General features: G+C 54.1%; 4 protein-coding genes and 1 pseudogene across 8 annotated transcripts; 3 read left to right on the forward strand and 2 right to left on the reverse strand.

The window, feature by feature from the left end:
* Positions 1-24,828: 24,828 nt before the first annotated feature.
* CARMIL1 (capping protein regulator and myosin 1 linker 1) lies at positions 24,829-232,097 on the forward strand. Of its 4 annotated transcripts, none has more exons than XM_066246343.1 (38): positions 24,829-25,652; positions 29,008-29,105; positions 93,747-93,797; positions 95,383-95,442; positions 104,737-104,858; positions 108,435-108,532; positions 108,844-108,914; positions 109,565-109,638; positions 117,498-117,573; positions 119,312-119,400; positions 120,474-120,568; positions 124,640-124,726; positions 134,354-134,457; positions 136,979-137,056; positions 137,197-137,273; positions 140,282-140,386; positions 144,256-144,325; positions 148,273-148,354; positions 149,658-149,757; positions 149,867-149,921; positions 155,472-155,644; positions 167,200-167,268; positions 170,197-170,290; positions 174,021-174,119; positions 178,603-178,731; positions 179,364-179,495; positions 186,111-186,286; positions 189,801-189,888; positions 192,471-192,620; positions 204,595-204,661; positions 204,861-205,057; positions 210,733-210,836; positions 213,809-214,238; positions 216,756-216,834; positions 217,909-218,109; positions 220,307-220,447; positions 222,829-222,978; positions 230,912-232,097. In XM_066246343.1, exons 1-38 carry the CDS (start codon positions 25,613-25,615, stop codon positions 231,046-231,048), a joined length of 4,248 nt encoding a protein of 1,415 aa, XP_066102440.1. In that variant the 5' UTR covers positions 24,829-25,612; the 3' UTR covers positions 231,049-232,097. The 4 variants fall into 4 exon arrangements, with proteins under 4 accessions (XP_066102440.1, XP_066102441.1, XP_066102444.1 ...); XM_066246344.1 differs by having other exon boundaries at positions 216,759-216,834; XM_066246347.1 differs by lacking the exon at positions 222,829-222,978.
* A 6,068-nt stretch (positions 232,098-238,165) lies between these two features.
* Positions 238,166-256,796, forward strand: SCGN (secretagogin, EF-hand calcium binding protein). 2 transcript variants are annotated; one of them, XM_066246652.1, is made up of 11 exons: positions 238,166-238,356; positions 239,258-239,328; positions 241,705-241,797; positions 243,396-243,485; positions 244,432-244,488; positions 244,913-244,990; positions 246,801-246,856; positions 250,200-250,245; positions 250,478-250,537; positions 252,243-252,311; positions 256,246-256,796. In XM_066246652.1, the coding sequence occupies exons 1-11, from the start codon at positions 238,275-238,277 to the stop codon at positions 256,372-256,374; spliced, it is 831 nt and encodes a 276-aa protein (XP_066102749.1). In that variant the 5' UTR covers positions 238,166-238,274; the 3' UTR covers positions 256,375-256,796. The 2 variants fall into 2 exon arrangements, with proteins under 2 accessions (XP_066102749.1, XP_066102750.1); XM_066246653.1 differs by lacking the exons at positions 244,432-244,488; positions 244,913-244,990.
* A 7,201-nt stretch (positions 256,797-263,997) lies between these two features.
* Positions 263,998-264,369, reverse strand: H2AC1 (H2A clustered histone 1). Its single transcript, XM_066246517.1, has one exon. It carries the CDS (start codon positions 264,367-264,369, stop codon positions 263,998-264,000), a length of 372 nt encoding a protein of 123 aa, XP_066102614.1.
* Positions 264,370-264,668: 299 nt separating this feature from the next.
* Positions 264,669-265,051, forward strand: LOC136315282 (histone H2B type 1-A-like; annotated as a pseudogene).
* A 2,375-nt stretch (positions 265,052-267,426) lies between these two features.
* Positions 267,427-267,810, reverse strand: LOC136315283 (histone H2B type 1-A). Its single transcript, XM_066246759.1, has one exon. The coding sequence runs from the start codon at positions 267,808-267,810 to the stop codon at positions 267,427-267,429; it is 384 nt and encodes a 127-aa protein (XP_066102856.1).
* Positions 267,811-275,673: the final 7,863 nt, after the last annotated feature.

Raw genomic sequence — 275,673 nt, forward strand, 5'->3', positions numbered from 1 at the left:
CTCATATGTGCCTTGACCAGAGGGCTACAGCAGACCGAGTGACCCCTTGCTTGAGCCAGTGACCATGGGCTCAAGCTGGTGAGCCTTGCTCAAACCAGATGAGCCCACGCTCCAGCCAGTGACCTCAAGGTCTCAAACCTGGGTCCTCTGCATTCCAGTCCAATGCTCTATCCACTGCACCACCGCCTGGTCAGGCTATTATTTTTTTTCTAAAGGAATGGAGAAAGCCACCGTTTTCTAGAATGTAGTTTATGTATGGTGGTAATGTGGTGCATGATAACTTCAGTTTGCAGCCAACCCACACGGCCATCAGAAGGTGTTAGGCTGCACTGTGGCACCATGGCTACACCCAAACACGGTGTAGCCGTGTTTTAAAAATAATAAAACCAGCCACATTTTAAAAATAATGAAGTCGAGCCTGACCAGGTGGTGGCGCTGTGGATAGAATGTTGGCCTGGTACACAGAGGACCCAGGTTTGAAGCCCCGAGGTCACTACCTTGAGTGCGGGGTTGCTGGCTTGAGCATGGGATCATAGACATGACCCCCTGGTCACTAGCTTAAGTCCAAGGTCGCTGGCTTGAGCAAGGGGTCACTTGCTCGGCTGTAGTCACCCTGGTCAAGGCAGATATGAGGAAGAAATCAGTGAACAACTAAGGTGCCTTAACAAAGAACTGATTCTTCTCATCTCTCTCCTTGCCTATCTCTCGGTTTCTCTGTCCCTTTCTCTGTCTCTCTTGCTAAAATAATAATAATAATAATAATAATAATAATAATGAGGTTGTTCTCAACACAACAATGTGGAAATGCCATGTACCAAGGGGTGTTGGTAAAGGAGCCTGAAATAACACTGAGAGGGAACAGGGACCGTGGAGTCCGTGTTGACCACCAGTCAGCCAGGACAGAGCCTTGTTCTGATGGAAGGACACCGGTGATTAATCACCTATTCACTGACTAATAAGTAATGACCTATTCACAGAACCCAGGGCCATGGGGAAAGGCTGTTAGAAGAATATCTCCTCTAAGTCACACCCACAGAACCGGTGCCAAGGCAGGGGGAGGGATGTGACCGCAAGCATCCTGATCCTGTTCCGTGAGGAGAGAAAACGGACCTGGACTCCTGCTGAGCAGAGAAGTCACTGAGAGCAAGTTGCCACGGATCACCAGGTGTCAACCAAGGAAAGAAGAAAAGGAAAAAAAAAAAAAGGTTTTGTTCTTTAGAAACTCACACCTTAGCACAGTGGTCCCCAACCTTTTTTGGGCCACGGACCGGTTTAACGTCAGAAAATATTTTCACGGACCAGCCTTTAAGGTGGGACGGATAAATGTATCACGTGACCGAGACAAGCGTCAAGAGTGAGTCTTAGACGGATGTCACAGAAAGAATCTGTTCATTTTTAAAAAATAAAACATTGTTCTGACTTAAATATAAATAAAACGGAAATAATGTAAGTTATTTATTCTTTCTCTGCGGACCGGTACCAAATGGCCCACGGACTGGTACCAGTCCGCAGCCGGGGGGGTTGGGGACCACTGCCTTAGCAGAACTTCAACAGCCCTACAAGGCCCCCTCCCCTTAGCAGCCTCTGCAGGACGCTCTGGTTCCGACACCCTGCGTTTACGCCCTCTGCCGGGCTAAAGTAAATCTGAGTTTCTTTTTTTTTTTTTTTTTTTTTTAATCTGAGTTTCTTTAGTGGCGTCCCTGAACTAAATTCTTCTACTTCAGGAGACGAGAACCCAAACGTGGTATCAATATTTTTTTACCTAAAAGATATGTGTTTCTATTTAAACATAAAGAAATCGGAAAGGATAAGCCCCAAATCTTGGAGAAATTGTTCTAGAGGAGTCTCACTTTCTACTTTTTCACAGTGGTGTATCATTTACACGACTTTGACGGTAAATATGCACGAGCTTTGTAGTGTGAGAGGCTGGATACTGTGGGGCTGCAATATCATGGCTATATGATGTGCATATGTTGTGAATTTTTTATAGTGTATGCAATAATTTGAAAGAATATAAATACGATGAGAAAGATGAAACGCAGCGCATGTGAGATTGTGTATAATACCCCCCCCTTCTCCCTGCAATTGTCCTTCAGGGTCAGAAAGGATTGGGAGAGGTGACTCCGCACGGACACACTGTCTTCTTCATCTGGAAGAGTGTTTGAGGACACGACTCCGTATAGCCTTTCTCCAGTCTCGACAATTCGGATCGAGGACGTGCCAGGCGCGGAGCTACACTGCAGACACGTATCCTGTTTAATCCCCAGAAGAACCGGCGTCAGCCTCATTCTCTGCAGTTTACCTGCCGGGAGACGGAAGCTTAGAGTGGCAAAGCCATTGCTCGGGTCACAGGTGGGACCCAGCTCCCAGTCCCTTGCATGCCGAGGTCCAGAAATGTCCAAGCAGCGGCAAGTTTCCAAAGGTCAAGACTCGAATCCTCTCCTGCTTCTTTTAAACAAGCTCAGTGGAGCCCCCATGTGGAAAGCCCCAGGACCACTCAGGACCACGGTCCGTTAGGAGAATGCACAGACTCAGTATATATTTGAGCTCCTGGCCACAATGTATTCTTTTTATTTATTTATTTATTTATTTATTTATTTATTTATTTATTTATTTATTTGAAATGAGAAGCGGGGAGGCAGAGAAACAGATTCCCACATGTGCCCGACGGGGATCCACCCAGCATGCCCACCAGGGGGCGATGCTCTGCCCATCTGGGGCGCTGCCCCGTTGCAGCCAGAGCCATTCTAGTGCCTGAGGCAGAGGCCATGGAGCCACCTTCAGTGCCTGGGGCCAACTTGCTTGAATCAATCGAGCCATGGCTTCAGGAGAGAAAGAAAGAGAGAGAAAGAAAAGAGGGAGAGGGAGGGGTGGAGAAGCAGATGGGCGCTTCTCCTGTGTGCTCTGGCCGGGAATCAAACCCGGGACCTCCACATGCTGGGCCAATGGTCCACGGCTGAGCCAACCGGCCAGGGTGCTGACCATGATGTATTATTACCATGAAAGGAGGCAAAGCAAAATCAGTGATGGAGAAAGGCACATGGGACATTGTCTGGGGACATAGGGCACAAGCTTCCAGAGTTCTGTCTCAACAGAGTCCGTAGAGGCACTGAATTCTCTCCGCACAAGCTGAGACAACACGAGGGACGTGTTACCACCTGGGAAAGCTTACCAGAGACTCAGCAGCCAGGCCGTTCATTCAGGGGCCTAGCACGTGGGCCCCCTGTGCTTGGCACATGCCCTGAATTCCAGACTCCCAGAAGAAAATCAGGCACGCAGCACAACCACACTGTTTGTACAGATAGTTTAGGCACAGTGAGCCCCTCTGATCTGGTCATCGTGGGGACCCTCCCAAAATCTGAGTTTCCCAATTGCTAGCCGAGGGCCACCCTCATAAGCAGACCTGTTGAAAGCCGGCCAAGCCTACTCTTTCCTGATCCGTCATCAGACAGTGAGGAGCCAACTGCACAGTAAAAATAAAACGATGTCTGCAATCTCCTGCCAGCCAGTTTTCATGAGGAGAATAGTGAAACCAATCAAATCCTCCCCTTTTCAGGAAAGCGCACTTCCCTTCTGAGACGGCGGGCCAAGGTGCAGAACCCCAGGGTCCCAGGACCGGCCAGAGGGCATTCAAGTTCTGCCCCTTTCTCCGTTTTGACAGAGACATCCAAGGAAGTTGAAGACCGTCACAAAACCATCCAATAGAAACAGTTTTCCCTGCGACCCCTTCCCACTCAACTGCCCCATGTAAGCAGGTCCTACTGGTGGAAGGTCTTTCAGAGAGACGTTTGGTTTTGAGCTTCTTTGTCACTCTTCCAATCTTCTCTCTCTCTCTCTCTCTTTTTTTACAGGGACAGAGAGAGAGAGAGAAGATTGGAAGAGTGACGAAGAAGCTCAAAACCAAACGTCTCTCTCTCTCTCTCTCTCTTTTTTTACAAGGACAGAGAGAGAGAGAGAGAGAGAGATAGACAGGGACAGACAGATAGGAACGGAGAGAGATGAGAAGCATCAATCATCAGTTTTTCATTGTAGTACTTTAGTTGTTCATTGATTGCTTTCTCATATGTGCCTTGACCACAGGCCTTCAGCAGACCGAGTAACCCCTTGCTCGAGCCAGCGACCTTGGGTCCAAACTGTGAGCTTTTTGCTCAAGCCAGATGAGCCTGCACTCAATCTGGCGACTTCAGGGTCTCGAACCTGGGTCCTCCGCATCCCAGTCCGACGCTCTATCCACTGCGCCACTGCCTGGTCAGGCCTGACCTTCTCTTTGACAGTCGTTTTCAAATGACCGTACAGAGAATGCCAGGTTGAAGCAAAACCCGGCCAAATACGAGGTCCCTTGGAGGGCTCTGCCCACCCCAGCTCAGTTTCCTTGGAAACCCCAACCTGATGTTTGGGGGTGATACCTTTTGCCCTATTCTCTGTCCGTGAAGTGTCACACTTCACACCCCCAGGCACCCTCGCTCCCAAGATTTCCTGGACGGTGTCGCCTTAGGATGTGCCGTCTGACGTGGGTCACACCAGGTTCCAAGTCACGGCCCAACAGTGTGCCAACTGTCCAAAGCCCTAGACCAACTTGCCTGGTCCACGTGGACCTCTCTCCTTCTTTGCAACTGTTACTGAGCGCAGGGGACGTTCAAAGGGAGGCTTGACGGTGGTGCAGCGATGGAAGACAGAAGGAGATTCTAGCAGTCTGCCCGGTTCCGGTACGATGCCGTGTGCTCTCGGTATACGCAGAACGCTTGTACCTCTTCCCATGCCCGCATGGGTTTTCAGATCCCCTGTGAGTCACGGGTCGGACTCTGGGCTTGGACGTGGGGGGGGGGGGGCGCACATCTGTGAACACTTTTCTGGAGAGTGGTAACTCTGGGCAACACGTAATATTTGCATAAAAATAAATGCTTCACTTGGGGGCTTTCTTATCCTCTTGTGGATAGGAAACGTTCACAAATATGTTTTTTCCTCTGTTTTAAATTTCTGTGCTTGGATGGAATAATCCACCGTCAAAAACATTCAGTTACCTTACACAGGGATGTGATTTCCAGCTATGAGTAATTATGAATTGGGATTTCGGTGTCTCCCATAAAAACTGAGAGGATTTTTGTCTTGCTCCATTTTTTTTTTTTTTTTTGATCAGTCGCCTACTGCCTGGTAATATCTCTTTATTGTTAATTGGCCATTAGTTTCTCTCTCACTTTGTTATTTAACGCACTTCAGGTCTCTGCTGGGGACAATATCCAGCGTGGAAATAAAACAAATGAACCCTGGAAGAATTATGAGAGGAAAGTTCCAGTCTGTGAAATGTTTGGATATTGAAAAAGTGTGATTGACAGCTGATTCCCATGTCCTTAAAAGCTTAATGATAGAGCCACTGCAGGTCAAGGGTCTAGTCACCAACACGAAACCCGGTTAAGGAAGGAGCCAGCCCGCATGGGCGCTCGACGGGCTGTGGGATCGTGGACTGTCGGCCACCGTGAGGCGCTGTCTCCACTGCCACCTGCTGGGCTTCCTCAGTGTTGTTCAGACTAACGAGGTGGTTAATGTCTGTGCTGTCCAGTAAGTTATTTCTTAACTGCTATTGCTGGCTTGTGGCTAAACCAGCTGTGTGTGGGGGGGGGGGCGGGGACCACAGATGTTCTGTTATCTGGAGACCATCCAGGGAACATCATCATCACCTCTGGTACAACACATTCATTAAGTATTACCCGGGAGGCGTGGAGGGTGCTGGTTAAGAGCACAGCCTCCAGGTTCAGAGAGACTTGAATTCCGCCTCTGGGTGCCGTTAGGTGAACAACTTCACCTCCTCATCTGTGATATGTGAATAATGGGTAAGAATTAAAAGGAGAGAATGTCAATAAAGCACTTGGCACAAAGGCCGAGCAGACACTTTAAAGCCTCTTCCGGAACGGAGGCGTTCAGAGCGAAAACCGAAAACCAGCCCCACTGAATTAGATGACACTCAGGCCAGCACGGAGAATGTGGGGACGTCACACCTCTTCCACCTCTTCCGGCCTCTTTGTTATCCATCAGAAACCAGACCTTCCCCAGGATGACCTCCAGGGAGCGCCTCTCTCTCCAAACCCAATTTTCACCGTGGTCCCGGGATGCCGCGTTAAGGTAAACGGTTGCAGAGCGGTTAACAACCGAGGCTCTGTGCCAGCAAGTTCCAGTGGGTGCGACGTTCCAAACCAAACTGTAGTTTTTGGTCACAGAAAACAAGGGAATCTTACCCTTTGTGGCAGCAGGGATGGGCCCGCAGAGCACTGTGCTAAGTGAAACAAGCCAGTCAGAGAAAGACAAGGCCATTCGATTCCACTCGTATGTGAGATCGAATGAATAACACACGCTAACAACAAAGTAGAAACAGACTCACAGACACAGAGAACAGGTCGACAGCTGTCGGAGGCGACGGGGGCTGGGGGCTGGGTGCAAAAGGTGAAGGGGTTAAACAAAGAAAATAAAATGTACAGACACAGGCAACAGTGGAGATTGCAGGAGGAAAAGGGGGTTGAGGGGAGGTGGAGGGGGACAGATGGTGATGGAGGGAGACTGGACTTGGGGTGGTGGACACACAACACAATATACAGATAATATATTGTAGAACCGTGCGCCTGAAACCTGTATCATTTTATGAATCAATGTCACCCCAATAGATTCAGTGAAAATTAAAAATTGCCTGACCAAGCGGTGGTGCAGTGGACAGAGCGTCGGACTGGGACATGGAGGACCCAGGTTCGAAACCCCGAGGTCACTGGCTTGAGCGCGGGCTCATCTGGTTTGAGCAAGGCTCACCAGCTTGAGCCCAAGGTCTCTGGCTCAAGCAAGGAATCACTCACTTTGCTGTAGCCCTCCGGTCAAGGCACATATGAGAAAGCAATCAATGAACAACTAAGGTGTCACAACAAAGAATTGATGCTTCTCATCTCTCTCCCTTCCTGTCTGTCTGTCCCTATCTGTCCCTCTCTCTGTCTCTGTCACCAATATATATATATATTAAAAATTAAACATATACGTCAGCATTAAAATAGAAACTGAGCTGCTACAGACACTAATATACTGTATTTCCCCTCGTTCTGAACACCGCGTTGCGTGAAACAGTTATTGGAGAGGAAAAAATGAGCATTCCGGATGCTTTTGAAGAAGACAAAATTTTTTTCTATTTAAATTTGGTGTGTCATTATAAATATGAAACCCATATTTGGGTTTGAGCTTCTGGATTGTTATTAGTAAATCAAACACAAAGTTAAAAGACTAAAATTATTGATTGCTCTATATTGTTAGCTTATGGTTTTTTCCTCAGATGTTAAAATAAATATAGTGTGATATTTACATCCAATTCTTTTCTCCTTCTCTGTTAATCTGAGTCCCTCACAATTCTTTTTCACATGTAAGAGAATAGGATTTATAGTTTATATAAAATATGCTGTTTTTTAGTTATTAATAATATTTTTTCTGTAAACAGATATATTTTTTTTTCTTAAGCCCAATAGTTTTGATCAATCCTGGGCATGTTATAATGACACTGCTCACCTGTTTGTTCAGATAACACAGGGTGAAAGGCAGTAATATATGAAAAGTATTACACAATCTAATGGCTTCTAGATGTTAATATTACGTGCCTTACAGTGAAAAACTTTTGAAAGGAAAAGAGATGTTCCCTAATTATTTCTTTTATTTTTAATATTTATTTTATGGATTTATTTTAAGAAGAGGAAGGAAGAGAGAGAGAGACAGGTACATCAATCTGTTCCTATATGGGCCCCGATGAGGGATCAAGCCCACAACCTCTGACCTTCAGGACAATGCTCTAACCAACCAAGCTATTCGGCCAGGGCTCCTAATTATTTCTTAATAGTTACAGAAGAATTTCAGAGGGTAGCACTTTTATACCTCATCAGCGTTTTTACAAAAATTTTCACCTTTATTGAAATCTCCATAGTGATACTTGAGTGATAAGTGGATAACTGAGTGGATATACTCAAAAGTTTTGCAACATGGGAAGAATTCTTCAGTGCAATGCCACCACGATCGGATTGCAATCCAGAGGGGGCAATACATGGTGACTAGAAACATTACCTCTGACAAGAAAAGGCAAAACGGCTGAGGAGTCAACCCCTTAGGAGTGAAGGTCTGGGCTGTCCAGACCTCGGGCCAGCTGAGGTTACGGCTGAGGCTAAACCAACCAACCAACAGAAAAAGAAACCTGGTCATGCGCAGAAGAAGGAAGTTGCAAACACCAGTGCTAATTCCCTTCAGGGTCTCTAATTCTTCTCCAATTAGTTTTTGATTCTTTCTATTTTCGCAGAAGATACTGCGCTCTGTTCAAGTTTTCAAACGTATTGACCTCAAGTCGCCTCTGCTTGTGGCAGGGATCTCTGTTATACGGTGCTTGTTATCTGCTGTTCACTTTCAGTAACGTTTTTGCGTGCCTTCTGTCTCCTAGTCACCTCATTAGAAGGTGGCTTATTATTTTATTTTTGTGAAGATGCTTAAAAACATTTTTTTAAATCCTCGTTATTTTGTTTTTCCGATTCTTTCTTTTCTGCTGGCTCAGTCCCTCCTTCCACTTTCTCTGCGTCCACCTATCACTCTTTCCATCGCTTAACCAGTAAAAGGCTCACTTCACTTATTTTCAGATTTTGCTGTTTTTCAAATGAACGCGCCTAAGGTCAGACATTATTCCTTTAACTTAAGGTCACCAGTTCACAGGCGTCTGCCACACCTTCCAGTTCTTTGGGGGCAGGGACTCTCATTTCTCCTGCTGTTTCTCTGCCAGGCGTGGGTGTTTGGGGTTTCCTTTTTAAGTTTCTAAACGTTTAGATGGTTCTAAGTCTTCTTTTATTGCTTGTGATTATACAACACAGTCAGATAACATGGTTTATATGACTTCAGATTCTTAAAGGCTATGACTTCTTGGTTGTAAGATAAATGAGTCCTGCGGTGTCACGTTCATTGTGGTGACAACAGTGAGCGACACTGTATGGTGTATTTGAAAAATTTTGAGAGAAAATTGTTAAGAGCCTTAGAAGTTCTCATCCCAAGGAAAAAAAACAATTGTGACTATGTGTGGTGATGGATGTTAACTAAATGTATGGTGGTAATTATTTCACAATATATACATATACCAAGTCACTGTTCTATACCTAAAACTAAAAACAATGTTATTTGCCCGTTACATACCAACTTTTTAAAAATACGACGTCTTTGAAGTTAAGATTTTCTTTGTGGCCTAGTGCCTGGAGTGGGACAGGGAATAATGTGGCCTTATAGCCCAAATCTCTTTTGCCTACTTGTCCCTAATCTGAGAGGCCTTTTTTTCTTGTTTTATTTTATTATTTTATTTTTCCAAAACCTGACTGCTCTCATCCTAGGTTAGTATAATTCCTGGCTTAATTCGCTGCGTCCTCCCAGAATCATGTGTACTTCTGAGGGCACCACGTTCTCGCTTTCTGAGGGTCCTCTGAGACTCGGGGGGGGGGGGGGGACAGGGGGCTCCTTCCTCGGAGACTGAAAGGGCGTAGGGCTTCCCGACCTCACCGGGGAAGCTCGAGCTCTGAGGACGTCCAGGGAGGAGCCAGGAAATCTAGCCCAGCTGCTGCGCTGCAGGAACTGACCACTGGGTGTCAATCTTGAGCTGCTTTGTGAGGAAAAAGCCAAGAGGCCCTCGCAAACCTGAGAGTGTGTTTCAGGTAAGAGTCATCAAGGATCAACCCTGATTTTAGAGAGAGGAGAGAGAGAGAGAGAAAGGTGGAGACTGGGGAGGAAGGAGCAGGAAGCATCAACTCATAGCTGCTTCTTGTATGCGCCTTGACGCGGCAAGCCCTGGGTTTCGAACCCAGGACTTCAGCATGCCGGGTCAACCCTTTATCCACTGCGCCCCCGCAGGTCAGATGAAGAACAACCATTTTCAACCAGAGCAGGTGAAAGAAACCATAGCAAGAGTCAGAGGAAGACGGAGGTTTCATCGCAAGTCTGAACCAAAATTGCCCGAGGTGCAGAGAGTGGTAAAAAAAAAAAAAGCATCTCGCCCCTTCCCTTGTCACCGGGGTAACAGGGTCCCAGGGAGCTGAGTGTCCACGAAGGCTCTTCCCTCGTGGCCAGGACTTCAGATAAAGGCAGGGTTCTGTCTCTGTCTGCAACCCTCCACTGGGGTCCACCCTGCACCCCCTTCTCTGCTCCTATAGCCGAGGGACTTTAGCACCTGCTGGAGGAAAGGACTTGGTGGAGGGGAGGGCGTCTGTTGAGTGCGACCACAACCGAGTCATCCAGTGGACCAGTCATTCCAACGCCATGAAAGGAAAAGAGCGAGGAGCTGAGTCGGAGTTAAAAAGGAAGGGCGGTAACTTTCTTGGCAATATCGCGGGGGAATTTCACCCTGAGAAGGAAAGGAACCAGGAAGTCACGGGCAGTGGTGGCGTTCAGCCGGTTCCCACCCGTGTGGCAAAACCGCGATACCTAACTTTTGGTTGAGTTGGGCGAACCGGTTGTTAAAATGACACTTGTCGTCAGGGTTCTCTCTAAGGTGGGCACCTGAGCAGCCGCCCAGTGTGGAAATCACAGATTGACATTTCTTATTCTTTTTTTAACATTCAGCTCCACAACAGCATATTCTAAGCGCCCGTAGGAATGTTCATTTTGTCCATAGGTGAAAAAAAAAATGCAAGTGAGGTCACCAATCAAGAAGCAATATGGAAATCTCTTAAAGGATAGTTTTACTGGTTCTTTTTTGGTCAGGTATTCTTGAATATTTTTTCATTAATATTTTAAAACTCTTTCTTACAATCTAGTTTTGTGTACCTCTTTTTTTGTTTTTATTTAAGTATTAAGTGCATGAAATAATAAACTACCTTTCGGTATTTCATTTGTATTTTATACTTAACACGGTCATAAGGGCAGAGAACCGGCTATTAAATTATTTGAATCCTACCACGTGTGATGGGAACACGTGGTCATGTGAAGAGGGGCAGTGACCACGTAGGAGGGAAGACGCAGACGTTCGGAAAGACAGATCGTTATAGATACAATGAAACTGCCTCCGCGTTGGGTAATAGAAGGTAGACTAGTTCCCTGACAGGGAATAATAACCGGACGCACGTGGCTCCGTGGACTCAGCCTGGAGAGGGCCACGTGGCAGCGGTCACTGTCCGCCCGAGTCAGTGCGTTGCTGGCTGCAGGGGCGTCAGTGGCCGGAGGCATTCTGACTATGTTTGCCGTTTGGTCCCGACAAGAACCCCAACCGGGTCACGGGAGGCGCATCGGCCGGAAGACCCAGTAGAGCTGTCCGAGGTACCGTTTCCCTGGCATGCCGGACCCGATTGTCCCCATCCGTAGACACCTGGCCCTTCCGTAGTTCATCCTTGTTAGCATGCATTCGTTCACGTGACTGACAGCCCCAGAGCTCTGTTGTTATCCCACCTATTCTAACTGAGAACTTGGGGTAAGAAAGATTGCATCCTGAAATCTGTACGAAAACTGAATCGGAGGAACGTCCGGAGGAACTGATCACCACGCCCTCGTCACACGTTGTTGTTCTGGAACCGTGCAGTCCAATGAGCAGCCGTTGCCACGTGTGGCTGCGTACACGTGGATGTTAATTTATTACAATTAAGATAAAATTAAAAGTGCAATGCCCCAGTGTCACGTGCGGGGCTTCGTGGGAGAGTGCGTTCCCGCGGTGCCCTCGGCAGACAGCAGCCCACGTTTGGGAACCTCCAATGGCAGTTGCCCAGGTCAGTGGGCTGACCTACTGGGTGCTTGAATCAGAACCATCTGGGAGCTTGGTAGACAGGCAGGTGCTCGAGACCCATCCAGGATCCACCGAATCTGGGGTTAAGGATCCACCTGTCAGCAGCTCCCTGGTTGGTGCTGAGACAAACAGCCATGGGCGGGGCTTGTATTCCATTCCGAGTAAAAGAGAACCATCCCAGTGGATAGAAATGATTGACATTTCTGAAGGGGTGAGATGGGAGACCCTCTTCCTGGGTCCTGCCCCCTACGGCTGGGAAGCCTCAGAGCTGGCCCACTCTTGACTTTCCCAAGCAGGTAGAAAAAAGGGGGTTCTACCAACGCCTCTGGGTAGACCAGATGGAAGCCCAAAAGCTCCACCCTCCAAATTTTAACCTCCCCCATCCCAAAAGGCAGGGCAGCTGCTGAGGACATTGCCCCACCCACCCGCCACCCAGCACCCAGCAGGTTTATAATTGAAAGTGGACAGAGGGACTGCTGAACGGGCTGGGGGCGAGCTGCTGTGGGTGGGGGCCCTGGGAGCCTCTGACCTGCCGTCCTCTCTGTGTCCCAGAGGGGCCCCCCGGCCTGCACCCCCTAGTACCTGGAGCCTCCCACAAAAGTGCATTGGATACTTAAAATAATAGTTAAACCTTTTAGTTAAAAACAAGTGAGTAACAATACATCGGATGTTGGGTTCTTAGTTTTGACAGTCGGTGGTGCTGTAAAGATGCTGACCACGAGGGGAGGTGGGTGAGGGGTGCGTGGGAACGCTCTTCCCTCTTGGCAAGTTTCAATCTGAAATTACTCTAAAAAAAAAAAAAGTGGCCTGGCCTGTGGTGGTGCAGTGGATAAACCTTCGGCCTGGGATGCCAAGGTCACCGGTTCGAAACCCTGGGCTGCCCTGGTCAAGGCACGTACAGCAAGCAAACCATGAACAACCAACATGAGCAACTATGGGTTGATACTTCCCATTCCATGCTCCCCTTTCTCTCCTGTCTCTGTAAAATCAATAAATAAAGTATTTTAAAGTTAAAAAAAAAGTGTGTTGAGCCTGACCTGTGGTGGCGCAGCGGAAAAGTGTGGACCTGGAAAGCTAAGGTTGCCGGTTCGAAACCCCGGGCTTGCCAGGTCAAGGCAACTACTGTGAGTTGATGGCTCCTGCTCTGCCCCCTTCTCTCTCTCTCTCTCTCCTCTCTCTAAAACTCATAAATAAAATCATTTTTTAATAAATGAATTGAAAGAAAATGAAGTGGGAACCACCCCCGGGAGGCTGCAGGGCCCCCGGGTGGGGGTGTCTCAGATGCGAGTCTTCTTCCAGCTCTGTCCTCCCCACCCCGACCCCCCCAGGGGGTCAGCATCACAACCTGAGGGTCCCACGTTCCACCCTGCTGGGAACCAGCTTCCTCTCCTGCTATGGTGGGGCTTCCACACTAGCCTCGGCACCAGCCCACTCAACCACATGAGGGGTGCCGCTCCGGCCCCCCATGCCCCCCAACATCCATCTCCTGAAGACGGTAAGACTGACGTGGTGAGGAATGAACCTGCCCACGTCTAAGATTGGACTTGAAGTGTAGTTCCTCTCTAAAATCTTTGCTTGTGGACCTATGATGGGTGGATGTGGAAAAGAAGGAAAAAATGGGAGAGGGGCGGCTAATCAGCTTCATTTGAAATACTTGATAAGCAGACAATTTCTTTATTATTATGGATGGATGGATTGGAGAGTGTGTTTTTAAATTGTGCTTTTGCATTGTTAGGTGGTAACCACTAAGAAGGACAGGGTTGCGGAGTGGATCCTGATTGCACGGGCTTGCCTTGGCTTTGTGGTAATAAAGAGTCGTTCCCTAGGCCCTGGGCAGTTGGCTCAGTGGTAGAGCGTCGGCTAGGCGTGCAGAAGTCCCGGGTTCGATTACCGGCCAGGGCACACAGGAGAAGCGCCCATCTGCTTCTCCACCCCTCCCCCTCTCCTTCCTCTCTGTCTCTCTCTTTCCCTCCCGCAGCCGAGGCTCCACTGGAGCAAAGATGGCCCGGGCGCTGGGGATGGCTCCTTGGCCTCTGCCCCAGGCTCTAGAGTGGCTCTAGTTGCAACAGAGCGACTCCCCGGAGGGGCAGAGCGTCGCCCCTGGTGGGCGTGCCGGATGGATCCCGGTCAGGCGCATGCAGGAGTCTGTCTGACTGTCTCTCCCCGTTTCCAGCTTCAGAAAAATACAAAAAAAAAAAAAAAAAAAAAAAAAAAAAAAGAAATCGTTGCCTCACATGACCGGCAGAGCAAGCAGTTAAGTATTTACGTTGGAATATCTGCTTCCTATCTGGCAGGGAGTTGAAATGTAAAAGTCTTCTAAAAAAATATTTTGGAACCACCAAGTACAATAAGGTTTGAATAAAAGAATTCATTGGGCTTTTCTTTTCTCTACTGTTGGATCAATTTTTTTTTTAAAGAGTGAATATTTAAAAAAAAAAAAAAATCACAAAAAACCCTGCTGCCCAGAAGATGAGGAGCTCTGAGTCTGAATGATTTTGCTGCGTGCCGTTGCCTGGAAGTCAGGGACTGGACCAGATGTCTTTCCTGCTCAGTCATTCCCACTCTGCATCCAGGGAGCTGTAACTCGGAGGGCTGACCACCCACGGCTCAGCCGAGCCCTTGCCCAGGGAAACACGGGTTCTCCTCATGCTTCTTTTTTTAGATCCTATTTATTCATTTTATTATTTATTTATTCATTTTAGAGAGAGAGAGAGACAGAGAGAGAAGGGAGAGAGGAGCAGAAAGCATCAACTCCCATACGTGCCTTGACTAGGGAAGCCCAGGGTTTTGAACCGGCGACCTCAGCATTCCAGGTTGACGCTTTTACCCACTGCACCACCGCAGGTCATGCTCTTCATGCTTTAAGTTCCCTTTTACACCCACAGAGGGTGTCTGCCAACCCCCGTTGCTGTCACTGTGGCACTTCCTTCCCAGGAACATCACTGGCACCACGACAGACTGAACAGCGGCAAGTATAAGCTTAGACCAGTGGTTCTCAAACTCTTTGAAGTTGAGGTGCCTTGAAAATCCTACAAATAATTGTAGGCGCACTCTATACAAATTTCTGAGAAATAGGTTATAATAATTAAGTCAAATATTAAAGAAAAACAAATATAGAAAGTCCAAGTGTGCTTTTATGGTAATTAAATGAAATCAATATGACAAAATTAAATTTATTCTGACTTTAAAAAACATTTTGATGTTATATTTTTTGAGTTATGCTTTTTAGAATTTATAAAAAAGAGGGGTTAAAAAACTAAAAAAAAACCCCAAAAGTTATCTTTTTATATGTATATAAATACAGTCTTAGTAAGATTTAGTAAATTCGGCAGGTCCCAGTGTGAATATGTTAAGTTTTTCATTCTTGTGTTTATGAGAAACATGAGCCTGATGTGTCCTAGCGATGTCTTCAATGTTTGGGCATATATTTGAAAGGCAAACTCTCATTTCCTGGTCAATACATAGAAGAATTCCTCTCTTTTTACTCTTAATTGCATTGAGTGCAGAAAACCCCCACCATACATATCATCTTAACTTTACACCAAACAAAAGATAGAAGAAATTTGCCTCCAGTCTTTCTGGGGAACATGGGGGGTAGTGTAAACAGTGCAGCACCACAGCTTAACAGCCTTTTGCAACCTAATCAGGCAAGTGAGGTGGGGGGTTGGGCAGACTGTCAGCTTATAGCCAATTCCCCACACCTCTGTCCCCCAAAAATCTAAACTCCAAAAACCCTGTTGGTTTCTTGGTCCCCAACAGGCACATATTTCTCTGGAATACCATAGGGCGCACCTGGAAACCTTCTAGGGCACACCAGTGTGCCCTGGCGCACACTCTGAGAACCACTGGCTTAGACAGTCATAAACATGGGATGACCTCAGAACATCAACAGCACTTTCAAAGCCTTGGCTTAAAAATCTGATGTGCGTTTGACCCTACTGGAGAGAACAGGAGAAATTCTCCAATGCTTCAGGTGGGAGAAAGGGCAATGCTATTTTTCTACCCAGAATCCTCTACAGAAGAAAATGAAGGAAAAAAACCATCACAGTGTTATTCACATGGTATTCGTCCTCTTTGTTCTAATAAACTGCCGTGTTGTCACTTAACAAAATTCCTGTCTTCTGTATGAATCTATTGCTCGAACATACTCTGTGAATGATTTATGTTCACTTGTTTGGCTAAGCTGCTATTGGTGTGTGTGCGTGTGTGTGTGTGTGTGTGTGTGTTGTGTACGGCATGGCCACTTGTTGGTTGACCCCCAAGTTCCCTTTAATCTTTTCCACTGGCCCCCATTTTACTTCCATTGGAGACCCATTGCTACCCTACCTACAACAATCCCCCTCCAGGGAAGGGAAAAAATGACATGGGTTGGGCCAAAGAGGACAATGCTGTCACAGTGGCTGTGGTGACTTGGTCAGAGACGGGCGGGATGTCTTAGCCAAACGTGACTCTCAGGACTTCTGCGGGCACTTCTGGAGCACGTGACTTCCCTCTGCAGGGTGTGGGCTGGAGAGAAAGACCTGTTCCTGCTGCTTTGCCGATAGACAGGACACTAGCCCTGAATGAATCCAACAGAGAATGAACAACTGAGAACACGTAAGAGAAATTTCACCTTGATCAAGCCATACCTGAAGGAGTAAGTCCCCATCTGCTGTGTAAGACACTTTGAACTAAGTTTTCTGTTGCTTGTGACTGCAAATATCCTGGCATACTTTCTTATCAGGGGTCGTACTTTCCTCAGGAACTGTGCCTTCTTAACTGTGGGTTAAGGAAGAGATTAGGGGAAAGTATGGAGAGAGGGGAAGTCAATCCCACTGTGATGGTTGATTTTATGTGACAGGGATGTCCAGTTAGTTGGCTGGTAAGTCACTATTCCAGATGGGTCTGTGAAGGTGTTTCCGGAAAAGGTTTGCATTTGAATTGGCAGATTGAGTGAAGAAGCTTGTCCTCACCAAAGCAGGCGGGCCTCATCCAACTTGTTGGAGGGCTGAATAGGACAAGAGTGGAGAAAGGGTGAATTTGCTCTGTTGAGCTGGGATGGGACATCCATCTTGTCTTGCTCTCAGACCTCAGCACTCCCGGTATGAGGTTTCTTAGACTCTGGCCGGGACTCACACCACTGACAAAGTCCCCAATCCTCTTTTCTTGGGCCTTTTGGACTCAGATGAGGCTTAGACCATTGTCCTCCTCTGGTTCCCAGACCTTTGGACTCAGACTAAATTACACCATCTTATGTATAGCAGACGCTGAATCTTCTTGGTGTCCATAATTGCACAAGCCAATTCCTTCAGTGAATCTCTATCTCTCTCTCTCTCTTTTTCTCTAGCTCACACATAAATGTAATATATAATATATACTATCTAATAGGATATTTAATATATAATAGGATATATATATGTATATATTGATATATACATATATAATAGTATATTTAATATATAATAGAATATGTAGACATATATAGGATATATACAATACATATATCTATATAATAGGATATTTAATATATTATAAGATATATAATATACATAATACACACACACATATTCTTGGTTCTGTTTTTCAAGAGACCCTGATCAATACACTGACACATTTTAGTTTCTTTCATTGTTCCTGCTGTTTCGCTTCGTTTTCCTGTTAATTATTGGAGAGCTGTGTCTGACCTTCAATGATAATCGTGGTTATGTCTATTTCTGCTCTCCATCTGTCAGACTGCTGTTTCCTGTGCTCTGTTATTAGGTGCATGTACGCGCATTGTTGCTATATTTCACTGCCGTGTCGCCTGTGTATTATTGTAAGGTCTCCCTCTCTGTCGCTCGTGACACCCCCTCGCGTGGCCCATTTCGTCTGAGGTTCAGAGAATCACTCCAGCTCCATCGCCAGGAAGTGGAGGCAACTGGACTCACCGCCCCGTTTCCGAAATGCAGTTGTCTGTGATATGGTTTCCTTCGCCATGTTTTGGGATGGGACTTGAAAAGCACCAGCCAGGATGTTTCAAAGTGCTTCCCACTCCTAAAACTTAGACCAGGGGTCCCCAAACTTTTTACACAGGGGGCCAGTTCACTGTTCCTCAGACCGTTGGAGGGCCGGACTATAAAAAAAAACTATGAACAAATTCCTATGCACACTGCACAGATCTTATTTTAAAGTAAAAAAAACAAAATGGGAACAAATACAATATTTAAAATAAAGAACAAGTAAATTTAAATCAACAAACTGATCAATATTTCAATGGGAACTATGCTCCTCTCACTGACCACCAATGAAAGAGGTGCCCCTTCCAGAAGTGCGGCGGGGGCCGGATAAATGGCCTAAGGGGGCCACATGTGGCCCGCGGGCCATAGTTTGGGGACCCCTGACTTAGACCCTGGCTCCCTCCCCCGTATTCTTTCTGGATCCGGTTATTTATGCAGTTCAAGAACACTTGGAGAAGTTTTACCAACACAACTGGTTTCCCGTTCGTCCATTTCACAGATTCTGAGTGCCTGCAAAGTGTCAGGCACTGTGGTGGACCCTCGCTTGACCGATGCCTCTGACACCTCTGAGAGTCACTCATGCCCACAGCGCAATGGGAGAGGGAGCCGGTCAACTCTGCCAGCCGCCAGCAGAGGGCAGGAGCGGTCATCTTTCAGGCAGCCTGTGGGGTTTGGGAATCAAACAGAAGTGCCAGGCGCCTGTGGAACCCAGGCTGTGACCAGGACTCCTCTGAGGTGCTGACCTGTGACCCTGGGGGCAAAGGTTCCCTATCGGAACAATGGAGATAACAAAAGCATCAACACTTTGTACATACAGTTGTCTTCGGAGTTCAACGAGAAAAGACATTTCAAGTGCTCACACCTGAAGGCTAGTGTTCAGCACAACTGACACCTGTTCTCATGCCTCTTGACAAAGTGCCCGTTTGCCAAGAGAGCAATTAAACCAGGTGGCTAAAGGTAGTATTTCTTGAGAGAGAGAGAGAGAGAGAGAGAGAGAGAGCAATCACAGTATTAGCAATCCAGCCAAAGATCGAAATCACTAAAACCGTAACAAAGGTTGCCAGGTGACCTAAAGCAGTGACTGGAAAGAAAGGGGGAGACTGGGAAGGTGTTACAGTTACGTTTCCCACAGGTCACTGTTGGAGAAACCTTGGCTGCCCGCCAATCACCCCTGGTTGCACTCGCCCAAAGTCAGGGTGAGTTATTTGTAGATTTCCGGTGCATCTGAGGGGCAGTTGGCTTGCTGAGGGGGTTCCTAGCTAGATGGTCCACAGGCTACCACGGAGCCAGTGCGAAGCGAACATTGTGACTTAAGCTTATTGTCTCCCAGACAAAGGAGACGATTGTTTCAAGACCTCTGGACCTCCGGAATGACTCAGCGAAAAAATGAGCCAGGACTGAGAAACGAAAGGGCCTCAGAGTGAGCTCACTTCACCTCTAGAAAACCCATTCCAGAGCCAAGCAGGGGGAATGGGGTTGGGGTTGAGGGGACAGTAGGAGGACTAGGATCCTTCCGCATGCTTCTGAGACATGCTTTCATAGCCAAGATTCTCCAGACCGGGACAACTATTTCTAGAGAGAGCCTAGGGATGCCAACATGGGGCGCAGTAAATGAATTCCTCCCTACGGGAATGACTAAGGTGCTCTGGGGCGCAGATGTATTTACTAGAACCTCAGGAGTTGAGTCAAAGAGGCGAACAACCCACAGCCTCAAACCTCCCAGCCTTTCCCTGTCTGACCCAGAGGGATGTTTCACCGAAAAGTGGCTTTCTGGGCCATCCCCACGGCCTGGCCAACCGAGGGAACCACGTTCCCATTTTCATGAACTTCCACGTGGTGCCGTTGAAGGCGGGAAAGACAGGATTGTGGAGATAAACAATGCTGATGAAATACGGCCAGGGGTTAAGCTTCATCAAACGGCCACTATGGCTCTTATGACTAGTACTTCTTGTCCGACTAGATTTTTAACAAGTTTCCTCTTGACCCCGTGCTCTTCTCTGTTCCTGGCTGAGGTTTGTTTGTCTGGGTCTCCGGCTTCGGAGCTGGAGGGTTTGCTCACGGATCAGTGTTCCCCGGGCGGGGCGTGCGTATTTCACAGGGAGGCATAACACAGCCGACCAATCAGTGGGACTCGATTTAGGGCAACCCGTGGGGACCCCACCTTCTCATTGGCAAATCCCCCTATCTCAGCAGGTCACGGGTTTTCTTTTAATGACCTGGGGAGGGATTCTCCATTTCGACGCCTGAAAATGATCATCGCAAACTTGCTGCTAGACCCTGGAGAGCCAAGCGGAGAAGGAAGTTGGGAGGCTTTCTGTGTAGGAGGTAGAGCTTCTCTACATCTCCCTCTTTTTAATGCGGTATGACCTTTCACGTCCACCCTCTGCCATCGAAGAGTAGGGTCCTTTTTTGTTTTGTTTTGTTTGATCTCCCCAAAGAGCAACCCCCTTCCCCCCCGGGAGTCTTAGCCAGCTGTCCTGGGGTAGGGAGATGACAGGCCATGTGACACAGAGGAGGAAGGATGAAGCCTGTGACATTCCTCTTAAGTCTCCCTCGACCTCCTGTTCTTTGTCCTTCTTGCTTTCTGTGCTTCTGCGTTCGGAGAGCATTCGCCTCTAGTTCCTGAGATTTTTTTCCGTGGGTTCTGCGATAGAAATTAGCTTGCTTTTACTCGCTCTGTCCCGTCTGGCTCAGAAGTTGTCTTTCTCTGGTTTGTTAAGTCAGTTATAGCTTTCCTCCCTTGGCTTTGCGGGATCTTCTCGTTCGCGACTGTCTTCCTATCTCCTTTGTCCTTGCGCAGGAACGCGCGTTTAGATGTCAAGTAAGAAGCGATTTTTGAGAGCCGTTCCGGATTTGCAGAAAAACTGAGCAGAAGGTACAGAGAATTTTTCTACACACAGCCGCGCACCCCTGAGCGATGGAAGTGCGTTCTGAGAAAATCTGTCACGAGGCGATTTCATCATCGCGCTGATGATATCACAAGCAAACTTACGCAAACCTAGCCGGTCTGGCCCTCGACACACCTAGGCCGTGGGGGGATGGCCTGGAGCTCCTGGGCTCCAAACCAGTACAGCGTGTTCCTGCACAAAACCACAGGCACGAGAGAAATGACGCAACTGGGAGATGCGGCAAACACAAGATGCGTGGGGCCGCTGCTGGTGTAACACAGCTGCTGTTTACAGCAAATCTTTTTTTTTATTTTTTTTTTATTCAGTGCGAGAGGAAGGGAGGCAGAGAGACAGACTCCCGCATGCGCCTGACTGAGATCCACCTGCCATGCCCACCAGGGGGCTATGGTCTGCCCATCTGGGGTGTTGCTCTGTTGCTCAGCACCTGGGGCCAACTCTCTCCAATCGAGCCATGGCTGTGGGAGGAGGAGGAGGAAGAGGAGGAGGAAGAGGAGGAAGAGAGGAGGAAGAAGAGGAGAGAGAGAGAGAAAGAAGGAAGAGAGGGAAGAGTAGAGAAGCAGATAGGTGCTTCTCCTGTGTGCCCTGACCAGGAATCAAACCTGGGACATCCACATGCCGGGCTGCCACTCTGCCACTGAGCAAATTGGCCGGGGCCAGCAAATCTTTTTTAATAAGTCAAAGAGTACACACTAATATAATGATAAAAGTATAGTATGGGGCCCTGGCCGGTTGGCTCAGCATTAGAGCGTCGGCCTGGCGTGCGGGGGACCTGGGTTCGATTCCCGGCCAGGGCACATAGGAGAAGCGCCCATTTGCTTCTCCACCCCCACCCCCTCCTTCCTCTCTGTCTCTCTCTTCCCCTCCCGCAGCCGAGGCTCCATTGGAGCAAAGATGGCCCGGGTGCTGGGGATGGCTCCTTGGCCTCTGCCCCAGGCACTGGAGTGGCTCTGGTCGCAACAGAGCAACGCCCCGGAGGGGCAGAGCGTCGCCCCTGGTGGGTGTGCCGGGTGGATCCCGGTCGGGCACATGCGGGAGTCTGTCTGACTGTCTCTCCCCGGTTCCAGCTTCAGAAAAAAAAAAAAAAAAAAGTACAAAAAAAAAAAAGTATAGTATGGTAAATACACCAACCAGTAACATAGTCATTTATTAGCAAGTATTGTGTACTGTGCACACTTGTATCTGTAGTACGACTGGCAGTGCAGTAGTTTTATTTATACCAGCATCGCCACAACCCTGTGAGTAATGCATTGTGCTACCCTGGGACCTCCACCATGTCACTAGGTGATGGGACGTTTTAGCTCCATTCTAATCTTATGGGACTGCTATCATACAGGCGATCTGCCATTGACCAAAAGGTTGTTATCCAGAGCGTGGTTGAATATAGATATGAACACATGCCCAGGAACTAAAATAAAAGTACATGGATAATTTTCCCAAATAACCTTTTTACTTAGTCTGTGTTACATTGATTGCCACTATGTTTAATATTTTATTTATTTATTTATTTATTTATATTTTTCTGAAGTGAGAAGCGGGGAGGCCGACAGACAAGACTCCCGCATGCGCCCAACCAGGATCCACCCGGCATGCCCACCAGGGGGCGATGCTCTGCCCATCTGGGGCATTGCTCTGTTGTGACTGGAGCCATTCTAGCACCTGAGGCAGAGGCCATGGAGCCATCCTCAGTGCCCGGGCCAACTCTGCTCCAATGGAGCCTTGATTGTGGGACGGGAAGAGAGAGATAAAGAGAAAGGAGAGGGGAAAGGGTGGAGAAGCAGATGGGCGCTTCTCCTGTGTGCCCTGACCAGGAATCGAACCCAGGACTTCCACACGCTGGGCTGATGCTCTACCGCTGAGCCAACCGGCCAGCGCCACCGTGTTTAACATTTTAAAAGCTCAGGTGTGGTAGGGCCTCTCTGAGAAGCCAGGTTTCTCTTCCTTTCCTCACAGGTCTCGGTTTCCCCGTGCCAGCTACAATGCGTAACCATGGCTGCGCATGCATAGTTATAGGATTGGTGATAGCTAGTCACAAGGACGGACGGTGGCAACCATTTTCACACAGTGGTTTGGCCACTCTCTTGATCGGGACTGTACAGGAGGGATGACCTCAAAGTATGGAGGTTGGAAGGCAGGGACGCTGAAGAAAGCGGCTTGGTGGGGGCGGCAGCGGGTGTGTGTGTGGGGGACTTCGGTCAACAGGAACGCATTCCAGATTTTGAAATGCAGGCACCACAGCTGTGCTGTGCAGGATGCTCCCCGATGGGTGTGTCCTACACCGTGACACAGAGGACTTCTTGGAACTCTCTGATTGCTCTTCTGAGACATCTGAATTTTGCACCCCAGGAGTCAATGACTCTGCTCTCCAGATCAGTCAGTCATTGGTGAGGGTGGAGACAGGAGACTTATTTGAACCCAACACCTTTGGAGGTGCAGGGGCAGTGAAAAAAAAAAAAACACACCCTTTTATTTACAGCCCAGCTTCCTTTAGAACAGGGTCAGGAAACTTTTTGGCTGAGAGAGCCATGAACGCCACATATTTTAAAATGTAATTCCGTGAGAGCCATACAATGACCCGTGTATGTTACGCATTATCCAATAAAAATGTGGTGTTGTCCCGGAGGACAGCTGTGATTGGCTCCAGCCACCCGCAACCATGAACGTGAGCGGTAGGAAATGGATTGTAATACATGAGAATGTTTTATATTTTTAACGTTATTATTATTTTTATTAAAGATTTGTCTGCGAGTCACATGCAGCCATCGAAAGAGCCACATCTGGCCCGGGAGCCATAGGTTCCCGACCCCTGATCTAGAAGATGCCAAGGAGCCCTGACTCACGGACTGAGGACTGTCACACAGCCCGGCCTTTCCTCTGTTCTCTTCACCGCCCGGGGCCCCGGGGTGTGGGGTGTTTGGTCTTCATTTTGAGAAGTTACCACAGGATTTAAAACCTTCAGGGCTACGTCTGAAACTTCATTAGGATGTGCCAGAAACCCCTCCAACCTCCTCCCCCCCCCCCACTTAACACACACAGTTGAATGGAAGATGTTGATTTTCATTTATTGCATTAAAAAGATATTTAAGGCATAAAGGAAGTGTCCACCTTCAAGAAATGGACAACTTTGGAGACAAGAGTAGGGAGCCTGAGGTCCAAAGTTCTAAAACCAACCAGTGACCAAGTGTTGATCCAACGCCTATTTCGCAGAAGTCAGTCAGGGAGGTTCAAAAGTTTGGGACGAAGTCCTGTGCTCAAAGCACCCACAGTCTCACCTGGCTGGCACACCTGAACTCGGCACACAGGGCAAGGAGTTATCTAGTGGAACCAGATGAACTCACAAGCACTGAGTGGAGGTTTGGGTTGGGCTTACAACAGGGTGGCCTGATAATGGAACAGAGGGACCACAGTGACCTGAAACACCCTGGGAAACCTTCACAAAGAAAGTACATGTTGGGCTGGGGTGTGAGATAACCTGAGCAAATAAATAGTCTCGGAAAGACTCTGCAGTAAAAGCGCATCTTGGGACAGGTGAGACGGGCGGGAAGGGGCATATTGGTAAATGTCCGGAGGGTAATGCCTGCAGAAGTGGCTGGCGATTATTTTTGGCATCCAAGGTCGACAGCAGTGTTTAAAACTAGACCACCCAGGCGGTGATTCCCTTTTCTTTCCTCCCTCTCCTTTTTGTCCTTTAAAAACACAACCTGAGGCGAAATCCTTGGCCGCCAAGAGATAAGGCAGCAACCAAGGCGCTCACAGGTGTTGCTTGACCCCGAAGTTATCTCTGGGGTGGAGCCCAGGGACATCGGAGGAAGGTGGCCAGGTGGCAGGACCAGGCTCATCCGCAGGCTGATTCCGGCTTGGGTGAATAATACTCACTGGCCGCACAGTCCTGGGGTTAACACAGGGCCCCCGAGTGACAGGGGGTATTCCTGGCGCTCTCCCGAGCCGAGCGTCTGCGATCGTACGCGGCAGATGCCACCACACGGTTGGTATTCACAGGTTTCGTCTCGTTCCTGCTCGCCAGACAGGGAAAATTAACAACACTAATGACACGGCACGGTGGCCCAGGGGGGGCTGAACCAGGAGAGTGTGCGCGAACGAGTCCCAGACAGACCTGGTGTCCGTGCGGACGCGTCTGCGGAACCTGCCGCCTCCCACCGCCTGGCGCTGCGCCCGCGGGCGCGGGGACGCGTCGGCACCCGGCACCCGGCAGTCCCCGCTCGCAGCCAGCAGAGGGCTCCTCGGCCCGCGCGCGCCTTCTCCCGACGCAAGGCTTCAGGGTTGGGGAGCAAGGCTGCGATCGGGGGCGGCGAGAGGGGGGCGACACGCCACCATCGAGGCCACGGCAGCGTCCCCCCACGGGTGCGCCCCGCACGGGAAACCAGCGCCCTGGCGCCGGGGCCGCGGGGACCGTGCGGGGCCGCTCTCGCGAGGCGGGGAGGAGACGCCGGGGGGAGGAAAGGAGAGGAGCGGGGGAGGAGGAGGAGGAGAGAAGGAGAGAAGGAGGAGGAGACGCCGGAGGAGGCGAGGGGGAGGAGGGCCGCGGCTGCCCCCGCCTAGCTGGAGCCGCCGGAGCGACGGGAACCCCAGCCCCCGCCGCGCACTCCCCGCCCTCCCACGCTTTCCGCCCGCACCTAGGGCCGTAGGTGCGCCGATCAGTCGGAGCAGCCGCGGGAACCGGGGCGCAGCCGGGCCAGACGCCGGGCCGAAGCGGGGTCCTGCGGACGCTGCGTCGGTCCGTCCATCCGTCGGCCGCGGGAGCTGCTAGGAGGCGTCATGTAGAGCCGCAGCCGCAAGCCCCGGGCGGAACGGCAACTATTTATTTATTTATTTGCTTGGAGGGGGGGCGCGGCCAAACTGTCTCTCCGGCCCGCCTTCTCGCCTCCGCCCCTTTGCTCGCCGCATCAGCCTCTCAAAACCAAGGGGTTCGGGGAGGGCGGGGCGGTGGATCGGAGTGGGACCTGCGGTCCCCGCGCGGAGGAGCCATGGCCGAAGAGAGCGCCGAGGTACCCCGCGAGCTGACAGGTAAGAGGGTTCCCACGCCTCTGCGCTCCTCCCCCCCCCCGCGCGCGCTGCGCACCCCGGCCGAGACCCGCGCCCCTGGTCGGAGTGCGGTCGGGTGGGGCCCCGGGGGCCCCGACCCGGGGCCCCGGGAAGTTGGCTCCGGTCTGACTGCCTGGAGAGCCAAGTCCGGAGAGGCCGGCGTGGGGCAGTCGAGCGCCCGGGCGCCACCTTCCGCCGTCACCAGGGGGTGGAGGTTGGCGGAGCGGCCTGCGTAGGTCTCGGGAGTTGTGGAGGCGAGGAGACCCCCGTGCAGCGCTCGGCCCGCGGCCCCCCACTCGGGAAGTCCGACGGAGCCCCGCGCTGGACGCAGGCGAGCGCGCAGGAGCTGGTCTCCGGCAGTGGACCGGAACCCCCCCTCCCTGCCCCCCCCGAAAATCCCAGACAGAGGTGCCCCGCCGACCCGCAGACTTGGGGTGGGGGCGCTGCTCTGGTGCACTGACTCCGTCTGGAAAGGCGTGGCTTCGGTTACCGAGCTGGGAGCGAAAGGGTTACCGGACTGACGCAAACTCGGGCCAGGAAATTGAGGGTTAATGACAAAAGCCTTATTTTAATAATAATTAACCTACCTGTTCTCCCCGCCCCCCGCACCTCTTAGGGAACCTGTGTGGGGTACCTTGTGCAAGGTGACCCATTGTCTGAATCCCTTGAGGTTAATTTTTGGATGGCGGTGGTGGTGGTAGTGGGGGTTGATTTCATGCCTTGGGGATTAACTTAAGTTCTGTGGAGTGTTGAGATGGCACAGCTCAAATGCGGTGGGGGACAGGTCTGAATCCGGCGGTGCAGCCTCCGTGTGTGTGTGTGTGTGTGTGTGTGTGTGTGTGTGTGTGAGAGAGAGAGAGAGAGAGAGAGAGAGAGAGAGAGAGTGTGATGCTTTGTAACCAGGTGTGCGCGCGCCTGCATTGAGCCCCGGTGACCCGAATCCCTCGCGGTCCGGTCCTTGGCGCCGGGAGCGGCCTGCAGCGGAGAGGGGGTGTGTCGTGGGGAACGGTGCCCACAGCAGGAGGAAGCTCTCCCCCTCCTGCATGTGAGGAATTTGCCCCGTCCCTCTTTGCAGGAGTTTGTGTGTGGACTCCCTCCATTAGGGACTGCTCACTCTGCAGGTGAGGCTTGACGGGAAGAGGCTGTTGTTAGGTAGGGGCGGGAGCTTCTGCTTTTGTTGAACGGAGAGGCAAACCCAGCGAGTCTTGTATCCGAATTTTTAGGGTGTGGGGTGGCTCGCTCCGCCGGCATCACGCCCCGCCCTCTCCCTCTCCCCAGCCCGGTGGCGGCGTCTGCTCCTCAGATAAGCATCAGCAGCTCTGCTGGATGGAATGAGTGGTCCATCCGGTTCTGGAGGCTGAGACCTTCCCAACGCCCTGCCTGGAAGAGGAAAAGTGCCCAGGGCCCCCGAGCTGCCCGAGGAGGTCCCGGAAAGACGAGCTTGGGGGAGGGACAAGGACATCTAAGGAGGGGGCAGATTTTTCAATCAGCTGCCTGGGCCTGGTAATGCAAGCATAGGTAATTTACTCAGACCCAAGACCCAGGGCGCTGAAGGGTGGGGTGGAGATAGGGCCCTCGATGGATGTTTCTCAAAAATAAATACTTTGCTATTATTATTTTAAAAGTTGAATTGAGCCCTTATCTAGAAATGGGCTTTCTGTGTTTATCCCCCCTTGCCTGCCTCACAGATCTCTCAACCAAGTGACCAAATACTTTGGGGGGGGGTGTGCCCAACATGGTTTCTCTGGGCCCTTCAATGGGCTAATTTGTCAGGGAAGTTCTTGTACTTGGTTTTCTCTCTAATTCCAAGTGCTCACAAGCGTTCCTGCCCGAGCAATTCAGAATGGTCAACATGTGAAAAATCTCAATATAGAGGTAATCTATCTTAGGGCCCTTAGGCCTTTAAAAATGTATTGTGTGTATCTTTCTGAGGATAACAAGTAAGATGAGCTGTTTACTTAAACATTTAAGTGCAGAGAAAGACTGAGAGGACTGTGTCCCCCCTTATTACCATTCAGGGGTAGCTTCTGGCCTGTCACTCACTGCTCAGTCTCTTTCCAGGGGTTTATATTCCTGAGCCGGGTGGAGGTGTCCCTGGGAGGCGAGTAGGGAAAGGGCCCATCCCGAACCGTAACCCTGTACACATCCCGGGGTGTGACGGCGAAGGCCATGACCGGCGAAGGCCATGACCGGTGTGTGCTGAGACACAAAGCTGCAGAAATGTGAGAGATGCTACGAGGGTTGGGTCCATCCCGGAAGGAGTGACTCGTAGACTGAGAGTGTCCTGGCCACACCTGTGGTCTGAAGGGTCACTTTGGTTAAGGAGGGGACGGAGGCTGGTGGGTCCGAGGTCAGGGATTGGGTCTTGGTGAGAGGTTCTGAGGCCTGGATGAGGGTCAAGGTCAGGGGTCGACAGAGCTGTTTAGAAGAGAGTTTTGGGAGAGGAGGTGACTGGCTCGCTATCTGAGAGGATGGAGTTAGAGACCGTGGCTGGAGGAGGAGGAGGAGGAGGAGAAGGAGGAGGAGGAGGAAGAAGAGGAGGAAGAAGAGGAAGAGGTGGAAGAGGAGGAGGAGAAGGAGGAGGAGGAGGAGAAGAAGGAGGAGGAGGAAGAGGAGGAAAAAGAAGAGGAGGAAGAAGAGGAGGAGGAGGAGGAGGAGGAGGAGGAGGAAGATGATGTTTGATTTGGGACCTGTCCAGTTTAGGGTACTCATGGGCGTCCCAGGAAGACCTTCCTGCCACTGTCCCTATTTTCGGGACTCCTTTTCTCTCTCCGTCCTCTTGAGGCCTGGTGACCGCTCTGGGGTGTTGTGCCATGGTGATTTTGGAAAGACAGATAGCCCTTCCTCAGCTACATTGCTTGGTTCAGTGCTGGTTCTTTGGCCCTGTTACCCCACCCTTTGGGTCCGGGCGCTCATGGAAAACGGCAGTGCTCACAGAGCCCCGTGATGAGCACAGAGGCTGCGGGGGCCGCCGGGGGCCTGCCAGGGGAGCCGTGGGTTCCTGTGGTGTGCACGGTCTGTCTGCGTGCAGCTCGGCGCCCGTGGTACTGCTGCCCGACAGGCCCCCTTCCTTTTCTCTTGTGCGTGCCCCCTGTGTGCCCAGCAAGATGGTCAGGCCTGAGCACACAGGACCAGGCACACAGTAGGTGTGCATGAAGTACTCGGTGCCTGATAACTTAACTGTCAGGCTTGTTATTAAAACAAGCAAGTCGCTTACCGGAGACAAAACAGCCCGACAGACAAGCTGAGACCCCTCTTTTAAATGCTCTCTCCGACCCCCGTGCTTTTTTTGTTCTTCTTCGCAAAAGATGATCCCGAAACCGTTTCCTTCTTTCAGAAAGCATCAAGGATGTGATTGGCAGAAAGATCAAAATTGCACTGAAGAAGAAAGTCAGGTTGGAAGTGAAGGGAGACAAACTTGAAAACAAAGTGCTGGTGAGTGTTCTTGTTCTTTTTTTTTTAAAAGAAAAAATATTTGGAAACGAAACTGTTTTTCCCCTCCCTCGTTCTGATTGCTTCACTTTCATGCGGCCCTGGTTTTCTGTGTCGTTCAGAAGTTCTGAGGCCCCTGGTGTCCTGGATTTGTTGGAGCGCTTGTCCACTGGAAGTTAAAAGTGGAATGACTTCAATGTTAGACTTTGAAGGCCTACAGCGAACCGTATTTCTTAAAGTGACGAGGGGCTGAATCTGGCCTCTCTGGGGGCCTGTCTTCGTGTTATTCCAAGTTGGATGTTACATGGACCTTATTTTTATCATCTTTGTTGTGGCTGTCCTATGATCTCATTTCTAAGGATTTAGGGAGAAGTTTTGTTTTGTTTTTTTTTTAAAAAAAGATCTCCGGTCAGCTTAATTATTTAATTAAATTTCCTCAAGTGTTCTGTCCCAGCCCGTCTCCCAGGTGACGAGCTGAGGATGTGAGGAGAACGTTTGTCCTTTTACGTTGCGTTTGGTGGTGGTGGTGGTGGTGGTGGTGGGGTGGGGGGGGGTGGCGGGAATGTCTGCTAGAGGCCGCATCTGCAGGTGCCGAGACTGAACTGGGGGTTCCTGCAGAGAGATGAAGAGGTTTGGACGGCGTTTCAGTGGCGGAGATGGTGGCAAACCTGAACTCCAGCTTCCGTGACTGTGTCCTGCTTATGTGTTCATTGGGGAGGATATTCTGTGCGTCGTTTTTTGTTGCTGGGGATTTCCAAACCCGTGTGAAAGTAGAGACAGCCTCCTGAGCCCTGTCGTGTCTTTTTCATGGGGGCTCAGCAATTTTTCAGGGTGCTGTTCCGCCAATGCCGTCATATCTCTTTCCCCAGAGGGTGGTCTCTCCTCTAGCACTCCCCCCCCCCCCCCCCGTCCGCCCTGGCGTTATTTGAAAATAAATTCCAAGCATATGTCATGCAAAGGGAATATTTGTAAAACTCAGTGGCTTCAGTTGAAGCAGCTACAGAATGTGAAGTGCCCTTCTGAGAACATCTGTCCTGAGAATCTTTAAAGGGACCCTCCGCGCGCCCCGTGGGGGTGAGGGTGTTGCGGTGATGGGTGGATGGATGGCCTCACCTCTCCCTGCTCTGTGCCTGCAAGTCAGGAGCGCGGAACAATTGCCGTGGGAAAGCTTGTGTGACTTTTGCAACAAAATGTGTTCACATCGACTGCTACCCTAAGGACATCCACAGCAGAAATGAATGGGGCTGTCATTCTGGGTTTTTGTTTTTTGGTTTTTTTTTTCTTTTTTTTGGCTTTCATAGTCGGGTTCCTTGAAGCGTGTTTTACTTAACGTTGTTTAGTCACAGGATTGTGGTGCTTTCTTTTAGAGGTGGTCGTGTAGAAGAGAAGAAGTTCTGTGTCTGCCATTTATTTATTTATTTATTTTTTCTTTTTTACTTTTTTTTTTTTTTTTCTGTGTGTATTTTTCTGAAGTTGGAAACGGGAAGGCAGTCAGACAGACTCCCACATGCGCCCGACCGGGATCCACCCGGCATGCCCACCAGGGGGCGATGCTCTGCCCATCTGGGGCGTCGCTCTGTTGCAACCAGAGCCATTCCAGCGCCTGAGGCAGAGGCCATGGAGCCATCCTCAGCGCCTGGGCCAACTCTGCTCTAATGGAGCCTTGGCTGAGGGAGCGGAAGAGAGAGACAGAGAGGAAGGAGAGAGGGAGGGGTGGAGAAGCAGATGGGCGCTTCTCCTGTGTGCCCTGGCTGGGAATTGAACCCGGGACTCCTGCACGCCAGGCCAATGCTCTACCACTGAGCCAACTGGCCAGGGCCTGTGTCTGCCATTTTTTTGTTTGACATGTTTAAAGTCCTTCTTCCCAAGATGGACCCACCTCTAGGCTACTTAAAGGCGAGGTCGCTCCTCCCCTGTGGTCTGACCGTCTGCCGTGGTGGGCGGTGCTGTTCTGCCTGGACGCTATTCACTGCCCCAAGACTAAGCCCACGTCACGTGTCTAATTTACAAAGTTAAAATTTCAAAGACCAAGTTAGCTGTCCAATAGAATGAAGTTAGCACCGTTTAAAAATAGTTATGGTGGTACTTAATGTCAGGATTATTTTGTATGTGTGTGTGTGTGTGGGGGGGGTGGCGGGCAGCTCATTTGAACATTCACTGGTTCCCATTAAGGTTGTAATACAATTACCAAAGTATTTGAATCTCAGTAATTATCTCCCCAAATCTGGAATCTGAGCGGTTTCTAGTATCTCAGCATGACCTTGCCTCGGCTGCTCCTTCCTGGCACAGGCAGGAATTATTAATAGAAATATTCACGGTCTGACAAGCTTCAGGTTTGAGCAGGACAGTTTGTGACTTTGTTGAGTTTGGCGTTTCTGTATCTGGAGAAACCCAGTCGCTTACATTGAAACATTAAGGGGGGGACCGCCTTATACTGAGCATTTCTGACTTGGTTTCTGGCTGTCCTCTAAAATAGGTTACAAATGAGTTGGCTCAACACTTTCAATATATCTTAAAAAAAAGTATTTTTATTTATTTATTAACTTTAGATGGGGGAAGGAGAGAGACGTCAATTTGTTGTTCCACTTATTGATGCATTCATTGGTTGATTCTTGTCTGTGCCCTGACTGGGGATCGAACCTGCAACCTTGGCATATTGAGCTGACACTCTAAACTACTGAGCTACCTGGCCAGGGTTAATGTATCTTTTTAATTTTTATTTTTATTTTGCATCCTTTTCCTGCAGTGTCCGTGCTCCGTGTCCGTCCTTGTGAAGCCAGAGGTGTGTTATGTGTTACTTGGTCCCCTGTTTTTTTACACTTTGAGATTTTATACGCTTTCTAGCTTATCTTTTGCGCGGGCTTTATCTTCACCTTCCTTCTTTTCATGGCCACCATCAAGCTAATGTTTATTGAACATTGACCCATTGCGAGGGCCGATCACTTAAATGACTCATTTCCTGGTTCGACCCACAGCCGCCCCGTGAGGTGGGCACTGTTCACAGCTCCGTTGGAGAAACCTGAGACCCGTGGAGCTAAGGGCACTTGCTGCAGGCCACCCTGCTAGGTTCAGTTCCTGAGCAGTTAACGGGGGAGTCGGGGTTTGAACCCGTGGCACCTCCCTCCGAGCCTGTCTGCTTCACTGTGGGCGCCAGGTACAAACGCAGCGCCCTTCGCCGGGGTGTTCTGCGCTTGCTGAGTGTCAGCCAGTGATCAGAGGCGTGGAGGTCGGAAGGTGTTCATTTCGTGCAATTTCTTTGGTTTATGTATTAATTGTTCCGTCCTCACCGACGCACCGACGTGTGGCAGACACGCGGTATGTACAAGGTGCACACAGGTTCTGTCTTCCTAGGACTCGTCATCCAGCAGGACTGTGACGTGTGACATCTGACTGCATATCCGAGGGGCCGTACGTCAGGCCTGAGGGAGGGTCAGGGACAGCGTCCCAGAGGAAGGGGGCTGTAAGCCCACACTGGACGATGAGTCAGTGGGCCCTGGGCCAAGCCATGTCCTGGAGAAAGGGAAGAAGGAGAACTTGCCCGGAAGCCAGGGGGGCCCATTTGTTTCCTGGCAGCGCCCCCCCCCCCCACAGGTGAAAGTCGGGACAGGTTAGACAGGTCTCTTCCTGCCACCTGTTCCCTAATGACATCCACGTGGACTTTACCCTCTCTTCTCCAGGGAGGAAGTGAGGCTCCCTGGTGGAGGCTCTGGAGCCATACCTGTTCCTACGGCAGCCCAGCCACTTGCAACAATGTTACTCTCCTCAGTTCCTTTCTCTAGTGACATAGTGTCCATTTGTAAATACTTGCTTTTGAAGGTGAGCTGGGATACATTTATTTTATTATTTAAAAAAATTTTTTTAATTCATTTCAGAGAGGAGAGAGAGAGAGTGAGAAGGGGGGAGGAGCAGGAAGCATCAACTCCCATATGTGCCTTGACCAGGGTTTTGAACCGGTGACCTCAGTGTTCCAGGTCCACGCTTTATCCACTGTGCCGCCACAGGTCAGGCTGCTGGGATACAGTTAAATGCTGCTGGGCATAGCGCCTTGCATATGACAGACACCCTACAGGGAAACCAAGGAGTCCTGTGTTGGGTTTTCTCAGTGCTGCTGCCCGAGGGGGCTGGAGCTCAGTTCTTAATGAGGCCAGGGGGCACTTAGTTGTAGCTTTGTGGTGCGGGTTTAGCACCTGACTCACCCAGAATTCCTAAGGTGTGCTTTGGCCCAAAGAAATCAGAAAAGCTCAGGTGCTCAGGGGTCAGATAGGTTTGTCCCTCAGGATGTTAAAAGATAAGCCAGTGTTTTTGCTGCATGGAGTTTCAGAGTCATTGTTCCACCCTGTGCCTTGTCGGTCGGTTTTTAAGAATGAGGCAAACGATGCTGTCCTTCTTAAACTTATGTGTCCAGAAACCCCAGTGACCACGGGTGGGGTGGCTGGCTCAGGCTGGCACGGGCCACCCAGTGTGAGGAATGCTGTCCCGGTCATGTCCCCTGAGCCCCGTTTCTGTGTTTTCTGAGACTCCTGTTCCATTCCCCCATCAGCTAATGATTGAATCTTCACCCATTTTCTTGTGGTACCCAGATGGACTTAAAAAAAAAAAAAAAAAAAAGAAGTATTTTAATTTATGTATTCTTTTAAAATCGAACTTCTTGTTCTTCTGTGATTGTAGCAGGTTCACTGCAGTTGTAAGAAATAATACAGAGGGGTCCTTTGTGCCCTTTGTCCAGGTTTTCCGTATCTTGCGGAGTTAATGATGCAACGTCATAACTGTCACAGTAGCGGGGTCCCCACGTCGGTCCTGTGAAACACCATGCAGTCCGTCACCACGGGGGGCCTTGTCTTTTCCCACAGCCACATGCCCACGCCCATCGTTTCTCTGACCCCCCCCCCCGGGCAGCAACTCACTTGTTCTCCATTTCTTATAATCTTGTTACTTCAAAATGTCCCATCCGTAAGTGTCATCACACAATAAACACCACATTCCACCGCCCACCCACTCACCCACAGTGGACTTGTGGGCTGTTTCCAGTTTGGGGCGATTAGGAATTAAACTTGATATAAACCATTCGGTTACAGACCTTTGTGTGAAAGTCAGTCAGCCTTCCTCTCTCCCTCGTCCACGCCGAGGGGCGCCGTCACAGGTGGCGCGATTGAAAACAGCCCGTTTGATTTCCTAAGACGCTGTCCTGGGCTCTTCCGGTGTGGCTGTGGGCTGTGCGCCGTCCTCACCAGCAAATACGTGAGGGATCCAGCCTTCGAGTCCTCAGCAGCGTTTGTTATTGCTCTGGTGTTTTCTTAAGGACTGAGTGGTTGACAGACAAGTATGTATCAGGAGGAGGCGAGGTCCCGGTGACCTCCTCCCCGAACCCACGCTTCGGCCGTTGCTTGTCCGGGAGTGAAGAGTGGGGGCCCTCTGTTCTTTCAGGATGGTGGCGCTGGAGGGCGTGGAAGGTGCCTTCTGGGTCTCAGCTTCGTCTGTCCCCTGTCATTTTGGAATTTGGGTTATATCACCTCTGCCAGCCCTGCGTCCTTCCACGCCCCTCCTGACATGGGCCGGAAGCTGGACTTCTTTTCTTGTTGGCACTGGGCAGGAGGGTCAAACCATTCACCATTGTTCATTCCTTTTCTTCTGAGAAGTTAACCTGCCAGCTCTTCAACATACCTTTCTTTCATCTGGCTGTTTGTTTATTAACTTTGGAGCGTCTTAGTGAGGCCGGAGGGAAGGAACTGTAAGTTCCTTCTCTTGACAGATGTTGGAAAGGGTCAGGCTGTGATTTGGGTACCTGTGCACCATTGAAATCTCACGGGGGGGGGGGGAGGGGCAGCGTGGTCTTTGATTCATGCCGCAGTATCAACTCCGCCGATCCTACCTTGTTTGCTTTAAAGACGCAGGAAAAAGGGACTCTTGCCTAGAAGTTTCGTCAGCGTCTGGCCCACTTACTGATGATCTACCGCAATCTCAGGTGTTCCCTGATAGGGGAAGTATTGTTCTGTTACGCGGGGCCCCCGTCACTCACATGGCCAGTCTTTGTTTCATCTTTTGCCAATTCCCGGTCTCTAGCGGCTAACTTGCCTCCGCAGCGTGACCTGTGGCATCGCCGCAGCTCACGGGTACCCAGTTGGGGGTCTGTTCTGCAGCTACTGACGTCAGCCTCTGCCAAGGGTTTCCAGACCTGACGTCAGCCTCTGCCAGGGGTTTCCGGACCTGACGTCAGCCTCTGCCGAGGGTTTCCGGACCTGACGTCAGCCTCTGCCAGGGGTTTCCGGACCTGACGTCGGCCTCTGCCAGGGGTTGTCGGCCTCCGCCGAGGGTTTCCGGACCTGACGTCGGCCTCCGCCGGGGGTTCCCGGACCTGACGTCGGCCTCCGCCGGGGGTTCCCGGACCTGACGTCGGCCTCCGCCGGGGGTTCCCGGACCTGACGTCGGCCTCCGCCGGGGGTTCCCGGACCTGACGTCGGCCTCTGCCAGGGGTTCCTGGACCTGACGTCAGGGGTTCCCGGGCCTGACGTCGGCCTCTGCCAGGGGTTTCCGGACCTGACGTCAGGGGTTTCCGGACCTGACGTCGGCCTCCGCCAGGGGTTCCCGGACCTGACGTCGGCCTCTGCCAGGGGTTTCCGGACCTGACGTCAGGGGTTTCTGGACCTGACGTCGGCCTCCGCCAGGGGTTCCTGGACCTGACGTCGGCCTCTGCCAGGGGTTTCCGGACCTGACGTCAGGGGTTTCCGGACCTGACGTCGGCCTCCGCCGGGGGTTCCCGGACCTTTTTTTTTTTTTTTTTTAAACCGATAGTACCCTTTAAGAACACCTACTCTTCCACGGAACTCACAAAGTGAGTGGTATTTGAAGCGTGCACGTGTACTTTTTACAACTTTATGGTTCAAGCCAAAGCAGGATCGACCCCAGCCAGTGGCGTCAGGGGCCGATCTGGTGAATGTTGAGTGAGGAAACGGCAGGGAGGTTGGATTGCGCTTGGGCTGCCCAGAGTTAGAGCCGCTCCCGTTGGCCGGTGAGGCGGCACAGACATCGCGGTTTTCAAAACAGCCAGGTTTCGCCATCTCAGGATGCTTTCCTCGGGAACGGAGATGGCAGAAGAGGTTTTCGCCTCTGTTCTGCGCAGAAGGGGGGTGGTTGGTGCTCTGGGCGCGGCTTCCCTGCGGACCCTCCAGCGCGTTAGACGTGGTACCACCCAGCCAGTCACGTGTCCGTGTTTATTCCAGTGGCTCCCGTCGACCCACAGATGAAACGCACGCCAGGTGTGTGTGTCCCCGCCGCGGCCCCTGAAGAACGCTGCTGAGGAATCGTGGCTGGGACCTCCGGCTGCCTCTCCCTGCGGGAGGCTCCGGCCCCAGTTGGGGCGAGGGGTGGGGGCGGGGAGTAATTTGAACAGTTCTGTTTGTGGTACCAACGCGGAGTCTCAGCTTTTAAGGATCACTTACAATTCAGTGCATAGGTAATTTTCAGAGCACCTGGGTGAGGTTACAGGGTTTCGAAAATCGAGCTTAGGAAACAGAACCACATTGAAACCGTCTTCGGGAGGTAGTATCGAAGAGTGCCCGGGGCTGCCAAGGGCCCTGGCGAAAGTCCCAGGGGATTCTGGGTAATTCCCTCTCCGCAGAGGGCCTCGGAATGGACCCCAACTCAACACTGGCCTCCGCTCCCACCGAGGAGGCTGGGCGGGGGTCCGGAGGTCTGGGCAGGGGGCCGAGGTCGGCTCCGGTCTGGGCACGTGTTTCCAGGAGGCGTTTCTGGCCACCGCGGGCTTGTCACCTGAGCTGCCTTTTTCGTTCTGCGCCCTCCCTCTTCTCCAGCTGCCCCAGTTTCTTCTCGTGGACGAAGAGTCAGATGACCTTGGGCAAGCAAGGAGCTGCTGAGCTAGACCAGCCCGGGTGTAACTTTTCATTGTTCTTGAAAAGATACTCTTTTCCAGTTTCTGGGATTATGTCCCCTTGGGACCCCCGGATTGAGAGGCACCCTGGGAAGGTGGGGGAGGTGGGGGGCATACTGGGAATGGGGCCTTGAGGACATTAAGGAGCCAGGATATCTAATCAAAATAATGGGACAAACAGGCAGAACACTTCTTTTCTTTTTTTCTTTTTTTTGTCGTTACAAAACAGTTACAGAGAAAACAAAGCAAAGACTTGAGTCCGAGGTTACTGTCGCGCCTTTCTGTTTCAATTCATTGGAAACACTGTTGTTAATAGTTATCGTGAAAGTAGATTGAAAATGGGGGGTGTTGTCTAAATTTTTTGTTAAGGTGTCCTATTTCTCTGGTCACTTTCTCCAATTCTTTGAGAAAAGGAGGGAAAAGAATGATGCTTGGGGCTGGGGTGTGAGTGTGTAAATAAAACTATTCACTTTTACCTCCTGGGTCTTTTTCCTTGTCTTTGTTTGGAGAAAGTTTTTCTTTCCCAAAGGGTTATCTCCTGATGACCCTTGGCCCTGGGGGTGGGGCGTGTCTTGGTCCCTCTGGATGTGGGTAGGCCCACAGGACATGGTCTCAGAGGTGGACACAGGAATGTGTGAATGCCCCGAGGAGCTGTACTTACACCATTTCCAGCCTGGGGCCAGGGCTGGAGAGACCACGGAGGTAAGGTGCCTAGTTCTGCTGACTCGGGGACCGTGATGGGCACTGGCTGGGACTGGTAGGCATGTCCTCCAGATGGGTCCTGACGTGGGCGGACTGACTTGGGGAGGCTGTGCAGCGCTGGCCCTCCTTGGTGGCCGCCCAGAGGCTCTTGGAGCCGGAGGACCCTTGGTGCAGCCTTGGCCACGAGAAGTATCTTCTGTTAAAGACCTGGTGGCTGGGTGTCCGCTTCTTGCCTCACTGTTTCCAGTGATGGAGAAGGCGCGTCTCAGAGAGCGCTCTCTTCGTTGGGGCTGGAGCCTGCTGCTTAGCCAGTCTCCAGAGTGGCGTCTGCTGGACGCCACAGGGCAGGCCCGGTCCCTCCGAGCCATGAGTGCAGTCCAGGCATGGGAAGCCCTTTATCATGGTTTCCCCTGGTCCTAGGGTGCTCACTTCCTGCCGTCTGGTTCCTAGGAGGCGGGGCTTCCAGATGGTCCCCTGTTCTGATTACTTTGGTGTGGAGTTCCTTCTATGTTGTCAGTGAGCCCTTTGAACTGCAGGTGTTTGGGTGGGTGGGGGTCAGAGGTGTCTGGGGGGGGGTCAGAGGTGTCTCGGGGGGTCAGAGGTGTCTGGGGGTTCAGAGGCCTTTGGGGGGGTCACAGGTGTCGGGGGGGTCACAGGTGTCGGGGGGGTCAGAAGTGTTTGGGGGGTCACAGGTGTCTGGGGGGGGTCAGAGGTGTCTGGGGGGGTCAGAGGTGTCTGGGGGGGTCACAGGTGTCTGGGGGTTCAGAGGCCTTTGGGGGGGTCACAGGTGTCGGGGGGGTCAGAAGTGTTTGGGGGGTCACAGGTGTCTGGGGGGTCAGAGGTGTTGGGGGGGGTCACAGGTGTTTGGCAAACCCTGTGAAACTGAATCGAGCAGGTTTTCATGGAGTCTTTTAGGAGCTCCTGGGGTTCGTGCCTTGTGAGGGGGGCTGTGGTACGTGGCGTTGCAGAACCCTTCCTGCAGACCAGTTAAAAAAGCCATGAGTGCCTCCCAGATTCGCATGTCATCTTGATGACTTCTCCTGGGCACTGTGTATGTGCTGGTGAGCTCTGAAAAAAAAAAAAGTTTCCTTCTTCTTGTTTTTAAAAAATTTTTTGGAAGTATCCATGCTTTCTGCATTCCTGAGAAATTATAAAACAGAGCCAAGCAAAACAGAAGTGTCACCTCGTCCTATCAAGTCAGGTGCATGTGGGGAAAAGATCAGCATGCGTTCCATATTTTTCTATGCTCACACACGTACAAGGGATATATTTTTAAAAATGGAACCATGAAGACTATCCTGTGGGTCTACTTTTCAGGTTTAATCTTTGAGGCCAGAGGTTTTTATGCCAGTGATATACACCTGGGGTCTGAGTTTCTGCACGGTTCTCCGTTAACCCGCCGTAGACTCCGATGCTGTGGTTTCTCGAACACCGTGACACCTTCAGGCTGCTCCCAAGCGTTGCCATGGAAACGGTCACATCCTCATTGGTTTCTCTTGGATAGGTTTCCGGAAGTAGGATTGCTGTCCATCAGGTGTTTTAAGGGATGCACTCTCACCTGGTTGTTATTCAGGAAGGCTGAAGGGACACTCGTTCCCCCACCTCCTCAGTTCTGGTGTCTCTTGAGGGTATCTGCTGGGCAGGATGACTTGTTCTCTTCGTTCACATCCTGGTCGTCTCAGGCCGGCGTGCTCCTTGGACCCTGGCTCCCAGGTAGACTTTTTTTTTCTTACCATTTAGGAGAGGCCCCGGGTAGGGCCGGTGGCTCTGCGTTCACCGGGTTCCAGAGTCAGAGCTCTGAACCGGGACCGTCTTGACTGCCGCTGGATCAGCCGCAGCCTTCGTTCTCCTTGGCTGTACCGTGCTGCGTGTGAGACCGGGTGAACCGATTTGGTCTTTGTCCTCGTCATGGGACTTCCTAACGTTGGGTCCTCCTTGGGCACACCACATGGTGCTCTGGTATAGTAGTGAAAGGGGACGCTCCCTTTCCTCCCAGACAGCTCTCCTGTGCAGCTGACACCGAATGTGCTCAGGGCCTGGTCCTTCCCGTTCCTGCCCCCCAGCCCTCCCTCCTCAGCCTTTCTCCCTGGGGGGCCGAGGGGGCCAGTCCAGGGGAAGGACTTGGGGCTGTTGTCCTGTGATGGAGTCCCCGGTCCTCTGGTCCTCGCTGAGTCGGAGCCTTGCTGCACCCTCTCCTTTCGCCCTGCCACGTGACCCTGGGCTCCAGGGGCCCTCCCTCCCAGGACGGGCCAGCAAGGGCAGGCTTCTCTAGGACCCCCCCCTTTGCTGCTTCAGAAAACCAGCACCCAAGACCTCCTTTTGTTTCCGGGACCCCTCAGGTTGCCCTTCGCTCTGTGGCGGAGACGAGGGAAACGGAGAAGCTGGTGCAGGCACGTTCCTGAGTCCCCTGAGCCTCACAGGGCTCCTCAGGGCCCAGGGTCCCCGCTCTTTAACTCCGCCCTCCCCCCCCCCCCCCCCCCGGCCCGGCGAAGCTCGTGTTGACTCTGACCTGAAGTCTGACAAGCAGAGGTCCAGGGTGCGGTGTCATCAGTGGGCATTTTCGGTTTCCTGAATCCGCCTAAATTGGTTGTTGCTCACAACCAGAGATGCCGTCCTCCCTCTGGGCCGTGAGGAAGGAGGCAGGGCCCGGAGAGACGGGTCCGTGTGTCAGTCCTGGGCAGGTCAGTCTGTCCCCGTGGTATCCGCAGCAGTCGCTGTGGCCGGTGTCTGTTCTGTCTGCCTCCTGGGGACAGCAGACACGTCACAGTTTGGAGACACGGCACAGTGTTGCTTGCCGAGTCCCAGGCAGTCCTTGCTGATGAAATCGAAGCCCACAGAAAGCCAGGCTCAGCCCAGCTCGTGGCGTGTCTGCGTGGGCACAGCCAGTGTGGTCTCGGGGCGCCCCGCTGTGGGTCACAACCTGTGTCCCTCAGGAGCCATCATCTGTGAAGCTCTGGGAGTTGTGTGCTTTTCAGCAGCTGGCCTCATGAGCAAAGCTCCTGGAGTTTTAAATCGCCTCTAGCCCTGTGCCCCTGGGTGGTCTCAGTGGGGGGCGCACTGGGTCGCCTCAGGTCAGTAGTTCCAGGTCTCTGTCCACAAGGGTGTGGGACATCCGTTCGTTCTTCTTGTCCAGGGTTGTTTGTTAGCACAGGAGAGGCCATTGGCCTTGTCTCATATGCGCGTTCTCGTGGTGGACAGTTAATGGACATGGCGCCTGTCGTTACATTGGACACACGGGCTGTCCTGCAGCGCTGGGTGCAGGGAACCTTCACGCCCGGCCACCGAGTTCTGGGGGTGCAGCCAGTCCTGCGTCCTGGGGGTGCAGCCAGTCCTGCGTCCCTCAGAGCGGAGCCCTCCGGTGTTGTAGTCGGGAGGGTGGGCGAGGCTCGGGTGCAGCCAGTCCTGCGTCCCTCAGAGCGGAGCCCTCCGGTGTTGTAGTCGGGAGGGCAAGCGAGGCTCGGGTGGAGCCAGTGTGGAGGTCAGGGGTGGCGGTGTTTCCTGAAGTCCTCACAGACTCGTGAGGCTTCCTACCACTCCGCCAGCGGCAGCCTCCTCCTCCGTGTTACTGGGTCCGGCCGGCGGGGGGGGGGGGGGGCTTGGATCCTGAAACTGCCGTTGGCGGCCCTCTCGCCTCGGGCCGGCAAGGGACTTGACCTCCCTGGGACTCACCTTCCTCGTCTGTCAAATGGGCCAAGTAACGGAACCTGCTTCACAGATGTGTTTGGGAAATCAAGTGCGCTCTTGATCGATACTTCAACGATTTTCAGTGGCGTCTGCGTCCGTCAGCCGGCAGCCCATCTCAGGGGTCGCCGCTGCTGAGTGGCAGGGGCCCCGATTGTTCGTGTGATAGAAGAATCTGAGTGGGGACCCCCGGTCGCAGGCTACTGGGGTCTTGGTCGCAGAAACACCCTAACACACGCGTGGACTGCGGGGACGGGCGTTTCAGCAGCTCCGGTCGCAAGCTGCCCGGCCGTTTCCGGAAAGGGGGTTTGGTGTTTTTGGCATTCTCCTGGTCGTGGTGAGGGAGAGTTGTTTTTGAAATCTCTTGCTTTAGGACAGTGGTTCTCAACCTTTCTAACGCCGTGACCCCACAGTACAGTTCCTCGTTGCGGTGACCCCAAGCCAAAAAATAATTTTGGTGGCTACTTCATAACTGTAACTTTGCTACAGTTATGATTCGGAATGTAAATACCTGATATGCATTATGTATTTTCCGATGGCTTTAGGCGACCCTGCCGGGGTCGCAACCCACAGGTTGAGAACCACTGCTTTAGGAGAATGTTTAACCCTTTGAATTGTGAGTTTTTTTCATGCTGGCTGACCCCCAGGAGTGAGTATTTTTTTTCAAAAAATGAAATGAGTTCCAGTTCCAGTTTTAATAACTTAAAATCATATTTGTTTGATAACCAGTTTATGGAAACAAGAAGAGCATACATTTGCCTTTATTTAATGTTGCCTTACACATTTTTAAAATAAACCAGTCGTACTCTGGATGGTCAAGAGCAGGGGTCCCCAAACATTTTACACAGGGGGCCAGTTCACTGTCCCCCAGACCGTTAGAGGGCCGCCACATACAGTGCTCCTCTCACTGACCACCAATGAAAGAGGTTCCCCTTCTGGAAGTGCAGTGGGGGCTGGATAAATGGCCTCAGGGGGCCGCATGTGGCCCGTGGGCCGTAGTTTGGGGACACCTGGTCAAGAGGCTCGAGGATGTACAGCAGTCAGTGGTGGTCAACCTGGTCCCTACCGCCCACTATTGGTCGTTCCAGCTTTCATGGTGGGCGGTAGCGGAGCAACCAAATAAATAAATAAAAAGATAGATTTAACTATAGTAAGTTGTTTTATAAAGATTTATTCTGCCAAACTTAACGAAAATCCAACAAAAGTACTTGGTAAGTAATTATTATTATATGCTTTAACTTGCTGTCACTCTGCTTTATAAATTTTATAAAGTTACTTCCCTACTTTATAAATCACCATGACTGTGGAACCGGTGGGCGGTTAGAAAATTTACTACTAACAGAGACACAGAAGTGGGCGGCAGGTATAAAAAGGTGGACTCCCCCTGAGGTACATGAGCAATTGTACTGCTCAGAGGGTTCAGGACGTTGTTGACACGGTGTCTCTGAGGACAGTCTTGCGTCCCCCCTTGGGGCACTGGACTCTGGTCTCAGCGCCCCCCCTTTCGGCTCTGCTGCTCTGGTGGTCAGTGGCTCCGGGGCTCATCCGCCCGGGGAGCTTTTCCGCACTTGGGGACCCCGGGCCAGCTGGACTCTTCCTCTCCAGGTGGGCTGGATTCTCACCTTCCTCACAACCTTCAGTGGGGTTTTAATCCTCAGTACAGCGGGGACTAAGTGTCCCTTTGTCATCGGGGTGCCTGTGCGTGCTGGGATGTGGGGTCACCCAGGCCGTCTCTGCCTGGTCCCCTCCTCCCGGTCATGGTGGTTGAAATGCCTCCAGACCTTGTCGGTTGCTCTCTGGGTGACGGACTTGCTCTTTCCCAGAGAACCACTGGATTAGGTCGGGGAGGGGGTCCCCCAAATGTCAAGGAGCAGCTGAGAGCTCATCACACTCAGCTTGTGGAATTCCAGCCAAGTCTGAACGCTTGCGGCTCTGCTGTAGGTAGGGCTCATCCACATGCACTTTATTTTTTACACGTTCATCTGCATTTCAAAGTCACTGTTTTGAAGTATTTAAATGTCTGTATCCAGCTCCATATACCAGACTGCACCAAAGACACGTGTCTTGTTTTAACACACCCCGTAGGGCCCCCGGGGTTCTCATTGGCTGGATTAGATTCTAGTGCCGATGAGACACCTGTCATCGTCTACTCGCCTACCTTGTACAGAACCTAGAAATCTGCTTAGGAGAATGGCTTTTACCGGGCAGGTCATGGTAGGTGTCCGCTGGTCACACTGTCCCCTCCAAGAACCTGCCTGTCCACAGCTCCCGTTGGAGGGGGGCCTTTCTTCGGCCTCCCATTACTTGGTCCTGGAAACCCTTGGACTCAGGGTGGTGGTTGTGGACCCCACATGGGTACCTGCAGGCCACCGTCACCTCTCCGCCCCACAGGGACAGAGGCTCTTCCCCGTGGGGGCTGGCTCCGAGGACGAGAAGAAGGCAGAGGCAGGAGCAAACCCTGGTGGCGGTGGCTGTGGAACATGGAGAGGCTGTTCCCGAGCCTGTCTTGCGGGGACGGTGGACTCTGGAACGGTGACAGAGGACTGGATCGTGAAGGAGACGCCCCAAGTCAAGCTGAGCGAGTCGAATGACCGAGCAGGCCCAGGGACAGCATGTCTCTGTTTCCCACAAGGCCCCCTGGGCGCCGCGCACACAGCGTCCCCTCTGGCGTGCCTTCTGCTCGCTTCTCCAGGTGTCCTCATTGGAGACCCTCGTGACCACAGGCTGTGGGCTCTTCCTTGTCACCAGGAGAGCCCAGCAGGTGCATCCTCCAGGAGGAGCCGGGCACTGCCTGCAGGCAGAGACACTTGTGCTCAGCACCACAGGGGGGTGTCGGCCTTGGTTTAAAAACTCTCTCCTGGCCCTGGCCAGTTGGCTCAGTGGTAGAGCATCGGTCTGGCGTGTGGAAGTCCCAGGTTCAATTCCCGGCCAGGGCACACAGGAGAAGCGCCCATCTGCTTCTCCACCCCTCCCCCTCTCCTTCCTCTCTGTCTCTCTCTTCCCCTCCCGCAGCCAAGGCTCCATTGGAGCAAAGATGGCCCGGGCGCTGAGGATGGCTCCATGGCCTCTGCCTCTGGCGCTAGAGTGGTTCCCATTGCAACGGTGCAACGCCCCAGATGGGCAGAACATCGCCCCCTGGTGGGCATGCCGGGTGGAGCCCGGTCGGGCGCATGCGGGACTCTGTCTCTCTGCCTCCCCGTTTCCAACTTCAGAAAAATATTAAGCCAAACAAACAAACAAACAAACAAACAAAAATCCTCTCTCCCTGGATCCTGACGTGCAGGGACGTCCATGTGACAGGACAGAGTGGGAAGTGGGGGTTGGTGTGGCCCTGCTTCCTGAAACCTCGGAGTGGACTGCCAGGCCAGCTCTCCCATCCACCCCAGGACCACGGCTCTGACCCCAGTCACGTTCTCTCGGACCATTGCCCGCGAAGGCCTGTCCGCACCTCTCTCTTGTGAGGGAGGCGGTCAGCGTCGGACTTTGCAAAAACACTGGGAAAGCAGAGAGCAGGCTGTTGAAATCACCTGTGACTCACTCTCTAAACATCCCGTGGGTCTAGAGACATTTTTTCCAGTTTGGATTATTTTCATTGACCGATTTGTGAACGCCTCCCTCATCCTTCGGGTCCGCGCCCCCCCCCACTTCCTCCTCCCCGTTCAAACCGGGGACAGAACACAAGGACCTTCATGTGGGAGGCCCGCTGGGGACCGTCCCCCCAGCCGCTCCGCCGGGCTGAGGGGACAGACGGGCCTGATGCTCCGATGGTGGCCGAGTCCCGTCAAGGGGACAGGTTCTGGGATGTGGGCCAGGGCCCGTTTTCAAAGCCAGTTTAAAAGACCTGGGGCCGACCAGGAGCATGACCGGGACGTTATTCTTCTCACGTCTTGAGGAGACTGTAAACTCTTTGGGAGCCCCGCACGCGTCCCCTGCTGTCCTTCTGTGTCAGGCACCCCCCCCCTCGGTCTAGTAGGGATCTCCCGCGGTGGATGCAGGGTAGCCCCGCACGCGTCCCCTGCTGTCCTCTGTGTCAGGCCCCCCCCCCAGTCTAATAGGGATCTCCCGCGGTGGATGCAGGGTAGCCCCGCACGCGTCCCCTGCTGTCCTTCTGTGTCAGGCACACCCCCCCCCCTCGGTCTAATAGGGATCTCCCGCAGTGGATGCAGGATATATCTGTCCAGTCAATGGCCAGAGAACCTCAGGCCCAGAGTGGGTTTCCTGGGGGGCCCTGCCTGACTAGCCCGTGTTTATGCTGCTTCATGTAGAACACTGGGGCTCTTGGAATTGGGGAGACCAAAGAAGGCACCAGCTGCCACCCCAGGATGGCTCCGCTGGGTCAGGAAAGCCACTGAGTGCCCCCTGGTGGTGCCTTTGGGCTTGGCTCCCCTCACGCCTGTTTCTCACCCCCGAGACGCTGTGGACTCCGTGGCCGCCATGGACGCTGCAGGAGGGTTGTCCCGGGTCCGCGCTGGGGGGCTTGCCGTGCACGTGGGGTTTGGGCCCCATCTCAGGACTGAGTTCTCGTGCACACGAGTCGCTTCTCCTGCTCCTCTCTGCACAGCTGCTCAGAGGGAGGCGCTGTCCCGGGTGCGAAGGCTCCTGTCCCCGCGTCCCTGGGAGGAAGCGGATGAACGGCACACGTCTGGCTGGTTGCTCTCTGCTCCTTTGCCAAAGGGGTCTCTGTCGGTGGTCAGCGTTGCTGGTGCTGAGTCTCAACGGGAACAGTTCTTTCCCTAGGTTTCCAGAGGTGACCTGCCGTTTCCTTTTCTGTGATTGGATTATAACGTGACTTTTTAAAGTCAAACTGTCACCTGAAGTTTCACCTGCGGTCTTTGGAAAACCCAAGCAGGCCCCCATTTCCTGTTGGTTCCACTAGAACCCACTCTGTGTGCGACAGCAGAGGAAGCCTCCTGTACCTCTGAGCCCACTTCCCGCATTGGGGGGCAGGCCCTGCCCCCCGATATGAACAGACGTGCTGCAGGTCGGCACCCAAGGCCCCGGGCTTTGACCTGCAGGTCCCAGACTCAGGCTTCTCCTCGGTGTCGCTCAGAACCATCCACATTCTTTTTTTTTGAGACAGAGTCAGAGAGAGGGATAGACAGGGACAGACAGACAGGAATGGAGAGAGATGAGAAGCATCAATCATTAGTTTTTCGTTGCAACACCTTAGTTGTTCATTGCTTGCTTTCTCATATGTGCCTTGACTGCGGGCCTTCAGCAGACCGAGTAAACCCTTGCTAGAGCCAGCGACCTTGGGTCCAAGCTGGTGAGCTTTTGCTCAAACCAGATGAGCCTGCACTCAAGCTGGTGACCTTGGGGTCGTGAGCCTGGGTCCTCCGCATCCCAGTCCGATGTTCTATCCACTGTGCCACCGCCTGGTCAGGCCCATCCACATTCTTACTTCACGGTGTCGTACATTTCACGGAACACCATTAGTGTCTCATTGGACACAAGGTTTATGCCAGTCTGTTCTCTCTTACACAAAGGAACTATTTTATTAGATTCTGCATAGCTCTTTGGACGGTTGTCATACCCGACCAGACTTCACTCATGAGCCAACTAGAAAAACCTGCGTCAGGAGGACACCTCTCTCGGTCCCCCTCTCAGGAAGGTTGTTGGAGCACTTTGTTCACCCGCTGATGATGGTGCATACCTGTGCATCTAAGAGCCGTGCTTTGAAGGAGGGTGGCAGTGACTTGGGAAATATTTGGGACAACGTGACAGCAGGCGCCCTCTTTCCAAGGGTCCCCTCCACCAGGTTGGTTTGAGATAAAGAACTTGGGTCAGGTATTCGTCTGCTTATTAAATGTGTGTAAGGTCGTTTCAGACCACTGTGCTTTCAACAGCTGTTGAGAAATGAGGGCCTGGAAGGGCCCCTTAAGTACACTAACCTCCGACTGACTGTGTGCAGCTTGGCCAGCAGTGGCCAGTAGCCCTCACCTGGGGGAGGGGCCTGAGTTTGTTGTCTGTGGTCCTGACCTGAGGCCATGGATGAAACCACCGGGGTCTGAAGACTGTCTGGACCTCAGAGGACTCTCCCAGCCATCAGAGCTGCCCAGTGATAGATGCACCGACTTGCTGACCGGGTAGGTCCTCGCAGCTGCACAGGTCAAGTATAGATGGCTTGACCTTTAACCGGTATGTCCTAGAGGATACTCAAGAAAGAGGCTGTCTTTGCTCTAAGATCCCAGCATTGGAGTGCGTATGCGTCGGAGGTCAGATCATTTATGTCAGCTGCGTGTTGAAGACCGCAGTTTTACCACAAAAAGTTAGAACTCGCGTTCGTGAGGCCAGGACAAAGCGTGGCTGAGAACTGCTGAGCCTCACGCGGCCTGTGTTTTAGGATCGAATGCACTGGATCACTGTTGAGGTTCAAAGCACGCTGGGGAGCCTGGCCCTTTGGTCCTGGGTGGCTTTTTTTTTTCTTTTTGTATTTTTCTGAAGTGAGAAGTGGGGAGGCAGACAGACAGACTCCCGCATGCACCCCACCGGGATCCACCCAGTGTGCCCACCAGAGGGCAATGCTCTGCCCATCTGGGGCATCGCTCTGTTGCAACCAGAGCCATTCTAGCACCTGAGACAGAGGCCATGGAGCCATCCTCAGAACCCAGGCCAACTTTGCTCCAATGGAGCCTTGGCTGTGGGAGGGGAAGAGAGAGACAGAGAGAAAGGAGAGGGGGAGGGGTAGAGAAGCAGATGGGTGCCTCTCGAACCCAGGACTTCCACATGCCAGGTTGATGTTCTACCACTGAGCCAACTGGCCAGGGCCTGGTTTTCAGCGTTCAGTTCTGGTTGAGATGCGAGGGTGTCGTGACGTGTTTAGCAGAGTTTGATTTTGCAGCTTCTTCATCTCACTCTGAGCAGAAGTCTCTGCTCGCCGTCCTGGTGGCAGAGAGCAGGGGGTGTCCTGTCTGTCTGGTTGGGGGGACTATGGGCCCATTAAGGATGATTCTTGTCGTGGGAACCTGGGACTTAGGACTCTGAGGACCCGTGCTGATGCAGCTGAGATGTCCCGAGGTCTGGGTTTAGTTACGAGTGTGGGTTCAAGAGCCTCCTGCAGGACCGCTGAGAGTCGGTGGGGGCAAAGGCTTTGAGTCGGTGGGGGCAGAGGCTGAGAGTCGGTGGGGGCAGAGGCTGAGAGTCGGTGGGGGCAAAGGCTTTGAGTCGGTGGGGGCAGAGGCTGAGAGTCGGTGGGGGCAGAGGCTGAGAGTCGGTGGGGGCAGAGGCTGAGAGTCGGTGGGGGCAAAGGCTTTGAGTCGGTGGGGGCAGAGGCTGAGAGTCGGTGGGGGCAGAGGCTGAGAGTCGGTGGGGGCAAAGGCTTTGAGTCGGTGGGGGCAGAGGCTGAGAGTCGGTGGGGGCAGAGGCTGAGAGTCGGTGGGGGCAGAGGCTGAGAGTCGGTGGGGGCAGAGGCTGAGAGTCGGTGGGGGCAGAGGCTCTGGTGTGTTTGGAGGGGAGAGAGAGTTAGAGGGATAGATAGGGACAGACAGGAGCAGAGAGAGATGAGAAGCATCAATCATCAGTTTTTCATTGTGACACCTTAGTGGTTCATTGATTGCTTTCTCATATGTGCCTTGACCCAGCGCTACAGCAGAGCGAGTAACCCCTTGCTTGAGCCAGCGACCTTGGGTCTCAAACCTGGGTCCTCTGCGTCCCAGTCTGACGCTCTATCCACTGCGCCACCGCCTGGTCAGGCGCCCTTGTTTCTTTATCATCTGTTGATGGACATGTGTTTGTTACCTCCTGTTGGCTGTGGCGAGTCAGGCCGCTATGAACAGGCGTGCACATGTTTTTTTTTGCACGGACGTCTGTGTTCGGTTCTCTTGGGTCTGAGATCTCCTGCTACCCACAGACCCAGCCCATCTGGTCAGAGATAACATACAGGGGTCAGACACTTCAGGCCCAGGAAGGACAGACATGGAGCCCCTGGTTCAGGGAGGCGGGGAAGGGTTTCCCCTGCGCCCACCAGGTCCCAGCTGGAATCGAAAGGACGAATGAAAAGCTTCCAAACGGTGGGTCCCGACCCTCTGGCAGGCTGTGCGACGTGAGCCAGTTTAGTGAATCAGGACCAGCTCTTTCAGTGAGATGGAGCTGTAGCTGCAGGCGGGCCCCCTGTGAGGGGTGACTTTCTCTCTGTTAGGATCCGGGAGCGTGTGGTGGAGAGTGAAGCGTGCTCTCTATTCTAGCTTGGAAAGCCACTGCTCCAGGGACGTTTTGGGAAGGGGTTAGGTTATGAGTGCAGAGGGTCAAGTCTGGCCCTAGGAGAGGGGGTGGAGAGATACCGCTGTGCCAGAAAGGGCGGTAACCCAGACGTCTGAGGGCGCTCGGCCATCTGCAAGTCCTGCGATCTTTTTTTTTTTTTTTTTTTTTTTTTTTTTGAAGCTGGAAACAGGGAGAGACAGTCAGACAGACTCCCGCATGCGCCCGACCGGGATCCACCCGGCACGCCCACCAGGGGCGACGCTCTGCCCACCAGGGGGCGATGCTCTGCCCATCCTGGGCGTCGCCATGTTGTGACCAGAGCCACTCTAGCGCCTGAGGCAGAGGCCACAGAGCCATCCCCAGCGCCCGGGCCATCTCTGCTCCAATGGAGCCTTGGCTGCAGGAGGGGAAGAGAGAGACAGAGAGGAAAGCGCGGCGGAGGGGTGGAGAAGCAAATGGGCGCTTCTCCTGTGTGCCCTGGCCGGGAATCGAACCCGAGTCCTCCGCACGCTAGGCCGACGCTCTACCGCTGAGCCAACCGGCCAGGGCCCTCCTGCGATCTTTTGACGCTTTTAAAAGGGTTCATGTCTTCAACAAATCTCGGAATATCTGCCATGGCCCTGGACTGCCCTGGGTCCCAGGGACAAGTCATAGTCCCATTTGTGTGGTCCCTGTGCCTTGGGATGTTGGCATCTGGCCGGGAAGGTTCATAAGGAGAGAAGAGGTGGCAGTGACTTCCAGTGATCCGTGGCAGATGGAGCACATGACTGTCTCTTGTCCTTCCAAAGCACCTCTGACGCGAGAAGGCAAAGGCGTGAAAAAGATGCACGCCCCACCAGACAGGCGGGGACCAGAGGGGCCAGAGGCTGAGAGCCGTGACCGGGTGGCTGGGGGCAGAGGCTGAGAGCCGTGACCGGGTGGCTGGAGGCAGAGGCTGAGAGCCGTGACCGGGTGGCTGGAGGCAGAGGCTGCTGGCCTCGGGACTCGCTGGGAGGCCGGTGAGGAGCAACCCCCATGGAAGGGCCCGGCTCCTGCGGCGGACAGGGAGGGCGTTGGAGGAAGGTCAGCAAGAGCTGCCAAGCCTCCGTCCCTCCCCCTCCCACCCCCCACCCCCATTAGATTCAGGCACCCGCCCCTCCTTATCCTGAGGAGATGCCGAGGTGGTCTGGGCAGCGATGCTGTGAACCATTGGCCACGCCCTCCGCACCCCCACGCTCCTCGGCGAGAAGACGCACAGCGTCAGACACCAGGGCACCCCTGAGTCCCGAATGCGGCCGGGGAGGAAGAGGAGGGAAGGAGACCACATCCCTGTTCTCCGTGGGTTTCGTCGTCATCCCAGAGACGGGGGCCGGGCACTCAGAAAATCGTCTCAAGGGGTCAGCAAACTCATTAGTCAACAGAGCCAAATATCAACAGTACAACGACTTAAACTTCTTTTGAGAGCCAGATTTTTTAAACTTAAACTGCATATGAGGCAGGTACATTCCTTATCGAGGCAGCACCTGCATGTGGTATTTTTGTGGAAGAGCCTCACTCAGGGGGCCGAAGAGCCGCCCGTGGCTTGCGGGCCACGGTTTGCCGATGGGGGGGGGGGTCTAGGGTGAAGGGTGAACCGTTTCCCTGTGACCCGTGCCCACTCCCCTCGCCCCTCCAGTGTGGGCCCCACGTGGGTGGTCGCCCCACGTGACCCCAGAGCACCGTCAGAGTTCTGTCTGACCGCTTCAGTGGAGAGTAGATATACCCTCCGCCACCCCCACCCCCAGAACGAGAGACCGGAGAGCTGGTTTCCAAATTGTAGGCGTCCTTTCTCTTATTCCACCCAAATTTTCCTTTTTCTCCTGGGAAAACAGCCAGCAGGATTGCAAAACCCCAGCTTTAAAAGAGACAGAGCTTCAGGAAGGCAAGAATGTAAAACCGAAGCCACACCCATCGTGAGTGAGTGACTTGTCATTCCTCACACATTTCCCCCCCCTCTTCCTGGCATGTGTGATACGTCTCTTTAAACTGGGGAGACTTGACTTGCTCGGGAAGTGAATATTCTCCTGTGGAAACTCTCTTTTGAGCGTGTCTGTCTTTTTTTTGAGGCGGGGCGGTGTGGTGGTTTCATTCGGTCTTATTACAGGGATCGCTTTTGGAATTCCCACCCCCCAACCCCCTTTTTGAGATCACGTTGGCTTTCAAGCCCCTGAGAAGTTTCTGAAGACGGTGTTGGGAGGTTCGCGTTATTTAAGGAAGCGGCTGGCTGGCTGGCAGAGCCCGGGCGGGCGGTGCCCCACCTCCGCCACTGCCTGCCCGGCCTGACCCTGGCCCTTCCTCCTCCTTGTGTGACTTCAGGACGAGCCCCCGGGGAGGATAGCAGTGGCCCGGAGAAGAAGAAACCTCTGTTTCCCTCTCTGAGCTGCGTGCGTGTGGAAGGGCTTTTCGGAGGGTTTTCCCTGGAACCCCCCTCGCCTCCATCGGTGACCGCCCCGCCTGATGGACTCCGGGCGCGCGGCGTCTTGGCGGGGACAGGACATCTCGGCCCGGGAGCCTGGCTGGCCTCCCACGTGTCAGTTTGCAAAGAATTTTCCTTTTCTGCTGAGGGAAGGCGGTCATCTTCCTGAGTGTGGGAATGATTAATTGGAGAGAAAACAAAGTGTACTTGAGATTTGCAAGATGAGTGACCTGGATGTTTGTGCAGAAGGAGGGAGGAGGGGAGGATGGGGGAGGGCGGGTCCCTTCCTCCCCCACCCTTCCTGCCCTCGCAGCCTGTCCCGGACGGCGCTGCCCACAGGCCTGGTCTCTGTGGAGTGGCTTGTTTCCCCCCCTCCCCGGGGGGGGGGCTTTTTTTTTCTCCCCCTGGCCAAGTTGCTTTCCTAATTGTTTTATATTTTTAGTGCCAGCCTGCCGTTGGGGTCAGTGAGACTGTGTGGGTCCAGTGGGCAGAAAATGCATCTGTCCTCAGACCCACCTGGGTGTGTGTGTGTGTGTGGGGGGGTAGTTCTGGTCAGGGAGGCTGTGGGGTGAGCGGAGGCTTGTGCCCGAGGGACCCCAACTCCGTATTTAGCCATCAGGCCAAGTGAGGACAAAGACGTCCCTGTGAGCTTTTCCCCAGGGCTGGGTTTCTGAAATCTTCAGAGCTCTGCCTGGGGAAAACAGTTTTTTTTTGTTGTTGGTTATTCAGTAGAAACCAGAAGTAGCATATTTAAGAAAAAAAAAAAACAGCTGCCTTGAACTTGCCAGGCAAAGCATCCAGGGCCCGCTCTCGGCCAGCCGGCAAGGGCTCCGGTCACTCCTCGGGACGGCACGGGGAGCGAAAGCGTGTGAAACACGGCAGGAATTCTGCTCGAGGAGCCGGAGGAAGCCGGGGGGGGGGGGGGGGGAGGCGAAGGAACAGGGGGGGGGGCCGTGAGGCTTTGCAGTCACCGTCCCTGACTCGGTCGTCTTTCCACTCGGCCTGGTTCTGGTTCCGGGGGTTCTGACATCTGACGGGAGGAAGAAGAGGAGGCCGGGTCCAAGGATGAGGAGGTTCCTACCGGGTCTGTCTGTCTGTCTGTCTGTCAGGGCTTTTCCCGCCTGGTTTTCAAAGGGCAGTTTCCCTTCCTGGGAACGTGTGTGCCGCAGGTGGGTCGTCCTGACGCCTGCTCTCCCTCCGCCGACGGGGGCCAGGGTGCGTCTGGGGGATTCCGGCTCGGACTCTGCTGTGTGCCCTGGGCTGTCGAGCGCGTGCTTGGCTTTTTACCGCAAGACCTGGCTGTGACACGGATGTACATCATACCCCCAAGTTACTCTTGTCTCATGAGGGTTACATTTCGTCTACATAGGTCAGGTTTGCTGTAAGAACTCTCTTGAGAGAGAGACAGAGAGGAAGGGAGAGAGGTGAGAAGCATCAACTCATCACTGTGTTACTTTAAAATTATTTTTATTTATTTATTCATTTTAGAAGAGAGGGAGAGAGAGAGAGAGAGATGGGGGGAGGAGCAGGAAGCATCAACTCCCACACGTGCCCTGACTGGGCAAGCCCAGGGTTTTGAAACGGCAACCTCAGTGTTCCAGGTTGACGCTTGATCTACTGAGCCACCACAGGTCAGACCACTGTGCCACTTTAGTTGTTCATTGATTGCTTCTCATACATGCCTTGAGGCAGGAGGCTGGGAGAGATTCCAGCTGAGCGAGTGACCCCTTGCTCAAGCCAGCGACCCTGGGCTTCAAGCCAGTGATCTTTGGGCTCAAGCCAGTGACTGTGGAATTATAGATATAGGCAGTGACCCTGTGCTAACGCTGGCGACCTCGGGGTTTCAAACCTGGATCCTCAGCGTCCCAGGTTGATGATCTGGTCCACTGTGCCACCACCAGGTCAGACGGATTGGCTGGTAGAGTTAGAAAAATAGCAACAAAATCTCAGAGGGGCCGAGAAGCCTCCCTGACTCACAAGACTACCGCAGAGAGCGAGCGTGCGCGGCTTTGCTGGTGGAGAAACGGGAAGTAGGAGGGGCCTCCGTTCGGGAAGGTGGCCACAGGCGGGGCCAGGTGCAGCGTGTATGCCCCGCCCCGCCCGCGTGGAGCTAGGCCCTGTGACGCCACGTCCATTCCGCAGGCACAGGGGCCGTAGGGGCTCCCCGGTTTGAAGGACGGAGCTCATTTCTGTGCTTCAGGGAGTGTTTCCCCGTCCACCTGCCTGGACCTGCCCTGGGGCGCGCTGAGCTTTTCTCTAGCCGGCCCTGCATCCTCAGCCTTCCTCCTTTGTTCCGGAAGGCTCCCTCCCGCCTCTTGTCGTTCCTCGCTCCCTGCTTGAGGGTGCAGCACTCCTCAGGCACAGACGTCCCCTGCAGACACTGCAGTGCACACCGCTGCCTGCTGCTCTGCCCCGCCCGCCCACGACCTCCCCCAAACCCACCTTCCCCATACTGTTTCCTCCCTAGCCTTTTTCTCCTCCCCAACGCCATTTCTCCGTGCTTCTCTGAAGGCAGACTAGGGAACTCCATCTCTTATTCTTCGACAAAATGCACACCTTCAGACACATGAAGGTGCCACACCTCCTCGGCTGGGGACGGCTGAGGGTCCCAGTCCTCCAGACGTGAGCTTAGTCTTTCTTACGCTGCGCGTGCTCGGGACTAGACGCAGCCAGAGGCGGATTTAACTGCGGGCTCCCTGGGCGCGTGCCCCCGGCCTGACTTCTAAAGTACCCCATAAAACCCCAGCCTGACACTTTTTTTCTAATGACAAGGGGCCCAGTATTTTCTTCTGCGCCCGGGGCTTCCACTGACCTTAATCCACGTCTGAACACAGCAGAATTAGAAGACGACGACACAGGTCCCGGGCAGCCCATTGCTGCTCAGAGCGTGGCCGGCGTCACCACGTGGCCGGGAGCTCGCTGGAAGGACCTGGGCAGCGCCTCCACGACCTGCCCGCCGAGTCGGGCTCCGGCGAGGTCACGGGCGCTGCACGCACGCACGCAGGCACGCACGCGGCTGTTAGAAAACGCTGGGCGTCGGCCCCACTGCACGCCTGCATTTCTCCCCCCTTTTTAAAGGAAGGCTGACAGTGCCAGGTCCTCAGAGCCATTTTTTAGGAGTGACGCTGGTGACGGGTGAGGCTTGTGGATGACATCACACTGAGACAGGTCTGACGTCACTGAGAACTTTAGCGGACGGTAGACGCCAGTGGATGACATCACACTGAGACAGGTCTGACGTCACTGAGGACTTTAGCGGACGGTAGACGCCAGTGCCGCTGTGACTAATGAGCGAGGTGCCGACTCTGACACAGGCTAGACTTTCGCGGGCGCACCTGCCGCTGGTCTGTGTCGAGTCGGGGAGGCCCCTCCCCCAGCCAAGGGTCTTGGCATTTGTCAAGAAGTGCCATCCTCGGCCATGTCTGACCTCCTCCGGCCAGTGGACGGCCGGTCCCCCAGAGATGGACAGAACCTCTGTTGTGAGCTGTTTCAATGATTCTGGATGAGATGGTTCCTATTCCAAAGGGCTGGTGATGAAATCTTCATGGTGGATCACGTTCGGGTGGCTGTACACCTGCAGGCAGGGTCCTTGGACCTGGAGTTTTTTGTTGTTTTCTTTTTTGCCCTAGAGGTGAGGTTTATCTGTAGCTGGAAGGGAAGGTGTGAGGACTGTTCCTACCGTTTAAAAAGTAGAAAGTGTGGCCCCCACTTCCTCTGCGGCAGGCGGCCCTGGGCAGGAGTGTGCCTCCAGCTGAAGGAGCTGTTTCCTTCTGTGTCCTCCCTGCTGTGCAGAGGGTCCCTGTACTCTGCACCTGCGTCCAGGGGCCCTTGTCCACCAGGAAGCCGCTGAGTGGTGTGTGCTCTGTCCTGGAGGTTTCCCCGCACTGAGGCCTCGAGTTTCCCTTCTCTGGCTGGCCCTAGGATTGATTCACCTGACTGGCTTCTTGTGTCCACTCCTGTGAATGTTTGCAAGTAACAAAGTAACGTTTATCATGCACGCTTTTAACATCCTGTAGCGGAACCGGGGAGGCCGGGCTTGGCTGTGTGCAGCGGGAGCTCGTGTGTCTCTGGTCTGTGTCCCTCAGGAATCTGGATGGTGGCAGATTTTCACAGCGACAGAAGCAGTTCCTGGTGGTTCTGTCTGGTGTCTGTGACTGCTTTATTTGTGGGGTGGCCCCCAGAGCAAACCTTTGGGGGGTCAGGAGAGGCATCTCACACCTCGTGCTGGGCAGAGCTCTGCTTCCCCCCCTCCCCCACGATACTTTTCACATACAAACAATTATGTTACAAGAGGTTAAAGATGGTTCAGGAATTAGGACCTTTAGGATCTCGAGCTCAGAACAGGAAGGTGGGCCATGACGGACCTCATAGACGGCAGAAGGGACAAAGGCAGAAAGGAAAGAGGAAGAAGACGTGGCCGCCCGGGAGTTCAGGTCGCCAAGGGGAGAGCCACGGCTCAGGTAAAGCTCCAGGTAATCACGACGCGTGGAAGCTCCCCCATTTAATGCCCGCAAGGGAGCACGCCTGTAAGGACGGCTTCCCCGTCTGCAGCTGCCACAGAGGGTGAGGAGAGACTCGGACCATCCCGGAGAATTGTCACTGGCAGAGCTGGGGTGACAAGCAAGGTGCTAATGATGGGGAGGAGTCTGAGACCTCAGCGGGTTTCTTTCTTTTGGCTCCAACATGTGTGCGTCTGCCGCCACAGGGACCGTGGGAGGGGTGAGGGAAACCCCGTCAGGGCGTAACCCCTGGGGGAAGGGAGACCCTGGGGAGGTTTCAGCCGGTGTTTGCAAACGAACTGCTCGGCACAGCCCCGCCCGTCCCAGAGGGTCACTCAGGGTCTCGGCGTCTCAAGCGATGCAGGCCTGACTGTTCTTTGTTGTCGCTTGTTTCATCACCACGCGAGTGCTGCTCGCCATGAGCCGGGCCCTTTCCGGGTGTGGGGAGCAGCGAGCAAGCACACGAGCCGCTGACCCCGCCATTCGGCAGGGAGACGGACGGACGGACAGACGGACGGTGTGCACTCAGATGAACAGATGCCCATGCACCTGGTGGTCCCAGAGCCGGGGGGGGTGGCGAGGTGCCGTGGTGGACGGGGTGGTCCAGGAGGTTCAGGACAGCGAGCGGAGACTCCCGAGGGAGGGGGGAGGTGTTCCAGGTGTGAGGACCCAGGTGAGGGCAGGTGCTGAGGTGGAGGTGTGTGTGGCTGGACCCAGAGACTCCCGAGGGAGGGGGGAGGTGTTCCAGGTGTGAGGACCCAGGTGAGGGCAGGTGCTGAGGTGGAGGTGTGTGTGGCTGGACCCAGAGACTCCCGAGGGAGGGGGGAGGTGTTCCAGGTGTGAGGACCCAGGTGAGGGCAGGTGCTGAGGTGGAGGTGTGTGTGGCCGGACCCAGAGACTCCCGAGGGAGGGGGGAGGTGTTCCAGGTGTGAGGACCCAGGTGAGGGCAGGTGCTGAGGTGGAGGTGTGTGTGGCTGGACCCAGAGACTCCCGAGGGAGGGGGGAGGTGTTCCAGGTGTGAGGACCCAGGTGAGGGCAGGTGCTGAGGTGGAGGTGTGTGTGGCCTGACCCAGAGACTCCCGAGGGAGGGGGGAGGTGTTCCAGGTGTGAGGACCCAGGTGAGGGCAGGTGCTGAGGTGGAGGTCTGTGATGCACGTGGGGGGGCCGTGTCCCTCGGGTCCAGGAAGAGCCGTGGGGCAGTGAGCCCAGGGCGTGGCCTGCGGCCCCCTTTGCGACGTCAGAGCCGGTTTTGAGGAAAGGCTAGAATTAGTCGGATTAGGGTGATGTCTGTGGAGGGCTGGCGAGGCCCGGAGCCCGAGCTGAGGGAAAACATGTTTGGTGACAGAATCAGAGGAGGGGAGAAGGTGGGGAGAGGGGAGACCCCGGCCGGGAAGACAGATTGGGGGGGGTCGGTCTCAGGTGCCCCGTCAGGAACCGGGCGACCGCGGGGAGCTGTCAGAGGACTGGACATGGTCAGGGTGACAGTAGGCTCTCCTCTAGGAGGAGAACGCCACGCAGTGTGGTTATACGACACACCCGATGTGTCTTACTTATTTCCCGGCTGGAGAAGTATCTGTGGAGTGAGGAAGGCCTGGAGTAGATCCTGTTATCAGACAGCCGGGCGCTGCTTTGGGGCTGGGTTTACAGGTTTCCACGGGCTCTGTGCTCATTTGCCCGGCTTGTTTGCTGCGTAACCCTGGAGACCACCTCCCTGAGCCGTGCTGTGAGGTGGGTTTCCATCCCTCCCCCCCCCCCCTGCTGGAAAAGTCGACACGTGAGCATTCGCCGTTACGTGAGGCAGGAACATACATCCCGGGAGAGCGTGCTGACACGTTGTCCTATAGCATGAGCCCTTTAACTGGGACGGGTTTGTAAAACTGTCATCTGGCGTGAAGGCTGATATTTAATGATCTTTTAAAGAAAAATAAAACACCAGAAGAAGCAGTTTGGTTCCAGATCCCAGGGCTCCTCCGGGGCCGGGGTTCGTGGTGAGGCTGTGCGTTCCGTGGCTTGCTCCCGTCCCCCAGCTTCGAGACGGCATTGCTTCAATTTGTTCCGGAGATGACATACTCCTCGCAGAGGCTGATTTCACCCATCTGGGAAGTGGGGTGGATTATCGTAGCGAGAAATCTGAAGTCACTGCCTTCTCTCTCTGGTGCCGGTTTCGTTCCTGACTCGAGTCTTCGATTGTCCACCTGTTTATACATGGGAACGGACCGACCCACGTACCAGGCCCTGAGCTCGGTGAACGGCGAACAAACACGGCAGGTTTGGCTCTTCCGGCCAGCCGGGCAGTGAGGGAGACAAACGCCCGTACGCACGGATCGGGGCAAAGCCGGAAACTATACCGAAAGGGGTCTGAAGACAGGGAATTGGGGGTGGGTTGGGGGCTCTGTAAGGTTGCGGAAGAGAGGCTTTTGACATTTAAAGTGAGGCCTGAAGGGGGAGAGAGAACAGTCAGGGGAAGAATGAGGGGAAGGGGCTTGTAGGCCGATCCAGCAGAATGTGCAAAGGCCCCGAGGCAGCTTGTGGTCCCAGGGGAACTGAAACGGGCGAGAGAGCCAGAGGATGACGGATTGGAGCAGCACGCTGGACCTCCACGCTGGGGGCGCGGATGGGTTTGGGTTTTATCTTGAAACAGGGAAACGGCATAATCAGACATGTGAAAAGTGGTCACGGAGCTTCTTAGGTTGAGGATAAACTGCGGGCAGGGAGGCCCGAGGGCCCCTGTGCGGTGGAGGAGGGAGGAGGTGGGCCCGGGGGCTGACTGACGTGGGGAGCTTAGTAACAATGCACGTGCGCGGGCGAACCGCGGACCCCCACGGCAGAGACCCCGGCTTCGGGCCCAGGGCGTGTGCTGAGCAAACCCTCCTGGTGCGTGGAGAAGGTCAGGGGCCTGTGACGGGGGGACGGCTGGAGGGAGGGTGGCAGGCGGTGGCCTCGGGACACCTGAGGAGTGAAGAAGTGGTTGGACTCCGTGGGGGAGTTGAGGGAAGAGGGTTCCGGGCCGAGTTGGGGAGAGGCGGGAGGGGCAGGACGTCGCCTTCGAAGGACCACGCCGCGTGGAGGTGTTGCGCTGCTGATGGGAAGCTGAGTGGTGGCCCCCGAGGACAGGGCTAGTTTCCAGAGAGACGTCTGGGTCTTGGCAGTGCCCAGGGAGGAGCCCAGTGATGCCACTGGACTCGTTGTGGCCTCGCTGGGGGAGGGGGCGGGGGAGAGGGGGAGAAAGTATCCAGGGGCGTTCCCGGGGAGCCTGGGCCAGCAGAGGGGCGGGAGGCCCAGCTCCTGGGGGCAGGTTTCAGGGAGGACCCTGTCCGCCCGCCGTCCCTCCGTCCCTCCGTCCCTCCGTCTGTGGTCAGCGGCACGAATGCTTGTGAGAGTTCCCTCCCAGGACGCCGCCGTCTGTCGCGTGGACGTCATTAGCTGCGTGCTCTCTTGGGCTCTTCTGTGAAATCAAAATGAAAATAAAAACGCAAGGACCGACCTGCCCTGCGTCGGGGACTCCGGACCAGGAGGAGCCGGGAGAGACGCCGCCGCCATGTTCTAGTTCCCGCGTTTGCCAGGTGGCGGGTTCTCATCCGTCCGTCTGGCTCCCCTGCGGCCCCTCGCCGGGCGCAAACCGTCCCCGAGTGAGCATTTGGTCGTCGTCCCGGAGGAGAGAGAGCACAGATGGGCCACTGTCGCCGGTCTGATTTTCTCTCTTCTTACTGTAAAACCACGTCCCAGATTAGGAAAAAAATAAATTCCTGGCAGCGAGCGTGAGGGCTGCAATAAACCCGATGGTTGACGGTGGGCACCTGGTACTTGTGCCGCCTCTGTGATTCGGAGTCCACATTCTTGGAAACCACAGACTTCTCATTCCTCTGCTCCTCAGCAAATTTTGTATCAATGAGTCAGAAGAAGAAAAAGATGTGTAGCTTCCCTATCTCTTCAAGCACCAGGTTGGGGATGTACGGTATGTTTCAGAATTTGCTACTTTTGTCGCTTGGGGTCGGAGACTGTGAAGGGTTGGGGATTGGGTGGGGTTGATGAGGGTTCGGGGAAGGGGACCCACCGGCTAAACGGCCCTTGGGTCTTGGGGGGGAGGGTCTTTAGATTTAGTATCTCATTGACTCCCCTCCAGGAGGTCATTGACACCCCGTTAGGCAGATGAGGAAGTGAGAGAGACTAAAGCTCTTATTTAAACCCACATCTGAAAGGAACGTTCCTTCTGTGTGGCCAGTGGGGAGGATTGTGTCTCGGGCGGGCGGAGGTACGGGGGCAGGGCCCACGGGTGGGCAGACAGGTCACAGAGGTCTCGGAAAGGGACCCGGCGCTGATGGGATGCTTTACAGAAGCCCGGACCGTGACGAGGCGCTTACATTTTACCTTCACTGACGAGACCACACGGAGCAAAGAGGACCCTCCGGCTGGCCTCTGGTCCTCAGGGGCGGACGTGGGCGTTTTCCAGCGAGTGCTGACTCTCACAGGGCCGGGCTGCGGGGCCGGGGGTCCTCTGGGCGTTTCATTAAAAGCTTTTCTCTTAGCCTGACCAGGCGGTGGCGCAGTGGATGGAGCGTCGGACTGGGATGCGGAGGACCCAGGTTCGAGACCCCCGAGGTCACTAGCTTGAGCGCGGGCTCATCTGGTTTGAGAAAAAAAAAAAAAAAAAAAAAAGCCAACCAGCTTGAACCCAAGGTCCCTGGCTCCAGCAGGGGGTTGCTTGGTCTGCTGAAGGCCCACGGTCAAGGCACATATGAGAAAGCAATGAACAACTAAGGTGTTGCAATGCGCAATGAAAAAAAAACCAAAAAACTAATGATTGATGCTTCTCATCTCTCTCTGTTCCTGTCTGTCTGTCCCTGTCTATCCCTATCTCTGACTCACTCTCTGTCTCTGTAAAAAATAAATAAATAAAAAAAATTAAAAAAAAAAAAAAGCTTTTCTCTTAGCCTGATGTCATTTCTCTTCCTCCTGCGCGCGCGTTTAATTTGTGTGCCTCTGCTGCCCCGAGAGCCTCCAGGCCCGGCTGCTGCTGTCTGCATCCCGTTCCCCCGAGTTCGGAGGTCACACCCTCCTCACTCATCCTCGGTTCCCCTGGGAACTTGGGACGGTTGTCGCTTTCTCTCCCAGCGCTGCCTTGGGACCCGTGCGGTTTTGGGGGCACGACTTCGGACCCTCTGCCTTCACCTGCCCCCTCCCCAGTTCCCTGTGGAAATGGTGGCAAGTTAGTTGAACTTGAGGCACGGGAGAAAACCCCGGGGGTGATGAGTCGGAGGCAGAACGGGTCAGCTAACAAGGGATGTTTCTCTCCAGCGGTTCTTGGCCCCGGGCGTCCCGTCTGGTCTTGGGTTCCACAGTTGGTGCCAGTCTCGGGGGAGGGGGGGTGTCATCTGTATTTCCAGTCACAAAAGGTCCTTCAGCCACCTCCGAGAAGGCAGCAGTTCAGAAGAGTCAGTGGGCCATTTAGAATGACAATGGCCACTCAGACCTCAAGCCGCTGTCCCCCGCCAGTGGCCTGCAGCCTGCTTACTGCCCTCTCAGTTCACGGTGTTGAAACAGAATGAAAATCGGTGCCCAGCGTTGACAGATCTTGAGATTAGGGTCCTCCCTCTCCATTCCAGCCAGTCTTGAAGAGAAGAGACCCCTGCAACCACGCACATGAGGCTGTGCCTATGCCCCATGGGGGACCCTGCCCCTTCAGCTGAGATGTGTTCTCAGGGCCCCGCAGTCCCCAGGGCATCCTGAAGCCAGGCGTGGCCGCCGGCAGTCACTGTCCCCAGGCTGCTGTTTTTCGTCCGGCCTGCGTCTCTGTTTCACAAGGCCACCCTGGCCCCTGGAGCTCCATTCACGTTCTCTGTCCCTCATTGCAGTGATCAGGACGGGACACATTTAGACGTCTGTGCTGTCCTTGCGAGCGAGAGCGGAGGACGAGTGAGGGGAGCCCTGTGTGCCGGGGAGCCGCGGCTGGCTGGGGTCCGGGTCGGGGGGGGGCGGGGACCCCCGTGGGGGAGTGGGGTACAGAGCTGTCTCTTCAGGTTGTACCTCCCTGCAGATGCCTCCTCGTTTCCTGTGAAAGTGTTAAAAAACACCGGCAGTATCACAGCTGTCGCAGTTGCTCGTGTGTTTCGAAGTCGGGTTGAGGGAAACAAGAAGAAGAAAAAGAGGGTTATCTTATTTATTTATTTATTTGTATTTTTCTGAAGTGATAAGCAGGGAGGCAGACAGACAGACTCCCGCATGCGCCCGACCAGGATCCACCTGGCATGCCCACTAGGGAGTGATGCTCTGCCCATCTGGGGTGTCGCTTTGTTGCAACCAGAGCCATTCTAGTGCCTGAGGCAGAGGCCATAGAGCCATCCCCAGCGCCCGGGCCAACTTTTCTCCCATGGAGCCTTGGCTGCGGGAGGGGAAGAGAGAGACAGAGAGGAAGGAGAGGGGGAGGGGTGGAGAAGCAGATGGGCGCTTCTCCTGTGTGCCCTGGCCGGGAGTCAAACCCAGGACTCCTGCACGCCAGGCTGATGCTCTACCGCTGAGACAACCGGCCAGGGCCAAAGAGGGTATCTTGACCCCCAGTTGTGCAGACAGTTCAGGATGTGGGGACACTTGGGACGAACCGTGCCCCAGGCTGGGTGGGCCCGGGCTCGTTGCTGTTCATCTCGGCAGACGTGCAGCGAGCCACCATGTTGGTGGTGAACTTGGGGAAGGCGTGCACTCCTACTCAGCACTGGAGAGCCCTAGTTAGCGTAACCCGTCTGTGCACACTGGGGTTCACTGTCGTGGGCCAGGACAGTGAGGGCCGGGGGAAGCGTCACTGTGCAGCGAGTCCAGGGGCCACAGTCCAGCTCCTGGGATCGCCAGGCCCCCTGGGGCCTCAGGGCATGCGGGTAGGAAGGCAGAGAACATGCAGACTCAGACGGGTGAGGTCAGCACAGCCTGGCTGTGGGGTGCCCGACTGCAGGTCCGGACTACAGGACGACCCACAGGGAAGCGGATGCCCACACAGGGCCTTGCAGGCTGAGGGGCAGTTGGCCGGGAGCCACGAGTGGGAAGGGGTTTAAAGGGTGCCGTGCCAGTTTGGGGGCGGGAGGGGCCGCCTGGGAGGGCTCTGCTGGAGGTCTTGGGGAGCCCTGGAGAGAGGGACATGATCAGATTGATTTCGACCGTAGTGTGGTCGCTGGATAGCAGTGTGGCAGGAACGGAGGCCGGAGGAGCCAGGAAAACTGGAGCCACGTCAGAGGATCCTCTCTGGTTTTAGAAGACAGGTGAGCACCGGCCCTGGAGTGGCCGTGACCGGTTTCCTGCCTCTGTGGTGGCTGAGACGTTCCTGGAGGTGCTGGCTCTCTGCCAGGTGGAAGGACAGGCTCCCGTGCTCCCTCACAGACACGGCGAGACCCGGATGGCTGATTGATTGTATCATCATGCTGAGAGCTCCTAAGTTATAGTTTCTGTTTCAAGGTTTGTTGATTCATTTGAGTGGAGGGAGGAGGGAAATCACCGTCACCTAATCAAGTTGTACCAGAAGTTTGCTTGATTGTAACATTGTTTCTGTAGATGGTCCCTCTTGACCAAGAAGTTTCCTGGGAGGAGGCGCCTTTCTACCCAAGCGAGGGGGTGGGGGGAGGGGGCTCTGAGGACCCTGAGGATGAGGCCTGTCGGCTACTCACCCTCTGGGAGCAGGGAGTCAATTCTCAACCGCCCCCCACCCCCAGCCACTTGTGGTCAGGACAGCGCTTCTTCTGTTTGTTTTTGCATGAAAGCTGCAGAATTCTAGCACCCCCAGTGCTGTGCAAGGTCCTCATTAGTGGCAGGGGAAGAGCCGCCCCCATAAACATTCTGGAGAAGATGACATGTTCCCAGGAACCCCCACGGCCCGGCTTCCCTGACGCAGCCGCCCCTGCTGTAGAGATTGTGTGGGGACTCAGTCTGGTTGACACTTAGCTCAGATTGTCATCATCAGTCCCGGGAAGACTTCAGCCCCAGGCCAGGGCCGCACTCGGGTCAGTGGTCGGTGCGGTGGCTGGGTGGTTGTCTGAACAAGCACATCCAAGCGTGTCATTCTGTGCCCAGATCTAGTCAGTGGGGGTGGGACCCCAATGATGTTCTCTGTCGCACCTGCCCCTTGGGCTCCTCCTCACTGCCCTCAGGGGCCCTTGGGGGTCCACAGGACCTGCAGGACCACCTCCCCGGCTGTCAGACTTCACTCTTTGTTGTCAGGTGTCTAGAAAGCTACCTGCCTGGACCCTCCTGGAAGAAGAGCCGTCGCTAGTTTAATTTTTAACGTTCGCCTTTGGCTTTTAGCAGAAGTGGCCGCGAAGAGCCTGGTGTGGAGGACAAGCCTATGTGTTTTTGGGTAAAGGAATCCTAAGTCCACTTTCCTACCTGGCGCTTGGTTTGTGGGCCCGTGGACATTTGCTGAATGACGGCTCATCTGCATTTAGCGTGTCCGCGCCAGGAACAGTGAACTTCCCTCACTTGGGACCTGACACGCTTGCCTTTAGAAGATCGATTCATCCGCACAGTTCCTGTTGCTCTTCGCCTCCCTTGCCAGGACCCTCAGAGCTCGGCTTCCCCGTCCGTCACCACAGTCATGGAGGCCTGGGTGCCGGTTGGACTGGCCGCCCGTCCTTTGCGTTTGTCTGGCCAGCCCAGCCCAGCTGCCTGCCTCCCCCCCCACCCCGTTTACCCATTTGTTTGCAGATATTTATCGTGTGCTCGTCACATGCCCAGCACTGCGGAAGGACACTGGGGACACCACGGGCAGCAGATGTGGAAGTGGGGGGCCGCGGTCGTCCCGCGTGACATTGCGGTGGCTTGCAGGGGTGTGGCCGGTGAGGCGGCAGGGTCGTGATGACGTCCCAGTGTGTTTCAAGGTAGAATTAAGGGGGGGGCTTACTGAAGCTGGAAGGTGCCCCTGCTCCCCTCCAAGGGGGCAGTGAGTTTGCCGTGTTCCCCAGAGATGTTCGAGTGTGTGTACGGATTTACAAAGGAGGAGAGAAACACCTACAAAATCGCTCATCTTTCTGAGTGAGGACACTGAGTCCCCTGCGGGTTAAAATACTTCCGTGAGGTCCTGCTCCTTGGGGCTGGTCTGGGAGATAAACTCAGACTTCCTGTCTTATCCACCCTTCGCTGTCCTGATGGGTCAATGGTTTTCTTTCCTCTCTGTGAAGCTTAGAGAGGCTTCAGTGTCTGTGACTCAGATGCCTGTGTGTGTGTGTGTGTCTGTGTGTCTGTGTGTCTGTCTGTGTGTGTCTGTGTGTGTATCTATGTGTGTGCCTGTGTTTGTATGTCTGTGTGTTTGTATGTCTGTGTGTCTGTCTGTGTGTGTGTCTGTGTGTCTGTGTGTGTGTGTCTGTGTGTGTATCTGTGTGTGTCTGTGTGTGTGTGTGTGTGTCTGTGTGTGTGTCTGTGTGTGTGTCTGTGTGTGTGTGTCTGTGTGTGTGTGTGTCGGTGTCTGTATCTGTGTGTGTCTGTCTGTGTGTGTGTGTGTGTGTCGGTGTCTGTATCTGTGTGTGTCTGTCTGTCTGTGTGTGTGTGTGTCGGTGTCTGTATCTGTGTGTGTCTGTCTGTGTGTGTGTGTGTGTGTCGGTGTCTGTATCTGTGTGTCTGTCTGTCTGTGTGTGTGTGTCTGTGTGTGTGTCTGTGTGTGTGTGTGTCTGTGTGTCTGTGTCACTGGGCTCTCTGTTGCCCCTTGGGGAGCTGGTTCTCGTGCTGCTCAGGCCTGCCCGGCAGTCAACCCATGTGGGTCCCAGAAAACGCGCCGTCCCGCTGATGGGATTCCTTACAAGATAACGCGTAGTGAGGTGTGGTCCTGGCTTTGCACGGTCAGGGCGGGTTAAACTCCGACGGGGCTGCGAGCTCTGGAAACTTCGTGTCCTGGGAAGTGTCATGAAGTCAGTGCCGTTTTGACGCCATGGTTATTAAAAAGGTGTATTTTCCCAGGAGTGTGGTTGTCTGTTGTTTTCAATCTTCGTGATTTTTTTATAGTGATGCTCGATGGCGAAAACATTTTTTTAGAATAGACCCGTAAAGGAGTGAAACAGGATACAGCGTCTTACTGATTCTGACACGCCTCCTTCCAGACGGGGCTGTGAGGAGGCTTCTCGTTCACGTCTAGCCTGGTGACAGAGCATCTGGTGACGCGTGGCTGCCCGGTGGCCCTGCCCGGAGAGGCAGAGGGGAGTTGACCCTGGCACGAGCTCGTGCGTCCCCAGCCTGGGCTGGACTCCCTGTTCCTGCCTCAAGGTTCCTGCCTCCCTGTGGGGAGTTAAAGCCATTTCAGATGGAAGACACACACATCTTAGTATGAAGGGGGCACCTCTCTGATTTACTCCTTCTGGGAGGCTCTCTGCCCACTGTCACCAGGATGGTTGGCCCGTGCCCATCCCCTCCACCTGAGTTTGGAGCCTCATCACGTCTCTTTGGAACGGTCACCAAAGGCTCCCCACCTGCCGTCACCATCCTCCTTATTCCCGGGAGGAAAAGCCCTTCCCTGCCCCCCAACCAGTTTTGAGGGGCCGTTTTCTGTCCTTAGCTTCCTCCCCTGCTCTCCTTGCGGTGTCCCTCGTCCTGGCTTTAGAATTACGATAAGCAGTTTCCTGTCTCCATGCTCTGAGGTGGTACCGCCCGCCCCCTGACTGCAGTCCCTCCCTCTCTGTCCTTCAGCCTTCAGGACTCAGCTCCTTGAGTTTCTCCAGGAAGCCCTTCCAGACATGGCTTCTCCTTGCCACTCTGACACCGGCCTGCGGGCAGCCCGGTATAACTTGATGGTGAGGGGTGTGGACTGTGGTCCCAGAGCACCTGGCTTCAGACCCACACGATGTCAGCTCCGTGCTGTGTGATATTGGACAAGCTGCTTAACCTCTCTGTGCTTCAGCTCTGTCCTCTGTAAAGTGGAATTAAGAATAGTGTTCTCCCTGGCGGGTCAGCTCGGGGGTAGAGTGTCGGCCCAGCATGTGGAAGTCCAGGGTTCGATTCCCGGCCAGGGCACACAGGAGAAGTGCCCATCTGCTTCTCCACCCCTCCCCCTCTCCTTCCTCTCTGTCTCTCTCTTCCCCTCCCGCAGCCAGGGCTCCACTGGAGCAAAGTTGGCCCCGGCACTGAGGATGGCTCCATGGCCTCCACCTCAGGTGCTAGAATGGTTCTCGTTGCAACAGAGCAACGCCCCAGATGGGAAGAGCATTGCCCCCTGGTGGGCATGCTGGGTGGATCCCAGTTGGGCGCATGCGAGAGTCTGTCTGTCTCCCCACTTTTCACTTCAGATAAATACAAAAAAAAAAAAAGAAAGAAAGACTAGTGTTTCTCTCTGGGGTCCTTGTTAGAATTAAAGGACTGAAGGCATGTAGATCACTCAGGAGCGCCTGCATCCAATGTTATTATTGTTTATATTGTAATCTCTTAGTCTTCTTAGCCTTTATGAAGGGTAACAATTGTTCTTACTTCGTGGTTACATTGTTATACCCTCAAGCCCCTTTTGTGGTGGTGGCACTCGGTGCCTGGCCCTCGGGGGAGGTGTGGCTTCCGGGAGTGAGTCTGAGCAATCCCTGAGCACAGAACTCTGGTGTCCGTGTTTGTCCAGGTACTGTCCTGCTTTGTTCCAGAGAAGAAATCGTGTGCATCACTGTTTCAGATGTGCTCTCTTAGCAACGGTGGGTGGACATACCCCTTCATGTCTGGATCCTCCTCAGACTCAGGAGCCCTTCAGAATTTCATTCTGACTTTTCCCTTTTAAAGCTGCCCTTGAAGAGACATCGCTTTTTGGGTTGTTTTTAGATTTTATTTATTGATTTTGAGAGAAAGAGGAGAGGAGCGGGGGAGGAGCAGGAAGCATCAACTCCCATATGTGTCTTGACCAGGCAAGCCCAGGGTTTTGAACCGGCGACCTCAGCGTTCCAGGTCAATGCTTTATCCACTGCGTCACCACAGGTCAAGCAAGACATCATATTTAACTAAACCGTACCCCTGCCCTAATAAGTGAGGTGTCTCTAACGGCAGGTGTCAGCTCAGCGTATGATGTCATAAGGAAAGGAAGGCTTATCATTTGTGTGTGTTCGTGCTGTAAGAAAATATATGGAGATATCCAAACCCATTTCTCCACTTCCGTATTCTCCTTTTCCTCTCCCAAGTTAATGAGTGTCTCTCCGTGAACCACCACACATCTGTTCAAAATTCAAATGTTGGTGGTTCAGTGTCCGAGTTATTTGCCTCCTCTGTATTTGCACCCGGTGCCATTCCTCAAGAACTCTTTAAAACCCAAACGACGTTTGCTAAGAACCGAGAGACTTCGTTTCTTTGCTTTTTACATTTCTGTCCCTTTGCTGGTGTTACAGGAACGGGGCACATTTCTTCTCACGTTTCTTTGTTAGAAGGAGGTTGGGAGGAAACTGGAAGCTGACCTGACTCGACACAGCTGACGGTCAGGGTGATGGTCGCTTCTCGCGGTGTTGTGACCGGCCAGCATCCTCGGAGAGCCCGTGTGGGCAGAGGGCTCGTGGCCTGTGCGCTGTGTGGGGTCCCTCTCTGAAAGGAGCCGCAGAGAACAGTGTGAGGGGCGGTGGGGGTGGTGGTGACAGCCAGCGGCTCCTCAAGGGGACCGAGTGAGGCCAGCCGGGTGAGGACAATGCAGTGAATGGCTCCTTTGTGACACAGTGCCATAAAGTACTGGGAAGTGTTCTCGGGACAAAGAACGCTGTTTGGTCAGAGTGGACATGATAGAGTGGAGAGTTTTTGAGAATGTTGGTTTAGTGACTCATTCTCAGTAAAGATGTATACATATATATATATATATAACATATAACATATAACAACCCCATTTAATCAACAGGCTCAGTCTGTGAGGACAGGGCACAATGACCCGTGCTCAGGAGTGTCGTGTCGGACAGAAGGGGACAGCATGGCTCCCTTCGCTCTGACTGTCACTGAACACGACTGATTCCACCCCAGCTCTGGAGTCCTGGGCGGACTCTGTCTTGCGCGTCGACTTCTCAGGTCACGGTCCTTCTTGTCCCGTGCCTACGATGGAAATAGCTTGCAGGCGTATATTTCTCGATTTTCCTCGTGGTTCTGCCTTTGTGTATTAGTTTCACTGAAAAAGAAGGAAAAAAAGAAAAGAAAGAGAAGGAAGGAAGGACGAAAGGAAAGGAAAGGAGAAAGGAGAAGAAAGAAAGGAAAGGAGGAAGGAAGGAAAAAAGGAAGAAAGAAAGGAAAGGAAGGAAGGAAGGAAGGAAGGAAGGAAGGAAGGAAGGACAGTGAACTGGTCCCCTGTGTAAAAAGTTTGGGGACCCCTGCCATTGAGGGTCCCTAGGGGGTACAGTCATTCTTTCTTTCTCTATGGAATAATGTATTTAATTGCAATTTTCTCTTGAAGGAATAGCTGTTCCTGCCTCCACCCCCCCCCCCAAACATTCATAACCAGTGTCTCGTCCAATGCGCCTCCCGTAGTTCAGGAGAAATTCATCAGGAGAGGTTCCAGGCCTCAGTGACTTTCTGCAGTTTCCATTCTTGTAGTTGACAATCCCCAGGTGGAGACCCCCCCCCCAGAAAGCTGGTGCTCCTTCTGCACGTGCTCATCTGGACTCGGGGTGCTTCTCCTGGTGGAGGAAGCTCTTCCCCAGACTCGGAAGCGTATCTGCCACGCGTCCTCACCTGGGAACGGGTGCCCCTCTGCGTCTTTGGCGATGATGTCTGGGCATGTTTTTCGCAGTCGCCACTGGGTCCCTCGGGTAGCGTCACGCAGCCATTGGGGGTGTGGCCCTGCCTGGGTGACCGCATGGGAGGAGCGTCCCCTCGGTGTCCGTGTGTCTCCGGGAAACGCAGGGTCCTGGTGTTCACTAGGAAGGCGCGGTCACGTGGTCACTCAGGTGACTGCGCAGGTTTGTGCAGTCCTTGAAAATTGAAGGAGCCACAGCAGCAAGGTTGCAGAGTGGCGTCCTCCCTCCTGGGAGATTCCAAACTCGAGCCAAGGGGCCCGCTGCTGGGTGCCCTGCGGAGGCTGCCACACTTCCCTGTGGGCAGGGCCTCGGTCCTCCTGGCGGCCTCAGTCCCCGGGAAGGCCTGGGGGTGTGCAAGCCCGGCCTTGTGGGTGCCCAGCTGGCCTCTAGCCGTGTGTGAAGGTGGGAGTAGGTTCCTCCTGTGTGCTGGACAGTCGGATAGTGGACATCGACAGGCTTCCTAGAGGGGGACGTGGCTCCCAGCACCGCGGCCACAGGCTGACCTCTAGCCTCTGGGGCCGTGGTGTTCAGTCTTGGCAAAGCCACCAAATGGATGTTTCCATTCTTATTAGGCTAAGGTCTGTCCTGGGCTGGGCATCGGGCAGCTGGATGCAGGGTTTGCTCTGGACTCGGAGACCTTGCCCTGCAAGGTGTGACCCACTGACCACGTCACTGGTGCTCAGTGACCTGTGCCGCAGGGGTTTTGTACAGATCAGCGAGGGGCGTGCCACACGGGCACAGTCATTCGCTGGCACGTGGTCAGCACATGGTGGAGGTCGCGGTGATTTCGTTAAGACAGCAGTGACCGCAGGCGCCCTTTTCCGCCTCCTGAGACTCCAGCCTCACGCCTGTCTTTCAGGGGAACGGGCGACTTCATTATCTCTGTTCCCTCTTGCTCGTCCCTCTGGACACACTCCCTGTCGGTTATGCTTTCTTCAGACGTACCAGGCAGAGACAGCTTCTGAGTAGAACGGAGCAGAGACGTGAGTGAACCTCTGAACCTGGCTCTCTCCCCAGTTCAGGGGGTCCGTGGGCAGACCTCTCAGGGAGCGTCGTTCACGTCTCATGCTACGTCGTAAAGAGGAAGCACGGGCTCTCCTGTGGCTTCTCAAGTCAGTTTCCACGGACACCTTCAGCGTCCAGTGCCTTTTGAAACGATGCTGTTTTTGAACCAGTGTTCGCCACCACATTCTGAGTGTAGATTATTGATTATTCACTATCTGCCGAAGCCTCCATGTGTGGGACTTGATCAATGACCAACAATGATCCATGAGAAGGTCTTGCTTTTGGCTGGAATACTGGCCCATTTGTCTAAGGTTTGCTCCTGGAAGAGGCCAAAGACCAGAGGCTTAAATCCCAGATTGGCCAACTAGTGTAGCTTTAGTCCACAGCCTCAGGTTGGACCTCAAACCCCAGCATCTGTGTTTGAAATACAGGCCGTTGGCCACAGGGGGCATTGGTCACACTGGTCAGAGATGGATCAGCAGAAGACTCGTTCTGAGGAGACAGCCGCACGCCCCCTGTGTGTGGGATGATGGGTCCTCAGGATCAACCCCCCCGAAACAAATGCTGATGAAGACTGTCCAGGAAGCTATTGTTAAAAAAAAAATGCTGCTCTCTGGTCAGTTAAATTCAGTGTACAGCATCGGCCTGGTGTGTGGAAGTCCTGAGTTTGATTCCCGGCCAGGGCACACAGGAGAAGCGCCCATCTGCTTCTCCACCCCTCCCCCTCTCCTTCCTCTCTGTCTCTCTCTTCCCCTCCTGCAGCCGAGGCTCCATTGGAGCAAAGTTGGCCTGGACGCTGAGGATGGCTCCATGGCCTCCACTTCAGGCTCTAGAATTGCTCAGATTGCAGCCGAGCAACACTCCTGATGGGCAGAGCATCGCCCCCTGGTGGGCATGCCCGGTGGATCCCGGTTGAGTGCATGCGGGAGTCTGTCTCTCTGCCTCCCCATTTTTCACTTAGAAAAATACAAAAACAAAGGAAAAAAAAAGTACTGCTAAGAAAGCTAAGTGATGGATCAGAGTTCAGAAGTCAGGAAAGTTAGGAAACTCTCAGTTCCTTTCATTCCGACCACGTGTTTGTAAAAGATTCCGTCGGAGAAGATAAGGGGAAAGAACTGGCAGAAAGTACCAACCGACATGTGACAGTGTTCCGATGACCTCAGGTCTGAAGAGGAAGTCCCTGGGGAGAGGGGTCAGCCGGCCAGGCTGCAGCAACAGCTGGTGACGATCCCCTCCTGCCTCTGGGTGTGGCTCTGAGCACCCCTGTCTGGCCTCACTAGCACTTGACCCCGAGTGGGTGCTCCTGCTACGGTGTTTGACTGAGCGACTGGAGAAGGGGCGGGAGTCAGGCTGGTCTGACTGGGAGACGGCTGAGGCTTGCTGCAGGGGCTCTGGGCAATCAACTCAGTGGTAAAAAAAGCTGTGTTCAAAGAGCTGGAAGAAAAGACAGCAGCGGCAGCACGTGGACAGACCTGGTGAGGGACCTTGCCGTTCCTCTTTGCCCACCTGTCTTTTACACTCCTGTTACAACACCCAGAACGTTAGAAATGAGTCGGAGGGTCGTAGCAAGAAGGAGCTGTCGTCCCCGTCACCTCAGTGACCGCACTGCGGAGCGCACTGACCTGCTCGGACCCCACGTCCTCCTCCTGCTTTGCCCGCACGGCGGGTCCAACCTTCACCGGCCTCGGACCACGGGGGCTTCCCGTTTCCCCAGACCCTCCACCTCCGCGTGGCTCCACCGTCACCGGCCTGCCTCCTCCCCTGTCCCCGCGGAGTCCTGTGAGCCGCCATTGTGCTCACGTGCCTGGCCCCCCCCTCCCCCGCCCCCTGTCACGCTCTGGGACAGTCCGCCCGCTCCGCACTTGTCCTGGAGCAGCTGCCCGTGCTGGATAAGAGCGCCCGGCCGTGCCGATCGACCCCCTCTGGTCAGGGACCGCAGCCCGGGGGGCATGTTGCTGCCCGTCCTGTCCTGTCCTGTCCTGTCCCGTCCTCCTCGTCCACACCCCGGCCCCGCCCGGCACCACTGTCCCTGCCTTCTACTGGCTCTGCAGACACCTGCCGGCTCCTCACTCTCCGCCACTTCCCTTTTCTCTGAGAAACCAGAAGCGAGCAGACGGGAGGACGTCCTCGCCGCCCCGCCCCCTCCCCCACTGCCGAGCCTGCGCCTGTGCCCAGCGCCAGCCGGCACCCGTCCCGCCGACCTCCCCCCCTTCTGCAGGTGGCCCCTGAACCTGCTTCTCTCCCACGGCACCTGCCTCCCTCTCTCCGCCGACACGCGGTTGCTCCCTTCCCCGTGAGATAACAGCGTCAGCTCGTGGCCGGGATACCGCCTCTCACTTTTCCAGACGTTGTTTTCTTGCCTCTCACTTTTCCAGACGTTGTTTTCTTTCCATCTCCAGGCATCTGGGCCGGCTCTGCCTCTGAGCCTTTGCACTTGCTGCTCCCTCTGCCTGGGACTCCCTTCCACTTCCCGCGGAGCACCCCTGGGGCTGGCTCCCTCCCTTCCCCCAGGTCTTTCTTCCATGGCTCCTTGATCAGCAGCGGCTTCCCTGACCACCCACCGCAACTTTCAGCCTCCCTGCCACACTGTCTGCCCTGTCTTCTGCTCTAGGGTTCCGTAGAATCAGCACAGTTCCCGTCTCTCTGTCTCTCCTGCCTGTGTCCACGCTCCACAAGGCCGGGTCCCTGTCCTGCCCTCCCCAGGGCTGAGGACACAGGTCTCTTCCCGGTGACGGCCTCTCGCCAATGCCTGTTCAACGCAAGAAGGACTCCTTCTCGCTCTGGGCTGTCTTTCGGCTGAGAGTCGGTGTAAATCTGTGTGCCGGAAAGCCACGACTAATAAAGTAATTATTTTATTCCATGTTTTCCATTACTAGTATTTACTACGTCTGTCAGACTCAGCAGGGAGGAGAAGGCGGAAGGTCAGGGGAAGGTGGTCCCACACGTGGGTCCAGGCATGGCTCAGCTCTCTGCACAGACCTCCGGAAGTTTGTCAGTGTGTTTATTTATGTGGCTCCCCCCCACCCCCTTACAGAGCGCCCAGAACCAGAACAAGGTCAAGTCTGAGTCCAAGGCACCCACGTGGAGAGTCAGGCTCCTCTGGGCTTTCTGGCTGTGTGGCCTTGGCCTCGAGGGGGCGGGGGAGGGGTCCTTACCTATGGAAGAGAATTCATAATCCCTGCAGCCGAGGTTTTAGGAAAGACTGGAATCTGTGGGTAGAAGGGGCCATGAGTAAAACAAAGGCCAGTCTCAGAAATTTTCGGTGGTGTGGGTTCCCTTTGTGGTTCCCTTTGCCTGTGTGACATGGCAAAGTTACATAGAGACAGAGGACAGGGGGGAGAATCGTGGTTGTCCCGGGCGGCGGGGACAGAGCCGGCTCTGACTCTTGAAGGGACAGCTCTCCTTTTCTCACAATAAGGATTGTGAGACATAGGTATTCAAAATAAGGTTTCTTTGTCTGCATATGTTTCTTTTTTTTTTTTTTTTTTAATTGTCACTTTTAAGGAAGGAGATGGGGTCACGGCATTGTTTGGGGAGGGCAGAGCCTGGGTGCATCTCCCTCCCCACCTCTGTTTCCGGGCTGACCCCCAGGTTCGGAGTGCTCTGCGCCGACCTCTCGCCCGCCTGGACACCCGAGCGGCACCATGCTGAGGTGCTCGCAGCAGCGTGAGGGCGCAGACCACGCCCCCGCCCGCCCGCCGATGCTCAGCCCACATGTGTGGCATCGGTGACTGCAGCCCCTCGGAGGCGGTGGTGAGCCTCGGTCACTGGGGTGCCAGGCAGATCCCCGAGCCCTTGGGGACTTAACTCACTGCAAACCGGATGCTGCGAGGCGCGGTGGCATCGGACGCCCGTGATGGAGGAGGAGACGCCAGTAGCGGACGACAGCGGCGCTCTCTGAAATCTCCGGAGTGGGACGCTGTGTTTCACCAGGCAGTGAAACGGCCAAGCGGAGCCTCTTGTTGGACACCGAATCTCCTCACCCAGGATTTGAACTCGCTGTTTCTTCTGTCTGGAAACCTGTTTCTCCAGCAACCCCCCTGGCTGGGCTCTCCAGCACCTTCTGCAGGGCTCTGCGCAAGCACAGCCCTCCCTTCCGCGATCGTCTTCCCGGTCACTCAGAACTGCTGCACCCCCCCCTCTTCCCTTTCCTCCGCCCACTGAGACCGGTGCCTTGCGGGGCCCTCTGTCTGTGGCTTCCCTGTGTGGCCAGGTGGGTCCCCCCCTGCTGCAGTGCGAGCTTCCCGAGGGCGGGGAGTCCTGTCCATTTTGTTCCCTGCTGTACCCCCAGTGTTCCTTCCGGAACTGTGCCTGGCGCCCGTCAGACACCACGGGGCGTTGTCAGAATTGGGGAGTGTTTTCAGGAGTGCAGATGTGTTGGGAATCGAGTTGCAGAACCCAGGAACGATCGTGTCCGCACAGGTCGGCAGCGGAGAAGACACTGTGTTTAGACAAATGCCGTCCGTTGACGTGCCGATGACGCGGACCCTGTGACTTCCCCGATGGAGAATGACTGACTGTTGGGGAGGTGGAGCCCTTTCAGATGGAAGTTCTGGGTCACTGAACCTGGCAAACCATCCCAGACATGTTTATACTTCTGCCGAACTGGAGTGTGAATTCAGGTTTGCATAACACTCCCGCGCACGGGTTTTTCTGAGCACACTCTTCAACGTTGCAACTGACAGTCTTCTCACACCTCGGCTGCTACTGTGAAAACCGGCGTCTGGCCCACATTTGGGAAGCCATTGCCACTGTTTTGAGGTTTTTTTTGGGAGGGGGAAGTGTGTGGGCTGAGGCTGGGTCACATTACCTTTCTTGGTGGAAGGCAAATAGTGAAGGAAGCAAACTTTTGGTTTCAATTTCTTTTGTGTGTTGTGGGTGGCTATTTTCCTGCTAGGAATGGAAAGAGAAATAAATGTTGCTCCAAGGGGCGATTTTGGTAGGATACACTCTGGTTGAAAAGTAACAAGGTTGCCCTGGCCGGTTGGCTCAGTGGTAGAGCGTCAGCCTGGCGTGCGGAAGTCCCGGGTTCGATTCCCAGCCAGGGCACACAGGAGAAGCGCCCATCTGCTTCTCCACCCCCCCCTTCCTTCCTCTCTGTCTCTCTCTTCCCCTCCCACAGCTGAGGCTCCATAGGAGCAAAGATGGCCCGGGCGCTGGGGATGGCTCCTTGGCCTCTGCCCCAGGCGCTGGAGTGGCTCTGGTCGCAACTGAGTGACACCCCAGAGGGGCAGAGCATCGCCCCCTGGTGGGCAGAGCGTCGCCCCTGGTGGGCGTGCCGGGTGGATCCCGGTCGGGCGCATGCAGGAGTCTGTCTGACTGTCTCTCCCCGTTTCTAGCTTCAGAAAAAATACACACACACACACAAAAAAACCCCAAACAAAAACAAAACAAAAAAAAGAAAAGTAACAAGGTTGCCTTTGACAGAGTTAGGTAGTGGGAAGATGGTCTGGTATCCTTGGGGCGTTCGGAGAGTGGCTGCACCTGAGGTGCATGGAGGGGCTGCTCTTGGGGAAAGGCCAGGGCCAGCGCCCCCCACCCACACCCACCCAGCGCCTGGAGGACTCCCGCTGGGTGTGGTTGCCTGGGCCGTCCCTGCCGGGGGCCCCGTACCCCGTCAGAGTGCCAGGAGGGCACACAGCGTGGCTGGAGCAGGGCGAGATAAGGGGGAAGGTGGATGCACAACAAGTAGTTCACAAGCTGAGACAGCGCCCCCCACGGGTGCGCACCGGGCTTGCAAACAGCTCACACTTTCCCGCCGTGTCTGGAGACAGCTCGGAGCTGCCACCACCTGCGTGCTGCACTCAGACGTTTCCGTGTGAGCGGAACACGGAAGGAGCGTGTGAGAGGCGGTCAGACAGAGCCTGGTCCTCCCGATGCCCAACTCAGAGAAGCACCTGGTCTTCGTCAGGGCAGGTGTGGCTGGGTCTCAATGGCGAACAGCGGCCAAGCACCACTCAGTTTCTAAGAGCGGTCAGTTAGTTGGCGAGCTGTCCTTTCCCCGCGGGAAGGGAGCTCAGTCGACTTCCCTAAATCACACTTGTCCACATCTTGCAAGGGTCCCTCCACTGCCCCGCCCCGGAAGACGGAGGTGGCCGCAGAGAATTAGGGAGCCATCCGTGTGATCTCTAGCGCGTCACTGCTAGCACCCACCGAACAGACGCGGCCGACACTTCCCGGTATGCGACGGCCGCATGAAGATCAACGTCTTCCAGTGAGACCGAAGGCGGGCCAGTCCGTTCAGGGACAAGAGGGGCCTGACCCGAGAAGCTCACACCACTCTAGGGGCTGCGTGGCTCGGTGCGGCCAGGACCCCGAGAGCTAGCCGACCCGGGGCCCTGCGGCCTTCCTCTGGAGGCCCCTGCCCACCTGCCCGCCCGCCCTCAGAAATGGCTGCTACGTCTAGATGTACAATTAGTGAGACGTTGCGTGTCTGCAGCCTTATTTCACATGCGTCCGTCGCTGTCCCTTGTCCTAGACACATTTTATGACCCCAGGTTCGTACTGGTCAGTGATGTTGTCTGGAATAGTCCAATGACCGGTTTGCATTTGGGAGTTAGAGGGAAGCATGTCTGTTAGGGGTTTTGCTGTCTTGTTTTTGCCGTTTTAGTGAGATAACTTCCCGTGGTCCCGTGTGCCAGTTATTTCGGACATGATGAGACGACACTGTCTTTCTGGTTTTGCTCTGATGCGGGACTCCCAGTGACCATGTGTATCTCAATTGTCAAGAGTCTCTTCCAAGGCTCAAATGACTGAGGCTGCCGTCTGTGCAGCCGTGGTGAGAGGCTGGGTTTAAATACCGGGTGGACGTGTCCTGCGCTCCAATCACGTCCCACATAGGGACCCGTGTAAGCGGGCTTCCCGTACGGCCCGTGGCCACCTGCCACAGACACCGTGACAATGCGGCTCCGTGGCTCCGCCGTGGGTGCTCCTGGCGTCCACCTAATGGTCGAGTGTAGCCACCTGCCACAGACACCGTGACAGCGTGGCTCTGTGGCTCCGCCGTGGGTGCTCCTGGCGTCCATTTAATGGTTGAGTGTAGCCACCTGCCACAGACACCGTGACAGCGTGGCTCTGTGGCTCCGCCGTGGGTGCTCCTGGCGTCCACCTAATGGTCGAGTGTAGCCACAGGCCACAGACACCGTGACAGCGCGGCTCCGTGGCTCCGCCGTGGGTGCTCCTGGCGTCCACCTAATGGTCGAGTGTAGCCACCTGCCACAGACACCGTGACAGCGCGGCTCCGTGGCTCCGCCGTGGGTGCTCCTGGCGTCCACTTAATGGTCGAGTGTAGCCACAGGCCACAGACACCGTGACAGCGCGGCTCCGTGGCTCCGCCGTGGGTGCTCCTGGCGTCCACCTAATGGTTGAGTGTGGCCACCTGCCACAGACACCGTGACAGCGCGGCTCTGTGGCTCCGCCGTGGGTGCTCCTGGCGTCCATTTAATGGTTGAGTGTAGCCACCTGCCACAGACACCGTGACAGCGCGGCTCCGTGGCTCCGCCGTGGGTGCTCCTGGCGTCCACTTAATGGTCGAGTGTAGCCACCTGCCACAGACACCGTGACAGCGTGGCTCCGTGGCTCCGCCGTGGGTGCTCCTGGCGTCCACCTAATGGTCGCGTGTAGCCACCTGCCACAGACACCGTGACAGCGCGGCTCCGTGGCTCCGCCGTGGGTGCTCCTGGCGTCCACCTAATGGTCGCGTGTAGCCACCTGCCACAGACACCGTGACAGCGCGGCTCCGTGGCTCCGCCGTGGGTGCTCCTGGCGTCCATTTAATGGTCGAGTGTAGCCACCTGCCACAGACACCGTGACAGCGCGGCTCCGTGGCTCCGCCGTGGGTGCTCCTGGCGTCCATTTAATGGTCGCGTGTAGCCACCTGCCACAGACACCGTGACAGCGCGGCTCCGTGGCTCCGCCGTGGGTGCTCCTGGCGTCCACTTAATGGTCGAGTGTAGCCACAGGCCACAGACACCGTGACAGCGTGGCTCCGTGGCTCCGCCGTGGGTGCTCCTGGCGTCCACTTAATGGTCGAGTGTAGCCACAGGCCACAGACACCGTGACAGCGCGGCTCCGTGGCTCCGCCGTGGGTGCTCCTGGCGTCCACTTAATGGTCGAGTGTAGCCACAGGCCACAGACACCGTGACAGCGTGGCTCCGTGGCTCCGCCGTGGGTGCTCCTGGCGTCCACCTAATGGTCGAGTGTAGCCACCTGCCACAGACACCGTGACAGCGCGGCTCCGTGGCTCCGCCGTGGGTGCTCCTGGCGTCCACCTAATGGTTGCGTGTAGCGCTGCACTTTCATCTTTCCTCTCAAGTCATTCCAGAGACTCCCCAGCTGCTTCCCGGGACGTCAGCGGCGTCAGACTCCCTTCTCTGTGCTTTGATGAGTCGTCACCCAGCGCTTCCCGTGGGCCACCTCTCAGTCTCCTGCACCCCCTACCCCCCCCACGCCACTCACTGCACTTCCAGGCGGCAAATCCCCGCGGTGGCAGGGCTGGGGCTGGGGTCCCAGGAGCGTCTTTCACGAGGAGGACGTCCGTGGCCACGCGGCCCCTGCAGCTGGCGCTGGGCTCTGTTCCCTCGTCCCCCGACTTGCGAGGAAACCAAGGAGCTTTCCGTGCAGTCATTGTCTCTGCGCGGCTCCCCCGTCCCATGAGCCCCTTGCTTTGGAAGCGCAGACTCTTGCTCTGGGTGGTTAGCTCAGTTAAGAGCGTCATCCCCAAGCAACAAGGTTGTGGGTTCGATCCCCGGTCAGGGCACACCCTGGAAACAGCCGAGTGGAACAATGAATGAATGTTTCCCTTTTTCCCCTTCCCCCTCCTCCCTCTCTCTCCCTTCCTCTCTCCGTCTCTCTGAAAATAAAAAAGAAATTAAGATCTGGGTGGAGGGCTCAGTTGGAGTATCATCTCGGACTGTGGAGGTTGCCGGTTCTGTTCCTTGGTCAGGGCACATATAGGGGCAGCTCCATGCACCTGTCTCTCTCCCTCTCAAAAAAGAAAGAAAGGAAGGAAGGAAGAAAAGAAAGAAGGAGGGACGGAGAGAGAGAGGGAGAGAGGGAGCACCATCCACGGGAGCTGGTCCTCCCTGCTGCCTCGCTCTGAGCTTCTCACTCTGTTCAGCGCTTCTGCAGTGTGCTGTGACGGGGCGTACAACCAGCGCACGCAGCGGGGAATAAGTGCCAGCTGTCGGTCTTGTTTTAAAAAGATTTTACTTACTGATTTTTAGAGAGAGGAGAGGGAGAGAGAGAAGGAGGGATGAGTCGCAGAAAACATCAGCTCAGTAGTTGCTTCTCACATGAACCTTGATCGGGCAAGCCCTGGGTTTCTAACCAGCGACCTCAGAGTTTGTTCCAGGTCAATGCTTTATCCGCTGCGCCACCACGCGTCAGGCTGCCTGTGAGTTTTTGAACGGGTGTAACACTGTTCCATTTTGTTCATCCCTTCATTGGTCCAAACACCCAGTATTACTGATGTTGACCAGGGGTTGAGTACCCTGCTAGCTGTGGGGGATTCAAGGCCGACTAAGGTGGTCTCTCTGTGCAGAGGCCATTGTCTGGGGGGGCAGAGGTTGGACATCAGAACAGCGATTAGCAGAGCCGTTCCGGAGGGCGTGGTCATCTGGTTTGGGGAAGGGAGGCAGGACTGCGGAATTTCGCTGTGGTTGCCTCACGGTCAAGGGGGAAGGGGTTGAGACGTCCCGCAGTTGCCCTGCGACTCTTGGGACCTGGGCGTGGTGGTCAGGCGTGAGGAAGTCTGTGAAGGCCGTCGGGCAGGTTGAGCGACAGTGTGCACCTTGGTGTCCCTGAAGTGTCCCTCTGATGACTGTGCAGTGTGGTCTTCAGGGGCCAGGACTGGAAACGGGGACTTGAAGGGGGAAACGCTGAGACGTCTGAGCTGGTCGTTCGCCGGCTCCGTCTGGGCAGCCCCGACTGAGCGCCCACGAGGCTTCGTGCCTCGCCCAGTCCCTTTTGTGTACGTCCACCTAGCAGAGCAACAGAGAGAAGCAGTGGGGAAACTGGAGGGTGTGTTATTGCCGGTGGTCGTCGTGACACACTTTTGAATGCCCGCTTTCTGGTTTTGGATATTTGACCTTGGCTTTGGGGTTGTGTGGCGCTGACGTAATGCACGCTTGTTTTACGGGGGCAGTGAGTTGATTTTGGGTATTTTACCTTGGCTCTGGGGTTGTGCGGCGCTGACGTAATGCACGCTTGTTTTACGGGGGCAGTGAGTTGATTTTGGGTATTTTACCTTGGCTCTGGGGTTGTGCAGTGCTGACATCAGACCGGGCCTCGTCTGTGGCGTCAGTGAGTCAGGTGTGAATAAGTCACCCTTTGCGGTTTCGAGATGACCCTGTCTCAGGTTGTTCCAGCCCTGAGGCACATCTTTCTGCTGCTCCCGAACACTCTGTCAGAGCGCGGGGAGCGGGGAGTGAAACTTCAGGCTGAGTTGCCACTTGTTAGCGGATTTGGTAAAGAAAGTGATAATTTAAAAAAGGGGGGGGGGCACATTGCCTGCGGTTTGTTCCAGCCTGTAGTTCCTACTCTCCCCGAAGCACAGTAACCCAACGTAGATCTGGGTGTACCTGGCGGAGTTGTTCTGATGCACACGGAGTCATGAGATTAACCTTGGGCACTGGCGTGAGCGGAGAGCCCAAGAATTAGCACCGTTAGTTATTTGACTCGTTGGGTTCATTGATTGCACCACCAAAGGAGGTACACTGGTCTGGTATAAGGGCGTGGCATTCATTTCATTATTTACCTGATGTTTAGTTATCCCTCAAACTTTGGTAGTGTAGTTTAGGAGTAAGAACCTTCAAATAAACACAGAAACGACAACTCCCTGGGGCATTGGAGGGGTGACAGTGCTCACCTCCTGAGGTCGTCGTGAGGGCCTTGAGAGTTCATAGCAACAAAGCCAAGCGTCCAGCCCAGAGTCACGGTTGAATAAACATCAGCCATTGTTATCCGCCCACTTCTGAAGATCAGTCAGAATGTGCAGAACTTGACAAACAGCAGGTGAGAGTCATGATCGTGCTGGGTCCTCTCTTACCTGGATCCCGTGAGACGAGACAGCGTAGTGCCTCGAGGACACAGCGTGGTTTATGATCTTTAACTGCACCAGCGATGTGTCCAATGGGCAGAGTTGACAGTCTAAGTGCTTTGATTCGAGGAAAGTGAAAAGTGTTTATAATCCTAAGCTTATGCGTGGAGAATGCCATCATATTTGGGCTGTGAGTTTTCTTTTTTCTTTTTTTTTTTGCATTTTTCTGATGTTAGAAGCAGGGAGGCAGAGAGACAGACTCTCACATGCACCTGATAGGGATCCACCCGGCATGCCCACCAGGGGGCGATGCTCTGCCCATCTGGGGCGATGCTCTGTTGCAACCAGAGCCATTCTAGCACCTGAGGCAGAGGCCACAGAGCCATCCTCAGTGCCCGGGCCAACTTTGCTCCACTGGAGCCTTGGCTGTGGGAGGGGAAGAGAGAGACAGAGAGAAAGGAGAGAGGGAAGGGTGGAGAAGCAGATGGGTGCTTCTCCTGTGTGCCCTGGACGGGAATCGAACCCGGGACTTCCACACACCGGGCTGAGTTTTCTTCAGGGGCCCCTCAGATGGTAATTCTGAAGAGTCCTTGCTCACCGTTCCTGTCTCAAGACAAACGGAGCATGAATGCGAATTGTCCTGAATTTCCTGTGAGGTGTGCAATTCCCCAGAGAGGATGTCTCAGCCCTTAAACAGCCATCTGTCTTCTGTACTTCAGCAGCTTTCCAAGCTATGCTGCGTACAGCCGTCTTCTGGAGTTGAAGATGCAGAATTTAGCCTTCGTCCTTGGGAGCGTTTTGCTCCATTCGGCCAAGGCGCTCAGAGCTCAGGGCTGGAGCCTCAGAGACGGGTTTGGCGGCTGCAGCCTGCCCTGCCTGTGGAGGGGGCTGCCTTGATCGTTGTCACAGTGAAAATACTTGCAGCGCAGAGCAGAAGGCCTCAGGGGAAGCCGGAAACCTCCCTGCAGCTGTCTGGAATGGGAAGTGATCACACACCTGGGAGAAAGGTGGCCCTTTTGCTGGTGGGAAGTCACTCCTTGGCCCCTGGCTGTGCCTTGGCCAGTGGACTCTTGTCATTCTGGTATCCTTGGGAAGAACAGAAAGGCAGCCACAGAGGGAGAGGGAATCCCGGAGAGGGAAACTGTTCAAAGTCAGGACCTTGAGCCCCAGGCTCGTAGGAACAGAGGTCTCAGCGGTGTGGGGCTGCCACACCTGCTGCGTTGTGTGACTGAGGCCTCACTGCTGCAGTGTGTGTCTGCAGGAGACGTGGAACAGTCTTTAAGGGCCCACACGTTCCTCGTGTCCCCTTTGGCCTTGGTCTCTGGAACGCGGGACGGGAGGCTGAACAGGACGGAACGGCCATCGTCTCCATGGTGGGGGTGGTGGCGTCTGTCCTCGTGGGAACGGCTCACGGGAAGGGAGCTTCGGGGGTATTATTTATTAATTCTGGAGGTTTCCAAGGCGTCTAGCCCGGCCGACCGCAAGGTCACTTTTCACCTCTAAAGGTGGATTTGCCTGCTTTTACTTCTGGCAGCCGTCACCGTCACCGGTAACATAGCAACGAGCCAGACAGAACCATCGGCAAGGTGTCTAAGTGCCTCAGCGTGGTGCGGTCATCCTGGGTGCTCAGGCTGCCGAAATGCACGGTCCTAATTCACTGGACCTCTACTTCTTATTTGGGGTCTGCTAGGGGCTGGATGTTTGTGACCCCTCCCTCCCCCAATGCATATGTTAAAGCCCCAATCATCAGGAGGTGGGGTGTTGGGGACCTAATTAGGACGTGAGAGGTGGAGCCCTCCGGATGGGACCAGTGCCCTTTGAGAAGAGAGTGGACAGCTGGCTTGCTCTCTCTCTGCCAGGAGTGGCCGCAGCAGGACGGAGGAACGTTCTTCCCAGGAACCAAATTGGCCGGCACCTTGACCTTGCTCTGCCCACCCTCCGGAGCGGAGAGGAATGAACATTTGTTTGTCTGGGGTATTTGTTACAGCTGCCCAGGTGGACCGAGATTGGGTCAGTGGGCCAGCTCTCGAAGCTGTCCTTCAGCCTTTCCCGTTCGGTGTTGAATGTTCGTGGCTCTGTCCAGCCCTTGCCAAGGTCTGGCGGAGTGTCAGCTGCGTACGCGGAAGTCAGGGTGGACGTCTGAACCGGCGTGAGCACGGGGGCTCTGGGCTGCGTGTGTTCTTTCCAGGGACTGAACCGTGAGGACTGGGGCCGGGAGGGCTGGGGTCAGCGCGTGAGAAGAGAAGGACCCGGAGTCCAGCGTCTGCCCCGTGATCAGGGCCAGTGATGCGGGGGGGAGGCGTGTGAGTGCGGGGGGAGGCGCATGAGGGGGGGGGAGGCGCGTGAGTGCGGGGGGGGGGAGGCGCGTGAGTGCGGGGGGGGGGAGGCGCGTGAGTGCGGGGGACAGCGCGTGGGAAGAGAAGGACCCGGAGTCCAGCGTCTGCCACGTGATCAGGGCCAGTGATGCGGGGGGAGGCGTGTGAGTGCGGGGGGAGGCGTGTGAGTGCAGGGGGGAGGCGTGTGAGAGCGGGGGGGGGGGAGGCGTGTGAGTGCGGGGGGGAGGCGTGTGAGTGCGGGGGGAGGCGTGTGAGAGCGGGGGGGGAGGCGTGTGAGAGCGGGGGGAGGCGTGTGAGAGCGGGGGGGGGGAGGCGTGTGAGTGCGGGGGGAGGCGTGTGAGTGCTTGCTTGGTCTGGGGACGGGGTGGGGTGGGGCGCAGTGAGGCTTCCCGGGACCGTTCTCTGGGTGCAGGACGCAGGCTAATTACAGGAGGGCCGCTCGTCAGCAGAACGCCCTGCGGGAGTTTGGAATCAGCAGGCAGACGACCTACGGACAGAGGGAGCCTTCTGTGCGGGACGGCGCCCCCTCAGCCCAGACCCCGGTGCTTCTCCCGCGGGGAGCGTCCACCCAGCGGTTAAGCGGGTGGTCAGCTCAGCCTCTGTGGGGTTTCTCCAGTGGCCACGGCCTGGTCATGAATGGTACTGGTGGGCCCACGTGGAGTGTACTGAGTGTGGTATTTATGATGTTTTCCCAGGAACTAGCACAGACTGAAACAACGTTACATTACTTGAATGGTTTCCATTTGTTTTACCTTTGCTTTTATAATGGTATTGTGTCTCAGCTCTGATGTACTAATGTTCAGGGAGGCAACCACCAATTTTAATATTCTTGCTCTAGGGGAAATGATATAACTATATAATATATTATATATTAAATTATATATTATATATTACATATATATGTAGTATGTTATATATAGGGTGGGGCAAAAGTAGGTTTACAATTCTGATTACTCAGAGCACACTGTATTCTTGTATTGTTAGCTATTAATTATTGTATTATTTTCCATACAAACGACCATAAACTGACTTTTGCTCCATCCTTTATATTTTATATATATATATGTATACACATATGTTTATATGCATACATAAACATCGATGATCCTCTAATCCTATAGTTTCTGGAAACACATTGTACTTAAAAAAGTGAGGATAGTCAACTTGTTCAGCTGCTTACGGAAGACGTGACCCCACGCCCCAGTGACGGGCCCTGTAGGAACTCAGGCTGGCTGGCATGTAAAATGAATAAAATCGTGTTTTGGGTTTTTTTTTTGCAAGTGTCACAGTGTTCCTGGGACTCAGTTTCCTCCTCCTCACATGAAGGGCTTAAACTGACGATTGTACAAGGTCAGCTGTAAACGGACGGCATTGCCCTGCTGGCCTCCCGGGTCACGCCGGTCGGCGTTGCAGCTCGGGTGTCCTGAGTGTCTGTCTGACCAGCACCAGGGAAGCTCACCCCGAGTGCGCCCTGTCGCTGGCGCGCGCTTTGCTGATGAGTACGCGGCCCCTGTGACGTGCGGCCCCCTGAGCTCTGCGGGCTCCTCACCCCTTGATGCGGGGCCGAACCTCAGGTGACCTCAGGGCTGGACCTCAGGTGCGGGGACCGGGACCTCAGGTGCGGGGCCGGACCTCAGGCACTGCTGAGATGCAGGGGCCCTGATGGCAGGCGCTGCCCCCCCCCATCCACATTCCCCAGACCCCATCTCAGCTCCTGTGAATTTAGTGACTAAGGATTTGCGTATGTTTTGTTTTGTTTTGTTTTCACTCATTTCCTTCTTTATGTCTTCCTAATCCTTCTTCTTCTTTTTCAATTAAACTATAAGTGGACGCTTTCAGACGGACCGGACCAGACCGGACTGGACCGTGGTCCGTCCCTCCCTCCCTCCCTCCCTCCCTCCCGATCGCCACAACGGCAGCCCAGTTGTTCCCTGGGATCTCGGCAGGCGCAGAGTGGTTTGAACTTTGAGCAGGAGGGTAGTTCAACAATAATCAGCGTCTTCTGTTTCTCTCGATTTTCGTGGGACATGTTAAACGTTAGCACCGAGGACGCCTCAGGGAGGGAGATCTCATTGTGCTCATCAGAGTGACGGCCCGAAGGATGTTAGCATTACCCCCCAACCAAGGAAACATTGAAAAACTGTGAAGACCAATCCAGCTCCTTTTTTTTTTTTAAGAATATATGCAGAAACAGGACAGTGAGGTGGTAGCTGTATGGCATCATAAAATCACGAGAACGCATACTTTCAGAGTTTACAAATCTGCTCTGCATGTATCCTTTCGAATTCAGTTTCAAGAGAAAAAGTCAAATGCGTGTTTCATGAATGATTTCCTGGATGGTAATTTTTTTCTCTCTCTCCTCTCCAGATCTCTGTGGTAATAGTACAGCAGCCACCAGCCACAAGCAGCAATATTTTAAGTAAAAATAACTAGAATGAAATGACAGCAGAATTCCAGCTACTCCACTGTCTTAGGGCATTTTAAATGCGTGGTAGCCACACGGGGCTAGTGGCTGTTGTATTGGAGGGTCAGATATAGAACCCTTCTAGAAGATTCTGTCCAAAAGCGTGCTCTGGAGGGACAGAGAAAAAGTAGAGCAATGCCCCCTTTGTCCTCCCCAAAGTTGCCTTTTAAAAATTTAAGCAGGGACCTCTGGCTTTGTATGACCGTGTCGTCAGCACATGGGTGAAACGGTTCCAGACAGAAGTCGGTCAGGAGACTCGGCTCCGTCCGGAACCTCGGTTTCTCTGTGAGAACAGACCGAGAATGGCGTCTGTGGGAAGGTCGCCCTCGGAGAGCCCTGGGCGGCTCTGTCTGCCCCTCCCAGAAACCTCCTCACTTTCTTACGTGACGACCGCCCGGGCCAACCCCAGGCACCGAGTCACGTGCCGTTGTGAGCGGCTGTGTCGTGATGTTGTGGGTGTAAACCAAAGCCTGCCGCGTGAGCAGAGCGACGAGCCTTCGGTGTCCCCGATTCACCCCGTGAGCACACGTGGCTGGGCTCCGTCGTCCGAGTCCTCTGCGACCCGATGGCTTGTCCACACTCTCGCCGGCCACTGCAGGTCACCTGACGGCTTGTCCACACTCCCGCCGGCCACTGCGGGTCACCTGACAGCTGGTCCACACTCCCGCCGGCCACTGCGGGTCACCTGACGGCTGGTCCACACTCCCGCCGGCCACTGCGGGTCACCTGACGCTGGTCCACACTCCCGCCGGCCACTGCGGGTCACCTGACGGCTGGTCCACACTCCCGCCGGCCACTGCGGGTCACCTGACGCTGGTCCACACTCCCGCCGGCCACTGCGGGTCACCTGACGCTGGTCCACACTCCCCCCGGCCACTGCGGGTCACCTGACGCTGGTCCACACTCCCCCCGGCCACTGCGGGTCACCTGACGCTGGTCCACACTCCCGCCGGCCACTGCGGGTCACCTGACGGCTGGTCCACACTCCCGCCGGCCACTGCGGGTCACCTGACGGCTGGTCCACACTCCCGCCGGCCACTGCGGGTCACCTGACGGCTGGTCCACACTCCCGCCGGCCACTGCGGGTCCCCCCAAGCCTTTGCATTCTCGCCGGGGAGCATCGCGGCGGCTTCCTGACCGGGCTTCCTGCGTCCACTCTCGTCCCCTCGCCCCCTCTCCTGCCAGCTCTCAGTGGCCGCCAGAGAGATCATTTGAAACGTCGGGTCACATCGATCCTGTGCTCACATCTTTTATTCCAAGGACGAGCTGAGGCAGGGATGGCGGCTCGGGTGCTGCCCGGACTGCTTGCTCCCCAGAACCCAGCTGGTCACCCCTCTGCCCTCACGGGGGCGCCTCCCTCCTCGCCGCAGCGGGCTCTGCTCCGTCCCCAGTCCCTGGGGCCGGTGTTCACTCAGAGCCTCCTGTTCCTTCTGTCCAGCTGCTCCCGCCTGACCTGTCCCTACGGCTCCTCCCCTCGCTTCCTGTGGACCATCTGCCGCATCGCTTCCTATTGAGGTCCCCCCCCCAACTGCTTAGAAATGCCAGGGGCCCCCACCCCTCCCTTGACCCCTGACCCCTGACCCCTCACCGCAGTCACCGCCTGCCACCCCCCCTGCCTTACCGTGAGCGCCTCTGTGGGAAGTCTGTCTCCTCCCAGTAGAACATGAGCTACTTGAAGAAGGAGGGCCTGATGCCTCTGTGTTCTCCTGATCTGTCTCTGGCACCAGGTGGGCGCTCCCTAACTGTTTAAGGAATGTGTGAAGTAATCGCTCCAATACTTAATGACAACGATGGCAGATGCTACAAAAAAAAATGAGATTACTGCAGAGCAAGTGCATTAAGAGAATGGTGAAGAAGGGTATGCTTTCGGAAACCAGAGAGCGCTGGTCCACTTGGAACTCACCGGCGAGGCACACGCGCCTCTCCTGCGTCCCCCTGGTCCTCCCCGGGGGCTCTGATGTCAGACCTGCACTCCGCTCTGCCTGGCTTCACGAGGGGACACGTGTCTGCGACGACCTCGAACACAGAGCCTGGGGCTCCGGTCTTGGGCCCTTGCAGCCATCCTGCCAGCGCGCTCGGCACAGGGAGCCCCTGGTTTTGGCGCTGAGCTGCCCGGAGTGTGTGTGTGTATTCGGGGGGAGCAGCGGCCACAGGTGAAGGAGAAGGAGCCGAACTTGGGAGTGGGGCGTCCCCTGCCCCCCTGCTAGGAGGTGGCCGATGGCAGACGGGGCTCCTGGCCTGTCGGTGGCTGAGTGGGGGCCGGGGGCGCATGGACCGGGGTCCCTGATGGTGTGCTGGTTCCCGTCGAGCCAGGGAGGGGACGCAGAGCTCCCGAGAGCCCGCGTAAGGGGCTCATTTTCTGCAATGAAGGGCGTAGCGACCGCGGCGTTTGCGAGGACAGTGTCACTCCCTCCCGTTGTGCGAGGGAAGGCTGGGTCGGACTTCAGGAGCTCTGTACTTTTATGAGCCATTTGGCAGAATGCTCAAGTGGAGTTCTTTTAGTCGGTGAAGGACGTTTTCATGACCCCTTGAGCAGAACATTTCTCCAACTAGCCAATCTCATTTTTTCCATCGCTTTGAGAAAGAAAGACTCTATTAAAAACAAAAACAAAAACAAGAAGAGAGTTAGGGTTCCTCTCTCTGGCAGGGCCCCCCCCAGTGCCCGGCTTTGTGAAGCCCGTCCCTTCAGGGCGGGTCGCTCAGCTGGTCAGAGCCCCACCTGCTGGCGCTTCGACCAGAAAGTCCCACGGGCAGTGACACTGAGGAGCGATGCCGTTTTGAAGCTGTCGCGTGTCCCTCTGCGTGTGGGAGGAGTTGGGGCGCTTGTTTTCTTTCCTGCTTCTACCACGCCTCACCATGGTGGCACTGCCGGACAAGGTCGCGGCTGCGTCCGACGGGCTGTGTGCCCACGCTGACGTCCTGCTCGGTGGCGGCAGGGACCAGGTGACCGGAACGGGTTTGCCCAGGGGTCAGAGGACAGCGGAGGAGAAAACCTAACTCCTGGGGCCTCCTTGGCCCCTGTCTGGGGGGTCGTCTGCCCTCAGCAAATACTACTTCCTAGGGACGACACTCCCACAGACCACACGGAACAGTGGCAGGGTCCTGGGAGGCCACGGGGGCCCGAGTCAGGGACCTGGAGCGCAGGCACGTAGCTGAGGGACCTGGCCCAACCCCCTTATTCTGAGTCGGGCTGAACATGGGTGCGCAGCCATGGGAACGTGCTCAGAGCTGGGTCGTTTGTCGAGCTTGAGGCCAGACCTGGGCTAAATCTGACAAGTGGACTATCGGACCATATAATGATCTTATACATAGAGATGATAACAACGCACCACATAGCGTGTTCCCGTGCCAGCCCTCTTCTGAGCACAGATGTCAGCTCATCAGCCTCAGGGGTCCATCCTGCTTCCATCTTGCAGAAGAGGGGGCGGAGCCACAGGGCGGGGGGAGGACTTGGCCCCAGTCACACGCCAGTGTAAACAGTGACACTCGGACGGAGACCCAGGCGACCTGACCCCGGGGGTCTGCCCTCCAAAACACGAGGTCCAGGGGTCGGCACACGCGTTCTGAGAAGGACCTGATAGTGACAGTTCTTCAAGCGTTGAGGGCTGTTAGAGCTTCTGCTGTGTCTTCCCCTCACTCTGCCGCGTTGTCGCGTGAGAGCCGCTGGTGACCACCCAGGAGCCGACGGTGTGGCTGTGTCCCAATGACGTCTATTTATAGAAATAGGTGGGGGGGTGATTAACCCCCACCCAGCCTGGCACCCCGGTTAACAACAGATGCTCGAGAAATATGGTGATCCAGTTTTATAAGGAATTTGGGGCCAGAAATGGCGCTAAAATAATGCACGGTTTCGCGTCCCCTCTGGTTGAAGCGTCCACCCCCTGCTTTGGCCAGAGAGGTGACGGGGGTCGTCGTGGCTGTGCAGAGGCTCCGGGCCAGCACACTCTGTCTCCTCCCTCGACTCTCTGGGTGACCTTGCGCCGTCCCTCAGCGTCTCCCGCTCACAGCGCTCACAGCGGTGGTAACGGGCCTGCACCTGCCGCCCTCCTCTCCCCGGGACAGCGTCTTGGATTAAGGAAGTCTCGTCTGGGACGCACTTGAATGGGCGCTGGGAAGAGGGGGACGGTGTGAGCTGGCCTTCATCGCCGAGTCAGCTTGCTCCTGACAGAACACTTTGGGGGTGTGAGGCCGTGTCTGAAGGTTTGCCGTGGGGAGAGCCCCGTCCTAGAGGGAGGGAGGGAGGACATTTCCGGTCACCTGCAGGAGAGCGTGTGGTGCAGGGGGCGTGGCTGTATGGACCGGCTGTGCCTCAGGCGGCCCTGGGCCCTGGCATCATTTAATAAGGTGACACAGGTATTATCTCAGGCTTTAATAGGGTTCAGGGACAGGGTTCCCATGCCCTGTGTCCTCTCCACACGGGGACGGAGACTTCGCTGAGAAGCCGTGAGTCTTAGCAGCCAAGAGTGTTTCCAGAAATGCTTTCAAGGGAGAATGTTGAAGTGACACGTTGAGCCGGGAAGCCTCGGAGGGAACCAGGCTGCCGCTGGCATTTTAATGACGAGGAGAGGAAATGCATTACAGCGGTTGACGACGTGGTTGGCTTGCTAAGGCCCCTGGAAGAACGGGCTCCCGAGGAGCTGGGGAGGCAGGGGTGTCCCCACTCCCCGTGAGGTGAAGGCTCCTTTCCGAACACATTTTCTCCGCGGGGACAGCATCCCCTCCCTCCCACTTTTTAACTTTGCAAGAATGTTCCTCTTCAAGGTCAAAATGTCGAATCCGAAATTTCTGCCTAGGAGACGTCTCAGAATCTGTGTGGGTTCTGTGTGTTTTGTTCTCTTGACAAAATCTATTAGGGGAAAAATAAAGACCCAGTAGCTGTGACAACTTCATCTCACTTTGGGGATCTGCACGTAGAGATGCCGTCACACCCATATCGCTCCGTACTTGTTAGGAGGCGGCGTTTGGCAAAGACCTTCTGGGAGCCCAGCCCCGGCCCCCTCCCATTTATATCTTAACCCGAAACACTGGTGTTGGTCCCGCGGAGGAGGAGCCTGTGTCACAGGGGAGCTCCGGGGCGTGGAGGTCACCGTCGGGGGGAACAGCCAGAAAGGAGCGGAGCCGGGGCTGGACCGCGTCTTTGTGATTCCCTGATGCACACAGGCTGCGCGGCCAGGAGTCCCGGTTCCCAGGACGCAGGATTCTCCATGCGGAAGCGCGGCTATGCTGGAAAGACAGGGCGAGGCGGGGGTTTTCCTGGGCGGTGTCCCCGGACCTGCTAGAGCAGTGTGAGTGTGTGCCTACACATGCATGTGTGCACACACGTGGGACAGTGCATGTACATGTGTGTGCCTACGCATACATGTGTGCAAGCGCATCAGTGTGTGCACGCATGTATGGCAGTGAATGTACATGTGTATGCCTACACTACATGTGTGTCTGTGCACACACACGTGGCAGTGTATGTGCATGTGCGAGCCTACAGGTACATGTGTGCATGTGCGTCAGTGTGTGCACACACATATGACAGTGCACACGCACATGCCTACAGGTACATGCATGCATGTGAACGAGTGTGTGCATACACGTGCCGTTGTGCATACACATGTGTGTGTGCACACACGCATGCGCACACGTGCTGTCAGGCCTCCACGGCCACGGTCCTAGGGCTGCCCTGGAGCCAGGCAGGGGAGCCAGGAATGGGGTGCTTTGGGATCCCCGGTAAAGGCAGCCCCTGCTCCCCACGGGCTGACGTGATGCCGACGGAGAGGCACGGCTCCTGGAACGGTGGCACTTGTAGTTTCCAAACGCTGCTGTGTGGTGCGCACGGTGGACGCAGTGTCTGGGAGGGTGCAGTGGAGGGTGTCACCTTTCCACCCCACCCCCTTCCAAACTCACAGACAGCCTCTGAGCCTCTGGGGACCCCAGCTGACCCCAGACTCGGGGCTGGCCCGTCACGGCCTGGGCCCCTCAGGGATGAGTCTCCTTTCAAGCCAATTATTTTGGCCCTGGTCCAACTTCCGAAGGACACTGTGTGCTTACTGTGCCTTTGAAATATTTTTACAGAATGGGGGCGGGGACACGGGCCGCGGCTGAGAGCGGACGTGACTGCTAGAGCCTCACGCGTCTGCACGTGGTTGGAACTTGCTCTTTTCTCACAGGCCGAGCTCGTGGGAACAGCCTGGGGTTTTTCCTGTCTTCCTGATCCACTGATGCCCCGTCAGACGCCCCGTGGGGCCGCGGGGCCTTGGCTCCAGGGGGCGACGCTGCTCCCCATGAGACAGACCTGTGCAGGAGGACAGGAGGCCGGCCGCGTCTGGGCCGCTGTTTGCTGCTAGGGCCCGTTGTGTGGACGCCTGTTTTGAGATTCGTGTTTAAGACTCAGTCATCAGATCACACAGGGGACTCGGGATCACGTCACGATCGATGTGCTCACGCCGTGACCGTGTCCGCAGGGGCCGTCAGTTTTATTTCATGATTTGCTCACATGTCCCCGTGACTGCACTGCCTACAGGAGGCAGCACCTCTTGTGTGACGGGTGTCGGTTTTGCAGTTGGTGTAAATGGCTCACAGGCTGTCACAAGACGAGCACAGAGCGCTAGGCAGGGGAGGCAGCGCTGGGGGGCAGTCCAGAGGGACAGGAATGAGGAGGTGGGTCGCAGAGCCCAGCAGGCCCATGTTCTGGTGCTGACCCTGCTGCTTCTGTCTTTTAGGTGCTCACATCCTGCCGTGCCTTCCTCCTCTCAGCACGAGTCCCCACCAAGGTAGGTGCCGCGAGTTCTTCCTTCCAGCACATGCACACGTGCACACATGCACCACACATGCATGCACACAGGGATGAGCACACGCACATGCACACAGTACTCCCAAACACGTACACACACACACATCCAAATACCCATGTACATGCAGCACACATGCATGCACACATGGACACATACATGCATACCATACTCCAAGCATGCACACACATTCAAATACCCACATGCATGCACACACACAAAACACACACACACTCTCTAACACATGTGTGTACACATAACCTGTACCATGCACACATGTGCACACACATTTACATAATACTCTAAAATACATGCACATGCGCACACTCTTAACACACATACACATGGAGGTATTCACCACACACATGCACGTGCACACACACATGCACACAATACTCCAACACATGCACATGCACACACATATGCACACAATACTCCAACACATGTACACGCACACACACAGCTCCCCACCTCGTTCCTCAGTTATATAGTCGTGGTTTTGGCTCCTGTGTGCCGCGTTCATCACCCCCTGCCCCCCGGGAGCACTAAATCAACCTGTGACGCGGGACATGCCACCCCCTGCTCCCCCTTCGGGTAACGTCCCAGAGACTGGGGAAGGCTCTGAGCTGGGTCCCCGTGCCCGTGGGGTCCCGTCACGCCCTCTCCGGGGACTGGGTTCCTGGGTCCTTCCATCCAGCAGCGGAATGCTTCCCAGGGCCTGTGTGTGTGGCTCTGAGAGGCGCCTGGCTAGCACGCGGCCACCTCAGCCCCGCTGTGTTTCTGGGTGGACGGTGAGGGCAGCAGAAACCGAGCTGGCCCTGCCCCTGTCGTCCGTGGGAGGTTGAAAGGACGCAGAACCGGAAGGGAGATTAGTGGCCACTGTCCAGGCAGAGGGTGCGGGACTGGACGGATTTTGAGGGAAATGGATGCTGGGCACAGGAGAAGAGGGGAAGGAACCCCTATTTCTAAAGTAAAAGGGAAACCACTTTGTCCATGCCGAGAGAGGGGAGACTTCTATTTATTTTATAGCTATGTGTTCCATTTAGTCATGGTTTAAAATTCCTGAATGTTGTATTTCTCTAAACCCGTTTAAAATACGAGTTCTTACAGAAGATGGTGGAATGGATGAGGACTCGAGTAATTGATCTGAATGTAACTCACACAGGACAGGGAGTAGAAAGAAGGAAAAACAGACACAGCCATCATCACCCTGCTGGGACTTCCTGAAGGAACATTTGGAGATAAGAGAAAGAAAGTATATTTAGATGGCTCACTTCAGACATTCATTTCTAAATGAATAAAATACCAGGACAGAAGCACATAGCCTTTCCCCTGGGTTTGCCCAGGATGCATTTTTAAAAGTCAAACACACCCCTTCCCGTTGGGGACGCACGTACACTCTTCTCTGAGAAACGGTCACTATCTCAGTGAGGGAACGGCGCTGTCACAGCACCCTCCTGTCAGAAGCTGGTAGCATTTCTGGTGGTGGTATTTTTTTTTACCTTGAATTATGTTCTCTGACCCTGATCACAGGTCTTTGTCTCCCTCCCCCCCCCCTCGACTGCAGCTCGAGCTAACCTTCAGCTACTTGGACATTCACGGCGTCACCAGCAGCAAGCCCACACAGGTGAGGGTCAGCCACGGAGACCTGTTGTCCTCTAGGCGCAAGCTCATCACCTCCCCTCCCCCTGAGTCTCTGAAAAAACCGTGAAACCTCCTCTGTGTGGCTTCACCATTGAGTGATTTCTTGAGAGCATGCCGAAAAGCTGGATTAGGGACCGTGGAAGGTTCTGCATGGGAGATGGGTCGGAGCTGGTTCTGATAAGGACAACCTTCTCCATAACCATTGGGAAAGAGCTGATCAGCTCTCTTTGTGAGTGATGTCAACGTGAGGGTGCGCTTGCTTAGAGATTTCGTACAATTTTAGTTGTAGGAACAAAATTTCACAGCTGTGATATATAGTACTAGGCAAGGGCTTTCTGGGAATACAGGTGACATTTTTGGTATTCATGAAACGGAGACTTTTAAAAATAGCTCAGCCATGGCCCTGGCCGGTTGGCTCAGTGGTAGAGCATTGGCCTGGAGTGCAGAAGTCCCGGGTTTGATTCCCGGCCAGGGCACACAGGAGAAGCGCCCATCTGCTTCTCCACCCCTCCCCCTCTCCTTCCTCTCTGTCTCTCTTTTCCCCTCCCGCAGCCGAGGCTCCATTGGAGCAAAGATGGCCCAGGCGCTGGGGATGGCTCCTTGGCCTCTGCCCCAGGCGCTAGAGTGGCTCTGGTTGCGGCACAGCGATGCCCCGGAGGGGCAGAGCATCGCCCCCTGGTGGGCGTGCCGGGTGGATCCCCGGCCGGGCGCATGCGGGACTCTGTCTGACTGTCTCTCCCCGTTTCCAGCTTCAGAAAAATAAAAAAAAAAAAAAAAAAAAAAAAAAAATAGCTCAGCCACGAGTAACTCGCAGACAATCCAAGCGCAGGATCTGGTCAGTTTCCCATGTATCCCCAGGAAACGGCCGCGGTCAGGGTGCCGAACACGTCCCTCCTCCCAGATTTCCTCGGACACCTGTCAGCCGTCCCTCCTGCCCCCCCTCAGCTGCCGGCCCCTGCTCTCGGCCCATGCAGACGAGTATTCCTTTTTCTAGAACTTTCTGTGGCCAGGGCCCTACAGCACATACACTTTATCTTCATGCCTTCTGTCGTCAGCGTCATTGCTGTGAGGTCCAGTGACCTTGCTGCACGTCTGTTGCCATGTAGTGTCTTGGTGTGGCTTTCTCACAGTCCCCCCCCCCCCCGCCCCCTGCCTGTTCCCCGGACGAGGGACACTCGGGCGCGGCCCAGGTCTGGGCGATGGCCAGGAAAGCTGCCGCAACGTTCACGTGCCCCCGTCTCCGGCGGGAGGGACGCAGGCTCTCGCTCCCTGCGAGTAAGCGTCCAGGCATGTGGCGGCTGAATCAGGCAGTGACGCCGTTCCCGGGCGCCCCACTGTTGTCCCGGGCGGTTGTGTGATTTGACACTGCTGCCAGCAGCCAGCGGGTCCCCGTCCCTCAGCCCGTCCCCGACCCTGGCGTGCCTGCCCCAGGGTGACGTGGCCCCTTCTGGCGAGTGTGCCTGCTTCCTGTCACACCTGTGTTTCCCTCGGCGAGGGAGGGGCTGGGCATCTTTGTGTCGCTTGTTTGCCCTCGGTGGCCTCTTGGGTCGAGAGCCACTTCACGCCTCTTCCCGCTTTTTACGTTGAGTTGCTCGTTTTCTTCGAGGTTTGAGGGTTCTTTGTCTACTCCGAATGTCTGGGCTTGTCTGAGAGATGAATCACTCACATTTCCTGTCTGTCTCCTGTCCTTTTCCTCACAGCGCCTCTCAAAGTGCAGGAGTCTTAAATTCTGGTGAGTCTCGTGTATCCGTATCTTCTCCCACGGATTGGGTTCTCTCGAGGTCGGATTGCACGAACCTTTGCTTGACCCCAGTCCACGGAATGCTTTCTGTCTTCTGCAAGTTTTGTGGTTTCAGGTTGCATAATTAAGTCCACGACCCATTTGGACGTAATTTTTGTGTACGAAGCCAGTGACGTGCGGGTGGACCCGGGCTCCGTTCCTTCCTTCTTGGGGGGTGTGTGGCGTGTCCGCCCACATGCTCCGTTCCTTCCTTCTTGGGGGGGGTGTGGCGTGTCCGCCCACGTGCTCCGTTCCTTCCTTCTTGGGGGGGGTGTGGCGTGTCCGCCCACGTGCTCCGTTCCTTCCTTCTTGGGGGGTGTGTGGCGTGTCCGCCCACGTGCTTCGTTCCTTCCTTCTTGGGGGGGGTGTGGCGTGTCCGCCCACGTGCTCCGTTCCTTCCTTCTTGGGGGGTGTGTGGCGTGTCCGCCCACGTGCTCCGTTCCTTCCTTCTTGGGGGGTGTGTGGCGTGTCCGCCCACGTGCTCCGTTCCTTCCTTCTTGGGGGGTGTGTGGTGTATCCATCCGCCCACGTGCTCCGTTCCTTCCTTCTTGGGGGGTGTGTGGTGTATCCATCCGCCCACGTGCTCCGTTCCTTCCTTCTTGGGGGGTGTGTGGTGTATCCATCCGCCCACGTGCTCCGTTCCTTCCTTCTTGGAGGGTGTGTGGTGTATCCGCCCACGTGCTCTCTACCGTGTGTGTGAGAGGCAGCTGTCTCCCGCTGAACGGGCTGTCACTTTGGTTGTGGAGATCACTTGTTCCCACAGATGCCGGTCTGTTTCTGGACGCTGAATGCTGCCCTGTTAGTGTTGGTCTGTCTTGATGTCCCCGTGGTTACTGTATGCCTTGGTTACTGTAGCGTCGCAGGAGGACTTGATGTCCGACAGCATCAGTCCTTCAACCGGCTCTTCCTCTGCAAAGTTGTTTCAGTGACGCTAGGTCCTCTGACAGGCATTTAGACTCGCCTGATTCTGAATCTGTGAGTCACTGTGGGGAGAGACGGCGTCTTTGCCACACGGAGTCTCCGACCCAGGGAACCGGTCCCTGTCTCCGTTTATCTGGGCTTCTGTTTCCCTCGGTGGTGGTTTGCGGTAGGGCGCAGCGGACGGGTCTGGTACCTGTTCCGTTCGGTTTGTTCCTAAGTATCTTAAGTTTTTGATGCTCTTCTAGTGGGTGTTGTTTTTAAGATTCAGTTTCCAGTGGCTTCTTGCCGGTGCGTGGAGATGCAGTGGGTTTTCTGTGGTGCTCCTGCTCCTGCTCCTGCCTCCCCTCCACGCTCCGCTGACGGCCCGGCAGCTTCTCCGCAGAGGGCTTCGTCTTCTGCCCGGACGCCGTGTCTCTCGTTCGTAAGGGCTTTTACTTCTCTGTTTTTCACCGATGCCCGTCTGCTGTGGGGAGACGTTCCTCGTGGGCCCCTCGGGGACTCTTGAGCTCCCCCGCGCCTTGCTGGGTGCGGATTCGTGCTCTGACCGCGCTTGTCCTGGGCTGCTTCCCGGGGTTACCTGTGCCGTGAGCAGCCTGGGGGGGGCGGGGGAGGGGACGACGGAGTGTTTCCTCTGGACAGCGAGCAGGCGTGCTGACTGCTCACCACGGAGACAGGACGCTGCTCAAGCCCCAGGGTTCCTTTTCCTGTCAGCCGTCCACTGTGCGTGCGGGCATCTGTCTGAGCCCTCTGGGTCCCCCTGCGGGACTCGGGGATGGGGGGGGACAGGAGCAATCCGTGCAAACATGGTACCCTTTGCGGGCCATCAGTGACAGTGTGCTTGGACCCTGACCCCAGTCTCCCGTCTCCTGTCAACGGTCATGACACAGCGACAGGCTCGCGCATCGGCTGGTCCGCAGGGTGACCTCACATCTCAGCCCCTCAGGCCGTGTGGCTGGCGCTCTGAGACGGGGCTGAGGAGAGGGGGTGAGAGCAGACATCCCGTTTCACTCCTCGTCTTCGAGACAGAGTATTAGTTTTTTTCTCCGTCAGGTGCAGTGGTAGCTGCAGGGGTTTCGTAGCCGCTTTCTATCTGGTTCGGGAAGTTATCTTCTATTCCTACTTGGCTGAGAGTTGTTTGTTTTTTATTTTTTTAATTAGGAATTAGTGTTGGATTTTATCAAATGTTTTTTTTTTCAATCTTTTGAGATTCTTGTGTGTTTTCTTATTTTATTTTTTTTATTTTTCTGAAGCTGGAAACGGGGAGAGACAGTCAGACAGACTCCCGCATGCGCCCGACCGGGATCCACCTGGCACGCCCACCAGGGGCGACGCTCTGCCCACCAGGGGGCGATGCTCTGCCCCTCCGGGGCGTCGCTCTGTCGTGACCAGAGCCACTCTAGCGCCTGGGGCAGAGGCCAAGGAGCCATCCCCAGCGCCCGGGCCATCTTTGCTCCAATGGAGCCTTGGCTGTGGGAGGGGAAGAGAGAGACAGAGAGGAAGGAGAGGGGGAGGGGTGGAGAAGCAGATGGGCGCTTCTCCTGTGTGTCCTGGCCGGGAATCGAACCCGGGACTTCTGCACGCCAGGCCGACGCTCTACCACTGAGCCAACCGGCCAGGGCCTGTTTTTTATTTTTTAAATTAGGAATTAGTGTTGGATTTTATCAAATGTTTTTTTTTTCTGTCTTTTGAGATTCTTGTGTGTTTTCTTATTTTATTTTTTTTATTTTTCTGAAGCTGGAAATGAGGAGGCAGTCAGACAGACTCCCGCATGCACCTGATCGGGATCCACCTGGCATGCCCACCAGGGGGCGATGCTCTGCCCATCTGGGGCGTTGCTCTGTTGCAACCAGAGCCATTCTAGTGCCTGAGGCAGAGGCCAAGGAGCCATCCCCAGCGCCCGGGCCAACTTTGCTCCAATAGAGCCTTGGCTGCGGGAGGGGAAGAGAGAGACAGAGAGGAAGGAGAGGGGGAGGGGTGGAGAAGCAGATGGGTGCTTCTTCTGTGTGCCCTGGCCAGGAATCGAACCCGGGACTCCTGCACGCCAGGCCGATGCTCTACCACTGAGCCAACCAGCCAGGGCTCTTGTGTGTTTTTTTTTAGAAAGTTTGTTAATAGGGTGACTTCCCTTGATCGATTTTCAACTATTAAATTGACCCTTTCCCTCTGGGATTAACTCCATTCGGTCACGTCATGTGACCCTTTTTATATATTGTGGGGCTCCATTTGTGAAAATTTTGGGAAGAAGCTTTGCACCCACGTTAGAGTGACTGACTGTAGTTTTCCATTTTTAAAATGTTTTCTTCTGCTTTCTATATTAATCATGGGGTCACAAGGTACGTAGAAAAAGTCGTTCTTCAATGATTTTAGAAACATTTATGTGGCGTTGGTATTAATTCTTTAAACGTTTGCTTGAATTTACCAGTGAAGTCATCTGGGCCTAGACTTTTCTCTTTGGGAAGGTTTTTAGCTATGAATTCTACTTTTTTTTTTTTTTTTAAATAAGTATTATTTATTTATTTATTTATTTTACAGAGACAGAGAGTGAGTCAGAGAGAGGGATAGACAGGGACAGACAGACAGGAACGGAGAGAGATGAGAAGCATCAATCATCAGTTTCTCGTTGCGCGTTGCGACTTCTTAGTTGTTCATTGATTGCTTTCTCATATGTGCCTTGACCGCAGGCCTTCAGCAGACCGAGTAGCCCCTTGCTGGAGCCAGCGACCTTGGGTCCAAGCTGGTGAGCTCTTTGCTCAAGCCAGATGAGCCGGCGCTCAAGCTGGCGACCTCGGGGTCTCGAACCTGGGTCCTTCCGCATCCCAGTCCGACGCTCTATCCATTGCGCCACCACCTGGTCAGGCTATGAATTCTACTTTTTAAAATATAGACACACATTCATGGGGTTTCTTCTTGAGGGAATGTAAGAAATTTGTTCTTTATATCTCAGTAGTGAAATTTATTGATACATAGTTGGTCATTGTATCCAATTGTTACCTTTCACATATCTGTAGGATATTATTCCTGACATTGATAATCTGGTTCTTCTCTCCTTTTTTTTCTACATTAGTCTGGTTAGAGAATTATCAATTTTATTATTCTCAAAGAATTTTCTTTTATGCTTCATTGATTTTTCTCTATTGATTTCTTGCTCTGATCTCGATGGTTTCCCCTTTTTTCTATTTGATTTTAGTTTTAGTTTTCAGAACTACAAAGAAAATGTGTGTGTGTGTGTGTGTGTATGTGTGTGTGTAGTTTATTGGTAACATTCCTCAAAGAAATTGTGAAAATGGCCACTTTATGTTGATGGAAATTACATACAAATCCTTGGAACTTTTCCCATAGTTCCTTAGAGCCGTGCTTTATCCTGTGAGCTCATCGTTCTCTGGAAATGAGTTTGGAAGAACAGCATTAGCTCGTGAATAGGGTTACCTCGCTCATGAATGACGGGCATAACCAGGACTTTCCTGCTGGTCTTAAATCAGAGATGCTCATGTTTGTGGTTTGTGGTTTGGGGATTGGGATGGGAACAGAAGGGTACTATTGATATGTGAATTCCAAGGTTATCATCAAAATATATACAGTCCGCTCATGGGAAGGATGTTGGACAGCAAGACTAACTTTCCCACGTGGTTGCCGGAACTGGTCTTAGCCCCCGATAATAGTCCCGCCCCTCCTTCACGTGTGACGGTCACGGGAGCTGGGGACACAGCAGCCCACCCCAGTGCGGGCAGCCCTCCCATCACTGTAGGCGCCAGACGAGTAGCTCTGTAGTGTGACCTCAGGGTCACGTGGTCCCATGGTGTGACCGTGGAGGTGACATTCTGGTGAGACAGTTCAGACATCGGCCATATCAGACACTTAGTCATGTTTAAAAGCTGATGTTTCAGCGTTGCCAGGGTGCTTTAAAAAAAAATACTGATTCTTTCATCAGATTCCCTCTCCCTGTCATCAGCCTCCACACACGCACACACCACACACGACAGTAGGGCTCAGTGTGTCTGGGTGGAGGGGACACCAGTGTTTATGAAGTGCATCTCTTGGTCTTGTTCCGGAGGCTGGGCATGAGCAGCCCGTGTCATCTCCGACCCGAGGTCCCCACGCAGTCTCAGGAGGCGACAGCATCTTGCCCGCGGCGCTCACGAGGTAGCCTTGACGACGACATTCTTTTCTCGTGTTCTCTGGGAGTTGTTGCCGTGGCCATTGCTGTTTCTATCATGGCTGAGCTGTAGCGCTCACATTCCGACGAGACAGACGGGTGGGACGCACGATCTTGGTTGTACGAGTGAGAGCGGACGTGTTGAGTCAGGGAGGTGTGGCGGCTGCCTCCTCGTTCCTGTGCGCACGTGGGGGCGACCCCTGTCCCCGTGCTCCGGGCCTCACTGCCGGGGCCCCTTCCGTGGGGGGGGCGGGTGCTGTGGCATCCGTGGTCAGCAGACTGAGGCCGGCAGGGACATCGTCTTAAGGTGACAGGGTTTCTGGACCGTTTCTGGGACAACGGAAACACCTGCTGTGCTTTTCTCTTCAAGAATAAGGTTAATTGTTTTCATTGTCGCAGAATGACTGTGGTTAACCATCCGTGGCCGTTTGTGTTAGAGGAGAGAAGAACCCAGATCGGTTAGCTGGGGTTTTAGTTTAAAAAAAAAATGCTTCTCTTTAAGTTTGGTCAGGCTGTTCTTCCTTAAAAAGAAGGTGGGTGGGGGTTGGGAATTTGAATCTCACGTCGAAGCTTCTTGCTGACTATTATTTTCACTGTGTGTTGGAGGTCAGGGATGTCTAAGCTAAAGGTCTTCTAAACGTGCTGTCTTCCTGCAGCCAAACCAGCTGCAGGGAAAGCAGGTGCCAGAGAGGGAGCTCGTCCTCCTGACGGGGTGACTAGCGGTGACTGTCTCACCCGTGTCACACGGAGGTGGTCCCGCCCGCCCTGCAGGGTTTTTACGTGGGGTTGGCCTGGACGGCCTCCTGTCTCCTCCTACTTGTCACCTCGATTTCTCCCCCCGTCCCTCTGCGCCGTCCTGTGCAGTTAAACACGATTAGGCGTCAGGATGAAGTGGCATCAGAGGAGGCGACTCACGGGTGACTGTCCTCTGAACTGTAAAACTGAGCGGAGGCCCTGCGTGTGGGGAAGGAAGAGCCTGCGGTGAACGTCGTTTCTCGAGGTGGGGAGGCCGGGGGCTGGGCGGGGACGCAGACCCCGTGGTCGCCCCCCACCCCCCGCAAGTGTCAGCTTCTTAAAACATGCACAGGTCGGTGCTTATGAGACGTCAGAGCCAAACACCACAAAGTGGCTCTGGGCCCCCGCACGACCCCTCATTGCGGGATCCCGTCAGGAAGCACCTTCAGGTCAGTGAACAGCTCCTGCGCCATCAGTTTCGTGGCGAGGATGCTGTCGATTAGATTAAAGATCCGGTTTGTATACAGCGAGCCGAGGAACTAGCGCCGAGGCGGTGTGCGCTCCGCCCCGGTGAACGCGTTCTCGGGGGGTGCCTGCGGGAAGGCTCTGTTCTCGGGGCTCAAGCCACCTGAGTCTCTCTCTCTCTGGTCTCATCGTTTGGACAAGTAAATCGCCTTATGTGTCCTTTCGGCGTAAAGACTTCGAAAGACGGGTTGTGATGATTCTTAACGTGGCTAATTTTAGGACAACCGAAAGCAGATCTAAAAACTGGTTAGTTCATGCGCTTGGTTAGTGGCCTGTTAGGTTGGTTTTGTAGAAATGCAGTAACAGCTAGAAGTGTCCGTGTGAGGAGAGTGTGAGGCAGCCGTACTCCAAAGGGAATCATTTCACGCGACTGTTTTTGAGATCCTTGGTCATCTGTTTTTTTAAGTGATTCAAGTGGACCCTTTCTATGTGACATGTGTCTGTAATCAACCCCTTGCTCCTTCTGTGACCTGCTGCTTTCTTCAGGTGGGTTTGTCCTTGATGGGGGGACTAGCTCTGTGACCTCGGTCTCGGCCATGTGGGTATCATTTTGGACGTCTCCAGCAGTTACTACCTTTTAACATCATCCTTTCTTTCCAAGCATCCCCCCCTCCCCCTCTTCTTAGAGAAGGACAGACTTTTAGAAACATTTGATGGCTCTTTCGTTATCAGGCCAATAAAGGTTTTCACATTTCATTTCAACGCCTCATAAGGTTTCTTGTCTTTAAAGCAAGTTTTAAAAAGGAGAAAGGTGCCTGTCACACTGCGTAAGGTCCTCACAGAGGGGTTTTCCTATCAGGCCGGGCAGTGGGGCTTTGAGAGGCGCCCGCTCCAACCAGCATCTGGGTGGAGGGAGAGGAAGACGTGTGTGCGAATGTAGAACTTCAGCCTCCACCAAGGGGGGGCGCAGAGGGGGGACCCCGAGTCTGCAGCAGGGTCCTTAGTGACACTTGCTGCAGTTTGGGGGCGTTTCTGACCACCTGTGCACCCTGGACACCAACAGTCCACGAGTGCTGTTCTAAGAAAGGGCTTCAGAAAATGCTGGAGACGCCGAGTGGGCATCAGCGTGAGTGTGGTCCCCGTCACTTATGATGAAAAATGTGAGGAATCGGGTCCTGATTAAGCAGTGTCCCTCCTGACCCCCCCCCCCCCGGCTCTTGCAGATGGTCCTGGAAACCGAGAAGTACGCCCTGTCCCTGAGGACGGCGTCGCCCGAGGACGTGAGCGAAGTGCTAGCCCACGTGGGCACCTGCCTACGACGGACGTTCCCCGGCCTGTCTCCCACGTGAGTGCGGGGTGGTGGGCAGGGGGCAGGCCTCCTCCGCCGCGGCCCACGCGTCTGCGTCTGAGGTTTCCCGGCCTGTCTCCCACGTGGGTCCGGGCGGTGGGCAGGGGGGCAGTGCGCAGGGGGCCAGCCCACGCATCCGTGTATGAGGTTCCCCGGCCTGTCTCCCACGTGAGTCCGGGCAGTGGGCAGGGGGGCGGTGGGCAGGGGGCCAGCCCGCGCATCCGTGTATGAGGTTCCCCGGCCTGTCTCCCACGTGAGTCCGGGGCGGTGGGCAGGGGGGCGGTCCTCCTCCGCCGCGTCTGAGGTTCCCCGGCCTGTCTCCCACGTGAGTCCAGGGCGGTGGGCAGGGGGGCGGGCCTCCTGCACCGCGGCCCGCGCGTCCACGGCTGAGGTTTCCTGGGCACGGCCCTCTTCCTCTGGGGCTCACCCTGCTTTCCACCGCGACTGGGGGGCCGACTGCGTGATGCACGGGCGTCCCCTGCTCTGTGATGGGGGCAGAGCTCTCTTTCCCTGTGCTTTCTTTTCTGATCCGTAAGAGGACACTTAAAAAACAACAACACAACTGACGTAATGATTTAAACAGCTCAGGTATGCTTGACTTCCATTTGGTTTTCTGCCCTGTGCACACGGCTCGCTTGTCCCCATAAACTCCTGGTACTCTGTGACGTGTTTTCCTCAGGTTGCATCGCACGGTTCTGTCCCAGGAAGTGGATGGATGCATTTGTGTTGGTTCTGGGTCTAGGGAGACTCGGGGAGGGGGAGGGGGTCACCGTGTCCTTTCTTCTGCATGCACCGTGGGCCTGGAGTCACCCCTGCCAGTAAGGGGAACAGGCCCCTCTGCAGAAGTCCAGCAGAGCACGCAGGACAGACCACATCCCCGTCGTGTCCTCTGTCCCTCTCGCAGTACACGGGAGGACATGAAACCCTAGCTGGAACCTTGAGCCTCTGACTCACTGGTCCCGTCAAAGATGTGAATCCATTGCGGGGGTCCCCAGCCCCCATCTCCGCCCTTGCTCAGAGCACTTCTGACAGGAATCGGCCAGCAGGAGTCTGTCCGCTGAGCAGCGGCCAGGAAACCGGGCGGACGGCACAGCCAGGACGGCCCTCAGCTCCGCCCTTGCTCAGAGCACTTCCGACGGGGATCGGCCAGCAGGAGTCTGTCCGCTGAGCAGCGGCCAGGAAACCGGGCGGACGGCACAGCCAGGACAGCCCTCAGCTCCGACCGCCGGCCTCGAATGGTCTCAGCTTGGCTCTGTTCCCTGCACGGATCTGAATTTCTGGCTCCACCCAAATGGGATTGTGAAAACGACATCCTGATCAGCATCATATATGCAGATAGTATCTAGAAGTAGCTGCCGAGCCAAGAGGGGCAGGCAGGAAAACCAGGACGACTCCGGGTGAGAAGGACGCGTGCGGGGAGGTGTCTCCTCGTCCCCCCCCCCCCACACATCGGGATGGACGTTCACCTCTTCCTGCCTCCTGCCCTTTCGTGATGACGTCGCCCCACTCGTGATATTAAGGAAAGTTTATTTTGAAAATACTGGAGGGAAAATTTGAAGGTGACAGAAGAACGTGTCAATTAAATTTAGACGTGACATCCCTGCTGACGTTGCTTTGCTGGCGTTGCTTTGCCGACGTGTCCTGTTCGCCCCCCGCCGGGGACCGGCCTCTGGGTCGACGGCAGTGAGGAGAAGCTGGGGGGGGGGTATCTGTAGCCTGAGCGGGCGCTGTCCTGCGTGCCAGCCTGGAGCTTCTCTGGTAGCCGGGCCGGAACCGCTCTTCAGCAGCAAGCTGAGTGTTTTACACGACGTCCTGAGGGCAAGTTTGCGTTCATCTAGAAAATGTGCACTCCGGAACGGCCTCAGTCACACGTGGGTGCGTACGTGTTTCCCGCCCTCTGAGAGTTCATAGTCTCGAGAGAGTGGAAGAAGATCCCACAAAGACCGTAGGGATGAGTGAGTGCAACATCCCCTGGGGTTAGAAAAAGGAAGTCACACTTAAACACGAGATGTCAAGAAGATCATGTCTGTTTTCCTCTGTTGTTGAGAGGAGGGCTTGGCTGGGGTGGGTCTGGGGACGGCTCTGAGGCTGGGTGGCCACGGCAGTGTGGCTGGAATTGCAGAGCGAGGGCAGGTGCAGCCCAGCCCCACGGGAGTTGGGAGCCAGCAGGTGGGACTGGAGACAAGGTGAGGTTCCACTGCAGGGGCACGTGGGAGCCGGGGGGGGGGCTTCTGACCTCTAGAAGCAGGTGGTGGTCACACTCGGGGAGGTGCAGCCCCGCTTCAGGGACTCCTGGAGCCTCGAGGTCAAGCTGGGGGCTGCCAGAGGGGTGGAGCCTTCGCGGGGAGGCTCTCGGCAGCCATCTCCCTTCTCAAGGCCTCAGTCTCCCCATCTGTAAAATGGGGATAATACTGTGAACGCACTTTTGTGAGGGCTGCGTGAATTGGAAACCACTTGGAAACCGCTCCAAGCTTCACGGCGGACGCTGCGTGGTCGGTCCCCAGCGGCATCAGAGCGAAAGCCCACGTGGTCAGAAAGGGAAACGGTGACCTTTGAGGGGGGTTCTCTTTGATGCGGATGATTGTGATTAGTATACGTTTATACGTGAGTTGATTGCATTTCTGTAGGTAGGTTTTTTCCCCCTTTTTGTTAAATGGGATGATATCCTCTTGAGGTGACAGAATAGCAACCTTCTCCCGTGACTTCCTTCTTGCGCACCTCTGTTTTTTCCCATGTGACACGCCTGACGGCGGCCGACTCTTAGCGTCCGTCCATGTGGAAGGACGGCGTTTCTTAGCTGCGGTAGGAAAATCGGGCTTGCGGATCCCTCCGGGAAGTCACACGCCAAGTAAAGAATGAAAAGCGAGGCTCTCTTGAAGAAAAGTGTACTGTGGGACTCGACGTGACACACAGGCCGTGGCAGGGGCCCCCTCGCTGTGGAAGGCAGAGGGGGACACACAGGCTGTGGCAGGGGCCCCTCGCTGTGGAAGGCAGAGGGGGACACACAGGCCGTGGCAGGGTCCCCCTCGCTGTGGAAGGCGGAGGGGGGCATCGTCCGAGATGAGGCTGGCGTCACCGAGACGGACTGTTCTGGGCACAGTGGCCACATGACACGGACAAGCACCGGAAGTGAACTTGAGACAGATTCACTGATTTAAGTGGATTAGAAGGATGTGCAGATTTTTGTCAGGTCAACACCCAGGCCTGAGGTGTGTGCATGGAGAGCCACGAGGGGGTCGCCTCGTTCGCTGGTCCTTGCCCCCGAGGACGGCTCTCTGAGTCAGGTGGGACCGTCAAGGCCAGAGGGCCAGCGCAGTCACCCCTGTGCAGCTGCGGTCTGCACGGGGGGCGGCCGGCTGCGTGTGGCTCAGCTGTCATCACGGCACGTGCGCGACACACTGCTTGACCAAAACGGAAGTGACACCCTTCTTTAATTTTTTTCCGTCCCCACGTTACCCCCTTTGTCCACCCTTTTTGGCTTTTTGTTTTGTTTTATTTTACAAAAAGTCCCACCACAAAATAGATTCCTACACGCTTGACTTCTGACGTCCGTTGTTGCTGTCGATCCTACAGGAAGATCATGAGGAGGGTGTCCCTGGAGCCTTCGGAGCGACTGGCCAGTCTGCAGGCCCTGTGGGACAGCCAGCCGCTGCCCGAGCAGGGCCCCTGTGGTGAGCACACGTTTCAGAACCAAAATACGGGTGGCTGCGCGGATGCCCCGGCCAGGAAGCGGAGTCTATTCCTGGTGGGCTACTGTCAAGGTGCAGTCAGCTGTAAGGTGCAATTAGCCCGGGCCAGACGGGTGGACAGAGTCCTATATTTAAGCCCTGCCACATCCTGCTGTTGTGCCCACGGCAGAGCGCGGGCAGTCCTGATTTTCCCAGACGGAGAAAGGGATCAGCCGGCCGGCCGACATCGGGTTGGGTGGAAGCTCTTACGTTTTAACTTAAAAACCGGGTGCCTGTTTCTCTGTGTGTTACAGGTGGGTTTTCTCAGATGTACGCCTATGTTTGTGACTGGCTGGGATTCCCGTACAGGGAAGAAGTACAGTGGGTAAGTGCCTCGGTGTGTACGGGTTGATATTCACGCTCACGAACACACACACACACACACTCACACCTTCACCCATTCACACACGCTCACACACATGCACACTCACGCACTCACACATGCACACACACACACTCACACCTTCACCCATTCACACACACTCACACACACTCACACACGCGCGCGCACTCGCACACACAACACTTGCACACACAACACTCGCATGCACTTGCACACACACTCACACACACTCACACACACTCACACCTTCACCCATTCACACACACACACTCACACTCACACCTTCACCCATTCACACACACACTCACACACATGCTCACACATGCACACACTCGCACACACACACTCACACTTACACATACACACTCACACTTACACACACACACACCTTCACCCATTCACACACACTCACACTCACACCTTCACCCATTCACACGGACACGCAGACAATACAGTGCACACGTACTTAGGCACACACTCACAGACTACGGTTTTTGTCTGGCTTCTTTCTCCTCCCCCCACCATTCCTTCTGGCTCAAGAGTCTTCCTCGCTCAGAGCCTGGGTCCCTGTCTGATTCTCTCTGCGGCGCTGACGTGGGACTGTTGACGCGACCGTGTTCTGTTTCCAACAGGATGTGGATACGATTTACCTGACACAGGACACCCGGGAACTGAACTTGCAGGACTTTAGTCACCTTGACCACAGGTAAGAGCCCTGTCCTTTGCCCCTCTCCGGGTCGGCTCTGAGAGCTGGGCTTTTCTGCTGACCGGGAGGGACGCCCCCCTTTTATAAGAGGAATCCTTTTATAAGAGGAATTAAGAGGATCTGAGCATCTGTCTCTAGATTCTGCCTTCCGATGAACAGTTTCAAATGCGTTTGTCGCTAAGAACGCTTTGGCCCCAGGGGCACCGTGTGTGCCTCGAATCCAGAGTCGAGAGTTAGAACATGTGCCGACTAGAACTGTGGAAACAATAGAATTCTTTGGTTCCTAGACCGGCTCACAAAGTCTATTGAACCTAGCCGGTACGTAAAATATACTTCTCTTTTAAATAATTGCCACTTGGAAATTTTTTGTTTTTTTTTTTTCCTAAGAGGAAATTTTTCGCTAAAATCCTAACAAAGGACTTGGTTTGTCGTTTCCTTATGGACAGGGAATCTCAGGGCTGTGGAGATCAGGAGCCTGCAGTCTGTCTTATGAGAGTGAGAATAAAACCATAACACCCGAGACAAGTTCTTTGAGAGACTTTTGGATTTTGTGATCTTGAGTTTAATAAATTTAGAGCTGTGGCAAAGTGTGACCAGGCCCCAGAGAGAAGCTCCCCTCTGTGCCCCCTGTCTGCATGGGCAGACTGACCACGGTTATTTAACCTGCCCCCAACCCCCAAATTCTTTTGCTGTGGTTGAACCTGCCCTGGTCCAGCCTTACGCACCCCAGATAAGCTGCAGGTAGGCACTATCAGCCCCCACTCCACAGTAACCCAGCCCAGGACCTTTTCTCTCTGTTTGGAATGGAGAGAGAAGTTGGGGGGGGGTGCGTCTGTCTCTGCCTGCGCTTGGGCGGGCGAGATTGCACAGAGCATTGTGCCTCTTCTTACCACCAGTGTCTTGCTCCCGAATACCATGTCACGTACATTTCCTACCCCCCTGGCAGGAAACCCAAAGTCATAGTGGGGCTCCCATGTGGGTCCTGCTCTGGTCTGTGTGCTGGGCTCACAGAAGGTGAGGGACCCAGCCAGGTCTGTGCTTGTGAACATATATATTTTTTTTTTGTATTTTTCCCAAGTGAGAAGCTGAGAGTGGCAGACAGACTCCCACATGCACCCGACTGGGATCCACCCGGCATGCCCACCAGGGGGTGATGCTCTGCCCATCTGGGGCATTGCTATGTTGCAACCAGAGCCATTCTAGCACCTGAGGCAGAGGCCATGGAGCCATCTTCAGTGCCCGGGCCAACTTTGCTCTAGTGGAGCCTTGGCTGCAGGAGGGGAAGAGAGAGATAGAGAGTAAGGAGAAGGGGAGGGGTGGAGAAGCAGATGGGCGCTTCTCCTGTGTGCCCTGGAGGGGAATTGAACCTGGGACTTCCACACACTGGGGTGACACCCTACTGCTGAGCCAACCAGCCCAGGCCTGTGGACGTATCATGAGCCCAGATTTAACTCCTTGGGGAGCAGGCAGGTTTCCCATGCTCTTATCTGGGCTCATTCTTCTTACACACCAGAGAGCTTCCTAACCACCTGTCGGTGAGAGGTTTCTGGGTTGAGCTCGTGGAAAAGTGAACAGAGAAACAAAGGGGAAAATGTTTTAGTTTGAATTTTTCAGTAAAAACAGTGAACTGCGTATAGAAGAAGACAAGGTGAGCCTGTTGCATCACATCTCCATGGTTTGGGTCCCAAGACCCCTTGGTGTCGGAACACAGAGGAAGGGTTATGTGCAAATGTTCCCTTTTGTAACAGATTAGTTAACAGGTATCTATCTACTCCGGGGCCGAGATTTAATACAAGTACTTTCTACTCCTTCATCAAGGACATTGTTAAATGACGTTGGCGTTTGTTTAACGAGCCTGCGGTGTGGCTGAGAAGGGCGGTGAGGGGCGCGGTGACCCCTGGCTGAGCCTGGTGCTCCCGCCTCGGTTGGTGGCCCAGGTGCTGGCCGTGCAAGGGTCACTGCGGTGGAAAGGCCAAGTTTGTCTCAGGATCATTACAAGAACAGTCTTGAACTTGCGAACCCCCTGAATGAGTCTCGGGGGTCCCCAGGGGTCCATAGAGCAGTGAGGACCACACAGGGCAGCCTGCGGTGTTTCCCGGGCTGTCCTTCTTTGTCGCACACTCAGTGATTTTCACGCGCAGTGTCCCTTCTGGCCTTCCGGCCTGTCCACGGCGCTGACTTGGGCGATGACCCCTGTGGGAAAGGGGAAGTATATCCGGAGAAGCTGCTCAGTACAGCAACTTGAACCGCAGAGAACACGCTCCACACGGAGCAGCCCGCCAGCACTTCCCGGGCTTCCCCACCGGCGGACTCAATTCCCTCGCTGGACAAAGTTCAGTTCATCTGTCTGCCCCCCCACCCCCTGTGCGTGCGTGGGGTCGTGCGTACCGCCCACCCCGTGTGTGTGTGTGTGTGTGTGTGTGTGTGTGTGTGTGTGTAGTCATGCGTACCCCCCCCCCCCCGCGTGCTTGGGGTCGTGCGTGCCCCCCTGCGTGCGCGGGGTCATGTGTCCCCCTGACGTGCGCGGGGTCATGCGTCTCCCTGACGTGCACGGGGTCATGCGCCCCCCTGCGTGCACGGGGTCATGCGTCCCCCTGACGTGCGCGGGGTCATGCGTCTCCCTGACGTGCGCGGGGTCATGCGTCTCCCTGACGTGCGCGGGGTCATGCGTCCCCCTGACGTGCGCGGGGCCATGCGTCCCCCTGACGTGCGCGGGGTCTTGCGTCGCTCATGTGTGCGCAGGCTCGAGCGTCCCCACGGCGTGCGCGTGGGCAGCCATACTCTCCTACTCTGCTTGCTTCTCAGGGTGCCGGGGAGACTTCCTTTCATTACTGACGCTCTGGATCAGGAGCTGGGAAACTTTTTGTTGAGGATTTTTAAAACATTTTATTTCTTTAAGCTTATTGGGGTGACATTAATTGATAAGATTATATGGGTTTCGGTGTCCAGTTCTAGGATACGTCCTCTGTCGATTGCATCATGTGCCCACCACCCAAGGTCGAATCTCCTTCTGTCACCATGTGTTTGACCCCCTTTACCGTTTACGACCCCCCACCCCCTTTCCTGAGGGGACAGATGGTAAATAGTGTAGCTTTTATATGCTGCGCCCCCTCCGTAACAGCCCGCGGGGCTGCCCACGGTTTTCGAGGTGGGTGTTTAAGCAGTTTAAGTGCTATGATTGATGAACCCACTCGCTCTGTCCGAACCGAGGGTGGCACCTGGATCCCTGTTGCTGTCTGCGGGCCACGGAGGCCGTGAGTGCTCCATCCTGTTGGTCTCCGGAGAAGGAAGAGCCATCAGGAAATACTTGGGAAATACCCACTTCATTATTGTTTATAGCTTCCAAAATTTTATTGAAGTATATCCTTAAAATTTGTTCTGGGTTGGGTATCCATGGACCAAAAGGTGGCCTAGCTTGGAAAAAGGGCATTATCTTATTTTTATTTTTTTTATTTTAGAGGGAGGAGGCAGAGACAGACTCCCTCATGCTCCCGGACCGGGATCCACCCACCAAGCCCACTAGGGGCCCGATGCTCTGCCCACCTGAGACCCTTGCCTTATTGCTTGGCAACTGAGTTCTCCTAGCACCTGAGGCAGAGGCCATGGAGACATCCTCAGTTCCTGGGGCCAACTTGCTCCAATGGAGCTTTGACTGCAGAAGGAGAGGAGAGGAGAGAGAGAGAGAGAGAGAGAAGCCAGAGGGGGAGGAGTAGAGAAGCAGATGGGTGCGTTTCCTGTGTGCCCTGACCGGGAATTGAACTTAGGTCATCCACATGTCCAAATGCCAGGGCTGATGCTCTACCACTGAGCCAAAGGGCTGGGCCCAGGGCTTTGTTTTTATACATTCTCATTGGTCTGTGAGCTGATGTGTCTGCAGTGTTGTTACACTGTCACTAGAGTGGCAAAGTGAGGTGCAGTTCATGCCCAGCAGAAGAGAATGTATAGCTTTAAATATGTCAATGTCTCTTGCTCCCGGAGGATTTTGAAGGGGAGCTCATCTCATCCAGCCTCTGAAAGACCCAAAGACACGCATGGCTGAGCTTACACTTGGCTCGTGGGAGCTCAGACTGCAGGCCCTTCCCTTCAGACTCGTGTTCCTGAGTTGTTATATTTCTGACTCATCCAGATGACATTCTGCAGCCGGATGCCTTCAGGAAAACAGCTTGAGTGTGGTGAGTGCTTGTCCAGATTGTCTTCCCGGCACCGCCGGTGGGAAAGTGCTTTCCACTCGAAGCTCCCTCTTCATGCTGCCCTCCTTTAAACATTATCTATTTACTTATTCATTGTAGAGAGGAGGGAGCGTGAGAGAGGGGCAGACAGAGAGAGCAGGGGGAGGAGCAGGAAGCATCAACTCCCATATGTGCCTTGACCAGGCAAGAGCAGAGTTTCAAACCGGCAACCTCAGCGTTCCAGGTCGACGCTTTATTTATCCACTGCGCCACCACAGGTCAGGCCCCGCCCTCTTTTAAAAGGGAGAAGTGTGGTCTGGTGCAACTGCATTCGCTCTGTTTCTGTTCAGCAGTGTCTGCAAGGAGTTCTGTGAGATCGTGGGCCCCAGCCTGGGTCAGAGGGACTCTGTGGGCAACAGGCTGATGAGTCTAGGGAATGTCAAGACAATAGTAAAACGTACTATATAGTTACGTTTTTTTCCCATTTCATTTGTGTGTGCATAGCTTTTATGCAGAGCCTAATGTGTTATTAAAGTCGCACATCAGGAGACAGGTTAGGGGCCTCCGGCCCCTTGGTTTTCCGTAAGGGAAAACCAAGTCTTTTGTGTGGCTCTGAAGCTGTTGACACTGGGTCTTCCCTCTGGGTTTGGAGCCTTCAGTATCTTTCGTCCCATTCTAAGGGGGTGGTGGCAGTATCCCGTGGAAAGGTCTGAGAGAAGACTGGGTTGCCAACACAGGTGACAGGGCTCCCCAAACCGCTGTCACTCACTCCTCAGGCGAACTTGACTCTTCACACCCAGAAGCACGCGGTAATTAAGAGTCTCTTAGGGGATCAGAGCGAACCACGGTGGGGTGCATGGCAGGCAGCAGGGGCCGACGTCAGAAAGTCCCAAACCCCTTCCCTCTATGAGAAAGTCCGTCCAGGTGACGGGCACGGGGTTTGGGAGCCTGTCTGCATTGTGTAATTGGTCCCAGCAGTCCTTCACGCAGCCCTGAGAAAGCTGGTTCTGGTTCACACAGACCACCCCCTCTGGGGACACCCGGGGTTCTCTACCGTCCTGTGGTGTCGGCGCGGCGGTCGGGAGGCCCACGTCCATGTCAAGCGGAGTCTTTATCTGAGATTTGCTTCTGTGCTCGCTGATGCTCGTGTCGTCAGAAAGCCAGCCGGGAAAGGGAGCTCTGGGACAAGGAACGGAGGGTGGACCCTCCTGTGTGTTGTCTGTGTAAGTGGGACCCAGCAGAGAGGGCCGGTTCCTGGCTCCGCGAGGCGGTCTGTTCTGTGCATGTCCGAGTCCCCCGGGTCCTAGCCCGCGGGTCCCGGCCTCCCACCGTCACAGTGGCTGGGATGTTCCCGGAGGAGCGGGTTCTAGGGACCCCGAATGTCACTCCGTTCGGGCCTCACCTCTCCCGTCAGTGTTGGCCGACACGCTCTCTGCACGCTTGGTCTGCTGTGGTGGAGACGTGAGGCGCCCGAGAAGTCGGTGTTGCGTGTTGTTGCGTGTTGTTGCGTGTTGTTGCGTGTAGCTGCAGCATCTCGTTCTGTTCTGTATTCCGACATGCGAGTACCCCCACGGTTCATCCATTCTGCTGCTGACGTTTCGGTTCGTTTAATGACTGTTGTGAACAGTGCTGCTAGGGCCGTCTGTACGTGTCTCCTTAGAGAAAGAAGTGTCAAGATGTGTACGGGATGCAGAGAATTGTAGAGCCAGCCTCGGTGCTTACCGCGTAGCTGAAGAAAAAAGCCCGTTGCCTCTCCCGATAGAACTTAAAGTGACTCGGTTCTCCATCGCACTTTCCCCTTCTCCCCCCGGAGAAGCCAGGACCGGTCCTGAGGCCCCGGGGGAGCGGCTGAGACTTGGCCGGCGCCCGGGGTCAGCGGAGACGGAGAGCAGGAACGTGAAGACCGCAGGCCGCTGCGGAAATAGTCGCTGAGCTTGTTTCTGAATCTGAAACTTCATCTAAACCTCCAGCGAAGCGAGTGAATAGGTGTTTCGGGAGGAAGTGGTGTGTGGAACCCCCGACCAAGACCGCTACTCCCATGCAGGGTTTTCTGCACGGGCTCTGGTGCTGCCTCGTGGGGCCCGTCCGGGGCCCGCTGAGGCTCTGTCCCTGTGCCTCCTGTGCAGGGTTTTCTGCACGGGCTCTGGTGCTGCCTTGTGGGGCACGTCCGGGGCCCGCTGAGGCTCTGTCCCTGTGCCTCCTGTGCAGGGTTTTCTGCACGGGCTCTGGTGCTGCCTCGTGGGGCCCGTCCGGGGCCCGCTGAGGCTCTGTCCCTGTGCCTCCTGTGCAGGGTTTTCTGCACGGGCTCTGGTGCTGCCTCGTGGGGCCCGTCCGGGGCCCGCTGAGGCTCTGTCCCTGTGCCTCCTGTGCAGGGTTTTCTGCACGGGCTCTGGTGCTGCCTTGTGGGGCACGTCCGGGGCCCGCTGAGGCTCTGTTCCTGTGCCTCCTGTGCAGGGTTTTCTGCACGGGCTCTGGTGCTGCCTCATGGGGCACGTCCGGGGCCCGCTGAGGCTCTGTCCTTGTGCCTCCTGTCACTGCGTGTCCCTCAGCTCTCTTTCTCCATCTGTGAGGTGTATGCGGTGATCCCTCCGAGGTCACCTTGAGGTTTCCACGAGGTGGTCAAGGCCGGGGCCCGGCGCCCAGAAGCGATGACATAATGATTTATTTCTCAGCTGTCTTTCCACTTTCTGCCTTTCTTTTTCTGTTTCAGTAAAAAATTTTGAATCTTGGCTACGTGTCAGGCCCTGAGGATAGAAAACAGATCATGGCCTCACCAAAGCCACAAACCCGAAGTAGAGACGTGGTTTTCAGAGCACGGGCCACCTGGGGCGGAGGGGGCAGGTGTTTAAGCGGCAAACTGAGTGCAGGACGGACTGAGACAGAGGCTGAGTGGAGATGCAAGCTGTGTGCCGGGTGGGGGCCCTGGGGGACCTGGCACGGAAGAGGCTGTGACGTGGGCACTGAGGGACGCGCGGACGTTCATAGCTGGACCCAGCAGAGAAGGCCATTCTGTCAGGGAAAACATGCGGGTGTTTGATGGGGTGGCAAGCGTCTGCTTTTTGGCTTGAGCCTGAGTTAAGGGACCAGGGGGTCCGGGATCTGGCTGGGGAAATACGTAGATTGGCGTCAGTTCTCAGCTGCAAGTACTCCCTCCTTGTCTGCAGAGCTTGTGCGAACCGTAGGACTCATGGCCGGTCTCATGAATATGATCAGTAGCGAGAACAGCAAGGGAGTGCCAGATGGTTGTAGGATGCTTGCTGAGCTCTGGGGACCCACCCGATGTCACTTACGATCAGACTAGACACCGGCTTGCATAGAAGCCCTCTGACTAGGGTACGTACGACCTACGTGGTGGTTGAAGAACTTGGCAGTGAGCGGTCCAATGAAGTAAGGCTTCAGTGTGGAATCAGACGTAGTTTCTCTTAGGATACGAGGTTCTCCAGACGAACACGGCGACCAGCCTCCCCTTGGGAAACGGGAACGAGACTCCCTTCAGGTGATTGAACTTGAACTTGTAGGAATTCTGCTCACATCTTCCTGAATTTCATCGTCGCCGTCTCGCGGTTGAAATAGTGGTAGCCGGCTGTTGTGTTTGTGTAGAAATAATAGAACTTCACGCGGGAACATGGACGTCCTGGGTCATGGCTATGGAAAGAGCGCGTTTGTGTATTTTGTCATCTCTGCTTCTAGGGACCTCATACCGATCATCGCCGCTCTGGAGTACAACCAGTGGTTCACGAAGCTCTCCTCCAAGGACCTGCGGCTGGTAAGTGCCTGAGGATGTGCCAGGTGGTGCTCAGCTAGGCTGGGTTTCAAAAAATCTGATAATTATAAGAAAACTTGTTTTTCTGTTACACCGGCGAGCTGCATACCTGTTATTTCTGTGGAAGATATTTTCCTATTAACAATCTTTGTGACGCTTTCTAAAGTTTGTGACATGAGATGCTTTGGACATCACCTCCTGGTATTTTCAGCTGCGTCAGGCAATTTAGGTGATGCCCGAAGGGCACTTAGGTCCCGACTCTTTATTATATGGCCGTGTGACCTCAAATGGATTACTTGACCTTCAGAGTCCCTGGATTCTGGCATGCCCGTTACTGGGAGCAATTTGGAGCTCATGTCTTATTCATTGCTACCCAGGGCTTATCAGAGCATGCGGCTCATAATAGCTGCTCAGTTAAAATTGATTTAATAAATGAGTGTCATGTTAGTTTGTTGAATGAATGAGGGGACATAGCAGTATAACTACTTGGCAAGTACTGAGATGTGTATCGAAAACATATAGAAATTCTGACAGTCATTACCACCACCACCATTACCATCATCACCACCACCATCATCATCACCATCACCATCACCACCATCACCACCATGACCATCATCACCACCATCACCACCACCACCATGACCATCATCACCATCACCACCACCACCATGACCATCATCACCACCATCACCACCATGACCATAATCACCACCATCACCACCACCACCATGACCATCATCACCATCACCACCACCACCATGACCATCATCACCACCATCACTACCACCATCATCACCATCATCACCACCATCATCACCACCATCATCACCACCACCATCATCACCATAATCACCACCATCACCATCATCACCATCATCACCACCATCACCACCATCCACCACCATCACCACCATCACTACCATCACCATCATCACCACCATTACCATCATCACCACCATTACCATCATCACCACCACCATCATCATCACCATCACCATTACCATCACCATCACCATCATCACCATCACCATCACCACCATCACCACCATTACCATCATCACCACCACCATCATCATCACCATCACCACCATCACCACCATCACCATGACCATCATCACCACCATCATCACCACCATCACCACCATCACCACCACCATCACCATCATCACCACCATCACCATCATCACCATCATCACCACCACCATGACCATCATCACCACCATCATCACCACCACCATCATCACCACCACCACCATCACCACCATCACCATCATCACCACCATCACCACCATCACCATCATCACCACCATCACCATCATCACCACCATCATCCCTGCTCTTATCACTACCATTTAGTCTTTACTCTCAGTTTTGCTCATCACTTTTTATGGGGATTCCTTTTGGTTTTCCCAAGACAAGGGGGGATGCACCTGGGTGCCCAGAGCATGACCCAAAGAGCCTTTTTATTATTCTGTCATAAGCTCTATGTTTCCTTATCTGGTTCCCTGCTGGATGGTACACTCCAGACGGCAGAGACTTTTTCCTTCATGTCATTGCACCCCCAGGACCCTCATCATGATGGTGCTTGGTAGGGGATGCTCTGTCCAGGTGTGTTGAATGAATGCATGCTTGAATGACTGATTTAATTACAGTGTCACGTCTGCGTCTGCATAGGTTGTGACAGTGCCGTGAGCGTGGCGTTAGATGCGTGGCAGTTAAAGGGTGTGCTCTTTTGCAGTCCGCTGACGTCTGTGAACAGATCTTGAGGGTGGTGAGTAGGTCCAGTCGCCTGGAAGAATTGGTGTTGGAAAACGCTGGACTTAGAACGTGAGTATTTTCCTGCATATGTGATTGTGTTGCTTTAGGACTTCTTGCCATCTTCTCTAAAATGAGTATACAGTTAAAAAAAAAAGGCAGGCTCACATATAGAATATCACATCTTCCCTTCTTAAAAAAGTTCCTGGGATCCCAGGAACTGGGATCAGCACAAAGATCATGGATATTATAACACCCTTTGTTGTTGTGTCGTGGGATGTTTTTGACAGTGCTTGGTGTAGAGGTCGAGGGCACGGACCCTTGAACCCGATGTCTTGTGGCCGCGGGCAGGTGGTTTCAGCTCTCTGAGCCTCAGTCTCTTCGTCTTTGAAATGGACATAAGATGAGCACCTTCCTTCCTAAGATTACAGTTCTGAGGGTAAATGAAGCAGTTTACGTAAAGTGCTCAGGAAGGTGTCTTTCCTGTTCTAGGGACTGCGCTAGCTTTTGTCAGTGTCACCGACGGTGGTCATGGTGACGGCCTGTCGTCTGACTACTTTACTTTGCCCCATTTTAGCCGTTTGCCTCCCATTTCAGACTCACACTTACGTGGTCTTCCCCTCGAGCCCATGTGGTGCGCAGTAGAGCTCGAATCGCTAGAACCAAGACCTGCAGTCTCGCAGTCACAGCGCTCAGTGCGTTGTCTTAAGTTAGACACACCTAAGGCAGCGGTGGTGATTTTTTGTTAAAATACGGTGCTAACAATCGCAGCCTTGAAGCCCAGTCGTCAGAGCGGGCAGGTTTGCACTCACGAGCAGTGCTCTGAGGCACGGAGGGGCCACGAGCACTATTGACAGCATCCTGAAAGGTGTCCTGTCTTCAACAGGGAAATTACGTGTTTTCTTTCTGCTTCTGAACGAGGTTTTGGCTCGTCACAATGAACCGTGTTCAGCTGTGACCTTACAGGCTCTCTGAGGAGGATTTATGCCCGTGGGGGACAGATGGGGCGCTAACGAATGTGATCAGTGAACAGGGAAGAAGGCTCCTCTCTCTCTCTGTGGCTTCCCTCTGGCTGCTCTAGCTGCGTGTGTTTGAGCAGTTCTGTGTTCCGTGTTCCCCGATCTCACTGTTGTGCTTATTTGCAGGGACTTTGCACAGAAATTGGCCAATGCTCTGGCGCATAACCCCAGCTCAGGACTGCACACGATCAACCTTGCTGGCAACCCCCTGGAGGACCGAGGTACCGTAGGCAGCACCTCTGACCCCTGCTGCCCGACCGGGGGCGGGTCAGGGCGTTCACTCGGCCTGGCCCGGAGGGCAGAGCCCGCTGGGCTCTCATCAAGTCAGGAGCGTGGCTTTTGCTCCTGTTGGCTTCGGTCCCTCCTACCCTTTGATGGAAATCCTTGTGCTAAAGTTCTGTCGTGATGAACTGGTTCTGAAGTGGTGCAGACGGAAAGGAAGATGGTCTCTTTAAGTGACCGTATCCATTCCTTTGTCACGCCAGTAACAAGTGACCGTGAACCCGGCAGCTTGAAACGACTCCGACTGGCAGTCTCACGGTTCGCTGGGTCAGCCAGCAGTCCGGGTTCGGGTGGCGAGAGTCTCCGCTCGGTCTCCCAAGGCCGCAGTCCGGGTTCGGGTTGGCGAGAGTCTCCGCTCGGTCTCCCAAGGCCGCAGTCCGGGTTCGGGTTGGCGAGAGTCTCCGCTCGGTCTCCCAAGGCCGCAGTCCGGGTTCGGGTTGGCGAGAGTCTCCGCTCGGTCTCCCAAGGCCGCAGTCCGGGTTCGGGTTGGCGAGAGTCTCCGCTCGGTCTCCCAAGGCCGCAGTCCGGGTTCGGGTTGGCGAGAGTCTCCGCTCGGTCTCCCAAGGCCGCAGTCCGGGTTCGGGTTGGCGAGAGTCTCCGCTCGGTCTCCCAAGGCCGCAGTCCGGGTTCGGGTTGGCGAGAGTCTCCGCTCGGTCTCCCAAGGCCGCAGTCCGGGTTCGGGTTGGCGAGAGTCTCCGCTCGGTCTCCCAAGGCCGCAGTCCGGGTTCGGGTTGGCGAGAGTCTCCGCTCGGTCTCCCAAGGCCGCAGTCCGGGTTCGGGTTGGCGAGAGTCTCCGCTCGGTCTCCCAAGGCCGCAGTCCGGGTTCGGGTTGGCGAGAGTCTCCGCTCGGTCTCCCAAGGCCGCAGTCCGGGTTCGGGTTGGCGAGAGTCTCCGCTCGGTCTCCCAAGGCCGCAGTCCGGGTTCGGGTTGGCGAGAGTCTCCGCTCGGTCTCCCAAGGCCGCAGTCCGGGTTCGGGTTGGCGAGAGTCTCCGCTCGGTCTCCCAAGGCCGCAGTCCGGGTTCGGGTTGGCGAGAGTCTCCGCTCGGTCTCCCAAGGCCGCAGTCCGGGTTCGGGTTGGCGAGAGTCTCCGCTCGGTCTCCCAAGGCCGCAGTCCGGGTTCGGGTTGGCGAGAGTCTCCGCTCGGTCTCCCAAGGCCGCAGTCCGGGTTCGGGTGGCGAGAGTCTCCGCTCGGTCTCCCAAGGCCGCAGTCCGGTTGTCCTCGGGCTGTGGTCTCGTCTGTGTCCCGGGCTCCTGCTCCAGCTTTCTGGCGGGGCAGAGCGAATCCCCTTGGGGCTCCAGGACTGAGGCCACCATCTGCTAGCTGGCTCCCAGGCCCTGCCGGGTGGCCTGGGTGGCCTGTCCTCTCACACGTGCTGCTGGATGTCATTCCCAAGGCCAGCAGGACCTCACCCCTCGGATGCTTTACGATTTTTTAGACAGAGCCCCTGATTGGGTCAGGCCCTCCTGGGACGCGCTCCCTTTTGACGAACCCAGTGTCAACTGATCAGTAACCTGATCGGTCAGTGACATCCCATCCTACGTAGCCATTCACCCCGCACCCTCGAGGGGGCGTGTACAGGGTGTGCGTACCAGGGGGCGGGCATCCCGGGCGCCATCATACACTCTGGCCAACCACAGACAGCTGTTTACATTCACACGAGTTGAGGGGTGGACAGTGAGCGGTGGGAGACGGGAGGGATGAGAGGTCAGGACCAGGCACAGGGAGGCTCCGCCGACTGGTCCCCTGGGTGGAGGGAAGAGCCGAGGTCTGGAAGGGGGACCCTGGGTGGTCCCTGGGTGGAGGGAAGAGCCGAGGTCTGGAAGGGGGACCCTGGGTGGTCCCCTGGGTGGAGGGAAGAGCCGGAGGTCTGGAAGGGGGACCCTGGGTGGTCCCCTGGGTGGAGGGAAGAGCCGGAGGTGTGGAAGGGGGACCCTGGGTGGTCCCCTGGGTGGAGGGAAGAGCCGGAGGAATGGAAGGGGGACCCTGGGTGGTCCCCTGGGTGGAGGGAAGAGCCGGAGGTCTGGAAGGGGGACCCTGGGTGGTCCTCTGGGTGGAGGGAAGAGCCGGAGGAATGGAAGGGGGACCCTGGGTGGTCCCCTGGGTGGAGGGAAGAGCCGGAGGAATGGAAGGGGGACCCTGGGTGGTCCCCTGGGTGGAGGGAAGAGCCGGAGGTCTGGAAGGGGGACCCTGGGTGGTCCTCTGGGTGGAGGGAAGAGCCGAGGTCTGGAAGGGGGACCCTGGGCCTGTGAGTGCTCAGGTGGGAAGATGCTGACGGATGGGCGTTAAAAAGAAATAGCTTCATTTGCAGAGGGAATGTTATGTTTCCGTTCTCTGTTGCACATGTTCTCCCGCAACATTGAGCCAGGGCCTTTCGTTATGGAATGTCACACGTGTGAGGAGGAATAATTATCAGACAGAGCTGAGGATGCCGACCGAGACCCTTACCAGCTTCTTGTTTTTCGCTGACAAGGGTGCCCGTGTGGGTTCGAGCCGACGCTGCAGCAGTAGTGTGTCTAAGGGAAGGTTGGGCTGGAGACTGGACCCCCGGGCGGCTGGAGACCACGGGGGTGCAGCCCTGGGTCAGGAGCTTCTCGGGGTGCAGTCATGTCTCTAGGGAAGCCAGCGTCCTCTCTAGTGCTTGGACACCACGAGGAGGAGCCCACGCAGGTCACCTTTCGGAGACGGGAGGGCGGTGTCGGTTTTGTTTCTATGATGAGCGGGACTCGAGCACGTTGTCTGCTGACAGGAGGCGGCCGCTGGTTGTTGGAGGCAGGTCCTGGGAGGTGGAATCAGGACAGCTGACCGGGAGGGACACTGTAGTTGTTAGGGAGACACACGCTTGAACCACAGCGAGGGGCTAGTCTCCACGTGGTGGGGGCTGCAGTCGCAGTCGAGGCTGGGGAGGATGTGGGACGTGGGGACTCAGGCATCGCGGGTGGTAGTGCTCCCTCTTTGCAGTTCAAAACATGGGTCAGCATATATCTCTGGAAATATTTAGATTAAAACCCTGTATAAGGCCTGACCAGTGGTGGCGCAGTGGCATCAAGCATTGACTTGGAACACTGAGGTCATAGGTTTAAAACCTTGGGCTTGCCCGGTCAAGGCACATATGGGAGTGGATGTTTCCTGCTCCTCCCCCTTCTCTCTCTCTCTCTCTTTCCTTCTTTCTCTCTCCCCCCCTCTTTCTTTCCCTCTCTCTCTCTCTCTCTCCTCACTGAAAATGGAATAAAGTCTTTAAAAAATTTAAAAAACAATACCTGTTTAAAATGATTTAGTCCAGTGATTGTCAATCCATATTTGTCTGCTAAAAGCAGAGCTGTTCTCCGAATAGTTAATAATAGTACACTGTTTTTCTTGACATGCGTCTGCTACCCAGAAGCCTGTTCGACGCATTAAGACTCGGTTTAAAGAGAAAAGGGGGGCACGGTTATATCGCTCTTCCTGAGCGTGTTTCCATTTGAACTAGGACGAGGAGGAGAGTGGGTACTTGATCCAAAGAAAAGCATCTCTAATGGCAAAGTTTTGATGGTGTTACTCTTAAACAACTTTCTTTTTCTCCTGCCCTATAAACAGGACAGAAAGAAACGGAGGTCTGATGGTGGATGATTAGAAAACAAGGGCTGACCTTAGAAAGAAAAAATGTTCCCTCGAATTAGAATTAACCCTCTGAGTAGTGAGTTTTTTCAGACTCGCTGACCCCTGGGAGTGAGTTTTTCAAAAAATGAAATTAGTTCCAGTTCCAATTTTATTAACTTAAAATCATGTTTGTTTGATAACCAATTGATGGAAACAAGAAGAACATACATTTGCCTTTTTTAAATGTTATCTTACATGTTTTTAAAATAAAAAATTTTGTTATGATCATACTCTAGATGGTTAGGAGGCACAAGGATGTACATGAACATTCGTACTACTTAAAGGGTTAAATCAAATCTTTAGGCCTTGTAAAATAAATGCCGCTCTGAGAACTTGGAAATTGTCATAATGTCTCTTTTTTTCTCTTCCTCAGGTGTGTCCTCTCTAAGTATTCAATTTGCCAAACTCCCAAAGGGATTAAAGCATTTAAATTTATCTAAAACCTCATTATCACCTAAAGGTACAGTATATTTTATTTACTTAACTTTATATCTATAATATTATATAATATTTTGCTACACCTTGCTACCTTAAATATGTAGTTAGAATTATTACTCAGTCATGGAGGCACGATCAGTTATTCACTCCATTTCCAGCCCTCTCCCCTCTCTGGAAGACAGAGGTGGGGCTGGAAATTCCAAGCTCCTAATCATGGTTTGATCTGTCTGGTGACCAACCCTGTCCAGAAGCCACCCACCAGATGCCTCTCAGAACAGCATGTGCTCCTGGCTGTCTTTCCACTTAGAAAGTTTGCCAGGGACTGGGGGCGAGAGCTTTTTTCTGTTATTTCACACCCCCTTTAATATCTTGGGAGAGCATCATTGTATTTTATAAAACCCTCACATGGTAATCACACCTTCTGAGATGTGCTCTGTCCTCGTGAGGCCTCAACAGAGTTCGTTTCTCTTTCCTCTGTGTTGTTAGTTCTAGGTCACGTGTCTCGTACTGTGTGTAAACAGTGTGTTTTCCCTGCAAACCTGGGGACCTGTGTAACTTCGGCGCCTGGCACAGGGCCTGGCCCGTTGTGGGTGTTCAGTGGGTGTTCTCGAACGGAATCACTTGTCATTTCCTAAATGTATTGCTGTCTTTTGAGGGCAGTGTACATAGTGATTAAGTGGCAGTCCTCACTCCGTTGGCCTTGGGATGAGTCCTGCCTCTCCCACTCACTGGGAACGTGCTCTTCAGTCTTTGTCCCTCAGTCACCTGAGGGGTAAGATGGGAATGCGTGTCTGCTTCATCACAGCTGGTGGGGTTCACTGAGTTAATTTGCACACAGTGCCGTTTTTGGCACAAAGGGCCCCTGCCACCACCATCACCATAACCAATACCATCATCATCACCACCACCATCACCACTACCACCCCTACCATCACCATCACCACCACCATCACCACTACCACCACCACCATCACCACCACCACCATCACTATCATCACCATCACCACCCCCACCATCACCATCATCACCATCACCACCCCCACCATCACCATCACCATCACCATCACCACCACCACCATCACTGTCACCACTATCACCATCACCACCATCACCACCACCACCATCACCATCACCACCCCCCCACCATCACCACTACCACTACCACCACCACCACCACCATCACCATCATCATTACCACCACCATCATCACCATCATCATTACCACCACCACCACCACCACCATCACCATCACCACAACCATCACCACCACCACCACCACCCCCCCCACCACCCCCACCATCACCACCACCACCATCACCATCACCACCATCACCATCACCACCATCACCACCCCCACCATCACCACCACCACCACCACCACCCCCACCATCACCACCATCACCACCACCACCATCACCATCACCACCCCCCCACCATCACCACTACCACTACCACCACCACCACCACCATCACCATCATCGTCATCACCATCATCACCACCATCACCACCATCATCGTCGCCACCACCACCACCATCACCACCACCCCCACCATCACCACTACCACCACCACCACCATCACCATCATCATTACCACCACCATCATCACCATCATCATTACCACCACCACCACCACCACCATCACCATCACCACAACCATCACCACCACCACCACCACCCCCCCCACCACCCCCACCATCACCACCCCCACCATCACCATCACCACCATCACCACCCCCACCATCACCACCCCCACCACCACCACCCCCACCATCACCACCACCACCACCACCACCCCCACCACCCCCACCATCACCACCACCACCATCATCATCACCATCATCACCACCATCACCACCCCTACCATCACCACCCCCACCATCACCACCACCACCACCACCACCCCCACCACCCCCACCATCACCACCACCATCATCACCATCATCACCACCATCACCACCCCTACCATCACCACCCCCACCATCATCACCACCACCACCACCACCCCCACCACCCCCACCACCCCCACCATCACCACCACCACCATCATCATCACCATCATCACCACCATCACCACCCCTACCATCACCACCCCCACCACCCCCACCATCACCATCACCACCATCACCACCATCACCATCATCATCACCATCATCATTACCATCATCACCATCACCACCGTCATCATCACCACCATCACCATCATCACCATCATCACCATCACCACCGTCATCATCACCACCATCACCATCATCACCACCATGATCACAATCAGCGTCATCTTATGCTGGCATTTTTGAAACATTTGCTGTCATTTTGGCCTGGAGCAGCCTCTGTCTCTGCCCGCAGACCTGGGTTGATTCAGCATCTATTCTGTCAGATTCAGCATCCACGTCACTTGGAGCCTCTGGGTCACTCCGACAGCCAGCTGTCCGTGCACTGCAGGGCCTGGTGCTCCTCTGTGTCCCACAGCACCCACCTGTTTCTTTACTTTAGGGTGTTTCCTACTGTGTTTTCTTTGAGTCCCAGCCGGGGAGTTTCTGTGGGGGGGAGGGCTTTGCTGAGTTCACTGCTGTGTCCCTGGCTTGTTGCGAGCTCTCACCGCACGTGTCACGGCTGAGCGGGTGGAACAGTGTGGTCCCTTGGTGACGTCACGTCCATCCACTCCTGCTCCATTGTGAACACACAGTGACACGAGGAAGGCTGTGAAGTGGGGTCAGCTCTGCAGGCCCCATGGTTCCATCTGCACACGGTTAAGATAAAGGCATTACGAGTCCATTTCCAAAGGGAAAAATCTCCCTGGAGGTCGGTGTCTTCTGTCCTGGTACCTGTGCCATCTGCACACGGTTAAGATAAAGGCATTACGAGTCCATTTCCGAAGGGAAAGATCTCCCTGGAGATCGGTGTCTTCTGTCCTGGTACCTGTGCCATCTGCACACGGTCAAGGTAAAGGCATTACGAGTCCATTTCCGAAGGGAAAGATCTCCCTGGAGATCAGTGTCTTCTGTCCTGGTACCTGTGCCATCTGCACACGGTTAAGGTAAAGGCATTACGAGTCCATTTCCGAAGGGAAAGATCTCCCTGGAGATCGGTGTCTTCTGTCCTGGTACCTGTGCCATCTGCACACGGTCAAGGTAAAGGCATTACGAGTCCATTTCCGAAGGGAAAGATCTCCCTGGAGATCGGTGTCTTCTGTCCTGGTACCTGTGCCATCCGGACCCGAGAGCCAAGCACCTCCCTTTACATCGTCCCTGTCGTATCGCAGCAGATCAGTTTCATGAAAACCTGTAACTTTTTCCATTTTTTGATATTGATGATTATCAGTGCATTACATATTTGTGGTAAAGATTTAGAAGATACTCAAAAAGATCAAGGAGGGCCTGACCAGGTGGTGGTGCAGTGGATAGAGCGTGGAACTGGGATGCGGAGGACCCAGGTTCGAGACCCTGAGGTCACCAGCTTGAGTGCAGGCTCATCTGGCTTGAGCAAAAAGCTCACCAGCTTGGACCCAAGGTCACTGGCTCAAGCAAGGGGTTACTCGGTCTGCTGAAGGCCCGCGGTCAAGGCACATATGAGAAAGCAATCAATGAACAACTAAGGTGTTGCAACAAGAAACTGATGATTGATGCTTCTCATCTCTCTCTGTTTCTGTCTGTCTGTCCCTATCTATCCCTCTCTCTGACTCTCTCTGTCTCTGTTAAAAAAAAAAAAAAAGATAAAGGAGGAATCAAAGATTACTTGCAATGTCAGTACCAAACCATTATGAGATGGTCACTAGACAATTTGTTGGCCATCTCTCCACGCTGTTTTGTTTTATTTATACTGTCATGGTTTATTTATACTCATACCTGCACACACACATACATACACACACACACAAATGCATATATAGGATTACACTATGCTGCACATTTCATAGACTTTCCCGCACACGTTATAAATTATGTTTTTTTATGTCAGCAAACACATGCTCACTTCCAGTGTCTGCGTGATGTCCCAGCCCACAGAAAATGTTTTGTGATTTATGTCAATGATCTCTTAACGGTTAATTCTTCAGTCATGCAAACAAAGCAAGCATGGTTTTTCACCTAACGATGGGACATTCGTTAATTTCTTACTTAGGATAAATGCCTGTGAGCAGAATGATGAGATCCAAGAGTTGACACATTTTTAAAAAGTTTTCGAAAAAAAAAATTTATCATCAAGGTGCCCTCCGACTATTTTGTGCAAATCCTTTATACTTCCACCGTCACTGGTTATTATTATTCTTTTCTTGTTTATCAAGCTGATAAGCCCAAGCGCTCTGATACGTTAATTTTGGCTTCTTCAGTTATTGCTCAATTGTTGAAATTGCTCCGGTCATTCCCCACCCCTTGTTCCTTAGTCATTTGTTTGCTTTTTTTTTTTTGAGGAATTACTAGTTTCCATTTTTCTAACTTGCCTTACATTGTTAACATTTTAAAAAACTTATATTAATTCTCCACATATGAAAAATACAAGCGATTTATCATGTGCTCCATAGGCTTACCTCTCTGAAGAGTGAGGCTAAAAATGGGTTATATTTATTTATTTTGACTTATTTGTCCATGGCTATGACACAAACAGAGAGACACGGTGGCCGCTCCTCCTCCCGAGGGCAGGTTTGGGTTCCGAGCACCGCAGTGCCACCCCTCACTGACGTCCCAAGTGTGGTGGCAGGGGGGGTCCGCAGTGTGTGTCCCCGTGCATGAGGACACCTTCCCGCCACCCTTCACAAATTAAGGTCACCGCATCGACCCCGTCCCTGCGGTAACGTGTGCTGTGAGAATTAGTGTTTTACAACATGTGGCCCACGGAATTTTAAGTTGCCCATTTCAAAATGTGTATCTCAAAGTGTTGTTTTTACAAGAAAACTGATTTTTTTTTTTTAAAAAAAGGAAGAACTTGCATTATTCTTGCGGGCTGTCCCAGGATCGGAGGGGTTTGCAGATGCGAAAGAACTTGGGTGGAGATGTAGTGTTTTAAGCCTCCGTTGGATTTGACTAGCCTGTATATTTTCTTCCTAGGAAAGCATCTCTGGTCCTTGCTCCGTAATTCAAGCAGGATTTGTCTTTTAATCTCCCCATGACGTCCACGCTGTCTCCACAGGCCATTCCTCTTCCTCAGATGTTAGCGGAGCGATGGTTCCCTGGACGTCTGGCGAGTGCCCCGCTGACTGCCAGATTGCGTCAGCCGGGCATCTGCTGCCGGTCGCTCCAGCTAGAACCCCTCCGCTGGCAGCCGGCGGGACTGGCCGGGGTCATGGGACGGCCCGATCTGTGTGGCCTGGCACTCTGGCTTTCCTTTGGGCTGGAAGGGTCCTGATCTTTTTCCATGCTGTATTTTTTTGTGATCTCCTGCTGCTCATGTCCCTATCAGCATGGGCCTCTCGTGGGTATGGGCTCACGAGGGGGTGACCCTCATTCTGTTCGGGAGCACGGAGCTGGGCCGATCGCGTGAGGCTCCCCGCAGCCTGTGCAGATTTTGGCCCATCGCCACGCATCCCCACCTTCTGAGGAGTGTGTGCTGTCGAGACTAGTTTGACCTGTTCATTCTTGAAATTCACTTACTAAGGTGTGTTTTACCTCACCAAGGAAATGATTTTTACAAATAATTTTCTTGATGAGAGTCTGGTGTTTTCCATATTCTGCTACAGAACACGTTAGTGGTACTTACTAGCAATGGGACAGACTGACGGAGGTTGACTGTTTATACCGTCAGAGATGTTACCTCCAGAGAGCAAGCCTTCAACAGACCATCACAGGTTTCTTTGTCCAACCAAACTCACCAACTCTCTACCTCCCTCACGGTCAGGCTGTTTCTTTCTTTTCTTTTTTTTAAACTCGGTGAGAGGAGGGGGGGCAGAGAGACAGACTTCTGTAGCCTCCCAACCGGGATCCACCCAGCACGCCCACCAGGGGGCGATGCTCTGCCCATCTGGGATGTTGCTCTGTTGCGACCAGAGCCACTCTAGCGCCTGAGGCAGAGGCCATAGAGCCATCCTCAGTGCCCGGGCCATCTTTGCTCCAATGGAGCCTCGGCTGTGGGAGGGGAAGATAGAGACAGAGAGGAAGGAGAGGGGGAGGGTTGGAGAAGCAGATGGGCGCTTCTCCTGTGTGCCCTGGCCGGGAATCGAGCCTGGGACTCCTGCACTCCAGGCCGTCGCTCTACCACTGAGCCAACTGGCCAGGGCCCCAGCTCAGTTTCTTACGTCTGTGATTGTACTGACCTCACTGGTTATTCTGCTGTCTCCTGGACTGGTTGTTAGAGGGGGAGGTAGTGGTCCCTGGGTCCCAGAAGTCATGCCTGAATGCTCTATAAAGATCTGTTGCAATGAATAAACATCCCTGGTGTAGCTCTGACTTTTCGTCCTGGAGTTCAGTCTCTGAACTTTCTGAGGGCAGAGAATGGGTCTCAGTTACATAACCCTGATCTCCATCCTTGCGTAAACATTTTATGAGCACTTCATAAAGATGGAGTTGATAGCCAAGAAATTCCTCCTTGAACTTGAGTGAGTGACTTCTCGCTCTCCCCCATCTCCTCTCTCTACACTCCTCTCTCCGTGCCCCGCTGTGGGCTCACCCTGGCGGGTGGCTCTGATGATTGTCCCCCATCTCCTCTCTCTACACTCTCCTCTCTCCGTGCCCCGCTGTGGGCTCACCCTGGCGGGTGGCTCTGACGATTGTCTCCCATCTCCTCTCTCTACACTCTCCTCTCTCTGTGACCCGCTGTGGGCTCACCCTGGCGGGTGGCTCTGACGATTGTCCCCCATCTCCTCTCTCTACACTCTCCTCTCTCTGTGACCCGCTGTGGGCTCACCCTGGTGGGTGGCTCTGACGATTGTCCCCCATCTCCTCTCTCTACACTTCTCTCTCCGTGCCCCGCTGTGGGCTCACCCTGGCGGGTGGCTCTGACGATTGTCCCCATCTCCTCTCTCTACACTCCTCTCTCCGTGCCCCGCTGTGGGCTCACCCTGGCGGGTGGCTCTGACGATTGTCCCCATCTCCTCTCTCTACACTCCTCTCTCCATGACCCGCTGTGGGCTCACCCTGGTGGGTGGCTTTGACGATTGTCTCCATCTCCTCTCTCTACACTCCTCTCTCCGTGCCCCGCTGTGGGCTCACCCTGGTGGGTGGCTTTGACGATTGTCTCCATCTCCTCTCTCTACACTCCTCTCTCCATGACCCGCTGTGGGCTCACCCTGGCGGGTGGCTCTGACGATTGTCCCCATCTCCTCTCTCTACACTCCTCTCTCCGTGTCCCGCTGTGGGCTCACCCTGGCGGGTGGCTCTGACGATTGTCCCCATCTCCTCTCTCTACACTCTCCTCTCTCTGTGACCCACTGTGGGCTCACCCTGGCGGGTGGCTCTGACGATTGTCCCCATCTCCTCTCTCTACACTCCTCTCTCCATGACCCGCTGTGGGCTCACCCTGGTGGGTGGCTCTGACGATTGTCCCCATCTCCTCTCTCTACACTCCTCTCTCCGTGCCCCGCTGTGGGCTCACCCTGGCGGGTGGCTCTGACGATTGTCCCCATCTCCTCTCTCTACACTCCTCTCTCCGTGCCCCGCTGTGGGCTCACCCTGGTGGGTGGCTTTGACGATTGTCTCCATCTCCTCTCTCTACACTCCTCTCTCCGTGCCCCGCTGTGGGCTCACCCTGGCGGGTGGCTTTGACGATTGTCCCCCATCTCCTCTCTCTACACTTCTCTCTCCATGCCCCGCTGTGGGCTCACCCTGGCGGGTGGCTCTGACGATTGTCCCCATCTCCTCTCTCTACACTCCTCTCTCCGTGCCCCGCTGTGGGCTCACCCTGGCGGGTGGCTCTGACGATTGTCTCCATCTCCTCTCTCTACACTCCTCTCTCCATGACCCGCTGTGGGCTCACCCTGGCGGGTGGCTCTGACGATTGTCCCCATCTCCTCTCTCTACACTCCTCTCTCCGTGCCCCGCTGTGGGCTCACCCTGGCAGGTGGCTCTGACGATTGTCCCCATCTCCTCTCTCTACACTCCTCTCTCCATGACCCGCTGTAGGCTCACCCTGGCGGGTGGCTTTGACGATTGTCCCCCATCTCCTCTCTCTACACTTCTCTCTCCATGCCCCGCTGTGGGCTCACCCTGGCGGGTGGCTCTGACGATTGTCCCCATCTCCTCTCTCTACACTCCTCTCTCCGTGCCCCGCTGTGGGCTCACCCTGGCGGGTGGCTTTGACGATTGTCCCCCATCTCCTCTCTCTACACTTCTCTCTCCATGCCCCGCTGTGGGCTCACCCTGGCGGGTGGCTCTGACGATTGTCCCCATCTCCTCTCTCTACACTCCTCTCTCCGTGCCCCGCTGTGGGCTCACCCTGGCGGGTGGCTCTGACGATTGTCTCCATCTCCTCTCTCTACACTCCTCTCTCCGTGCCCCGCTGTGGGCTCACCCTGGCGGGTGGCTCTGACGATTGTCGGATGCCCACTGGAGTCAGTTCTCTGTGACTGTCTCTCAGGTCTTTTCTGAGTGTTTTTGGCGCCCGCCAGCAGGCCTGGCCCTGGCTTCTTGTCCTGGTGGAGGCTTTCCTGTCCCACTTCAGGGGCCACCTGGGATATTCAGAACATCACTGAAAAATTAGAAAAACAAAAGAATTTATAAAAAGTGCATTCAATTTAGAAATAGCCATGTTCCTGAAATATGCAGTGAGAATCTCAGAGTTTTCGTAAGAATACGGGAGTTTTGCAATATCTCGTATCTGTCCTATCTTAAGAAGAATGATTCTGATACTCTGTGTGACCTCTGAACTCAGTGAGTGACCAGACTGTCCTGGGCTGCCGCTGTGGCCTGATACCCTGCCTAGAGCCTGTGCTGCCCGTGACAAGAAGTGGCCTGTTACCCAGCCACTCGGCCCAGCTTGCTGACCTGTCCCTCCCCGCCCCGCCCCGGACATGGCTCCCCTACACAGGACCACCTTGCCCTGGACATGGCTCCCCCACACAGGACCGCCTTGCCCCTCGTACGTGCTCGTCCTTGGTCTCCTGAGGCGGTGTTACCAGTTTGTTCCGTTGACTCTGACATGAGCTCTGGTGTTATTTGGGTACACAGCGTGCAGAGTATCGCCCGTGGGGGTTCCCTTTGGTTGCCTCTCACACTGGGCACAGGTCACTCTCTCCATGAAATCCGTCCCTGTCAAAGTCTCGACCGGGCTCTCCACATTAGGTGGGGCCCTGCATTTGTGAACGCCCGAGTATTTACGTGGCTTCAGGTATCTGCATTGGCACCTGCCTACATCATCAACCACCGCACACTGAGCCTCAGACCTCCTCCCATCCCCGACAGGATTAACAGAAGGATAGAAATAATCCCATTGTCTGCATGGCCCTAAGACTTCAAAGTAAAATCCGGTCCATTCCGGTCGGAAGAAATGGGATACAGTGAAGTGGGGGTCTTCTGCTCAGTGGCTTGGCTGTGTGTGTGTGACCAACCTCTCTCTCCTGAGGGGCGTCCAGAAGACACCCCTGCAGCTACCATTTTTGGGGAGACGGTGCTTACAGTTAGCCTCATTCCCGCAGTTTGGTGGGGACCCCTGGCCGTTATGGAAACCCACAAACCTCCTGTCACCTGGGCTGAAAACTGAGCCAGATCTTCTCACTGTTTCAGGGGTGAACAGCCTTTCCCAGTCACTCAGTGCCAACCCGCTGACCGCCACCACCCTCGCCCACCTCGACCTCTCAGGGAACGTCCTTCGTGGAGACGACCTCTCGGTAGGACCCACTCTTGCCCCTCCCGCGGAAGCTGCGTTCGCTAAGCCTGGCACGATTTCTAACCACGGCGGGCGGGCGGGTGTGCTGACTCACCCCCTGCCCCTCCCTGTCTCACGAGGCCTTAGACTCATTCCGTTACACGCCCAGGAATTGTTCTAGAGAAAGTCTCAGAGCCTGCCTTCCTTAGGTGGGGCCTGCCCCCTAGCTTTCTGTCTATGGGACGTGGCCTGTCACATTTTCTTTTTGTCATGTAATGTTGCTGAAGTTAAAGTTCTTTTTTGGAAACAACTTCTTTTGAAGGAATTCTTTTCCTTGATTGGAAAACACCGCTGCACCTGTTAAGGTTGCCCGACGGGGGATCGGAGAGGTGAACTGAGTCAGGGCATCGTGGAGTAATGCTGTGGGGCCGCTGGGGGTTTCCGCGTGTCGTCTGCAGCTGAAAGGGGGTGTCGGGGGAAACGGGGAGTCCTGAGCTGCCCAGACACAGCGGGGAGAGGGGGGCGTAGGGGTCGCCTGCAGGGACGCGCTTTCCCCACGAGAGCACAGCTGTTCACGCAGCTGAGTCTGGAATGCAAGCCGTCTGGCGGAGATTACGACCCCAGGAACGAGGGGTGGTCTCATTGTCAGATATGCCGGGGTCCCCTCTGGTCACAGTGTGGAGAAGAGACGCTTTCTTAGCGGGAGGGCCCACGGCAGGGGCGGCATCTCCGAAGGACCTCAGCGAGCCCCACGGGTTAATGGGGTGGGGAGACTCTGACCCCCGTTTCCGTGGGCAGTGGTGCCGCCCTGCTCTCTGCGGCTCTGCTGCGGCCCCACCCCACGTGGGGTCACTCGGGGAGTGCCGTGCTTGTCCAGGGCATTGTCCAGTTTTACTCGTCACCTTCACTGAGGACTCACCTCCTCCATCCCAAAAGGAACAGAGTTCTGCGTGAGATCACCAAAACACGAGGGACACCCCAGAGGGGCAGAGGGTGGTGTCACTCCGAAAGGTTCGATAGTGACCCCTGACGTTGGGGCCAGGACGGTGTCCTGCAGGGGAGTGGTCAGGCCTGGGGGGAGGGCGAGTGCAGGGAGGGCTCACTGCGGGGGCCTGCCTCTTCCAGGTGTCCCCAGGCAAGCGGTGACCGGTCACTGCTGGAGGTGAGGAGAGCTCCCCCCGCCGGTGGCCGGGAGTGACAGCCGTGCCGGCAAAGCCACAGCAGCAGAGGTCCGCGTGGTAGTGAGGGAGAGAGCGCAGGAGGCTTTCTGAGAGCTTTCGTAGTGCAGTCTGTGGTGCGTCTGTCGGTTCTCCTGCGGTGTGTCCGGGCTAGTCTCCGGTTCCCCTGCGGTGTGTCCGGGCTAGTCTCCGGTTCCCCTGCGGTGTGTCCGGGCTAGTCTCCGGTTCCCCTGCGGTGTGTCCGGGTTAGTCTCCGGTTCCCCTGCGGTGTGTCCGGGCTAGTCTCCGGTTCCCCTGCGGTGTGTCCGGGTTAGTCTCCGGTTCCCCTGCGGTGTGTCCGGGTTAGTCTCCGGTTCCCCTGCGGTGTGTCCGGGCTAGTCTCCGGTTCCCCTGCGGTGTGTCCGGGCTAGTCTCTGGTTCTCCTGCGGTGTGTCCGGGCTAGTCTCCGGTTCCCCTGCGGTGTGTCCGGGCTAGTCTCTGTCTCCTGTGAATTCCTCGGTGGAGGGCCTTTTCTCCAGCTCCGTAGAGACAAAGGGCTGCACTCAGAGGACCAGTTAGTCCCAGGAGGAGAAGTGGGCCATCTGCCTGGTGCGGGAGCTCGGACGTGGTGTCTCACTGGTGGGCGCTGGCACCCGCGGCTCACGCTTTGGAGAATTAGGCCGTGAGGAATGACAGGGACCTGCTCACTTCCTTGCTTTGAGGGCTTTGCACAGGGGGGAGGGGAGGGCGTGGACATTGGGAGCCCCCCAAACCTGAGGTGCTTTGCTACGCGTGAGGTTAAAGCACAACAAACGAACAGTGCTGTCGGGCGACTCTCGCTGGAGTGTGGCCATAACCAAGGGTCAGAAGATGGACGGGGCGTCAGGCCCGAGGCCGTCCTTTCGTTCAGACCCGAGTGACTGGCTCCTCAGACGCTTTCACGGGTGATGAACATTTTCGCCGGGCGAAGGCTGCGCGGGTGGTCCCCCGGTCCCGGCCGTGAGAGCTCATCAGCCCCGTTCCAGCATCGTCACAATGCAGCTAATCAAGAGAACTAGGTCATGTGTAACCAAAAAAAAAAAGGGGGGGGGAGTTTTGTAGCCAGGATACCGTTTGACCTTATTTTTGCTTACATGTAATTTTTATTTTGAGTATTCTTGGGTTGTTGTTGTTGTTCTCAAAGAAGATAATGTAATGACACAGATTCTGATAAGTCTGTTGGGAAGACGGGGGGGGGGCGATTTTCTGGGAGGATTTGGGCGGCTTCCTTTAGAAGTCTTAACGTGTGTGTGCAGGCGCCGTGCATGTGTGCACGCGTGTGTGTACACGTGTGTGTGCGTGTGTTTCTAGACCCTCACATCGCTTCCTTTTGTGTTTTGTTTCAAGTACATGTACAGTTTTCTGGCCCAGCCAAATGCCCTCGCCCATCTGGATCTATCCAACACGGAGTGTTCCCTGGACATGGTAATGTTCTCATACTGCTCTGGGGGCGGCGGGCTCAGACCAGCGGCCTGGGTGGGACTCAGAGGGCTTCCTTGCTCGTGAAACGTGTGTTCCCTCAGGCGTGGGAGCCGGAGGGACTAAGGGTGCCTGTGTCTCCCCAGGTCTGCGGTGCTCTGCTCCGGGGGTGCCTTCAGTACCTGGCCGTGCTCAACCTCTCCAGAACCGTCTTCTCCCACCGGTACGATGCCGCCCCGCCCGCCGCGTCCTCCAGGACGCACTTGCGTTATGGAAGCAGAGTGAGGCTGGGGGATGTCCTGCAGGACAGGAAACGAGGGTCTGCATAGCCGTCCTCTACGAATACGAGGCCGGAAAGTCCATGTTGCTGTTGTATCTTCTTCTTCTTCTTTTTTTTCTCGCTGCAGTTTGTTGTTCTTGTTGTTAACTCCAGCCTGTGTGAACTGTATGGTAATATAGTTCTCCTCTGGGGACAGGCTGTCTCTCAGTACAGTGAGGACTCTTTCAGCAGCATCTGCAGGCGTTACTCGGGATAGACTTGGACGTACATATAACCCTGTGGGATGCAGAGAGAATAGTCACCCCAAACTCAGGCATTGTAGTTTGTAACAAGTGGGGGACCCCGCTTAAGGACCCCCCTTCTACCTTTCTGATGTAGAACTGCTTGCAAAATAAGGCAGAAAAATGAGAAACGGCAAGTATTCACAAACAGCAGCTACTTAGAGTGGAGAGAGAATAAGGCAGAATTACGAAGCACACGGTGTGTGAGTGTGGAACCTGGCACCATCGAGCTGTCGCCGCAGGTCAACACCGTGCCTTCGTAACTATGATCCCACGCCATAAACTGCACGTTAGCCATTCTGTGCTCTTTGATAACGTGGAGAACCAGTCGATACTAGAAATACTCCATTTTCCTTAGTTAACTTTCTAAAAGGTCTTATAGTCACAGGGATAACCCGAACTTATTTGGAAAATTCAGTTGTTCTGCATGCTTATTCTACAGTCGTGCCTTGCAAATGAGTGATACGGTATTTTAAAGTACTGTCAGTCCATTACTTCATCAGTGATGTAGATTTTCACAGTAACAAAGAATATGCCACCAATACCGCAAGAGGAGTAAGGTCAGTAAGGTCAGGGACGTTGAGAGTTCCTTGAGGTACTTCAATTCGTGGGCATTCATTGAGGTGACCCAGTCAGCATCCGTATTTGATGGTAGCGATGACGCCACGCTTCAGTGAAGATCCCAGTGAGAAGGCAAGGTCATAGACTACAAAGACTTAAAAAAAATTTTTTATTGATTGATTTTAAAGAGAGGGAGAGAAATAGGAAGGAGAGCGGGAAGCATCAGCTTATAGTAGTTGCTTCTTGTATGTGCCTCGACCGGGCTTCCAGGGTTTTGAACCAGCGACCTCAGCATTCGAGGTCAGTGCTTTATCCACTGCACCACCACAGGTCAGGCTCAGAGATGTTCCTATAATCAGTTCTGCGCTCACCATCAATTCTGTGACCCCTGTAATGGCTGATCCTCAGTGGAGCTACTCAACTTGTGGAACAGCATTGTGCTAACAGACTGCCGTGTCTTTCAAGTGAGAGGTGTGAGTCAGCTGTCCAGTGCCCAGCGGCTCATCTGGACACGCTCAAAGAGAGCCCTTAGCCGTGGGCTTGAAATTGGTGCATTGGCACTGAGTTGCGGACAGTCCACCAGGCTATTCCTACTTTTGTTCATAAGTGCGTCAGTCGGGATGGGTCAGGTTGGTCCACAGTAAGGGATGGCCCTCCTGCCCCATTCCTGTGGCGTCCAGCAGCAGTCGCTTTGTGACATGTCCCCTGTGGACTGGCCACACGGCCTTCACTCTGGAAAGCAGAGCGGCCCGTGGCCAGAATGCTGACCGTCACGCGGTCGAGGAACAAGGATCGCAGCATTGCATGCGCTGACTGCCCTCTGGACAGTCAGGCACGTCATTTCCGCTGGACATGATGTCCCCTCGGCCAGTGGATGCGCGTGGCCACGCCTGGCATCATTGGGGTGCTGGGCATCCTTGTCCCTCAGAAAGGGGCAGTGACCTCTTGGGAACATGGGCAAGTCAGAGTAGCCGGAGGAGACGATGTTCACGGGATGATTTAACACTGCGTGCTCGTCACAGAGTGAACGGGTGGACAAGCTCAGGATGCTCTGTTACCAGAACCGCTGTGTTGGAAACATAATACATTGTCCACCAGCATTCTCTCTCCTCTTGAGTTGAGTTTCTCATCCTCTTAGATAGAGATTCTGCTTGCTGAGGTATCTCTTCCTTCATAGCTCGAAACTGTCCCGTTTTGAACAGTTTTCAAATGTAACAGGTTTTCCGGGACCTCCTTCCCCTTAAATATTGTTGAAGCTTATGTGACCAATCCAGACCACGAGACAGCCTCAGCCCCGAGATGCGGTGACTGCCTCCACCCGAGACAAGTGACCGTCTTCAGTGGGCGTCTGCCGTGCGTCCGCCTGCGTGCTTTGCACAAGTACGGTCCTCGGGCCCCTTGTCCGTTCTGCGAGAATAAAACAAGCCACGTGCTCACCTTCCGGCACGGAGGGCGCAGTCTCGTTCTTCTCAGCCCCTCACAGCGTGCTGGGGGCTCTCTCTGTTTCTTCCCAGTGTGCCCGCAGGGGACACATTTGGAAGTTGTAGCCATTTCTTGGGGGAGTGTTGTCTTTATTCTGATATTTGGTCAGAAACAATGAGAGGTCTGTGGTCTAGATACTTGGGACCATGAGGCTTTCTGTGTTGTTCCTCAGTTGACGCCAGGTCTCGGTCTGGTTGCATCTGAGACACGTCGCAGCCAGAAATGTTCCCAAGTGCAGGTAGCGATCTGACATTCCACGCACACTCCCACCACCCCTGGGGTATTTTCACTGACCTCCTGTTTCTTAAACACCCAAGCCTGAAGTTCACTGGCTGCACCATCAGGCGTTCACTGGCTGCAAAGGGTAGGACTGCACTGCTGTAAGGACCTTGTGGGACGTCTTAGCCTCTCTTCCATCATTCCTCGAAGTGCATCGGGTCCGTTTATTTAGATTTCAGACATCCAGTTTCTTCCGGCCCTGACATTTCTACTGAAAGTACAGCTGATCCACGGGCTATTTCACAGTGTCGGCACCAGCTGTGGGATGATGTCGTGTGCTGGCGTTCGGGTGCTGGGACGTGAGGACGGCCGCCGGGGTGACCCCCCCCCCCCTATTTTGTCTTTTAGGAAAGGGAAGGAAGTGCCCCTGTCCTTCAAGCAGTTTTTCAGCAGTTCCCTTGCTCTGGAGCACATCAACCTCTCAGGCACAAAGCTGTCTCCGGAGCCCTTAAAGTGAGTGGTGGATCCGTTCCCTCCGGAGCTTCTAAACGTTCGGCTTGTGGGAGTGAGTGTGCCCGAGGGAAGGGGGAGGGACGCGTAACCCTAAAACCGATGAGGCCAACAGAAACACCTTTTTACTTTCAGGCACAAAAGGAAGTCTGATTTGATTTGATTTTATTCTTTTTAGCACTATATATTGTGCAGTACGGACATGATTGCCCCGTGTGTGAATGAGGAAAATGTCCCCTTCTCTGTGACCTTGGCCGCCGTCCCTGTTCTTCCGCCAAAGTTGCGCTGTGTTCCCAGGAATGACTGCTTTTCCTCTGAACCCTTTCAGTCTATTTTTGATATGTCCTTGCGTGTGCATGTTTTCCACCCACATTTAAGTAGACCGCTCCCAAAAATCAGGGGATATGTCAAAACAGACAGGAAGCAATAGAAACAAGACACATTTGATTTTTTTTTAAGTAAACAAGGACATCAGAAAAGCAAAGGACAAGTCAAAGACAGTTGTTCGGTTATGCAAATGAGATGCAAAACCAACTTTTATTTCATTGCTGATAATGCGCTCTGGTGCCAGAGGCTGAAAGTGCTGGAGTCTCTCTCTGCCCGTTCCCGGACCCCCTAATTTTTGGGAGCGGTGTGTTTCTACTAAGAGTGCTGATCTGACTGCACACGCATGTGCCGCAGAATCAGATTCTGGGTGCTTCGGGTTCTGAATGTCCCAGGTCAGCACAGGTGCGCTCTCGGCTATTGTGACCCTGGCAGATGTCTTTGTTACGGGTTAATATCTGCAGGGTAGGGAGGTGCAGCCATGAGGTTAAACTTCTCCAGCTACATCAGGGTTTGGGAATCATTTATCACCCTTGGAATTTCTTCTGTTCCCCGTTCTTCCCGGCAGTAATCAGAAGGGCTGCAGACTCCACTTCCCTCTGAGTCTGAAGAGCGTGTTCTCCAGTGGCCACGCCCCCCCGTGGTCAGACGTGCTCGGGTCCAGCGGCGAGCCTGGGTCTCTCCTTCCCGCAGCTCCCGAGCCTGCGGGTCGGTGCCGACTCTTCTCCCTCGTCATGTGTTGAAATGTTCTGTTTCTGTGTCACTAGGACATTCCTCTTCATCTGGTTTGCAAACTGCCTCCTCTTTTCTTTTTGAGAGGGGTGGAATTCTTGGTTATAGTGTTTCACACAGTTACGAATGGCTGAAACAAGGGTGCCTTCTCTTTTTTTTGTATTTTTCTGAAGTGAGAAGCGGGGAAGCAGAGAGACAGACTACTGCATGCGCCCGACCGGGATCCACCCGGCATGCCCACCAGAGGGCGATGCTCTGCCCATCTGGGGCGTCGCTCTGTTGCAACCAGAGCCATTCTAGCGCCTGAGGCAGAGGCCATGGAGCCATCCTGGGCTCCTGGGCCAACTTTGCTCCAATGGAGCCTCGGCTGCGGGAGGGGAAGAGAGAGACAGAGAGGAAGGAGAGGGGGCGGGGTGGAGAAGCAGATGGGCGCTTCTCCTGTGTGCCCTGACTGGGAATGAAACCCGGGACTTCCACATGCCGAGCTGATGCTGTGCCTCTGAGCCAGCCGGCCAGGGCGACAACGGTGCCTTTTAAGAACAAGCAGGTCCCGTGCAGTGCTGAGGAAGAAACGTCTGATGTTGCAGCTGGCCCTTCTCTTTGGAAGACTGAATTAATACATTAGAGGTCTCCAAGTGTAACAGCTGCAGATAGCGCAAAGCCTCACGGTTCGGCTCTGTGCACGGATGTTAGTAAAACCATCAAGGCCGGTATTCTAGGGGGGCTCTCTCATAATGTGGCCACACTCCTTCACTTACTCATCCAGCTGCTATTCACTGAGCATTTACAACGTGCCGGATGCCGGGGGGCACCGAGTAGGAAGCAAAGTCAGGCGTGACTCTTGGCCTCACAGCGTGTTATGGGGAGACGGGTGTATTCAGAGCACATTCAGCTCAGCTCTCAGCACCCGGAGTTCTGATTCCTTCGGGGTCGTTGATTCCTGGAAGAGGCGGAGTGGTTCTTGATTGGCATAATTGATTCCATAGCATCCTCCACACAGCGGCACAGGACACGCTGTAGAGATGCTTGCAAATAATGCATGTCAGAGTTATTTTGTAACCATCCGATCTTGTGACCTGTGGTTATTTATGGGGATGTTTCATTATGGTAGGTCAGAACCTGAGGGACTTCTGGTCGGCGCGGTAGAGCAGGTAATTAGTGGGAAGCCAGTAGGCTGTTAGTCTGTGTCTGACTCACAGACTCCCAGACCTAACAGAATTTTAATGTGGGGAAACAGTCTTCCCGGTCGGAGATTCTGTAAACGACACTGCAGACACCTTGCAGGTGAAACTGTGATTTGAAAAGATCTGACATGCTGAGGTGCTCAGGTTAACCTGGGAGGGGTGGGGATGGGGACTTGGACAGGGACCGTCACCTTCAGTGATGCCAGCCGTAGTCGGAAGGCATCGTTGTCCCTGTTGACACTTAAGGAAACTGAGGCTCAGAGAAGCTGAGTCATTTGTCCAAACTCCCTGCGCAGGTTGGGTTTCCCAGGCAGTGGACTTAGAGATGGGAGTCAGCCCGGTCCCCGAGAAAGACAGGGGAGAATACCACTATCTAGGAAAAGAAAACACTTGAGTAAGCGATTGAACAGAAGCGTTGCCCTGAGGAGACGTGCCTCAGCCTGTGTCCTAGGACAGTGTTTACAGCGAGGGCCCAGTGAGCGGGGTTCCGGGGACGAGGAGACAGCGCCACCCCCAGCCTCCAGGGACAGGGCTGGGTGTCTGTGCAGGAGGCAGCGGGCCCTGTGCCCACCGTGGGAGAGTGGGAAGTCTCAGAGCCCAGCCTGCAGGAATGCCCTGCCTCCCACCTCGCACCCGCACTGTGTGCTCTGCGGGCAGGAACGCCCCGCCTCCTACCTCGCACCCGCACTGAGTGCTCTGCGGGCAGGGGGCTGGAGCTCCTCCCACCTCGCACCCGCACTGTGTGCTCTGCCTGCAGGAATGCCCCGCCTCCCACCTCGCACCCGCACTGAGTGCTCTGTGGGCAGGAATGCCCCGCCTCCCACCTCGCACTCGCACTGAGTGCTCTGCGGGCAGGAACGCCCCGCCTCCCACCTCGCACCCGCACTGAGTGCTCTGTGGGCAGGAATGCCCCGCCTCCCACCTCGCACTCGCACTGAGTGCTCTGCGGGCAGGAACGCCCCGCCTCCCACCTCGCACCCGCACTGAGTGCTCTGTGGGCAGGAATGCCCCGCCTCCCACCTCGCACCCGCACTGAGTGCTCTGCCTGCAGGAACGCCCCGACTCCCACCTCGCACCCGCACCGAGTGCTCTGCGGGCAGGGGGCTGGAGCTCCTCCCACCTCGCACCCCCACTGAGTGCTCTGCGGGCTGAATGCCCCGCCTCCCACCTCGCAGCCGCACTGAGTGCTCTGCGGGCAGGAATGCCCTGCCTCCCACCTCGCACCCGCACCCGCACTGAGTGCTCTGCGGGCAGGAACGCCCCGCCTCCCACCTCGCACCCGCACTGAGTGCTCTGTGGGCAGGAATGCCCCGCCTCCCACCTCGCACCCGCACGGAGTGCTCTGCGGCAGGGGGCTGGAGCTCCTCCCACCTCGCACCCGCACTGAGTGCTCTGCGGGCTGAATGCCCTGCCTCCCACCTCGCAGCGGCACTGAGTGCTCTGCGGGCAGGTGGCTGGAGCTCCTCCCCCGGGCACCTGAGAACAGGTCGGCACTGGGGTGGTGAGTGCGTTGTAGCGAACAGAGTGCTTGCTGCCGTTCCTCTCTGGGCTCTGTGTGGGCGCGTCCTGACCTGCCCAGCCCAGCCCAGCCCAGCGAGGAGTGGCCCTGAGCTCCCTGTGCTCCCTCCGCAGGGCGCTGCTGCTCAGCCTGGCCAGCAACCACCACCTGCGGGCCGTGTCCCTGGACCTCAGCAGCTGTGAGGTAAGCGCCCCGGGGACTGTGCGGGGGTGGGGGTGGGGGTGGGGTGGGGGTGGAGGACGGCCTGGACACTGTTTGTCTTCTATTCTGGAACAAAGTGTGGCTCGGAGATTCCAGAGGGTCCCAGTGACGCCGAAAAACTCTTTAGGGCAGGTTCTGATGTTCTGTATTTTGTGGGGTGTATCCATCCCCAGACAGACGCAGATCTCCATTCAGAATGCATGCAACTGTGTTTTTTTTGTTTTTTGTTTTTCATTTTTTCTGAAGCTGGAAACGGGGAGAGACAGTCAGACAGACTCCCGCATGCGCCCGACCGGGATCCACCCGGCACGCCCACCAGGGGCGACGCTCTGCCCACCAGGGGGCGACGCTCTGCCCATCCTGGGCGTCGCCATGTTGCTACCAGAGCCACTCTAGCGCCTGGGGCAGAGGCCACAGAGCCATCCCCAGTGCCCGGGCCATCTCTGCTCCAATGGAGCCTTGGCTGCGGGAGGGGAAGAGAGAGACAGAGAGGAAAGCGCGGCGGAGGGGTGGAGAAGCAAATGGGCACTTCTCCTGTGTGCCCTGGCCGGGAATCGAACCCGGGTCCTCCACACGCTAGGCCGACGCTCTACCACTGAGCCAACCGGCCAGGGCGCAACTGTGTTTTTAATGAATTTTTTTTTTGTAGCATGCAAGGAGTGGGGGACAGACAGGGACAGACAGACAGGAAGGGAGAGAGATAAGAAGCATCAACTCATAGTTGCAGCACCTTAGTTGTTCACTGATTGCTTTCTCATATGTGCCTTGACTGGTGGGCTCCAGCTGAGCCAGTGACCCCTTGCTCAAGCCAGCGACCTTGGGCTTCAAGCCAGCGACCTTGGGGTCATGTCCATGATCCTACACTTAAGCCGGATGAGCCTGTGCTCTAACTGGTGACCTCGGGGTTTCTAGCCTGGGTCCTCAGCATCCCGGGTCCACGCTCCATCCACTGCGCCACCCCCTGGTCAGGTGCCACGTCCTTTTAAAAGGCCAGCGATCTGGGGGAAGGAGCATGAATTTTGGAAGTTTTCTCTGGGTTTTAGTCTTTGCTTGTTCTGTCTCCATTGTGACTATTTGGGTATGAAATATAACTAACTCATCACTTAGAACTAGGAGCAGCCACTGAAACATTCCCGCTTCCTGGAGTGAGAGGAGAGTTTCCTCTGGAAAGAAATGTAATTTTTAACTTCCAACATTTGGAAACATAGTCAGTGATTAACCACATTTACCCCTCTTTGATCTCGGATGCTTTTACATAATTCCTGTGTGTGTGTGTGTGTGTGTGTGTGTGTGTGTTCCAAATGAGGGTGATTTAAAAACCAGCTGTACAGGCACTGGGGCAGGCCCCGCCTTATTATGCAAATCTATGCAAATTATTTCGAAGCTTTTACTGTTTAGGGAGAGGTTTAGCTTTGGGGGGAGTTCAGACAGCAAACAGCCTGTGAATGTAACCGAATGTTCTTGGTAGTGGAAGGTTAGTGATTTTCCTGCTTAAATTTTTGATTTTTGGTTTAGGAACAGATTCTACTTGGAAAGTGTTTTTATTGACTCTTTGCTTTTTTACTTTACACATGTATCGATAGAGAGACTTAGGTTCTTTATTTTTAATCTGTGTGCTGCCAGTAACATTTTTGTTTTTTTTCTCCTTGGGCTTCCCTTAGCTTGGCCATTGTGTAAGTACTTCGTGAACCGATTCATTAGCACATACAGATAGAGCTGACTACTTTTAACAATTGGAAAGTGTTACTTTTGTGAGTCTATGCTACAAATATTATCGCTCAAGAGTTTTTATAAAATAAGGAGAGTCAAACCTTAAATGTCACCTGTATTGTCCGTATTTGTGAATGGAATATATTTGCTGTGCTTTATAGTAATAGAAAGCAGAGGTGTTCTTGTAGAAAATTTACTTCTCAGCAGAGAAATCACCGACGGCAAGTCATGCAGTGATAAAGACGTGCACTTTTGTTTTATCTTCTCAAAAGCACAACTTTTTATCACGCTCTGAAAATCGAATTATGTTTCCTTGAAGAGTTTGCCTGAATTATTTCTTGCTTTAACTTGGACAGGGTCTATATACACATTCATTTCAAGTATTAACTGCTGTGACTTGGAACCTTGCTTCTCAAAACTATTTGTACTGAAGAACCTTTTGTGTGTGTGTGTGTGTGTGTGTTTTAAACTTATCTGCAATAAATCAATATTTTTGCAAAAATTTAAAAAGACATAGAAAATACAAGCCCTTAATTTTTATTATCAGGTGCAGTGGACCTGAAATGATATATTATGGTGGTTACCAGGGGACACGGAGAGAGCAGAGGGGGACAGATGTGACGGAAGGAGGCGTGCCTTGGGGTGGAGAGCACACAGTACAGCATACAGACGATGTGTTGTAGAATTATATACTGGAAACCTGTATAATTCTGTTAACCAAGGTCGTCATCCCAATAAATTCAATAAAAAAGGAAAAAATTATTACTAAGGTTTATAAAATATTTGTGGTCAGTTTCTGTACTAGTGTTTTCTGAGACCAGTAACAAGCTCTGTAGAGACTGACGCCGGCCGGCCACATTTTGAGTGGCAGGTGCTGGGATAAGATGGGCTCAGGGGGCGTTCAGGAAAGAGGCGCCTCTCCCGGGAAATCAGGGGCGTGCAGAGGGTCCGTGCTGGCTGCCGGCTTCTCGCCCTGGTCTCCCCCAAGTGTGTAGGCCCGCCTCCTGGGAGGGGGCTGTCTCCAAGTTCACATCAGGCCCCCTCCGTGTCATCTCCTGTCACCTTCAAAAGCAGGAAAGGCTGAACTTAATCCCATCGACGGAAACACTCCTGAATTCAGAGGCTGACCCAAAGATCCATGGAAAACTCTGCTGAATGTACAAGCAGCCAGAGAAATGGACAGGTTTTGGTCCAGGGTCCCATAAAAACATCGCTTCTGAAATAGCAAAATAAAGATTCTTTAAATTCTTACTTCAAAACTCGATGGAGTGGGAAATGGCACCTTGTGTGATACATTTGGTATAGAAATTGATGTAAGTTAAAATTTTCCTAAGCAACTAGAGAGCCTGCCGTGATCCTTGGCACGTAAGTACTTGGTACAGGAGCCCCTGTTCCTTCCCACTGGGTGGTAGGTTTGCTGAGCAGAGTGGCGGCAGCTGGGAAACTCCGCATTGAGCACAGTGCTCTACACAGTCAGGAACTCAGATAGTTGCCAAAGGAGAGTAAATAGATACTCACACCTGTGGAAACTATGCTTCTGATTTCCTGGAGAAAAGATGAAAACTACTGGGTTATACAGGTTGTCCTGCTGTTTGGAAAAAAACAGGTAGTTTGGAATAACTCACTCGTAGTTTTTTTTTGGTAGTAGCTAACCACAGCAAACCATCATTTAGATTAATGAAACATCTTTTCCTTCTGTGGCTCAGGGCGTGTGTAGAAACATTTTGTAGTCCCTTTCTGCGCCATTGTGAGCCCGCACGCTGTTTCCTGGGACAGTTAGGGCTGGGTCCTTCCTGAACTGGTTGACGTTCGAAGTTTGTCTTTCTCACCTCCTTTGGTTGTTTTGCGGCTACCTGGTGGGGAGTTATTCCTGAAACGTGTCATCTAAGGAAAGGGTGACACTTTCTCGTATATAGAAAGGATTTGTTACATCTCCAAAAATCAGAAGTGAAAAAAATTCTTGGGGGTTGACAACAGTGTCTTGCTGATGGTGACCCTGGGACAGCTCCTTCTTGGGTTTTTTTTTATTTTTTATATATATATAATTTTTGGTGGATGTAACATGAGGAGACAGCAGCACTGACTACTGTTGGCTCTTTACCACCGGTGATAACTTCATTCAAGGTTTTAAGTGTAGCCTTTTTTTTGGTACTGCGTTTAAGACTGTTGTTTTGGCTACACCATTAGTAGTTGACCAACCGTCCGTTTGTGTTCTCTAGCTGAGGTCGGGAGGCGCACAGGTGTTGGAAGGCTGCATCGCCGAAATCCACAACATCACCAGCTTAGACATCTCCGACAACGGTGAGCCTGGCCTCGGGGAAGAGGAGAGAGGGAGGGGTGTCGGGGGCCAGTTAGTGATGGGAAGCTTACCTTCCAGCCCAATCTAGACAACACCCCATGAAGAGGTTACTCTGCGCCTTGCCGAACAAGACTGTTTAACTTAACCATGGAGTTTCTTTCACAGAATAAGTCTATGCCAGAGTCTCGCTAGGCCGATTCCATGGGCAGCAACAATGCAGGGTTTAGGCCAGTGTTCAGCCAACTCACCAGTCAGCAGACCCAAATGTCAGCAGTACCACGCTTGAAATTCCTGTTGAGAGCCACATTTTTTTTTTTTCTGAAGCTGGAAACGGGGAGAGACAGCCAGACTCCCGCATGTGCCTGACTGGGATCCACCCGGCACGCCCACCAGGGGGTGACGCTCTGCGCACCAGGGGGCGATGCTCTGCCCCTCCGGGGTGTCGCTCTGCTGCGACCAGAGCCACTCTAGCGCCTGGGGCAGAGGCCAAGGAGCCATCCCCAGCGCCCGGGCCATCTTTGCTCCAATGGAGCCTCGGCTGCGGGAGGGGAAGAGAGAGACAGAGAGGAAGGAGAGGGGGAGGGGTGGAGAAGCAGATGGGCGCTTCTCCTGTGTGCCCTGGCCGGGAATCGAACCCGGGACTTCTGCACGCCAGGCCCGACGCTCTACCGCTGAGCCAACCGGCCAGGGCTATGAGAGAGAGAGCTACATTTTTTAAACTTAGACTATATAGGCAGGTACATTCCTTATCGAGGTAGCGCCCGCACGTGGTATGTTGTGGAAGAGCCTCACTCAAGGGGCCAAAGAGCCGCCTGTGGCTCGTGAGCCGCAGATTGCTGACCGGGGGTCTAGGCAGTGAGTGGAAAGAGGTCCATTCGAATAGCGTAGATGCATCGATGAAGATGTGAGCCCAGCCTCTGGCGTTCAGCGGCGTCCTCTCCACTGGTTTCTGTAGCACGTGTGAGGGAACTTGTTACATTGATGCAGACGCTGGCACTCACCAGGGAGTGGGGCAGAGCATAGGAGCCCCCCGCCCGGAGGCGGGAGTGTGGACACTCTCTGGTGTTCTCCACACCCGGGCTTCGCTGACTCGTTCACCCACTGATTGCTCAGGAGAAGGTGGGGAAGAAGTCTGCAGAGAGTTAGTCCCTGTGAAATAGTAGGGCAGGCGATCAGAGCAAGAACGTTCGTTTGGGAAGAAGAGATGAGACTCCCGGGCCCTCGGGGAAGCGCCCTGGCTGAGCATGTTCCCGCAGAGCCCCCGTCGGGCCATGTTTGAGTCTCGCTCCCTCTCCTTCCTCCCAGGGTTAGAATCCGACCTGTCGACCTTGATCGTGTGGCTCAGTAGAAACCGATCCATACAACACCTGGCGTTGGGCAAGAATTTTAACAATATGAAATCCAAGTAAGAGTGTTGGATATTTTCTATTTTATTTTTTTGTGTGACAGTGACGAGAGCAGCCAGCCCCCTGAAAATGTTTGACTCCTCTGTCCATGTCTTTCCTTCCCATTAGGAACCTGGCCCCCGTGCTGGACAACCTGGTGCAGATGATTCAAGACGAGGAGTCCGTGAGTATTGTTACAGAAACTCCTGCCCAAAGTCTTGTGTGTGTGTGGCCACTCTTACGGTTTCCTCTGGGGTTTGGTGATGATGGGCTTGTTGGTGATTGGATGTGTGTACACCTTTTCTGTTGTCACTTTTGAAAAAAATGCAGTGATAGGAGGTATTGAAAACTTATTCTTGGTCCTGGCCAGTTGGCTCAGCGGTTGAGTGTCAGCCTGGCATGTGGAAATCCTGGGTTTGATTCCCAGTCAAGGCACACAGGAGAAGTGCTCATCTGCTTCTTCATCCCTCTCCCCTGCCTCTTCCCCTCCTGTAGCCATGGCTCCGACTGTTTGGATGATTTGAGCAAAGTTAGCCCTGGGATGCAGAGGATGGCTCCATGGCCTTCCTTGCCTTAGGCACTAAAAATAGCTCAGTTGCCAAGCAACGGAGCAGTGGCCCAGACAGGCAGAGCATTGCCTGGTAGGGGGCTTCCCTGGTGAATCCTGGTCTTGATGCATGCGGGAGTCTGTCTCTACCTCCCCGCCTCTCACTTAATAATAAAAATATATATATATAAAATAAAATAAAACTTACTCTACATTTGATTCCACTCATGACTAATTAAAGGAAGACTGTAACTAATAGATTAAAGGAATCATAAATTGGAGCCCGTCTTTTAATAAGCCTTATATTTTCCCATGTCACCTAATACGCTAATCTGCAGGCATGCATTTTTACCAGATAGTTAACTTTGTGACCTCCTGTCATGCAGAGAAGCATCAAAGAGCTAATTTGAATTCCATCTGGTAATTGCAGGGTTGCAAGAGGCTAAGAAAGCCGCCCCTCCCCCTAAATTGCTTCTCGAGATCCACTAATCCTTCATATATATATATATATATATGTGTATATATATATATACACATATATATATATATTCCCCCCTCTTGAGTTGCTCCTGGCTAACACTTGCATCAGGGTGAAGAAATTTGATTTTAAGCAGTAGCCTATTTTGCTGTCCTTTAAAATGCATCAGAGAAAAAAGAAAAAGACATTTTGTAGACAAAGCAAAAAGCACTCCACTGTTACCTGGTGCCTCACACCCTTCTGTGTCATTGATGCTCTTTGAGACAGTGTCCCCTTCCGGTCTTTGTCCTGTTTGGCTGCCATACTCGACTTTTATGGGCCTTGAATTTCAAATCAATTAGTATTCCTGCCATGGAGATTCACATTATTCATGTTTTGTGATAGTGACTTTTGTGGGTTGTAAGAGTGATTTTCCTATATGAATCATGAGAGATGTGTCACGTCCTTATAAAAGTATAATTCAGTCCTGGCTGGTTGGATCAGTGGTAGAGCATCAGCCCAGCATGTGGAAGTCCTGGGTTCGATTCCCAGCCAGGGCACACAGGAGAAGCGCCCATCTGCTTCTCCACCCCTCCCCTTCTCCTTCCTCTCTCTATCTCTCTCTTCCCCTCCCGCAGCCAAGGCTCCATTGGAGCAAAGTTGGCCCAGGCACTGAGGATGGCTCCGTGACCTCTGCCTCAGGCGCTAGAATGGCTCTGGTCACAACAGAGCGACGCCCCAGATGGGCAGAGCATCGCCCCCTGGTGGGCATGCCGGGTGGATCCCGGTCAGGCGCATGCGGAAGTCTGTCTGTCTGCCTCCCCACTTCTCACTTTGGAAAAATACAAAAAAAAACAGTATAATTAACCCTTTTGAGTTCATACAGGGTGACATCCAATTCTTTGAAAGCCATAAAGCTAACTTTTCCAAGGACGCTGGTGGTGCCCCTGGGTGACGGGGCTTTTCCCGGCTGACATGGGCACACCTCTCTGCGGGGTTCAGGTCAGGAAGCAAGAGAAGCCTCTCTCTCCCGACTCTGTTGTGTGGGTGCAATTTCCGACCTGTGGGCTACAAGTGACACTCGAGGCAGTTCTCTGGGTCCTGGTTTGCTAATAATCCTTGTATTTTGTTGTTCTTTATGCCGGGTTGTTCAGCTTGGGGGCACAGTTAGGCTGTGGGGTACACTGCAGAGTCGGGGCCGTTTGCCCTGCGCAGCGCCTTTGCATCTACGCCGTCCTGCTCGGTGTGGGGCTGGCGTTTTCCCAACAGGCCCGGTCTTAGCGGACGGACGGACGGGCCCGGTCTTAGCGGACGGACGGACGGGCCCGGTCTTAGCGGACGGACAGACGGGCCCGGTCTTAGCGGACGGACGGACGGGCCCGGTCTTAGCGGACGGACGGATGGGCCTGGTCTTAGCGGACGGACGGACGGGCCCGGTCTTAGCGGACGGAGCCCCCTCGCATTGCCTTAGTGCTTCTCACTCATTTCAAAACGTTTGTTTCCTATCACGGATCTTAGGAAAATTTATAGTTTATGGAAAACACATCTGTGAGTGTCGTGTTTTGTCTACGACAGGAGGGTCTCTGAACTCTGTGTCTGTGACCTTGAGTCTCACTGAGAGAGAATCCCACCTTTAGAGCACACCGGAAAAGCTATTTGCAGGTGGTGACGTTTGCCGTGAGAAATGTGGCTTCCGTCACACTGCGAGTCCCCGTCCCGTGCCCTCGTAAGATCTGGGGAAAGACTTCCGATGCTCTGTCACTGAAATCAGTGGCTTTTTCCAAAAGCAATGACCTTGCTTTTGTTTCTAGCTCCGTATCAATAATTTGCAAAATAATTCAACACAGTGAGGAGCTCAGTCTTTCCTGTATGAAAACTTCGCCAATAACTGGCGTCATTGGACTGGTTTGGTTTGACTGCAGGTTTGGACATAGATGATTCTCTTGTTCTTCCCACTCTGGCCTCGTGTTTGTAGAGCATGCTCTGTGACGGCCCGGGTCACACACACCTGGCCTGTGGTCACCCCATGGGCTCTAGTGTCCCCATCCACTGTGGACAGTGGGGGCCAGGCTGCCGCGCCCTGCCTGGGGACGGGAACACGGAGGGGCCTCTGGGTGACAGGGACTCTCTCTGTGAGGCGCCAGCTGCAAACCCACGTTGTCACGAGAGAACAGAGGTGTCTGCCCCGGGAGGGCCCGCAGCCAGGGGACCGCGGCTCCGCCCTGAGGAGAAACAGCAGGGCCCCACCCAGCAGCTGGCGGGCAGGAACAATGACCTGAGCAACGTGGCGCAGGCCGTCCTGTGCGCACGCCAGCCTCCGCCTGTTCCCCAGCGTCCATGGGGGTGCGTGTGCTGAGTGTGCACGCCGCCCTAGGACTGGGCCTGCTGCTCGGAGACGGGCGCTTGCCCGGCGTTTGCAGGACAGTGCAGTCTTTCGTTTCTGCAGCAGCTGAGCAGCGACTGTGACAAGCAGGGCGAAGACAGGGCTTGTTAAAGCAGCGCTGTCCTGTTTTCCTTGCTCGAGTCTGAAGCACTTCCAGCTAAGTTTTTTCCACGTGCTCGCGTGGTGGGTCTTAAGGGAATGGAAGCGACCTCGACAACCCTGCCAGATTTAATTGCCTTTGCCCTGAGACGGTGCAATTCCACTTGTAACAGTTTGATTCTAATTGATACACTGTTACCATTAGGTCTGTCACCGCAGATGTATTCGGTTTAGAAACCGCGATCGAGTTTGGACAATAGGGACGATATGTGGAGCCCCTGGTGGCCCATCCCCCAAAGCGGACTGCCACTTTGTGGTACCCGAGTCCTGAGACCACCAGCCCCCTCCGCTGCTTCCTGCGGCCAGGTGGCAGGTGTGGCTCGGGCAGGGGTCCCTCAGGAGACCGTGTGCCGCGCCTGGGGGGCTCACACAGACCACCAGCCCCCTCCGCTGCCTCCTGCGGCCAGGTGGCAGGTGTGGCTCGGGCAGGGGTCCCTCAGGAGACCGTGTGCCGCGCCTGGGGCGCTCACACAGACCACCAGCCCCCTCCGGCTGCCTCCTGCGGCCAGGTGGCAGGTGTGGCTCGGGCAGGGGTCCCTCAGGAGACCATGTGCCGCGCCTGGGGGGCTCACACAGACCACCAGCCCCCTCCGCTGCCTCCTGCGGCCAGGTGGCAGGTGTGGCTTGGGCAGGGGTCCCTCAGGAGACCGTGTGCCGCGCCTGAGGGCTCACACAGACCACCAGCCCCCTCCGGCTGCCTCCTGCGGCCAGGTGGCAGGTGTGCCTCGGGCAGGGGTCCCTCAGGAGACCATGTGCTGCGCCTGAGGGGCTCACACAGACCACCCGGCACAGGGTCAGAGTGCTAGGCGCACAAGCCACTGGTCATCGGCGACCCTGGGAGCTGCTTCCAGCTTCTCGTCCCCATGGTGACAGCTGCCTTGGAGAAGCAGGCAGAACTGTCTGGTGTGGCTGGGCTGGCACAGACCACCTTGGGTGACTCTGAGACATCCCATCCCCAGGAAGTCTGGATTGTGACTCTTAGAGCTTCATTGGTTCAAGTGCTAGAATCCCACTTCATCAAATCAGTTACAGCTTAACTCAAGGGTCGCACATTCTAATGTCCACAGGTAAAGCGAGTGGAGTGTCGTTAGGGGGCCCTGGTTGGCATTTTGATCGGATTCTGCACAGGACAAACAACTGCCTGCAGGCCGAGTGGCTGTCAGTCTCTGGCTATGTGGACAGTGGGAAGCTTGGTGAGAGTCGCTAGACAGACAGGTTATGCTAAGGTCACTCATGCTGGACTTTTTCTTTTCCTAAAAGTAGGTGCTGTATGTCTTCTGATTGCTGTTTATAAAGCTAAGTGATGCTCGTAGATCCAGGGTGAGAGAGTGGGGTGCGGTGTGGGGTCCGGAGTATGGAATCTGGTCCAGCCCAGGGTCTCCCCTCCGTGTGACCTTGAGTTCCTCAACCTTCTTTTTTTTTTTTTTGACAGACAGAGAGAGGGACAGATAAGACACAGACAGGCAGGAAAGGAGAGAGATGAGAAGCATCAATTCTTCGTTGCGGCTCCTTAGTTGTTCATTGATTGCTTTCTCATATGTGCCTTGACCGGGGCTACAGCAGACAGAGTGACCCCTTGCTCAAGCCAGCGACCTTGGGCTCAAGCCAGCGATCTCAGGGTCTTGAACCTGGGTCCTCCGCACCCCAGTCCGACGCTCTATCCACTGCGCCACCGCCTGGTCAGGCCTCCCTCAACCTTCTTGTTTCTCACGGGGGACATGGGGACAACAGCCTCGTAGAATGCCTAGGTTTGGGCTCTTGGGAGGATTAAGTGAAGGAGTAAGTGTCAGAGGCTTGAACAGCCTCAGCAGAGTCAGCGTTCAGTAGCTGTCAACGGGCACTGACCCTGGCATTGTGCAGCGGGCACCTGCCCTCCCACTGCTAGTGTTTGGAAATGCTGTTTCGTGTTGGATGAACTCAGAACAGGTAAAAAGGGAGAGTGTGAACTTGCTGTGTAGCATTTTTGTTTCTGTCATCGTAGCAGAGAGCTGGCACCTGCCCCTCTGGGAGTCTCTCCCCTGAGGGGAGAGGCGGCTGGTTCCCACCGCTGAGACAAGCATCGCGTTGGACGCCAACGTCCGTTTTATGCCAGAGCCTTGGGTCGCAGCCACGAGGCACTTGGCGCTGTGGGTCCTCTGCTGGGCAAGGATCCAGTGATGAGCCCACGTGTGTGCTGTCCCCTCCACAGCCTCTGCAGTCCCTGTCCCTGGCTGACTCCAAACTCAAGACGGAGGTCACCATCATCATCAATGCCCTGGGAAGCAACACGTCCCTGACCAAAGTGGACATCAGCGGCAACGCCATGGGGGACATGGGCGCCAAGATGCTGGCCAAGGCCCTGCAGATCAACACCAAGCTCAGGTACGGGCCAGGCGTGCGCCCGAGGAGGAGTCATGCCTGCCTGGCGGTCGGCCTGCCGAAGGGTCTCACCGGCGAGCCCTGGGGAGAGGCCCTGCCCTGGGGGCTGAGCTCCCGGAGGCCTGCTGGGAGGAAGAGGCGACAGGTGACTTTTCAGTCTTCTGTCAGAACCCTGGGGGGAGTTCCCAGATTTAGACGCCGTGATTCCTTCAAGCTTCCGTCTTAAAGGTTTCCCCTGGGAGGCGGAGCCAGCCTGAGAGCCTGTGGCTCCCTTCCCACATCGGGGTCCATGCTGCCCGAGGTGTGGGTCGGGCGGGGGCAGTGTGGACGGCTGGGGGGCGGGCCCAGTGAGCAGAGCTGCAGAGGGGCAGGAGTGACTCGGGGTTCTCCTGCCCTGTGAGCCCAGGGTCCTGTCTTCCCCTCCCTGGTCCTGAGACTGAAAACCGGGGGGCCCACGGGCTCCGCTGGTCCAGAGCGAGATCAGCCTGGTGCTCACTGCCCTGCTCAGTGGTGTCTGTAGCTATTTCTTCCACGCAGAGCGAGGTCAGCCTGGTGCTCACTGCCCTGCTCAGTGGTGTCTGTAGCTATTTCTTCCACGCAGAGCGAGGTCAGCCTGGTGCTCACTGCCCTGCTCAGTGGTGTCTGTAGTGATTTCTTCCACGCAGAGCGAGGTCAGCCTGGTGCTCACTGCCCTGCTCAGTGGTGTCTGTAGTGATTTCTTCCACGCAGAGCGAGATCAGCCTGGTGCTCACTGCCCTGCTCAGTGGTGTCTGTAGTGATTTCTTCCACGCAGAGCGAGGTCAGCCTGGTGCTCACTGCCCTGCTCAGTGGTGTCTGTAGCTATTTCTTCCACGCAGAGCGAGGTCAGCCTGGTGCTCACTGCCCTGCTCAGTGGTGTCTGTAGTTATTTCTTCCACGCAGAGCGAGGTCAGCCTGGTGCTCACTGCCCTGCTCAGTGGTGTCTGTAGTGATTTCTTCCACGCAGAGCGAGGTCAGCCTGGTGCTCACTGCCCTGCTCAGTGGTGTCTGTAGTGATTTCTTCCACGCAGAGCGAGGTCAGCCTGGTGCTCACTGCCCTGCTCAGTGGTGTCTGTAGTGATTTCTTCCACGCAGAGCGAGGTCAGCCTGGTGCTCACTGCCCTGCTCAGTGGTGTCTGTAGTGATTTCTTCCACGCAGAGCGAGGTCAGCCTGGTGCTCACTGCCCTGCTCAGTGGTGTCTGTAGTGATTTCTTCCACGCAGAGCGAGGTCAGCCTGGTGCTCACTGCCCTGCTCAGTGGTGTCTGTAGTTATTTCTTCCACGCAGAGCGAGGTCAGCCTGGTGCTCACTGCCCTGCTCAGTGGTGTCTGTAGTTATTTCTTCCACGCAGAGCGAGGTCAGCCTGGTGCTCACTGCCCTGCTCAGTGGTGTCTGTAGTGATTTCTTCCACACAGAGCGAGGTCAGCCTGGTGCTCACTGCCCTGCTCAGTGGTGTCTGTAGTGATTTCTTCCACGCAGAGCGAGGTCAGCCTGGTGCTCACTGCCCTGCTCAGTGGTGTCTGTAGTGATTTCTTCCACGCAGAGCGAGGTCAGCCTGGTGCTCACTGCCCTGCTCAGTGGTGTCTGTAGTTATTTCTTCCACGCAGAGCGAGGTCAGCCTGGTGCTCACTGCCCTGCTCAGTGGTGTCTGTAGTGATTTCTTCCACGCAGAGCGAGGTCAGCCTGGTGCTCACTGCCCTGCTCAGTGGTGTCTGTAGTGATTTCTTCCACGCAGAGCGAGGTCAGCCTGGTGCTCACTGCCCTGCTCAGTGGTGTCTGTAGCGATTTCTTCCACGCAGAGCGAGGTCAGCCTGGTGCTCACTGCCCTGCTCAGTGGTGTCTGTAGCTATTTCTTCCACGCAGAGCGAGATCAGCCTGGTGCTCACTGCCCTGCTCAGTGGTGTCTGTAGTGATTTCTTCCACGCAGAGCGAGGTCAGCCTGGTGCTCACTGCCCTGCTCAGTGGTGTCTGTAGCTATTTCTTCCACGCAGAGCGAGGTCAGCCTGGTGCTCACTGCCCTGCTCAGTGGTGTCTGTAGCTATTTCTTCCACGCAGAGCGAGGTCAGCCTGGTGCTCACTGCCCTGCTCAGTGGTGTCTGTAGTGATTTCTTCCACGCAGAGCGAGGTCAGCCTGGTGCTCACTGCCCTGCTCAGTGGTGTCTGTAGTGATTTCTTCCACGCAGAGCGAGGTCAGCCTGGTGCTCACTGCCCTGCTCAGTGGTGTCTGTAGTGATTTCTTCCACGCAGAGCGAGGTCAGCCTGGTGCTCACTGCCCTGCTCAGTGGTGTCTGTAGTGATTTCTTCCACGCAGAGCGAGGTCAGCCTGGTGCTCACTGCCCTGCTCAGTGGTGTCTGTAGCTATTTCTTCCACGCAGAGCGAGGTCAGCCTGGTGCTCACTGCCCTGCTCAGTGGTGTCTGTAGTGATTTCTTCCACGCAGAGCGAGGTCAGCCTGGTGCTCACTGCCCTGCTCAGTGGTGTCTGTAGTGATTTCTTCCACGCAGAGCGAGGTCAGCCTGGTGCTCACTGCCCTGCTCAGTGGTGTCTGTAGCTATTTCTTCCACGCAGAGCGAGGTCAGCCTGGTGCTCACTGCCCTGCTCAGTGGTGTCTGTAGTTATTTCTTCCACGCAGAGCGAGGTCAGCCTGGTGCTCACTGCCCTGCTCAGTGGTTTCTGTAGTGATTTCTTCCACGCAGAGCGAGGTCAGCCTGGTGCTCACTGCCCTGCTCAGTGGTGTCTGTAGTGATTTCTTCCACGCAGAGCGAGATCAGCCTGGTGCTCACTGCCCTGCTCAGTGGTGTCTGTAGATATTTCTTCCACGCAGAGCGAGATCAGCCTGGTGCTCACTGCCCTGCTCAGTGGTGTCTGTAGTGATTTCTTCCACGCAGAGCGAGGTCAGCCTGGTGCTCACTGCCCTGCTCAGTGGTGTCTGTAGTGATTTCTTCCACGCAGAGCGAGGTCAGCCTGGTGCTCACTGCCCTGCTCAGTGGTGTCTGTAGTGATTTCTTCCACGCAGAGCGAGGTCAGCCTGGTGCTCACTGCCCTGCTCAGTGGTGTCTGTAGTTATTTCTTCCACGCAGAGCGAGGTCAGCCTGGTGCTCACTGCCCTGCTCAGTGGTGTCTGTAGTTATTTCTTCCACACAGAGCAAGGTCAGCCTGGTGCTCACTGCCCTGCTCAGTGGTGTCTGTAGTGATTTCTTCCACGCAGAGCGAGGTCAGCCTGGTGCTCACTGCCCTGCTCAGTGGTGTCTGTAGTGATTTCTTCCACGCAGAGCGAGGTCAGCCTGGTGCTCACTGCCCTGCTCAGTGGTTTCTGTAGTTATTTCTTCCACGCAGAGCGAGGTCAGCCTGGTGCTCACTGCCCTGCTCAGTGGTTTCTGTAGTTATTTCTTCCACGCAGAGCGAGGTCAGCCTGGTGCTCACTGCCCTGCTCAGTGGTGTCTGTAGCTATTTCTTCCACGCAGAGCGAGATCAGCCTGGTGCTCACTGCCCTGCTCAGTGGTGTCTGTAGTGATTTCTTCCACGCAGAGCGAGGTCAGCCTGGTGCTCACTGCCCTGCTCAGTGGTGTCTGTAGCTATTTCTTCCACGCAGAGCAAGGTCAGCCTGGTGCTCACTGCCCTGCTCAGTGGTGTCTGTAGTGATTTCTTCCACGCAGAGCGAGGTCAGCCTGGTGCTCACTGCCCTGCTCAGTGGTGTCTGTAGTGATTTCTTCCACGCAGAGCGAGGTCAGCCTGGTGCTCACTGCCCTGCTCAGTGGTGTCTGTAGTGATTTCTTCCACGCAGAGCGAGGTCAGCCTGGTGCTCACTGCCCTGCTCAGTGGTGTCTGTAGTTATTTCTTCCACGCAGAGCGAGGTCAGCCTGGTGCTCACTGCCCTGCTCAGTGGTTTCTGTAGTTATTTCTTCCACGCAGAGCGAGGTCAGCCTGGTGCTCACTGCCCTGCTCAGTGGTGTCTGTAGTGATTTCTTCCACACAGAGCGAGGTCAGCCTGGTGCTCACTGCCCTGCTCAGTGGTGTCTGTAGTGATTTCTTCCACGCAGAGCGAGGTCAGCCTGGTGCTCACTGCCCTGCTCAGTGGTGTCTGTAGCTATTTCTTCCACGCAGAGCGAGGTCAGCCTGGTGCTCACTGCCCTGCTCAGTGGTGTCTGTAGTTATTTCTTCCACGCAGAGCGAGGTCAGCCTGGTGCTCACTGCCCTGCTCAGTGGTTTCTGTAGTTATTTCTTCCACGCAGAGCGAGGTCAGCCTGGTGCTCACTGCCCTGCTCAGTGGTGTCTGTAGTGATTTCTTCCACGCAGAGCGAGATCAGCCTGGTGCTCACTGCCCTGCTCAGTGGTGTCTGTAGCTATTTCTTCCACGCAGAGCGAGATCATCCTGGTGCTCACTGCCCTGCTCAGTGGTGTCTGTAGTGATTTCTTCCACGCAGAGCGAGGTCAGCCTGGTGCTCACTGCCCTGCTCAGTGGTGTCTGTAGTGATTTCTTCCACGCAGAGCGAGGTCAGCCTGGTGCTCACTGCCCTGCTCAGTGGTGTCTGTAGTGATTTCTTCCACGCAGAGCGAGGTCAGCCTGGTGCTCACTGCCCTGCTCAGTGGTGTCTGTAGTTATTTCTTCCACGCAGAGCGAGGTCAGCCTGGTGCTCACTGCCCTGCTCAGTGGTGTCTGTAGTTATTTCTTCCACACAGAGCAAGGTCAGCCTGGTGCTCACTGCCCTGCTCAGTGGTGTCTGTAGTGATTTCTTCCACGCAGAGCGAGGTCAGCCTGGTGCTCACTGCCCTGCTCAGTGGTGTCTGCAGTGATTTCTTCCACGCAGAGCGAGGTCAGCCTGGTGCTCACTGCCCTGCTCAGTGGTTTCTGTAGTGATTTCTTCCACGCAGAGCGAGGTCAGCCTGGTGCTCACTGCCCTGCTCAGTGGTTTCTGTAGTTATTTCTTCCACGCAGAGCGAGGTCAGCCTGGTGCTCACTGCCCTGCTCAGTGGTGTCTGTAGCTATTTCTTCCACGCAGAGCGAGATCAGCCTGGTGCTCACTGCCCTGCTCAGTGGTGTCTGTAGTGATTTCTTCCACGCAGAGCGAGGTCAGCCTGGTGCTCACTGCCCTGCTCAGTGGTGTCTGTAGCTATTTCTTCCACGCAGAGCAAGGTCAGCCTGGTGCTCACTGCCCTGCTCAGTGGTGTCTGTAGTGATTTCTTCCACGCAGAGCGAGGTCAGCCTGGTGCTCACTGCCCTGCTCAGTGGTGTCTGTAGTGATTTCTTCCACGCAGAGCGAGGTCAGCCTGGTGCTCACTGCCCTGCTCAGTGGTGTCTGTAGTGATTTCTTCCACGCAGAGCGAGGTCAGCCTGGTGCTCACTGCCCTGCTCAGTGGTGTCTGTAGTTATTTCTTCCACGCAGAGCGAGGTCAGCCTGGTGCTCACTGCCCTGCTCAGTGGTTTCTGTAGTTATTTCTTCCACGCAGAGCGAGGTCAGCCTGGTGCTCACTGCCCTGCTCAGTGGTGTCTGTAGTGATTTCTTCCACACAGAGCGAGGTCAGCCTGGTGCTCACTGCCCTGCTCAGTGGTGTCTGTAGTGATTTCTTCCACGCAGAGCGAGGTCAGCCTGGTGCTCACTGCCCTGCTCAGTGGTGTCTGTAGTGATTTCTTCCACGCAGAACGAGGTCAGCCTGGTGCTCACTGCCCTGCTCAGTGGTGTCTGTAGTTATTTCTTCCACGCAGAGCGAGGTCAGCCTGGTGCTCACTGCCCTGCTCAGTGGTGTCTGTAGTGATTTCTTCCACGCAGAGCGAGGTCAGCCTGGTGCTCACTGCCCTGCTCAGTGGTGTCTGTAGTGATTTCTTCCACGCAGAGCGAGGTCAGCCTGGTGCTCACTGCCCTGCTCAGTGGTGTCTGTAGTGATTTCTTCCACGCAGAGCGAGGTCAGCCTGGTGCTCACTGCCCTGCTCAGTGGTGTCTGTAGCTATTTCTTCCACGCAGAGCGAGATCAGCCTTGTGCTCACTGCCCTGCTCAGTGGTGTCTGTAGTGATTTCTTCCACGCAGAGCGAGGTCAGCCTGGTGCTCACTGCCCTGCTCAGTGGTGTCTGTAGCTATTTCTTCCACGCAGAGCGAGGTCAGCCTGGTGCTCACTGCCCTGCTCAGTGGTGTCTGTAGCTATTTCTTCCACGCAGAGCGAGGTCAGCCTGGTGCTCACTGCCCTGCTCAGTGGTGTCTGTAGTGATTTTTTCCACGCAGAGCGAGGTCAGCCTGGTGCTCACTGCCCTGCTCAGTGGTGTCTGTAGTGATTTCTTCCACGCAGAGCGAGGTCAGCCTGGTGCTCACTGCCCTGCTCAGTGGTGTCTGTAGTGATTTCTTCCACGCAGAGCGAGGTCAGCCTGGTGCTCACTGCCCTGCTCAGTGGTGTCTGTAGTGATTTCTTCCACGCAGAGCGAGGTCAGCCTGGTGCTCACTGCCCTGCTCAGTGGTGTCTGTAGCTATTTCTTCCACGCAGAGCGAGGTCAGCCTGGTGCTCACTGCCCTGCTCAGTGGTGTCTGTAGTGATTTCTTCCACGCAGAGCGAGGTCAGCCTGGTGCTCACTGCCCTGCTCAGTGGTGTCTGTAGTGATTTCTTCCACGCAGAGCGAGGTCAGCCTGGTGCTCACTGCCCTGCTCAGTGGTGTCTGTAGCTATTTCTTCCACGCAGAGCGAGGTCAGCCTGGTGCTCACTGCCCTGCTCAGTGGTGTCTGTAGTTATTTCTTCCACGCAGAGCGAGGTCAGCCTGGTGCTCACTGCCCTGCTCAGTGGTTTCTGTAGTTATTTCTTCCACGCAGAGCGAGGTCAGCCTGGTGCTCACTGCCCTGCTCAGTGGTGTCTGTAGTTATTTCTTCCACGCAGAGCGAGATCAGCCTGGTGCTCACTGCCCTGCTCAGTGGTGTCTGTAGCTATTTCTTCCACGCAGAGCGAGATCAGCCTGGTGCTCACTGCCCTGCTCAGTGGTGTCTGTAGTGATTTCTTCCACGCAGAGCGAGGTCAGCCTGGTGCTCACTGCCCTGCTCAGTGGTGTCTGTAGTGATTTCTTCCACGCAGAGCGAGGTCAGCCTGGTGCTCACTGCCCTGCTCAGTGGTGTCTGTAGTGATTTCTTCCACGCAGAGCGAGGTCAGCCTGGTGCTCACTGCCCTGCTCAGTGGTGTCTGTAGTTATTTCTTCCACGCAGAGCGAGGTCAGCCTGGTGCTCACTGCCCTGCTCAGTGGTGTCTGTAGTTATTTCTTCCACACAGAGCAAGGTCAGCCTGGTGCTCACTGCCCTGCTCAGTGGTGTCTGTAGTGATTTCTTCCACGCAGAGCGAGGTCAGCCTGGTGCTCACTGCCCTGCTCAGTGGTGTCTGTAGTGATTTCTTCCACGCAGAGCGAGGTCAGCCTGGTGCTCACTGCCCTGCTCAGTGGTTTCTGTAGTTATTTCTTCCACGCAGAGCGAGGTCAGCCTGGTGCTCACTGCCCTGCTCAGTGGTTTCTGTAGTTATTTCTTCCACGCAGAGCGAGGTCAGCCTGGTGCTCACTGCCCTGCTCAGTGGTGTCTGTAGCTATTTCTTCCACGCAGAGCGAGATCAGCCTGGTGCTCACTGCCCTGCTCAGTGGTGTCTGTAGTGATTTCTTCCACGCAGAGCGAGGTCAGCCTGGTGCTCACTGCCCTGCTCAGTGGTGTCTGTAGCTATTTCTTCCACGCAGAGCTAGGTCAGCCTGGTGCTCACTGCCCTGCTCAGTGGTGTCTGTAGTGATTTCTTCCACGCAGAGCGAGGTCAGCCTGGTGCTCACTGCCCTGCTCAGTGGTGTCTGTAGTGATTTCTTCCACGCAGAGCGAGGTCAGCCTGGTGCTCACTGCCCTGCTCAGTGGTGTCTGTAGTGATTTCTTCCACGCAGAGCGAGGTCAGCCTGGTGCTCACTGCCCTGCTCAGTGGTGTCTGTAGTGATTTCTTCCACGCAGAGCGAGGTCAGCCTGGTGCTCACTGCCCTGCTTGGTGGTGTCTGTAGCTATTTCTTCCACGCAGAGCGAGGTCAGCCTGGTGCTCACTGCCCTGCTCAGTGGTGTCTGTAGTGATTTCTTCCACGCAGAGCGAGGTCAGCCTGGTGCTCACTGCCCTGCTCGGTGGTGTCTGTAGTGATTTCTTCCACGCAGAGCGAGGTCAGCCTGGTGCTCACTGCCCTGCTCAGTGGTGTCTGTAGTGATTTCTTCCACGCAGAGCGAGGTCAGCCTGGTGCTCACTGCCCTGCTCAGTGGTGTCTGTAGTGATTTCTTCCACGCAGAGCGAGATCAGCCTGGTGCTCACTGCCCTGCTCAGTGGTGTCTGTAGTGATTTCTTCCACGCAGAGCGAGGTCAGCCTGGTGCTCACTGCCCTGCTCAGTGGTGTCTGTAGTGATTTCTTCCACGCAGAGCGAGGTCATCCTGGTGCTCACTGCCCTGCTCAGTGGTGTCTGTAGTGATTTCTTCCACGCAGAGCGAGGTCAGCCTGGTGCTCACTGCCCTGCTCAGTGGTGTCTGTAGTGATTTCTTCCACGCAGAGCGAGGTCAGCCTGGTGCTCACTGCCCTGCTCAGTGGTGTCTGTAGTGATTTCTTCCACGCAGAGCGAGGTCAGCCTGGTGCTCACTGCCCTGCTCAGTGGTGTCTGTAGTGATTTCTTCCACGCAGAGCGAGGTCAGCCTGGTGCTCACTGCCCTGCTCAGTGGTGTCTGTAGTGATTTCTTCCACGCAGAGCGAGGTCAGCCTGGTGCTCACTGCCCTGCTCAGTGGTTTCTGTAGTGATTTCTTCCACGCAGAGCGAGGTCAGCCTGGTGCTCACTGCCCTGCTCAGTGGTGTCTGTAGTGATTTCTTCCACGCAGAGCGAGGTCAGCCTGGTGCTCACTGCCCTGCTCAGTGGTGTCTGTAGCTATTTCTTCCACGCAGAGCGAGGTCAGCCTGGTGCTCACTGCCCTGCTCAGTGGTGTCTGTAGTGATTTCTTCCACGCAGAGCGAGGTCAGCCTGGTGCTCACTGCCCTGCTCAGTGGTGTCTGTAGTGATTTCTTCCACGCAGAGCGAGGTCAGCCTGGTGCTCACTGCCCTGCTTGGTGGTGTCTGTAGCTATTTCTTCCACGCAGAGCGAGGTCAGCCTGGTGCTCACTGCCCTGCTCAGTGGTGTCTGTAGTGATTTCTTCCACGCAGAGCGAGGTCAGCCTGGTGCTCACTGCCCTGCTCAGTGGTGTCTGTAGTGATTTCTTCCACGCAGAGCGAGGTCAGCCTGGTGCTCACTGCCCTGCTCAGTGGTGTCTGTAGTGATTTCTTCCACGCAGAGCGAGGTCAGCCTGGTGCTCACTGCCCTGCTCAGTGGTGTCTGTAGTGATTTCTTCCACGCAGAGCGAGATCAGCCTGGTGCTCACTGCCCTGCTCAGTGGTGTCTGTAGTGATTTCTTCCACGCAGAGCGAGGTCAGCCTGGTGCTCACTGCCCTGCTCAGTGGTGTCTGTAGTGATTTCTTCCACGCAGAGCGAGGTCAGCCTGGTGCTCACTGCCCTGCTCAGTGGTGTCTGTAGTGATTTCTTCCACGCAGAGCGAGGTCAGCCTGGTGCTCACTGCCCTGCTCAGTGGTGTCTGTAGTGATTTCTTCCACGCAGAGCGAGGTCAGCCTGGTGCTCACTGCCCTGCTCAGTGGTGTCTGTAGTGATTTCTTCCACGCAGAGCGAGGTCAGCCTGGTGCTCACTGCCCTGCTCAGTGGTGTCTGTAGTGATTTCTTCCACGCAGAGCGAGGTCAGCCTGGTGCTCACTGCCCTGCTCAGTGGTGTCTGTAGTGATTTCTTCCACGCAGAGCGAGGTCAGCCTGGTGCTCACTGCCCTGCTCAGTGGTTTCTGTAGTGATTTCTTCCACGCAGAGCGAGGTCAGCCTGGTGCTCACTGCCCTGCTCAGTGGTGTCTGTAGTGATTTCTTCCACGCAGAGCGAGGTCAGCCTGGTGCTCACTGCCCTGCTCAGTGGTGTCTGTAGCTATTTCTTCCACGCAGAGCGAGGTCAGCCTGGTGCTCACTGCCCTGCTCAGTGGTGTCTGTAGTGATTTCTTCCACGCAGAGCGAGGTCAGCCTGGTGCTCACTGCCCTGCTCAGTGGTGTCTGTAGTGATTTCTTCCACGCAGAGCGAGGTCAGCCTGGTGCTCACTGCCCTGCTCAGTGGTGTCTGTAGCTATTTCTTCCACGCAGAGCGAGGTCAGCCTGGTGCTCACTGCCCTGCTCAGTGGTGTCTGTAGTGATTTCTTCCATGTGAGGCTCTACTGAAGGACCAGCATGCGGTAGGCACGCAGCCTCCGTCACTCAGGGAGACCGCGGTGCCACTGGCCCAGTGGAGAGTTTGTCCACGGTTTTCGTCACGGGCTCTTGTCACGGGCTCTGGACGTGTCCTGAAGACAGAGCCTGAAGCTTCTGTCTAAACTGAAGCCAGGAGCCCACAGCTGCAGCGCTGTCTTGGAAGCTCAGCGGGTGCAGAGGACGTTAGGGATGGACGTCAGGAAGGAGCCCACCCCGGGGTTGGGAGTCTGGGACCCTCTGGACAAATAGGAGCCATCGCCAGTGTCAGGTGAACTGAGACACCTCCAGCCACCTCCGGTGCGCTCACATTCGGAAGGTGGACACGGCACTCTTCCTCAGTGGACGTTGCGTGTGGGAAGTAAATGACCTCCTAGCATAGTAACAGATCTCAGCGGCGGAGCAAGTGGAGTGTCTGGGAGGCTGACCGCCCCAGGTCAGGGCAGTGAGGGAGGCGTGAGGAGACCCCCTGCTGACCGCCCCAGGTCAGGGCAGTGAGGGAGGCGTGAGGAGACCCCCTGCTGACCGCCCCAGGTCAGGGCGGTGATGGAGGCGTGAGGAGACCCCCTGCTGACCGCCCCAGGTCAGGGCAGTGAGGGAGGCGTGAGGAGACCCCCTGCTGACCGCCCCAGGTCAGGGCAGTGAGGGAGGCGTGAGGAGACCCCCTGCTGACCGCCCCAGGTCAGGGCGGTGATGGAGGCGTGAGGAGACCCCCTGCTGACCGCCCCAGGTCAGGGCAGTGAGGGAGGCGTGAGGAGACCCCCTGCTGACCGCCCCAGGTCAGGGCGGTGATGGAGGCGTGAGGAGACCCCCTGCTGGGTTAGACGAAGTCTCGGACCTGGAGTTCTGTGTCGGACATGGGGCGGGTTAGTGTCTTCGGTGACTAGTTTCAGCCTGAGACGTGAATCCCAGACTTCCCTGGGGGAGTGTCAGGGGAATCGGGCTTTAGACTTCCGGCTAGCCCAGCCCTGTGGTGAGTTAACGTGCGTGCTGTTCCTTTTCGTTTCTCCCCCCACCCCCCACCCCCCACGCCTCACCGCCACTATTTGAGCAGTAAATGTGTTGAGAATATAATGTTGGAGAGATGTTTGTCCTTGCTCTTTGGAAACATGGCTGGGCATTTTTCCTTCTCACATAAGGTCACCGCCCGAAGATACCCAGACGGTGTGGCCTGCGGGAGACTGATCTTCTGCGGGCAGCCCCTGTCCCCCTTTTCCTAAGTGTCTGATTGTCTGTGTGATTGTGTTTTGAACAGGACCGTGATATGGGACAAGAACAACATCACTGCCCAAGGCTTTCAGGACATAGCTGTCGCCATGGAAAAGTAAGTGTTCACAGGGCTTCTTTCTGGAAAAACGCAGAGTTCCACCCGTGTCTGTGAGCCCCGTGGGGTGACGGGCGTAGCTCTAGGCTGGGACCCAGCAGATGGGGGCCCGAGTGGGTCCCTGCTCACCACACAGGGCTGGTGTGCGTGCTGAGCAGTGAGGCTCAGGACGGTCCTGGGCTTCCTCCTCCGGGGGTTCCGCTGTCTGTGTCCCCCCGAATCTTGCTTTTGTGCCCGTTGGGATAACTTTGAATCCAGAAAGTATGAATGCTGCGGACGGATGCCCAGTCCGCCAATGGATCTCCTCACTGGGGAAGCCTTTCTTTACGACCGAGCTCACGAGCCACAGTCATTACTTACTGTCCAGTTAACCTTCCAGAAAACCAAGCGAGGGCCTCCTTGTACGACCGTGGCTGGAGGAATGGGAGAAGGCGTGCTCTGAGCACTGTGACCCGAAGGCAGAAGCGATCCAAGCAGGTTTAAAGTCAAAACGACGGGTCACAAAATGCACGTGAAACATGAGGGGCCAGCAGTGTGGACGCCGGTCCCTGGGAAGAGAGGACGCTGTTGTTGTGTTCTCTAAGAGCTCCCTGCCTGCCCGAGGCCTCCTCGCTGAGCGGCCATGTCCAGTCTGGTCCTGGGGTGAAGAGCCCCCGTCCAGCCCCTAGCTCCGTCACCGACAAGCCCGTGACCCCGAGCAAAGCGTTTCACGGTCTGATGAACTCTGACAGAAAGTGAGAGTCAGTGAGTCCCGTGGGAGTGCCTCTGACTGTGAGTCCTGCGGCTCCGCTCCAGCCAGGGACCCAGGTGGCAGCCCCCACGGGCCGTCACTACCCCTGGGTCCGGCAGCGGTCACCACCCGGTCACCATGGCCACAGCCCCCCAGGGGCCGTCCCTGACTGCAGTCGCCTGTTAGGACTCCTCTTCACCCTCCAACCTCCCCATGGACACGTGGTGGTGTTGGGTGCGAACGGCACAGCTGACCCCCCGGTGACTTGCAGACTGCAGCCCAGACGGTCCCCGCGAGTGACTGAGACCTCGCGCAGCCAGGCGGCCGTTCCGGACTGGGTGCAGGTCCCTGCAGCACCATCTGTCATGGGCACCGAGCTCCAGGAGCCGGCGGCTCTGAACCACCGCGGGGCACACGGACCCACCTGTCTGGGGCACGACTAGAACTGGGTGAGGGCAGGACCGTCTCCAGGGAGCCGGCGGCTCTGAACCACCGTGGGGCACATGGACCCGCCTGTCCGGGGCACAAGTAGAACTGGGTGAGAGGGCAGGACTGTCTCCAGGCGGCAGAAAGGGTGTCCTGGCTCCTCACACGTGTGCTGAAGCAGAGCTGGTGGACACCCCCTTCTCCCTGCTGAAGCAGAGCTGGTGGACACCCCCTTCTCCCTGCTGGAGCAGAGGTGGTGGACACCCCCTTCTCCCCGCTGGGGGGTGGTGGACACCCCCTTCTCCCCGCTGGGGACTCGACCCCGAGCCATCTCGTACATCGGGCTGGGCGGAGGCGTCTGTGCTACGGGCGCTGTGCCCGTCCAGGTCACAGCGGTTATAAACACGATGGTGTATCTGTTTTATACCTGCCTTATCTGAGGAGCTCGTTGCTAACTTACTCCTCAGTGGAAGCTGGCGGCACATCTGTTAGAGTCACAGTGTGAGGGCTGCTTGGAGTCTAGAAACCTGAAACTGGCAGCCGATTGTGGGGTTTGGGTCCATTCGGGGGACACCCCAGTTGCCACTGTGTGACCCGCAAGGCCACTGTCCTGGGCACCGTGTTGCAGAGATGGGCCACCCCGTACTGGGGTGGAGGGAAGGCCCGTCCAAGCGAGAGGTCACCGTCTGGGCACGTGGCTGTTGTTAGAGGCTCCAGGTTCGGGGGCGGAGCACAGATTCTGTTTCCTTCACACCACGTGACACCTGTGTCCCCTTGTGTCCGACCAGCCAGCCAGCGCCCTGCAGTAGTGTGGACAGGACTCCCGGGTCTGTTCGGTGGCCACAGCCTGGGGGCTCGGGCTGAGGCTGATGGCCGAGACCTGCGGAGCTCAGGGCGTCTGGCCAGATGGGCAGCCGCTCTGGCCACTTGTCTGAAGGCGGCTCCTTGTCTCAGACTTGGCTCTGTCAGGGCCCCAGAGCCTGGGTGGACTGATGTGTGGATGCAAACGTCCTTGCTTTGCAAGCAAACGTTTGTTATAATTTTTTTTCCCCTCTAACAGTTTGGGTCTGGCTATCACCCATGGACACTGGGTTGACCTGGTCCATTCAGGGCCACCGGTGGTGAGACCCCAGGCAGCAGGTTGATGCCTCCTCCCCACCCAGCTCCCCAGTCCCAGTCTGCCCGTGCGTCCTGGACGCCACTGAAGTCTGCCAGCAACCCAACAACCGTGTCGTTTGTCGGACGTCCTGGGCGGACGGGGTCACCTGGTGCTCCCACCCGGACACCAAGCTGGTCTGCAGTCTGGGGCCTGGGAGGTGCTCCCACCCGGACACCATGCTGGTCTGCAGTCTGGGGCCTGGGAGGTGCTCCCACCTGGACACCATGCTGGTCTGCAGTCTGGGGCCTGGGAGGTGCTCCCACCCGGACACCAAGCCGGTCCGCAGTCTGGGGCCTGGGAGGTGCTCCCACCCGGACACCAAGCCGGTCTGCAGTCTGGGGCCTGGGAGGTGCTCCCACCCGGACACCATGCTGGTCTGCAGTCTGGGGCCTGGGAGGTGCTCCCACCTGGACACCATGCTGGTCTGCAGTCTGGGGCCTGGGAGGTGCTCCCACCCGGACACCAAGCTGGTCCGCAGTCTGGGGCCTGGGAGGTGCTGGCCGTTCAGAGTTTCCTAAGTCACTCCGGCAGCTGTCTGGGGATTTTGAAAAAGTGCTGAATTCAGATAATAGGAAGCTATTTAAACATAAACGTTCCTTTCTCCCTTTTCCAGGAACTACACTCTGAGATTCATGCCAATCCCCATGTACGATGCTTCTCAAGCCCTCAAGACCAACCCTGAGAAAACAGAGGAGGCTCTGCAGAAGGTACCGGGCGGCCGGCGGGGGGAGGGGGGGGAGTGCAACGCGTGCCTGTGACCTGAGGCGCTCCCACCCGGAGTGGAGGGACGGGGCTCTGTGTGTCACATCAGCTTGTGTTCTCGGGGTCACCACTGGCGTGATGCCTCATGGGGGAGGGAGGAACCGAGTCCGGAACTTGCCGTGAAATTGAGGCAGAACAGAGTGACGTCCCCGGGCGTCAGCACGCCCTGGCTGGGCACAGCTGGGCCCTGCTACCCTTCGGGCAGCGTGTGGGATGGAGGTCAGCTCGCACAACCCCCCCTGCTTCGTCTTCGTCAGGGGGAGCCTCCCTCCTTCCTCATCTGGGGCGTCCCTGAGTCTCCTGCCTCCTTGTCTGTGGGTGTGTCTGTCCACAGCTGTACCCACAGCCAGGGACGGAGCCACACAGGAGCGGTGGCTGGAGGGTTGGTGAGGACATCATGGGTTCAGGCCTCTAAACACCGCTGCCGAGGCGCTGTCTCAGGGAAGCTCCGACCGTCTAGCGAGTTTCCCCTGGGGGAACCCAGCCAGGTTCCCACGGTGAAGACTGCGGGGAACCCGTTCACACCTCTGGTGGGGGGAAGGGAAGCGTGATCACTGAGAACACACCCGGGCAGAGCCCTCTGCTTCCCGCCGCCCAGCACCAGGCCAGGTTCCCGCCCTGAAGACTGCGGGGAACCCGTTCACACCTCTGGTGGGGGGGAAGGGAGGTGTGATCACTGAGAACACACCCGGGCAGAGCCCTCTGCTTCCCATAGCCCAGCACCAGGCCAGGTTCCCGCCCTGAAGACTGCGGGGAACCCGTTCACACCTCTGGTGGGGGGGAAGGGAGGTGTGATCACTGAGAACACACCCGGGCAGAGCCCTCTGCTTCCCATAGCCCAGCACCAGGCCAGGTTCCCGCCCTGAAGACTGCGGGGAACCCGTTCACACCTCTGGTGGGGGGAAGGGAGGTGTGATCACTGAGAACACACCCGGGCAGAGCCCTCTGCTTCCCATAGCCCAGCACCAGGCCAGGTTCCCGCCCTGAAGACTGCGGGGAACCTGGTCCCATCTCTGGTGGGGGGAAGGGAGGTGTGATCACTGAGAACACACCCGGGCAGAGCCCCCTGCTTCCCGCCGCCCAGCACCAGGCCAGGTTCCCGCCCTGAAGACTGCGGGGAACCTGTTCACACCTCTGGTGGGGGGAAGGGAAGCGTGATCACTGAGAACACACCCGGGCAGAGCCCCCTGCTTCCCACCGCCCAGCACCAGGCCAGGTTCCCACGGTGAAGACTGCGGGGAACCCGTTCACACCTCTGGTGGGGGGAAGGGAGGTGTGATCACTGAGAACACACCCGAGCAGAGCTCTCTGCTTCCCGCCACCCAGCACCAGGCCAGGTTCCGCCGTGAAGACTGCGGGGAACCCGTTCACACCTCTGGTGGGGGGAAGGGAAGCGTGCTCACTGAGAACACACCCGGGCAGAGCCCTCTGCTTCCCGCCGCCCAGCACCAGGCCAGGTTCGCCCTTTACCCAGAACCTTGCCGACCTGGGGGGAGACAGCTGGACAACTCCAGCTCCCTCCAGCCTTCCTGTTCTACGGCTGACCTGAGTCCAGCCCTCTGTCCTCAGCCCCGGGATGTGTGGTCTCTGTCCCGGGGCTGGAATGGGGCTCGGAGGGAAGTCGACCCTGCTGATCCCAGAGGCAGACGTTTCCGGTGGTGATGTGGGCGTGAGGGATGCTGGAGGCGCTCAAGCGTGTGTGCCTCCCGCCCCCTCGCGTGGCTTTAGAGATGAGCTTGGAATAGTATGTTTTCTGAGAGTCTCCGCCCAGGCTCGCTCTGGGGCGGGCAGCACTGTGGGTGTGCCTGGGGACCGTCCGGAGGCGCGAGGTCGGCCCCGGTGCTGCCTGTGCGTTAGCTCCTGCGTGAACGCCCGCTCCCAGAACTGGCCCGGCCAGCGTGTCCTGGGGCCACGTATGAAGGAACAGATGGCAGAGAGGGGGTCCATCGGGGGGCGTGTGCCCGCCGCACTTCAGGGCAGGAGTCGTGAACATCCCACGTTGGCGGCGGGAGTGTCACCTCGGGAAGACGTGACCTCTTGGGGAGCAGGAGGAGATGTCCTTTAATGTCATGTTTTCATGTGTCACTTGCGTGATGTTTCATTTTAGGTATCTTTTCGTTTTTATAATTCCTCCGTTTAGGGTTAAATAAGAAGCTTCCTTTGTTCTGCTTTATGGTTTCCAGGACGATAGTAATTATAGTCTGCATTTTAATTGTTCCCTCTTGGTATTAAGTAGTAGTCATTTCAGCCCAAGGGAAAGGAAAATGAAAATGTCCTAATACCGCAAGCGTCACAGTTATTAGAGGTTCCTAACCAGGGAGCTGCAGTGACCAATTAAAAGCCAGACGGTTAAGTGGTGTTATTAAAAACAAGAACAACAACTGAAAAAAAATACTGCAGAATTACCCCTCTGAAATGATTTACAATACATCTTCCCAGGCTTCTGTTTTTCCAACAGTTAACCTTCCATTCCTTGTTCAGTTGTATCCATTGCACGTGACTCTTCTTAATTGCTTTATTTCAACCTAGTGACAATGTATACATTTGAACTTTTTACAGGAGGTTGTCTATGCATAAAATACAAATTGTCAGACAAATTCAAGATTTCTCATTTGCTGTGGAAATCCATTTTCTTTTGTTTCTTTTAATTTTTAGTAGTTCAGCCTCGTTTGTGAGAAAGTGTGAAAACCTAGTGGATTGCTACAACACATGTCTTTGAGTTGGACCAGCCTGTGTTCTTCAGATGTTGTACCTGTTTTCTCCCTTTTTTTCCCCATAAAGAATTTTCTACGTGTGGCTGGCCACTGCCACCGGCCCAGCGCCCCACAGAGCGCCACCCACACTTCTGGGGGATGTTCATTTAAGTCCTGAACTGCGTGGTGGTGATGCGTTTATGAGGGAGGAAGCACTGGGGTTGTGTGCAGGTGGGCGGTGATGTGCCTCCGGGTGGGGCCTCGAGCCCTGCGGCAGTGGAACACCCCCTTAGCTGTGGCAACGCCCGGGTCACGTAAAAATGGCTCCCGTTCTGCGCCCATAACATTTCTCCCTGAGCGTGCCCGCAGCGCACAGCGACGGCCGGGCCCTCCCGTAAGCCTCGTGGGGGTCAGGGCCGGCGGGGCGTGTGCACCGGGGTTCTGGGGGTCAGAGCCGGCGGGGCGTGTGCACCGGGGCTCGGGGGTCAGGGCCGGCGGGGCGTGTGTACCGGGGCTCGGGGGTCAGGGCCGGCGGGGCGTGTGCACCGGGGCTCGGGGGTCAGGGCCGGCGGGGCGTATGCACCAGGGCTCGGGGGTCAGGGCCGGCGGGGCGTGTGCACCGGGGTTCTGGGGGTCAGAGCCGGCAGGGCGTGTGCACCGGGGCTCGGGGGTCAGGGCCGGCGGGGCGTGTGCACCGGGGCTCGGGGGTCAGGGCCGGCGGGGCGTGTGCACCGGGGCTCGGGGGTCAGGGCCGGCGGGGCGTGTGCACCGGGGTTCTGGGGGTCAGAGCCGGCGGGGCGTGTGCACCGGGGCTCGGGGGTCAGGGCCGGCGGGGCGTGTGCACCGGGGCTCGGGGGTCAGGGCCGGCGGGGCGTGTGCACCGGGGCTCTGGTTGTAGGGTCAGCCGCCCGCGGGCTCGCTCACCGCTGGACTCGGCGGCGTCCTCGAGCCCTGCTCCTGAGGGGCTGCCTTTACTTTCCAGATTGAGAACTACCTGCTGCGGAACCACGAGACCAGGAAGTACCTTCAGGAGCAGGCGTACCGCCTGCAGCAGGGCATCGTCACCAGTACCACGCAGCAGGTGAGGGTCCGCCCGCCCGCCCTCCTTCCCGGAGCAGAGCGCAGCGGATGTCTGTCCTCGGAATCACTCCGGGAGACGCTGAGCTCCGGCTTCTGAAAACGAGAGGAACGTCAGCAGGGTGCAGGGGCCGTGGGCAGGGAGGAAAACGGAGGCTAATCTGAGGCGCCATGTGCATGCGTCCAGCTCATGGCGGTTTTTGTGCCTGTTAAGGCGGTCAGGAAGGTGTCGTTTAGATTCCTGATGGCAGGAGGTGAAGCCGAGGGCAGTCAGGGGCCGCCTTGGAGACCCTGTGTCTGCCCCTGCGCTCCCGAGGAGGGCACAGACTCCCAGGGTCCTCTACAGTGAGGCATCGGCGGGTAGTAATTAAGGCTTCAGTGCTGCTGAGAAACTCAAGTGCTGTTCTCTTTCCTCTACTGTGTGCTTCAGGGAGGAAAAGGGAATTATAATAATATAAGAAGTGTGGAATATGTTCCTGTAAAAATACCCAGCCAAACCCAAGGCTCTTAAGGAATTTGAGGGGGACTCAGAGCACATGTCAGAGGGAGAGCCGGGCAGACCGGAGCTCGGAGCTCACACAGCTGGGGACCTTAGAGCAGGCTGCCAGGAGGAGGGGTGGTCACAGAACAGGGAACAGCGCCTGGCCGCTGGGGACCTAACTGAGCTGGGCAGACCGGAGCAGGAGCTCACACAGCTGGGGACCTTAGAGCAGGCTGCCAGGAGGAGGGGTGGTCACAGAACAGGGAACAGCGCCTGGCCGCTGGGGACCTAACTGAGCTGGGCAGACCGGAGCAGGAGCTCACACAGCTGGTGACCTTAGAGCAGGCTGCCAGGAGGAGGGGTGGTCACAGAACAGGGAACAGCGCCCAGCCGCTGGGGACCTAACTGCCGGAGAATCAGTGAACTCCTGGGTGCGCCTTAAGCTCTTTCTCGGGAGGAAATGGTGGAGGAAGTCTTTACCATGCGTGACAGAGACAGAGATGAAGAATACGTCCAAGTGCTGAACGGATTCCAGGTGGTCCAAAGTCTTTTAATGACATAAAAATGTAAAAAGAGAGGTAATAGGAAAAAATTTGAAAAGCGAGAAAAGAGTAGAAAACCATTTCGCATGAGTCTTGGGGGTTACAGGGACCCACTGAAATTGATCAGTGTGAACGGGCAGAAGACCCTCAGCTAGACAGATCCCGGTCAGGACACCTAGAGTAAAGAAAAAGGAATCTGAGAGAGTCCAAAGGGAACAGATGAGCAATCTTACAAGGGAAGCAGAACCATTTCTTAGTATCAGTGCCAGTTCCTAGAAGCAAATGAGGTAATTCATGTCATTTAAGTGTAGGAGATTTATATTAGACCAAGAATTCTATACCTAGCTATTTTATTACTGAATGTGAAGGCAGAATAAAAATATTTTCAGACATGGACCCAGAACTTTCACCCTGTTTTCCATATGAAACAGTCTTTTGAGGAAGTTCTTTAGCATAACGAAGAAAAATAAACTATACAGTATGAGGTACAAATAAGGAACTGTGTAGCCCAAAAGGCAATCATAAAAGTTAAAAAAGCTGGAATAAGGCTTTTAAACATCATTATTTTGGGACAGTCTACAGGATTAAAAGATATGGGATTAAATTTATTTGACTATGGATCCCATAATCATAACTCTATAACTGCATTTTTAGTGGGTTTAAAATTTTAATATCAGCTTAGACCAAAAAGGAACATGAAATTAAAATCAGGCATTGAAGAGGAAGAAAGTTGAACAGTACTATATGTGTGCTAAATTTTTAGTTTTTGGCACCTTAGTTCATTGATTGCTTTCTCATATGTGCCTTGACCAGAGGCTACAGCAGAGCGAGTGACCCCTTGCTCGAGCCAGTGACCTTGGGTCCAAGCTAGTGAGCTTTTTGCTTAAGCCAGATGAGCTCGCACTCAAGCTGGCGACCTCAGGATTTTGAACCAGGGTCTTCCGTGGCCCAGTCTGACGCTCTATCCACTGCGCCACTGCCTGGTCAGGCTAAATTTTGAGTTTTTGTTTTTTATTATTTATAAATCAAAAAATATAAAAAGTCTACTATTACATTTAGGATGGAAGCCACCAGAAGAATGGAAACAGCCAAAGGTTTTCCTAAGTGTTGATCCCGCAGATTGAGGAAAACTGACTGGAGGGTTAAGTGCTGGCATTTGATAGCATTTGGGGTGCTTTGTACCACTTTCCTGCCTTACACAGGTGTCATCTGACTCTCTTGTTGTTGCTTTGTCTTAAAAGAAAATGAAGGAGAAGTGCCCATAGCTGCAGCATCGTGCGTATATTCCATGTGGGTAAAGCTATGCCCACATGGCATATGGGTGACCACGTGGACACGCACTCGAGGGGGAACACCACTGGTGTGTCCACGACCGTCTGGTCAGTGGTGCGATTAGGTGACTTTTATTACCGTGATCTTCACGGCATTGGTCGAACACACCACTGTCAGCGTGTGTTACATCGCAGGAAAGCAGTAGGTGTTGAGAAAAGAAAAATACTTGTGACTATTAGTGAAGTAACGGAGTTTGGGACAATAAACAGTATTTTGACCTTACCAGTGCTTTAAAACCTGTTGTTTTTTTTTCCTTCTCCTGCAAGGGACTCATCGTAGTTTAGTGCTTTTATGATTTCCTGTTATTTCCTGGTTTTGGTGTTTCACAAGAAAAGCAGCTGAAGTCTTACACTGAATTTCTGCCTTGGGTCGCTTTACGAGCTCCCATAACACAAGTTTTTCTGAATACAATATCCTTCCAACATTTTCCTCATTCACAGGGGTTTTGCCCATCCAAAAAAAAAAAAAAAAATCACTCTAGCAAGTTTGAATGCTGTTTCTTGCTTTCTTTTTTGTTCTTCTGTAATTATTCCATTGATTTGAGAGAGAGAAGGACAGAGAGAGAAAGAAAAGCATCAACTTGTTCTACTTAGTTGTGAGCTTATTGATTGCTTCTTGTATGTGCCCTGACTGGGGATCGAACCTGCGACCTCAGCACTGAGCCACCTGGCCAGGGCCTCAAAGGCTGTTTCCTAGAAGTATGTTTTGGCTTTGCAGTCAGGAGGCACGGTGTACGGGTGGCAGGTGTGGGTGATTCATTCTGCAGGTAGGGCACCGTTCTCAGTGGTCTGAGTCATTATGGAGCCAGTGCCCTGCCACCCCTCACTGTGGGGATTTCTTGGGACATTATGATTAGCACTTCGCAGACGTTAATGGTTTCAGTCACTGTGGGTGAGATGTATCTCCCTTTTATTGAAACTTCTGATGGAAGTTCCCAGAAATCTGAATGCGGGAGGAGTAAATGCTCTGTGACCAGTGTGCCGGCTGGCCGTGTGGCCAGCCCTCACTCCAGGTGACGTTGGAGGGACTCAGTCTGTCCTAAGGAAGTGTCGAGGCCTCGTGTCTGCTCACGTGTTTGTTTTTGTCGGCTGTCTCTCTTGGTTTAAAGACTCAGCACTCCACCTCTGCTTTCGATGTCTTCTTTTCCATCTCAAAGCCTCTGAGTGAGGAGTCAGCAAACACTTTTCTGCAAAAAGCCAGACAGGATGTTCTTTAGGCTCAGCAGCCTGGGTGGTCCCCGTGGCAGCTCCTCGGCTTTGCTGTTCCGGCAGAAGCGGCCACAGCAGGCACCTGAGGGAGCCTGGCTGTGCCGGTCAGATGTCATAAAAAATGGGTGCGGAATGGCCCGTAGTTTGCCAACCTTGGCTCTTAAGTCTTCTCACTCTGAGAAGAAGAAAGAGGAGGAGGAATAGGAGGAGAATTCTATCACCTAGAAGAAGAAGGAGGAGGAGGACAAGGACGAGGAGGAGGAGGAAGGAGGGAGGGAGGGAGGGAAGGAAGGAGGGAAGGAAGGAAAGAAGAAGAAGAAAAGAATTTTATCACCTAGTAAATCTTTAAATACACTTAGCATACGACAGGTTGCCACCAAATTTATACCATGTTGGCATACAACTCTCTCAGGGTCCGTTGTATGCCAGGCACCACTGTAGGTACGGAGCTTTGGCACTGAGCAAAATAAAATGTGTGTGCTCTTCTGGCTATTGACATATGTACAGCACTTTACATCCTGTGTTACTGTTAATTGTGGGTGTTTCTTTCTATGTCTCAGTGTTTAAGGTGCAGGGTGGCAAGAGGTATATTTCGTTCAGGGTTACTGTGTAGCAAAATGTCACAGCCAGTCCCGATGGGGGAGTCTGGGTGATCAGGACGTATCCACTTTGGTTGTATCCACTTTGGTTCTACACGCTGCCTTGTCTAAGAAAGAGGACCGAAATCCCTCCAGTGTTTTCCTGGAGTTCATGTCGCCAAAGGTTTCCTGTATGAGTAGATAGATTAATCATGGGCGGGACCGGCTCCCCTGTCCAGGATTCCGGTGAGAAGTTCTCCTCCTCACCTTTTCTGTGTTTCCTTCTACCCGAATATCCGGCCACGCTCACTGGGCACGCGGGCTGTCACCCCTGCGGGCGGAGCAGATGATCGACAGGATCTGCGTGAAGGTGCAGGACCATCTCAACTCCCTGAGGACCTGCGCGGGCGACGCCGTGCAGGAAGACCTCAGGTCAGCGGAGCGGCTCATGCGGGACGCCAAGAACTCCAAGACGGTGAGCTCCGGTCAGGCTGAGCGGGCGACTTCCGTAGGAAAAGGTGGTTTCTAAACTCCAGTCTCAGAAAGACAGTTTTCCAGTTTCCTTCACTGTTCTAGCCAGCGCCAAGGTTGCCGACAGGTGGCAGGGGGCACATCCGTGCCTCTCCTTTCGGTCCCCGGGGCGGGACAGCGGTCCGGTGTGACTCACAAAGGACGCAGTCAGGTCCCGAGTAACCGAGCGGCAGCTGTGGACACGCGTTGTTCTACTTGCCGGCTGCCAACAGTGTGGCATTTCCCCCCGTCACCTGGAACAGAAGCCCCTCTCTCGGTAGAAGCTGGTCCCTCACGTGTGACCTGGCCCTGGCTCTGCTGTTGGCCTCACACGCTCAGTGATGCCCTGAGTAGGAGGTGCCCTGGGCTCAGGCGCTCTCGTGCCCCCACGGACCCCCGGAGACACCGCTGGGCACAAGGGGAACACACTGTCCCGGCGGCTTCCACGCTGGGGCCCCGTTTACCAGTCTGGACAAAGGGCCTTTGATCAAGAGTGGCCATTCCTAATAACATCTCTCCACCCTTTTTACTGACTCTGCACGGACGTTGGTGCTGACATAAGTACCACCCACGTGGTTCTTTCATTTTTTCTTACAGCTGTTACCGAATTTATACCATGTTGGCAGCGCGTCCTGGGCTGGGGCCAGCGGCTCGTTATCCGGCCCGATTCAGGAGACGCTGGAGTCCATGGCCGGGGAAGTCACGCGAGTTGTGGACGAACAGCTAAAGGTTCGTGGCCTCTGTAGTTTTGGAAAATGACATTGTCCTGACTTAACTATGTCTAATAACGTTTCGTGCACAGCTACCTATAGTGTATAGATGTGTGTGCGTGTGTGAGAGCACATGTGTGCTCACCTGTCCACACACACACAGGCACAGGTGGTAAAAATCGAACACTGATCCTTTTCCAGCGTCATTTATACGCTTTGGAATAACTTCTGCTATACAGAAGGAGATCAAAAAGACGTATCCAACTCCATTTCACTCTTGATAGTAAGTCTCTAAATACACTTAGCATGCGACAGGTTGCCGCTGATAAGAGAATGATCGATTCCTAGAGGCACAAAGAGAAGTCTGCTTTCAGAAGACGTGTCTTCTCTCGCTGTGTGAGATTTAGGGAGCGGGGGTGGGGGGACAGGTGAATGGATGCGGCCCTCATGAGCAGCTGCTGGGGGACAGGGGAGGGGCCGAGAGCAAGGGCAGGGGCGGGGCTGAGGGCAGGGCCAGGGCCGAGAGCAAGGGCAGGGGCGGGGCCGAGAGCAAGGGCAGGGGCGGGGCTGAGGGCAGGGCCAGGGCCGAGAGCAAGAGCAGGGGCAGGGCCGAGAGCAAGGACAGGGGCGGGGCCGAGAGCAAGGGCAGGGGAGGGGCCGAGAGCAAGGGCAGGGGCGGGGCTGAGGGCAGGGCCAGGGCCGAGAGCAAGGACAGGGGCGGGGCCGAGAGCAAGGGCAGGGGCGGGGCCGAGAGCAAGGGCAGGGGCGGGGCTGAGTGCAGGGCCAGGCCCGAGAGCAAGGACAGGGGCGGGGCCGAGAGCAAGGGCAGGGGAGGGGCTGAGGGCAGGGCCAGGGCCGAGAGCAAGGACAGGGGCGGGGCCGAGAGCAAGGGCAGGGGCGGGGCTGAGTGCAGGGCCAGGCCCGAGAGCAAGGACAGGGGCGGGGCCGAGAGCAAGGGCAGGGGAGGGGCCGAGAGCAAGGACGGGGGCGGGGTCGAGAGCGAGGCCACGGGGCCCCCACAGAGCCAGAGTGGGTCTGCCGGCCCCAGCTGAGAAACGCCTCTGGAATTCAAGCGAGTAGACTAGCCTAAGACCAGCTTTCTCTTAAGGTAACTTCAGGAAAACAGCTGCACCAGGGAAATGCCACTTGGGGACAATTTTATCTTTTTCTCCTCTCCCTGGTTGATGCCTTCAAAATCCCTGCGTGAATTTCTGTTACTGTTTGGTCTGTTTCCTTCCGAGAAAACGTCTCTGTAGCGGAGGGATTCGGCGCATGACTGAGCAGTCACTTTTCCACGGGGGAAGAAGTGTGGAGGATCCTTTAGGAGCCTGGGCCCGTCTCCCTGCGTGTCTGCCGTAGGGAGACTGTGCTGTCATTTCTATCTTAGTTCCTCGTGGTTACCTGGGGCCCTTTCTGAGCAGAGCCGTGCGTGGAGAGAGGAGGCTCAGGGGGTTGCGGGGCCCGAGGTCGTTTGTTAGCCGACGGCACCTGTTCTCCCCGTCATGGCACACGAGCCAGGGAAGAAGGACGCTTCCTAACACGCGGGCGTCACTGATGCTTATTTATCTCCCTCTGTGAAAAAGCAAAGTGAAGATTTCTCAAAATCCCAGAGAGAGCATCACCCTGAGCAGTTCAGTGAACTTCCAGGGGTTCTCTGTCCACACACGACTCTGCACGTGTGTGAGCAGCCCATACAGACCTTGTGCGTTTGGCAGAACATCCTGAACACGGTTCTGGAACAGCGTGTTGGCACGGTCATTTTCGTGGTGGCACGGAACTTCATGGTCCAGCCGTGCCCGTGTACTGGGACCCTCGGTCCTGTGTGTGGTCTTGACTTTTCACACCAAACGCTTCACTCTGACACTTCTGGTCACCGGATGTGTGGGGGTTTCCCTCCACCAAGCAGTCCTCTGTGACGCCAGCGGGGTGTCCCAGAGTTTAGCTCGATCCTGACAACATCTGCCCGGAGATGGCGCCCGATCCCGCAGGTGCAGACTGCCCCGCCCTTCACTGCCGGCCACAAGTGCCGGCCGTCCCCTGTGCTATGAATCTGAGGTGGTCACAACCCCTCCTCAGGTTTGATCAAGCTGCTGGGCGGCTCACAGAACTCCCGCGGGCCAGGTTGTTAGAAGATAAGACAGAGGACGCAGGTGACCACCTAGAGGGAAGGGGTGAGTGGGGCCAGGTCGGCAGGAAGGGGCTGCAGCTCTGTGCCAGGTGCTGGGGGCAGGGACCAGTCTGTATCTTTTGTCGCCCCACGGGCAGCACAACTGTTTCCTAATTCCTGATGAATCCTCAGGGTCAGGGCCTCTCAGTGACCCATCCCTCGGTCAAATGGTTTGTATACTTTTTACTTTTGTATGGATTTGCAAACGTCTCCCGGACTGCAGGCAGGGGCTTGTGTGGCAACAGCCCCACCAGGATGAAGCACGTGAGCCTCGCACAACCTGTCTGTAGAGTGGGCTGAAAAGAACCCCTCGTTTCGCACTTCAGGTTTCTTTAATAACTGGTGACACATCGAGTAATGTCACCTGTGCCCGTGCTCCTTCCTTTCTCAGGCACGTGTTGGCAGGTGTTACCGGTGTGGTGCCTGTGCTGTGTCTGTGAGAGCCCCGCGGGCACGGAGGCCTGGCTGGCGATGGACCGGCGCGTCACGTCGCGGCCGGGACTGCCTGTTACCCCGCGCCCTCTGCCCCTGCTGCTGTGGCCGCAGCCGCCACTGCCCGCCGCCCCTCGCCCGTTTCCTCTCGAGCCCTGCTAGCGCGTCCCTGCAGGGAGGAGCGGAGACAAGCCCGCGTGGTACTAATATCAGGCAGGACCCCAAATATCTTTCTTTTAACAGCCATGACCACACAGTTTCGGCGCTGAGCTTCCTGGCCCCTTGCCAGGTCCCTGCTGTCATCCGTCTGTCATTCAGCGTCTTCATGAGCAGGACCCTGCGTTCCTGTCCCCTACTGTCCCTCAGGCCCTGGTCTTCCGAAAGGCCTATTTATTCTGTCCCCTGCTCACCTGGTTTCTTGGTTTCCCTCCCTCCGTCCCTCCCTCCCCCCTCCTTCCCTTCTTTCTTTCTATCTTTTATTTTTCTTAAGTGAGAAGTGGGGAGGCAGACAGACAGATTCCCACATGTGCTCCAACCAGGATCAACCCAGCATGACCCCTAGTCGGGGATGCTCAGGCCATCTGGGGCCACTACTTGACAACTGAGCTATTTTATCACCTGAGATGAGGCCATGGAACCATCCTCTGTACCTGGGGCCAACTTGCTCCTACTGAGCAATGGCTGTGGGAGGCAAAGAGAAAGAGGAAGAGAGAAGGAGAGGGGGAAGGGTGGGGAGAAGCAGACGGTTGCTTCTCCTGTGTGCTCTGACCAGGAATCGAACCTGGGACATCCACACGCTCTACCGCTGAGCCAACCGGCCGGGGCTCACCTGGTTTCTTGATTCTCCATCGTTTTGGGTTTCAAGTTCCTTTCCCTTCAGGGGATACCCAGCAGGAATCAGATAAATCCTCAGTCACAGCTTCTTAGATAAATCTGACGTATTAATTTTTTCTCACTGGCTACCATAGATGACTACCAGCAGTCTATTCTGTCTGCTTTCGGTTTTACCTCCTAAGTGCTCATCATCTTACAGTTCAAAAAAAAATTCAATTTATCTATTTATATAGACTCCCAATGCCTTGATTTTCTTTAAATTATGTAGGAAATGTGTTTTTATGAGCAGTCGTTATTTGGTTGCTTATTAAAGCACTGTGGTCCTTCTTTATTTCACTACTGTGATCAGATTTTTCTGGTTAAATGTGTTCTTTTGCTATTTCCCAAATTCCCAACGTGAATAGATTATTTTATAAAAATAAATTTTATTACAGTGAAATTTTTTTTTAAGTGGGCCCTATAGACCCGGATTTATGCCCGGGGTTTGCTGCTCACTCGTAGCTCCCAGCAGGTTGCCTCGCATGGTGGGACCCAGCTTCCTTGTGCCAGGGGGTCTCGGTCTCAAGATCTTCAGGGTTCTTCCCGCCTATTTATTTATTTATTATTTATTTATTCTGTATTTTTCTGAAGTGAGAAGCAGGGAGGCAGAGAGACAGACTCCTGCATGCACCTGACCAAGATCCACCTGGCATGCCCACCAGGGGGTGATGCTCTGCCCATCTGGGGTGATGCTCCATTGGAACCAGAGCCATTCTAGCGCCTGAGGCGGAGGTCATGGAGCCGTCCCCAGCGCCTGGGCCATCTTTGCTCCAATGGATCCTTGGCTGCGGGAGGGGAAGAGAGAGACAGAGAGGAAGGAGAGAGGGAGGGGTGGAGAAGCAGATGGGCGCTTCTCCTGTGTGCCCTTGCCGAGAATCGAACCTGAGACTTCCACACTCTGGGCCGATGCTCTACCGCGGAGCCAACCAGTCAGGCCCCCAGCTTTGACATTGGATCATTCTGCGTGATGATCTGCAGTTGATATTGGGTGAGAATAATTTTAAATAGCTCTTTGAACCCTCCTTCAAAATATATTATCTTAGACAGGCCAAAGACACAGCCAAATGAGCCAGCCCTCTTAGCAAACTTCCTGGAGAAGAAAAGCTGTTTGGAAAAATGCCCTGTTTTTGAGAGGAGGTGGTGTGTTTCACAGAAAGGGCTTTCTAAAAGGACAGCTCTCCTACAGCTTCCCCTCTTCCTGGTACTAACATTTCTTGCTGGAGGGATGAAGGAAGAAGTGAGACTCGAATGTTTTAACATTTAACATAAAAGAAACATTCATTTTTTTTCTTCCTCCCTCCTGGACTTAAGTTTTAAGAGTGCTGTGTTGGCCTCAGACAGTCCTGACTCTGCTCAGGGCTTCCTTAGACCGCGGGACACTCTCCGGGTCAGCTTCAGGGTCCTAAGGAAACGAGGCCTGTGTGGCGTGGGCTGGACCCCGCAGGCGTTCTCCCAGTCGGGCCAGAAGGGTTCTCTGGCTTTTCTTATTTCCCTGCACCTTCCATTTCTCAAAGCAAGAGGAAGAAAGACTTCAGAGCTTCAGGACGGACACTGTGTGTGCTTGGACGTGGTTGTCAGGCCGAGTGCGTTAATCCGACTCGTTTGACGGATATACGGAACAGCCGCAGCAGCGCCTGATGCGGGGCGGTGAATCACGTCACCGGTGACAGACCCTGCTCTGGTAGCACGCTGGACGCGGCACTGGACACGCTACATGTGTGACATCACCTGGTCGTCAGTGACCCCGTGAGCCGGGAACTTTCCTGTTTGCCTTATTGTAGCTGAGGAAAGTAGAATTGAGATCAGTACCTTGGCCCAGTGTCACTTGGCGAGGATTCAGATCCAGGTCCGACAGGACCGCGGACGTCCCTGCCACGCTCGCGGGTTCCTCGTCCCTCTCGGGCCAGTGGCTCACCTGCCCTCAGCTCCTCTCTGCCGCCGTGAATGATCGTCACGTGACCTGCCCGTCCTCACGGAGGTTGGAGGGAAAAACTGCAGAGACATTTGTCAGACTCCCGAGTGTCCCATGGGAGCGCGTTTGGAGTAATGTCGTTTACAGAGAGCTCCGTGACTGTCGTCTGTTACTCCTGCACTTGTGATGACAGAGACAATTAATTGTACCTGACGCTCACACTTTTCTTTATAAAGAGGAACAGTGGCCAGGGTCTGCACTGTTCTATTAACTGATATCTGGACAGATTGGATGGGTCCCCCGCTGTAAGGTTTCTGTGATTTGCAAAACCACACGAGAGTTCAGGTCTGCAGTGCTGTCCGGGGACCGTCTACGCGTGCGCTGTCCGGGGACCGTCTACGCGTGCGCTGTCCGGGGACCGTCTGTGCGTGCGCTGTCCGGGGACCGTCTGTGCGTGCGCTGTCCGGGGCCCGCCGGAACTGTGGTGGGGGAGCTGGGAGCAGAGGCTGGTCTGTGACTTTCTGAATCTTCTCACAATGTCCGAGTGCTGAGCACATGCACACTCACCCTCACGCTGCAGATGCCGAGTGATTTTTTTCTGAGGTGAGAAGTAGGGAGGCAGAGAGACTCCTGCATGTGCCCGACCGGGATCCACCCAGCATGCCCACCAGGGGGCGATGCTCTGCCCATCTGGGGCGTCGCTCTGTTGCAACCAGAGCCATTCTAGCGCCTGAGGCAGAAGCCATGGAGCCATCCCCAGCGCCCGGGCCAACTTTGCTCCAATGGAGCCTCGGCTGTGGGAGGGGAAGAGAGAGACAGAGAGGAAGGAGAGGGGGAGGGGTGGAGAAGCAGATGGGCGCCTCTCCTGTGTGCCCTGGCCGGGAATCGAACCCAGGACTTCTACACACTGACCTGATGCTCTACCACTGAGCCAACTGGCCAGGGCTGATGCCGAATGATTTAAAGTGATTCCAGAGACTGAGTCCCCCAGGGCGGCTCGAAACCCTCGGCCATGTCCCTGTGCTCCGAGGGCTTGTCGTCTGTACCTGCCTCCCTGTTGACAGTGCTTCCCCCGCGTGTCCCCACGCCCCTCACTGTGCCGTGTCCCTGTGCTCTGAGGGCTTGTCCTCTGTACCTGCCTCCCTGTTGACGGGTGCCCCGCGTGTCCCCACGCCCCTCACTGTGCCGTGTCCCTGTTGACAGCGGCGCCCCCGCGTGTCCCCCACGCCCCTCACTGTGCCGTGTTGCAGGTCCTGCTGGAGTCCATGGTCGACGCTGCCGAGAGCCTGTGCCCCAACGTGATGAAGAAGGCCCACATCCGGCAGGACCTGATTCACGCCAGCACCGAAAAGATCTCCATCCCGCGCACCTTTGTGAAGAACGTCCTGTTGGAGCAGTCTGGGGTGGACATCCTGAACAAAATCAGGTGGGTCTGTCATGCGGTCGGCCTGCAGGGTGAGGGGTGCCGTGGCTGGAGCCCTGCGGGGGGTGAGGCGTGTCTGATGGCGGGGACTCTGCGTGCAGAACACGGTTCAGACATTTCCAGGAAGAGGCGACCACAGAGACGTTCCGTTCCTGAAAAGCGCACAGCCCCCTGCTCTCGTCTAGTGCTTTATTTTTTACGGGGGGACGTTTCTAACCCCTTTTCTCTGCTGCCGGAGCTTGTCACTTGCTGTCACAAATCATTCGTTGAGGACTGGGCTGTCCTGCTAGTGCCCACTAAGCAGGCGGGGCAAACGCACAGCCCGTGAGGACAGAGAGGCCCCCGTGACGTCACTGCCTGTCCCGCTGGCTTTGGCTGGTGGCTCTGCGGTGCTGTGTGTGTGTTCAGGGTGCTCGGGAGGGTTTAGATCAGGGGTCCCCAAACTACAGGCCGCAGGCCGCATGCGGCCCCCTGAAGCCATTTATCCGGCCCCCGCTGCACTTCCGGAAGGGGCACCTCTTTCATTGGTGGTCAGTGAGAGGAGCACTGTATGTGGTGGTGCCGCAAAGCGTGGCGTCGCTCACAGTACTGCTTCCGAAGACACAGGACGCAGCGTCACGGCTCCGGAGGCGCGTCATATCACTTGTTACGGCTAGCAGTGACAAATATGGAGCCGGACATTGACCATCTCATTAGCCAAAAGCAGGCCCATAGTTCCCATTGAAATACTGGTCAGTTTGTTGACTTAAATTTACTTGTTCTTTATTTTAAATATTGTATTCCCGTTTTGTTTTTTTACTTTAAAATAAGATGTGCAGTGTGCATAGGGATTTGTTCATAGTTTTTTTATAGTCCGGCCCTCCAGTGGTCTGAGGGACAGTGAACTGGCCCCCTGTGTAAAAAGTTTGGGGACCCCTGGTTTAGATAGATTGCAGCTTCATAAAGTGTGAAGCATGTGCCAGGATGTGAATGTTTAGAAGGTGCGCTCTGCGGCCAGAGTGTCCTGGGTCTTTACACGGAGAGCTGGGGCGATCACCAGCCGCCCAGGGGAGCTCAGCTCCTCACCCCGTTTCTCAGTTGGGGGGAGGTCACGGGACTAGAAACCAGCTCCAGAAACATTTGAAGGTGCCCATTGTAAGCAGGTCTGAGTCTTGATAAGAATATTTAGGTGTGAGCACAAACACCAGCTCCTGTTGGACAAGGTGGGAGTTGTGCTCACACCTGACGGTGCCGCTAAATGATAGATGGCAAGAGCGGTGAGAGCTAAAGACAATACGAACCCCAAATTGTGTCATCAGCACCCTGAGACCCAAGGCCTGCAGCCGAGAGCGGGACGGTGGGGCACCGTGGAGGGTGGAGGAGTTCCGCAGTGACTGCACAGTCCTGGGCTGGGAGGCAGCTGTCGTGTGTGTGTGTGTGTGTATGTGTGTGTGTGTGTGTGTGTTTCAGTGAAAGATTTTAGCACCTTCTTGGCTGAGTGGTAAGACTTGAGAAATTTAGAAAAGACTGCAGGGTTCCTATGATCCCACAGACGAGCGTGCTTCTGAACTCTAGCCCTGGGCCAGGTGTGTGTCCATGTTTCTGTCACCTGCAGTTTCGACATTTTTATCCAAGCCCTGTAAGTATCAAGGGGAAAAAATGTACTGACTACCATTCTTTCATCATAGTGGACTGAACTGCCAAGAGGCCATAATCTGATGGTCATTCTGTCAAGTACAGTCCTAAGCCGATGTCAAATATGGTCATTTCCCTCGGAAATGGGCCAATATGGAAAGATGGAGGGTGGGTGGAGATCCTGACATCGAAGAACCTGCTTATTAGATGTCACTCGCTCCTCCCCGGGTTCTTACCGTGTACGATACGGAGCACTGGCAGAGTGTGGGCACGCACGGGCTCACACACAGACACATGCCTTCACACGCGGACACATGCCTTCACATGTGGACACATGCCTTCACGCACGGACACATGCCTTCACGCTCGGACACATGCCTCCACGCATCCACACGCCATGGTGCGCGTGCAGGTTACATTGAATCATTTCCTCTAAAACTGGACAAACTGGAAGTCCAGTCAGGAAGCAAGTACAGGCAGCAAAACGACAGAGCCACCTGAGACATTCAAAAAATGCTTATTGGGGGATCCTTCTTGGTGCTATAATTTGTAATAGCTAAACCCCTCTCCTCACATCAGACACAGGGCGGGGGGCAGAGGAACTACTGACTACAGCTTCATGAGGAAGTAAATTCCCACCCATGCCTGAAACAAGTCAGAGGAGGTGCTTGTTAGACTTGGATTCCTCAAGGAGGTTTGGGGTGGGTCCCAGTCATCGGTGGTTTTAATAAGAGGCCTGAGTGACTCTTATCAGTGGACACCTCTACAGAATAATAATGTATTAGATAAACCAAAAAGCTACCAAGACCTCATTTGAGAGACAGGAGTTAAAGAAACATCCTTTTATCTACAGCCCAGGAAAAAGATTTTAACGTAAGCATCAAAGCGTTAGTGACTTTGTTGTCCCTCTGCCCTGCAGGGACAACTCTGTGCAAATCGTGCCTCTCGTTTAGAGATGGGGTCCCCCCCCGTTATACACATATCCTTTCAACCCTAGTTTTACAGTGAAATAACATCATTTTGATAACTCCTTTCCCTGCTCTCAAAACCTTGAAATTGTTGATTTTAAAAGCAGCTGTGAACTCAGGTGGCGATGCAGGAATGTGGGTGTAAATCCTTCTAGCACAGGGACCTGTGAATGTGCTGTGTGCCTGTGAGCCCATGTGCATGTATGCAGGGTCCTCAGACTGAAGACACACGTGGCATTTGAATTCCTGGGGGACAAATAGCTGCACCGCTCATGAAAAGGCCAGCCCTCTGACGGACACCTCGGTGGCCGGCTTGTTTGTCCGTGACAGCCGCCAGCCTGTTCCGTTGTCCAGCCCCCTCTTTAAGGTCAGGAGGAGAGACACGAAAACCGCACATGTTGGGTGACGTGCGCTCATACGAGGCAGGGCAGCCGTGAATGTGTAACACTGTTCTCGAAGTAAGATGGTGGGTGAGTCGGCGGGAGGGGCGCCCTCGGGGCCCGTGGGGCCGTGGAGAGGTCCCTTACGGGCGGGGACGTGTGTCCACAGCAGTCCCCAGGGCTTCACCGTCAGACCGGGACTTTGCTTCCTTTGCTGTTAGTTTTCGTTTCTGTCAATGGGTGAATTGTTCCCGGCCACACGGGACATGTGGTTCCCATTACACCGGCCTTCGCCCAGATGTTTTCATTTCTACCGCTCGGTCTCGGCTTTGAGATGGCACTGGCAGAGGTTGAAACTGCTGAAGGAGGTGTCCGTGGCAGCGCGGACGGCTTACGTGTGGGAGTCCTCAGCCCCGTCCCCACGGTCTCACGTTCCGTTTACAGAGACAGGAACGGAGCTGCAGGGACCTCAATGCAGCATCAAGGGAGGGTGGTCCCCCCCCCCGCCCTTGCTGCCCATTAAAATGCTGCTGTGCCTTTTGCCTTTTCCCACAGCGAAGTGAAGTTGACGGTGGCCTCCTTCCTGTCTGACCGAATCGTGGATGAAGTTCTAGATGCACTGTCACACTGCCATCACAAGCTGGTGAGTGCTGGGGTTGGGGCATCAGGAGAGGGATCTCCTGTCCCCGACTGCTGTGATGTGGGGTGGCCCCCCGTGAGGGGTGCGGGCTCTGTCCGGCGTGCGTCGTACGTGCCTGTGGCTTGATGGGCTGACACCCCAGCTGTCCTCCCTCCTGCATGGAGCCTCATGGAGCCCCTCTGCAGAGGGGTCTCGGAGAGGCAGGAGGGACGGTGTCCGGAGCTCTCGTCCGTCTCTAATGTAGGTTAGAGTTGTGGGAGGAGATGCAGTGGAGGTGGAGATCAAAAAATTAAGATTTGTTGTTGTTGTTTTTTTTAGACTGTTTAATGTATCTGCGCTCATTTTTGTTGGTTTCTGACATGATTGTTTGAGAATGGACTATTCTTGAAAACATGGGGGGAGTGGGGAAGAAATGTTTGGAGTCCAAAGCTAATGTGAGAGTCAAACGGACACGTTCCAGGGGTTGACAGCTGCTGAGCCCCCCCTCCCCCCAGCCTCCGGGAGTTAACAAGGTGAGAAGATGAGTTGTCTTCCCAGAGAGACCGGTTCTACACTGGGGCCGAAGGGGGGGCTTTGCTTCCAGCATCTAATAGCAACAGTGTATCAGCACCCTGAACTTGAGACATCCAATAGCAACAGTGTATCAGCACCCTGAACTTGAGACATCCAATAGCAACAGTGTATCGGCACCCTGAACCTGAGGCATCCAATAGCAACAGTGTATCGGCACCTTGAACCTGAGGCATCCAATAACAATAGTGTATCGGCACCCTGAACCTGAGGCATCCAATAGCAACAGTGTATCGGCACCCTGAACTTGAGACATCCAATAGCAACAGTGTATCGGCACCCTGAACCTGAGGCATCCAATAGCAACAGTGTATCAGCACCCTGAACCTGAGGCATCCAATAGCAACAGTGTATCGGCACCCTGAACCTGAGGCATCCAATAGCAACAGTGTATCGGCACCCTGAACCTGAGGCATCCAATAGCAACAGTGTATCGGCACCCTGAACCTGAGGCATCCAATAGCAACAGTGTATCAGCACCTTGAACCTGAGGCATCTGTGAGGCTCAGATGAAAGTTGTGTCTCAAGCTCATCAGCCATTTGATGTGGTAGAAGTCTCCCGAGTAGGTTACAATGTTCCAATGTCAGGTTGACTTTGAATTGTTGGGTGACCAGCACCAGAGTGACAGTATCACCCCATGAGGCAGACAACATGAGTGTTTTGAAAAATTCATTCCAGCCCTGGCCAGTTGGCTCAGTGGTAGAGTGTTGGCCTGGCATGTAGATGTCCCAGGTTTGATTCCTGGTCAGGGCACACAGGAGAAACAACCATCTGCTTCTCCACCCCTCTTCTTCTCTCTCTCTTTCCGTCTCTCTCTCTCTTCCCCTCCCACAGCCATAGCTCTATTGGCTCGAGCAAGTTGGCCTCGGGTACTGAGGATGGCTCCATGGAGCCTCTGCCTCAGGCACTAAAAAATGGCTCCATTGCTGAGCAACAGAACAACACCCCAGATGAGCAAAGCATCGCTCCCTGGTGGGCATGCTGGGTGGATCCTGGTCGGGTGCATGTGGGAGTCTTTCTCTGCCTCCCAGCTTCTCACTTCAGAAAAATAAAAATTAAAGAAAATTGAAAATTTCATTCCAGAAAAATCAGTGAGACTGTCCTCTCCAGTGTGCTACTCAGAGTGCTGCTGTGGGTGGGGCCAGTGCACGGTGACTCGTCCATGACAGTGAGCTCAGCCCCCAGCGGGAACCGGGAGATATGTCTGGAGCACTTTGGCATGGCCATCACATACGCACACACATGCTGCGTTTTAATTTCTCAATATTTTTTCATTTTTACCAGCATACTGGTGTTGGCAAATTGGAAATATACAAAAACTGGTTCATGACCAGAGAATCTGAGAAACGGGAATTTCTAGTCTGTGGCACAGTGAAGAAGCTATGTGGCTGTTCAGAGCTCCCAGTGCAGACATTTTGTTCTGTTTTGTTTTAAATAAACAGAAAATCGATAGAGCATCCTTGGTGTAGAAAAGTGTATTGATAAATACAGTTCCCAGGACCGCCTCAAATGCCTGCTTGACACACAGGCACTGGACATTGTGTCCACATGACTGTGCGTGGGAACTACACTGAGCGTTTGAATGTCACTTTTTTTTTTACTTTGTCCTTTGAAGAATTTAATTACTCGGGAAGTATTGATATCTTTTTTCCCCATTGTATAAAGAAAGTGGCTTTGCTCTATACAAAGTGTTACAATGCCTCCTGGTGGGTGTAATTTTGTGATTGTATTTAAGATAAAAAGTTGAATACATCACACCAGCTTCAGGAAAAGGTGCGTCATGCCTCGTTAGGAAAACAAAAAGACACGCTTTGTGCGTATTTGCATCAACATGGCAAAAGCACTCTGTCCTCCGAAGGAAGATGGGAAGGCAGGTAGGTTAGTCTGGTGTGAGCGTGTTCAGAACGGTCACGAACCACGCGCAGACTTGCTCGCTCGTGCGCCGTCTCCGGGAGACCAGGCTCCCTGCCGTTCCCGTCTCTGTGGGCTCATCGGTCCTGTGTTGCCTCTTCAGACCGACCACTTCAGCCGCCGGGGCAGGACCCTCCCGCCATCCGAGTCCTTGGACATGGAGCTGGCTGAGGAGAAGCCCGCTAAGCGCTCCCTCCTCACGGTGGAGGAGCTCACGGAGATGGAGCACCTGGAGGACCTGGACACCTGTATGGTAAGACACGTGCTCTGGTGACACTGTGATCCATTCCCTGGACTCTGCTTCTTTTTTTTTTTTTTTTAAATCTTATTTTTTTAGCCCTGGTCGGTGGTTCAGTGGATAGAGTGTCGGCCCAGCATACAGATGTCCTGGCTTTGATTTCTGGTCAGGACACACAGGAGAAGTGACCATCTGCTTCACTCCCACTCCTTCTCTCCCTTCTCTCCCCCTTCTTTTCCCACAGCCAGTGGCTTGATTGTTTTAAGTGTGGCCCCAGGCACTGAGGATAGTGCTGTTGGGAGTACATCAGCTTCAGGTGCTAAAATAGCTCAGTACTCGAACATCGGCCCCAGATAGGGTTGCCAGGTAGATCCTGGTTGGGGTGCATGTGGGAGCCTGCCTCACTATCTCCTCTCCTCTCACCTAAATAATAAAAAAAAAATTCTCTCCCTTAAAAATCCAAATAAAACTACCTCCCAGAGATGATTCTTTCAGAAATGTGTCTCTGTACAGAGACTGTAGGTGAAGCTACCGGTAATAAAACTTACACTTCAGGTCCCCTCTGAGGCCGCCACCTAACTTTCTACTTGTCGTTCTGTAAAATCTTTCTTTAAACGAACCCCCACCACCCACCATTTTAAGAAAAACTGGAAGTTTCAATGAACATAAAACCTGGCCCAGTTGGTCCCTGTAGTCATGATGGAAAAATATTCCTAACTTTATGAGGACAGAGTGACTATTTAACTTAGAAAGGTCACTTTGGAAGAAAAACATCTTTAAATAAAGGAGCCATTTAAAAAATGTGGAGGACTTTTTCCCAAAGAAAATATGCAGGGTGACTAGCTCCCTCTCAGTACTGCAGTTTTTTTTTTCTTTTTTTCTCTCCCTCTGCTACTTTGTCCTGTTGGTTTTTTTCCACAATTTTGGATACACTCTTAAATTTACGTGTCCTGTTACTTCCTGTTCTCCTTCCTTCCCTGACTGGTGAGCTTTGGAAGGTGGAAGGGACGTAACCCCGTTTCATCAGCAGGAAGCCTTGATCTCCTCTTCATGTGTCACATCTCGTGGGCCTCCCTCGGGCCACCTGACGAGAATATTCATCTTGCTGGCGCTTTGTTTTAGTTTTTCTCTCCGAGGACAATTTTACTTCAGCCTTTTTTTTTTAATTTTTTTGGTCTGTTTTGTTTCCGTTATTTTAAAATTTATATTCTTAATGCTGTTACTTCTCACTTTACCATAAAAACAGTTACATGTATCTTTGTACTCAGTATGTCTTCACCTCTATTTTTATGTTGTACTAAAATATTCTTTTTTTTTTTTTTTTTTTTTTTTTAGTAATCCCTTATAACCTGAGAACGTGCTGGGAGACCAGGTTTGAGCTCGTTCTGTGTCCGAATGCTTCGGCACCGGCCCTGGTCTCAGTAGTGTTGAGAGTCAGCCATTGTTAGGGAGTCGTATCTGTTTTTAACTTCCGGAGCCAAGGATCTGACGTGGCCAGCATGACTTTTCTAACCCACAAGAAACTATTGTGCTTGAAGTAGTTTGTTTGTTTTTTTTTATATAAGCTACTTTTGTCTTTTAAAGTCTGTAAATAAAAGAACTGAGTGCCCTCTAGATAAAGCCGTATCATGTACAAGGAGACGAGCAAACAGAGCCTAAAAGAAAATGTGACCCTAGATTTCAGGTGATGTTCTAGTGTAATTGAAGGTGACAAGTAGTTTCCTATAGGACTGTACAGATCTACAGATACAGTAGGTCCGTGTGGGGGGAATCACCAAGGTTTGTTCTGAAACCTGCCCCTCCGGGGTGTTGTAAATGTATGCTTCATAAGTATTTTTACATTTTGCTGGCATTGTCAGGTATTAGAAGTCGGATTCTGTGTTGTATATCCCAAGCCTGACCAGGTGGTGGTGCAGTAGATAGAGCATTGGACTCGGATGCAGAGGACCCAGGTTCAAAACCTAGAGGTCGCTGGCTTGAGCGCAGGCTCATCTGGTTTGAGCAAGGCTCGCCAGCTTGAGCCCCAGGTTGCTGGCTCGAGCAAGGGGTCACTCGCTCTGCTGTAGCCCTCCGGTCAAGGCACATATGAGAAAGCAATCAATGAACAACTAGGGAACCGCAACAAGGAATTGATGCTTCTCATCTCTCTCCCTTCCTGTCTGTGTGTGTGTGTGTCTCTCTCTCTCTCTCTCACACACACACAGACACACACACAGACACACACACACACACACACACACAAGAATATATTCCAAAAGCTCTTAGGCTAGCCCTAAAAAGAAAATACTATATTCCCTCATGTATAACACACACCTTAATTTTGGGGCCCGGAATTTGAAAAAAAAAATGTATTACATAAAGTTATTGAGCTCAAGTTTTATTTATCATAAAATGCATACAACTCCTCATCACTGCCCAATGAAGTAAAAAAATCTACAATCACTGTATAAGATGCACCCAGTTTTTAGACCCCAAATTTTTAGAAAAAAGATACGTCTTATACATGGGGAATACAGTAAGTCACAGGGAATGATTTGAATGAAAAATTTTAAACTGACCTCATGTGCCGCACTTCCTGCTGGCGTTCTCTGGTTTGGTGTCCGTTGGGAAGGAGTCCAGGAGACGGTGGCTGGTGGACGAGTCTGGCCGGGTCAGTGCGCCCTGCAGTGTCGGAGGGGGGACTGTTGGTCCAGGACGGGCTTGGCTACTGCAGGGACTTGACCTTGTGTAGACCCAGTTTTTGTTTGATCCATTGATTTGGTTTTGTTAAGTGAAAGAAAGACAAAGGCTGATTTCTTTAAACAAAGAGGGCGGGGTGAGGGTGGAGGAGAGGGGGCCACCGTGGGGCCCCAGTGTGGGGAGCCGGGCGGCGGGCGCCCCCACGAGGCTCCACCTGTAACAGCGGCAATGCCGCCTTGACTCACAGAGGCAGGAGGGGCCGGAGGCCTCTCTGAACGTGAAGGGCGTTCTTCTCCTGGTTCAGACAGGCAAGGAGGTGTGCGGGGCTGCCCCTGACCACGACCTCAGGGACCTCGGGGACCTCAGGGACCTCGGGACGCCTGGGGCAGAGGGCAGCACCTGCAGTGTTGAGTGAGTGACAGAAACACAAGACAGAGCTCTCTCTAAAAACACAGACACTTCTATGAGCAGAACATTCAAATCCTGAAAATAGATTTTTTTCCCCCTGTTCCAACTAAGGTTGTCTTTAGTTATGGTTTTAATGAGGCTGATAAACTGTTAAACAGCAGAAAACCAGAGCTAAGATGGCAGTGAGTCTGAGGAAGAAGAACATTTTTGTGCAAAGGGTGCATGTCGGTAGGTGTTGTGTGGTAACAGTTTCCTGTACACTCTCAGTCTACCTGTCGGTCCAGAGCCACCGTCCACCCCACGGGCAGGGGTCCCTCTCCTAAAGAAACCCGGTGCTCTGAGCTTGGCGCCTTCCCCTCACGAAAGGGTATGCAGGCTCACAGCCAGTTGGAACAGAGGCGTAAACTGACCTGCACTGCCACCCTCCATAATCACAGTGGCATCTAATGTTTGTTTCTCGTTGACATCTATTACGAAACACCTCAGGTCACGACCCTCACGAAGTACCATAAAAAGTAATATTTGCAGTCCATGTTCAAAGGGAGGGAGGTCCGTTTTGCTTTTGGTTTCTAAACAAGCCTCCCCCCCCACCCCACCTTGGTAGCATTTATATCTTAAGTGGTCCAGGAAGTGGTTTGCCTTGGGAGAGGCTATAATTTTATGATTTCCTAATGTGTTTGCTGATAACCCAGATGCCTGCGATATTTTCCCTAGGGCATTCCAAAGTTCAGATAGTTTAAAAATGTGTTCTTACTCTTTAATACACACTTTTATAGAACCTCTGATGTGCCAGGCACTATTCTAAATCTATGACTGGTAACAACCTAAGAATGATCAAGGTGTTATTACTATCTTCTACTTAACAAGTGAGGAAACTGAGGCATAGGACACTTTCGGTAGCTTGTCCACGGTGACGTAGGGGACCCGTAGGCAGGACAGTTCAGAACCGAGTCCTGCGGTCGCTAGCTCTATGTACAGCCTGTGTGCGTGTTTCTTACAATCAGAATGGAATTTCCAGTTAGGTTTAATTAGACGTCACTGCCTCGTGAAATATCTCCTCACTAACACCGAATAAAATTAAGATATGAACAGGACCTCGAACGAGAGGTGTGTGTGCTGTCCAGCTGTAACTTACGCCCGCGCAGACTTTAAAACATTGTCGGGAACAGCTGTGTCAAAAATGTGACCCGCTCAGTTGTTACTCAGCTGTTTGAAGTGAGTCTCCCGCTCTTGGCGTCCCTGGGACGTGGCAGGGTGCCTCTCCACGTGCTATTTTCTTTGTGACAGTGATTAATTAGCCTCCTGTAGGTGTCTTATCACTTCAACACACGTGCCTCTGTGTCACGCCGAAACGTGGGTTTACCTTGACTGCCGTCGGGGGACCATCTGTCCGCTGCCTGCAGGAAGGAGCTCTTAGAAAGTGAGCGCTTCCAACCCCCCTTTCAGCTCCGGCTCGCCGTCGGCCCCTGGGGTACGAAAGGGTGTGGATTAGTTGTCTCCCAATGGCTCATTTGTCACCATCTACAGTTTAAAACTTTGCAGAAGTTCAGGCTTTCGACAGCGTGTGCCAAGTTGGGGTGGAGGGAGAGACAGGGTGTGCTCTTCACGCATTACTGACTCAGTAATTGTAATAATTCTTTCCGTTATTTTAATGAGTGTCAGACCAGTTTTAAATCAAAGACAGTCCTGTGGAGAAGCGGTTCGTCTGCTTACGGCCGTTTCCTGGGAGAGGACTGTTAAGAGGCTTGAGTTTTTACAGAAGACGTCTTGTCAAGCCTTTTCTCTGATGACAAAAAATTCCAGTTAGTTCCCCTGAGCAACTTCAGCCTCAGGTTTCAATGTATAATTTTTAAGCTTTTAAGATACTGATTAAAATTCAGCAAGCATTTTCTTTTTAAAACAAAATCACCTCGTTTTCAAGTACCAACAGTTACTAACTGAGCTAATCTATGAACAGCGATGACTAGTGCAGAGCATGAAGTCACTCTCTCATTCAGAGTGAGTTGAGAAGGGAGCATTTCCAATAAAGTAATGTGGCAACATGTCCATGATTAAGGAATCTACATGAAGAGTACACCTGTATTTATGATACTGTCCTCACACCTTTAAAATTCTTTTTTTTGGTAAATTTGAAAATGTTTAGAATAACTGGTTCGGAGAGAAAGAGTCAGGTACGTCTCCCGTGCATTTATGGCTCAGGGAGGCGGACAGCAGTCCATGAAACACGAGGATCTACGAGGGAGTTTTTACCCGTCTGACACGAGATGGGAAAAGAAGAACAGCAGGGAGACTTTTCGTGAGATTAGAGGCTCCCAGTTGTAAAGGACTGTCTGGGGAACAGATCGTGTCCCTGCACCGACTCTTCCTGCCTGTCGTCCCCTGTGGGGTCCTGGCTGCTGTCGTCCCAGGTGGTCAAGAACGTTGTGTGGATGCTGGTTGAGGGGCGGTTGGCGCTCTCCACACGCACGAGAGGCTCTGGCGTCCGCGACTGTGTCGGGCTCTGTTTAGACTCCAGGTCCAGATGAGAACGAGACAGAACTTGGCTCTCTATTGCTCCCAAAGATGTTTGCCTAGTCACCCACCTCCGGGATTCCTGGGAACACAGGCTGGGGAGGGGGCCTCAGGGGAATAACCTGGTGGGTTGGTCTGAGGTATTGCCTGTTGCAGCCAGATTAGTCCCATGTGTCAATTATGTATTTTTGAGACATTGCTGCAGATGGTTCAGAAAGAAGTCTGCTATGCATGTAAGAGGGAAAAAATAGAGAAAAAATTATTATTATTTTTGTGTGTGTGTGTGATAAAGAATCCAATGGCAAATGTTTTGGGCCATTAACTTGTAAAAAGAGTTTATCTCTGTCTAAGCTCCTCCCGTTTCTATTTTTAACTTACTTTTAAAAGTGAATACACTTGGCTAAGCGGCTGCAGTAGTGGACACCCTTGCAGACCGGGTGTGGGTCAGTGACTGCCCACAGTGGACACCCATGTGGACCGGGTGTGGGTCAGCGACTGCCCACAGTGGACACTCTTGTGGACCGGGTGTGGGTCAGCGACTGCCCACAGTGGACACCCTTGTGGACCGGGTGTGGGTCAGCGACTGCCCACAGTGGACACCCTTGTGGACCGGGTGTGGGTCAGTGACTGCCCGTAGTGGACACCCTTGTGGACCGGGTGTGGGTCAGTGACTGCCCACAGTGGACACCCTTGTGGACCGGGTGTGGGTCAGCGACTGCCCACAGTGGACACCCTTGTGGACTGGGTGTGGGTCAGCGACTGCCCACAGTGGACACCCTTGTGGACTGGGTGTGGGTCAGTGACTGCCCACAGTGGACACCCTTGTGGACTGGGTGTGGGTCAGCGACTGCCCACAGTGGACACCCTTGTGGACTGGGTGTGGGTCAGCGACTGCCCGTAGTGGACACCCTTGCGGACCAGGTGTGGGTCAGCGGCTGCGGCAGTGGACACCCTTGCAGACCGGGTGTGGGTCAGCGACTGCCCACAGTGGACACCCTTGCGGACCAGGTGTGGGTCAGCGACTGCCCACAGTGGACACCCTTGCGGACCAGGTGTGGGTCAGCGGCTGCGGCAGTGGACACCCTTGCAGACCGGGTGTGGGTCAGGAGGTGGAGCCCGTGGCCCCCTCTGCCCTCCTTGGGCACGAATGCCGACCTGGCTGTGCCGGATGCAGACCCTCCTCTCCTGAGTGCCTGACCCGTTGGCCTTTGTTCCCCTGGCCCGGTCTGGCTCCTGAACGCCAGGTCTCCACCTTGCACCTTGTGAGGAGGCGCTCGGGCCGGCAGCACGTCAGTGTGTCTGGATAAGTCGCTCGAGCCCCTGGATGAGTTCCGCAGAGTGTGAGGAAGGAGCCCGGGCATGAACCAGTGGTCCTCATTCCGGGGGACAGTCGGCTTGCCTGTGGCCGTGGTCTCCCGTGGCCGTGGTCTTCCTCGTGGTCGGGGGTGTTTGGGTTTGCCTACCATTGTAGGAGCTGAGCCAGTAGAATGATTCCCCACCTTGACTGATAAGGATCTTTCGGTAATTGGGAGGTAATTGGGAGGAGTGCGTGTCTGTTGAATTCTCCTTGCAGGAAGAGAAGGGGAGTCTGCAACTATCCAGGGGCCTTCACCAGGGCTGCGACCTCTCCTGTCTGTGTCTCTCGTCACACCCCGTTAACGTCTCTCAAGGGGACGTGTGGAGACCGGGCAGAGGTCTGGAGCTGGTGCGGTTCAAGACTATTTGAAAATATTTGACCTTTTTCTCCTCTCATTCAGCAAGGCTGTTTCCAATTTAATTTAATGGGTCATAAAATAAAGTGTAGTTGAAGAAAATTACCTCATAAAGTACGGAATTAGAAGTCGGGATTCGGACTTTCAGGGACGTTGCTGGCGGAAACCTTTCTGAGAAGCAGGTCCTACTGAGGACGGTGACGGTGACGCTGACGCTGTCTGTGGGACGCCTTTCCTTCGGGCAGACCCAGCTGTTTACACTCGCAAGTTGGGGAGCCCTGTATGGGTTTGCAGAATGTGCGGATGCCCCCACAACCGTGAATGACAAGCCACATCACTTAATGAATTAGATTTCGTGTGAGGCGCGCACTCCCACCGAGGTACGCGCTGTCTTCTGTAGTAGGTCCCGCGACCCCTCCTGAAAGGCTTTGGTGACGGAGGGAAGTCAAAGCTACTTCACCTCACCGTGCAGCGGGGAGCATAGACTATGGGACACAGAAGACCCCGAAAGGGACCCTGACACACGCCCATGGATGGATGCACTGTCCCCAGTGTGTGTTACTGGGACCAGCGCGGGCCCAGGACCCGTGTCCGCCTGGGGTTGACCGCTCTCCACCCAGCGTTCTGCCCACCATGTGCCTTTGGGGCGAACGCTGTCTTCGTCCCCCGGGTGGGGGTGGCCGGTGCCGTTTGGCACACACTCAGCAGAAGAGGTAGCATCCCTACGAGGTTCTGCAACTCAGAGCTGTCCCTGGGCTGCTGCTTATAAAACGCCCGACCCGCTCTCACCTTGTGCTGGCCTCTCTGCCACCCCAGTTCCCCTGCTGGGGGGGGGGGGCCCGGGCGGCTGCTCCGTGTGCCCCTGGACGGTGCCCCCCCCCGTGCTGGCCTGTCTGCTGCCCCAGTTCCCTTGCTCGGGGGGGCGGCTGCTCCCTGTGCCCCTGGACGGTGCCCCCCCCCCGTGCTGGCCTGTCTGCTGCCCCAGTTCCCCTGCTGGGGGGGGGCTGCTCCCTATGCCCCTGGACGGTGCCCCCCTCCATGCTGGCCTCTCTGCCGCCCCAGTTCCCCTGCTCGGGGGGCGGCTGCTCCCTGTGCCCCTGGACGGTGCCCCCCCCCCCTGTGCTGGCCTGTCTGCTGCCCCAGTTCCCCTGCTCGGGGGGGCGGCTGCTCCCTGTGCCCCTGGACGGTGCCCCCCCCGTGCTGGCCTGTCTGCCCCCCAGTTTTCCTGCTCGGGGGGGGCAGCGGCTGCTCTGTGTGCCCATGGATGGTGCCCCCCCCCGTGCTGGCCTGTCTGCCCCCCAGTTCTGTGGATGGTGCCCCCCCCTGTGCTGGCCTGTCTGCCGCCCCAGTTCCCTGCTGGGGGGGGCCCCGGGCGGCTGCTCCGTGTGCCCGTGGACGGTGCCCCCCCCCCCCGTGCTGGCTTGTCTGCCGCCCCAGTTCCCCTGCTTGGGGAGCCCAGGCGGCTGCTCCCCCCCCCCCCCCCCGTGATGCTGCTGCTTGTTTCCTCTTCCATTCATGTTTCTCCCCTTTCTTTCTGCTGCATGGAGACCCTCTGCTGCACAAGTGTAAGTATTCGGTGGCCGGGCCGTTTCCAGGCCCCCCCCCCAGTTTCCACTCTGGTGTCTGTCTGCTTCTGCGCTGCTGCCTGGCTGTCTCCTGGGGGCTGTGCTGTCGTCAGCTGCGGTGGGTCCAGAACGGAAGGGAACGGGCAGCGAGTTGCAGACAAGACGGTTCAGCTAGCGGAGCAGGCGAAGGCCACCGACTCGAGGGACAGACCCTCAGGAGCGGGCAGTCCTCACGGCGGTCGTGTGGGGAGAAAAATAAGACACAGTCACTTAACCGTTCAGTTCTGTTTGCTCGTTTTCCAGGGCTCTAGGAAGTCGTTAGCACGATTCACTTCTTTTATTAACAGGAATTTCACTAGCCTGCTTGGCAGCTGCTTTGGTTCTTTGGTTTTTGTTTTTTAACCCACTTTTTACTTGTTTTCATTTTGTTAACCTCAGGGGATTCCCGAGCTTGGCTGGGAAGGCTTTTTATTATTCTCTGTGCAAACTTGATAAAATGAAGAAGGGGAAGTGCTCCATCCTATTTTTATGATAATAGAAACAATTGAACTCTTTTTTGTTTGTTTGCTTTTAATTAGTGCATCTAAGAATCACACAGCAGCAGTGAGTTTAGCAAGAAAAAATGTGTTGTCTCTGATGACCCAGTGGTAGTCCCTAGCTTGGGGTAAAAGTGGACGAATGCTAATGGACTGCATGGGGGTGGTTTTATATCCGTGGTGAAAACGGGGTCACGTGAGGGAGGGACTCCGTGCTGCTCTGGACCCCTGACCACCTGTGGGCTCGCTGGCGGTCGGTGACGTCGGGCGGAGGAAGCCGTCTGTAGCTCGGGGTTCCCTTCTGCAGTTTACATTTTAAAGGATTTCATGCCCTGTTCCTCATACACCCTGAAGATGTGAATTGAAAAAAGTAGTTCTTATTCCTGGTATCAGGTGTTTTTAAAACTAAAGCTCATTCTGTCTGGGCTGACGTAATGGTTGGTGCCCTCAACCACGAGTTGATCCGTGAAATGCCGTTTGGTGGGACCTCTCCTCCGCCTCCATGCCGACCCTTCTGTGATGGGCACGTCGATAAGAACGTGAGCACGATGATTTTCTCCCATGAACCCTCTTTCTATAAAATCTAAGGAAACAGCCTGACCAGGCGGTGGCGCAGTGGATAGAGCATTGGACTGGGATGCAGAGAACCCAGGTTCTAAACCCTAAGGTCGCCAGCTTGAGCGCAGGCTCATCTACCTTGAGCAAAAAGCTCAATAGCTTGAACCCAAGGTCGCTGGCTGGAGCAAGGGGTCACTCGCTCTGCTGTAGCCCCCAGTCAAGACACATATGAGAAAGCAATCAATGAACACCTAAGATGCCACAATGAAGAATTGATGCTTCTCATCTCTCTCCCTTCCTGTCTGTCCCTCGCCCTGTCTCTGTCACCAAAATAAATAAATCAATAAAATCTAGGGAAACAATTCTATAGGACATCTTCATGCCATGCAGTTTTAAACTCCCTTTTATTTAGGGCTATCTAAATGAATTGTTGGGAACTCATGTCCCAAGCTTCTCCCTGACTCTTTTTGCCATCACAGCCACGTCCACAGTGGAGAGAAGACTGGAGACATTTTCACGACTAAACCCGGCATAATTTTGGTAGTCTGTGTCTCCCGAGCAGTTAATTATATGTCAAGGTTTTACTTAGTGACTCAGACTGGCCAGGCCGCTGTCTTCTTCCTACGGCGAAGCCAGTTTGGGGAGAACAGCCTAGGCTGGGTCCTTCTCCGTTTGCCCTGGGTTGAGTCTGTTTTCATTGAACCTGAGAAGCCTGATCCTTGATCAGTGGGCGCTCCCCACCCTGCCCGCCGTCCACACAGCCTTGGGAGAACCTCGCCAGCGGTGCATTTCAGGAGAACCAGTCTGGGACGCAGCACCACGGCTTGTCACTTTTCCTCTGCCTTTTCTCTCAACGATCAATAACCATCCGAGGCTGTTATTAAGAAAACTGGCATAAAATTGTCAACGGTCAAGTTCTTGGCTTTGAAGGTCGGCATGAACCAATTCATTCTTTTAACAACAGAACCTACATCAGCCTTGTGGATTCTTTCTTTCTCTCTCTCTCTCTCTTTCTCTCTCTCTCTTTTTATTCCTTTCCTTTCTTTCCTTTCTCTCTCTCTCTCTTTCTTCCTTTCTTTCCTCTCTCTCTCTCTTTCTCTCTTGCTCTCTTAATTCCTTTTCTTTCTAAGCCTGAGAGGACAAACTATTAAGTGAAATGGAAGTCTGCAAACCAAGGTCTTTTGATTCACGCTGTCGCTTCGTTTACACCCATACCGGTGTCCCTAAAGCCCACCCGTCCATCCGTAGCTGACGGGGACGATTGCCTTGCGCCATTGCAGCTTGCAACTTGAGCAGTCGCCTCTGCCGTCTTCATGACTCGGTTTCCTCCTTCAGATGTGTCTGTGTGGCCGAGGACAGCGGTTCCCTCTATCTTTGACACGTGTGGTGGCCCCATGGAGGGAGAAGGGAATGCCTCCCTTAGGCTTGGCTTTATGTCCTCGACAGCTGGCACTCATGCCAGAGAAAAGCCCTCCAGACACCCTGGCCGTCCTCTGGGCCTTGGTCTCGTGTTTAAAGGGCCAGCAGGATCAGACATGCTCCTGAGAAGTGGGGGCAGATGCAGACTTCTGAACCCTAACTCGTCTCTGCCCACAGAGCAAAGATGAAGATCTGGGGGGGGGGGTGGAACGGGGAACACACCAGCCAGACCACCTGCGGTTAACGGACCAGGTGCTGGCATGGATGTTGCTGTGGTGACGCACAATGGATAACTGTGTTTCCGGGGTTTACAGGCTGATCATTCAGTCTTTCCTCCTTGGTCTTTATATCCACCTGGATGCCCTCACCTGCAGCTGTGAGTTCGGGCTGTGTCAGGAGGGTGTGGCCCGGGGGTTGGGATTAGGGTGGAGGAAGAAGCGTCGGCTGCACCGTTCGAGAAGAAACACGCAGGTCTCAGCCTTTCCAGTCGGGCTGTCCGATGGAAGTGAGACAACCCTGGGCTTGAACACGGGTCCCGGATGTGCGAAGGCAAGTTTTGTGTGGCCGCCTGACTCAGTGCTTTCTGTGTTTTGTTGCTTAGATGACCCCCAAGTCCAAAAGGAAGACGATTCACAGCCGGATGCTACGGCCGGTGTCCAGGGCCTTCGGTGAGTGCCGCTGACCGCATCCCTCCCCCCCTGGGGGGGGGCCTCACACCTGCAAGGATGCTTCTCGGGGCGTGGGGAAGGCGGGGAGGGGTGGCGTGGGGGTGGCCGTTTGCTGCTGTTCCGTGGCGGGCTCGGTCGCTCTCAGGGACTCGTGTCCATCTCGGCAGCAAGCGTGAGCTGCGGCTCTGCTTTCTCACAGAGATGGAGTTCGACCTGGACAAGGCCCTGGAGGAAGTGCCCATCCACATCGAGGACCCGCCGTGCCCCGCTGGCCGGCCGGAGAAGCGGAGCTCGGGCCTCATCTCGGAGCTGCCGTCGGAGGAGGGGAAGAAGCTGGAGCACTTCACCAAGCTGAGGCCCCGGCGCAACAAGAAGCAGCAGCCCACGCAGGCGGCGGTAGGTGGCGGGGGCGGAGGTGGGGACCAGAGACCCCCTGCACGTGCGGTCCGTGCAGCATAGCGGCCGGGAGGGGACCCCGTGCACGTGCCGTCCGTACAGCATAGCGGCCGGGAGGGGACCCCGTGCACGTGCCGTCCGTGCAGCATAGCGGCCGGGAGGGGACCCCGTGCACGTGCCGTCCGTGCAGCATAGTGGCCAGGAGGAGACCCCGTGCACGTGCGGTCCGTGCAGCGTAGCGGCCAGGAGGAGACCCCGTGCACGTGCGGTCACCCTGCGCACGTGCGGTCCGTGCAGCGTAGCAGCCAGGAGGAGACCCCGTGTACGTGCGGTCACCCCGCGCACGTGCGGTCTGTGCAGCATAGCGGCCAGGAGGAGACCCCGCGCACGTGCCGTCCGTACAGCATAGCGGCCGGGAGGAGACCCCGCGCACGTGCCGTCCGTACAGCATAGCGGCCGGGAGGAGACCCCGCGCACGTGCCGTCCCTGCAGCATAGCGGCCGGGAGGAGACCCCGCGCACGTGCGGTCCGTGCAGCATAGCGGCCAGGAGGTGCTCCACCATTCTGGGAAAGACAGGGCTGCCGTTTCCTACTCTGCAGAGCAGGGTCGTCCTTGGAAACGACGTGGGTGACAGACACAGGCGACTTCTGGGCGCCTGTACCGCCTCTGAGTGTGCGAGGGTGAAAGATAACGAGCAAGGAATTTATCTGTGATTTGGAATTGTGTGCACATAGCCTCCCCCAGCCCCCATGTGCTGATCTGCTCGGTGCCTTTGCTTTCATGACGAGAACGTGAGCAGTGGGGTGACCATGGACCTGAGCGGTGGGGTGACCGTGGACCTGAGCGGTGGGGTGACCGTGGACCTGAGCACTGGGGTGACCGTGGACCTGAGCTCTGGGGTGACCGTGGACCTGAGCACTGGCGTGACCATGGACCTGAGCAGTGGGGTGACCGTGGACCCGAGCAGTGGGGTGACCGTGGACCCGAGCAGTGGGTGACAGAGCTCCCTGACTGTTCTGCTGCAGGAGGGGACAGCACTGTTCCTGTCGGGAGCACATTGACCCTGTGTCTCGGGTTCCTGTGTCTTCTCTCCTTCAGTCAGACGTCCTGGAAAAGTTCACCTGTGCCCATTGTCTCTCTTCCTGTTCCTGCTCCAAACTCTTCATTCTGGGCCGGCCCACCTGGAACCGCCCAGCCCCTCCTGACCTCGTCCTGGGGACACGGGTCATCTTACTTGACCTCTAAGTAGTCACCTGACGCAGAAAGCTCTGTCCCTCCTGAGAGGCGATTTCTGTGGCCTCTGGGTCGTCACACTTTTATCCTGCCTACCCTGCCACGAGGCCTCGAGGCGGAGTTGGGGGGTGACTTCTAGCCTGCTCCCCATTCCCACTGGTGACTCCTGTCCTCTGCTGAGCTAGTCAGACGCTCACCTGCCTCCTGCACCTGGAAGTCCTCAAGCTCTTCGGGTTCAACCGCTTCCAAACTGGGGCCTTTTTTTCTCTGTAACCCCCCCTTTCTCCTACATCCCCCCCCCATCCGGGAGCATCACCACCGACAGGTTAGACCCCTGGATATGGTCCCGAACACCACTGCCCACCACCAACCCGACCTGCCCTCTGCCTCCCCCTCTGTCCTGCCCCCCTGGCCCCGACACACATGCATACACACGCACACACACATGGGCACACACACGGTTACACACTTGTGCACACACGCACATGGGCACACATGCACGCACACATACATGGGCACGCAAACGTGTGCACGCACGCACATGCACGCACACGTACCTGGGCACGCACAACTGGGCATGCACACGCACACGCACACGTGTGCACATCCCGAGCCGATACCGACTCGCCTTCAGCCCTCCTCTGAGACAAGGCTTCTTGCAGGAAGCCGCCCCGTCCTGTCTCCCACAGGGTGTGACTGCACAACCCAGGGAGGTCGCTGTCACCCACGTGGGCACAGGGTGCAGCCCGAGCAACCCTCCGTGGGCCCTGACGCTGACCCGGTGACAGCTCTGGGCCGGCGTGTCTCAGCGTGCGGTCATCACCGTGGGCTGGGCTGGGCGCTCAGTGCCCACTGGGTGGGTGGGAGGGGGGACTGGCCGCATGGACGGGGAAGGGATGGCGTTTCCTGGGCCGTCTCTCTTCAGCGTGTCTGATTTGTTCCCCTCGTTTAAATCTGTCGGAAAGGAAACAATGTAGGTACTGCTTTCTTCTCTGATCTACTTGTAACTTTTCAGTGCACCAGGATGTCCGAGAGGAGTGATTTTCCCTTTTTCTTTGTAAACGAGGGCGGGCTCTTTTAAATGGGAAGAGATTCTAGAGGCCCCCAGGCACACTGCCCCCTGCGGCTCTTTCCCTGTCCTTCCTGGAGGCGCCTGCTTGTGAAACAGTGCTCTGAGTCCCGTCCCCCCCCCCCCCCCCGTGGCCCCAGGAGAGAGGACGGTGTGTACTTTTCTTTATACCTTTAAAAAACAGGAAAGAGGGAGGGGAAGAAGGCTGAGCGGGTGGAGGAGCAGACTGGGTGTGTCCTAGAGAGAGGACAGGGGCATCTCGGTCCCTGTGGGCCTGCCGGGTCGGAGCCCAGGCGTGTGTCCGAGGCAGCGGGGGACGGCGTGGGTCTGCACAGGTCCAGCCTCTCCCCAGTGCTGGGAGGACCAAGAACGTGGCCCGGCCTGCTGCGTGGCCTTGGGCCCACAGTGAAACATCGCACCATGGGATTTCACAGCGGTGGCCGTGCTCAAAGGGCTTCCACCTCAAAGGGCCCTTCCCCTTGGACACAGTCACCCCCACTTTCAGCAGGAGGGAGCAGGTGGCGGCCATCGCTGTGACTTGCATGTAGTCACAGCAGCCATCTAACGTCATCGTTGTTGTCTTTGCGAGGATGGGGTGGGCTCTGTCCACCCTGCGTCCGCGGTGGCTGTCCCTGGGCTCGTCCTCAACCTCCAGTGACAGTTCTCGGAGCTGAGGTGCAGGCTGTCGCTTCTTTCAACGTTTCTGTCGCCAAAGGGGTCATCACACGGGGCGACCATGTGTGGTTAGGATTGTCTGGGTTGTGCGGCGGTGAGAGAGAGACCTGTCATCTTCCTTTCCTGTCCCTGCCGAGACCGTCCGTCTCGCTTGGGTTTCAAAACCACACCGTCTTCTCGGCACCAGCAGGGACGCGCCCCCTCTCCTGTCTCTGGGAGAGCCGCGTCCCTGGGCTGCTCAGAGCCGCCACGCTCTCCGCCCTCGTCTGTCAGATGACCTCTGGGGTCCCGTCCAGCCCTGGAAGCTGGCCGTCCTGCGGGGACGTGGACGGCCCGGGGGCGCCCGCTGATGGTCACGTCCCCAGAGGACCTTTCGTGTGAGCTGTGAGTTGTTTCCAAGCAGGACGTGAGAAAAGGGCTGAGAGGAGGCGTTGATGCTCCCAAACGTTCTTCTTTTCCCCTCAAAATGGAAAGGGGAATTTTTTTAAAAAAGATTTATTTAGACGAATTGAACACACAGGAACCGCCATGTTCATCGCAGCCCTCTCCACAGTGGCCAAGACCGGGAAGGGGAACTTGAGAGGAAGCCTCTGGGGGGGGGGCGGGGGGGCCCTGGAGGGAAGCCGCTCACGGCAGGACCTGGGGTCCCCTCACTGCCGTCCCTCAGCCGGGCGACCCCGTGGGCGCCGCTCCCTCCGAGCTGCCATGGATCTGGGATTAACCAGGACCCGGGAGGAACCTTCCCTCCGGCTCAACGGGTCCAGGTGAGGGTGTGAGACAGTGTACAGGACACACGGGAGCCCCTGAGCGCCGTGGCTGCGGGAGAGGTTTTCCTCCACGAAGGAGAAACGACCACACAGGCGAGTGTCTGTGCTGCTTCCTCTCTCGTCAACAAAACAGAAGGTATCCAGTGAGCCCTCGGCTGTAACTGAGTGACAGGACTTGGCCGGGTCTCTAGGCCGTTCCGTCTACAGGAGAGCCCCCCAGGCTGAAGCCTCGTTCAGGCGACAGGAGTCATTGTTGTTGCTGCTCACATTCGCAGGGCCTTTGTCTGCTGTCTGCTCCCTTCCCAGCAGCCCCCACCCCCCACAGGAGCGTGAGGACTCGGAGCCTTGTCACAGTGGAGGCGTCCCTGTGGGGGTGGGTTAGGGCTGAGCAGCCGTCTTTTCTGCAACCGAGTTACGTGCTGGCATGAGCCGTTCTCCAGAGGCCACTGGACACTCGGGGCTTGCAGAACGAGGATGAGAGAAAGCAACTTTCCCACCAGGGCGTGGTCAGGCTGCAGACCAGGTGCCACAGCCCCCGTGAGCTGGTCCTCACGCCCCGCACGCTGGGCAGGATGCCCGTCCTCTCCCAGTGCCACAGCTGTCCGTGGGAAGCGTTAACTCAGTGCTTGGCACAGACAGACGGTCGGCCGTGCGGCTGAGCCTGCTGTGAGTTGCACATTTAGAGAGACCGCCGACTCGGTGAAGAGCCTCCTTGTAGCTTCTCTTCTCCAAGACCCAGGCTTCTGAGTTCTGCTGGACACCCGTCCCCGGACTTCCTCCAGCACCCTGGACACGTGCTTTTCCCCAGCCTGATCCGTGGCCCGTGTTCCCTAAATCCCCGCTCCCACCGCCTGCCTAGAAACTGGGACCTCTCGTGAGTGTCTCTTCTGCCTGTCCTCGTTCCTCTGGTCGTAACGAGGACTTCGCCCACGGCAGGGCAGGTGGGACGGGGACAGCGTCTCCTCCGGGGTCCCTGCACACCTCTCCTGCACACTGCCCGGAGGTAGCTGGGCCCCCGGGCGGGTGGGACACGTCACGTCTCTGGGGGCTCCCTGTTCCCTGCAGGGTGAACCCACACCCCTTAGCATGGGACACAAGGCTGTGCACTGTTGGTCTTTGTGTGAATAGCTGGGAAGTATTCATGCAACACAGAGGTAACAAGAAATCCTTAACTAAAAGCCATTTAAATAATGGAAAACACGCATCCTCCTCCCCTCACAAAGAGTCCCGACGTCTCCCAGGTGTGTCCACCTCTCTGCTGAGTCATCCTCAGCACGTTGGCTTTTGTCCCCCAACCTGTCCCCTCTTAGACTCTAGGCGGCTGCCACCACTCAGACATCCTACCCTCCCTCACGTAACTGGGCAGAACAGACACGTTCCTCCCTGTGCGGGACAACCTGTCCAGGAACCCCTAGCGGATTTCCCGAAATGTCACAGGCCAGGGCTGTGTCCCGTGCCCTCAGGCCCAGGAGACGGGATTCTGCTCTCCGGAATTCTTATACAAAGAAGTATTCACAGTCTCGCTATCAGCATTCTTCCAGCAGGAGAGGGGTTTGGAGTGACCGTGTTAGTGTGCGCCGGGGTTTCTCACTCGGCAGCCAGCGGTCCGCACACCTCGGGCCGGCTGCCGGGTGTCACAGCCCTCAGAACTTAGCGTGCGTTCATTTCCTGCGCCGCCTCCCTCCTGGATGCCTGCGCGCCTTTCTCTGCCTTCGGAAACACTCGGCTGCGCGGCCAGCTGGGTCTGAGCCGCCTCCGATCGCCGGCAGCCTCGGCTCTGCTGGGCCTGGCGTCTGTCCGGCGTCCCTCCCTCGTTCTTCCGGGCCCGTCACGTGCCCACGTGACCCCGCCCCCATGCCCGGAACCCAGCAGCCCGAGCTTGCGGAGTGCGGTCGGACGTCGGTCAACCTTGCCCCCGTTTGGTTTGCAGGTCTGGGCGGTGACCATGGTCTCCCAGGACGGTGAGCAGAACGGCCTCATGGGGAGAGTGGACGAAGGGGTCGACGAATTCTTCACCAAGAAGGTGACCAAAATGTGAGTCCGGTAATCACACTGTTTCATGCACGTTGAAGTGACGGACCCTTAGGAGTTCGGCCGTGTGTAGGAAGGCTCGTTGGGTTTAGGTGTGTGGGCCTATTCTCGCAGTGGGATGGGCCATTCTGGTGGTTTGCAGAGTGGGGTCTCCAGGCCGGCAACTGCCTGTCACCTGGGAACTCGTCAGGGCGGCAGACTCTCAGGCTGTGACCCCAGACCTACCAGCTGAGAAACTCCACAGGTGGAGCCCAGCGCTCGGTTGTGATGAGACCGCGGCAACTAGTCTGAAACGGGCCACGAAACGTGCGGCCCCAAAGTGATTTACTGGGGTGTTCTCACGTCACTGTGGGGTTCCGGTACAGGGCAGTGAGCTTTGACAGCTGAAATTACTCCTTTCTTTCTCTCTCTCGCCCTCTCTCCTCCCTTTCTTGGCAGGGAGGCAGAGATGGACTCCCACATGTGTCCTGACCAGGTTCCTCTCGGCAAACCTCCGTTTAGGCAGTGCTCTGCCTTTCTGGGTCACTGCTCCGTTGCTCAGCAACTGAGTTCATCCTCAGGGCCCAGGCCAACTGCTTGAACCATTTGAGCCATGGCTGTGGGAGGGGAAGAGAGAAAGAGAGCTGGGGTGGGGGGGAAGCAGATGATCACTTCCTGTGTGCCCTGACTGGGAATCGAACCTGGGACTTCCACAGGCCGGGCTGACACTCTGCTGCTGAGCCAACCAGCCAGGGCCGAAATGACTTATTTCTCAATGCTCCCTGTCACTACTCTGATACACGTGAGGACCATACATCCCCGGCAGATGGCACAACTTTAACAGTGTCAGAATGACCCCGCCATCAAGGAAGGGGCATCAGAGTGAGCGGCTGGCACGTCAGTCTGTGCTTTCTTAAGACTGAGTGCAGTTTTCCTAAAAGACGGCTCCCTGGCTTTCCTTAACTGTTGTCTACCTTGAAACGCTCCCGTCTTTACGACAATTTGCACCAGGTTTTCAGATAGCCAACCACGGATCCGCCCTCCAAAGACACTCTTGACGAGGGGCCGCTCTCGGGAAGGAACTTACACCACGTGGTGGCCACGCCGGGCAGGTGGATGGCGGGGAGGGGGATCCAGCTCTCCTGTGGGTTGTGGGGCCCTCTCTCTCCTCGGCAGGACGGTGGGAGAGGGGGGTGGTCTTTGTGTCCATAATGGTGCGACTCACTGAATGCTGTGAGCTTCTGGACACCGTGGTCTGTCTTCCACACGGGCCTTGAGCGCGGCGTGGTGTCCTGGGGAAAAGTCTGTCCTCCTGTCCTGGGCAGCCCTCCCCCCCCTGTGTCATTTATCCTGGGACGCTCTCCCACGGCTGCGCTCCGGCCCCCAAGTTAGTTGCTCTTTCTCTCAAGCTGACTCGACGCATTTTTCTCCGTCCTCCACACACGTCTGTGAGAGCACGCGTCGTCCTTGGAGAGTCAGCTGGTTTCTTTTCCTTTCACAGCTCAGGGGACGGAGGAACGGGCTCTCAGTGTCAGAGGAGACGCCCCCTCAGAGAGCAGAGCGGCAGCCCCGACACGCTCTCGCTCCCTTTCCTCCCGTAGAAGCTGCTCTTCAGAGGCGGAGCCTGGGTGTTGCATTACGTACAACACCGTGTCCGTGACTCGGCCCGTGGCGTGGTGTGGCGTGGCGTGGCGTGGCTGAGGGGGGTTGAGTGAGTGAGCAAAGGGGCCCTCGGCCTGTAGCCGTGTTGACGACAGATGCCACTGCGAGCTCTTCTTTCCGAGACGTTGGAAAGGACATAGAGGGGAGGTCTGCACACGCCTGGTCTGGATGGACCCCGTGGGCCGTTACCCCAGAGTGATGTCCTCACCTTCGGTCTGCATTCCGAAGGGGCCCTGACGGAGAGGTGGAGAGTGTTTATACGGGCATTTCCCACCCCCCCCCACCCCCCGCCCTGGAGGACTCTGAGGTTCCCGGACAGACAGCTGGACTCATCTGTCTTCACCACGTGGTGATGAGATAGATACTTTGTTGTGTTGTGTAGAAACAGATGCTGTTGCTTGGCTGTGTAAAGGCCTGGGCTTAGGTACAGCCCTGGAGTCGTGTGAAGAAAGTTTGAAAATCCTATGCGTGGTCATAATTTAAAATGTCAGATGTCCTACGAGGCTCCCCCCCCAAATATATATATATATATATAATGTTTCTTGTTTCTTTTCCTGCTCCTTAGAAGTGATTCATTCCTATTCCATTAGCTGTTTATTTTTTATTTTGCCTCCAAATTCCTTAATGACTTGCAATTTCCTGTTTTTCAGTTTTAGGGAGAAACTATTGTATAATGAGTGACTTCTTACTGTAGAGGATAATTTAGCTCCTGATACTTGGACGCTTGTGCCCACCACACACACACACACACACACCCCTCTGTCCCTCTTACTGAGCCGTAGCATAGCGGTGGATTCCTTCAGTGTTGAGTGTTGACTTCATCGTGGCTGAGGAAGCACTCAACGACTGTCCTTCCGTTTTGTTGCCTCTTTCTGATCTGACTTGGAAGCAAGGACCCAAACCTTCGTTTGGCTTGAGCCTTTGTAAGGGTGGGTGGGGTTGCAGATGTTGTCGAATGGTTCTGGAAGGCTTTTCCAGGGTTGGGACGTCACAGTGCACCAGGGTAGAGCAGGCGGTCACCTGGGTCCAGAGCCGCCAGCTGTGTGCCCAGGCTCCTGACTAATGACCAGAGCGCTTGACGACAGGCCAGCTGACCTCTGCTCCCAGCCCGGCCGCCTCAGGCTCCTTCTTACCTTGTGTGCGACCCCGTGTCCTCACCTGGGGACAGCAGTTCACCTGTGCCATTTCCCCAGGGCGGCGGCGACTCGCCATTTCTTAAACGCCCCAGAGCCTCTGCCACAGGAGCAGCACCCCCGTGTTTATATTTTTTGATGGATTCCTGTTAGGAGTTGATTTTCGTCAAACCAGCAGGGTTCCTTTCTTCCGAGCTGCAGGAGATCGTCCTCCAGAGGCCCGGAGCCCCACGACCTCGGCGATGGGGGCGGCGACGAGAAGAAGAAGAGAGATTCTCGGAGGAGTTTTCTCAACCTGATCAAGTCCCGGTCCAAGTCCGAGCGGCCGCCGACGGTCCTGCTGGCGGAGGAACCGTCCTCGCCGAAGGGGGCGGTCCGGAGTCCAGCCGCGGACACGCCCAGGAGGGACACGAAGCCGGCGGAGACAAACGGCAGCGCGGATCGGACGGAGGAGATGAAAACGCCCGAGCCCCTGGAGGACAGCCCCGCGGAGGAGGCGGGGAAGCTGGACCACGGCGACGGCCGGGGCAGCCCCCAGGGAGGCCGGCGGTACGGCGTCCAGGTGATGGGCAGCGGGCTGATGGCCGAGATGAAGGCCAAGCAGGAGCGCAGGGCGGCTTGCGCGCACAAGGTGAGGGCCTTGAGCACGCCCCCCCCCCCTCGCATGAGAGAGGCAGGAAAATAGCCTGTGGGTTAAATAAAAATGGAAAACCAGAGACACCCCCCGCCCCGCCCAAAATATACTTGGCACTAGGGCCACGTGCTTCCCAAGAGCCACCGAGGCCCAGGTCGCTCGCTGGTGGCACCTGCCCAGGTGCTCCCCGTCCTTGTTGCAGAAGCATATGGCAGCTGGTCCCCGGGGTCCTCGGCCCTGGGGAAGACTGAGTGTTCAGTCTCAGCCCCCTCACCCCCCGGGGGAGCAGGAGAGCAGCCAGGCAGATGAAAATCCCGAAACCAGATTCTGAGGATAGAAACGCAGAGCTATATTTTTACGCACGTCGCAATCCATTCCCTTTTTCAAACCTAAAAATTCCTGGATCTGTTCCAGATTTAAAAGTCCAAAGGAAAGGAAAAAAAAACAGTCGAGGTTATTCCGTTAGAATTAACTGAATACATGACCAGTTACATGTTGTCTGTCGCTATGAGGAAAAACATCATAGTTTAAAAATTGCGGAGTCCCCCCCCCCCCCCCCGAATCCGGCTTGATCGTTATTTATCCTCTGAGCCTCTCTTTGACACAGAGGTTGGGATTTGTCCTCTTCACGGCCTGTGCCCTCCCGAAGGGCTGTTCCTTGTCACTGAGAGTCACGTGTGCACCTCTAACCCAGGTGTTGCCCCGAGCTCTTACCCTGCGGACCTGGGTCCTCCCACGGAAGGAAGAGTGTACCCCTATTTTATGTGGACTGGCGCTAAAGCAGTCCGCCCCAGCGAACCCCTGGTCTTCAGAAAGTAGATGGTGGACTCTTGACCAGGGTGGGGAGGCCTGTCTCTATTACTCCTAAACACCTGGACCCTTTTTTCTCCCCGTGAAATCCTGCCTCCCACACTGTTTGACAGGTGCTCGTCCGCACCTTTGTCATCTAACAATTTCCTTGGTGACAGGCTCCTGCCACCTCCCTCCTCTGTAGGGAGGAGTTGACAGCCACCTTCCCGATCTGTTCTGCGAATTCGGGCAGCCTGAGACGGCCTTCCTGGTCAGGATTCTAAGTAAACACAGTGACCACCACCCCGGTGGAAAGGTTTACATGACGCCCCAGGAAATGTTTACATTTTCATCTGCTCTGTAGAATTTATTGATGACGGCGACAGCACCCTGTTTTCAGCAAGGAGCTGCTTATTTGGGCACCGTTTCTGCTGATGAACAGCTGTCTTTCGGTGGAAGGATGAGGCTGGCTGGAGGGCTTTTTCCAAACGCTCTGCGTTGGATATATAAATAGATTCGAAGTGGAAAAAAAAGATTCTTCTGGTTTAGTGTTCAAGGTTCATAACCATGGTCTCCTAGCCCCATCTAGTGTCTTCTTGAAACAACAATAATAAAGATCCTTGGTATGGAAATGATTTGAGTCAGTCAGGGGTATCCACAGGCTTGATTTTAAGAACAAATGAATGAATGAGAGAACGTTTTTCAAAAATTAGCTTTACACTGTCATCCCCTAAGATTCCATGACGTATTCTGTTAAAGCCAAGACATTAAGCATCAGCGGTGACAATACTGCTGGTGACAACCATCTGTGTTGTCCTCACGTGCCTCTTGAGTAATTCTCTTTACACTGCCTGCTTTTAATGTATGTATTTAAAGGGAAAGAGCTGTGAAGTGAAGACACGGGGTCAGTTACCAAGTCGGGGGAGCGGCAGGTATTGAATGCCGAGAGGCCACTCCTTGCCTGCCGGGGCTGCCTGAGAGGCTGGCCCTGGGGACAGTGGTCTGAGTCTGGCTTTACCTGTCACAGCTACTGCCCCGAGTCAGTGGCCTTTAACCTTCCCGTCTCTGCGGTCACTAACTCCTCCCACATGAAGTTCGTGGGTCTTGTGTTCAGTGAATTCTGGCCTCTTACACACTGCACCTGTGGGCCCTGGCCCTGCTCGCCTGGCACGGAAGCCCCGGCGAATTCTGGGGCCCCTTTCCTCTGCGTGGTGCATTTATATGGAGCAGGTGTTCCCTGCTTCTCAAACCTGGTATTTGGAACCTGCCTGGGAGCCAAGGCCTCTGCTCAGAGCCTGCATGGTGGGCGGGGCTGGGCACGCTCTCGGTGCATTGACCAATGACAAGCGAGAGGAAGCTAGTGTCCACCAGCAGGGAGGGGGGCAGAGCAGCACGAGATGGGGCGGGGCCGGTTCAGTCCCGGCCTCCCTCTGTAGGAGTTGAGCAGTTCAGCCAGGGAAACGACTGTCACCAAGGCCCTGGCCTCCCTGGACCCATGCACACCCCAGGGACTGGCCACACCTGGGCCCCCAGCCCTGCCTGTGAACACGGAACGAATCTTGGTCCTCAGAGCTGGTCCTGGGGTCTCAGGGAGGGTCCGAGGTGGTCAGCGTGACTGCCACGAGTGAAAGAGCCATTCTTCGTGGTCATTTCCTGTCTGCCTTGTTCTTTTCTTATGCTTTAAATAAATACGCACTCTGGGCGGGGGGTGCCTGAATTTTTCAGAAGCTGGGGAATGACGCCGTCTCCCAGGAGTCACCCAGCCTGGCTGGGAGCTCGGAGCAGCTGGACGGAGGAGGGGCAGGTAAGCTGGGCCCCTGCTGCCACCCCCTCAGGGAACTCCTCACCTGCTGCTTCCAGAAGTCACCGGGATTGACAGGAAAAAATAAAGGGGGGGTGCGGGGGGAGGGGCAGAATCAACTGTGTGTTCTCAGCACCCCCCCCTGAGGGGAGACCTCACTCCTCCTCCCGCCCCAGCTCGCTGGGGGCGCATCCCCCCCACGGGATCCGTGTGCCTGAGCAGGATGCCTTTTCTGGTTCCCAAAGGGAAGAAATTTTCATTGCGAGGAACCCTCAAAACGGAGCATTGGGAGGGGGATGTTTTGGGGATAGAGCTTTCTGACATTAAGCTGCTGTGGCGTGTGGAAACTGGCCCTTTAGTGTGGTGCACGCTCAGCCCGACCTCCATAAGCACCTCGGGTCCTTTGTCCCCGTGGGCTGTCGGGTGTGGTCCAGGAGTAAAGCACCGAACACGGGAACCGTGCAGATCAAGGGTGGGGGCCTCACGCTGTATCTGTAGTTCTAGGTTTTCGTATCTTCAGGCAATCAGAGTTAGAACAGAAGCGATCTTTAACGGGCTTGTTTTTGACAAAGTCATCTGGTTCAATTAAGGCAGCAGAAGGGGCAGAGCAGGGTCCGAGGTGACATTTCCACGCCGTCCTTGTGAGCCCTCCCCACTCAGGACCTGCAGCCACCCTCTCACTGACTGGCACTGCCACCTGGGGCCGGGTCCCGGCCGGGCCTGACGGTCCAAGTGCAGGAGGAGCTGTCCTCCGTGCCCACCGGGGGGACCCGCACGCCGTCCCGCGTGACGCCTGTTGTTGGCGTGGTCGTCGGCGGTCAGAGCCCTGGTGGCCGGGCTTCCTGTGCCGTCCCTGTTCTGAGGTCGGCCGTGGTGACAGAGGACGGTGACCGTCCCTGTTCTGAGGTCGGCCGTGGTGACAGAGGACGGTGACCATCCCTGTTCTGAGGTCGGCTGTGGTGACAGAGGATGGTGACGGCGGCCGTCTGCCTGTGCCGGCGTCTCGTGTCCCCTGATCGGTTTCCTCCCCCTGGAGCTTGACGGTGAAGTTGCCCTCTGTCCCCTCCTTCTCTTCAGGGCCCAGGCTGCACCCCGCTGTCCCGGAGGCCCGCTGCAGTTCGGGGGCCCCGGAAAAGAACGCCAAAGCGGAGCCCAGGGTGGACGGGGGCTTCCGGGGCCGCAGCGCCTCCAACCCCAAGCCCGTCCTGCAGTCGCCGAGGCCGAGCCTGGCCGCCCGGCCGGCCATCCCGCAGAAACCGAGGACCTCCCCACGGCCGGGTAAGGGCTCCGCTGGTCGGGGGGTGACACTCACACCAGGGGCTTCCTGGTGCGGCCTGATGGGGACGGGGCTGCCGGTGGACGTGGGCTCCAGACGGTCTGCAGCTGGGAGAGTGACCTGGCCGGAACACTGAGGCCACCAACTCAGGGACTGTCCTCACATCCAGGGCCGCAGGGGAGACTGAGGGAGTCCTGACCCTTCTCCAGGGGGACAGAGCCTTCAGAGGCTACAGCTGGAGGCTGGGGCTGCAGACACGGAACATACCTGCTCCTCTGCTTGTCCCCCGCATTCCATGACACATTTGGGGTTTATAACAGGGCTTGGCAGACTGGCGCCTGTGTTGTCACTGTCACCACACGGCCACCCCAGGGACACCTGTCTTCTCAGGCTGCTTGGAGGTCACTGACGGGGAGGTGTGGCCTAGAGCATTTACTGTTCGGCCTTTTACAGAAAAAGGTTTGCTGACTGTGTGTGTGTGTGTGTGTGTGTGTGTGTGTGTGTGTGACAGAAAGAGGGACAGACAGACAGGAAGGAAGGAAGAGCGATGAAAACATCAATTCTTCATTGTGGCCCCTTAGTTCATTGATTGCTTTCTCATATGTGCCTTGACCGCGGGCCTTCAGCAGACCGAGTAACCCCTTGCTCGAGGCAGTGACCCTGGGTCCAAGCTGGTGAGCTTTTTCTCAAACCAGATGAGCCCGCACTCAAGCTGGCGACCTCGAGGCCTTGAACCTGGGTCCTCTGCATCCCAGTCCAACGCTCTATCCACTGCACCACTGCCTGGTCAGGCGGTTTGCTGATTCTTAAGTTTAGCAAATCTTATGAGGGAAGAAACTTGAAAGTGTTAGCAGCGGGCTGGGCTCTGCCCTGTTCTCTGAGGCAGCCTCTGTTCCTCGTCACGCCTGCTCTTCCCACAGCTTTCTTGGGGCCCCTCAAGCCGCTGACCCTTGGAGCAGATCACTTAGGACTTCTGATACCGCCCAAACGCCATCACCAACCCAAGATCCTGCTGCTGGGGGGCGCGAGGGAGCTTCGTGCTGGAGAGAGTGGGGAGACGGGCGGTGGGGAAGTCTGTCCTCGTGATGACGGCCGAGAAGCTGGCTGGGGCTGGTGTCGGCGGGGGCGCCTCCGGTCTGAGGGGAGGACGCGGCTCCTGGCCGGGCCCCTGGTCTGGTCCGGGCAGTGGTCTGGTTCCCCGGTCAGTGCAGAGGAGAGGACTGGCGGGACTGCCGGCATTCTGCTGCAGCCACCTCTGTGCCAGCTCATTCGCTGAGCGTGTGCTTCGTCCTCAGCACGTGGAGAGATATGTGACAGGCTGACGTTCCCGTAGAACCTGAGGGTTCAGCGGGCATCTTCACACCCACCCCGTTTCCTGTGCACGGTTCTGAGAGGTGTCGGAACTGTGGGTGGAGGAGCATTCAGCATCTCCTCCCTTCCTCTTAGGCAGTGACGTCTGCAGCAGACTGGAGTTGGACGTGTGAGGCTGTCATACACAGCACAGCCGGGCACACGCACACCTGGAAGCACGCGTGCACACGCATGTACACACACAGGCAGGGGGCGTATGATCACGTGCTTGCATATATGTGTACACACATGCCACACTTGTGCATCGGCGCACACACGTGAATGCCGGTAACAGCCAAGAAAGGAGGGCTGTCTGTCGGTCTGTCCGTCAGAATGTTTTAGCTTCGCAGGACCTATAGTCTCTTCATTTGTACGGTGATCGCCGAAGCCCTTCTGGTGGTCAGAGCCCAGGGCTCGCAGTTATTCTCGGTGTGTGTGTGTGTGTGTGTGTGTGTGTGTGTAGGTACGCACACGCATGCACATGTGTGTGTGGGGGGGGGTGACCATGTTAGTGGGCTTGACCATGACACAGCGGGTTCTATGTTTTACGCGTTTTAGGAGAAGCAGACGGCCTTGGTGTTTGAGGCAGGAGGCGCCCGTGGTTCACTGTCTGGGGTTCGGAGAGCAGCTCGCTGGGACTCTGTCCGCACGACAGACCCGTCTGGGCAGACTAGCACCTTCCTCACCCTGCGTGTCTGTCTCTCGATTGCTCGTGGGTGTTCTCAGCACTTGACTGGGATGAACATGGACTGGTTCTCGGCCAGGGTTGCTCTGTGGTGCTTTTGAAGGACTCCCCGGCTCAGGCTTGAGGAGCCCAGCAGTCTGACCCGCGTGTTCGTGTCTCCACAGAGGACGTCCCGGACTCTCCACCCAGCCTGGGTTCTCCCAAAGTCGCCCTTCTTCCTCCCGTCCTGAAAAAAGTCCCCGTGGACAAGGAGCGAGAAGGCCAGGGGAGCCCACAGCCCAGCCCCCGGACGTACTCCCAGGAAGGTAGGAAGCATTTCTCTCCAGCCCAGCTCTCCCCACCTGGGCTCATTTCAGGAGAAAGGAGTTAACCCTGGACTGAGCTGGTAGCTTAGAGTTGGGCCCAGCCTCCCTCGGGTCGAGTGTTGGAACCGGAGCCATTTAGTAGAGCAGAAACCGGACTCGGCGTGGCCAGTGCCCCAGGGTCCGAGCTGAGGGCACGCAGAGAGTGCCCCTGGGAAGCGGGCGGGAGGTGTCACGTCTTTGTGACGGTCGTCACGGTGCCTCTGCCCTGGCTCCCACGTGCCAGCGTGGCCTTACTCATTCTCTGGAGCTCCCTAAGTTTCCAAGCCCCACTATTCCGAGAAAGGCTCCCCTGCCTGTGAGTGGCCGTTGCGGTGGCTCTGGGGCAGCCCACACAGGCCCGCGTGGCTTTGTGGCCACCGGGCTCGCTCAGGCACGAGGGCAGGTGGGCCACTGTCAGCAGAGTGGCCCCTGCAGGGGCTCAGGCCCTGGTCCCCCCAGTTTGCTCCCTTTGACGTGTGAGGTGGGAGCAGAGCGTGGTGGCCTGGCGCACGCCTGCTGTCAGGGCAGATCAGGAGCCGGGGCCCCCCAGGCGTGTTTGGGTGGCTCCGCCCCCCACGGTCTCTGCCCTCGTTCTTTTAAACGCAGAGTGGACTCCGGGGTTCCATCCTTGTGAAGGGTCATGCCATCCCTAAGCCCCACCTGTAAAGACATTTCATGCCTGTAAAGTCCCACCCACCCTGTCCTGATGGCTGTCACTGTGGGCTGGGTGCCTTTGTCTTAGTCTTATTTCAAATTCGTCTGATACTTTACAATTCTTGACCCTACACCTCGGACATCTTTCTAGACTGGCCAATTTTTCTTTCTTTTTTTTTTTCTTTTTGGCCAATTTTCTTTGGGGTGAGGCCCATAGGAAGTGCCTCTGAGTACTGCCCTTGCGATTTGGGAGTTGAGGACAAAAATAACTGCCAGGTCCTTTACCTCCATCCTGCAGATTTATCGGCCATAGACAGAAGTTAGGGTCTGACCAAAGCCGATAAAACCACCTCTTGTCCCCTGGAGAAAGCACAGCTGTGACAAGTGGCTGTCAGACACCCAGACAGTTCACACATGGTGAATACGTATCGGGCTTGGTGTTACAGCCATAGCCGTTGGAAGTCTTGGTGTAGAAAGAAGACCCTTTCTGGGTACCGGTCAGAGTGACCAGAGCCAGCGTGGGTCCCTGAGGACCCCTCGTACCACACAGCTGTCCTCGTCCCTCCCCTCACGTCATTCCCTTTCTACACCACTGACTTGTACCTTCTCTCATAAGAAGGGCCCTGGGGGAAGCTGTTGTCAAGAAGCAGGGCGGGGAAGGGGTGAGGGAGGCAAGGTCTTGTCCTAAGCAATTTAAATTTGGAAAGATTCAAAGGAGAAGGTCGGGAGGTTGAATAAAAACTATACGGTTACCGTCTGTGAGCAGCGATGCTTTCAAGGTGCCTGTATTAAAACACAGTCCGGAGTGAGCCGGCAGCTCCACTAGTAAGAATGCGCCCCCCGAATCCCCCGGAGCCGACCAGGCTGGTGATCTGCTGCCAGCCGCCACACCCCGGCACCTGCCTGGACAGCCCCCCACGTCTGCCCCCAGGAGCTTCAGCGGAATGAGCTGCCCCTCAGGCGCTGGAGAGCTTCGAGGGTAGATGTTGGGAGTCCCTCCCTCCTCCCCGCCCCCCCAATAGCAAACAGGAAGCATGCTTCACGCCTCCGCCTGCCCAGTTAGACAGTGAGGAACACAGAGCTAGGAGACCAGCACTCCCCACCCGGGTCCAGAGCCCGCCCACTGCAGGTCCACCCTGAGGTCAGGCTGCAGGTACACACGCTGCTGGAGAGAACGTGTGGTGTCCCGTGGGGGTGGGGTCTGGACCTCACTTCATCCGTCAGCTTGCCCGCTGAGCTGGCCCAGGGAGGAGGGCCCTAGCCCACTCCCTGTCCCCTTGCACGCTATTCATGCTGGTTACTTCGTTTCCTTGTTCCGTGCCTCCCCGTGGATGAGCGGGCCCAACTAATTTCTGAACCAGGTAAATGGCCACGACTCTCCGGGACTCTTCCATCGTGAGTGTGACTCTCATTCATCCGTTCCTGGAGTCCAGAATGGTAGCTCCGGGGGCCTTTCCATCGCCGGCACCTGCGGGGGGCGGACCCGAGCTCACCCCGTTGTGCACGAGAGCGCTGTGATGTCGGTTGTTGAGTTCCGTAGATAAACGGTGCATATCCTGAGTGGGGTGGGGGAGCTGGCATTTCATTTTCAACGCTGATACCTTTCTTTTTCTGATTTTTAATATTGATGTTGACGCCTTGATGTATTTGCTGACACGAAAGGGTAAAAAGGAATCCCTTTTCCTCAGTGGTGCAAAGAGGAGATTGTTACAAAAGGCATTCAGACCATGACAGTGGCAAGCCTTCCAGTCGAGGGAAGAGACCTTCAAAGCTGTGCCCCACCCTGGCGGAAGAGGAGGCGCATGCCGTTGGGCACAGGAAGCCACAGCCAACAAATGGTCAGAGCCTCCGATTTCCCCCCTCGGTGCTCCTCCGCTGCGAACTGGCACTAACAAACAGACTTTAATTGAGTAACTTCTGGCCTGAGAATTTTTTTTTTTTCTTAAATGGCAACAGGATGATCCTTCCCCTCTGGGGGCGAAAAGTTGACTAAAAAAATCTAAGGTCGGAAATTCTGAGGAGGATCAAGTTACCGTGGAGTATGGTGACTTGCCCTTTCAAATTTCTATGACCACGTAGGATCTGCTGGGATGTTCGGGGTCACGGCCGCTGTCCCGATTCCTCGATCTCTCTATCCTGTGAGATTTCATCTGGGGTTGGCTCAGGAATTCTTAGTGACACACTTCATACCTTCAGAGAGCGTTGGTCTCACGCCTCATCTTACACTCTTCACGGGGAGGAGCAGTGGAGACCAGCGACTACAGGCAGACCCTGTGTCATGTACGTGGTCTCTCAGTGGACCTTTGATGCCCCTTGGATGAGAAAGAAATGCTCCAATTATCCTTTTGACCGCCAGGAACAGTGTTGTCTGTGCACAGCGGTTACTCTAGGACGTCCGTCTTCTGTTCCACAGGGCACTAAATTCCACAGTGTTCTGCTGAGGGCGGGACAGCCCCAGGAGACGGACTGGGGACCCTGCAAACCGGCTTTAAGCTCCAGGGGGAGGGACACTAGAGCAATCACAGCCGAGTGAGAAAGGAAACGTCTTTTCCATGACTGATTACACACCATCCCCTGGTGGACAGTGTTTTATAAGCATGCCTGGAAAGCAGTTTAGAGGAAATCTCAATACCGTAACAGAAAAAGAACAAAGTGGAAGGAGGCTTTGTTTTTTTCTTGTCAAACTGTATCAGGGGCTACAGGAGTCACTGGCCTGGCCCGGCCTTCAGGCCATCACCCCACGATTTCAACTGCCTCCAAAGAAAGTGTCCCAGAAGCCAGATCTGTGGGGACATCACTTCAGGAAGAACTTCTCTTTGTTGCCAAAGGATAACCATTCTTACACGTTAGCACCTTGCTGTTGACTATTGCGGTCCAGCCACGACAAGTATATACCGGAGTCCCAAACAGGAAAAGATATGGACTTGAAATAATGACAGACAGGGACTTAAAGATATATTATATATACAAATGGGTTCGGGAGGACACCACGCAAACAGCCTCTACTGTTCCTGAGCCGTAATGCCCCACTCCCAGAAGCACATCCACTTTTATTCATAGAAAAAAATGTGGCCATCAGCAATTCAATTAAGTTTCCAGGGCAACTCAGAGACAACCCCCACCATACCATCCAAGTCTACTTTACACTAACAAGAAACTAGCTTCCAGCCTCCTCTGGAGAACATGGGTGGGACAAATGAGAATCAGGTGTAGCTCTTTGTTAACTAGGCAGATGAGGTGGGGTTTGGGCCCAGCACCTCTGTCCAGATTGCAAAAATACCCTGTTTATTTATTTGGTCCCCAACAATTGATAGCAAACCTCTCTGACCCACCTTACAGCTGAACAGCCAACCAGTTAGGACACCTCAAGTGGAAACTGTTGTCTTGAGGACCGTCCTTGACATAGATTTGAAAACAAAACAAGAAAAGCCTCTGCCAGCTTCCCGCCAGCCACAGCATAGGGAGCCAGCCTCCTTGGCCACAGCAGGTGGGCGGCGGTCGAGTTAAGGACGTGACCCCCAGCATAAAGCGAAGTCTGAGGTCGTGAAAGGGTAGGCCATTCCGTCCAGGCCAGGAAGCACCTGCCCTGGGGAAGACCCTCTGACCTCTCAGTCGTAAAGGATTTCTTCTGTGGTAGATGTGTTTGTGAACACAGTCCCAATAGCTGTTCTCTCTCCCAGGGGTTTTCTCTGATATTTTCAGGAATTTCTGTTACCTTCCAAGTCAGAGAAAATTATGTAAATAGACACCTAAGATATTTGTTAGTTTTAGAGTGGCAAGGTTATTTTTGAGACTATTTGAAGTCAGAAGCTCTGTCTCTGTATTGCTTCTTTTCGATAAGGACTCCCAAGGGCCCATCGATGTTCCTAGATTTCGGAAATTTCCGTTTGAGCTATTCTATCAGCTGACATATGTCACTTTATTACATAGCCCCCTTGGTGCTGTGCAATGTTTCTTCTTCATTAGGCCACTAAAGGCACTTTATACAACACAGCCCCCCACCCCCCCACCACACAGTCACCCTCCGACTTAGAGTAAGAACAGGAGGAAGACGGATACGCCACAGTGTAGAGAGGCAGGAAATTCCGTGTCTGCCTCAGATGTTTTCCGTGACCTCTCTGGCTGACGGACCTCGTTGTGACAGGCTGTGTCAACTTGTGATGCCATTAAATAGGGACCATCCTGTGTTTGCTCTCCCGCCTTGACTGCTTGAAATACTGCCAGGAACCAAAAAAACCCCAAAACAAACAACATCTCGACGGGCAGGCGCCTCAATTAAAGTCCTTGTACGGGTAAGGTGTTGGCTTTGTTTCGTTAGTGCCAGTTCCTAGCCCTCCACTGTCCTCGCCCTTGAGAATGACAGCAGTCTGCTTTCAGAATAGTTTCTGGTTCACAAGTCGCATTCGGCACGAGCGACTCCGTCAAACCGTTATGTGTCTGTGCTTTCCTTGACATCTTGTTAAAGCCGCTAGCTCAGTCTAACGCCAGGACGTCTCCTGCGTCCCTCAGACCTGTGCCCGCGAAACCAGCGCGGGCCGCTTGTTCTCAAAGCACGCTGCGTCTTGTACCACCTTGACGATGTTTCAGTCGTGTGGCTGTTTCGATGTCGGGTTGACAGGTCAACGCGCCTGCTTTCTCGTGCTAGAAGCGATCTGTCTCTGTGTCTTTTGAGTCCCATATTGTCTCCTCTCTGCCTTGACCGTGCTGTGATGTCTGCATTAGAGTGCGTCCCATTTTCTTGGAGAAAGTGGCTTTGGCGTTGTGTGCACGGTGTGATGTACCCTGTGTGTACGCCCATCTTGCTCTCAGATTCCTTTTCTGTGTCACTCACTTCGTCCATGACCCAGCCTACAGCCGACGCGTACTTATTTGGCGGTGGCCCTCCGTCTGTGGGCCAGGGCTCTGTTCCACTTTCCCTGCGATCTGGGCCCTGCCACCCCCGTCTGAGCTCTTCCAATGGGCTTGGACCGTCAGTTGGCATTTCCGGCTCTTGCCAGAGAGTAGAGGAAATCCAGACTGACCGCTGAACATCACAAGGTCATCATCCTTTTTTTTTTTCTCCTGGGAAATATGGATTTCATCGGAGCTTAAAATGGAGAGAAAACACACTTAAATTTTCTTAAAAATCTCTAAGTCCGAGTGTACATGCATGTTTCACAAGCTCTGAAAGAAGCGCGTACATTGGCATACCTGGGCAAAGCCACATCATCCCGAGAGGGACAGGTGTTCTGTTTGAGCCTCTGTGCCAATTACTGCCAGTGTAGACAGGCGTGAATATTTGTGCCGAATGGATTACCTGTTGACTCTCACTCGAGTATCTTTAATTTTAGTGAAGTGAGAGTAAAAACATCTATCGGCCTGGGTGCAGAGCCGTTCCTGGAGGATTACTTGCACCGAAGGAGAGTAGCCAGATATCAGAAAGCAAGCGTTTGTTTGGGCTACATGGGAGAAGGTCCTCGGAATTAGTAAAAATGTGAATTTCACACGTATTTTAAAGTAATTTCTGGAGTTTTACGTTTCAGGCATACAGAATCTTTCTTAGACTGTCCGTTAACAGGAACCTGCTTGGACAAGCCTACTCCAGTACAACTGCCATCAGCATCCGTGTTCTTTGCGGTCAAGTAGAGGCTGCCCGAGGGCTGGAGACAAACTTACAGAGAACCTCTACTCCCCGCCCCCGCCCCTGAAAGCTGTTTGCTCTGGGGATCAGCTCTCACGGGAGGGTTCCAAACTCCACCAAGCTGGTTGTGTGCCTTCAGGTCCTGTTCTCACCGGGACTCGGTTTTCCTGCCCCAGAATGACGCCTACCGTAGATACTAAGGAAATGCTAGCCTGGTGACAGTCTCATTATCAGATTCACACTCACAGCTGGTAGGGTTTAATCAAGGGAAGTGAATATTTTTACACTGAATTTGTAAATAGTGTTACCCACCACAGTGGCCTGCTCTGACAGCCCTCTGGAAAGAACACTGCATTATTCCTCTCGGTGGGTGCATTAGACAAATTAAAGTTGCTTTCATGACTGGTCCTGGGTCCAGGCCGCCAACCTAGCAGCCAGCTTGGTAACTTGTTAGTGCTGGCTGTGCCCTCCCATCCCCCAAGCCCCGAAGGACCCCAGACCCAGGGTCAGTTGGATGGAGACCCAAGGACAACAGTCTGGGTTTTTGCAGAAAGATTCCTGTATTGGATTTCTCTGAGTGCCACCTCGCCCTGGTGCAGGGACCTTGCTCCATGTTTATCTGTGACATTCACATTTTTGATTGCAGGAATGTGTTCACCTGTAGAGGGCACTCAGATGGTGTAACACATGACATGAGCTAGACTTGGGATTTCCAGGGGGCTGAATTATTAGGGAGGATGAAATGCTCTTTTTAATCTAAGAATTAGAGCAAATACTGTACGTTTGTTCTAAAGACAAAGGCACGGTCTGTCTTCCCCTGCAGCTGCTGTGGTGGAAGTTGCCTTTTGAGTCACTTGAGAGTGAAGAACAACTTGCTTTGGTTTTTAAAATGGAATAGATACCATATTTTTCCAGGAGAACTCATGGGTAACGGTCTGTTTTGAGGTTAGATTACTGCAGGGCGTCTTCGGAAAGAAGACATGAACCTTCTCCACTTCCTCCTGTTTACATGCAGGAGCTGAGAATGCACAAACTCTCGGTGAATTACTGTCAGATTGGTTCTGTGATAAAGGGAAAACTATAGAAAAGTATCTACCTTTTTCTCCAGAACCTGGATCATAAACAGGTTTCACAAGACCAAGCGAACACGTACTTCTTTATTTTTTTACCCAGTTCCTGCTAAAAGAAATAAAATCAATTACAATCCCTTGCTTTCCCCTGCCTGACCCATCTCAGCATTTGCTCCAAGCTATTGAGTAAAAAGAAGTTTAAAAAAAATTTTTTTTTAAATGACTTTCATGACTGAATTTGAAAGCTTGAATCTTTTCGGAACTTGGGTTAATTTCAATTTAATGTCATTAGCAAAACATTTACATTTTTATTGTCTAGAGAGCAGAATCTGCCCCTGGTATCCGTACAGGCAAGAGAAGTCCTTTGCTTTGTTTGCATTGTGACTCTTAGGTGCCCTGAGCATTCACTCCCTGAAACGCTCTCTCCGGGGACTGAATGGAGAAACAGCCGGTTCCTGGCCAGAGGAGCGTGTTGGCCCAATGGGAACTCCGAGTGAGGGACACACAGGCTGAACCCCCCTGGTGGCTACAGGGATGCACAGGCTGAACCCTCCTGGTGGCCCAGGTCTGTGGCCCGCCGAGTGAGGGGACGCACAGGCTGAACCCCCCTGGTGGCCCAGGTCTGTGGCCCGCCGAGTGAGGGACGCACAGGCTGAACCCCCCTGGTGGCCACGGGGACGCACAGGCTGAACCCTCCTGGTGGCTCAGGTCTGTGGCCCGCCGAGTGAGGGGACGCACAGGCTGAACCCCCCTGGTGGCCCAGGTCTGTGGCCCGCCGAGTGAGGGACGCACAGGCTGAACCCCCCTGGTGGCCCAGGTCTGTGGCCCGCTGAGTGAGGGGACGCACAGGCTGAACCCCCCTCGTGGCCCAGGTCTGTGGCCCGCTGAGTGAGGGGACGCACAGGCTGAACCCCCCTGGTGGCCCAGGTCTGTGGCCGAGGCGAATCCTCTGACCTGTGGGTGTCGAGGTGGCTGCAGGCAAAGGGGTGGGTTTAGTCTCTTGGGCTGAAGTGGTGTCTAGACACTAGGCTGGTGGGTCCTAGGGAATGACTCCCAGCCGTGCGGGAGGAAGCCCTGAGGCCTTGCCCTGGGTCCAGTGGCAGAGCAGCCCAGACCCAGCCGGGAAGAACGGGGCTTTGGAGAGAGATGCTGTTGAAGTCCCAGATTTTACACAACCGACCTTGAGTGTAGTCACGAGGAACAGCGACAGTCTAACGGGAGCACCTGACGTGACACGCGACAGAGGCTCCACTCCGGCAGTAATTCTCTGTCGTTGCTCTGCAAAGTCCCAGGGGGCCTTTGTGTCCACGTGTGACCAGAACGGCACCGGTCAAGCCAGTGCTTGCACCTGGAGGCTGCTTCCGAAACGACCCCAGAGTCCGCAGGCAGGAGGCATTCATTTGTTTCCACAGGACTGTTCATCTCCTAGAGTGTGAAACAGGTTCTCCGAGACACAGAAAGGGGTGGCAGGATTGCTGGGGCCTCTCCCATGTCCTGTCCCCAAGCAGGGAGGCTGGCCCTTACTGGCCTGCAGGGCCGTGAACGTGCACCTGTCCAGCGACTCCTCCAGGCTGCCCGCCCTGCTCCCTCCTGCACAGGGCCAGCTGTGACGGGGACAGGAGGTCACCTGGCCCCGCAGCCTCAGAGCGCTCCTCCCCCCTGCCCTCGCCATCCGGGTCCTCACGTCCAGTTCCCCGCTGCAGCCGGGTCCCCACGTCCAGTTCCCCACTGCAGCCGGGTCCCCACGTCCAGTTCCCCACTGCAGCCGGGTCCCCACGTCCAGTTCCCCGCTGCAGCCGTCCAGTTCCCCACTGCAGCCGGGTCCCCACGTCCAGTTCCCCACTGCAGCTGGGTCCCCACGTCCAGTTCCCCACTGCAGCCGTCCAGTTCCCCACTGCAGCCGTCCAGTTCCCCACTGCAGCCGAGTCCCCACGTCCAGTTCCCCACTGCAGCCGGGTCCCCACGTCCAGTTCCCCACTGCAGCCGTCCAGTTCCCCACTGCAGCCGTCCAGTTCCCCACTGCAGCTGGGTCCCCACGTCCAGTTCCCCACTGCAGCCGGGTCCCCACGTCCAGTTCCCCACTGCAGCTGGGTCCCCACGTCCAGTTCCCCACTGCAGCCGTCCAGTTCCCCACTGCAGCCGGGTCCCCACGTCCAGTTCCCCACTGCAGCCGTCCAGTTCCCCACTGCAGCCGGGTCCCCACGTCCAGTTCCCCACTGCAGCCGGGTCCCCACGTCCAGTTCCCCACTGCAGCCGTCCAGTTCCCCACTGCAGCCGGGTCCCCACGTCCAGTTCCCCACTGCAGCCGGGTCCCCACGTCCAGTTCCCCACTGCAGCCGGGTCCCCATGTCCAGTTCCCCACTGCAGCCGGGTCCCCACGTCCAGTTCCCCACTGCAGCCGGGTCCCCACGTCCAGTTCCCCACTGCAGCCGTCCAGTTCCCCACTGCAGCTGTCCAGTTCCCCACTGCAGCCGGGTCCCCATGTCCAGTTCCCCACTGCAGCCGTCCAGTTCCCCACTGCAGCCGTCCAGTTCCCCACTGCAGCCGGGTCCCCACGTCCAGTTCCCCACTGCAGCCGTCCAGTTCCCCACTGCAGCCGGGTCCCCATGTCCAGTTCCCCACTGCAGCCGTCCAGTTCCCCACTGCAGCCGGGTCCCCACGTCCAGTTCCCCACTGCAGCCGGGTCCCCACGTCCAGTTCCCCACTGCAGCCGTCCAGTTCCCCGCTGCAGCCGGGTCCCCACGTCCAGTTCCCCGCTGCAGCCGGGTCCCCACGTCCAGTTCCCCACTGCAGCCCTCAGAGAGGCTCACACAGCCTGGGGTTTGCTGTTTTCCTGTGTTGATGTGTCTCTTTTTTTTTTTTTTTTTTTTTTTGCTAGTTTGTCTTTCGTTTCTGTCTGCAGTCTCTAAATGTAATCGCTACGTTGTTTCTGAGAACGTGCGTGCTGTACCCCCAGCCTCCGCTCACCCCACCCCCACCCCCTCCAGGGCCCCCGATCTCGCCCCAGGACTGACTGGCTGGCCAGGGGCCTTCCCTTGTTAACCAGCACGGTGACTTCCTCCCTTTCTGTTTCTGTTTCAGTTTCAAGGAGAAGCTGGGGCCCACAGCCCCCGGAGTACCCCGAACAGAAGCCATGGTCCCCCAGCAGAGACGGCCATCAGGGCAGCAAATCTAGTGACTCGGGGGAGGAAGCAGAGAAAGAGTTTATCTTTGTGTGAGGGTCCCCGCCCCCGAAGTCCCTGGGCAGGGCGCTTGGTCGGCAGTCAGAGCAGAACCAAACCCGGCAGCCCCTCCTGCTAGGTGCTCTCCTCGCCTCTGGTGCTTTTTTCTTTGCTTTTCCTCCCTCCTTCCCTCCTTCCTTCCTTCCTTTCTTCCTTCCTCCCTCCCTCCCTCCCTCCCTCTCTCCCCACCCTCCCTCTCATCTTTCCTCTCATCTTCCCTCTCTCCCTCCCTCCCTTCCTTCTTCCCTTCTTCCCTTTCTTTTTCATTTAAAAAAAAAAATAGAAACAGATCCATTTCTTAGTAATCAAAGCAAATATTTTTGGAGGCTTCTCCCAGCCCTTGGCGTTTCATTTCTAAGCATTCCTTCATATGCCTTCAACGGGTGCCAGCAAGTACCCCGTGGGCCCTACTTGAATTTCTCTGGAGCAGCTGCCGCCCGCCTGCAGGATGACCGTGTGGAGGTAGACGAGGTGACCAGACGCTCACACAGGGTCTCCATCCAGGTGGCGGTGGGGTCCTGTGCGTGTCCCTGTGTCAAATCTGCGCGTGAGGCGACGGAGCAGCTTGCTCGCAATGTACGCAATTGCACACTGTAACTATATTAACAGAGCACACTAATGAGTCGTTTGTATAAATTGTATACATTAGGTCAGGGGTATGTTCCTCCCTTCTCCTGTGGGGGCACCTCCCTCCCCGGTGTGGGGCTGTGTGTTCCGCGCGGGCGGGGACCCGGGCAAGCCCGACCACGTGACCCGTGAGAACACGCGGGAGGCGGGGCTGGTGCTCCCACGGCCCGGGTGATGTACAGAGATGACTAGAGGAGGGTTTACGGATTATTTGTGTTTTTTGATTTCTTTCATTTCTGTCTGCATATTAGCTTTTAATGTGTGATTTTAAGAGAGAATACTTTGACAACTGATAAAAAAAAAAGAAATCAAAATACTACTCTTTTTAAGACATTTCACAAATATTCACTTACACAACAAACTGAAGGTATTTTATTCATATGTATATTTATACCAATAAAATGATTTTACAAGTGGAACTCAGAACTGCTGCAGTTACATTTTTTTGTTTAAGTTTTTTTTAAGTTTGTCTTGCGGTGATGGGCTTTGTTTTTGTGTCCGAAATCCAGAATAATCCAAGTCCCCAGGTCCTCAAACCAAGTTCCATTCAGACCAGATGAAACTTGCTAATGCCGCCGCCCCCGTGGGGAGAGGGTGATGAGTTTGACCAGCTCCCAGTGCCTCACATTCCGGGCCACCCACAGGGTGCGGGCGTCCACTGTGGGTGTGGTCAGCGTCACCAGCAGCGTGGTCGTCTGTGGAAGGAAGAACCTCGTGAGGGGGCGGGGGACACGACAGTTACACGCACACATGCATGCGCACACGTGTGTTCGGCATCATGAAGTGTATAGCCCGAGTGGTTTGCCGTCTCTGCTGGGGGGTCCACGCGGGTGACAGCCACAAGACGCGTCCTGCCTGTGCCGCTCCACGGTCATGGCGCAGATGTGAGTAGACACCTCTGACAGCCGGCAGACTGATGGGCAGAGGAAGTGCTCAGTCTAAGAGCAAGCAAGTTCATGTCCACTTAGAGCAGGACGTGGCCACACCGCCCCCGAAACACCTCTCTGGGTTCCAGCATAAGAGGGAGCAGGGAGAAGGCCAGGCGGTAAATAACAGGAGTTTGACCGTGACCCTGTGAGTGGCAGGAGCCCCTGCGTCATAAGCAGTCACAGAACGAGAGCTGAGCCACAGGCGGGGAAGCCCTGTGGACGGATGCAAGTGTCCAGGGAGGTGGCTGAGCACGCCTCCCGAGAGCGCCCTCGGACGCCCCCAGAGGAAACCGTGTCTGGGAGGACGCCCCACGTGCTGGTCAGGCTGCGGCCACGCTCCCTCTGCTTCCTGGCCGCTCCCGGGCAACCACTGAGGATGGCCACCAGACAGAGCTCGGCCATTCCCGCCCAGCACTGGGCTCCTCCCCCGGGGATCTGCTCCAGGACCTTCCGCTGGCCTGACCAAGACCTGGTCAGAGCCGCAGGTGCCAAGGAGCTGCTGGTGCCAAGGCCGCTTCCTCCTTTCACAGGAGGCGGTCCAGTGTGTCAGTCCGCAGTGCGCCCTGCCCGCTGCTGCCTCCACTTCTCTCCTTCACAGACATCCGCCCCACCCCTCCCCAGCCCTGCGCCAGTCCACCGCCCAGTCCCGTCTGGGCGTCGGCTCCTGGGAGACCCTGAGCTGACACGTTCCTCCCGAGCTGCTCACCATCAGCCAAGTCCCAAGAGCTCGGTGCATCGGCTCAGCTGAGAGCTCCTGGATTTCTCAAAGCGTACAGGTGTTTGTGTCTGTCTTGTGACTATATTAGATAGAATGTGTGTCTTACTCTGTACCAGCTGCTATAACAAAAGTACCAGAAACTGAGTGTGGCTTAAACAAGAAACATTGATTACTCACAGGTCTCTGGAGGCTAGAAAGTCCGAGATCAAGGCGCTGGGCGATCTGGTGTCCGGTGAGAGCCCACTCCTCTCTGGTTCATAGACAGCCTTTTTTATTCTTTTTTTCTTTTCTTTTTTGCTGTGTCCTCCCATGGCAGAAGTGGCCAGGGAGGTCTCTGGGGCCCCTTTGATAAAGGCTCTAATCTCATTCGTGAGGTCATCACCCTCATGACATAATGAGCTCCAAATATTACACTGAGGGTTGGGGCTTCAACATAAGAATTTTGGGGAGTTTTCAGTTTATAGCAATTGATAACATGTCTCTAAAGAGGGATACTTTCAAGGCAGAGAATGAACTTGTGGACTCTGACAGGCCAGCCCCGCTCAGCTCCAGGGACCCTGTGAAGCGCAGGTCAAGCAGAAGGCTGGCCTGCATGCGGCACCCTGGGACACTCGGTGCTGGGACAGCCACAGAGCAGAGCAGAGCGTCCACTGGGACAGGGCAGGCGATGGGGTCCTGCCGGTGGACGAGCACCAGAGCGTTCTGGAAACCCCAACCCTGGGAGGTGACCAGACTGCTGGTGGGAGGGGTCTCGGAATCGTCACCCAACATGAAACTACAAACCAGGACTTTCCTGTGTGTGCCATGTGCCAGTTCATCTCGGGGACATTTCTCAAACCAACACAAGGGTCGGGAGGTCACCTGTGTCCTTCCCTTGGGTCCCTAGAGGACAGAGAGTCAAAGCAGCTGTTCCCACGTGCTGAGAGCGAAGAGGGTCCGGCACGTTCGAGCCCCCAGCACATCGCTCCTGCGGAGGAAGGTCTGGCCTGTCCTGGAGTCTGCCCTCTCGGCGGTCACCTCACTTTGAGGCTGGCTTCTCCGGTACCGTCCTCTCCCCCTGACCACATCCAGGTAACTCCAGCCCCTGCCAAGGCTACATACAGCCCCCACGCCTGTGACGCTGTGGCCTTGGTCCTCAACCACCCCACCTCTCGTCAGGGTCATTAGGATGACTCACAGGCCTCAGAGAGTCTGCGTGTCTGGTGCTGGTGATTCACGGGCCTAGGTTGCCCACACAGCAGACCCACAAATCAAATTTGTGATAACCAGAGAGACCTTCAGGCGTCTCAAGAAGCAACTGGCACTGGAGACACGGGGCTGGGCCACCCGACAACTTCCTTTTCTACGGCGGCACAGAAGTGATTTTGGCCAAAGGTCGCTGAGCTGGGTCTTACCCTGACCCGGGCACCTCGATGGGGCCCTCACTGCCCAGCACACCGAGGAAGAGTGTGGTGCGTGTCCCTTCAGCAGGAGCACGGGGAGGACCCCTTGCGAACAAGGACGTGCTTGCTGGGTGCACAGACAGGCTCCCGGGAACGTCCCTGAGCCGGAGCCAGCCCGTGGGGGCCCGGTGCACAGACGGGCTCCCGGGAACGTCCCTGAGCCGGAGCCAGCCCGTGGGGGCCCGGTGCACAGATGGGACGGGCTCCCGGGAACGTCCCTGAGCCAGAGCCAGCCCGTGGGGGCCCGGTGCACAGACGGGCTCCCGGGAACGTCCCTGAACTGGAGCCAGCCCGTGGGGGCCCGGTGCACAGATGGGACGGGCTCCCGGGAACGTCCCTGAGCCGGAGCCAGCCCGTGGGGGCCCGGTGCAGACGGGCTCTCAGGAACGTCCCTGAGCCGGAGCCAGCCCATGGGGGCCCGGTGCACAGATGGGACGGGCTCCCGGGAACGTCCCTGAGCCGGAGCCAGCCCGTGGGGGCCCGGTGCACAGACGGGCTCCCGGGAACGTCCCTGAGCCGGAGCCAGCCCGTGGGGGCCCGGTGCACAGACGGGCTCCCGGGAACGTCCCTGAGCCGGAGCCAGCCCGTGGGGGCCCGGTGCACAGACGGGCTCCCGGGAACGTCCCTGAGCCAGAGCCAGGGCATGGGGGCCCGGTGCACAGACGGGCTCCCGGGAACGTCCCTGAGCCGGAGCCAGCCCGTGGGGGCCCGGTGCACAGACGGGCTCCCGGGAACGTCCCTGAGCCGGAGCCAGCCCGTGGGGGCCCGGTGCACAGACGGGCTCCCGGGAACGTCCCTGAGCCGGAGCCAGCCCGTGGGGGCCCGGTGCACAGACGGGCTCCCGGGAACGTCCCTGAGCCGGAGCCAGCCCGTGGGGGCCCGGTGCACAGACGGGCTCCCGGGAACGTCCCTGAGCCGGAGCCAGGGCATGGGGGCCCGGTGCACAGACGGGCTCCCGGGAACGTCCCTGAGCCGGAGCCAGGGCATGGGGGCCCGGTGCACAGACGGGCTCCCGGGAACGTCCCTGAGCCGGAGCCAGCCCGTGGGGGCCCGGTGCACAGACGGGCTCCCGGGAACGTCCCTGAGCCGGAGCCAGCCCGTGGGGGCCCGGTGCAGACGGGCTCCCGGGAACGTCCCTGAACCGGAGCCAGCCCGTGGGGGCCCGGTGCAGACGGGCTCCCGGGAACGTCCCTGAGCCGGAGCCAGCCCGTGGGGGCCCGGTGCACAGACGGGCTCCCGGGAACGTCCCTGAGCCGGAGCCAGCCCGTGGGGGCCCGGTGCACAGACGGGCTCCCGGGAACGTCCCTGAGCCGGAGCCAGCCTGTGGGGGCCAGGTGCACAGATGAGACGGGCTCCCGGGAACGTCCCTGAGCCGGAGCCAGGGCATGGGGGCCCGGTGCACAGACGGGCTCCCGGGAACGTCCCTGAGCCGGAGCCAGCCCGAGGGGTCCAGTGCGCTCCCCAGAGCAGCCCAGCTCCTGCGCCCACCACATCCACCTCATTTGATCTCCGCGTTCCCTTCGGTTGTGAATAGATGCAACCAACCACAGCTGTGTGAGGGAAGTCCCCGATGCTCACGTCCGTTTCCCATCCTCGCGGCCATCACAAAATATCCTTCAGGCTCATCAAGACCCAACGTGGCGCTGGTTCTGAGACCCCCTTGCGATGACGTTCCCTCATGAGCTGGCGAGGAAGCACTTGCACTTCTAGATCAAAATTGGTTCTAAAAATCTTTTTTTAGTTCAATAGAATTAGTTTCCTCTGTGCACCCCATATTCTATTTTATTCATAGAAATCTTTACTGGGAGGAAGGGGTCCCTGGACTTGATCAGATCGCCAGAAGGGTGATGGTCCCCGAAATGTAGGGGACCAGCTCCTAGACAGCTGCCACCGGAGAGGCCCCCGCAGCACAGGGCAGAAGTACCTCCTCGCCCACGAGTCTGAAATGAACAGATTCCATCCGTGTCTTCAAGATGTTTTCTGTCCTCCTGTGCCAAGTGCCCCCTCCCAGGGGCGGGGGTTCCTTCTCTGGGTACAGAAAACACATAAAATGTAAAAGGCAATATTTGTGTGTGTGTGAGGAGAAAATGGTTTCCCACATTTGAAGAGGAACTCACACTTCCACAGACGACATCACCCCTGAGGTCGGGCGGGAGGGAGTGTGAGGTGTGGGCTCCGCTCTGTGCTGGCTGCCCCCAGTCAGATGCAAGAAGACAGACTTTTCCTCCACCAAGGGGACCCGCAAGAGGCCTCCACGCACCCACAACTGGCAAGACGATGACAGTGAATGGATGGAGGTAGCTGTCTCAAGGAAATACCACCAGCAGAATGCTGGTCTGGCGATTAATGTGAGGTAAAAACAAACATTACAAGAGATAAAAATAGTCGCTACATGTTAAAAGGGATCCATTCCCCATGAAGACATAAGAATTATAAATCAATGATGAATCACTTCATCACAGCCTCAAAAGACATACAACAGAGATGTCCATGACGACACGAAGAAACAAAACCCATCGTGATTGTCACATACCTCTTTATGATTTTTAAATCAAGCAGACGAAAAAATCACAACACAATGAACATCACTTTAATAAAGGCTTTGCAATCTGCTGGCGTACATACATCATGTGAAATGAAATTACACAACAGTATAATACAATTTTTGTGCATATAAAAAAAGAAAGAATGGAGGGAATACACCAATAAGATTATCCTTGGTTATCTTTGGTGGGGAAATTATGGGGGAATCTTTTCTTTCTCACTTTCTGACCTTTAGTTTAAAATGATTTTGAGTATTCAGGTGGCTACAAAAGAAAAAAAAAAGAGGCATATATTTTTAAAATACATTTGCTCTCTCGTCGCAGTATTTCCTTAGGAATTTCTTGTATTCTGCTTTCTAACTCAGAGTTTAAAGCGTGCATCCGGGCTCATTAGCAATGCTTCAGATGACAGGCCACCAGTGTTTCTTGTACAGCTAACCATCAATTAGCTATGCTGATGAAAAAAGAGCAGGAGAGTGTTGCAGGAGGAAATGAAATCCTCCAGGATGAGAAGAAAAACAACTCGTCACCACCCTTGACTTCAGCCGTCTGTTGTTAAAACCTACCAGGGCAACAGGTAAATGCTCATCTCTTCTTGGAAGTGACGAGCTAATGAATAGAAAATAATATTAATTTCCTAAAAGCCTGTTCCTTTTCCAGCTTGCCTTCAGAGCAACCGTACCCAAATAATAACGTGGCCGAAATCCTCAGCAGCAGGGCAGAAAAGAGCTCCCCGAGCGCGCGCGCGCGAGAGAGAGAGAGAGAGAGAGAGAGAGAGAGGACGGTGCACGGGGAGGGGCGGGCCGAGGGGCGGGCAGGCTCCCTGCAGCTGTTGCGCTGAGAGCCCAGCGAGACTTGGGCACTGCTGGGCGACAGACACCGGGGCGCAGACCGCTTTGCCAACCGCCAGCCCCAAGCAGGTGCAGGGAGCGAGTCGTTCCCGAAGTTCTCCGAGTCCAGCACCATGGACAGCGCGCGCGGACCCGCCCCGGGGAGCTGGGACGCCACCGGCTTCTGGCAGGCCTGGCGGCACTTTGACGAGGACGGTGAGTAAGTAGTAGGACAAGCCCCCCGTGCCTGCAGGTGGGGACGTGGCCCCGCGCCGCGAGGGTTTCCCTGCAGGAGAAGGAAAGTTGTCTTCCAGCCTCGTTTACACAGGTGACCTAAGAGACGTTTGTGTACTGGAGTTGTCCGTGGAGATGCCTTGAGAAAGTTGAGGTGGGCGCAGGGACATGTCCCCCCACTCCCAGTCTGTGTGCGCGTGACTGTGGGGAGGCAAACCAGATATATAATCACACATGTCACCATGATGTATATTTGAGGCTGTGGGCTGACACCGCTCTCCCCAAATTTGCTCAATTTTACTGTGTGACTTTGTGGTATAATCCTCACCCTCTCAAAATGGGGTGGGGGTGCATTTGATCAACTTTCAAAAAGACACTGTTCCCCCTGCCCCCCCCCCCAAAATGTACCTGAAAACAAACGGGACTACCTAACATCTGCTTTTCCTTTATTAATTATTAACCATAAACAGATACCTAAAACGTGTGTTTTGAGCCTGCAAACTAAGATGCGATACTTAACGCTTGTTAAATTTCCCCAAGCTTCCAGCGTCCTCGTGTTGGATTTTATTCTCCAACTCATGTTTGCTTGAGGACTGACATTGTCGTTTTAAAACGTACATTTTTAAGTGTAAATGGGAAAGCCTCCCTTTTCCAAATATGCATATAAACCCAACACACAGCACTTTCTCTGGAATGTGCGTTTACTGATCAAACCCATGTCCCCTAGAGGTGGACCTTGGCGCTGAGTGATCGGAATAGTCAGATATAGTGTCTGTGAGGATCTGATGAACCGTGAGATTACGGACACGTTTGGATAAATATTAAAGGCCACGTGTTTCTCTGTGTGAGTGACTAGTATTTCTGCATATCTCCTTGCATTTAGAAAGAGGTTACATAGAAGAGAAGGAGCTGGAGGCCTTCTTTCACCAGATGCTAACGACGTCGGGTACTGATGTAAGTATGTGTGCCCCGAAGCATTCATTATGTGTCTGTCTCTCCGTGAAGTACAAGAGGCGCTGACTTGTCCCCATTAATGCCTCTCTTCTTCCTCCGGGCATGTGATTTTTCCCCCCTCTCCTAGCAACGTGGAAGCAGGTTTTATAAGAGGTACAGCAGCAGCATTAGACCTGCTGGTCACTGGCTTTTGGCGTGACATCTGTCATCCGCTAGGAGAGCCTAACTGTAGATGCAAACAAATGTGTTTTGAATGCCTGTCTCTTTGGTGATGTCTCTGCTAATGGATTTTAGCTTGGAGATAAGCTAGCTCATTTTTTGTTCAGCAAGGCGGGACACCTTGTTGTTAAGAGTTTTACGATTGGGGTTCTGGGTGTTTAGGGCATTTGATGTTCCTTTGATAGCAAACCATGAACCATTTGAACTCATTTTTTTTTTCACCATTATTCATTGAATTAGAAGAGGTTACAGATTTCTTAGGGAATGACAAACCCGAAAAATAACCCACATATCCAGAGCCCTGTATAAATGTAACCAATTTATTCAGGATCAGTGTCCCTTCCTGATGGACACCGCCTTGGGGTATAGATGGGGTTTTGAGGATTCCCGTTAGAGAGCAGAGGAGAATCTCACAGAGACATGGCCACCTGGTAAAGACCCCACCAGGGGACACACGGGAAGGGGGTAGCTCTGGAGACAGGAGCCTTTAAAGTGGATTGTGGAGATAACTCATCCTCAGTTGTCATTGTTGACATGGGAGAATACTGAGAGCATCGCACCTCCATGTAGGACTCCAATGAGGGGAACAACGAGCCCCCCATTACCAAGGAGAGCTCGGGGAGGGAACATCGAGGTAGGAGTTTGGGGGGACAGCCAGCTCAGAATAAAAGTGACTGCCCGCTACCTCCAACAACCACCCAGACTTCTTGCTCTCTCTGCTGTCTATCTGTCTGCTTTTCATATCTATCTCTCTTTCTATGTGTGTCTCTCGTTTTCCTGCCCGTTTCTAACTGTTTCTCTTCCCTGTGTTTCAGGGTCCTCATCTCCCCGTCCCTGGACTTTCTCCCTGATGTCTCCATCTTTCTTCTCTCTCCCACTTCTTTCTAATCTCTATCTCCCATCTCTCTCTCTCCCCTTCTCTCCCTCCCTTTCTCCCCCTCTCCCCCTCTCTCTCCCTCCCTCTTTTCTCTCTCTCTCCCCCTCTCTCTCTTTCTCTCTCTCTCTCTCTCCTGTCTCTTTGTTTCTCCTTTATTCTCTCACCAGTCTCTCTGTTTCTCAAAGCTCTCTCATCTTGCATCCTCACCCCGCCTCTTCCCCTCTCTTTCCTACCTCTCTGTCTCATCGCTCTTTAACCCCATGTCTTTTCTTTGATCAGTTTCCTCTCTTCCTCCTCTCCCCTCTTCTCTCCCCACCCTTCCCCTTGCTCCTACTACCTGCTGCTGTCAATGCTGAGACTCACGGCATTCTGATGCCATCTGGTCAAACGCGGCAGGGTGTGTTTGAGGAAAACAAGACGATGTAGCCTCCCCCACACACACACCTGATGGAGTGATTTCCACTGAGCTTTTTCTGCGTGGTGCACGTACACGCCCGTACACCCAAACGCAAACACACATAGCCCGTGGTGCCAGCACGAGAGGGGCTACTCTCTCTGCTCCGTGGACGGTCCCATGAGGAAGGCTGGTCGGCCGGGGAGGGTGGCCGTCGTAGGGGGGAGTGGACGTAGTGTGGCCGTTCAAGTCTGGCGTTTGGGAACCTGGCACTGTTTGACCTTATCTGTGTCCCAACGTCTACATCAGAATCCATTCTTCATTGTTGGTCCTGTGCCGCCTTTTTCTGTAATAACCCCGCAGTCCACGGACAGGGAACAAGGCGATGACACGGTGTGCGTGCCAGGGAGACGTGACATCTTTGGTAATTCAACAATGACTTTATTACTTTGGTTTCCTCTTTCATTCCTTTCCCCCTTCTAATTATACTTTCCTCAGAGGCCCCGGAGAAGATTGAGAGAATGAGTCTGTGTACTCAACCCAGTGCACCGTTTAGTGACAACCAGACATATCATATAATGAAGGTCCTGTTGATTCTTCCAACGCCCTCGCCTTTGAGCCTCTCTTTGCTCATGCGTTAGGAGAGCTCACTAGCTCTCAGTCTTACCGAGTCAGGATCCTGATTCGTGCCTGTTTGCTCGAGAATGTCCGTCATGGTCCCCTCTGCTACAACACGGTGAGCTCATTTCAAATGGTTAGTGCACCTGTCTTCCAGTGCACTAACCTAACCGTCAGGCTGTGAGCTCCGAATATCGGATAAGCCTAGCTCTACGCTTCTGCAATTCCAGGGGCTTTAATGTGATCCTGTCTCTGGCCTGTTGTATAGGATGCGGTCACGGAGGAAAATATGCAGAAGGTGAAACAGCAATTTTTGGCCACCCACGAGGTCCCTAGAGATGGTCGCATTCAGATGAAACAGGTGTGTCTCCTGACTGTGCCCCTGGCTAGAATTCCCTCTGCGAGGGAACGACTCGCGCACTTGACCGGGAAATTAGAATGCTCTGCAAGGCGGCTGCTCTAGCTGCAGCTAATGCGTTTGAAATCATTGCCTGTCCCTTTTCATCTGCTTAGTAACAAAGAGCATATGGCTCTTCCAGTATTTTATTTGGGTCAGCGAATGCTGACATTGGTTGTTTTATAATGGGGGGATTGATAGGCCGGAGACTTCGCAGTTACCGTGTCCAATATTTGCTTCTTGACAGTGTTCTGTTCAGATTTGACCTTGACATAAAGAGAAACTGGCAAGTTTTAGCTTTGGTAAAAAAGCCCCTCAGAAGGGTTAGTGGGAGGATTTACTGAAACAGTAAGTGGAGAGCTGGTTGCCACGGTGCCCGGCATGCAGTCGGCACTCAGTAGGTGGTCGCTGTTTTTCCTGTGGTGCGACCTTGAGCTGGCCCACAGCCCACGAGCCGGTAGGTAGGGCCGGGTGGGTGGGCTAAGCATTCCACAACCCGCCAGAGCCCCTGCCCTGGACTCACTCCGTGGCCTCAGGCATGGCGCTGGGAGCACCACCCCATCGTGGGAGAAACAGCCATTGTTTGTGGACGGCTCAGAAAGAAGACGGTGCCCCCCGAGGCCCCCGGTTTGGCCGTGAACCCAGCCAGCAGGTCTGTGGGCTGAAACCCTGTAGAACCACCTCGGGGAAGGAAATGTGACCTTTGTTCACGGGAGCCAGTGCCGGGAGCCAGTGCCGGGAGCCAGTGCCGGGAGCCAGCAGAGCGAGCCTCCTACACACAGCTGGAGGGTTGAGTTCATTACAGGGGGATCCTACACACAGCTGGAGGGTTGAGTTCATCACGGGGAACCGGCCTCCGCAGCCCCCTACAGGCACTCAGAGGGCGTCGGCAGATGCTGCGTCACAGAGCCGGGCACTTGAAACCCGTATGGTTTTATTAACCGGCGTCACCCCATTAAATTTAATAACATTACAGTAAAACGAGGAAACACAAAAAGTCAAAGTGACAGTGGTCTGTTGCACACCGCTGACGTAAGGAAAAACTGGCAAGTGTTAGTTTGTAACATTACCGGCAAGTATTTGCTGGTGAAATGACCTTATTATATAGGTTGTTAGGATTACATGAGTTACCTGTGTGAGCATTTAGAACACTTCAGGGCATACTTGAGAATTATTTGCCTTTTTTTTTTCTAGTATTATGATAGAGTAAAATTAATATAGAACTGGAAGTTCTCAGAATAGTGTCTGGAACATACTGAGCATGAATGAATTCACGACTCAATCACAATGAAAGTAGTAACACCAATCATTATTATTATTATTATTATTATTTTGGAATGTAAGCTAATGGAAGGCGGAGACCCAGAGTGTTTCATACCTCGTGAAGGTGCAGTACCTTTGGGAGAATGAGTCAGCCAAAAAGTAGCGAATGCAGGGCACAGGATGGCAGGCAGGGATGTCCATCCTGAGACCCGGCCTTTCTCCCGGGAGCATGTCCCACCGGCTCCTACCCCAGTGGCACTGGCCACGTCGCTGACCGCTGTGTCTCCCCACTGGTTTAGCTGGCCAGCATGTTCTTGTCCGAGGACGAAAACTTCCTTCTGCTCTTCCGCCGAGAAAGCCCCTTGGACAGCAGCGTGGAGTTCATGCAGGTGAGGGGTGGTTTTGTGTCTCGGTGGAGGATGAAGGAGAGGAGAGGCTAGGATCCCACCCAGGTGCTGTGACTGTCCTCACTCTCAGCCAGTCCCCAAGGGAAAGCCACCCTCAGGGGACAAGACCAGGCAAGGAAGCCCTGGTTGAGGGGCCTGTGTGCTTTCTGGCGTGCTGGCCCTGGGTTGCTCCAGGCTGACCAACAACTTCGGCCTGGGCTAGAGGACGGCTGTGATGGGTCAAGATCAGGGGTCCCCAAACTTTTTACACAGGGGGCCAGTTCACTGTCCCTCAGACCATTGGAGGGCCGGACTATAAAAAAAAAAACTATGAACAAATCCCTATACACACTGCACATATCTCATTTTAAAGTAAGAAAACAAAACAGGAACAAATACAATAATTAAAATAAAGAACGAGTAAATTTAAATCAACCAACTGACCAGTATTTCAATGGGAACTATAGGCCTGCTTTTGGCAAATGAGATGGTCAATGTGCTCCTCTCACTGACCACCAATGAAAGAGGTGCCCCTTCCGGAAGTGCGGCGGGGGGGCCGGATAAATGGCCTCAAGGGGCCGCATGCGGCCCGCGGGCCGTAGTTTGGGGACCCCTGGTCAAGAGGGACAGCTGTGATGGGATAAGGGGTGGAGGGGGTTTGTGGAGAATGCCACTGGAGGCCACCACCCTCAGCAGCCACGGTGGACTGCTGGCTCTAGAGAGTGCTGTCTAGACTCCGCGTGGTAACTGCTGACAACCACTTCTAGTTTTGAAGGCATTGATTCATTTCCAGCGAGCTCTCCCCACACAATCACTGTCACCAAGGAAAAGCTAAAGCTCTGTGCAGAGTCAGGACGGTTCTCAGAGCCGAGCCGTGGCAGACAGCCGCAGAGTCGACCCCGAGTTACCGGAGGGCGACTGGATCACGCCCTCCGTCCCTGTATTTCAGATTTGGCGCAAATACGACGTAGACAGCAGTGGCTTCATTTCAGCTGCCGAGCTCCGTGTAAGTGACGCTGGAGCCCTCGCTGGTGAGGGGCTCTGGCACGTTCACCTTGCGGGGACTCGGTGTGTGTAGATCGGGAGTTGAATTTTCCGTGCCTCCCAGAAACGTGGGTCAGCGTTGGTTACTTTAAGCAAAATGCATTCCGTGTTCAGCAAGTGGCTGTGACCCCACTCTCTGTCTTGGGGAAAGTGCAGTGATTGGGGATGGACCACACTTTCTTCATGTTCCTCTCTGGGTTCCATGAGCTCCCTTTAAACAGGGACAGCCGTCCCCCGTTCTTGCGTTTCTCACTTGCTATAGATGCATTTTATTTCCTCCCGAGAACGAGAACGCGCGAACCCTAGCCGCTCACACGAGGCCCCTGGAGGGCCGCCTGGTGCCGTCGTGCGCCGAATGAGACGCGGCTCCGCTCATCACCTTGCAGGCCTTCCTCCGCGACCTCTTCCTCCAGCGGGAGACGGCGGTTTCCGAGGCCAAGCTGGAGGAGTACGCGAGCACCATGGTGAGCGGCCGAGCCTCCCTGGGGCCCGGGCCCGGGGTGCCGCACGGAGGACGCGTTTGCAGACTGAGCAGGGAGGCAGCCGCTTCTGCCTGTGTCCAGGGAGCTGTTAGCCGGGAAATGACAGGCCTTCCCAAGCGAGGGGCAACAAGCCTTTATTTGAGATCAATAATCAGTACCCCTTGCCTTTGTCTGATGAGGAGACCGAGGCAAGCGGTATTTATGAGAAAGGGAAGGGGACAGTGACATCCAGGGATGACGGGGGTTGCTGCTGGTGCAGAGGATGCCAACTCCCAGGTTTTAAGCCAAGGGTCCCCAAACTACGGCCCGCGGGCCTCATGCGGCCCCCTGAGGCCATTTATCCGGCCCCCACCGCACTTCCAAAGGGGCACCTCTTTCATTGGTGGTCAGTGAGAGTACTGTATGTGGCGGTCTTCAAAGCACGGGGTCGCTCATGTACAGTGATGCGGGACGCACGCATCACGGCTCCGGAAGTGCGTCATATCACTTGTTACATCTGGCAGTGACAAATATGGAACCGGACAGTGACCATCTCATTAGCCAAAAACAGGCCCATAGTTCCCATTGAAATATTGATCAGTTTGTTGATTTAAATTTATTTGTTCCTTATTTTAAATATTGTATTTGTTCCCGTTTTGTTTTTTTACTTAAAAATAAGATATGTGCAGTGTACATAGGGATTTGTTCAGTTTTTTTTATAGTCTGGCCCTCCAACGGTCTGAGGGACAGTGAACTGGCCCCCTGTGTAAAAAGTTTGGGGACCCCTGTTTTAAGCCTTCTCTTTGAGTCAGTCCGCACAGCAGTCAAGATGGGCCCGTGTCTGTGAGTTGCTGCTTCCTTAAAGCTCAAGATCATCTGACTCCCTGTTGGAATAAAACCTCTTCGGAAGCTGGTGTCACAGAAAGTGGCCCACGCATGACTGCTAGCCACAGTGTATCACCCTCAGGTTTTTAGTGAATGCCGAGTTTGTGTTTACGAGACCAGACTGGACGTGGAGTATATCCAAACGCACAGAAGTATAGCCTGAGTTTTAACAGATTCTGTGCCACATTTCGGATGCCAGCGTGTGGGGAGAACGGGCTTTCAAAGTCATTTCAAAGAGTGAAAATGAGCTGGATTTAGGAAGCGAGGAAGAACGGGGGGGAGGGGGGCTGATGTGTTTTAAGGCAAGAACCTGCTGGCTGCATGCTCGGGCGATGTGGCCGTCCCTGTTTCCCGGTATAGCCCCCGACTGCGGTTTATCTAGACGTATCCTGCAGCGCTACGATGTTGTGAGGTCACACAGTTCACTCGCCCCACAACTCAGATATGCAAAGAAATGTGTCTCCTCTCTCTTGCCCAAACCAGTCTGACCGCCTTTCTAATCCCATCCTCGTTAAAGCTTAGTCTGATCCAATAAACTCAGACAGCCTCTCTGCATGGGGCTAAGTCTCTCCACGGAAGGAGGACGCTCAGCGTCTTAGGGACTTCTCAGTCATCTTCCTCCCCCGAAGACACTTCTCCAACAAACGGCATCAAGGTGGGTAAGGAGACACCAGAGTAGCTCATGGGGCCTCTGCTCCTTCCGACGACCCCTGAGCCTGGGGCGGCAGGCATCCCCTGACCTACGGCCAATGCTCCTCGACTGTTTCCCCTCGGTGGAAAATGATATTTCTCTGTACTCTGCCAGGATGTGCGTCTGCCTCCGCCCAGGTAGACAGACATAGAGGCTAAAGGGAATTATATCTAGAACTCTCCAAGTGAATTTCCCTTCCCAATCTTCCTTCCAACGCCCTGCGCTTCTGCTTCCCAGATGCGGATTTTTGACAAACACGGAGACGGCCGGCTGGATCTCAATGACTTGGCGAGGTGAGCGGCGTGGGTTCCGGACGGGCCCCCGAGGGGGTTAGTGACAGCGCGCCCTTCTTTCTGAAAGGCACAGGTCAGGTCTTCTCTGTAGTCCTGAAGAGCGGGCGAACCTTTTCGGGATAAAAAGATCCCTTCGTGAAGACAGTGAACGTTCTTTTCCCCCAAATACACAATGGACAAAATACTTGTACAATTTTATGAGTGGGTCAGGGGCTAGCCCTGCCCACAGGGGCTTGAACATTCGTGGTCCCACAGAAGGACCCCATGACAAAAATGTCCCGAGTCCCATCTGCCGGCTCGGGGAATGTTGGACAGTTAGTTGGTAAGAGAGGACACCAGGCTGGACATCGGCGTCTCTGAGGTCAGTGTGGCCTCCTGTGGGCTGAACGTGGAGGAGGAGGGGAAGTGAACAGGTGTGACCCAGTCCCTGCCACGTGCTGTCTGTGAGTCTGGCATGTGACACAGGCTAGCCTGTCAGCAGGTTCTGTCAAGGCCGCCTGGACCCTCAATCGTCCTCTGTCCATCTCTGAGCGGAAGGACAGAGCAGAAATCCCGGGATCCAGGACACATGGACATCACCCCCTATGGTGACGTCTGCGACACCAGGTGCCTCAGGCTCCCAGCCTGGACGGCGTTTGTAGACTGGACCGTGAGACGGGCCGATGGCGGAGACGGGGGGGTGGCTGGGAGAGAGAAACCACAGGATGGAGGGTGAGTTTCAGGGACAGTGTCACAAGCAGATGCTGGTATCGTCTCTGGCAGAGATTCACCTGGTTTCAGGATCACCGGACCCTGTGCCAGCTACCTCCTCTCTGCCAGCTTGTGAAGGGGTGGCCACAAGGAGGATCTCTCCTCGGTTAATGCCCGGGGCACCGACCCCAGCACCCTCTGCAGTCTGTTCTGGGCTTCATAGGAGCCGTCAGGCAGCCTGTGTGTCCTCCTCGGCTACTTTGCCCTGGAACTGAATCCTGATTTTGGCCACTTGGATGGTGACCAGGCACTGAGAGGCCATCAGACCAGCTGGGGACAAGAGTGCACCTCCCAGAGGCGTAGGGTAAAGGGATCTCAGTGCCCCCCGCCCCCCAAGAATGGCCTCTATCTCCTGGGTCCCGCCTGGCTCTTTTAGCCAATCAAGGCGAGAGTTTCTCCCGAGTAGCGGTCGGTTCTAGCTACGCAGAGAGCTGTGTGAGAAAGCCAGCCCTGAGCAGAGTACCTAGAACATCCACACAAAAGATCGCAACCAGGGTGCAAACAAAAGCTTTTATCTCATCGCTCCCCCCAAAGGCAGCCACCCACCCACTTTCATTTCTGCCTCCTTCATGCCAAGGATTGTTTTCCAATCTACTCTTCTTACTCCCTTGTTACTTCTTTTACTATATATTTTAAGTTATTTTTCTTAGTGGTTGACTGAAAGATGACAATGAATACTGTATATTCATTTATGAAAATCTAATTTGGATTAATACCAACTTCATATCAATGTTATTCAAAAACTTTGCTTCTGTGTAGTTACAGCCTCTCCCTTCTTCTCTGTGATGTTATCGTTCCACAAATTAGATCGACATAAAATTTTTTTTTCAATTTTTATTTTTAATTTATTGTATTAACATGGGTGTTTAATTATTGCTTTGTGCAGTTGTTTCTTTATAAAATTTTTTTTTAATTTTTTTGGAGAAGCAGGGAGGCAGAGAGACAGATTCCCACATGCGCCCGACCGGGATCCACTCCGCATGCCCACCAGGGGGCAATGCTCTGCCCCTCTGGGGTGTTGCTCTGTTGCAACCAGAGCCATTCTAGCGCCTGAGGCAGAGGCCATAGAGCCATCCCCAGTGCCCGGGGCCAACTTTGCTCCAATGGAGCCTTGGCTGTGGGAGGGGAAGAGAGAGACAGAGAGGAAGGAGAGGGGGAGGGGTGGAGAAGCAGATGGGCGCTTCTCCTGTGTGCCCTGGCCGGGAATCGAACCTGAGACTTCCACATGCTGAGCCTACACTCTGCCGCCGAGCCAACCGGCCAGGGCCTGTGCAGTTGTTTCTTACGTCAAATAGCAAAAAAGGTCACACATAAAAATACATTTATATTGTCTTTTATATTTACATCTATTGGCATTCTTTTTTTTTTTTCTCTCATGTGGATTCAGGATAGTCGACCGTCTTTCCGTTTCGAACTCCCTGTAGTGATTCTTTCGGGTCATAGCTGTTGTTTTGATAGTTGTTCTTTCATTTAGTGACTTGTTTGAACACAATCTGCAAATCCCGTGCCTTTGTCCCGGGGAAATCCTGAATCTCTGCTTGTTCAGGGTCATGGTCAGCTTGTGATTGAACAGGAATCCCCTCGAGTGCTCAGAACTCACTGAGGCGCATCTTCAACATTTAGCCGCGCCGTCCGCACATCTGCCGAAGCCTGCCCTCGGCCTGCACCTGGCCTGCACCTGGCCTGCACCTGGCCTGCGTGGGCGTGAAGAGAACCCGGAGGTGCCAGGGCTGGGCCTTCTCTGCACACAAACCCTGGGCGCGTGCACCTGTGTGTGGTCGCCCCGTGCACCTGTGTGTGGTCTTCTGTTCCCAGAAATACGTTGTAGCTTATCAAGCACCTCGTTCCTTAAGCAGCTGCCTCCCATTGTTTCTGCCAAATGGTTTCCCTGCTGGGTGAGTTCAAAGTCAGGTCATCGAAAGACATCCCTGCGAGCGGGGTCTCCCAGGGCACTCTCAGAGGTCAGAAACAACGACACTTCTCTGGGAATCGGGCTTTGAAAGAGCTTCCACCCTGGTCTTCCCGTTAGAGCAGCTTCTAGGCCGCCAGTTCCCCCCTGGGGTTGTGGGGTCTTGGTTTTCGAGGCTGCCACGGAGCTGGGGTTAGACTAGAGGGAGAAACACGTCAGCATGGTTACACGCCCACAGAGTGCACCGTTCTTACCAAGGTTTCGTCATTTCCCCAAATAAACACACTCCTATCTTTTTTCTGGCCTTTGGTTAATTTCCAGAGTTTTGAAAAAAAAAAGTTATTCTGATGACCCCCCCCTCCTCTCCCCCAGGTTTCTTGTTGCTTTCTTGGAGGAGAGAATTTTCATCACCTGTTCCCGTGCCATTTTCCACTAAGATGCCTTTTCCACAGTCTTTCTCTGCTGACTCCTAAGCCCCGTGAAAGCCCCACTGTCTTTATTTGTTTGTATAGTCTATAAGTTCTTATTTTTCAAGCCCCAGTCCTGTTCGGCAGAATCATCGGGAAATTGCCCGCCTTTTCTCACACCAGAGTGATGCAGTTGGTTTAACTGAGAGTTGATAGATACATCCTCAGGTCAATTCCTTTTTTTAAAAAAATTTTCCCCCCATTTTCTCCCATTTAGGATTCTGGCTCTTCAGGAAAACTTTCTTCTCCAATTTAAAATGGATGTAAGTAGTGACGTTCCTCTCGACGGGTGCACAGCGTTCACGTGTCCCTGTAGATTTGAGAGGGCGGGAAGGGAGGCGCCTGCTGCTCCAGAGGCCCGTGAAGCCCAGGGTTAAGCTCGAGGGGCTAAGGGTCATCGACTCAGAATTTGTGAACGTTGTCTAAGACCCTGGGAAAAGCGGACAACGGACGTGTCACACTGCTGGATGTCCACACTGTCTCCTCCACACACAGGCTTGTTCCGCTGAGGAAAGAAAGAGGGACTTTGAGAAAATCTTTGCCCACTACGATGTTGTGAGTATGTCTCCTTGTGTGTCTCCTGGCTATCGGTAGGCGGGGCCGTCCCACCCGCGGACCCCCACCCTTAGACGATGAATGGCACCCACATCTGTGCTGCTGTGTCAAGGTTCGCTCAGCTCTGGCTGAGAAGAGAATAAAACCCACACCCCGTTTTTTTATTTTGTTTTGCTCCTTGGCTCTAAACTAGGAAAGGTTTCTCCTTTTTCGTCTTTATCTAGGCCAGGGTCACGACCCACAGGTCTAGAATATTATGCTCAAAAACAAAATCAAACAATCATATAAAAAAAGAAAACCTTCATTGGCCTGACCTGTGGTGGCACAGTGGATAAAACGACCTGGAACGCTGGTTCGAAACCCTGCACTTGTCTGGTCAAGGCACATATGGGAGTTGATGCTTCCTGCTCCTCCCCCTTTCTCTCTCTTTCTCACTCTCTTTTCTCTCTAAATGAATAAATAAGTTAAAAAATTAAAAACAAGAACAACAACAACAACCTTCATCAAACCCACAGAAACAGAGGCAAGGTCAGACCTATTTGACATCACAACATTTTCTCTTGTAGGGTTATTTGGTCTTTGGGGGAGGTAGAGAAAATAAGAATTTCATTCACACAAAGTATGGCATGGATATTGAATTTTTTGACGACAAGGTAAAATGATGCAAGAAGGAAGAAAAATAAGGAAAAAGTTGGGAAGGTCAAAGAGGTGTCATCCAGAAACTGGCCAGACCGGACACACCTGTGAGTCGTGTGCTGAGCAGGAAGGAGGCGCCTGGGAGAGGCAGCGTAGCCTCCGGCACCAGCTCCCAGGGTTGGGATCGGGGCTTACTCGCCACGTGCCCTTGGGCAGGGTTCTGAACCTCCCTCTGCTCGTGTCCCTGACCTGTGAGAGAAGGAGAGTGAGGACCTCGGCACCTGCCTCGTGGGTGGTCGGGAGAATCACGTGAGTCCATGTGTGTGAAGCTCTGAGGTGTGTGCCTCACGTGTAACAAGTTCTGTATTAGTGTTTGGCAAACACACGAAGGGAAGAATAGGTTTTTTTAAATGATATGTTAAAGGTGCAGGATGAGGAAACTTTGAAAAGAAGAGCTGAGAGGTGTCCTAGGTGGAACTTTAGAGGAGAAACTGAAATACAGAGCAACGCCCCAGATGGGCAGAGCGTCGCCCCCTGGTGGGCATGCCGGGTGGATCCCGGTCGGGCTCATGCGGGAGTCTGTCTGCCTCCCCGTTTCTAACTTCAGAAAAATATTTTAAAAAAAAGTTTACTCAATCTCATTTCTCTTGATTTAAAAGATGTATTTTCATAATGATTGCATCACTGGTAAATCATAGAGCAAACCAAACAAATGTCCACCCATCTTTCAAAGGATAAATATGATGTAATGCTTATTAACCACAACCTATTTGAGAAGCAAGTCAAATCAGCATGGGTCATGTTAGTGGTATTTGCAAAAGCCAGGGAGCTCCAAGCTGCTGCTTCCTATTTGGTTAGATGGAGGTAGAAGGGGGTATTTACAATGAATTATTTTAATTTATGTGGAACACTCACACCTTGCCCAGGGAACATAAGTTGGAACACAGCATGTCTGAGCCCATGTGCTGTCACCAAGGAATATTTATTTGGTCTCATCACTTAATTTGTTCTTTAGCTTTTTGACTTCAGGAAAATAATATTTGGGTTGACTGAATCTTTTATCTTTCAGAGTCAAACGGGAGCCCTAGAAGGTCCTGAAGTGGACGGGTTTGTAAAGGACATGATGGAGCTTGTCCAGGTGACCTCACAGGCCTGTAGACCCCACCCATCATGCATTGGGGCTGCCGTTTTGGTGGATTCCATTGTTTATTTTGGGGGGAATCAGGGCTGAACATTAACGCTGAGAAATCTAGGGATGTGGTCTATTTGGCAACGTTTGAGCTTCTGTGAAATGCAACCGTCTCCGTCTCTCTGATGACCATTTGTAGTTTTGGTTAAGTGACGCACCCTCAGAGCTCTGTACCACCCTTTAAGCGTCGTCAGATTCACCGAGGGAGCCCAGTGCTGCTGTGTTTATGACTGCTTTACTGTTTGATTACAGAAAGTCTTTCTCCCTTGGACTTAGTTATTGAAAATAACAAAAACTTTTAATCTTGTATAATGAATCCTATAACTTGGGATTTTAATTTTATTTTTTTTAAATTGAAGAGCTGTTCCAACAGCCCAGCTGACAAGATAAGGAAAGATAAGAGGAAAGGGAAGGGAAGGAAAGGGAAGGAAAAGGAAGGGAAGGGAGGGGAGGGAAGAGAAGGGGAGGAAAGGGGAGAGGAGGGGAGGAAAGGGAAGGGGAGGGGAGAGGAGGGGAGGGAAGGGAGGGGAGGGGAAGGAAGGGAAGGGGAGGGAAGGGAGAAGAGGGGAGGGAAGGGAAGGGGAGGGGAGGGGAGGGGAGAGGAGGGGAGGAAAGGGAAGGGGAGGGGAGAGGAGGGGAGGGAAGGGAAGGGAAAGGAAGGGAAGGGAGGAAAGGGGAAGGGAGAGGAGGGAAGGGAAGGGAAGGGAAGGGAGGGGAGGGGAGGGGAGAGGAGGGGAGGGGAGGGGAGAGGAGGGAAGGGAAAGGAAGGGAGGGGAGGGAAGGGGAGGGGAGAGGAGGGAAGGGAATGGAAGGGAGGGGAGGGGAGGGGAGAGGAGGGGAGGGGAGGGGAGAGGAGGGGAGGGGAGGGGAGAGGAGGGAAGGGAAAGGAAGGGAGGGGAGGGAAGGGGAAGGGAGAGGAGGGAAGGGAAGGGAAGGGAGGGGAGGGGAGGGGAGAGGAGGGAAGGGAAAGGAAGGGAGGGGAGGGGAGGGGAGAGGAGGGAAGGGAAAGGAAGGGAGGGGAGGGAAGGGGAAGGGAGAGGAGGGAAGGGAAGGGAAGGGAGGGGAGGGGAGGGGAGAGGAGGGAAGGGAAAGGAAGGGAGGGGAGGGAAGGGGAAGGGAGAGGAGGGAAGGGGAGGGAAGGGAGGGGAGGGAAGGGGAGGGGAGGGGAGGGGAAGGGAAGGGAGCCTGAGTTGGCTGTCACGACACCACTGAGGTTGGACGGATGGGACTTGGCTTGTAGCTGCATCACAGAGCTGTGTAGTGTTGGGGGGCAGTCGCTGTGGACAGCCTGTGGACAGTAGACTGACCCAGTGAAGCAGATACTTTCCCGCTGCTTCTTTCCTATAGGACAGTGTAGTCACGGAGTTTGGGAATCTCACATCCTTCAGGATTTTCTGAGGTTTGGACAGGGCACAATGATTTAATCCTGACTGGCCCAGGTGTCAATCATTCACTGTGTATGGAACCCCAGAGCTGTTTAGACATTTGATTGAAACTGTGGAGCTGTTGTTGTTGTTGTTGGCAGAATGTTTCCCAGGTATAGAATTAAATGAGCACTTACTAGGTATTTCAAGGCAAGCTCTGGGAGACAGACCCAGCTCTGTTTCCAGGATTTGAGGGGAGTAGACGAGTGTTTTCCAGCCAGTTATCCCAGTCCCGCTCTCTCACCGTCCCATGTGACGGACTGAGGGGAAAAGTGCGTTTTCACGTGAAAGGCTGTGATACCATGTGTAGTGATAAAGAGAGGTGCTCTGGGGCGTCCTCCCTGCCTGAGCTTGTACCCTGGTTCTGACACGTACCCGCTACGTGACAACAGTGAGCAGGTGGACTGACCTCTGTGTGCTTTGGCTCCCTCGTCTGTAAATTAAAGATGAGAGCTGACACAGCCTCAAAAAGTGGATCTGAGATTTGAATCAATATCTGCAGAGGCCTCCGATCGGGGTCCTGCATGCCCTCTGGACTGTGCATTGTTATTAAAACTGAGCCCCTCAGTGGTTGCGGGGGATTTTTCTTCCATGGTCGAAGACTTGTGAGCACTGGCATTCAGTTCTTCTCGCCCTAGAAAGTTGTCAAGCCTTAGAAACACAGCTTCAGAAGTCCAAAGAAGCTTCCTTGACGTACAAGCGCATTCGTACCCACTCTTTACCCCCTGCCCTATAACGCACACATTCACCCACCAGAAACATTTCCACTCATTTGAAGGAACTTATTTTATGTGCAAAAAAACAAATTAGAAAAAAAAGAGAAGAAAAGCTTAGAATTGCTTGAATAAGGTAAATGCATTGCCAAATTTGTTTATGCTAAAGTGTAAATGACTACCATCCCTTCTATGCCTTTTCTACAAGGTGGGATTTGTTCAGAGGCTCCTGGGGCAGGGGCACCATGTGTTGGAGAACGGATGCAGCTAATGTGGTTGAAGATGCTGATGACCAAACATCCCCACGTTGTAACTATACAACAGGGAGTTGCTGATATGGAGTCACGGAGTATAGCTAGCAGTGGTTACCAGTCCCTCTAGGTCACAGTTCCTTGGGTAACACTTTTACCTGCTTGGCATTGACACCAGGCAGCTATCTTCTGTGAGCACCCCCCCCCACACACACACACGCAAAGAGAAACTACGGACAAGGTGTCACATCATAGCTGCAGAGTGAAATCGTTCAGGGACTCTCGACAGAGGAGTGACGTGGGCCACCTTTAGCTTCTGACCCCAGAGTCTTTCCTCCCGACATCTCCCAGAACCTTGCCCCACGCTCTGGTGCCCTCGTCTGTCCTGTCCTGTTACACCTGCTACCGGGGGTGGACCTGGGGTCAGCCGTCTGCCCCGTGGGCCAGTGAACACATTCGTTTGTCTTTGTGTGGCTGCCTCGTTCAAGAAAGGAAGGTCTTGTTTTCTCAGGAGGTTGTCTTTTTTTTTTTTTTTAGAGATTTCTTTGGAAGTGAGGAAGCCTGGAGGTGAGGGTGGGGGACGGGGAACGCCTCCCAGGTCTCCTGAACCCCGCCCTGGAGACGGCTGCCTCTTTCGCTCACTCCCAACCACACCCCTCGTCCTCGGTTTGGGAAACCCGATTGTCGGATTTCCGTTCTCTCTGGAGGTTGGCTAATCTAGAGTCACCGCCATTCAGGCAGCCGCACTAGGGCCAGCCCTTTGCTTCCCCGTGAGAAACGGCGTGAACTGAGGAACAAGCCCTTGATGGGTGGCAGAGGAATTGGAGTTAAAAACACTGCTGAGACTTCCCAGATCGGAGCCTGTGTTTCCTAATCTGTCAAGGACGCGTGATTATTTACCTCCCGAGGTTATTGTGGGGGATCAAACGAGATAATCTTGGGAGAATCCCTTTGTTCAAAAGTTGCACTTTCGCTGGCCTTTGAAATTAAAATATTTTCCCAGCGGACATGGTTTCACCATTCCTCCTCAGCCTGGAAAATCTTCCCTGGAATAAACAAACCCCGAAGTCCCTCACTCAACAGCATAATGTTTCAGCTTTCATTCATTTACAACCCTTGTTAAGACACGAAGTGCAGACACCCCCCACGGGGAGGTAACGAAATGTTTCTTCTCTCATTGGAGCAGGAAAAAAATCTGTGGCTACGGCCCTCCACTCTCAGGGACAATAGCTTTATACTCAAGTTGCTGAAGAGGCAGGCTCTCTGTGAGGACGTCCGAGTGGTGATGTGGGGATAGAAGTTCAGAGGCCTGAAGGGAGGTGCTGAGACATGACCTGGTCCTGGGGCCACGCTGGTGGGAGGCGGAGGTGGCCCGTGGCCAGGGGGAGCCTCTCAGAAGTAGGTGTCCCCCTGAGCGTCTGAGCGGGAGGGGAGGCGGCTGTCAGAGGGCCGCCACTGTCTCTGCCTGCTAACCTGTCGTTTCTGTCGCCCTCAGCCCAGCATCCGCGGGGTGGACCTTGACAAGTTCCGGGAGATCCTTTTACGTCACTGCGACGTGAACAAGGACGGGAAGATCCAGAAGTCCGAGCTGGCGTTGTGTCTTGGGCTGAGAATCCGCCCGTGATCCGCAGGCTGCTGCTCTGCGTGTGCTCTGCGTGTTTCTGACCCCCTGCTGGTGAAATCGCTATCTGTGCTTTGCTGTTGGGGACACAGGGAGCAAACTTTATAACAGATGGTGTGGTATTTGTCACACAGGACCCTCGGCCCCTGTTTCTTGGCCCTGGCGTTTTCTGGCCTCACCGAAAGCCCCCATACAGGGCCTGTGTTCCTTTCCCTTAGACCTCAGGCTTTCTTGTCCCCCCCCCACCCCCTGTGAACCAGCCCAGCCCCCCACAGTGACAGGGCCGGGCAGCCGAGTCTGATCTGGGATCCGTGCCCTCCTGTGAGCTTCCGCTGAGTGTGAGCACTGTGTGTGTGTCCCTGCCGCCCCCTGCCGTGTGCCAATAGATTCTGACCTGGAAATAAACTCGCCGCTTCAGACAAAGATGCACCGGTGATGGTTTGGTTTTGTGACCTTTGAACTGTTCTACCTGACGGTTTGACAGACAAACTACTTCTCTAACTCGGGGTGGGAGGAGGAAGAGAGAGAGAGGGGGGGGGGGGCAAGATCCTAATGAAATCCACACAACACCAAGCCTGATGCCCTGTGAGTGTGGTCAAAGGAACAAGTGTTTGACTCAGGTCGACTGTGTTTACAAAACCAGGAGACTCACCGCGCCCCCATCACACCCCAGAATACGCTGGGTTGATCCTACCACGTCCTTAATTGTGTGATTTAACTTCTCTAAACGCCGTACAAAGCAGGAAAAACGAAAACAATGAGCTAATAGGGTGCTGGGACAGTGTAGTGAGATTATATGTTTAGAAACAGCTTCATTCCTTACTGCGGATCGGAGAGGCTTTGTATCTGGTTTCAAGGTGTTTCAGGCTCCTGTGACCCGTTGGCGAACTCTGGCCTCCCCAGCGCTCCGAGGTGAGCGGTGGTCTCCTTCTCTTCTTTGCAGCGGGGTTTAGCCTGGTCTGCGAGCTGGGAGACCCTCACGCCCCCGACTGTCTTGTTCTCTTGCACCATCTTGAGATACACGTTTTTCAGGTTAAATAAAGAGGCAGCTCTCTTTCGTCTACTAGACTAGATCGTGACCGCTTTCTCTTAGACGCTGACACAAAAACGTACCCCCCCAGCAGGTAAGGTAGTTGGGAGAATATTGTTGTTCTTGTGATGGTGGTGGGGGGCTCGGATAATAATTGGTGCGGAAATCCCTGCCTGGCACACACTCCCCGGGTCTTTTTCGGAAGTCTGTGTCATTCTGAGTCAGCGCGGATCACCACACGCACACTTCCGCTCGTCCGCGGGCAGGCGTGACTATCACTCATGATAACCGCTTCACAGCCTGGTGGTCAGAGCGCCGTTCTCAGCTGCCGCATCTGTGTAGACGGCGTTTGGATAACTCCCAATTAAGCCGGTGGCGTGACAAGGGCACCGCCTGGGCCGTCACGTCAAGTGGCCGGGGAGGGAGAGGGCGGCCTGCAATGAGACCGAGCTCGCTGTCGCCGGGAGCTGGAGGGCCCGGTTCACGCGCTCCGCGGCTGGCGGTGAACTTGGACAGATGTGGATTCTCCGTAGAAAAACCTTCTGCGTCCAGAGCGGACAGGAGAACGAAGCATTGTCGGCGGCGGCTTAGAGCTTTCCATCTCTGCTTAGATTTAGCATCTTCTGGGCTTCACGGAGGTCGTTGTTGAAAGCTCTTCAGGATGCAGCCCCAGCTGTAATTTTGAATCTGGCTGCCCCAGAATCAGTTCAACCAAATTCACTCACTTTTGCCAGTCCCTTGAACATTTTCTGGATATTTTCTTTTTCATTTTGGGAGGGATTGCCCCCCCCCCCAACACACACACAAATGAGATTATATCCCGCTGTTCCTCTGTGTGTCTACCTCTGTGTCCAAATGTCCCGTATTCATAAAAACACCAGTCAAATTGCATTAGCGACCCATCCTATTCCAATATGACCTCATCATAACTAATTCCATCTCCAATGACCTTATTTTCCAAAATAAGATCACATTTTGAAATACTGAGGGGAGGAGTCAGAACTTCAACCTACACATTTTTGGATGATACAATTCAACACCTAACGGGCATTAAGAAAATCTCTCTCAGTATCCACCTGCAACATGGAGAAGAACCAGAGATATCCACTTACAGATTCTTTGGAAGGATCCATCACGCGTGTGACAGTTTAGCACCATGGCCGGTGGACGCATACGTGGGATTTCATCTGTTTTCCTATTATGGAATATGTCTGTGGAATCAGAAAGGAAGAGGAGAGAGGAGAGAGGAGAGACAAGACACAGAGGTAACTAAAGGCTCCTTCCTTGGGGAGGAAGAGGGACTCGACAATGACTTCCTTCCTTCCCGATGTGGTCTACAGTGTGACCTGCACAGTAACAATGACTTCCTTCCTTCCCGATGTGGTTTACAGTGTGACCTGCACAGTAACAACGACTTCCTTCCTTCCCGATGTGGTCTACACTGTGACCTGCACAGTAACAATGACTTCCTTCCTTCCCGACGTGGTCTACAGTGTGACCCGCACAGTAACAATGACTTCCTTCCTTCCCGATGTGGTCTACAGTGTGACCTGTACAGTAACAATGACCTCCTTCCTCCCCGATGTGGTCTACAGTGTGACCTGCACAGTAACAATGACTTTCTTCCTTCCCGATGTGGTCTACAGTGTGACCCGCACAGTAACAATGACTTCCTTCCTTCCTTCCCGATGTGGTCTACAGTGTGACCTGCACAGTAACAATGACCTCCTTCCTTCCCGATGTGGTCTACAGTGTGACCTGCACAGTAACAACGACTTCCTTCCTTCCCGATGTGGTCTACAGTGTGACCTGCACAGTAACAATGACTTCCTTCCTTCCCGATGTGGTCTACAGTGTGACCTGCACAGTAACAATGACTTCCTTCCTTCCCGATGTGGTCTACAGTGTGACCTGCACAGTAACCCTGTGGTGGGGCCACCATGATGTACAGGTGAGAAGACGCAGGCACAGAGGAATGGGTCACTGGTTCATCAAGGCACTCAGTTCTGAAGCAACAGAGCGGGTTTTGGAGCAGGCCTGGATGCAGCAGACACAGGTCTGTTGAGGCATTGTGGGGGTTCTCTAGCTGATTCCTGAACTAGGGTTCTTAGTTGATGTCTTTTCTCATTCACGGAAATATTGAAGTCTGAACATCTTTCTGCAGATCCCAATTTCTATTTCTCTCCCTGGTGCCGTGACACGTGACACGCGGTGTTCGTCATTTCACGGTACCTGTTCTCCTGCGTCATTTTAGCAAATGCGTTAAAGATCGCGTGTGTTTTCACGGGGAGGGCCTCCCCCTGGGGTCAGCTCAGGTGACTTCTGGCTTGAGAAGAGCTCGTGTGTGACCATGTTTCAAGTAATGAGGGATACTTGATGCATTAAAGCAGTGGTTCTCAACCTGTGGGTTGTGACCCCGGCGGGGGTCGAACAACCAAAACACAGGGGTTGTCTAAACCCATCAGAAATATATATATGTGTGTGTGTGTGTGTATTTCAAATATACATATGCACACACATATATTCAATATAACTCAGATAAAACGGAATATAAATTAAGATAATAATGTGGTAGTGTGTTGCCCTAACTCCTAATCAAATCTTTAAATAACACCAAATTTCTTAAGGGAAAAATGAGAGAGATGAAATCTCATGTCTTGCTAATAGATTTGTGATGCAACCATCTGGAAAAGTAATTTAAAACCATGAAGAAAAAAAAAAAACAGCCACAAAATATTGCATGCTCTTCGATCCAATCATTCCATATCTGGGTTGCAGATGAGCAATCCATAAAGTAATTGATTATACTAAATGGAAAAAAAAATAGCAGACATTTGCCTCACAGGAGGCGAAAGTATAATTGCTAACGGCCAATATTTATTTTTAATGAACAACTCTTACTCATCCGGGAATAACACAAATCGAATGCCAATGCCACACCCTGCTGCTCTCCCGTGTTCAGGTGGTTAGAATTCAGCCACTTTTGACCACACAACACAGCTTTAAAACAGGAAAGTATAAGCAAATACTATACCCCATCAGGAACAACTGGAAATTAGATAGTCCTGCTAACAGATGGATGCGTTCACCCAGATGCATGATTGTCCAGAATCATTCCGGTCCCTCTGACTACTTTGGATGGATGGTGCATGGATACGTGATTCAAACTGGGCCAGCTCCACTCCCTCTGGGAACTTGGACTTGGGCTGAAAAACGTTCATCTTCCTCGCAACATCCGAGGCCGAAATCTGTAAAATGGAGCCACTGTTAGGAGGCTGCCTCTACACAGTGTTCTTCATTAAGGCCTCCCCGTGATCATCATTTGCTTTTCAATCGATTGATGTGGCTTAGGAATACTCGCCGGTGACATTTGACCGGAAGCATCTCATTTCTATTCATTTGCTTCTTGCTTTTATTCCAATCATAAATTGAATTTCCCCTATAGCTTATTGAGTTACCTAGTGTGTAAATAAGCCCCATGGCTTCCCTGCCCGCCACCCTCTTTTCCTCAAGGTCGTAGACAGCTATGTCTTCTAATCCAATTGTTTTCTTTACGTGGACAGTCATGTCCAAGAAAGGCTCCAAGAAACCTGAAGAAAAGCAGGAGGCACCCAGATGCCACAGGCAGCCCGGTTACACTTCGAGTCCACAAGGTCGGTCTCCGGGCAGGTCCACTCCAACGCGGGCGTCTCTTCGGAAGCCGCGTAAATGATGATCTCATTTGTCAGTGACTTTTGAGTGCACTCGCCTGGCTTATTACAACGGGCTCTTCACGGTCATCCACAGGGAATTCAAGAGGGTTATTCCTTCCTGGTGCCTGAGGAGCTGACCAGGCTGGCTGGGTGGCCCGGGCATTATGTCCTGTTACCAAGTATACCAGCTGCAAGAGAGCTTTGTTTAAGAGGACAGCAACAGCCAAAACCAGACGCCCTTTTCAGAATCAGTTCTACTTTTAGGTTAAGAACTGTGGTCTACTGAAGTTCATTCATCTATTTGTTTTGGAATTTGGGACTCTTTTGTGAGTTAACATCAAAAGGTTTACTTTGTTTTCAGTTTTGAACTGGGACCAATTTTAGATTCAGACAAAAGTTGTAAAGATAGAAGGTTCTCATCCACCCCTCACCCAGGTTCCCTTCTTTTCAACATTTGTGCACCTGTCACAACGACGGAATGAACATGGCCGTATTACTGTAAATTGAGTACTAACCTTTAGATTTCATTGAATTTTACCTAATATTCCTTTTTTTGTTCCAGGATTCAATTTAAAATACATGACATTTAGTCATACTGTTGTCTTAGCTGGCTCTGGGCGGGCTCTGGCAGATTCTCAGAATTTCTATGTTTTTAATGACTTTGATAGCAGGGAGGACTCGGAGGCAGATACTCTGTAGAATCTTCTTCAAATAGGGTTTGCCTGACGGTTTTCTCAGGGTTGTGAGGAGGAACACCTGAGGAGCAAATTGCCTTCTCAATACGTCATCTTAAGGGTCCAGGCAATAAACATAGGTTTTCACTGACGATGTTGTGGAAGTGAAGAAAGGAGACCTCGTTGACAAGGGAGTAGTCAGGAAGCCACGGCAGTAGAGCTCAGAGCTCTACCTTCCGGGACGCCTTGTACGGTCCAGCTGGGAAAAAAAGATGCCCCCCATCTGGCGAGAGCCAACTGTCTACCCCTGCAGCCCACGGGAAGATACCACCACTTCAAGCTCTCCCTTTCCTCCAATCAAGTTTTGTGCGGAAACAACCCCTCCCTACTTTCTCCTTCCCTCTTATAAAAGCTCCTTTGTCCTCTGGACTTGCCTGTGGCTGGCCACGTTTCTCTTGTCCAGAATCGCAGTTCTTCTGTTCTTTCCGAATCAACGCGTTTGCTGTGCAATGATAACTTTAAAGGTTGAAAACGTCAACACGGCTCTTCTGGCTGAGGCGGTGCGTACCAGGTTTCTCTACCGTGAAGTCACCCCCCTTCTCCCCTGACTTTCCGTACCCTGTGCTTTGGCAAGTCCGGGGAGTTAAGCTACACCTGCTTGATGGAGGGGGGTGGGGAGGGGGAGCCTCTATATAAAATTTTGAAATTGTTCTGTTTAGAATATTTTTCACATATCCCTAATTTATTTACTCATTCACTTATTATTCTGATTTTAAAATTTCACATTTTAAAGTTTTTTTACTTGCCATGTTCTGAACGTCTAATATTGTCCGATATCTGTGCAATTTGTTGGTTTTTAAAAATTTTCCTTCCCTTTGTGCCTTCTCCAATTGCATGCCTTAATCAATATTTATGTTCATTAATTCAAGGGATGATTGACTTTTTCATACTTGATTGTCCCTAATTAACTTACTATATAGTTTATTCCCATCTTTAACTTTTTATACTTGCTTCTCTTCATACCTGCTTCTGTACATGTCTGTGTAGATCAGGGGTCTCAAACTCACGGCCCGCGGGCCGCATGTGGCCCGCCCACCAATTTTGTGCGGCCGCAGACTGGCCTGCAGACTAATCCACAAAGTTTGATTAGTCTGCGGCCGCACAAAATTGGTGGGCGGGCCACATGCGGCCCGCAGGCCGCGAGTTTGAGACCCCTGGTAGATCGTAAGTACCTAGCAATGTTTGTTTTAGATAACCGATGAGATTCTTTTTTCTTTGAGACATGGTAAACTGTTAAATATTGTATGGTAATTTTATATTTGACAGCCTAACTAAATGTTCATTTGCTTTCCAATTGCTCTTGGTATTTGTCATAGAAACAGAAACTGAATCTATTTTATCTTTTTTTTTTTTTTAGTAGTTTAAACTTCTGAAAATGACCAAAATTCCCTAATTTCAAAAAGTATTTATGGAAGAACCAACCACATTCCAGCCTCTGAGGACACTAATTATCTCTCTATCACATGGTAGGTGTCAAGCTCCTTTTTCAGATGCATCGTTTTACATTTTAAGAAAATTCTAAGTAAAGAAATTTACTAAGCATATGTATGAAACCCCATGTGTCCAATATTCCCATGTGACCCTTTACCAAATGGTAGGATGAACTTGCTTTCTAACTCTTGGTTTCCTGCGATGCCGTGTCTAAAGCCTTCATATAAACCATATTGACATGTCTGAAGGGAAATTACTATCCAGAAGCTACTTTGAGAAAAACACGCGGCCTAGTTGCAGACAGACTGCCACGAGAGTTAAACTGGAAGCTACAAGATTATGTCTCTCTCGGTTTGTTGTAATCTAATCATTGCTTAGCTCATTGAATTGTAAGCCTTAAAACAGGGTGTCTCTGTTCACATAAACTCAGGAACTAGATTACAAAGCTCAAGTTCGCTCCCTCTCCCACGGACTCCGTAGTGCGACTAAGCTCTTGGCTGCTGCTGCAGTTGACTGCAACCGCCCTAGGTGTGAAAGCAGATCCCAACAGGCATCTCGAGGGCCCATGAGTGTGGTCTCCAGAGTGCTGATTTTGTAAGAGAACTGCACAAGCACAACTTTCTACAGGGTGCACAGCCTTCTCTGACAATTTGAGTGGCTCCGAAAAGAGCCTTTAGTTTCTTGTTTCTTTCCTCTCTCAATGTTCAGGTTCCTCGCTGAGGTTCACCATCTGCAGAGATCACTTGCCCTTGGCCTTGTGGTGGCTCTCGGTCTTCTTGGGCAGCAGCACGGCCTGGATGTTGGGCAGGACGCCGCCCTGCGCGATGGTCACTTTGCCCAGCAGCTTGTTGAGCTCCTCGTCGTTGCGGATGGCCAGCTGCAGGTGGCACGGGATAATGCGCGTCTTCTTGTTGTCGTGGGCCGCGTTGCCCGCCAGCTCCAGGATCTCAGCCGCCAGGTACACAGGCGCGCCGGCGCCGACTCGCTCCACGTAGTTGCCCTTGCAGAGCAGGCGGTGAATCCTACCAACTGGAAACTGTAGCTGGGCTCTAAAAGAGCGGGATCTGACCTTACCACGGATCTTACCACCTTGTTTCCCATGCCCAGACATAACTTTATAGAAAATTAATAACAGAAAGTACAAAAAAAACAAACTACAGGGAGGGTGGCTTTTTATAGTATGTGGTAAGTTGTTACTTGCCATCTGATTGGCTGGCTGGTGGAAGTGTATCCAATCAGAAAGCACTACTGGAATTACCTCATTTACATACACATTACTACATATTATCCAATCAGATGTTGGCTGCCCTGTGTAGCAGTTGAGGGCCAGTTCGTAAGTAACAGCTTTGGGGCTTCTAGCTGCTGTTCGCTGACCAGCATCAGTTGGGACATGTTAGGTGGGCACTCATCATGCTGGAGTTGACGTCAAAGGGCGCTGCCATTTTGAAAAAAAGGCTTCAAGAAAGCTGACAAAGAACCAGAAGAAGGAGAAGAAACGCAAGAAGTGCCGCGGCAAGGAGAGCTAGTCGGTGTACGTGTACAAGGTGCTGAAGCAGGTGCACCCCGACACCGGTGTCTCGTCCAAGGCCATGGGCATCATGAACTCGTTCGTCAACGACATCTTTGAGCGCATCGCGGGCGAGGCGTCGCGCCTGGCGCATTACAACAAGCGCTCCACCATCACGTCCCGGGAGATCCAGACGGCCGTGCGCCTGCTGCTGCCCGGGGAGCTGGCCAAGCACGCTGTGTCCGAGGGCACCAAGGCCGTCACCAAGTACAGCAGCTCCGAGTAAAACGATTCAGCCACCAGATGAGCTTTATAACCCAAAGGCTCTTATAAGAGCCACCCACATTTCCTGAAAAGAGCTGTTTTATTACTTAACGAAACATTACTTATATGGATAGTCTGACCATATCAGACACTTCATTTGTAAAGCTGTTGAAGGGAGACACTGGCTTTAGTTGAACAGTCTAGTAGTACTTAATGCAACAAGATTAAGCCATGACGTAATGCTTAACGACAGAAGCTGGTTATATAAATAATGCCCCTCGTTTCCCCAAACTTCATGTTAACATTCTAAAAGGCTCCCAACATTTTTAATGGACACCCAGAGGGTCTTATAATGACAGGAACAATTCTCCAAAGGGGAGCTCTCTGGAAAGAATTGGATGTGCTTTTTGGGAATGACAGTGCCTGTAAGGCAGTGGTCCCCAATCTTTTTTGGGCCACGGACCGGTTTAATGTCAGAAAATATTTTCACAGACTGGCCTTTAGGGTGGGACGGATAAATGCACAAAATAAAATTATGTGACCGGTGTAAAAACTGTTGTATTTTTAAATATAATTGTCGAACTTATGAGACAAGTGTCAAGAGTGAGTCTTACCTGGATGTAACAGAGGGAATCTGGTCATTTAAAAAAAATAAAACATTGTTTAGACTTAAATATAAATAAAATGGAAATAATGTAAGTTATTTATTCTTTCTCTGCAGACTGGTACCGGTCCATGGCCTAGGGGTTGGGGACCACTGCTGTAAGGGACATAGTAGGCTTTTCTCTAAGGATATCTTTATAATCCTTTCAGGAGACAGAAACCTGAAACTATGGAGAGAATTTGGGACTTGGGAAAGTGGTTTAGGGAGATTAAGCTTGTTTTTGCTTTTTGTTACAGTGCTGTACATGAAAAAGTTGGTTCTGTAAACCAGCCTAGCTTGTACTCAAGTAGCAAGGATCTGAGGTTCTTAATTCTTAACTCAGGGTTTCTTAGTCTGATGATGTCTTCTGTATATTTGAGCTTTCCAGGCTCAAGTTAAGGACACAATATGTTGACACAGGAACCGAACAATTTGGCTAAACTTATTTTGACTCCTCTTGTTTTATATTTTCTTACAAATTATGGTATAATGATTTGTATAATGGGTCATCAAAAATGGTATTTGTGTCCTGTATTACTGGCTCATCTAGACTTATCTCAGCAAACATTTTAAAAATCAGTAAGAGTGAATTCAATCTTTAAAAGGTATCAAATCACCACTTCCCAGAAACCTGTGGCAAATAAACACATCAAGATCATTTACTAGAGAAATGTAAATTAACACAATGAGATATTATACACCTATTAGAATGACTAAACTCCAAAACACATTATCAAATGCTGGTGAGTGTATGGAGCAACAGGGACTCTCATTATTGCCAGCGGGAATGCAGAAATGGGACACCACTTTGGCAAACAGTTTGACACATAAAACTAAACATACACTGACCATGTGACCCAGAAATTGTGCTCCCTATATTTACCCAATTGATATGTAAACGACACAAAAATATGTACATACAAGTATTTCCTACAATATAGTTAATGATTAGAATTCAGTCTCAGCCCCTGGCTAGTTGGCTCAGCAGTAGAGCATCCACCCAGTGTATGGATGTCTCAAGTTCTTGGTCAGGGCACACAGAAGTGGCCACCTACTTTTACAGCCCCCCCTCTCCTGTAGCCATGGCTTGATTGGAGCAAGTTGGCTCCAGGAACTGAGGATGACTCCATGGCTTCTGCCTGAGGTGGTAAGAAAAGCTTGGTTGCTCAGTAACTGGAGCAATGCTCCAGATGGGCAGAGCATCGCCCCCTAGTGGGCTTGCTGGGTGGATCCTGGTCAGGGGCATGCAGGAGTCTGTCTCTGCCTTCCCTCCTCTCACTGAATAAAAAAACCAAAAAACCCCAAAACAAACAACTCAGTCTTGTTTGACTATACTGAATCGCCTATTCTGTTTGAAGCTATAACTACTTGACTGGTGGCCCAATGGCTAGTGTTAACCTGGGCTGGTGAGGTCCCAGGTTTGACCCAAGGTTACTGGTTTAAGCCCAAAGATCAGACTTGAAGCCTAAGCTCAGAGTTAAGACCCCCCCCCCAGTGAAGATACATATAAACTGACACAACTAGCAATTAGCACTTCTTTTTTTAAAAAAAATAACCAAGTTAATTTGGCAAACAGCAACCTATTCACTAGCTAAACTAGCAGTTTGTTCTTGTGATCATACCTACCTACAAAGAACTTACAGCCCTTTCAAAAGTGTGTTAAGTGGCTCTGAAAAGAGCCTTTGGGTTCAATGTGTTAAGTGGTTCTAAGAAGAGCCATTGGGTTAAAGCTGAACTCGTGGTTGGGTCACTTTCTACTTGGCGCTGGTGTACTTGGTGACGGCCTTGGTGCCCTCGGACACGGCGTGCTTGGCCAGCTCCCCGGGCAGCAGCAGGCGCACGGCCGTCTGGATCTCCCGCGAGGAGATGGTTGACCGTTTGCTATAATGTGCCAGGCGCGACGCCTCGGCTGCCAGACGCTCGAAGATGTCGGTGACGAACGAGTTCATGATGCTCATTGCCTTGGACGAGATGCCGGTGTCAGGGTGCACCTGCTTGAGTACCTTGTAGATATAGATGGAGTAGCTCTCCTTGCGGACCTTCTTGCGCTTCTTCCCCTCCTTCTTCTGAGTTTTCGTCACAGCCTTCTTGAAACCTTTCTTCGAGATGGTGGCGCCCTTTGACGTCAGCTCCGGCATGATGAGTGTCCAGCTCAACAGCTCTAACCACACAGATTAGGGAACATACCTTTGTGCCTGAAAGGCTGGTATTTATGGAGTGGCCCTTCAACGGCTGTGCAGGGTAGTCAACATCTGATTGGATAATGGTAGTGACGTATATGTAAATGAGGTGATTCTAGCAATGCTTTCTGATTGGATAGGCTTTCACCCAGCCAGCCAATCAGGTGGCAAATTGTGGTCTAAGCAGACTATAAACTTACCTTGCATATATCTTGCGAGTTTTTTTTTTTTCCCTCGCGGCAGGCAATTTTTCTCGCCCTGTCTGATCAAGGGCAACAGGGTGGTAAAGCGGGTTCCAAGGCCGGGTCTCGTTCTTTTAGAACCGGGCTGTAGTTTCCTGTGGGCCGCGTGCACCGCCTGCTCCACAAGGGCAACTACGCGGAACCGGTCGGGCCGGCACGCCCGTGTACCTGGCGGCGGTGCTGGAGTACCTGACGGCGGAGATTCTGGAGCTGGCGGGCAACGCGGCCCGCGACAACAAGAAGACGCGCATCATCCTGCGCCACCTGCAGCTGGCCATCTGCAACAACGAAGAGCTCAACAAGCTGCTGGGCCAACTGGTCATCACGCACTGCGGCGTCCGGCCCAACATCTAGCCGGTATTGCTGCCCAAGAAGACCGAGAGCCACCACCAGAACAGCCAGAGCAAGTCATCTCCCCAGGTGGTGATGTCCAGTTAGTGACCCAAGGCTCTTCTCAGAGCCGGTCAACTATTTCTGAGAAAGAGCTTAGGCAAACAGTGGATAATCAAGTCAAGATTTAATTAAAACCCTGGTTGATGCGCTCAGTTGGTTCGTGTCATCTCAATGTGCCAAGGTGGTGGGTTTGATCCCTGGTCAGGGCACAGATAGGATTCAGCCAATGAGTGCAGTGATAGGTGGAACTAACAAGTTGATGTTTCTTTCTTGCCTCTTACCCTTAAAGGAAAACTGATCACAATTCCTAAAACAACAGGACTCAAAATATAGTTTGGGTAACAGGTCTCTGAAGCCCTTCACTTTAATGTGCGGTAAATATGACAAGGGAGCTTTACAGTTGAGGGTTGAGGATGCAATTGCTTTTTAACACCAAGGTAGACAGCCATCCTGGCACTTCCTGGTGGCAGAAGTGCCCTTCTCCCTGGGAAAAAGAGCAAATTTAGATTTGATTGTTGAGACAACACAATTCACAAGAAAAAGAAAAAAAAATGTGGAATCCTATTTTAGGGTTTGTATTTTAATGAGGAGAGAAAGTTAGATTAAAAGAATAGATTAGAAGCAAAGAAAGGAAGGAGATTTGTAAACTTGCAGCTTTTGGCTCAACTCTTACGTTTGGAGGCCCTGTCCACAGGATGTCAGCCAAGCTGACATCATAGAAAATCATTACCCATGTCTAGGCCTTTCTCAAGTGCCTGCAGCAAGGGCTTTCCTGCCAAGTGTTCTAAGATGGCTCCATGTCCTGAAATCTGTAACCATGCTAGGTTAATGAGCTAAGAGATAAAAGGTACATACAAATATTTGGCACCTATTTATATGAAAAAAATGTAAATATGAAAAATAGGTTTCTCAGTGTGTTAGTTATATCTCAAACAAGCCTACTGCCATTTTGATGGTCAGATAATAGTATCAATATTAGAGTCAGCACAGTGGGTAGAGCACTGGCCTGGGATGCTGAGAACCCAGGTTTAAAACTCTGAGGTCACGGGCTTGAGTGTGGGCTCATCTGGCTTGAACACAGGCTGGCCAGCTTGAGCACAGGATCATGGGCATGATCCCAAAGTTGCTGGGCTTGAGAAAGGGGTCGCTGGCTGGGCTTGAACCCCTCCCTACACATGCAATCAATGAACTATTGAAAGTAACACAACTACCAGGTAATGCTTCTCATGTCTCTCAAGAAAAAAAAAAATACTAGAGTCAGTCATGTGACAAGATAGCTTTCTATTCAGGAATATTAGGCACAATTCTTCAAGCCACTGAAAATGAAGCAAAGTATTTTGTTGGTAGTCTTTTTAAGACCAAATATGAGCAAACAACCAGAAACAACTGAAAAACAGGAAAGCTGCCAAATATAAAATTCTTCCACAAAAAGGAAACCATCAAAATTCTCTAAACGCAATGCAGAATGAGACAAAAATCAGCACATTTATAATAAACTACAAAAATTCCTAAAGCATTTGTAGCTTAAATGATCTTAATACTATGTCTATAAAAGTCTAAACCTATAGAATTGACGTTTTAACATTACAGGGATATAGTTTTAAAAACCTATGTGAGCAAATTTTAAAATACTAATAAATATGAGTTTCTGAAAAAATACAAACGGCTTAAGTTACCCAGAAAGCAGTGAAGACTAAGATAAATGGGGAAAAATTGAGGTCCTCAATAAACTGCCATCCTCAAAAATCAGGTTTCTAAATCTATCCTCTTAGACATTTGAGGAAAAGATAAATCTATCGCAGACAAAAATTGTTCCAGATTATGAAAAAAAGAGTCTCATCTTTTTGAGGAAATGTGATAAAATCTAATTAAGAGAGCATGCTAAGTACAGCACAGTGTATCAGTTGCATATAAATTATTTACTTTATTACCTTCCATTAAAATATCTTGAAATCCACTAGTCAGTGAAGAGATGCTATACTTTTTTTTTAATACCAAACACTTTAATATTGTATTCATAGTAGTCTGTTGTTTCCAGTAAACGAATTGAATATATACAACATGCAAAATTTATATGGAAATTTCAAATAGCAGACAAAATTCTATTTAACCTAAAAATATCATTATCAATAATATCCCCTTCCCAACCTTATTATTCACTTAAAATTTTTTTTAATTTATTGATTTTTAAGAGAGAAAGGGAGAAATACCGATTTGTTGCTTCGCTTATTTATGCACTTACTGGTATGTGCCCTGACCAGGGATGGAACCTGCGATCTTGGCAGGTCAGGGCAGCACTCTAACCAACTGAGCTACCTGGTCAGGGCCTACCATGCACTTTTTATGTTATTTTATTCATGTTTCAACCACATATTGTTAAATTTCTAAAACAAATTTGGAAGACTGTTATCAACATCCACAAGGCACACAGTATAAAATTTTACTTATCCTAGTTACGACCCTTATCGTAACTAGGAAAATTACTAATTCTTTCATTCTCAGTCTATTTACAAATTTCCCCAATTTTTTGGAAAAAAAAAAAATATATATACACACACACACACACACACACACACACACACACACACATACAGCTGGTTTTTAAAAGGCAGAAACCGTGCACCGAACTGAAAACACAGGCTAGTGTCTTCCAAAAGGATAATTTATTTTAAAAACTCCTGGGTGCCAGCAGGCTGAGAACAGCAAAGGGTGCCTGTCCTGAGCAGCAGGACAGAGCATTAGATATAAGGGTTGCTGCAGGCGTTTGCTGGCAGGAGGGTTGAGTGCCTCTGGACATGTCCAGATTAGCATAACCTGGTTTGTGGTCTTGGTTACAGACCGTCCCCCTTTCTCAACCCTCAGGACCCTCTTGATGGCCTTGTCTCAAGGACATTTCTCAGAACCTTCTCAGGGTGGGGAGAGTTGCTTAAGGGGAGGAGGAGGTTGGGTGAGGGAGATGCTTAATGAAGAAGTTGCCCTAGTGGAAGGTTGGGTGATGGGAATTTGACTTTAAAGTAGTTCTGGATTTAAAGGAGCCCTGAACCTAAATGTAACAGTTTTTAGTTTTGTTTTTTTTTTTAAACTTGAATGTAACATTTGTGCTAACTGCCCCCTCCCCAAAAGTATGTTAAATTCACAGTTTGCTAAAAGGCCATAAGTACATAATTATTACTTATTTTATATTTTAAAAGTGCTTAGCAAAACATTTTTATATCATTATTGTTACCGAAATGAAAAGAATTCACTCACCCAAATGTGCAGTAGAGTCAAACACTGAATAGTTTTGCAGTGGAGGAAAATAGAGCCATTTTTTGTCAAGGTGCTAAGTAAGGAGAATGGTGGGCTATTGCTTCAAACCTGAACTCCCCAATGGTTTTTGATCGAGGGATTTTACAGGCAGAAATTGAGGGTTAGAGGTTAAGGGTCAGGGGTCCCTGGAAAAGCTGGTGGGTTAGTTGTTATGCAAACCTTATTAATTTTATTTAGTCTGATTAATGCAGTTCCGTGTGTCATCTTCCTAACTGATCTAACTGGGTGGAAGAACTAAGATTCTGCAAAATTCCTCATGATTGTGAGTCAGCGACATTATTTTTAAAGCAAAAAGCAGAAACTAAACATCTTGTGACTTTTGTTGCTGTTACAGATATTATTGTTTTGTGTTTAAATAGCTGCATTTTTCTATTCTCTCAAGCAAAGTATCCTTTTCAACACTTTTTTTCCTGGAACTTGCTTTACAGTAAGACGTCTAGGATATGACTAACAAACTTTAAAAAAAGAAAAGTATAAAGGGAAGTTTGTTTAGAAAGTTACAGAGGTAGTGAAAGGGAGCCATAGAAGAAATGGGCTAAGAAAATAAGTTACAGAGACAAAAGAAGGGCCCTTGGAGCTTAGGAAACTACATTGAAAAAGAAGATTTGAGTGGTAATGCTCTAAGGAGAGAGAGTGTGCACACCCTCACATGCCTTTTTTCCATTGATGAGAGAGAGAGAGAGAGAGAGAGAGAGAGAAGAATCAACTTGTTGTCTCACTTAGTTGAGCACTCACTACCTGTTTTTCATATGTGCCCTGACCAGGGTTTGGAACCAGGACCCCAGCATACCAGGATGATGCTCCTATCCACCTGACCAAGGCTCTAGCATACTCTCTTAAATTTTAACTATGAGATATGCGACAACAAAAGCAATTGAAACATTTTCTTAAAGCCTATACCTACATCTCTGGATACCATGATCTAAAACATAACATGTTTACTGGTGACTGTCTCTTTCACCGTCATCATTTGACGACATTGGGTGATATATTCAGAAACATTTAGTTAAGAAATTTTCTAAGCAGTTACGTATTGCCCCGTAGATAGAAAACCATCTGAAGAAAGAATTGGAAACAGAAATTCAAATAGATTACTGTTAAGGCTACGAGGTAAAAAGACGTAATCCATATACTCGCTTGTGGGGAAATGACAGACAGTAAGATCCAGGATGTGGTCTCTGGTCAACGAGATGGATTTCAGAGGCTGTCCGGCTCCCACACCCTTCAGGGCTGCCTGACCCAGCAACTGCTAGGTAAGCCATGACATCACCTCTCCTCTCGGCCCCTTGCACTGATACAGCTTTGGCACCGTGCCATGTCAGTCCCTAAGCACTGTGTCTACAGCTCCAGCTCTGCCAGGATAGGCACAAAGCATTGTGGCCTGTCTCATGTTCCTCCAGCTCAGGGGTCCCCAAACTTTTTACACAGGGGGCCAGTTCACTGTCCCTCAGACCATTGGAGGGCCGGACTATAAAAAAACTATGAACAAATCCCTATGCACACTGCACATATCTTATTTTAAAGTAAAAAAAAAAAAAAAAAAGGGAACAAATACAATATTTAAAATAAAGAACAAGTAAATTTAAATCAACAAACTGACCTGACCAGTATTTCAATGGGAACTATGCTCCTCTCATTGACCACCAATGAAAGAGGTGCCCCTTCCGGAAGTGTGGCGGGGCCGGATAAATGGCCTCAGGGGGCCGCATGTGGCCCGCGGGCCGTAGTTTGGGGACCCCTGCTCCAGCTCCTGTGCTTTCTGCACCTTGCAGATCTCACTGCCAACCACCCCGTGTGGAGCCGGTGGGCTCCGACATCTTTAATGATCACGTATAATACAAAATCTAGAGATTTGGGAGAGACCCCCCCCAAAAAAAGTGCATTAATGTTGTAAAGAAAATTGTACAGATCTTTAAGAGAATTAACCTAAAAAATTGTCGATAAAAAGACGACAATTTGATAGCGGAGAATCATTAAGTTTATGAGAGTTATTTGTTCCTTGAATTTAGCACATGCTCTTTCTTCTCTCCCTCCCTCTCTCTCTGTGTATGGCAGCTTAGGGTTTCTTTGTTTTGCCCAAAAAGAGGTACAGAAATTCTGGAAAATATGGAGATAAATTTTAACCACAGATAAATTATAGAGAAATACATTTTATGTCTATTTATACAGAAAATATAATCCTATGCTGAAATCTAATGGAGACAACATGCTCAAAACTGTTCAGAGTGAGTGATGCGTTTCTTAAGTTAGATATTAGAGGTCCACTCTGGCGAACATTACATATAAATAATTAGTGCACAAGGATAAACTGTGACTCAAATCGTTCCATATTCAGTAATATGCAGAAAACAAGTCTATGCTTGTACAAGTCAGTTAAATCAGGGGAGAGAAACCACAGTTATCTTGAGTAGACAAATTTTAATATAAAGGATTACTCATCACCCTGGCTGGTTGGCTCAATGGTAGTGTTGGCCTAGTGTTTGGAAGTCCCAGGTTCTATAACCCAGTCAGGGCACACAGGTGAAGCGTGTGCTTTTCCACCCCTCCCCTCCCTCCCTCTCTCTCTCTCTCTCTTTCTCTCTCTTCCCCTCCAGCAGCCATGGTTCAAATAGTTTGAGCAAAATTTGAGGATGGCTCAATGGCCTCTCCTCAGGTGCTAAAATAGCCCAGTTGCCGAGAAACAGAGCAGTGGCCTAGATAGGCAGAGCATCATCTGGTAGGGGGCTTGCCAGGTGGATCCCAGCCAGGGCGCATGCAGGAGTCTGTCTCTGCTTCCCCACCTCTCACTTAAAAAAAAAAAAAAATTACTAATTTAGAGAACTGGAGAGAAAAAAAGAGTTGGCTAATAAGAAGTAAAAAAAACTCTAAATAGTAGAGAAATCACAAAGAGAAGGGACAGCTAATAGCTTAAGACTGAAGGGGAACACCGTGGCCTTCTAGACCGTCTGGGGGAAGACTGGTGTGCAGCTCAGATGGCAGAGAAAGTCCTGTGGTTGTGTATCTGTGGAACCTGCTGGAAATCCAGCCTCATCTACAGGTGGAGGCAGCGGAAGACACGGAGTCCTGAGCTCAGAGGAAGGGCGTGCGAGGGGAGGGGACCGTCTGGCTTCGCCTCGGGAGTGCGTTCAGATAGGAAAGAAGTTCAAGAGTCTTGGGGACACCAACAGTAGAAGATAAAAGATGAAGAGTCAGGCCTGACCTGTGGTGGCGCAGTGGATAAAGCGTCGACCTGGAAATGCTGAGGTCGCCGGTTCAAAACCCTGGGCTTGTCTGGTCAAGGCACATATGGGAGTTGATGCTTCCAGCTCCTCTCCCCTGTCTCTCTCTCCTCTCTCTGTCTCTCTCTCTCTCTCTCCCTCTCTCTCTCCTCTCTAAAATGAATAAATAAAATAAAATTAAAAATTAAAAAAAAAAAGATGAAGAGTCAGTTAAGGTTCAGAAAGAGCCAGCTGTAAGGCACGAGGACCGTCAGGCCTGACGGGTGTCTAACCCGTGCGGCAGGGCGTGAGGAAGGACGGAGCGATGGAAGCCGTCAAGCGCTGACAGACGAGGCCTAGGACTGGACCCACCGCATTGGCCAGGACTGAGGCCAGAGACGGCTTTGCCACACACCGTCCCGTGGGTGGGCGCAGGAGACAGCCGGGGCTGAGGAAACAGGTCGCCACGGAGCTTGGATCTTCTGAAGTGTTTTGCTACAAAAAAAAGACCAGAATTAACGGGGCGTCAGTTTTCAGAGAAAACTCCGGGCCTTTGTGCAAACAGCTAGAATCACTCACATTTACTAAACTCTGTTGTCTCCACTGTGCAGAAATCCCAGTTCTGTTAAACAGGAGGATGGTGGAGAGAGGACGGAAAAGACGCACGACACACACCCTTT

Source organism: Saccopteryx bilineata, chromosome 11, assembly GCF_036850765.1.
Source record: "Saccopteryx bilineata isolate mSacBil1 chromosome 11, mSacBil1_pri_phased_curated, whole genome shotgun sequence".
Lineage (NCBI taxonomy): Eukaryota > Metazoa > Chordata > Mammalia > Chiroptera > Emballonuridae > Saccopteryx > Saccopteryx bilineata.

What these genes read in the sequence shown, in the direction of transcription:
- CARMIL1 (XM_066246343.1), top strand. Translation starts at nt 25,613, where the DNA reads ATGGCCGAAGAGAGCGCCGAGGTACCCCGCGAGCTGACAG. An exon ending in AACTTGAAAACAAAGTGCTG is followed by an intron (nt 29,106 to 93,746) that starts GTGAGTGTTCTT and finishes TCTGTCTTTTAG; the next exon opens with GTGCTCACATCCTGCCGTGC. An exon ending in GAAGCCACAGCCAACAAATG is followed by an intron (nt 222,979 to 230,911) that starts GTCAGAGCCTCC and finishes TTTCTGTTTCAG; the next exon opens with TTTCAAGGAGAAGCTGGGGC.
- H2AC1 (XM_066246517.1), bottom strand. Translation starts at nt 264,369, where the DNA reads ATGTCTGGGCATGGGAAACAAGGTGGTAAGATCCGTGGTAAGGTCAGA.
- SCGN (XM_066246652.1), top strand. Translation starts at nt 238,275, where the DNA reads ATGGACAGCGCGCGCGGACCCGCCCCGGGGAGCTGGGACGCCACCGGC. An exon ending in GCAGCGTGGAGTTCATGCAG is followed by an intron (nt 243,486 to 244,431) that starts GTGAGGGGTGGT and finishes CCTGTATTTCAG; the next exon opens with ATTTGGCGCAAATACGACGT. An exon ending in TCTTTGCCCACTACGATGTT is followed by an intron (nt 250,538 to 252,242) that starts GTGAGTATGTCT and finishes TTTATCTTTCAG; the next exon opens with AGTCAAACGGGAGCCCTAGA.
- LOC136315283 (XM_066246759.1), bottom strand. Translation starts at nt 267,810, where the DNA reads ATGCCGGAGCTGACGTCAAAGGGCGCCACCATCTCGAAGAAAGGTTTC.